The sequence below is a fragment of the Salarias fasciatus genome, chromosome 8 (genome assembly GCF_902148845.1).
Source record: "Salarias fasciatus chromosome 8, fSalaFa1.1, whole genome shotgun sequence".
Lineage (NCBI taxonomy): Eukaryota > Metazoa > Chordata > Actinopteri > Blenniiformes > Blenniidae > Salarias > Salarias fasciatus.
The window spans coordinates 2,444,656-2,699,784 of record NC_043752.1 but is presented as its reverse complement, the minus strand read 5'-3'; the positions used below and the strand labels follow the sequence as shown (position 1 = coordinate 2,699,784).

Sequence of the window (255,129 nt, the reverse complement as noted above, 5' to 3'; positions counted from 1 at the left end):
ACACACACACACACACACACACACACACACACACAATGTCTCACTTACACAGCATCTCAACCCGAGTATCAGGACATACGGGTCAAAGAGGGTTAATGAGAAAAGAGACTGGAAATGTTAAAAACGAAAGACAAAAGAAGAGGATTTAAAGGAAAAAAATGAAAATAAAATACCTTCTTCCACATCAGAAAAATAGTCCTCAGTGATCATTTCGGGGACATTGGCTTTACGGACTGTGTGTCGGGGATGGAGGGATGGAGGAGAGAGTTAGAGTGAAAATCAAAACAAACTGAACAGGTTTAAATGGAACAACGTCTGAAGTATGAGCTGATGGAGGTTACAGTTAATCCGCCTGCGGGGTTTTTCATGGTTCAGCGTTCTGAGAGGAGATTTCAGGTTAAAGCGAGCCTCACCTTCGTCGTCAGACATGTCCAACACCTCGTTCATGGTCTCCGGGACGTTCATCTTGTGCTTCTCGATCACGGTCTGTTGAACAGAGAAACACTCCGTCCAATCAGATTGAAGTTTTTACACCTTTTTAAAAGCTTGAGTCCTTATTTGAGTTCTAATTTTAAATAAATGCACTGTTTTCATTTCTCGATGGACACGATAAAACATTTTTAACATATTCCTTAGAACAATGTATAAATCTGTGCAGGTTTTAATGGTGATATAGTAAAAAGTGAACAATTTGCTGTTCATCGCTCACGATGACACTTGTCGATGGACGCTACAGACTAAAGTGAACCTTCTGCAACTCTCTGAACACCCGCAAACCAAGGAAATTACAAAATAATCTAGAACTACATTCAATCTTAATCACTTTCAATATGAAACATTCTAGTTTCCTGATAATAAACCAAACAGTTTTTGGTGACAAAAGTTCAAAATTTCTACAAAAATAAATCGCTGAATCAGAGAAACCAGCGCAGCATGAAGAGTGACGTGTTTATAGATATAAACACAGAGAAAGGTGTGTTTATAGACATGTTTACCTGCGTGGTCAGAGTTTCCTCCGTCACCACCTTCAGAGTGTCGACCACAGAGATGTAGCCCAGCCGCCGGGCGATGGACAGAGCACTGTTCCCATTCTGAACACACACACACACACACACACACACACACACAAACACACACACACACGACAGAAAGTGTTTGCAGGCGGTCCCGAGGCGGAGTGTGTGTGACAGCCGTCTCAGCCGAGTCGTACTCACGGCGGTGAGCTCGTTGGGCGAGGCGCCATGGTGCAGCAGCTGGTTGATGATGTGTGTGTGTCCCTGCTGCGAGGCCTGATGGAGAGGTGTGTATCCGTTCTGCGAGCACACACACACACCAACACATAAAGACTAGATAACGTGTGTGTGTGAAGTTTTAACTCCCGCACGGTCAGGAAGCGTGAAGAAGGCAGGATGGAGATGCAGCAGGACACATGTGGCTCCGGAGCAGCGTTACCTTTGTCTTGGCGTTGACCTTGGCCTGGTTTTTCAGCAGGAAGTTGACCATCTTCACGTTGCCATAGTGACAGGCCACATGGAGCGGAGAGTAGCCCAGCTGGAGAGACGGAGGAGAAGAAGAAGTTCAGCAGGAAGGCGGAGAAGCAGGAGTCCCCGGCGGGAGACGCCGGCCGGCAGCAGCACCTTGGTCTCGGGGTCGACGGCGGCACCCTGGTTGACGAGCACCTCGGCGACGTTGACTTTATCCTCCTGGGCAGCCAGGTGGAGCGGAGTCAGTCCGGACTGGAGACAGACCGAGAGACAGCTTAAGACACCGACACACACACACACACACACATCCAGAGGTGTTGAACATGAGGCCAAAACGGGGCCGCAGCAGGAGGAAGCCGACGCACTTTGTTGCCCACGTTGATGGGCGAGTCTCGAGCCAGCAGCAGCGTCACGATGTCCACGTTGCCTTCCTGGGCGGCCAGGTGCAGCGGAGTGATGCCCTGCCGGGTCACGGCGTTGGTGGAGGCGCCGTACTCCAGCAGCGTGGTGGTGATCTCCATCTGGTTCTTCTTGGCCGCGATGTGGAGCGGAGTGTAGCCGTTCTGCAGGGAGGAGGGGAGGAGGCGGAGGAGAGGATTTAATCCCGACACCGTGTTCGATTGCCGTAAACATAAACTTCATAGTGTTTAATTCATATATCCACCCAGTACAGGCAGTAAGACTTTATAAGACACTTATTTCTTAATAAAACACTATATTATTGGATGGAAGAGCTCAAAGGTGGGTAAAGATGTCGCTACAAACTGTGCAATATTGTACAGAAATCCAAAAAGCAGAAAAATGAACCCATGAATTGAGTAATATGAGTGATTTTGGTTTGTTTGAGTTTAAACTTCTATTTTGAGACTTTAATGAGGTGATTTAAAGGAATACTCCAAAGATTTTTGACCCACACCCTATACCTATCATTGACAAAGTTAGACAAGCTCATAAATACCTTTTTTGTGTCTCTTCGTACAGTGGCTGGATCCCAGCTGTTAGCATCGTAGTTAGCTTAGCTCAATTGCTGGAAGTCAAAAGGAAACGGCGGCCACGGCGGCTGAGTCTATGGCTTCTACTGCTGTCCTCTGGTATATCCTTCCGCGGAGCACTGCGCATGCGCAGGATCGTTGTGTAACAAAACGTTATTTTAACGGATTGAAAAGAAAACACGTCTTTTAAAATGTTTTATAACCATTCGGATTTACTTCACGTGCTAATACGCCATCCCCTGGACCACTGGAAGGAGTATTTTGTCCACTTTCGTCAGTTCGGCTCTGTTTCCTGTTGACTTCCAGCAATTGAGCTAAGCTAACTACGATGCTAACAGCTGGGATCCAGCCACTGGACGCAGAGACACAAAAAGGTATTCATGAGCTTGTCTAACCTTGTCAATGATAGGGATAGGGCGTGGGTCAAAAATCTTCAGAGTATTCCTTCAAGTTACAAGTCATATTTATATAAAATGAAGAAGTCTGCATAAAGTTGTTGTGTAAAATCTAATATTATCTCTTATGTTTAATGATGTAGTGTCAAGACACACCAATGTCAAATAATGATCTAAGAAACTTTTTTTTTAAGTTTAGGAGTTTGGACAAGTTTGATGTGAGAGGAGAAGGTTGATTAAACAAAAGAACAGCAGCTTTGTTGTGTTTCAGTCACAAATGACCCTTTTTGCATCTGTGGTTTCAACTTAAGTCATTCTCCTATTAATTATTGGAACAAGGAAAAACTTAAATTAAAAAAAATCTCAAATTACCTCTTTAAACAAGCCTTATTGACACAACATGTGATGTAAATAAAGTTGTGAAGAACATCTGCTAAACTTTATTTTGTTCCTATTCTGTGAATGAGTGACAGTTTAGGGAGCTTTAGTGATTTCAGGAGGATTTCAGAATAAATTGATGCGTTTAGGTGACTGTGTGTCTGACAGATTTCAGTCTGAGCCATGAAGTTTGGAACTTTATTAAATGTAAAATATATCATGATAAATGTTAAAAAAAAACTTACGTGAAAAACAAACAATAGAGACTAAACAACACCAACAAAATCATCTTTAAGACATTGCTCTGAATGTGTCGCTACCTAATCATAGAAGTTGGTTTAGCGTTGCAATACAAGTCTGAACCACTAGATGTCGTGTTGAGTCAGCGACGGTTCACAGCAGTGGCTAAAACCTGGTGGAAGCTGTTTAAAAGACGATCCTACAGTAACGTGGCTCAACGCTGCCCCCCGCAGGCGTGACTCAGAGCTGACGGCTTACCTTGGCAGCGGCGTGCGGCGAGGCTCCCTGGTTCAGCAGGAGCAGCGCCACCTTCTGGTTATCATAGTGCGCCGCCACATGCAGTGGAGTTAGTCCACTCTGAACACACAACACGAGCGTGATTAGCCGGTGACCTGCAGCGGCGGTGAGGTGAGGAGCGTGAGCGCCGTGGCGGCGCCCGGCCACGCCGTTACCTTCCCGGCGGCGTCGGGCGCCGCGCCCTTCTGCAGCAGCAGGTTGGCCACCTCCAGCTTCCCGTACTTGGCAGCGACGTGCAGCGGAGTGAAGCCCTTCTGCAGGAAGACGAGACGAGGACAGGGACATGTTAGCATTCCAATAACAGGAAGAAAGGATGAAGTCTAAAATCCAAACGGATGCCCTGCAGGGACAAGACGGAGCCAAACGGCTCCTCCAGCATCAGTCCGGTTCAGTACGAACGTTACGTCAAAATTCTGCAGCTATTCACTGAACGCTTCGGTTTGTGTGTGACTGAAATCTCCAGACTGGCCTTGGTGGTGACGCCCAGGCTGGCCGAGTTGTCCAGCAGCGCGGCGGCGATGTCGCGGTGTCCCTCCCTGGCCGCCAGGTGGAGGGGGGTGTATCCCGAGCTGGTGGCGGCGTCCGGGAAGGCGCCGCTGGCCAGCAGCTGCTGCACGATGTCGGGCTTCCCCAGCCGGCTGGCGATGTGCAGCGGAGTCTGATCGTCCTGAAAGAGCCAGAGACGTCTTCAGCACAGTGACCGGCTGCTCCGGACGCTCACCTGCCATCACTCCTCCTCCTTCATTTGATGATCTTATAAACCCCTCGGTTCAGTCAGTGTTTTCCATCATTTCCAACACTGTGCTCACTGTGTGTTTATCTATTTTACTGGTCATGTGTTTAACATCGTGCATCTTCTATTTTCTGCACATATTTCTTCTACAAACTGTTCCGTCTTTATTTAGCACAAGCAGGCTCCTGTTTTTTGACTGTCAGTACAGCAGTGCTGTCAACAATCGAATTATTGATAATGGTTCAAGACTTCCTGTCGCATCATACATTTAAATCAACAGCGTTTTAAACAAAGTCCAGTCAGGTCATTAAATGCTTTTCTGGTTTATTTTATAACCGATGCTGGTATCGGGTCTGATACTGCACAGAGGGCTCACACTTGGAAGAAGCTCTAATTACCACATTAGTGTGTGTGTGTGTGTGTGTGTGCGTGAGCGTTCTCGTATTTCTATCCTTGTTGGGGCCAAATGTCCCCACAAGGATAGCAAAACGTGGAACGACGTGCCTTGTGGGGACCTTTTTCCGGTCCTAAGTAGGAGAAACAGTGTTTTCTTGACCATGTTGTTGTTACTGAAAAAAGTAAAAGTGCAAAAACATTTCTTTAGGGTTAGGCTTTGTTGTGGTGTGGGTTAGGGTTAGGGTAAGGGTCAGGGTTAGGGGCTAGACATGAATGGGAGTCAATGGACGGTCCCCACAAGGATAGAAATACAAGACTGTGCGTGTGCGTGTGTGTGAGGGAGAGAGAGAGGACTCCCGTCGTCTCTGCTCACCTTGGCCTTGGCGTCGACCCGTGCTCCGTTCTGCACCAGATATCGAACCACGTTGGACTGTCCCGCCCTCGCTGCCATGTGGAGCGCCGTCTCTCCCCTCTGAGACACACACACACACACACACACACACACACACACACACACACACACACACACACACCCCAGGAGAGTGACAATGTGACAGCAAAACCCCGTCTGCCTTCTTTCCTCATAAAAACGGAGAGAGAGAGAGAGAGAGAGAAAGGGAGAGAGAGAGAGAGACCCCCCTTACCCCCCTGCTCTCCACACCCATCTCGCCATAATGACGTCCCATAATGCTCCGTTTCTACAGTAACTTGGCCACAAACACGACGTGGGCGACCAAATAGTTTGGGGTTGAGGAGTTGGCGGCACTCCTCTTTCCCCTCTGTCTTTCTTTCTTCCCCTCCCCGTTCGGCCTCTCCGCCGCCGACCCCCCCTCACGATGTGGACGCAGGTCGTGAGGGGAGCTGGTGTCTCCTCTGGGCGTTCTGATTTGGCGGACACACACACCTGGCATTAATCAGCCCCCTCTCTGCCGCCTGGATCGATTCCAGGCGTTTGGGAGGAGGAAGCGTTTTAACGGCGCCTCATCAAGACTGTTTACTCCTCCTTAATCACAGAAATGAGAGACGTGGTCTGCATCCCGCTGAAGAAGGTCACCGCATGTCGCCTCAATAAGGCTGCCTGTTTGAGCGCCGCAGACTTAACGGTGAAAACGGCCGAGAGGACCAGAGAGGATGGACCAGGAGGCTGAACTCACCACGTTGCTGGTGTTGGGCGAAGCGCCGTGGTTGATCAGCTGGTGGACGATGTTCTCGTGTCCCATGAAGGCGGCGACGTGGATCGGCGTCAGGCCGGACTGCGGCGGCGGCGGCGGGGGGAGACAGACGAGAGGAGGCGAATGAAACAGGCTCCACCGGAACCGTTTTGTTAAACTGAGGAACCCAACGGCCGCCCGGCCGCTTGTCATTTACAGTGAGTTTATCAGGAGCCCACAGAAGTCCACCGGGTTTGAAGAGTTTTAATGAACTTATGGAGGAAACTGCGGAGCTCTCGTACCTCGGTGACGGCCTGGATGGACGCTCCGTGCTTCAGCAGCAGCTCCATCACCTTCACTCGGTTCTTCTTACAGGCGATGTGCAGCGGGGTGAAGCCATTCTACGACACAGAGCGCATTGAGAAGGCGTCAAAACGCTGAAGGAACTCTCTCTCTCTCTCTCTCTCTCTCTCTCTCTCTGTGTGTTTGGTTCTGCAGAGACGCTGGAACACAAACCTGGAGCTCTCAGTGGAAAACACAGTACAAAGGGAGAGCCGTTTTTTCCTTTACCGCCCCCTCTTTCTTTAAATCTCGCTCTTAAAGCGCATGCCAACCAGACGAGCATGTGTGGAAATAATCGACTGACTTATAAAAAAAAAGGAAAAAAAGAAAAAGTCCTGAGCCCTGAAATAGATACTGCCCCGCTCCACTGCTGCCAGCTTGTTCGCTCTCCTCATCCCTCCCTCCTCGAGCCTCTGACTTTGAGGTTTTCTGCCTCAATCCGGTGACTTCATTTTCCCTTTTCTCCTCCTCCTCCTCCTCTTCTTTCTCTCTGACTGTTCCCTCTCAAACCACACCCAGAACTTCTCCCGTGACGGCGAGTTTTCTGCCTCCTTCTCTAACGTGCTTCATGTTTCTGAAATCCCTCAGTCGAGAGTCGAAAAGGAGGGAAAAAAAGAAAGTTTTTCACTGATAAATGGGAAAAGAAATCACAGATGGAAAGTCAGTCTGCAGCTAAAGCTCGACTTCCTGCAGAATCTTCTTAATTTGTCCCAAAAAGTTGTTGTAAAAAACAGATTTTCCTAAAAGAAATCCACATTAAACGAATCAAACCTCAAAATGAAGCTTTAAAAAGCAGAAAAAATACAACATATAAACTGAATAAAGCGACTAATGAGGAGGTTTTTTCTTGGATTTGACGGTCTGAGAGGAAAAGAGGTGAAAAAGACGAGATCCTGTCCTCTCACATCTCACTCATTTCATATTAAAGTCATGCGCTATCGACCGGAGGTCGGCCCCGCCCTCACCAGAGCCTTGGCGTTGGGATTGGCCTTCTTGTCCACGATGACCTTGGCGACCTTGTAGTGGCCGCAGTGGGCGGCGACGTGCAGCGCCGTCAGGTAGTCGTTGGTCACGTCGTCCACCGGGACCTCGTGGTGCAGCAGCAGCTGGACGCAGTTGAGGTGGTCGCCCTGCGTGGCCATGTGCAGCGGAGACAGGCCGTTCTGGAGGGCGGCGGACGGGTTAATGCGGTGACGCGGTCTGCCGCCGCGAGGTGGGGGGGAGGGAGGGAGTGCACGTTCTACCTTGGTCTTGGACAGGATGGGAGCTCCTCTGTCCAGCAGCATCTCCACCACCTGCTCGTGGCCGCTGCGAGCGCCACAGTGGAGAGGAGTCAGGCCGTCCTGCGGCGACAGGAAGCAGCGTCAGGCGGCGGCGGCGTTACGGCTACTAGTTACTTTTACAACCAGAGTCAAACTCCCCAGTTAGAAAAGCAGGAGGTCAGAGCAGCGTCAGCAGCACTGTGGGCATCAGTCCACTTCAGCATGTTTTCATCTAAAGTGTCCACACCGCTAAAACTGAGACAAAATAACCTTAAAATTCTAACTTTCAGGTTTTTCTTTGCTGTGGCAAAAAGCACGCCTGATGAAAATATTGATATTTTCACAAAACCAAACAGTTTTTGTTGAAAATGATCACAATTTCAATTCTTCAGGTGCAAAAGACAGTGAAATGTCCAAAAAGATGCTCCTGGATGTGGCACAATTCAGTGTTTTAACTTCTATTTTCTCATTTTTATTCTATTTTGGGCTTTTTATTTTGCCAATATTGTCTATTTTCTCATTTTTATTATATTTCGAGTGATATATTTTGCCTATATTCTCTATTTTTGTATCGTGAGTGACGTGTGGGGAGAGTTTGGATTCCACTGTGTGTCTTACACGTGAAGCAGAATTGACAGGATGTGTTAAAGTTGGTTTTTTTTACATTTCAGTTCAAACTGAATGATTTTCTGACACGTCTTACTCAGTGTGAAGGATGTGCAGATCGTGATACAGTTAAATCTTCTTTTAAATGGAGCCTGGTGAATGAGCGTGTGTGTGTGTGTGTGCACACACCTTGGTTCTGGCGTCGATCTTGGCGCCTCGCTCCAGCAGCAGGCGGACCATGTTGCTGTTGCCACGTTTGGACGCTACGTGCAGCGGCGTGATGTCATTCTGCGGGGAAAGAACGAACGTTTTATCACAGAGGCGAGGAAACTCATCAGGAAAGAGTTTTTTAATGTGAAAAACCACAATAAAAAAAGCAAAAATCAGTTTCCTCATCTACAAATTCTCAATAACTATAAAACAGAGCTTTTTATTGTGAATGTGAGATCTCAGTTTAATGAGAGGAAATGGGAGCTGTGTGGCTGTGAAGCAGGAACATGGAAGGATATCTCCCTCTAGAGGGAACCGATTCCTGCTGCAGCAGAAAACCTGTTCAGTTCAGTTTAATGACATTTAGCTCAGGACGTTTAACACGCTGCTTCAGTGCTTCAAACCACCGTGTGTGTGCACACGTGTGTGTGTGTGTGCACACGTGTGTGTGTGTGTGTGTGTGTGTGTGTGCTCACCCTGGCCTTGAAGTCCACGGCCGCGCCCCGGTTCAGCAGCAGCGTCGCCACGTTGATGTTCCCGTAGTGAGCCGCGATGTGCAGAGGGGTGAAGCCGCTCTGAGCGAGACGAGAAACACACAGAAACACCCCGTTAGTTCGGATAGAGAGAGAGGAAGAAACAGACCAGCCGGCAGCAAAGCATGATGGGACGTGGCGGCACACGGAGCAGCTCGGCAGAAGCAGACCTGAGTGAGCGCACTGAGTCGAACATGCTTTCAGGATTGAGGGAAAAATTCAAATAAAGTGCTGCTTTCAGCATCAGTGGCCACTTCATTGAGTAAATCCAGAGGAGATCAACGGTTTTAGTATTTAGCAGTGAAAATTAACTCAACACTGATTTATTCAATCATTTTATAGCAACACTTCAAACTGTAGCCTCTGCAAATCGCGTTCAAACCGTCACTGGATGTGTCGACTTTCCACACGTACCTAATAAAGTGGCCACCGAGTGTTTAATTCAACTTTCCTTGTGCAATTATCAGGATACGTGTGCAATCAGATATGCAGTGAAAACAAACACAAGCCCTCTGAGCTCCTGTCGAATGAAAACTGCCCTAAAACGAGTCTCCAGTGAAATCTGCCATTCTGTGACGTTTCCACCTGGCAGGGAATTAGGAAAACTAACACGTGCACGCGGGCATGCAACTAATTCCATTAAGACTGGTCAGAAAAAGTTCACTTCAAACAATATCACACAGGTTTGACTTGATAAAATTCAAAATATAAATGATTCTTCCAAATAATCCATCTTCAATTGATGAAAATTCATTTTCAACTTCCTTCAGCATCACACTGTGCTGTGGCGTACTCTAAAAACTCAAAAAAGGGTGCATTGGTTATTAAATGTGTCTATACTGATGTTTTTATTTGAATGTTTGAAGCTTTAGATGCTGTTTCATACTGTAATGGAGACAGTTTAGGAAGTAATTAAAAGAACATTCAAGAAAAATCTAAATCCTGACATTTAGGAAATAGCACTGTTTAATACCAAGTCCAGCGAGGACAGAAGTTAAACTGCATGTCGGGTGTTAGGTAAGGATGGAATTGCTGTAGAAAAACGAAAATGCAAGACCAGAGGAAACGTTCGTGCGGGCTGAGCTTAGGTGATGAGAATGTTCAGATTTTCACAAAAACCAAACAACTGCGCCAGAAAATGATCACAGTCTCAACATAAAGCTAATTTCAATGTTTCAAAGCACCGTTAAATGTCCTGAAAAGACAATCTGAAGACCAAATGTTGAAGCTGCCACAGCTGCAAAAGGACGACCGGCGTCAGATTAAATATTCTGGCTCAAGAGTGAATGCAGTGTATAGCAGGGAGGTTTCCTCCTCCGATAGAGAAAGATTCTGATGCTTCGGGGGCCGATGGCGGACGCCGGGAGCCGGAACTTCACCAAAGCAGCTGAAAACAAAACTGCCCACACATTGAACCCTCATTCATCCAGTTTGAGACTGGATGAGATTCATGTTCGCGTCTTGAATGGATTTCTAGACGACAGCTTAATCTAATCCCACACCCGATTTATCTAATCCAGGTTTGCTACTGCAACACCCGCTGAGAGGCGTCTAAGACGAGAAACTACACTACTCTGCACTGTGTTTCTGGCTGAAAGCAGCGAAGCTTCAGCAACACACAAAGCGATGCGGGTTTAAAAAACCAAAACAAAAAAACAAAACAAAACAAGCACACGGGTGAGGAGCTGTCAGCTGCAGCAAAAGCATTCATGCCAGCATTGTGCGATCATGCCAGCAGACAGAAGGCTTTGCAATGGAGAGATCATGAGGGGACGATGAGAGGAAGAGAGAGAAGAGAAGAGAAGAGAAGAGAGAAGAGAGAAGAGAGAAGAGAGAAGATGTACCTCTGTTGTTCTATTCACCATCATCTAGAAGGGAAAGGAGGGGAGGAGGGGATCAGCAGGGTGAGAAAAAGGAACAAATACCGGGAGGCGGAGGAGGAGGCGGAGGAGGAGGAGGAGGAGGAGGAGGAGGAGAGATGGGGTGGTTAGTGCACCACAACAACTACAACAGCAACACCATGGTGGCACCAAGCTGTAGGATGAGTGACGATGTGTCTGTCGGTCATGGAGACAAACCACACAGACGATCACACAACTGCGCCTCCTCTGCTCTGCTCTGACTGATCAGCTGATCAGGATGGATTCAGTCTCACTCGTCACTCAACAATCTGACATCTATGTCTAAAAAGAGACAATTTTTTTTTATTGTAGTCTGGATGATCTGGCCTCTGCAAGAATCTATCATTAATCATATTTCCTGAACGTAAAGTAGAGTCTCCCTCTCCACTTGTGCACTACTCTCTCTTCAAAATCACTTAGATTACGACTGAATGTAATCCAGAAAGACGTAAATCCATGTTCAGCTGCAGCTTCTGGAGTCTGGACGGTGTGTGTGATCAGTGTGCGAGGGGAAAGTGGCGTGCGGCTCGTACTTTGGACTCCACGTCGGCGTTGTGGTCGTTCTGCAGGAGGAGGGCGGCCGCCTTGGTGTCGTCCTTCCGGGCGGCGATGTGCAGCGCGGGGAGCCGCACCTTCCCCTTGGTGTCGTTCTCCAGCAGGAGGGAAACCACCTGGTCGTGGCCCTGCTGCAGCGCCACCGCCAGGGGGGTGAAGCCGTCCTGGTGGGGAAAACACACAGAAAGACCTGCGTTACGATCACCGTCAGGAGCTTATGTCTCAAAACTGTGGCGAGGGAAGAGATCAACAGAGAAAACAGATTTATTATGGAAGATACTTAAACGTAAATGGAGTTTTCGTTCACATCTTGGGTCTGATCACACACACTTTTTTGCGCTGCAGACATGCAAACCAAAGCAACTCTGTGTTTCAAAATGTAGTTTTTCTGTATTTTCTTTGAAATAAAGTTTGACCAGAAACACAGTTGTGGGTCAGAGTCACTGCTGAAAGCACAGCGGCCTGCAAAGAACCAAACCATCCACACCGCGCTTCAAATCTACCATGAAGTCATCTTTTAATAAAACAACAACAAAAAAAGCTGTTTGTGTCCCCTGCAAAAAAAAATCTCTTTAAGTCTACTATTTGTGTATTTGTGCGTGCATGTGTGTGAGTGTGCGTGCGTGTGTGTGTGTGTGTTTACACAGGATGCCAACTGCCTGAATAAAAACTAACTCAGCATCTCTGAACACCCACACATCAAAGCAGGAGCTCCCCGCAGAGATCTGCAGTGCTCATCTACACAACCGTACACACACACACACACTCACACACACACACACGTAATCTGATCCGCAGGCATGTGTGTGACACACACACACCCACTCCCACGGGGCATGCACAGATTCCAGAGAACAGATTTATCCTCTTCCAGGATTCCAGCAGTCAGAAGTCGTCGTCCTCGTTCCTCTGTCATCGCAGACGCAGGAGAGGAAACAAAGACGCGCCGATGTCCTAAAAACGCCTCGAGGGGACGGCGGCGTCTGAGTCTCCCGAACCTGCAGGGACTCAGCGAAATTCCCCCGACCAGAAGAGGAGCGTTTCAAGAAGCTCTCAGATTGAGATGCTTCACATTTTCACCCAAATGAGAACAAACAGAAAGACGATGCGGAAAACGGAGAAGGTCAAAGGTTAAAGACTGCTCAAACCTTTCATTCAGTAAATAAGTAAATAACAACTCTAAATCTCTCTTTGTTTTGTGTCGTGTTAATCTTTAGCGCAGCATCAATACGTCATTAAGAAGCTCATATTTAATGAACTATCTCAACTAAAGTGCGCCCCTGGTGGTCAAATGAACACATTACAGTTAATATAATAATTTCTCGCAGCAGGAAATCTTTATTTTGCGCCCGGATTGGACTCTCTGGCGGTCCACTTCTGGTCCGTGGGCCGTATGTTTGACACCCCTGATCTAGTCTATTCATGATACAGAGAAAACTTAAAAATGACCCAAAAGCAGAAACAAAGAGCTCCGTGTCCACATATTGATCATCATGGCGATCTCTTCGTCCAATCACAGGTGAGCATGTCGCACACCTGGAACCAATAATAATACTGAAGATTTCACAAGTTTGCTTAAAAAGAAAACAATTTTTTTAAACCTACAGCTAGAAATTTGACTAAATCCAGTCAATCTGGTTAGAAAAGGGTTAAAGATGAATTATTAAACAGCAGGAGTCTCTTCAAACAGATATATATTTTCCCTACATGAATAATTCACCGAGCGTCCCACTGGAGGAGAATGTAGGGAGGAAAGAATGAGGAGGAGGAGAGAGGAGGAAGAGGAGGATGAAGAGGAGGAGCAGAAGAGCAGAGGATTCAGACAAAAGGAGGAAGAGGAGGGTGAGGAGGGGTTGGGGAGGAGGCAGGTTTATAAACAGCACTGACACAGATAGAAGGAGCTCACGTCCAACCGAAGCTCCGCATCGTTCCCTGACGGGAGCGAACCGATCGCGAAGCCTCCGAAGAAAGAGAAACACACCCAAACACAGCGTGAAGCTTTTCTAAATCAGTCTGCAGCGGGATGACTCTCAGGTCGGCTCCTCTCTCTTTCACAGCACGCCGTTCAAACCTGCACTGAGCTGCGATGTTCCAATTCCTCCCTGACCGAACCGGGAATCGAACCCGGGTCCCCAAAGTTAAAGGATCCCGATGAAGGATCTCGGAGAAACGTTATCGAACATTTCTGATGGACGGCTGCGAGACACTCGGAGTGCAGCTCAGCCTCCTGCAACGCCGCTTCCCTCCATTCACAGGAGTCTGAAAACAGCCAAGGTCACTGCTGACTCCTCCCCCTTCTGTCTGGCTTTCACTTTGTCTCCATAACACTTTGATTTCAGGACGTCTTTCTCTCTTTCTACGCCTGCCGTCTTGGAGAACATCAGGTGGGTTATCCCGCGGAGGAGTCAGCGGCGGCGGGCGGCTCTGCAGCACTCGGCGCTGGAAGCTTCGGTCATCATGTCGCAGTTTAATTGCAGGGAGGAGAAATGAGGCCTTTTGCACAAACGGTGGCTATTAGACAGCGAGCGGCTCGCGCGAGCAAAAACAGCCATTAGCTTTAAGTATACGTCTGACATCATGTGTGTGTTTGTGTGTGTGTGTGTGTGTGTGTGTGTGTCACCTCTGTGGCGATGCTCTGACTGGAGCCGTTGTCCAATAGGAACTGAACCACGTCCATGTGGTTCTCCTGTGCAGCCATGTACAGCGGGGTGAAGCCATTCTGGGCAGAAAACAACAGAGAAGGATCAGAGATCAATAAACTCTTTTCTTTTTGTTTCTCAAGAAGGATTTCAGTATGATACACACTGCATGTGAGCAGTATGTAACAGTAAAAACATTATCTCGAAAAAGAACCAGGACCTTTTTTTTTTCCCAGAATAACAGTTTCTTCAATGAAAACAGAAAAAAAGACACGGTAGAGGTTGGTGCAGTCTGATCTAATCCATTTATATCGCTGCCAGCATCAGATCATTGTTAAAAATCAATATACAAAAGTGCCTGAAGGCAAACACTGAATCTGCTGTTTTTCTGCATTAATGTAATGAAGGGGTCATTTTAACTGTCCGTCAACAACGGTTTGATGACTCAGAGTCACACGGACACTCATCCTGGGTGAAACGTTCATAAAATCACCTGAAATGTCGAACTGACGGACATTTTCAAAGATCATCTTTACCTTTCCCAAACGGGAAAACATGTTTCACCACCGGGTGTTACCACTGCGTCGTTTATAGGACATTCACACTCAACTCTACGTTTTAACACTCAGGAAATCAAAGACAGTCCCAAAAAGAGATCGAGCACAGCTCCAACTAGTGGCCTGGCATGCAAATGTTCAGTCACCTCCTGAACGTAAAACTTTTCTGTGAAGAAAAAAAACACAAAAAAGATGCTGACTTTTGAGAAAAATTGACCTTAATGTTTAAATATTCTAATTCCTCAGACAGAAGCAGACCGAGGTTTTGTTTTTCTTCATTTCTGTGATCGTTTGGGTCGTTTTCAGGAAGCTTACAGATGTGGAGCAACCAGAGTGATACCAGCGATGACCTGTGGGGGCAGCGGTGAGCAGAGGAACTGGATGTAATGGTAAACAAGCCGCACAAACGTTTCAAACACACGGAACTGTTTTTGTGTGTAACAGAAGCATTTTGGGGAATTCAATTGATCTAAAAACACACACACACACACACACACACACACAGAGCAGACCATCAGCCTCACACCCCCGTCTGGATCCATTTGTTTCTCCCAGACTTTAAAGACGCGCTCGCTCACCCGACCTCCCGGGCCGAGCACACTGTCACCTTCGTACATTCCTCACACCCGATAGCTGAGAGATAAACACTGAGCCGCAGCCGAAGCTCCTGAGAGCTCTCATCTGTGTGTGAGTGCATGAAAAAAAGAGGAACAAAACATCGACTCCACGGCAGCAGAAGAGCCTAAAACACACCTCTGCTCTGTTCTTTTAACTCAGCATCGTCTTCCTGCAGCTAATATTGGATAAACCCAGGCTCGTTTGGTATAAAAACAGCTATTTTTTTTAAAGATTTGAATCAAATTAACTGAACCTTTAATCCACAACACCTCCAGTAACCGGAGCTTCTGGAGTATTATGTAAATGAGGCTCATGATGCAGAGACAAGTGAATTTAAAATGAAGGTAAATGCAGTGGAGGAGAGATGAGCCGCTACTAAAACGCCCGAGTCCTCAGTTTGATCGCAGCAAAATGGAAACAAATGAGGACAAACGGCCGGCGCACAGCAGCAGAGGAAGACGATGAATGAGAAAACATCCAATCAGGTCTGATCAGCACCCCGAAGCTTCTGAATTAGACCCTGGATCCAACACTCGGAACGCAGATTAAGGTTTGTTTACTGCTCATCATGTCGTTTGAGTCAAATTAGTCTAAATTCACCACGTCGATGGCGAAAACATCCCATCGGCTGTCATGTCAGAACAGGCCACAGGTCGGCGCTGTTGGTTGTCTCTTATGAAAACACAGGAGTGAAGACAACAGCATGCTTTAAATAATAACAATGGTGATGAATCGGATGATATTAGGGGTGAATTTCAACTATAAAACTACTAAAAACCGAGAGTCAGGTCTGGGAGTCAGGACACTCTGGAGGCCGCCATGTTTGATATGTCTTTAGGTTTAAAGCACGAGATCTGCAGAAGGCAGTGGATGACGTGAACATAATCAATAAGTAGCTCAATTTACATATTTCATATTATGAAATAAACAGAAATATTGTTCAAATGTATATTACTTTTATTAACAGACGATGCCACCACGAGTCGTTTCAAATATAACTAAACATGATCAAATATCATATCATCAATACACAGCTCATCAATACGCACTCACTTCTCCTGCTCTCTAGATCCACCCAGCCAGTTCCTACTAACATCACTCTGGTTGCCGTGGTAACAGGTCCAGTGTGTGTGTGTGTGCTGACTATTGAAAATGACCGGATCTGCACTGCAGAGAGCCGCTGACACAGCGCGCACACACACACACACACACACACACACACACACACACACACACACACACACACACACTGTGGTCCTCACTTCGTAGCACATCAGACACAGGCTGAGTGCACGTGGCGTGCTGTACCTGGGACTGGGCGTTCACGTTGGCGCTGTGGGTGACCAGCTCCTTCACCACGTCCGTCTGGCCGGCGAGCGACGCGATGTGCAGCGCCGTGTTTCCTTTCTGTCAAAACACAGCAGTCCTCTGATGAAACGACATTCTACGCTTTTGTTCAAGAGTGTGCGTGGAAACATGAGAAAGCTGTCTGAACTGGTTTTACCCAAAATGCACTGTGCAGGCTGTTTATCTAGAAGGTTTTGGCAAATCTAGAGAAACGCTTCAGCTTTTTTGGTTGTGTTTCCACAGACTTCACAGGGAAGCTCAAACGGCTCATGTAGTCCGGATGAGGTCTGATTCAGCCCGGGTCTGGAGTAGTGGATCCAGACAAGGCTTTCAAACTGCAAACAGTCCACAAAAGACACATAACTGGATTCAGAGTTTAATGGTTTGACCTGAAGCTGAAGACAATGCGGTGTGTGTGTTAGTGTGGTGCAGTGAGTCTGACGGTGTGTTACACACACCCAGCACCTGTTGCATGTGTGTCCGTCATGTAGAGCAGCAGCTGTTGCCATGTTGTCATTCCTGCAGCCACACACACACACACACACACACACTCCACCCATTGTCAGCTTGCTCCTTTTTACTGACCTGCTCCCACTTCACTTCTCTACAGCATGATCAGTTTTTTATTTGTTAGTTTGCTCCTATTTCGAAAACTAACGAAATATATTCAATTACTAGGATGAAGTGAGGATTTTCCAGCTGTTTTCCCACATTGGGAAAAGGTTAGATCTCAGGAAACAAACTGTTATGTGGATTTGTATGTTTAAAAGGGACCAAATCTCCTAAACCAGATGAAGAAATAGAATTAAGGTGCAACCTGGTCAGTGCAGGTTTTGGCTGCATATCAAACTATAAATGACCTTTACTGTAAGTCTGCAAACAATGTTAAAAACGATCTGTTTTATGCAGAGATAGAATAACATATTATCCTTCCCATGGTTAAAGAAAAAAAGCTCAGGATACTGATCCGTCACATCCGTCCTAGATCTTAAAATAACCTCAGTGTAACAATGCTCAAATTCAAAACAGACAAATTACTGACAGTTGCCACATGGCATGGACTCACACTGGATCGTTGCACAAATGCTTCAAAAAGGCCAAAGAAGCTATCTTATAAAAAGCAAATTGTGTAAATTCTTGACATGGTTCCTTCCAACCTCACAGGATGAACATAAGACGTCATTCTGATTAGAATGCTGCTCTTGGAACAGCTGTGTGGACAGACAAGAGGAAGCCTGTGGGAGGCTTTTACTGTGAAAACTCGTCACATGAAGGCCTGTTACACGTGTGGTTTTGTGTTATACCTTATTCTATTCTTGTGATTTGTCTTGAGACAAGTTAATGTGTAACAATGAATACTCTCATCTTTATATTTAAATTTTAAGTTAAACTAAAGCCAACACAAAATTACACGAACCACACTTAAAATGCATCTGGGATGAAGATCCTTTGAGACGAAAATACATAAAAATCAATTACCTAGATTGTGAAATGTATCAAACTCTCCTCCATTGATCCTATCAGTGCCATCAGAGCGTGTAGATGTAGATAATAAACAAGCTGAGCGTCCGGAGCAGACTCCACTCCCACAAACTGAGCCAACAATCCTTCATGTGATGAATTACCGCCACGTTAACACGCTCGCCGCTCATCTCCTCCTGCACCGGCGTGACTTTGGCAAAGTGCAAACGCAGCAAACCGTGTGTGAACCCAGTGTGTGTGTTTGTGTGTTTACAGGACTCCCGGGCGTCTCACACACACACACACACACACACACCTTGGTGGCCGCGTCCACGTTGGCGCCCTGCTTGATGAGCTCGGCCACCACTTCCACATGGCCCTCCTTGGACGCCAGATGCAGAGCGTTGAGGCCGTTCTGCAGGGAAACAGACACGAACATTGGAATGAAGAGGTCAGAATCGTTCTGCCTCTTCTGGGGCCGCAGAAACAATCCCTACCTGAGAAAACATGCTTATCCAGCACATTTCACCTGAGAAATTCAGAGTAACTCCAGTGTGTTTGGGTCTGTTTGCACTGGGATTAAGATCTGACTGACTGACTCATGAAGAGCGAGCTCGCTCCACCAGTCCACAGGAGGAAGTTTACAGCAACGCACAGCCTTTGTGTTCTGTTTACGGATGTAACTATGTACATAGTATGCGATACTTTGTTTAGGACGAAACAAAGAGAAACACAAGTGAAGGAACATTTCCTGCGTCTGAAGAAGAATCTGTTTACATGAACTCACCTGGTTGCAGATGTTAATGTCGACTCCATTCTTCAGGTAGTCCAGAGCCTTCTCCAGGTTTCCCGCCCGGGCCGCTCGCAGGTAGCAGGCGTTCACATCCGTCTGCAGGAGGAGAGAAGGAAAGGTGGAGAGGAGGCACATTAAAGGAGGAACGTCAAATCAGAGGAACATTCAGACATGGTGTGAAAAGGAGAGACGGAAGAATTACAAAAAACATTAAAATGATTAAAAAAAGAGGCTTTCTCTGTGCTTAGGCCTGGATTATTCTAAACCAGGACTTATATATATATATATATGTTCAATAATTCATTCTTCTTGGCTCTTCATTACTTAGGAGATATGCTGAAGAGCTTATTTGTGTGTCAGAGTCGGATAAGTTGAACAAACCCCGAGAGGCTTGCATGTTATTAGCTGGGAAAAATAAAATAGGTTAAAATTCGAGTGGCGACTCCCTTGAGAGCTGCTGAGGAGGAAGATGACATTTCCAGAAAGAAAAGTGAGACTGATCGTGTCTTTGATAAGCCCGGCGGGTCAAACCGAGCCAAACCGAGCCAAGAATAACCGGGAGGCCAAATCCCCGGCATCCACCATCTGACTGATAAGAAGGGTTATGTAACGCCAGCAGGAAGCGCCGCATCGCTGACCGGATCCACCACATGTAAACAACCAACGGTCCACATGAAGGCGACGCGTACAGGTCGCACAGGGAGGAAGTGGTTCGCACTGTCGCACCGGAGCATGGAGCCCCGGTTCGAGTCCAGACTGAGCACAACACAGCCATAGCAGAGATGTATGCCTTTTGTTTTATTAACTTATACTATATTGTATCATAGTTTTTCTAAAAAGTGACCATAAATACTAGTTTAAAACACATTAGCATTAATCCAGACACATTAACGTTGAATTTATTAAACAATAATAATGTTTCTTAGCAGTTTCAGGTTCAAGGTGACTTTATTGGCACCTGCAGGTGGATTTAATCTGCAGTCGACGGCATCCACAGTTCACACAGGCACACTGAAAACCTGTGTTCAATTATCCAATGACAGAAGAAAAGAAAGTGAGCAAACATGACGTGTTTCCTAAAGACAAACAGAAAACTGCTCTCCAGGAGATTCTGCTGGACTGAACCCTGAGCTGCAGCGAACGGCAGCCTGGACAGATGAGCTGATGTTACACACACTGAAGACAAACCGTGTGTGTGTGTGTGTGTGTGTGTGTGTGTGTGTGTGTGTGTGTGTGTGTGTGTGTGGAGTGTTTCTTCTTCATTGCGGTGCTGAGCGACCGTCTGCCACGCCCGCCACGCCCATGTAGTGGACTGCATACCCACACAGGATACGCCCTCTCCGGTTACCAGGCTCACCGCTCACGTGCTTTTAGTCGAACGGAGACTGAAGACGACGGCGGAAATCTAATATCGCTGCTCTGAGCTGAGCACGAGGGACGAATACCAAAAAACCAAAAGACACAGCTACAGTTCTACTCATGCAGTTGTGTTTTACCATCTCAGATACCTGCCTGAAAGAGTTAAACTGAATAAACCACAGAGTGTGTACATGGTTTCTTCACAAAATGTTTTACTGGAATAAAATAAGGAGACACTGAATATGACAGAATACATGCATATGCAGGACTTTAAACAGGAACACACCGTCATTTCCCTCAGTTTTCTGTCCAGTGTTTATGTTGATGCACTTCTTTAATCATGTTTTCCTACTTTAAAGGGAATCTGGTGCAATAGTTGGAAGAAAACTGTAACACACCCACGTGCACAAAGTCTGCCTCAGCCGGTCTGCACACTGGGACAGAGACTCCAGATATTATATACATATTTATTACGGGTGACGAGACACGATGTTAGGGTCACGATCACGAGACGAGAAGAGATTTCCTCTTTACTTTTAATAAAACTGAAATGACAAAATATATGACTGGAAAAACAGACTTCTTTTCATTTAACTGTCACAAAACGACACAGGTGCATTTTGTGCACATGAGGTTTCTCTTTAGAGGGACACACTATGAGGACATAAATGAGGACATATTTGAAACCAAACAGTTTGAGCTCATTGCTGAAAACAAATGGTCAAAAATACCAGCGGAGACGTGAAATAAGCTGCTCAGTAACTACAGGAAGAGTTTGATTGCTGTGATAGCTAATGAAAACTTTTCTTTTAATGTTCGATGAGGGAAAGATTGAAAGTGAATAATTCTGGACATGCCACTTTTTGTTCAAATGCAAATAAAAGCACAGATTTTTGTTTTCCCCCCCACAGTGGTGCTTCTTGTGCATCATCTTATTCACTTCACAAAGCATGACCTGGAACTCAGCTGAAGTTCCATCAGTTAGTGGAGGAAGATGCTCGATAGTCAGGATGTCACCTGGAGTTCCAGAAGATTCTCTATAGCTTTCCTATCATTTACCAGTACATCAAATTGCAGGAGAAAGCAGAATATCTGTGTAATGCAGCAGGAATGCTCCGCCTGTGGGTGAAGCAGATGGAGGGTAAAGGACGCAGCGGTGTCTTGTGTTACAGACTCATCTCCTCGCGTTCGCTGCATCATGATCTTTCTCATTGTGTGCAGATTAGCGGCTAAAGCTGCTCTCTGAGCTCATTTCCCACCGGCTGAATGAGCCTTATCGGTTCATCATCGGCAGCCCGCGGCGTGTTTTCGGTGTCAGCGCCGCCGCCGGCGGAGGGCAGGAAGAAGAGGGCTTACTGGAGGACCGGCGACTCCGGAGTCACTGCGACACGTCCGCCTGACAGACCGGCACCGACACAGCCGAGCACCGCCGACGCTGCACTGCAGCCTCTCTCCCCGTGTGATGTAATGTTCTCCGCCTGCACGCTCTGCCACACATTTCCTCATTTCACCTCACAGAAGATCAGCTATCAGCAGATATGGATCACTACAGCACAGCAGGAATCAGCTGAGCACTGACGAATAGCAATCGACCTCATTTTGAAGGTAAACAAATCATCTAAAAATCACAGAACATCCATACTTTTGTGGAGCAGTGGTTTGCACTCTCACCTCACATCATCCCAGTTTGAGTCCAGGCACATTCCAAAAACATGCATTAGAGGCCACCAGCTGATTCTGGACCGCCTGTATAGGTCAGTGTGAATGTGTGTGATGTGATGTGTTTTTGCAGCCGGCTGAGATCAGTTCCGTAAAGCTATAAAGAAGATGGATGGAAGTGTGTTTTGTGAGTGTGTGTGTGTGTGTGTGTGTGTGTGTGTGTGTGTGTGTGTGTGTGTGTGAGTGTGTGTTCACACCAAACAGACGTGAAATGACTGTGAGAGAATCAGCTTTTAAAGTGCTGTGTGGCGACGCTGCTAGAAAGTCTATGAAAGTAAAACTTTTTAGACCAACACAGTCCAATGTTTGAAAGCTTCACAGCACTTCTCGGTGTTTGAGCTTCATCATCATCATCATCATCATCATCATCATCATCCAAATGAAACTTAAAGGTGCTGTAGGCAGGATTCCGCATCTCTGACCCATCTAAGATGGCGATTTGAAACCCAGCAGATCCTGTCCTGTTTTCTCTGACATCACGCCCTTACGCAACTTAAGCCCCTCCCACAAGAACGTATGACGAACGCCCCTCGACCAATCATGGTTAGAGCCTCAGGGGCTCTTCTGATTGGTCAAAGATACCTGGAGCTGTCGAGATTCCTTTTCAGCTCAGAATAGAGACAGATGGAAACGCTGCGCCCTCGCGGTAGTGCAGTTATGCTGCACTCCTAAAGGATTATCAATGGATACTCTAACGTTTAATCCAAAGAAAACACATAAAAATTAGCATTGACTAGCAAAATCCTGCCTACAGCACCTTTAACTCCAATATGACAAAAAAAAAAAATAAAAAAAATTCTGTTAAAATAACGGTGAAAAAGGACCTCGTTCAATCCGTCGGGGAACGTTTATGAAAGTTAATGTGTGTTAGTGCCCAACATACAAGACAGGCACTGACATAAAATTACTTCTAAAGAGGAGGATAGTCTGTACACAGGTGAAATATTCCAAAGTCAGTGAATTCACATCAAACGTCCAGATCCACATGCTTTGCTTTGGGACGAACAGCTGTGGCAACAAATTCTTGCTAAAATCCAGAAATGAAACTGAAGTAAGAAGAAAACTGCAGCTTCTTCACATCTGTGCATGCAGATACTGCAAACAAACAAATCGATATCATTTTATTCATGAACAGTCAAACTTGACTAGCGGTCAAACATCTCAGAATGTTTGGCTTTTAGTGAAACATCCAAAACGATAACTGTGTTCTTCCAAAATCTGGAACTCACATGGACATCTATCTTCAGCATTTTTCAACTTCAAACGCTGCAGTGATCAGAAGTCACACAGTGAATCCGCCGTGGCAGACCGTTATCAGCAGCTCAAAGACGACCGTCTTAAAAAGCTCTCGAAAAGCATCACGTCCAGCGGAGCTTTTCCCAGTTCGGTGAACTCCTTACGGACAGATACACATCATGGAGCAGCGGGAAGAAGCTCTGGATTTCAACATGTTGTCATTAAAGGTCTGTTCCACTTGTCTGGGTGGGGCAGTGGAGTCTGCAGTCTGGCCTCACAGTCAGGAGTCCTGGTTTGATTTCAGGCTTTGCTCGGAACTTTTTGAAAACAGCTCAAAGTGGGACTTTTCCAAAACATTCAGACTCCGTCTCCGTGGAAACGGGGAAAAACACTACTTTTCTGAAATGCAGTGAAGAGTTGCTGTTGATGGACAATAAGATGGACGATGTTGGTCTTGCTCTCCTGGACTCGTTAGCTTAACAGTTGACAGTCTGTTCAGACAAACGTCCATAAGCGATAAACAGCACCCGCTAGTGGCCTGACGTGTTAACTGCATTTTGACATGTTAGCCACTGAAGGTTTTATCATTACACAAATCAAACTCTGTGACCTTTGATTGGAATGGAACGGATTTTTCTTAATGGATCATTTTAAAGTGAATTCAAATGAAGAGTGAAAGCTGGTGCTATATTCCACACTACAGTTAAAAACCCCACGATGAGTCGATACCGGCGGCCGATAGCAAAACACAGGAAGTCGTTCTGACCGATGAGAGGATGTGCCGGACACATGCACACAGGAATGTGAGTGATAAGAGCGCACGGAGGCCGTTCAACTCCCAAATTAGAGTCAATCTAAATGTCTTTCCATCGGCGCTCAGACTGACTTCCCTGCGGTTTGTCCCTCTGGTCGGCGTGAGCCGCGGATCCTGCCCTCACCAAGTTGTTTCTGAGTCCACACTCGGATAAAATACAATTATTTGTTGTTGTGTCCATCCTGTCGGATACACTAGTAAATTTAATATATCTGTTTCCAGCTAAGCACGACAGGAAATACCTGGTTTTCATCTGTTTCATCACATTTGAAGCCAGAGGCAAAGAGAACCTCATCTTTGTTTGAGTATTTTGAAGGCCTGTTCACACAGAAACATCTTCTCATGAAGACACAAAACTTCTGTTGCATTTTGAGTGTCTGTTTACACGGCGGCGGTGCTCGAAGCCACTGAAAACAGTTCCGAAGGTGGAACTTTTCGATGACAATCTGACGCCGTCATCATGTAGACGGGTGAAAATGACACTTTCCGGTAACGCTTCAAGTGGAATCAATCTTTTCACAAAATGTTTTCAGTTTGCGCCTTTCTAAATGATCCTTTCTGTTGTGTATCGCGTAAAGCCTCGACACGGACGGTGTGGGACCCCGGTTTGATTCCCAGCTGCAGGACTGAACGGTATCGAAGCAGCCAAGTCAACAAGTTTTAATGACTCAAGAGGAGAATTTTCACTTCTCTCTTTCTACTTATAAATAACCATTAGTCACGGCTAATTTCTGACATAATTACAAATAAATTTGTCTCTGAAAACAAGTGGATAGTGACATAAGGATCCAATCACTTTATTATTTTAATTTCTGTTGCAGCTCTGCAGAAAAAATTGAATATTCTCAAGCAATATGTTTATTAAATTAATAATTTTTCTCATGAAGTTTGAAGGAAATGTAAGACCAATGACAACGCGTATTGTTTTTGTTTTTTTAATGTACCATGTCCGAGTCTTTATGTCTAAAGTGGAATTGCGTTTTGCGGGTTTCAGGTGACACCGGCGTGTCGTCTGGCTCGCCAGCAGTTATTCCAGTGTGACTTTATTTATCCGTGGGAGATATGACAAGAATGCCACAGTCGCTCTTTTTCCAGATCGCTCTCATACAGTTACACACATTCCAACAGGGGGACCTGTCCTCTGCGACCACCGGCGAGGCCGGGAGCCCACAAACACGTCAACACACACACACACACACACACCCTCTGGACGCCACACTGTGGTATGGCCAAACGCCGGCTCATGGTCAACCTGCGTCCTCTCCTCAACCAAAGGTGAAATGAGGGGGAACACGCTGCATAGCTACATGTTACAGTTATTAACATGTGACGTCTTTCAACATTAGAAAACATCTTAAATAATAAAACAATAAATATTTAACTATTTTATCTCCTTCTTAAATGAACTTATTGCCTTTTTCCAGAAACACACAGAGCATGCGCCAGCGTCCAAGGTCAGGTGTCTCCACTCACATCCCTCTGCAACATGAAACTGGATCCACGCTGCGCCGCATGTACAGAACCACACGGAGGAAACCAGCAGGAGTTTATGAATGAATGAATTCACCCCACACTGAAGCAGGTAGGAGTGCAGGAAGACGCGCAGGAGTAGTGGACACACACCTTAACACACGCACACACACACACACGCACTGCAGCAGAGTGGTGCAGCAGAGTTGTCCCTGCGACCTGTCCCATCAACGACCCCACACACACACACACACACACACACACACACACACACACACACACACACACATCCACACACACACCCTCCAGCCTGTAACACCACACTGACAATGTCCCATCTCTGGACGAGTTCACTGTCAGAACACGTCTAAATCCCAGCGGCTATAAATTCCTCCAATCTTCTTAGCGGTGCAGCGGCGAAGCGGGACGGAGGACCGCCAGTCTGTTTACAACCACGGCGACTCGCAACCACTCCACGGCAAAGTGCAGGACAGAGACTTACTTCGGCCAGATACTCTGCTGCCTCCTCCACGGCCATGTCTCTGCTCCTCAGCCTGCTGCTCAAAGTGAGAAACCTGAGCGCTCAATTACTGAGGCAGCGAGCCCCTGTAGCCCCGGAGCCGGGAGAGAGGGATGGGGCAAGAGAGGAGAGAGAGAGAGAGAGGGAGGGAGGGAGGGAGGGAGGGAGAGAGAGGGGGAGAGAGAGAGAGGGAGGGTGAGAGAGAGAGGGGGAGAGAGAGGGAGAGGGGAGAGAGAAATATAAGGAGGGACTGAGTGAGTGAGTGCAAGGGAGAGAGAGAGAGTGATGGGTGAGTGAGGGAGTATGTAAGAGAGAGAGAGAGAGAGAGAGAGAGAGAGAGAGAGAGAGGGAGAGAGAGACAAGGAAGGAGAGATATAGGGAGGGACTGGGGGTGAGTGCAAGGGAGAGAGAGAGTGAGTGATGGGTGAGTGTGTGTGTGACAGAGAGAGAGAGAGAGAGAGAGAGAGAGAGAGAGAGAGAGAGAGAGAGAGAGAGAGAGAGAGAGAGAGAGAGAGAGAGATAGGGGCATTATGTCACAGCTAAAAATACCTGGCTGGCAGTGAGAAAGTCCAGAGCATTGGGGGGGTTGAAGAGTTCCGGCGTTAATCTCAAACTGACTCTGTGTGGAGCGACTCGGGATCAGAGGCCAACACACACACACACACACACACACACACACACACACACACACACACTGTTCTGCTGTATCATTCTCTTTCACTTCATTAACGCAGATGGAGTTTAAATGAATTAAAAGTAGGAATGAAAACGCAGAGCAGTCGTCTCATCTTTAAACTCCCCAAACTGGAGCACGCACTGGATCATTCTGTTTTGATTCATTCAAGCAATCAATAGAATATGTGGTAGTTCATAAATTTAAAAAAAAACACACAAAAAAACAAATCTGTACTTTTGTGCTTCAGGGTGAATAAAACACTCGCAGCTTAAATAGTTGCTTTAGCAGCACCAAGTGTGACAAAAAGGAAAAAGAAAAAAGATTTATTGAATTCCACCCCGACTTCACTTCATTAGTAACTTACTGGATGTAAATACTCACTGCTGTCTGTTGAAATCAGGACAGAAAGCAATTTAGCCTTTTTCCAGAAAAATTCATTCAACAATATTTAAATTCTACATCCAAAATATAACTGGAAATAGAACCAGAGACACACGTGGTGGTGTTACCACATTCAACAGCAGAGCGTACAACATAACATAATAAGATAAAGGCAATAACAGTAATAAAGATAGTAACAATTACTTATGGACGATGCCGAGACTCGAATATCTCCAGGATGCACCTTGTGTCTCGCCTTCCATAACATATCAAAGACATAAACACGGGAAGAGTTGGAGAATTGTTTGATAGTTTTATATCTGCTGAAGTTACATTTAAAATTTTGACAGTGAAAACAAAACTTTTGAACAATATAGTTGTTCCTGATACCTTCAGCTGATTGAAAAAGTCTCAAAATAGACATTGTCTATTCTATGTTTTTTATAGTGCTGTCAGTTTTAATCGCATTGATCGCAATTAATCGTGATTAATTCATGGAGAACTGTCAACAATGAACTTTTTTAAAGTTGAGATTAATTGCAATGAAGAATCTAATCCTCATAAATCAGTCCCAATGTCAGGAAAAAACACTATTATCCTCTAGTTCTTTTCTTTGACCCAATTGGCAGACCTTAATGGATTAATCGCAATTAAAATTGACAGCACTAGTTTTTTTTATATTTATGCTATAGAAAAAGTGAAAATATATGGAAAAACTAACATTTTCAATTGAAAACAACACTTTCACAGTGTTTTGGGTGTTCTGTTTACAGAACTGGAACTTTTTAACTTTGTTGAGAGTTTAATAACGAAGTCAAAATGGTACTTCTGAATGTTTTCACCTTTTGAAAATTTAAAAAGTCACACTTTCAAAGAAAAAGTTTTGATGCCGCTAACAAAGTTAGTAAAAGTAAAAAAAAAAAAAAGTCACTTCAAATTTTTAATCAAAATGTATTTTTTGGGTTCAAAACCAATAATGCAGGCTTAATAATAAAGTTTGACCTCAACAGACATCAGAGGAAACGTTCAGGGTTGTGCAGACAGTATAAATCCAGAGAGGCAGATGTGGAGCAGCTGCTGTGACGACGCCTGACGCCTCCAGTCACGCTGCCAGCTGAGCTGAAATCATGAGATCGGCGCCGTACTGTAACTCGCCGTCAGCTTCTGAGGCTCGCGGAGACGTTCGGACCGAGCGAAGGAGTGAGGATGAAGGAGGCCACATCCTCTGTTTACTCCGCCGGGCGCCGCGTTTCCACTTCAAACAGACTTCAAATGAGCCGCACGAGCGTCGATTACTAACTAGACCGAGACGGGGTCTCTAAACAGTCCACCGCGTTGGCGTGTATCGCGGATCGGATGGCGAGGAAATGCATCAGAAATAAAACCTGAGATGCATTTTGTTGAGATGAATGGATCTTCTGGGATTCGGTATCATGAATGTCGTCCTGTCTGCTCACATCGCCATGCGCCTGTGGACGTGCCATTGTAGTAAAATCCCCCAGCATGCTCTGTTTTCTCTCTACATAGCAAAGACAACTGGCTAGTGCAACGTGTCAAGGTTATTCAAACAGACACTGATACACACAAACACAGACGCGACTGGAGGCCCGGAGCCCAGCTGACAGATTAGCAGGATTTGGAGGTTTCCTCCGGTGTTAGCAAACACAGACGGGAGATGGGTTAGCTGGGAGGACCGTTTGAAACCGACTGACAGAGAAACTCAGTTCAATCACTCTGGGATCAAGAAGACGAGAACCACAACAACAACAACAAACTTTACATTTAAAAGTTACTAAGATCTCCCCCCTAATCCACCGGAGCCGGTCACTTCAGAGCAGAGGGGACAGACAGACGTTCCATTGAAGGACCTTTTCTTCAGGCATCAGCTCAACTTTAAAGACGCGAAATCCCTTTTTTGTTTTGACGATTCAAAGAAATCAGGAGGAAATGCTGAATGTTGGCCGAGCAGCTTCCTGACCGTCTCTCTGATAACGTCTCGGACTGTCGGCTTCAACACAGGACGGCGTGTTGAGGCAGGCGACCCCAGGATGAGGTGAATGTTCACTGAAAGGAGACGGAGCGGCTGTAGCTACTGTGACGGAGGACAACCAGAAGTGTGGTTACGCTGGTAAAAAGCAGGAGGAGATGATGGATGGAAGGTTGAAGTCAGTCCAGGTTTACTTCTGACCAAAACCACTGTCATTATGGTCTTCTCTGACAGTTATTTTAGGATTTACAACTCCTTATAAAGTCATCAGTCAAACTCAGGAGCAAAAACAATGTCAAACTATGTTTTTTTTAATTATAATTTAAATATAATTTCATATAATGTTTGATTACCTTCCATTAGAAACAATCAAATTCCCAACAAGGAGAACACTGAATCGGTGAACCACCAGCTGAAGATAGACTGGTTAGTGGTTCCTTTCAAGAGCAGCTTTGACGTAGAGTTTGCATGTTCTCCCTGTGGGTGGATTTCTCAGGTACCTTGCATGCAAAGTGAACTGGAGGCTTAAAGCAGCACTTTGCAAGATTTGCTTTAGCGCTCCCCCTACTGGTCTCCTGTGAAAGCTTACTGTCGTAAACGTCCTCCGCATCACCCCCCACGCCACCTTCCCCCCGTGCAGAGAGTGTCCTACTCCCGTGTCCTTTTTTTCTGCTTGTTAGACAAAGTTTTTTTTCTGTCTTTTTGGTTCTGCCATCCGTGAGCACCTATGGGTGGCGTTGCTAACGCTAGCGAGAGTTTCATGTTTGTTTTACGCACTTTTGTTAAATCTTCTGCAGCAGCAGTTCCTCGCGCTGCCTCCTCTGGTTGCTCCCTCTGTCGCAGACATGTCTGCCTCGCACGCTCAAACTTATTGGAAAACAAACACACTCGGAGATGCTTTCAGCTCAATGCAGCGAACTCACTCGCGCGCACTTCTACGAGAGGAGGTGCCACTCCTCTTTATTTTTCAGTTACCAAACGGAAATTAGAACCAATCAACACATCATGCAAAGATCGTCTATTGCAACACAATGACAGATATCGCACTCCAACAGCTTTTATACTTGTACTCCCGTATGAGTGCCGTAAAGCAGGTTTGTTCTCGCGAGATGTTGTCGGGTCCGCTCCTCTGAAGTTGCAAGCGCTGTTTTCAGGACACAGACCCCGGGGGGAGTGAAGGGACAGGCGAATCACCGTGACAAGTCTTTGTTTACCCCCACAGGGATTCTGAAACGCATTTATTGAGGTAAAAAAGTTGCAAAGTTCTGCTTTAAAACTGAGCTCGTTTCATCACGGCCTCATTCTCAGCTGATCCACAGGAAGGATCTGGTGCTGAGTCACCTTCACCAACATCAGGGTCCGTTTGCTCGGAGACGTTTTCAAGTCAAGGCGTAAAACTTTCTCTGTGCTTTGGGTGTCTGTTTACACAGCAATGCTGAAACCACAACTTTTGGAAAACACTCTGTGTACATGGAGGAAAATTGCAGTTTATCCTTTGTCTTCTTTAGGAAAATTAAAGGTTCTCAAAGCCAAACAAGCCTCGAAGGCTTTTTATTTCCAACAATATAAAAGAAGAACATGTGAGATGATCTGTCAGAGGCACTGCAGCTTATCTGTTTGCTGCGTCAGCTCATGAAAGGCTTTTCTTTCTTTTTTATTTTACTGTTCCATCAGCTCCGCAGCTCGCGGCATTCACCGCCACATGCGTGCTGGATCGTATTGCTCCCCCCCCCACACACACACACACACACACACACACACACACACGCACGCACGCAGGGCTTAATGATCCGCCGTCACCGGCGCTTTATGACATCCGTGGGGCGAGCGGAGGGAGGGGCGGGCGAGCGAGCAATGGGATGGGAGAGGGAGAGAAAGGGGTTGCCATGGCAACTGGGGCTCCTAAATTTCACGGGTTCACTTCGTGTCGTGGGAGAGATCGGCTCAAAACAGAGGCGCGTTGGTGGCGCCTGGCGAGGCTGAGATAACCGAGGCGACCCGTGACGCAGGAGGCAGCACATCTGTCCACACACAGATGTTACACACCTGTCGGCCTCCTGTTATCTGAGACGCTGCAGTCAGCAGAGGCGCGGCGGCGGCGGCGGCGGCCCCACTCTGGAACCACATCAAGACCAAGCCGCCTTTACAGTTCATTCCTCCATTCCTTTCAATTCGTGACCGAGCCATAACATTCCATTATGAAATAATAAAAAACATCATCACACATTTAAAATCAAATAGGAAATTAAAAAAAAACAACATTCAGGAAGCAGAGAAGTGAGAATGTTTGATATGTTTTGTGTTTAAACGAGCCAGAGCTGCTCCGGTCGGAGAATTCACACTAAACAGACCTGACTGACTGAAGCTCACATGTGGAGCAGAAACATGAACCGTCGGGCTCTCTATCAGTCCCTGGTGGTCTGTTAGGGGTACTGCTTCAACTGCAGCAGGGGGAGGAATGTGCACGCGCATGGATGGTACGTGCACGTACACAACAGGAAGCATGAGTCTCAGTTTGTCATGAGGTAATTTGATCGAGCGCAGGAAGTTATGTTTTGGACATAAAGTCAATACCGAGTGTAGCGTTGTTACAGACTGACACAGGACGGGCAGAGAGAAACACAACCTGCGTGTGTGTGTGTGTGTGTGTGTGTGTGTGTGTGTGTGTGTGTGCGTGTGTGTGTGTCCTGCCCCTGACTGGCTGATAAGTGCTGCCGTCTGATTGGCTGCTGGGTTACTGCAGTCTCTGTATTCTCGCAGCACTTGAGATTCAGATGGAGGAGGATAAAAAACACAAACTCCTCCGCCGCCTCTTCTTCTGTGGTTCCTTCCTCGTGTCACTGCGGCTCCAGAGCCTCAGGCTCTCCGAGCTCCTGTCGACTCCCAGAGAGCCGGGAGAAGTCAGTGAAGTGGGACACGAGAGCCGAGCGCCGTCTCGTCCCGTCACAACGGGCTGGCAGCTCGGCTCCGGGCTGCTCTCATTGGACGACGGGAGCTGACGGCGCTCTGCAGCTGCTGCTGGATTACAGGCTGATGTGAGGCTGCGTGCACGTCGACGTGCGCGACGGCCTGGTCACCGAGCAGCAGGCGGACCGGCGGACCAGCCCCAACAGGAAGCAGGTGATCAGACAGAAAGCACTCCGGACAGATATCCGCCCTGTCTGCCCCCAAAACACACACACACACACACACACACACACACACACACACACACACACACACACACACACACACTGAACAGAAAGTGAAAAGCTAGAAAAATGAAGGAAAGTCTCAGCTGAAGAGTTGCTGCTAATCTTCCCTGACAGAGGCGGAGCAGAGCTCATGAATAAATTAACATCTGGCCTGGACCGACAGCATGCACGGCGCTCACTGCGTCCACAGGGACAGGCGGTGTGTGTGTGTGTGTGTGTGTGTGTGTGTGTGTGTGTGTGTGGTGCATGTGGACAACCTAAATACCCATACATTCATGTACTTCAACCTGTTCTCATCCTATTTGGATGATGATGATCAATGCAGTAAGATGATGATGATATTATTTATTTTGCAGATACTTCAGTCAAAAACCAAAGAAAGTTAAGAAAGTTACAACATATCAACTCTTGGAAATAATAACTGTCTGGATTAGTTAGTGACCAAACATTTGGTAAAAATTTTAAAAAATTCTGCCAAATACTGGACTTGAAAAAGCTCCTGGTTGTGGCTCCTGAATTGCAATACAATGCAATAACATTCATATCTATATTCTGCTGACCTGTTTGTGAAGCACAGCCTTAAAAACTGCAGGTTTATGTTTGGATGGAATGAAGTCAGGCTGTGAACTGAGAAGACGTTTCTGTGTGATTTGACTGATGTATGTGGGTGACCTTGAGAGCCAGAGGCAGCAGCTTCACCGAGTCCACAGCTAATTAGGAAATTGCTCAGTAAATCAATAGAGCACTTTGGCCGCGTGTTGGACATCGGCGCGGCTGCTGCCGACTCCCCCGGCTCACCGCCACCAACCGGACGCACACCCGGAGCCGCGGCTGCCATTTTACTGTCCGCCGGTCAAAACCGGCCCGCAAGAGGCTCCCATCTGGAGTTAAAGGGTCACAATCAGAAAAACAGACTAAATGAGAAATCCTCTCTGGATCATCAGCGTGTTCATTTCTGCGTTTTCACAGTTTCCTTCTAATCATTCAGCTCTATAAAGACAGATGGTTTGAAATGAGCCTCAGGAAACCGAGGGGTCGTTTCAGGACGGGAGGTTTGATCAGCGTTTAGCATCAGCGCCTTCCTGGAGCTGGATTTTCTTCCTCTAAACACCTGACAGTGTGTGTGTTTGTGTGTGCGTGTGTGTTTACCAGCCTTCTCTGCTTAAGAAGAATAAACAAGCCTCTGTCTGTCTGATCCAGGCTGCTGCTCACCTTCAAAATGTCCGATTTAGCCAGAGAGTAACAGCGGCAGGCAGGAGGTGGGAGGTTTTATTCTGTCTCACCCAAACACACACACACACACACACACACACACACACTTGCACACAGATATCCAACATCCCTGTGTGTCGTGACTCTCTGCTGGACCGGAGCCAGACATCAACACCTCAGCCACAGTGAGCCTTCAAACATCAAATAATCCAAATCCTCGATTCAGTGCCACATGTAAAAACCCTGCAGAACACACACACACATCACAGATACATCCTGACACTACTTATTACAACAAACACTGTGGCACACACACTGTGTCTGTGCACCAGAGCAGCAGGTGATAAACTCATCAGACATATAGAACATCCTGGACCGCACACCGAACCCACTTCAGAACAGCCAGAACTCCAGCAACAGATGCCAAAAACTCACAACGTGGGAGCAGTCGGTCGAGATGAGGAAGCGGGAAACGAGCTGGAGATTAAAACCTGCAGAATGCAACAGCAGAGGTTTTACATTTCACTGCACCACAGCGTTTCATTACAGCAGGCTTCATGTTGAGGTCGGTGGGATTTTCATCATTTTCATCACTTACAAGAAAGGAAAACTTAAAAGTTTAAATGTAAAGATTATAAAGCTCAAGATTAAATTGGGTTGTATGTGAGCCCTGAAGTCAAATATGCTCTACATGTGATGGAAATGTGATGTGTACACACACACACACACACTCACACACAAACACGGTGGGATTAACTCAAAGCACCGTGTTGTGGTTTCACTGCGCTATAAACACTAATCTGTGGGCGGCGACACAAAAGGCAGAAAGTGTGGCTGCTTCAGTGAAATGAGAAGGCAGCATGGGTTAAAGCTGCTGAGACGCAAGAGTGTGTGTGTGTGTGTGTGTGTGTGTGTGTGTGTGTGTGTGTGTGTGTGTGTGTGTGTGTGTGTGTGTGTGTGTGTGTGTGTGCTGAATAAATGAATGGACTGTCCCAGTTCTTGGTGTCGATCTTCCACTGCAGAGGAGAGAAGAGAGAGCGGGGCTGCGGGGAAGCGGAGGATGGGAGGATAAAAGGCTGAACTAACAACATCCACATCTCTCTCTCTCTCTCTCTCTCTCTCTCTCTCTTCTGCCCACTCTTCAATTTCCTTTATTTTCGCCACCAGTCAGCTCCCCCACTTCATCAGTCGCCCTCCTTGATCTCATTCCATCTCCCTCGCCGTGGCGTCTCTGATAACCCTTCATTTTGATGTGATTTCCTCCTTTCTTCATCCCCCTCTCCCTCGCAGCATGTTGTGGATGTGCCACCTCTCCCCGCCTTCTCCTCCCAGCCCACCAATCACAGGGCTCGGCCGGGCTCTGCGCCAATCCTGCGGCTCAGTAACCCCGGCAGAAAACGACATGCGAGCTTCATTCGACTCTCTTCCCGTCCGACCGAAGCATCGATCTCGTCTCCTGCTTTTTGACTTTGCTGCATTTGTTTCCTTGAAGGTCTGGACTTCTCTAATGGAGTCTTTCTATAATTCATAGCACGGCCTCCATGTTTCCCACTCCGATGGAATCTGGTGCTCCAGCTTAGTCACCACCACATACTGACCTCCTGGATGGATGACTCTGCTCCCCTGTAAAGACAATATCTAACAGCTCGACTCTGAGCAGGACGGTGCTGCTATTTCAACACTTTCACAGTCAGAAGTGACAAAACGCTGCAGCAGTGGGCAGAAGGGAAAGTTTTATGCTGATTCCTTGATCCACCCGTGAGTCACTTCTCACATTCGGTCTGTTGCTTCGCTGCTTTTTTACAATCCAACAGAAAGAGCGAAGTGAGAGAGGACTGCAGCTAAATGGCACGCAGCAGAGATCTGAGGGCCGCTCGCACAGCAGGGGGTTCGGGGGAAAACTGAAAACTCTGGTGGCGTTTCTCATTTCTGTTTACACGACACAGGCTTTCTAATACATGACAGATGTAGTTTATCAGTAAAAGAGCCAAAGATGTCCTTACATCTGCTCGTAAACAAAACAACAAATGAACTTTCACTTTATTTATTCTCCTTTTCACGCTGTTTTTAATCAGTTTAATGTATATCATTTACTTTGTAAGACACAGTGAACTGCCTTGTGTTTGAATGGTGCTGGAGAATTAAACTCGCCTCGCCCCCGGTGAGCCACCGACATGAAAACAAGAACGTTTTCAGTGCTTCTACTATTTCCTTGGAAGCAGAAACTCAAACGTTGTTGAAACAAAAGTGCAAAAACGACGGGATTTCACTCAAAACGTGGTGTAAATAATTAGGCAGAGGGGGGAGATGTGCAGACTGGAAGGATGCATCCCATCCCCCACTGAGCACTTCCACCCCGGAAATACACGCAATCTGAAGTTTAAAGTGTGTGAAGATGGAGAGAAGACAAAGAGAAGAGAAAGACCCCTTCACCAGCCAACATGGCTGCTGCCATGACCCGTCTGAGGCGTTTCACTGGGTCAGAAGGTCGTCGGAAACTGCACAGGTACAGTCAGCGACAAGGAGATCAAACCCTTAATTAATCACAGATTTAAAGGATTTCAGCATTGAAAAAGAGGCTGGTGGCGAACGTCCAGCTGAGAGGTGAACGTCCAGCTGAGAGGTGAACGTCCAGCTGAGAGGTGAACGTCCAGCTGAGAGGTGAACTGCCGGTCGGATCGAGATTCTTTCGGCAGACAAAGACTCAACGAGCGAGCAGGTTTCACTGGAGTGTCCTGGCTTCCATGAGCGTCGGGGGATTAATGCAGCACAAAGCCTGGTCACTGGGGAGCTGTGTGTGTGTATGTGTGTGTGTGTGTGTGTGTGCCCACCCTCCCTCCTGCTCTCCACCCCCCAGTACCAGGAGCAGAAGTGTGGCAGAACAATGCTGCCAGCTGACAGACACCCGGAGAGGGAAGGAGGCGTCGGGGAGGGGGAGAGACGAGAGGCGGCACAGGAACAAAAAAGCAAAAAAAAAAAAAAAAGCCCAAAAATAAACCTCAGAAGAAGCATCTCCCCCTCCACCTCCTCCACCTCCTCCACCCAGCTCAGGATGGAAGACGTCTCAGTCGTCAGACCTTTGTTTACTCTCATCTCCTCCTGCTTCCAATGCACAGATTTGTTCACGGCTCAGACCAGCTGGGTTTCAAAGCTCCGTCAGCAACACTTCGGATGAAGTTCAATCCACCGCTGTGTAAAGATTAAACATCGTTCACCATCTTTCTTCACATCACATGGGTGCCTTGTTATAAAGTGCCAGTTTCTAACACTATTTTTGATGAACGTGACACCAAATGGTTTAATTCTGTCTTCATAGACCACTGCAGGAACTGTCGTGTTCAAGTAGGAGGCTGTTTCAGCATTTACAAGAAAATTATGACAGGGAATATTGTCATGAACTAAATACATCGCTTACACACCAATTAATGATCCAGCACTGAACGACCTTCTACTGTGAGTTATCATTATGGGTTTAACACAGGAGTCAGATGTGTTGGTCTATTATTGTGTGACAAACAGAACTGATTCAGAAAGATAGCAGCTCCAAAAACAGCTAACAACCTACCAACAATCCATTTTTCTTTTAAATAATAATAACAATATTAATAATAATAATAATCCAATATGAAATAAATACATTGAAAATATGAGATTTTTTTTTAATTATAAAAAATAGGCAATAACAAACTAGATAAATAGGTAATCAAAAATAATTCACTGAAACTGTGCAAAAAAGCATATAAAAAATAACAATAAAATAAAATATAAAGTAATTTCATAAAAACAGCTAAAATTTGTTTCATTATTGTATTTTATATATTAAAATATATACATATATATTTTATAGATAAAAACTAAGATCAAAACATTGCCAATAGTTGTCGAGCCTGAGTTATCTGAGGTGAAGGTCAGAGCAGAGGTTAGAGGTCACCACAGTCTGCATCACGAGCGCCAAAACAAAGGAAATAGGAGTGATTCGGCGACGCGGTGCCAAACAGTCTGACTGGACTGTTCGCTGCCTCGCAGCCTTTGTGCTTGGACTGGCTGCCAGTTTGACTCCCTGCTGGAGGCAGCGTCGCCTCGTCCACTGCTAATTCAGCTTGCTGCAGGCATAAATCACTCTTCTTGCTCAAAAATGAAAAGAGCCTACGACTAGACTTCATCCCTACGTTTCAGGAGCGCCGTGCCAACCGGTGAGTCAGCGCGAGCGTCGGCCAGGTGGTCGGGCGAAAACGCAGCCGAGCGTCCAAACCTTCTAATGAGAAACTCAATCTGCTTCAGCGCGTCCGCTGCCAGCTAACCGACCCGCAAACCGCCGTCCACAACTCTCCTCGTGCCGCGCGGCCTAAGAGCGCACATGTTTGTTCGGAGCGTCCAGCTAAAAGCTCTAATGGCAGCGGCTGGTCTCGGCGGCGCTGCTAATGCATGACTTTTGTTTTTTTCCGGCTTCCTGAAACCAGAAGCAGAGCGTGCGCAGCACCCAGCGCATTACTGGATCAATTCTCAACAAAGAGCTGCGAGTCGAAGGAGGCAGACTTCCAGCAGACCCAAACATCACCTCTCCTCAGGAGTTTTCTGGGGTTCAGTTATTGGAAAATGCCAGGCAGCATGTCGCTTTTTTTTATGTTCATGTTTTATGTGCCAAAATTATAACTTTTTAAAAGCATCTTTCGGTTTCGGTAGTGGAACTTTATCAACATACACATAAATTCTAACTGTAGTTGTTGTTATTGCAATGACACAAATCATGATTCTACTCATGATTTGATGCTAGAAAATAAGTTCTTTCTTGGCTCCACTAAACAGAACCAAAGTACAGACGACTGATTCATCTGCTGAAGTGCAGTGAATCCTCCTCCAGAACCACACAGAAGTTGGTTTCAGTGCAAAGCAGGTTAAAAAATGGTTGCAAGCAATCAGTATGTGCACACAGAAGCACCAAAATGTGCTGTTTGAATGTGAGTTCAGGTTATTAATCATTTGGCTTAAACCCAAAACGTGCCCAAAGCAGTGCAACAGAACCCAAAGTGTGGAAGACAAGTTTATAGAAGCGCCTCAAAACTTCACAAAGTTCGGCTGGAAGCAGTTGAAACAGATAAAAAATTGTTTAATCCTTGACTGCTGGTCTCTTCCAGGAAGAAATCCATCCGTCTATTTATCCATCTTCTCCAACCGACTAATTGAGCCGATGGGTGACAGGAAGCCTGGAGCTGGTCTCAGCTGAGGATGGGCTGAAAGCCACCGAGTCCATCACAGAGCGACACGCCAACACGACACGATTTAGACAACAGGAAGACAACGCTCACCAAGAAAACACAGGAAGAACATGCCAACTCCAAACAGGACTCAGACTCTTCTATTAACCTCACATGAATGTTGGACTGTTTGAGAAAACCAGAACCACGAAAAAAACCAACAGTTGTCTGGCTTGTTGCAGGGAGGGAAATAAAGTGGCAGGCAGGTAATGAGGTGACACGATCCGAGGCGGGGAGGATATTTTCTGCGCCCTTGGTGCCCAGTGTCAGCTCCGGGGAGACGGCGTTATGGATTTACCTTGAGCGAGCCCAGGACAGCTGATACTCCCTCCACGGCGCTGCGCTACAAACGCCGGGAAGCCGCTCACGTCACGCCGCTCGGCACAGCAACACGTTCCCGGAACCTGTTGCCCCCCCCCGAAACCGCCAAAACCTCGATCACATGGGCTCACGTATCAGCCGTCAAGGTCAAAACGCCGCCCGTCGGGCTCCCGTGAAGCCTGGAGGAGCCTCCACTCCCATCCTTTAGCATCGGTCAGTTACAGCGGAGGGAATTCAGACGCAGGTCAAATGTTTCTGACTGTCTTTCACCAAAAATGAGCAAAAAAATGGGTTTAAAGTAGAAAAATACATTAATCTCAACGTGAAAATGAACGACAGAACAGTGAGATGTTAAATTTTTGTGGTCTGAAAGTTGCAGACGCATCTTATAGGAGTACACGTGTCAAACATGAGGCCCGTGGGCCAAAACCGGTCCAAAGGAGGCTCCAATCTGGCCCACAAAACCACCAAGCAAAGAAGCAAAAAAATATTTTCACAAATTCCTCCAGAGTAGCGACACAACACAACAGTGAGATCCGAGCTGAGATTTCAGTGATGCCGCCATGAAGCTAGCTAGCGAGCATTAGCCTCAAAGCCATGCTGTCTGGGGGGAGTTCCTACAAATAAATTAAAGTTGAGACTGTGCTAATTTTCAGTAAAAGTTTGCTTTTGTGAAAGAAATCGACATTTTCATCACATATACAGTAAAGAAAAGCTTCAAATTTGAAATTTAAATATTATTACAACGTTATTCTACTGGTCCAAGATGAAACTGAAGTGTATTTTGCCCAAGAAGTAAAATGTGTTTGACAGCCCTGATTTAGACGATGAGGAAAGTTTTAGTTAATATTTAGTTAATCTAAACTTCATCCTTATTTCTCAGACGGGGAAACATTCCTCCGTATCTTCATCACAAAATCACAGCAGCGGTGCGAACACAACCGACGTAACGGAAAAGGAGGAACGTTAACGACCAGCGACCTGCGGGGTCGACTCTGTGTTCACCTTGGTGGCAATGAGGTCAAACACACACACACACACACACACACACACACACACACACACACACACACACACACACACACACACACACACACACAGGTCAACAAAGTTATTCAAACACTGAACTCTACATCAACGTCCAACATGTTTACACTCAGAGTGAAGCTGCAGCTTATTGATCACAAGTCAGACCGATCGATCGCCTCAGAGATGCTGGAGTGTCCAGTCCTAACTTTGTCCTTCCCCAGTGACGTGTTTGTGCACACAGGCACACAAACCCACGCGCGCACACACACACACACACACACACACACACACACACACACACACATAAACCGCAGGGTGTGACTGCTGACGCTCCGGTCTCCGTTACAGCTTTTTCCACACACATCAAGCGAAACCAAAACTTGGTGCAGATTGGTGTAAAAAAACACACACAATTAACCTTGCAATAAAAAAAAAAAATGAAATTCTATATTCTAGATTTAAAACACCAGAGTTTAAGAGGAACTGGATGATGAACATGAAGGAACCAGAGGGCTGAGTTCACGCCAGAGGCTGGTTCATCCATTTCTACGGTATAGTCTCAGTAATCCCAGCAGCACAGTGAGATCCTCACATCTGTCAGGATGTTTTATAACTCTGCAATGCCAGTTCCACCGGCGCTGCCGAAAACCCTCCTGCACCGATCCCCCGTCTTCCCCCTGCCTCTTCTCTACGCTCATCCATCTTTCTGCCTCTTTTCTCCCACCCCCTCTAATCCCACTGGGACTACCCCTCCAACCCCGCTGGGTGCTGTGTGTGTGTGTGTGTGTGTGTGTGTGTGTGTGTGTGTGTGTGTGTGTGTGTGTGTGTGTGTGTGCCAGCAGCATCACGACAAAAGGAGAAGCTCCTCGACACATCTGAAGCTTTTCCCTGCCTCTGCTCTCATTCCTCCATCAATCCCCCGTCTCCTTCCTGCACCGATGTTCTCCTTTCCATCTCAGCAGCGACCCCCCCCCCCCCCCCCCCCCCCCGCCTCCTCCCCTCCACCTCCTCCAGCTTCTCCTCTACCTTTTTCTTCACTTCTCGGGATCTCTTTCTTGCTTTCTTCTTCTTCTCCTCCTCCTCCGCGGCGTTGAGGTTCTCGTCCGCCTTCTTCTTCAGCTGCGAGGCGGCGTGCGCCATGCTGCTGCCCCGGCCCAATTAATCCACACAGGTGGGGACGGGAGGAGAGGAGGATGGAGGGAGTCTGTCTCTCTGCTCCTCCTCGCAGGTGCGGAGCCTCCTCCTCGCCTCTTTTGTTCCCGGGCTCCCTCGGAGGCTATCCACGCCGTGCAGACGCAGAGGTCCAGAGCGGGGCAGGGCTGAGGCGGAACATCCTCCTGAGTCTCACTTCCTCCAAACCCACCTCGGCGAGGGCGGCTGCTCCCTCTGCCCACGGCTCCAAGTGCAAAACAATCACAGCCAATTAACCGGGAGGACACAAAGAAGGAACCCCTCCAAACAGCCAGTCCTCTTCGAAAACAATACTGTAGAAAAAAAAGAGCTGATTTTCAGGTTCAGTAATGGAGCTCCAGGGTTGGAGGTCCAAGATGAGGGTGGAGGAGGAGAGGGGGGGGGGGGGGCTCAGGCTCCAGCCCTCAGCCCAGCAGAGAGCCGTGTTCTGTGGCTGGATGAGCTGATCCTGCTGCCTGGCTGGCTGGTTCCCCGAGTCCACCGCCTGCACCTGAACGCCGAGCCGTCCTCCATCAGCACACACACTCACACACTCACTCACACACACACACGGTCTGCTGCGGCTCGCCGGGACATATGAACAGCAGGGAAATGACAGAGGAGAGGAGGCTGAGGAGGAGGAGGAGGAAGAGGAGGAGGAGGAAGGGGGGGGGCAATAGGAGGGGGCTGAGAGAGGTGGAGAGGAGCAGCTGGGACAGAGTGAAGGGATGGAGGGATGGACGGATGAATACCTCTGCTCAGCACCAGCTGGCTACGGATGGGAGGTGAAGGGAAAGAAAAGACATGCAGAGAGAATCCCTTCCAAAGACTCGACGGGAGTCCAGAAAATCACAATATGCAGAAACTGTGCAGCCATGATGCTCCTGTTACCAAACTCCCTGCTTCACTTCAGATGATCTGAACAAGCTGCTCTGTCTGCGCACGGCTGATGAACGAATGAACGAACGAATAAACAAATGAACGAATGAATTAATTAATTAATCAATGAAGGAATGAACGAATAACTGAACGAACGAACGACTTAAAAATGAATAATTTGCATTGAGTTAGAGAAAGTGTAGAAATAATACAACAAAACAAAATGTTAGTACAAAAAATGCAAAAATTAAAAAAAAAATATTTATAAAAAAAAAATTATTTTAGTTACATAATTAATTTTGGAAAAAAAATATTAAAAAAACAATAAAATAAATGAATTGCAAAAACGAGAAAAAAAGAAAAATTACACGTATGAAAACAAATATTGTCAATCATAATGTTTTTGATTTATATATTAAATGAAAGTGTATCAAAAAGAAAAAATAAAATCTGATGAAAAGATTGACAATATCTGTCTCATTTACGAAAGCACAAGAAAAAGAAAACAGATCGAACAATAACAACCTTTTCAATTATTACATGAAAAAGGCTGCGACTGATTTAATTCATAAATACAATCATTTTGCTTCACTTCATTAAAATCTGCTCTTGTTTGTTATAATAAGATCAAATGTTAATAAATGTACTTCTTTATTTAGCCATCTGATTATTTTCAGGGTTGAAATGTTTTGTTCTATCTGAAACTTGCTTCTTTTCCCTCCTGTTCTCGACGGAACGCCACGTAATCAAAACCTCTGGTCTCATTGAGCTGAAGCCTCGTTCACGCCACAGTGTTCGGAAAATGGGTCCGTTTCCACGGAGACAGAAACGCTCATTTCCACGTTGGGCCACTAGTGGGTGCTGCTGGTTGTTTTTATAATGAAACCGAATAGACACACACGCAGAGAACAACACACACTAAACAGTAAGAACAGGAGAACACAGACATTCGTATAGACGGAGCACCAGAGCGTCGTTCTTACTGTGCATGGGCAGAAAACGTCTTTTCTAAAGCTAATCAAAGAAAACTGGTTGAGGAAGAGGGACTAACTCACAGGACGGAAGTCATCCATTAAAAGTGAACGCGATCAATAAATCTCACTTTCATTATCCGAGCATAAAGAATGTAGTTTAAAGCCAGAAAAGGGAGAAAAGGAGGAAAACTTGGTGATAAGATAAAATATGGCGCGCCTTCAGCTTGTTGCTAATATGTAGTTTTTGAAATTCTTAAATATTCCCAGCAATCAATAACATTATTAACAGCCAGTATTTATCCCCATCTCGTTCCTGCTATGTGACCGGGTTGGTGTTGCTTTAAGTAGGACAGCGTGCAAAAACAAGTTCTAAAGTTAGCCTCAAATTAACGCTGTTATTTAATTGCAGTTGTTTTGTATTTTAGTTACTGTAAATTAGTTCCTTTTTCATATTCAGTGTTCGAGTTCATCCAGTCATAGTGTTCAGTCAACAAAATCATGTTGGATATCGGTACTGATCAATATTTTCATCCCTAGATATAAGTCATCAGTTCGCTGTAAAACACATGAGGAGACCCGAACACGCACGCTCCTCACAGAGAGGCCCGGATTCAAACCAGGAGCCCTCTTACCGTGAGGCAATAGTGCGACCCACTGCTGCACCATGCCCCCTTTTGTCTGTGTGACACAATGTGATTCAGAGGAGCAGGCTGCTGTGCTAACATCTGAATTATTGAGACGCTGCTGCATCATTCATGATGAACCGATGGATTCACAGCTTCAGGCCAATCACACACTTTCAGTCATGAAGAGCAAAAGATCCCGTCTGATTCCAGAAAAAAGGTACATAAACAACCCGTCCCAGTCCCGGTCCCAGTCCGGGTCCCAGTCTTTTCTTCTGGGTTCACTGTCAGACTGCAGCCCTGAATATTTACAGCATGGCCGAAGGAGGAGGAGGAGGAGGAGGCAGGGAAACACCTGACCGCACTGGAGGCTCCTGATTGGCTGACTCAGAGGAGGGTGGGAGCTAACTGTCTACATGGGGAGGAGGAGAGGTGGAGAAGTGTGACCCACAAAACTAAAAGAGGAGAGCAGAGGAGAGGAGGATGTTTCATAAGATTCATTGCAGATCATGTCTAGCATGAAATACAATAATAAGAAGAAATACTAAGTGTCTTTTTTCTATAAAATTGACTAAAAATCCTCCGATTCAAATGAATCTAACCCAATCCAAGCCCAGGAAGCCGGAGTGCATCAAGAAACGCCACACATGTACAGGAAGAACATGCAAACTTCATCCTGAAACGCCCCTGCAAGGAGTCCGACCGGAGTCCAAAGACGGCGAGGCAAATGCAATAACCACTGCAGCACTGCCACAGAAGCTACATGGGAAACAATCATTTGAAGATAGAAAATAAACCAAACCCGTTAAATTACATCACACATAAAAATTAAACAGAAAACTTTAAAAAATCTGAAAAAAGCTAAAAGTACCGCAAAAAAATTAAAAACAAACAAAAGAAATTTAAAAAACTACAGACTCCAACGTTCTTGTTTTATCTTGTAATGTTTTTCAACGCAGTAAAGAAATTGTGTTGCTTTATTAAATCAAATGATTGAAAAAAATGAAAATAGAGACATTTTCTTCATATTTACTGCAAACCCAAAACTTTAAAGTTCAGATCAGAGGTTATTAAGGCCCTGCTTGGCCTCTCCGGCCCACTCAGGATCAAATCGGACTGAATCTGACTGAACTGGAGCCAGTTTGACACATTTTGCAGTAAATGTCTCGTATTTAGCCTCAGCTGCTCAAACGGCCTCAGACAGAAGAAAAATGAGAATCCAGCCGTGAGCTGGACGCGGATCGCAGGTCAAATCTGACTCACTGAGTCATATTAAGTCATCCGTCCGCCGCCGACTTCAACGAGGATTTATTGGACTAATCCTGCAGTTTCTCCACCGATACAGGAGCTTATGAAAGGAGTCCCGTCTGCGCTCACACTGGGATTAACCAGCAGGTGGTCTCTCTCTTACATGGATCACATATTTAAAACTAGTCCAACAAAAGAAATTAAGGGTTGGTCTTTATTATTTAGTATTTTAGCATAATCCATAGACTTCATCCAGCTTACAGTCGATTCAGAGACAATATTCACCTTTTAAGGGGAAAAAACTTGAAGCGTACGCAGGGAAAACATGCAAACTCCACACTGAGGAACCAAGAAAGGACAGAAGCAACGGAACAGGAAAGAGGAATGAAGGCATGAGGGTGTCATCATTACAAAGGATTTCAACACATTAAGTTCAGGGGTCACATGTAGCTCAATTTCGTCTTGAGAGGGAAAAAAAAAAGGTAAAATATTGAGTTTTTCATCAAAACTCCCACAGGCTTCGAACAAACAACTGCACCACTGTGTGGCCTGCTTTTAGAAATATGAATCAGCCAGCTCATTATTTCCAGTCCCAATATGTTATGTGATACACAAGAGGAGGAAAACAGGTATTAGTGTTGCTTTGTCCAGCAGTTTAATAGCAGCAATAATGACTATGCTCATGATAATTCATCCAGACTACCATCTTTCCTGGAAACTGTCAGAAAGATCGTCTGTAATGCCGCCCAGTTATTATTACTACACACTTTGCCTCATTACAGAACAGACACGTTCAGTGAACTGACTTATACAGCAAGGAAATAATCAAACTGTTGGAAAACAGCTTATGTTGAGCATAATCATCCTCATGAAGCTTAAATACAAGCTATTCAGCAGATTACATACACACACACACACACACACACACACACACACACACACACACACACACACACACACACAGCAGTGTATATATTCAAACCAGTGGATGGAGAGGAGCAGGACGGGGAGGGAAGCATAATATCAGACAAATCGCTGCATTTTTCCTCACATTTTTCAGATTTCTTCCAAGCTTAAAATGAAATTGAAAGACCGTCAAACAATACATGATTTAGCCTGAAGGAAGCTTTAGGCAACATATGCCCAAACACACGACCAACAGCAGGAAAACCACCAGGTATGAGAAACTAGAACATCAACTGCAATAAATAGATTTGGTTTCCAGGGGCGCAACGTTGGGTCAACATCAAGGATAATCTCTGCAAGTTAGTAAACTGTAGTAAAATCCACTGTGATCTGAAGGTTTCCCAATGTTCCTATTCATATTTCTTCGACTGAATGAAAGCAAATCATTTAAAGTCAATTGAAAAAAAAAACAAAACAACAACAACTGACTGATACGGTTGCAAAATGTCAAAAACACTAAGAAGCTTTGGGTAAAAAAGACATTTCTAGGAGTTTACCTTTATTATAATTATTTTTTTAATTCCCTCTGGGATTAATAAAGTATTTCTATTTTATATGATGTATTTCTTCACAACATAAAGCTGCTTTTCTTTGGTGTTTGGCTCCCTCTAGCGGCAACAGTGATTTTCACATTTTATATGTTTTGATAACTCAAATCTCTCCCCCTCTCTCTGTTTCTGCCCCTCCCTCTCCCTATCAGCAGTTCTTTCTCTCATCACATAGAGGCAGCCTCACACAGAGGAAAGACTCCTCTGATTGCTGCTGTCATTTTTGTTTTTATTTAATCTTCATTCTGAGGAGAAGCTGATCACTTTCCGATATACATATAGATATTTTTTTTTCTTTACCCAGACGCCTATTGTAGCTTTTATTTACTTGGAGTTGACTTGGTGCTTCAAACGAAGTGGAAAGTGACATTTTTATGGCTCATTTCTTACAGTCGTTTGTTTTTGATGTACCTCCAGCTGGACTGGAAGCCAGTTTGTTCAACAGTACAGCTCTCTCCTGTTGGAATAATCCACTCCTGATTAAATAGCACTTTCTGGAAACATCCTTTATTCATCCTTCATCCATCATCTGACTTCACACTCACTGTCATTTAATGTGGAGTCACAGTCTTTTGGAGCCGATCCCAGCTGACAATGAAGGAAAAGCAAAGTACACCTGACAATCCATTAAGTGATTAAAGGAGCTATGTCATGCAAAATCCACTGTTTTAAGGTCTTAAGCATGCCACAAAGTTGATTTCCCTTTAAAACCACCCCCAAAATGTTATTTGCCTTCATCCACGCATGTCTGAGTAATCTTTTTCAGTCTGCTGCTTTTTACAGCAGCCCCTCCCTTCAGGTAGAGAACAGCTCGTTTGAAACTCTTCAAACTTAAGCACGTCACAAAAGTTTAACTCCTCCCCACCGCTCTTCTCCCACCCCACCCCCACCGCCAATCCGTTATGGTGCGTTCAAACACGTCACGCGTTGCAGGGGTCAACGCCTGAAGTTGGGAAAATTTAACTTTGGAAGCGTCAACGCAGAGCGACATCCAATCACAGACGAGCACTCTGAGCGCCGATGCGGGCCAGAAGGTCGTCAAACTGGGCCCGGGAGAGGCGGAAGTACTGCTGAAAGCGAACCTCATCCTCACGCAGCTCCTGGAGCAAATGGTGAAATTCGCCAAATTGCAAACGCCGCTGCAGGATGGGATGAACCCAAAAACGTCGCACAGGCGCCTGACGACACCGTTTTCTGGCTTTCTTTATTAAATAAAGCGAAGCCAGTGTCTTGATGGGATCCGCCATTGTCAACATGAAGACGGGACAGAGAAGCTCCTCCCACTCCTGCCAATGAGCTGCCGCGCGTCGCGAGTTGCAAGCATCGTGTGTAGATGAACACGCGTCGAATTCCACACTTTACATGCGTCAAAACTTTGAGGCGTTTCTAACAGGAAAAGACATTTTCGCGTGTCTTTGCGTGTAGAGAAGCTAGCGCTAAAGAGCTAAAGCTAACCTTTAGAGAAGCTAACGCATGACGTATTTGTTTTGAAGCTCCGATTGGTTGAAGTACGCTGTCAGTCAAAGTCCACAGGGGGAGAGGCGGGATTTCAGTGAAACAGCGTTTTCTCCTCTGGGTTTCAGAATTAGCCCCAGAAAATCTTTAATTTCATACAAAATTACTTTTCCTTAGCGCCAAAAATAAACTATTACCATGTTAGTGCCATTTCTAGGGTTTGGACGAGCTAAAAAAGCAGGATACAGCCCCTTTAAAAGACGGACAAAATCTCTGCATGTTCACAGAGAACATGCAAACACAGGACATTCTGAACAGACATCGAACAGCTTCAAATCAGCCTATTTACACATTTTGCATGAAGACATCACATTGGAGTTCCGTGTGTGCAGGGGATTGTGGGTAGGGTGAAAGGTCAAGGCACATAAACACTGGGGCAAAATGGCGGCGTACGATGAATTCTCATTGTGGAAGAGAGAACGTTCGGTGAAGTTTTTGAGAGACAGCGGTATCTCTACCTCGGGGAAAAAAGCTGAACTTATAGCTTTGGCATACGGTGGATCCTTTTTCAACATCGATAAGCTGCCGACCGTGAAATAAGTGGAAAAGTCGCGCGCCGATCGCTACAGAGCTCTGTTGTTGGACAGTGACGGTGGTGGTACCTGCCAGATCCCCTGGCTGACTTGTTTACCGGTGGGATGGACGAGAGTCCAGCCATGACTATGTGGCCCCCCCACCATGTACGGAGACTTGGCGGAGTACCTCGTTGAGAAGAGAAGGGCCTTCAAACCAGACTCTTGACCGACTATAAGGAGGGGAAAGCATTCGCATACTTCGATTCTCAGTGGCTAAAAGAAGTCATGTACCATCCTGTGTCCGAAGAATCGATAACAATATGCCATTAGTAGCTTTTAAATCCTGCCTGTGTCACAAACATTCCTCAATATATATGATGCTGACGATGTTGATGGTTTATTTTTGAATAACTACTACATGTATATGTACACTGATCAGGTTTTATATTTAGTCTGTTTTGTTCGTTGTTTGAGACATCTAACATGTTCATTAAGGTGTTTTTTAAGGGGATACTTCAACATTTTGGCAAATTGGCCCATTTAGCGCAATTCCTTAATCATTTCGAACAGCATGCTTACTTTTTTTGTGAGGGCGAGCTGTTGTTTATTCAGAGGTGAGTCGGGGAAGGTTTTTGGGACGGACACAATGGAAGTGGATATTATTTTTGGTTCCCCTCGTCAAACTCATCAAATACAAAATCCAACAACCCCAAAACACTTTGGTGGACACGTTATAATCCACACATTCACTACGCTGTGGAATATTAATGCAAAATTACGCGACTGAGTTGTTTATGCGAATATTGCTAAGACGAAACAACTTACTAAATACGAGGGTGGACCCAAAAGTTCCCGGACTGTAGTTATAACTTTTTATTTTTTAATCTTCGCAATTATTTGAAACTGTCACCTTCAAAATACTCTCCTTTGGCTTGAATACAACGCTGCACCCGAGATTTTCACTGTTCAGAAGAGTCGCCATGACCGTGCGTAACTGTGCCGGAAAGATAGAACTTCGATTTTCCCTCCCCCGCCTGTATGCCTGTCTTACCTTTCCGCTGCCGCTCCAGTTTCATCTTTGACAACAAAAAGCAGTCGTCTGGGGCCAGATCAGGTGAATATGGCGGTGGGGAGGCTGGCTGGTCACGGTTTTAGTCCAAAAATATGCTTTACGCACAACATTTGGTGCTATTTCTGTGCGTAACGGGGCGTCCTGTGGTCTGCTGTCTGCTATGATGCGGCCATTTCCGGGTGCCTTCATCTCACTGCTTCTAATAACCGCCTGAGGATCATCTGTCTGGATCTCTACAATACTCCCATCAGTTCTGCAATGTCATCAAAAGTCCTGCGTGGATCTACCAGGACGTCTTCTTCAGTTTTTGTGACGTTTTCCTCTGTTCTGGAAGTGGATTGTTGTCCTCTGCGTGCCTGGTCTTCGTGATGTAATCTGATTACTCTTAAAGGGCCCAAACCACTCAGACACCCTAAGAATCCTTCTTAAAGAATGTCTGCAACATGGTGAGTGTTTCTGCCGCTGTTTTCCCAATAAAAAACAAAATGTTTTGACAGAGCGCATATCCGTGGATATCCGCCATCTTGAAAAATCGAAGAGCGGGGTGTCACTCTGTCAACATAAACAGTGACTGTCAGCTGACCGCATCACGGGGGAAGACCAAACCTGGCACAGTTATGCATGAGGCTATCCTGTAGCGACATCTAGCGGCCAAAGTCGGAAATTCATTGTATTTTTTTATTAATAGAATCAGTCCGGAAACTTTTGGGTCCCCCCTCGTATGGCGTCTGGGCGTAGTGATTTCAAAAGAAAAAGTAGTTCCCAGTATTTGCTTCAGTGTCGTAAAGCTACAATATTATTTGTTGGTGTTCCACAGCGTAGTGAATGTGCGGATTATAACGTGTCCACCAAAGTGTTTTGGGGTTGTTGGATTGTGTATTTGATGAGTTTGACGAGGGGGAACAAAAATACCGTTCACCTCCATTGTGTCCATCCCGAAAACCTTCCCCGACTCACCTCTGAATAAACAACAGCTCGCCCTCACAAAAAACAGTAAGTATGCTTTTCGAAATGACTAAGGAATTGCGCTAAATGGGCCAATTTGCCAAAATGCTGAAGTATCCCTTGAAGGAATTTTAAGGAAATGGGAACAGCTCTAACGGCGGGGGGCAAATGCATCTCCCCACACCTTGTTTCACCCCAGGGTGCTCTCGGCAGTCAATATATCGCCACTTGTGCAGTGCATAGTCACCATTACCACAACCAATAATGGCACACATGGGCAAAGCTTCAACTGAACTAAAGCCACACCAACAACTTCACAAGCTGGACAACACTTTTTAAACTAGTTTGATCAAGAGTCTGAAGAGAGCATACAAGAAGAGGTTGTTAATATGCCATGACCCCTGAACCGGAAGTCAACAGTGGGTTCTCACACATGTGCAGTTCGGACTCCAATCTGGTCTACAGAGTGAGGGAGGCCCATGATTAAACAGTTCCTCACTAGAGTGAAGACTACTAGTCAATTAAACCCAGACAGCTACTTCTGTGCACCACTGGCCTGAGCTAAAAATATTTAATTAAAAAAAAAAAAATTAAAAAATGAAAATGAAGCAGAATGTTGAATTAAACAACTTTCATACAATCATTATCACACTCACCTGAAATATCTGAATATTAACATGCACAGAAGAACTCCTGCTGGTAGCGGTGCTGCTAACCGCGATGCTAGCAGTGGTGCTGCTAGCGGTGCTGCTAATGGGGGTGCTAGCCACAACATCAAAGTATTCACGTTTCAACTTCTTCAAGTTTCAGGATATCAAGAGATAAAATGCTGAATTCCAAAGTGTTTACTTCTTAAAGCAGAACTAAGTAACATTTTTACCTCAAACATTTTTCAGAATCCCTGTGGGGGTAAAAAAAAAAAAAAAAAAAGACTTGGCAGTGATTTGCAGATGCAGAGAAGTTTACAACAGTGAGCTTTCACAGAAGACCAGTAGGGGGAGCGCGATAGCAACAGTTGCATAGTTCTGCTTTAACACAATATTTAAAGTGAAATCACACGCTTTTGTGTTTCTCTTTCAAGTTTTGCATTTACACAACAATCTTCTGAAAACAACCATGCAGGTAGCGCTAGGCCACGAGTTAGTGCTGTTTGTTTCTGTAATGAAATCACACAAACATGAGAGAACGATACGATTTAAACTTTACTAATGGGAGAACACAGACATTCATATGGACAGACCACCAAACTACCAAGTCCAGGAGAATTTGGGACTAGAACCAGGACCGAGACCGGGAGAATGTGGACTGGGAGCCATGACACTCTGGAGGAAAACACAGTTCTTACTGTCCATCTACTGAGCATGTGCAGAACTGTTTACTATGGTCTGGTGAGCAGTAGCAGCGTTTCTTTTCTTCCCGTTTCCACGGAGACAGATTTGGGGTGTTTTCGAAAAGTTCCACCTTGGGAGCTGTTTTCCAGAAGTTGCGTTTTCAGTGGCTCCGGGCACCGCTGTCATGGAAACGAACCCTCGTTTGAAAAGTCGCTTGAAAACGTTACAACGAGGCCGTAGACTAGTGGAACAGAAATGAGGCACTGCTATTTTCCCCATGATATAATATCTGGTGCTCTGCGTCCCATGTTAGTTATTTATGCAAGATTTATTGGTAATAATTAATTTTTATTAAAAAAGAAACAATATGCTTCATCGTTCTAATGTCGGTCGAAGTGTGGATGTGATTTACAGTCTAATCATGTTAGCCCCCTGTTCCACTGAACCTCTGCACTCTCAGACGTAATTACACACACACACACACACACACAAAAACACACACACGCACACACACGGAAGAAAACTCAAGTGTTTGGGCACTCATCCTGGATTACAGTTATTCTTAGCATGGGCTTCTTCCTGCACAGAGCACCAGGTGGATTACAGCAACAGTGCACTAAGATCACAGAATTTAATGGCCCATTAAAGTGCACCTCCTGGAATTACTCACACAGTTTCAGAGACTTGCCAAACGGCCCGGAGTGGAGCCGTTAATCCATTCCTAGCACGGCGTGATTGAAAACATTTCCATCTTGTTGATTAAATTTAAATGACTCGATATCCCACTCATTTACCCCACGATGCATCCTGCCACCGTATCGTGATTCAACGGCAAAGTGCGTCAATTTGGACAAACGGGAACTCAAAGTTTTACTGGAAATGAAAACTTTGGCTTCAACATCCAGAAAAATTCCAGTTTGGTGTGAGAAGTGATTCAGATGTGAATGTTAGTCTGGGACTGCAGCAGAGGTAAAAGGCGTCATAAAGGATAAAAGGCAGAATAAGCAGACGACTGAACTAAGCAAAATGCACTTACACCAGCACAAATATGCTGACAGAGTGAAAAAAGGTACTTTACCAGCTCAGGATAATGCAGCGTCTCAAGACAAAACTCAGGAGCTGAGCTGAGCTGAAAGGAAATGAAAGCATCTCCCCACATGAGCAGATTCACTTCACTGTCTCTGAATGGATTCATCCCTTGTTCCTTATCTGGTCACCACAGCCGTCCTCCTCCTGGGTATCGAACCGCATCACTGACAAACCAGAGCCCCGCTGCCAATAACTGATGCTCGTGTGTGATCAGGTGAGCCAATAATACAACTAAAAACAGAGATAGAAAGGCCTCTACGTGCTCTGAACCACATGTGAAACAGTAAATCCTTGATGTGAAAAGTTCATTTTTAAAAACCTCCGAGCAGGAAAAGCCTTGAAGGACCCTCAAACCCGTCACAGACGCAGGGTCACTGATTCGCCTGAAGCGTCACGACGAGCCTCCAGAAGCAGGAACTAAAAGCACAAATTTAATTTGTGTCAAAACGGGAATAAAATGCATCGCTGTGTTTGCTGTCCAGGTTTGTCCTGCCTCTGCTCTTAAGATCAGCCCTCACAATCCAATAAACTGGCATAAGATACGGATGGATAAAGGTATGCATGCTAATCAGTCCTATCAACCACGAAATTTCTGTATTAGACAAGCTTTGATAAATTCAGGTCTAGATAACCCTGTGAGCTGCAGCAGCGGCTCTCCGCCGTCTCGTCTGAAGAATTCATCTCACTGGTTTGACAGAAAGTTTCCCCCGGCTGTCTCTCAGTCCCTCTCACACACTTTTATTCCTTCCACTCTCACGCCGACAGCGCCCAGCCCGGATATCTGACACGCTATACTGCAAATGGACGTAAACCAGATAAGGGTACCAACACATCCCGCTCTCCTTGGATTCGAGTAACTGCTGGCCGGCGGCCGAAGTGGGCTGGCCGGCCTGCAGGATCAGATAAGATCGCGTTCGGAAGCGGTGGAGGCTGGGTGCGGCCGGCCATAAAGAAAGGATAGATGTCCATTAGCGGCGCGGTGGGGCTGGCGAGGGGAGGCTGCATCACGAAGCCACGCAGACAGACTCCGCTCTCCATTAGCGCTGCGGCCGAGCCCGTCTCAAATGTCAGAGCAGAGCCCAGTAATCGCATTTGAACCCGAATCCGCTGCTTCTGAAATGACCTCCGACACGAACCTCTCTGCGTGCGATGAGATGAAGAGGCAGAGCAGCCCACAAAGACAAGCAGTTCAACTCCTCAGCTGGTTGTTTTCTCTATTCTTCATCAGATGTTCGAAATACGAGAAAGAAAATAATCAATATCAATACATGATAGGTAAGAGATTGAGTCATCTGCATGTCTCTCATTAAAGTTATTACACTGTTATTACAGTTCATCTCAGTATACGGTGTTCAACATCTCATTAAAGAGTGAAGGAAAAGACAGGATGGGGAATCAAACCGGCAACTTTTGATTTAGAAAACGACTTTCTCCACCAGCCCAGCCCGGAAATATGATGAATAATGCAGCAAAAAGAACGCTCAGAACGAAGGAAACTAAAATCTTGCTCTCTTAAAGCAACAGCTTGCCAATATGCAAAGGAGGAGTGAGATAAAACTGCTGGTGGAGTCGTTCTGGCATCAGATTCGTATTGAAGAATTGATCAGCTCTGCTAATTAAAAAGCAAGACAATGCTGCAAACGGCCACTCGCACTAGATCGCTTCTAATTGGCTGCTAATCTGATCCGGAGCAGCGGCGGAGGCACAGCTGGGTGAAGACGAGTGTGTTCTCGCCACGCCGGTGAGACGACTGCATGTCAGGAACGAGGAAAACAGGCGGCCAAACGTCGGGACAGTTCAGCACCGGAGCACGACGCTTTCAGTGTAGGGTCACTCAGCACCGGTCAGCCTAAACATTATGACCACTGACAGGTCGAGGGAATAACACTGATGGCCATAAACATGCTGTCCTTATGGTGGAAGTTTTTCGTTTTTATTGTGTCGTTATTAGACACAAGACTGAGACCTCAGCTGAGATGACATGAGATGAGATGCTGTGATTCTAGTCATTTTACTTTTAAATTATTTGGTTTTGTGAAAAAAAAAAAAAACAGGATTTTTTTTTTTTGGGCTGAATTTGGCTCCTGAGCTAAAATGTGTTTGACACCCCTCATCCAGAGCTCTCTGAAACCACACCTCCAGCTTCAGACTCCACCCTGTGACCCTCTTTCAGCCGTTTAACAGTGTTCAACTGTTCCAGCTTTCATGTTAAACCACATTTCAATCTGCTGTTATCTGGCTTTTCACATGAGAAGAGCGAGAGGCAGCAAGAGGGCCGGATAGAAAAGAGAAGGATCGAGAGCTGAGACCACAGTCAGAGGGAGAGAGACCATTAGAGCCACTTGCCCAGGAGAGTGAGAGAGAGAGAGAGGAAACATACATGTGACTGTGCTACCTGTCTGTCTGTCTGTCTGGGGTCAACCTCGGTCTCCTGCTGGCACTCTGCCAGCTGTCTCCAAGGCAACCGGATACACGAGCCACAAATAGCCCGCCGAGCCGAGTATCCCTGCGCCGTGCCGGGGCCTGATCGAACCGCGCGGCGCGCCCTCACACTTCGTGTCCCTCCGCCGAGACAGACAGATCTCATTCGGAGCGACGGGAGGGGATTTCAACCCTCGTCTGACGGCGAACAGACGCAGCTCATGTCAGGTGAAACGACACAGCAGATCAGCCATTCAATTCAATTTGAATACAAAGAATTTTGTTTTTCCAGCATCAAATATATTTGAATTTTACTGCTTTTTATAGCAAAAGCTGTAAAAATTTGTAGTAGAATCCATCTGTCCATACAAATGTTCTTCTACTGTTAATGTTTAAAACTTATAGTTCTCTGCAGTGTGGCTTCATAAGAAAACGGCACCCAGCAGTGAACCTACAGGAAAACTACATCGTTTTCAGCATTTCTGCTACTTCTGTGAAAACAGATCGTCTTTAAAACGTCGTCGTGTAAAAAGGAAAGTTTTTTTTTTCCTGTAGTGTTGTGGCCACTGCAGGTTCATAAAAAAAGAGCGATGGAGAAGTCACTGATCAGCTATAGGAACAATCCTAACAAAATGCCACAAACCGGCTTTGAAATCAAGAAAAAAACTAGAATAACATTCAGTATTTTACAAATGTCTTGAACATCCACCTGTTCTTTTTTTAGCCTAGACGGGAGCACATGGAGTAAATGTTTGTTGCTCAACAGCACTGAGTTATCAGTGTCGAAGCGCCGCTCATCACTCCTGCAATGACTCAACCTCAAAGAACGTCCTCAAGGATCATCTGAAATTACACTGGATTCGAAGATAGCATTACAGAGATCAGGTCCTCATATACGCTACAGACACTCGTGTGTGTGTGTGTGTGTGTGCGTGTGGTGTGAAAGCAGTGTGTCTGCTCTAATCCGCACAGAATCATGTGTGTTTATTTGGCAGAATAATTAATTAAACCAAATGAATGAGCCAAATGTAAGTTTTTGTTTTTTTTTAATTGTCTTGTTTTTATGATTTGATCTTAATAATCTCAAACTAACTTTATTCCACCCTGCATTTAGATTTATTTCCAAGCCGCTGTGAATCGTGCTGAATTGTCTTTTGTCTGAATGATGCTGTGGAAACGAATTGCACTTGAATGCATCATCAGCCTCATCACCTCATCGGGGCGTTTTGGCAAAAAGATGAGCCGTTTGTTAAAATGCTTGCAGGAGTCCTGAAGTCCACTGGAGGAGTGAATCCGTCGACCCAGTGGGAGCTTCTCACATCCCACGTGACATGTGTTACTGCGAGAGGAAAAACAATGCTGACGTCAAATCAAACCTCGTGGCGTCGGCTGCAGAAACGCACAGCAGCCAAGGCCGGTGAAAATAATGAGGAGAAAGTGTGGCCATATAACCGGACAGAAGCAGCTTGAGGAGTGTGGACACAGACGCTGCTTTGACCTTAAAAACGACTGCGGTTGTGATAATAATGTGTAATTTCAGCGTCAGCACAGGAATAATACAGGTTGCACTTATTTATGCGTAAACTGTGTAATGAAGCTGTTTATTTTTGCTGATCTGACGGCGAGTACCAGCTCATGCGTGCATGTAAGGCAGAGGGAGGGAACGGCTTCCCCTTCGTCGGCGCTTGGTTTCTGGGTCCGTCAGCCGGGAGCACTCCTCGGCTGGCGGCGCCATTAAATGTAAGCAGCAGAAACACACATGCAGACACGGATGACGTGCGTCTCAGTGTGAGTGAGGAACAGCTCGGGCATTTCCAGCAGGCGAGCTGCCAGTGGCGCCACGCTTATTGTCCACAAACCTTCCTGCCCTCCTCCATCCTCCTCACTTCATTATCACACATTCTCCTCTTCCTATTCTTTCCTTTGTCTGTTTAATCTGCAATTTATGTTCCTCCACGTTTACTGACTGACAAATCCTAAGACAGGAAGTGCAGATCCACCTTTTCTGTGAACAAACATGTTAATTTAGCAGAAATTCCCATTTCATAGTTCATATAGGATGAGAACAAAAAAGAGAATAAGCATTTATTAAACTTGGGAATGAAAATTACTGATGAAAAACAGCAAACAAAGAACAAAGACTGCTGTTCTCTCACACACACACACTTCTATAGCCTCACACACACACTACTACACTTTGTGTATAGTTGATGAGTGGCTAAAGTTTGTGGAGGTCATCTTATTAATGAAAAATTAACTCACACACACACAGGAAATACACTACCACGACATGAAGGTATTTCCAAAGTGGTATTTTGGCTTGGATTTGAAAATGTATTTTCTAACAAAGATTAAAGTGGGTAAATTATCAGTGCTCATTAAATGCCAAATAGCAGTTATCTTCAGAAGCTGTTCTCTGAACAGAAAATCTACCGTCTGTTGCTCCATAATCTTTGTTGTGTTTGTTGTTCTATTTTTCCCAGTTTCCGTTTACATGCAGCGATCGGAACATTTAGCGACCGCAAATCTCAGCCGACGGCGGCGAGGAGGAGGAGAGGAGGAGGAGGAGGAGGAGGAGGAGGAGAGGAGGAGAGGAGGAGGAGGAGGAGGAGGAAGAGAGTGAGAGGAAGGGCGATCATGGGAGGAGAGGGAGGATGACGGTGGGAAAAGCAGAGCAATGGATGTTTTCCCTGCATCACCCCGCTTGGCTCCTGTTGCCATGGTGACGGAGTCGCATTAGCCTAATCATACTACCGTCTCACACCTTCATGCAAGCTCCGTCCCTCAATTCAAACCTTTTTCTCTCTTTTCTTTTGTAACTGTGACAGACTGAACAACAGGTGATCCTCTTTCTCCACTTGGGATTTTCAGCCCGAGGCTGGAGGAGGGACAAGACTGTGAGAGTGACACCGCACATTTTAAGCCTCAGTTTAGTAAAAGAAGGTTAAGACGCAAATGATTGGTGTGGATAATGCCTTGTTAGGAGTGTTGAAACACTTCTTTTCAAATTTCAGAAGAAAATCCACAAAGTTTGTCTTATATGTCTAATTTAGCACAGCGAAGTGAAGTTGGGACATCAAATATTAGATCTGAATTTTAGTTCAGTGAGGATAAAAACACCAATGTGTTGACCCGTGTAAGAATCAAGCTGCCAAACCTGTACTACCAAAATAAAGGCTGTAGATGATGCATGAAAAGAAGAGTTTGCCGTTTACACAGACCTGTGCAGACACACAACAGGATTACACACACACACAGATCTAAGTACCAAATCTTAGACACACAAATCCCATCAAGCACACACACGGATCAGCGAACACACAAATCTGTTAATGCAGCTATGAATGGAAACACACACACACACACACACACACACACACACACACACAGCTACACAAAGCAACCTCTGGTTATGTCAGCATGATCAAACGAAAGTTTGAACTAATTACTTAATGTGCATCAAGGTGAAATCAAAGGAACTAGAGCTGAGTTACTGTCCTGCGTCGCTGCTGTCGGACTTGACCAATGAGCTACAGCCGACAGCTTTTCTGCAAGCCGCGGCTCCTCGTGAAACGGCCGCTGCTTACTCAGTCCCTCCACCATCAAGCTAATTCCACATTTAGGCTTACAGCGCTCGTGCAGAATTCTCTAAAGCTTTTGACGTACAACAAGAAGGGATCTATTACCTGCTACACAGGATCAGGCATCAAGGAGAAACACACAATTACTATACAATTCTAAAATAAGCAAGGAAAATGATTATAACATCGATATTTGAGCTGCTGTTGATTCATTGCATGGATATATGTAGGTGTTTTGTCCTGCAGGTAAGCAGTCAGTGTGCAATCACTCATAATTTGCATTCATTGTGAGAATCGATGTCCAGAGATGTCCATCTGTGTTAATATTAATATTAAAATTACGTAATAACGTGCTTCATTTTCACATCGTTTGACATGCAGAAATTTGGAGGTATGAGGAAGATCAAGCCATGCCAAGTGGCTGTGGTGCAGATATGCCTTCTCTCAGAGGAGTCAGAGTTGATTAAAGCACAAATTTTACTGAGAGAGAGAGAGGGAGAGAAAAAGACTGCAGTTCTGGGTCCCAGTCAACTGCTGAGCAAGGCAAACACAGCAATGTACACTTGGAACTAAATCAGGAAGTCCAGGCCAATTAGAGGGACCACCACACTCTGCTTCGCTCCCTTCTGCCATATCACTTCCAATGCAGTCGTCTATGTCTCAGTGTGTGTGTGTGTGTGTGTGTGTGTGTGTGTGTGTGTGTGTGTGTGTGTGTGTGTTTGTGAGGGGGGGGTTAAAAGGAGAGGCCCATAGCCGCCATGCTAGCAGAGCAGGGCTCCATCCTGTTCCTGTGAAGTTGGACAAAGCGAGCCAAGCGCAGCATTCTGCTTCACGGCTGCCTCAGCAAAAACACAATATGTTGGCTCTGAAGGAACTCTCACCCGGGAGAATATCCTCCGCTTCATTATACACACAATAAAGAGCGGAGGGAGAACGAGACAAGATGAATAGTGCATCAGCATCCTGTGTACCGACTTTTTTTTCTCATTCCTTCGAAAAAAAATCAAGTCATTGCTCAAATGCCAGAATGTAATTATAACTTTCTTTTTTGTATTCCTAGTCGAGCAGATCTTTTTACGTTCTTCTTTTATGTCTGCAGTTGTGTGAGCTGGGATTCAAGGACGGTCTTTTGACTGGGAGCGTCGGGCGACTCGCTCGCCGAGTGGAGGGCTCGGCGGCTGCTCTTGACCTTTAGCGTGTTTTATCCCAGCTACTGTAACCTTTACAGCAAGTAAGAGTCCTTTACCTTTCAAGCAATCCTCTGAAATGGAGCTGATATTTAGACTGAATGGCCATTTTCCTGCCAACACGCTGCAGCGGCCTCTCAGTTCAGCTTCTTTATGGCACAACAGTCATGATTCTCTCATGAAGTCTGAAGGCTGCAGAGCAAATCCAGTATATGAAATCATTTCAGTTCAACCAGTCATTTTAAGAAGACAACATAAAGAAACGCCTGCTGCTGCTCAGCTCTTCATGTGTTTTCATGTTAGCGTTTCGACATGCCAGGGGTGTGACTTCGGTCTAACGTTGCGGGCTTTCTGAGCAAGCCAGCAGAATTTTAGAATGGGCATCCGATCCGTTAAGGTTACACTCCTCAGCCAACACTTCCTCCTTCAGAGAGCAGCCTCTCCGCCGTGCGGCCTGGCCAAACCCGACCGGCGTCCGCTCGTAGTGTCTGAGGACTTCTCAGGTATCGCTGGCAGCGTCCGCCTCAACAGGAATGGTGAACCGTACAGGAGGACAGCCAGCCCCGCGCCCGCAGAACGCTGTGCACCGTGCATTCCAGCCGGGACGGCCCCCCGGTGTAGAGTAACCTGTCTGACTCCGCCCGGCACCGCCATCTGGAAGCAGGAGGAAACTCAGTCCAAAGTGGAAATGTCTCAATGTTTCTCACATTGCCTGGAACCATTGGATTCGACTGCAGACTTCCTCCGAGAAGATTAGTTTAACTGCAGCGTGGATCTCTGCTGTAAGGCGCGACCGCCGCTGCAGAGAAGAACGCTTCCATCGCCTGGATGAATTAAGGGATGTAAACCACACGAGCTCCGGAAGTAATACCACGTTGATGGAGTGCAGTAACCTCTGCATTCATTTGCAGACAGTCCTGAAGCCAGAGATGTCGTCCTGGGTATACAATGGAAGTGCACTTCATTTTTACACAGCTTTGCACACGCCCACTTCGAAATCCCCCATCATGCACCATTCAACAGAGTCTACAAGCCAGATGAAACCATAATCCACCTCGTCAAGGCGAGGCAAATATAGTTAAACATAAATTATATCGAAGTTATGTGACATCGAGCAACATGGATGGATTTTCTTCTGAAATACGACTGTTTCCCGAAACAATGGCGCTTTCTGGCTGCTTTGAAAGGAGGCAAAAACCAAGCGTCTACCCACTTCTCCAGGGACACACCACTGACTGAGGCCATTATCGATGGTCTGATGGTGTTAAAATGAAGCTGGTCTCATGACATTGCTTCATCAGGAAGCAGATCACTGGGCTGGGCACTCTGATTAAAATGTGCTGATAGGTCTGCTCCAGTGGGCGATCAAACCCACGACCGCGCTAATCCAGTCATACACAGCTGTTTCAAGGCGTTTCCACCTCATCAGAACAGCTTGGCTCCGTCATCAGTACAAATCGGTCAAAATCAACATATTCTTCATTGATTTATTCAAACAAAAATTAAGGGGTGATTTTTAAGATATTTGATTCTTGTGGGATAAAATCCTGTTTGTGTCTGCAGCAAAGAAAAGAAGGAAATCATTAAACAGGAAGCTGAGTTTACAGGTTTGTTTACAAGTGCTTCCTGTGGCTTCGACAGGAGTTTTGAATCACGTGATGTCGGGATCACTCGATTCCAGGCCTGTGGGACTCAGTCCTCATCTCCGAGTCCACCTGAGAGCTTCAGCGGTCAGGAAGCCCACCGTGACCAGAAAGAAGAACATCAAACTTCCAAAACAAAAGACTTCAAAACTGACAAAACAGAATTCCAGCAAACAGTAGTCTGTGTTGTTCTGGAGGAATCAGACTGCCTGTGTGCTGAAGCTTCACTTCATGCCTATTGAAAGCCTCGACGGTATTGACATCGGAGAGGGTGTGGGCTGGAAATGACTGAACGTGGGCCGTCATGTTACATAAGCAGTCGTCCACTTCTCCCTTCTAAAAGAGCATGAAAACACAGATACGGCGTGCACGTATGTGCCGCTCACCTCCCTCTGAACAGATGGGACGCCTGAAGCGACGCCGTCGTTATCAGAGGCCAGAACGAACAAGAAGAAGAAGAAGAAGAAGCCCACGTCAAGCGGACAGTTTCTATAACGCTCCTGTCTCCCTCCTCCACCAGCCGGGCTTTAGGTTACATGTGCAAAGGGCACACCAGGCCTCCGTGTGTGTGTGTGTGTGTGTGTGTGTGTGTGTGTGTGTGTGTCATACACACTCTGAGACCAAGTGCAAGGTGTGACAGCCCATATCAAGTTGTTTCCATCGTCTTGGCCGCGAGTTCATTCAGCCTCGTCGCTCTGAGCGCGCTCAGATCCACTCCAGCTCAAACTGGCGCTCGTCGGCCGGCTCGGTGTTTCATGCGCAGCCTCTCCACCTGATGACTAATGTGTGCTGCTTCTCTCACTTCCACAGGGTTTTCGGTTGTCATAGTTACATCCATTAACACACCTGCTCAGCTCTCCGGTCCCCCATGTCTCTCTCCCTCCTCTTCCTGCAACAGCCTCACACTTCCACATGAAAACAAAACCGCCCGCCTGTAATGACTGCTGCCAGAGACACGGGCTGACGTCGGATCTTTAATGCTCCGAGAGTCCACTGGTTATTGAAGATGGAATGGCTTTATGCACTATTCTGAATGTGTGTGTGTTCCCGCCGTAAACACACCCTCATCCGGCACCTTCCTGGATCCTCCAGGCTCACTCACACACGCCGCCGTCCACATCGGTTTCACATATTCAGTGTCCCTGGCAACAGGTGGAGGCCGGCGGCGACGCCTCCATCAGCGTCCAGCTCTGTAATTTCTCTGCCATCACCGCCGACCAGCCTCGTTTCCCTCCACCTCTACTGACCGGCGGCGCAGCATCAATGTTTAAAGACGCGGTAAATCACAGTCCGTGTGCTGCCGGCCCGATCCTCAGGAGGGGCCCAACGCACCTGTTACACAGAAATAATAAAGTGTGTGTGTGTGTGCAGGAAGACACTTAGGAAGCGCTGACTTAACATAAGGCTGAATAACAGCAATGCTTAGTCAGCAGCCCCTTAACATCAATAGGTACTGCAAAGAACAAACACACACACGCACACACATACACAGAAAATACACAACCACAGCTTGGACTGCACGTTCAGAGAGGTTGAACTGCGGATTTGCGCCGTCTTTAATTCACCGTCTACTGAGGAAAACACAGTTTAGGGGCTAATCCAATTCTTGGTCAGTCAAAAAAAAACAAGTCCCAGTGTGTTAGAGAAGTGTGTGTAGCTACTGAGCATGAACAGAGCCCAAACACACACTGAAGGGAGAACATGCAGACTTCAACGCCTTGTCATGTGAAAACGCAAAACTTTCGTTGCGTTTTCGGTGCCTGTTTCCATGACAACGGTGCTCGGAGCCACTGAAAATGCAACTTTTTGTCTTGTATACTCAGTAGTTCCACGTTTCTAATCGTTATTCAGGATTTGAGAGTTTTTGCTGTCAGCACATCAGATGTCACCTGTGGAAGTAAACGCCGCGTTTCATTCAGACAAGAACACAAAACAAAATCCGTATTCTTCTCATTCTTTTGGAGAACACACAGTGGTGAAGTGGTTTGTACGCAGACTTGGGATGAAGGGAGTCCTTGGTTTGGGGCCTTTCTGAGCTCGTCCAGGGTGCAATCTGCCTTCAGCCACAGTCAGCTGGGATTAGATCAGATTCCTGACAGCAGTAACGATGGATGTAAGAATCATTTTAAAATCTTTGGGATTTTCTTGTTTAGGATAACCAGCAGCAAGTTTCTGATCTCATCTCAGCTTATAATCCGCCTCCTCATCAGACCTGACATGTCTTTGGTTACAAACTGCCATTTTTTCCCCCCAGATTGTCGTTCTAGGGCTCGGTGCATTTTCGTGGCATAAACCAGAGCTGCAAGCAGAACTCCACCCACTCAGCCGGCAGCCAGCACAGAGCCATAAATCTCCAGCGTCTCTGCGGAGAACCAGAAAGCCCATTTTCATTTTCTGCATTAGCTTCCAAAGAAACCATCTCCATTAGCGGCCGATTCCTGCGGGGTCCACGGTGACCCGGGGCTCCCGCTCCTCATCGCCCTTCTTTAACTTTTACCACAGCTGCCAGTGTGATTCCTCACCTCTTCATGTGTCACCGTTTCCTCTCAGCGCATTAACAGGTGCTTTTCACTGTGATCTCAATGAATTTCTCATTTAAATCAACAGGAAACTCTTTTTTTTCCATAACGTTTTCCCCTGAAGTGACAGAATCCATCTTTCAGATACCACAGAACAGTCCAACATGTGTAATAAATGTTGCGTTATTACTGAAAGCTAAAGATCCAGGATGGAGAGCGGCTGGTGAACCAGCAGAACCCAGAGAGCCAGGCAGCAAACACACGAGAAAAACCCACAAATCACATTTTCCAAATGCAAACCACTCAAAATCAAAGCACAAAACAAGTCAAAAGTGCCGTTTCTGTTTGTTTAGAAAGACAGAAGACGAGCGAACGCCTTGTGTCGCCTCTGAATGAAGTGCTGTTTACAGTCTCTCTTTTACCTTCTTCCCTTTCTTCTTACGATGAGCCGACTTCCCCGAAGCTTTCTCTTTAGCCTCCTCGCTCATTTCAGCAGCTGTTGAGGAGTGCGTGTGTGTGTGTGTGTGTGTGTGTGCGTGTGTGTGTGAGAAAGAGAAAGAATCCCAAACAGCTGTGAATGAATCCCCCAAAAAACTGACAAAAAAAAAAAAAAAAGAAACACAGAAAGAAAAAGGTTTTTAGTCCAGCATGGATGAGCGGGGAACTGTGGAGTGGCGGCCACTCAGAGCGGAGCGCGCACAGCGACCAACTCGCTCAGCTGCTCACACCCACTTTCTCACACACACACACACACACACACACACACACACACACACACAGTCAGTGAGGAGCCAACAAGGCAACCCGACAGGAGCGATGGAGAGACGCACATTCCCACCCGTTCTCTCACTCTCTCTTCCTCTTTCACACACACACACACACACACACACACACACACACACACACACACACACACACACACACACACACACACACACACACACACACCTACCTGTCCGTACAGCCTGTGGTTTCCTCCCACACACTCCACAAGTGTGAGTCGAGCGGCATCAATCCACCACACACAAACCTCCAGTATTAACAGCGATCAATCAATCCTGATTGTGTGTCAGTGGAGAAGAACAAAACCCTGGTTTTCACACACACACACACGCACACACACGCACACACACACACACGCACGTCACCTTTGAACTCTTACATGAACTCTCACAAAACAGCGGCTGTTTGGATTCTTTCGTTAAGTTTTGATGTAGAGTTTTTGGTTTATTTTGCTTCTAAAGGATAATTTAAAGTTTGAGCTTCGATTTGTTTCTTGTTGTTACGTTGTTGAAAGAAAAAAGAAAAAGTAAAAAGATGAGAAAAGTCGGTAGATTTTCCCACTGCGACTCTCTGGCTCCCCCAGAGAAACCTAACCTCACGATTTAAAAACCGCTGAAGACCCCAGATCAAAAATTCAGGTTTTTCTCTGAGATGACGGGAACATTTCCCTTCTCTTTGTGTCCGTTTTTGTTTTAATTATATGTTTTACTGGAATTTTTTTCTTGCAGTTGGAAGCCTCTTACCTGTCTAGATGATTGCATTTTTTAATTCTTTTTCAATTGACCAGTTTCTTGTTTTGTCTGTAAAAATTTGGAAAAGTAAAAAAACTCCTCTGTAAATTTAAAGAGACACTAAATTAATTTTCTTTGCTCCAACATAAAGTCCATTAATATTATAATAACAGCTTTCATAAAGAATTAAACCACTTTTTAGCAGCTATCAAAACTAGTATTGCTTAATATGGATTTTCCTACAATTATTTAACCATTTTTCCAATGTGAAGCATAAAATGTGAATATTCCTGATTAAATGAAGTGATCCTGTGCAATTTTTTTTTTAATGTAAAACTGACATTACCTACTTCAGTGTCAATCGGGGACAACGATCTGCTGGAGAAGAGTTTAGTGGTTTTAAACGTGTATCAGCGGAGAGAACGAGCGGCGGCGTTCTCAGGCAGCGTGTCGTCGTCTCTGTAACCACCGTCACTTTGGTCCCTGAGGCAGATCCTCCAGGTGGAGGATTTACAGGGTTAATATAATGAAAAAAGACACATCCTCCTCCCCCAGAGATGCTCCATAAACAGGGAACTGCCAAGAACTTCCCCGAACCCTGATTTTCACTGCATTTACGCGCACAGAACGAACGACGAGGAAATGCACGTGTGTCTGCAAAGACTCGAACCTGGGGTTTCCTCAAAGTGAGGCAGCAGAGCCGACCGATAGCCGAACCCATACAACCCTGCAGACGCTGAGACGTTACAGGAATAAAGCAGGTAAAGCAGCGATGGTTCTTCTGCAGCCCCGCCGGTCACACCCTCCGCCGCCTCGGCCTTATCAATAATGAACAACGACAGGAAGACCCCCGGGGCGGATCACTGGATTATTGCCCTTTGAGTGTGTGTGCATGTGTGTGTGTTTTGTGAGTGGATTATCCTGTTGCGAGTCAGTTTTCCCAAGCACAATTATAGCTATCGTCCACTGAGAAGCAGAAGCATTCATGGATTGTATTCAAACACAACACACACAGAGTGTATGTCAGTGTGTGTGTGTGTGTGTGTGTGTGTGTGGAGCACACAGTGATATCCTGCAGTACAATGTGTGAAGCAGAGTGCTGTATTTCACCAGAGTCCAGGTTAATCATTGCTTTGTTTCAGTCTCTGTGGAGATAAACCACTTTTACTGTTTGAGCTGGAGAGCACATGCTGACATCTAGTGGCCGCAACGCGCCACGACAACAACAACCCAAAAACCTACATATAAGACCATGGATGCTGTGATTAAAAAAAAGAAACAATCCACATATTTATCGTCACTGTGCGGAAATGAGTTATTTTTCAAAGAATAACTGAGCTGTTTAGGAAGAAATCAACATTTCTGTCAATGATTTTCCACCTTTGACCTTGCTTCTCCGATCTGAGCACTCCGCACATTCTGATGCACAACTGGAGGCTGTTTGTCCCAGAAAGTGCTCACTTGTTGCAGATTAATCTTTAACAGTCAGTTTTAAGTAATCGCCCCATCAGGTCACGTGACGGCTAAACGTCTTCCTCTGCTTGAAGAGATTAATAGATGCTTCTCACCGGGGGGAGAGAGAGTAGATCACTTTAATGGGTTTATCTGGAACGCCTTCAACCTAAAACCTGGAATCAGGTTGGATTTGTGTCTTTTTGCTGAACACAGCATTATTTTCCAGCACAAACTGGACGGTCTTCCACTCTCAGTCGCCTCTCTCCTCTTCTCGTTTTCCAGCCCTGTCTCTCCGATGTGACTCCTCATCTCTCAGCATGAATTAAATGTGACAGCTCCAACACACACACACACACACACACACACACACACACCACTGCAAGTCTACAAAAGGTTGCATTCGTGCACCCGGAGGTAGCAGGATCCTTTCACAGCTCAGGAAATGTTCATTACTGTCAGTTTTACTTCCGTTTTTCACTCTATTAGTTTCCACTGGTTTGCTAATTCTTCATCTATTGAACATTCCTGAAAATCAGCATCGAACTAGTTTCAGGAAAAAAAACACTGAAATTTGGGAATAGTTTAAGTCGTTTAATCTCCTTGAGACTTTTCAGAAATTAGCTCTTCAGTTTTACTTTTCAACCAGTTCCTCTCAACACACTGATTTCATCTTAGTTATTTCAAAAATGTGAAAAAGATATTTGAACAAATAAAACAAGTACCAGAATTACACAAATCTATATTATACATGAATGAAAAGGAAGAAATAAAAACATATCAAACGTCAAATTAAACAGCATCACTTTATGATCGATAAAAGGTGAAGGAAACTTTGAATGAGTTGTGTGTTTTCACTGGGGAGGCTGTGACGGATCGACGGACGATAAAAAAGCTGCAGGTTCCTTCAGATTTCTGCTACATTCCTCAGAGCAGCGACAAGTTTCAGAGCCGAGGGTTTGAAAGAGGACGTTTTTTTCCTTTTTAAGCCTGTATGAACTTTGGACTCAGAATCATCTGTCAGAAGACGAGTGTGTGTGTGTGTGTGTGTGTGTGTGTGTGTGTGTGTGTGTGTGTGTGGAGACTTTGACTCTTGAAGCGCCTCCTGCTTGTAAGAGTTTTTGAGGTTATTTGTCCACTTTTGAAAACGTGACAGAAGTTTTCTTCATAATAAAACACACACTGGTGAGACACACGTCTTCACAATCACTCCATCCTGATGGTGTAATATTCTCTTATTCAGCACACTATGCAATAATGGAAAAAGAAAATAAACATCTAAAGTCTAGATAGAAAAATGCTGGAGTGTGTGTGGAAACTGCTGAAGATCCCTGCAGTTTCAACACGAAGCCAATTTGTCTGCTTCATGCTCGTCTTGCTTTCAGCTTTCTTGCACGACAGTAGAGAATATTTTGCATGACGGCAGCTGGTAATATTTTATCTGCTGGCACGTTTACAGGCGGCGACGGCTTGTTTCTGCTTGTCTGAGTTGGAGCTATCGACGCCAAACACTCCTTTATCACGGCGGGTGGAAGGGGAACGGTGCCAGAGGTGAACAGAGCAGGGTTTGAACTGAGCCACGGCGCATTCACCACGTTTAGCTTTATTCATTTACAGGGTCAAAACGTGAATCTCCCCTTCCTCTGTCGGTGTCTCCAAACTGAGAGCAGCCCGAGGCGAAACCGCTTGTCATAAAACTGCAAGTCAAACGGACACGGAGGTGACGCCACAAACAGGATCAGAGAGGGAATAGAAAATAAAAAAAAGAGTCGTTCTCCAAGCCACACGAATGTCTGTGAGGACGAGCGGGGTGGAATCAGTGTTTCAGTGAGTGAGGATGGGAAGAAGTGATGCTGATGTGAGATAATGAGCTGGAACTCGAGTCTCTTCAGCCTCACCGGGGTTATTATAGGAGCCAGAGCTAACCCAGCAGAGACACTGACTGATCCCAATCCTCCTCCTGTATTTCCTCTCTCTACAGCTCAGTAACAGAGACGCTCCGTCCTCGTCCTGGAGAGTCCCTGTCCTGCAGGTTTGAGTCCAAACCCTCCCTGCTTCAACACACCTGGATGCCAATAGCCTGAAGCAATGATATTCCTGCTCTACAGTGGTCATTATCTGTCAAAAATGAGGATTTTTTTTTGTGCATGACACAATAAACCGCCGTCATTCTGATAATCATCATAAGTGGCTGAAGGAGACGCGCCCTCACAGATTAAAGCTTTCAGCTCCACATCAGTCTGGAAGTGTTTTGAAGGTTGCCACACACACACACACACCGGTCTGAGTCTCCTGCCCTGCAGGAGCTGGGATGAGCACGGTTTGGGTTGACATTACGGGAATCGCAGGCATTCATTCTGCCACGCTGTTTAATTCCTAGTCATTACCGAGATTTGTAATAATTTCGTTTTTTCTAAAACTGCATTCAGTCCTGCACACCTTGTTTTTTTTTTAAGATTTGAGTCTGAACTCCACATGGACGGATATATGAAAGCAGACTAAAAAAAAATGATTTTTAGTTCATTTTTCGGTTCAAAAAGCTTGAGTCAGGTACCCAGATCCCAAAAACAGGTTTTCCAAATTGCTACAAACGAGCTTCAAGAAGCAAAACCTGCCTTTGTGTTTTCTTCATTTCTGCCAAGCATGAAGGAATGTTCACCCGACCACAGCCAGCAGACAGGATCAGCGCTTCATGCCAAAAAAGAAACCTTCTTCGTTCTCTTCCCGTCACTGTAACAAGTCCGTCCTGTAGTCTGTTTGCTGTTGTTCCTCCATCACGCCTTCCTTCCTTTCACTATCTTATCACAGAAACTCATCAAAAGTTTAAACTATAGTTTCATATCAGAATCAAAACAAGCAAAAAATGAGATTTTTTTTTTGGTGGAAATTTGTTTTGTTTTTCTGCTTCAATATAGGAAGAATTACAAATGAGCATTTTTCCACTGACATTTATGATGATGAGCGCTTTATTAGAGCTAAATAAACGCTAGAATAAAAAAATGAAATTATTGTAGGTTCTCCTTTATCTGCTGAGAGAATAGTTTCTGCTCAAATCAGCCAAAAAAAAAAATTATAAATGAAAAAAGAAGAAGAAAACTATGATGGAAAAACAAAACATCTCTGTATTCTGATCCTGATCAGCCTGGAGGAAATTAGTCGGAGTACTTGGTCATCACGGCAGCGTCATGGCAACAGATGAATCCCCATGGTTACGGGAGAAATGCAGGGTGTCTCCATGGCAACCACATAAACTGTGAGAACTCAGCTGCGACAGCCAATCGGATCTTTAGGAAGGAAAGTTTGGCAAGACCGCCGTCATCCCGACTCCAGCGGAGTTTATCTGCTTCTCCGCCTCCAGAACCTGCAGACGGTTTCATCCTGATTACAGATCTGGAAAAAGTCAATCATGTAATCCTCACCTTCAACAACGTGTCTTTGTAATGCAGAAACTTTTGTTTTCTTTGTTGCTTTAGAGCTTCCAGTGGAAAACAACTTGCTCCAGTGTGACTTTGTGAACGGAATCAGATCCTAACAGGAATAAATACACGTCAGTACAGACGCAAGCATTGAGAAAGAGCAGACACACAAAGGAAGAGACTCTCCATCCTGCCCGGATTTACAATCTGTCTTTGTGTGTGTGGACGACGGGCGCGCTCACACCACGCTGACGGCAGCAGAGACGACACAGTCTGACTGAAACGGTCAAATTAAGATTTAGATTGGTGTCGTGTCTCATATTATCACACAGCAACATCATCTATACATTATAATCTATAGCTGAGCTGAATTGAATGTTGAGTAGTGTTCTACACATTGCAATGACATAATAATTGAAATAAAAGTGCAGAAAGTGAAAGAATGATAGCATTTAATTAGCTTAATAATTAAGTAAAATAAATTAATTAAGCACTTTATTGTGCTTTGCAAAAAAAGTTGCTTTAAAACTGATACGTTGTTTCCAATTTCTCAATCAGGAAAGTTCTAAATGACGTCATCTAATGTGCATCGCAGCTAATTTGCATATCTAGGTCAAATTAGATGATGACGTCATTTAAAGGTACAGTAAATAAGAACATTACTAGAAAATGAGTTACAATCGTTCACATTTTCATCTGTCACTGAAAAAACATTGCAGGGCAGGAAGTTTGTGTACAGAAAGAAAGAATCGTAGCAGTGCAAAGTAGGGCTGTGCGGTATGACGGTAGAAACGATATGAATTTGGCCACGGTAGAGATTTGTGCTCTGCCATCATACCGTCATCTCACCTGATACAGTTTAACTGCCACTACGTAAAAAAAATGTGTGGAAATGATCGTTCAATCCTTCTCTTTTACTGAAAAACGGTGAAAAGCATCATTGAACATGTCACAGTTCCTCGGAGCGTCTTTCCAGCTCTCCTTCTAACAACATGCAGAGAGCAGCATGCTCCAGGGAACATCCTTCTTCTGTGGTGTCTGTGCGAAAACTTGAACATGCAAACAGCACACCTAGTGGCATGAAGTACAACTGCAGGTGAATTGAACAACTATTGATGATTATTGATATTTGGAGAAAAGGTGGGATTAAATAACTTTTACACTTCTCAGACATGCTAAACTAGGTATAGGTGTTAAACGTGTATTTCTACAATCACTGAAGGTCTAGACAGGCGTGTGTACAGTGGATATATTTCTGTGTTGCCAAAATATGGTTATATCTACAACCGGTTTGTGTGTGTGTGTTCATTTGTATCAGTGTAAATCTCTTTTTTGAAAGTTTCTGTATTTTCTCTATAATAACCACTGATAGAAGTGTCTGGCCTCCCTCTCTATTAATGCAGCGTTTCAGTTTTATTCCTCCCATCATGTCCTGAGCTGCTCGTTCTCTCCGAGTCCTTCTCTCCCTGTGACTTTTCTACACGTCACTTTCTTCATGCTGGTTCGTCTCACAGGGCTGGGCGGGACACTCCCGTCACATTACGATCACACACACTCGCCCCTGTGGAGGAACACACTCGAAGCCGCCCGGCGCTGGATCCACCCGGGTGTCAGGCCGTACGATCCCCCAGCACGCCGCGTCTCCGTGGGACGGTTTCTGTTTACACACTGGTGCTCATTCATGCATTCATTCATGCATTCATTCAGCTTTTCTTTCGACGTGCACACGTGCAGCCAGCAGATGATCACACAGTAAGAGTTTCATCCTTTCACTTTGACCCCACAGAGCATCGGTGTCAAACATGAGGCTCGCGGGCCAAAACCGACAGGCCAGAGGCTCCAATCAGGTCTTCAAAAAGCACTAAGCAAATAGTAACATTTTCAAAGAAAACTGATTTCTTATAGAGTAGTGAACACAACACAACACAGAGAGCTGAGGCATTGGAGATGCTAGCAGACTAGCATTAGCCTCAAAGTCACGCTGTCTGGGGGAGCTTGTAAAGACATGCAGATTATAACTGCTACAGGAGAAGCTTTTAAAACATTTCACTGTATTTTGCACCACAAGTTTTCATTAAAATTAGCTTTATGGTGGGACTGCAGTCATTTTATGTGGTAATTGTTTAGTTTTGTGAAAATAAAGACATTTTCTTCAGGTTTACTCTGCGCCACAGTGAACCGAAAAGTTTTCATGTTTAATTTAACGATTACTGTGGCACTTTTTGACTGGTTCAATCAATCAATCAATCAATCAATCTTTTTATTTCGAACTCGGTTGTCAATTGAAATTCCACAGGAAACAAGTAAACTTAAAGTACAATTGTGCATACAAAAACAATAATAATAATAGTAATAACAATAATAAAAATAAACATAGCAGATATGTACACAGTAGTGACGACTTAACCGTTTGAAAGGGAGTGGGAAGAAGTAGAGACTTATTCAGTCCCACCCCAATACATACAATCTCTAATCAGTGGTTGCTTAAAGGTGCATTAAAGAGTTTTTCAACTTTAAAAATACTTATTTTCCACCATAAATATGTTACAAATATTCAATGGTGTGTACAATGTGCCCTGACATATTCATTGTAAGTACCTCTAACAGCGCTAAATTGTCACTTGAAAGTTGCAGTGCCGGTCCAGCACCAGAATTTTTTGGGGGAGAATTTGAGATGATGTGACGTAATGCGCCTCCCGCTGGCCTGATATCCTTAGGTTTCGTTTTGTCCGCCATTACTCCGCCAGATGCTTAACAAGCAGCAACTGAGCAGGATCTTCCAGAAAGTAAGTAAAGACCGGCTTCTAGCACTGCCACAGCTCCAGCACAGACCCCACCAGGTAAAAGAAACTTAAATTTTACTCGAGCGCTGCCAAAAGGAAGGAGTTCTCCTCTTCAAGCCACAGGCACGAGTGTTTCACTAAGCTGCAGTTACGTCCAAGGCCTGCAGGGGCCGCTGTTTCTCATGAAACGTGCAAACTCCTTAATGCACCTTTAATACCAATAACGGTGCTAACTGTTAGGAATGAATTATCCCAGATGTATTAAAATGTAATGTATAGTCTTTATTCTCTAACAAAGATGATAATAAGACTTTTCATCTTGCACTGCACTGCAATAATATACTTTCCTTATACTTAGCCTTAAATTGATGAATATTCAAACTTTGTTTTAGACTCCATCCTAAGCTGTTCCACAGACGAACCCCACAAACTGACACACACATACTTCTTCTTGCAGTTCTTATAGCTGGTGGTACTAGTTTACCACTTCCCCTCTGATTGTAGCCATCACCTTCCCTCTCCATAAATAAGCCTTGAATATTGGCTGGAAGAACATTTTTACTGGCTTTGAATAACAACTGAGCTGTGTAGAAATTCAGCAAATCTAAAAAAATTTTGAATTTTGGACTGCAAGAAGAGTGTATTTGTGTGTTCCAAATAATCAGTCTTATGGATGATTCGTAGCGCACGCTTTTGAAGTATTACCAGTGGGTGTAGTGTACTCTTATAATTGTTGCCCCATACTTCTATTACATAAGTTAAATGTGGAGAAACAAGACTAAAGTAAAGAATATAGAGAGCGTTATAGTTCAGTACCCACTTTGCTAAAGTGTGTTGATTATTGCTATGTTTTTTGACACTTTCTTGGTTCAAGAGGAAACTGGGCCGTTGAACTCTATGTCAGTCCCTGCCGTATTTTCCCAGCTTCATCATCACTGAACCTCCCGGACGAGACGCTGTAACATAATGAAATCCTCACAACCTGACGCTCCGTCACCGTCGGTCAGCAGCAGCCATTCAGCCCCAACAGGCTCCGGTCTGTTCCTCCGGCCTGCCGGGTGTCTGGCTCGGCTAGTCACAGACTTGTGCAGACGCACAAACGCACACTTGTATCCACGTTAACACACACACACACACACAAAAACCTGCTCAGAGGCACTCTGGCACACACACATGAAAGCCGGCAGGAATCGACCCGTCGACGCCGAGCTGCAGATAAAAGAGCGCTTCAGACGAGCGGCGTGTGAACACACACACACACACACACACACACACACACACACACACACACACACACACACACACACACACACACACACACACACACACACACACACACGCAGTCTCGTATTTCTATCCTTGTGGGGACCTTCCATTGACTCCCATTCATGTCTAGCCCCTAACCCTGACCCTTACCCTAACCCTAACCCACACCACAATAAAGCCTAACCCTAAAGAAATGTTTTTGCACTTTTACTTTTTTTCAGTAACAACAACATGGTGAAGAAAACACTGTTTCTCCTACTTAGGACCGGAAAAAGGTCCCCACAAGGCACGTCGTTTCACGTTTTGCTATCCTTGTGGGGACATTTGGCCCCAACAAGGATAGAAATACGAGAACACACACACACACACACACACACACACACACACACACACACACACACACACACCATGAGCTCAGCCCCACTGAGGTCATGTTTGCTCGTCTCGCCACAATGGGCGGCCGGAGCGGCGAAGCGGTCAGCCGGCCTGACTCAGCTCCGCCACACGGCGCTCCTCGCAACAAAGACCGGGCTCAAACATCAGTTCACGGAGGAAAACAAACACTGCAGCGGCTGAGGTGACGAGGCTCCGCTCGCACAGCGCTTCAGGAGGAAACGCCTCATTTCTGCATTTCAGGAAAGTTTTGAAAACGATGTCCGTTTACAAGGAAACGGCAGCGTTTTCAGAAATCCTTCTTGATAAACTGCCGTCTGCACGCGCGTGTGTGTGGTTTCATTACAGAAACAAACAACACTGCAAACTCTTGACACCAACAACTATGTCAATTTCAGTGTTTCTGAAACACGTTTTCAGTATTGTGACTGCAACTCGCCTCCACAGCTCACCTTGTACACACACACACTCACACACAGCTGTGTGTATCCATCGCGCTGCCCATATGCTGCTGAGCAGGACGCAGGTGGAGTCGCACGGTGTTTGCTCTGCCTCTATAAACCCTCCTGCACCCTCCTGGGTCCGAGCAGCAGTCACTGATTAGCAGGATGACCGGGACGCCGCGGAGCCCACCGAGCCGAGGTCAAGCATTAACACACAGCAAACACACCGCCGCACACACACGAGGAGGAAACCACCGAATCCGCCTGTTTCTAATGAGTAACGGTGGAGAAAAATAAAAAATTTGATCAAATTAAAGAAATTAAAAATAGATTTGCTTCTCTTTTTATACGTTTCTGTATTTTGTCTGGAATGAATTGATAATATATAAAAATGATTCCCTAAGTCATCGTTTCATGTCAGTGACCTCTTCACAGGTCAAGTGTATATTTGGTTTTCAATTAACAGACCAATGTAATGATTTTCTAGACTTTACTGTGTTTACATGAATGTGTTTGGTTGTTTACAATATGATTGCAGCTCTTCTCTGTAATTCTAGACTTTTTTGAAGTGTCTATTTGAGACTGTTCCTCTTATATTTAGAAATCTTTACTTCATTCTCTTGAGTTTGTAGCTTTTTTATTTGGAAATGTGCAGATATTTCGAAACTGGTTGTTTAGGCTCATTTTGAAACCAATTTCTGCATTTTCTGTCATTTCTAGCTCAGTTTTTGACAGTATTTTGCATATGTTCAGCTGTTGTTTGTATATTTAGTTATTTCTCTATGTTTTATGCTTCACTTTCTGTGGATGTTCATTGATTTTTGCATCTTTTTTTAATGTATTACGGATATTTTTGTGCTACATTTAAACTTTCCAAACCTGGTTGTACTGCCAGATCAGAGCTGCACTCATATTTTTTTCCTTCACAAACTGGTTATCAGCGCTTCGGCCTCTTTAGTTTGTCTTTTCCATTTGCAGATCTGTGCCATCTCCTCTGGATTTGTGAAGCAGAGTGTTAATCTCGAACCGTCTTTGTCGTGAAATGCTGAAATCTGATTTAATCCTCGGAGATCTGTCAACACACTTTCTGGCTCCGATCCAAAGATCGCCTGCCATGTGCGGCGCAGGTATGTGTTGTCATATCAGCGCCTTCTGAACCGTGAAGCCACTTTTTCCAACTTCTTCACGCACGTCTCGCCTCCCTGTGGCAGCAGAAACTCCACCGCCTTCCTCCTGCAACTGTTCTGTTTATTTGAATGTCAGATCAGCTTTAAAATGTCGCGATCAGAACCGCGCTGCACAGAAAACCCTCATGTCAACAAGCCCACAAGTTCGCACTAGTTTCAAGAGGAAAGCAAGTGCGCGTCTTGATTTCTCAATCTGACAGGGAATAATCCAGATTAAGCGGGTTAATCCTGCAGTTTCCAGGTAGAAAAGAGGTTCCCCGCAGCAGCAGGGCACCTTGGATTCCGCTTACCTGCTCCTCGCGGTCACCTGTGGCGGAAGAAGCCATGTTGGAGAGGTGCGCGCTGCGGCTGCTCCGGTTCTCAGGTAAAGCTGACCAGGTCCACGGGCGCGTGCGCGAGAGGAGCGGGCATCTGTCTGCAGGGGGGCTCGAGGGGATTCCCACACGCGCCGGAGGAGGAGCGGCGCTGCGAGCGGAGGCCCGTCCCGCTGGAAACTCCAGGTGGAGCCGAGAGAGTCCGCCGCCGCAGCCCGGAGCGACTCCCGGGGATCCGGGGCGGGCGGGGCGCACCGGGCGGCAGAGGGCAGCATTACGCAGCGCGTGCACCGGGCTGAACCGGGCTGAACCGGGATGATCCACCATCAAGCTCCATCATGCACATCCTCCCTCATCTGGGTTCGCGCTTATGGGCAGTTTTCGCGAAATGTGTAAATAACGGATCCGCAAAGACTCGTCGACCACGATGCGCATTTTACCAATAGACAATTAATCTGCAATGGTCCCGATCTACCGATCTTGAGCATTTTGTTAATTTTGTATAAGAGTTACCCTGGTTAAGGAACACGGATCCAGGGATTGCATAGCGCTTAAATCACAGCGAAACGCTTTACATCCACACACATTTGTCAAAATGTTTACAGCACCGTAATCAGATCCTGATTCACCTCATATCCTCAAACTCAATAATTCTCTACATAAATGAATGTTTTCAAGAAACTTTCATTTAAAACTATTTATACATTCAGTTATTAATATAACTTAATCCCCCTGAAATTCATCATCTGTAACTCTGAATCGTCCACACAGAGGTTAAAGCAAGAAATGAAGTAGTTTTCCTTAAATATGCAGGGATTAAAAGTAAAATGAGATACTTGACTCCTTGAGGGTCTTTTTTTGGCGGAGAGCAACAGAGGGTTAACAGAAACTTTAACCTCCTTTTATTAGGAAAGTGTAATATTTTACCTGACAAGAGTCTTACCTGCATGTTTTTTTGTAAATGTTTAACAACCTGGGCCTTTGGAGTCTTTCCTCCGGCTGCTCGTTGCTGTGATTCCTGCAGTGCTGCAGATTCACACATGGGGGCGGCCTCCTCTCAGCTCAGGAAGACATCCTGCAGCATCCTCTCAGCTCCCCTCATGGCTCACATCAGTCTCATCCTCTCTACAGTAAATCCGCCATCTCTTCTCAGCACAAGTCCAGACCTTCACCTGGAAACTGTCCATCATTCAACACTGCAATAATCCACCTACATAAGCAACGAGGCAGTTAAGGAGACCAACTTAAGCAGTTTGCCCTGAATTCACTCTTTTTAAAGAAGCAAACTGGTATATTACTTTTCCCTGATGTGCAAATAGATTGTACAAACTTTTGTTTGGGAAACAAACTCTCAGTTGGGATCATTTCAACAAATGTCTGTTAAATCGTTAATTAGAGCGGAAGTGACCGTACAGGTTAAAGAGGATTTGTGGAGTCGACCTCCTCAGTGAAGTGCAGGACTGGAACTGTTGAACCGCAGTGATTCACTCAGATAAAACGTGTGTGAATCATCCAGCTAAACCCCCAGACGGCGGGGAGATGAGCTGAACAGAACCTCTTTGTCTCAGACAGAAGATCCAGTGTGTTCAGGGACTTTAAAAATGAGCCACATGTTGCTCAAAAAAGTAAAAAAAAAAAAAAACCCCTGACCCTTTGATTTGAGAGTTTGTTTCATCATGTCTGAACCTTTTTAGCAGCTCCCGGTAAAGTCTCAGACAACCTGTAAAATGCAAACCGAAGACAGAAGCGTCAGAGTCAGAGCAGCTGTTGCTGATTGATGGAGGTGGGATCCGTTCCTCGCTCCCGGCTGCAGCTCTGGAGTCCCGACAGAAGACCTGGACCTCAAACCCAGATCAGGTCTGACAGTCTGTCCACCAGGTGAAGGATTCAGGAGGGTTCTATTGTTGCTCAGACATCTGGTTTTTGCTTTATGATGTGAATATTGCACTTTTTTTTTTTTACACCTATTGTTGAATAAAATGTGGGATTCAAACACTTAAAAAAGCTTTTTTTTTTTTAAAACCAAATTCCCATGGAGGCGTATGAAAGACAGCTGAGACAGGAGTTAATGCGTTTTCCTCCGTTTATTGCATGTTGGCGTAAAGTTTGTCGATCTGTGGCTGAAAGAGGAGCTTGAGCTCGGCTCTCTTGGCTTTCAGAGTGGGAGTCAGCAGGCCGTTCTCGATGGTGAACTGCTCCGGGTGGAGGTGCACGTCCTTCACCTACAGCAGAAACAAGAGCACATTGTTAAAGAAAAGAAAGACGATTACTCCGGTAAAACTCAACCGCACAGGTTTCTTTGAAAAGCCAGACAGGGATGTGCAGAGGAGGAAATCTGGTTTTATGGTTCAGGTGGACAGGAAATGAAGCGTGTGTCTGAAATCTGCACGGTCTTAACGTTACTTCAGGACATTTCTCTGAACCAAAAGCTGCACGTGTCTGGATGAGCCGCAGAGGCCGGTCGTCTGAAACGTGCAGAAAGGCTGAAACTCGCTTCACTCGCTCAGGATCGTCAGATCTGGGTCTGACAAAAAGCAGACGAGCAGGCGCTGTACGGACAGCCGCGTGCTGCCTGGAAAATAACCGACATGGACGCACTTCACATCGACTCTGGTGAGTCAGAGGAGGTTCTACCTGCTCAAAGGACTTGAGTCCTGCTTCTTTTCCCAGTTTGATCAGATCTGAAACGATGGCTTTCTTGACTTTCTGCAAACACAAAGATAAAATACGTTGGTTGAAAATTGAGCTGAGAGCAAAATCTGCCTTCTGCACGTTTCTAAGAGATGAAAGAGAAGCATTACTGCGTCTTTGCAGAGTTCTTCGATGGATCCGTGGCAGCCGAGGTTTTTGGCGAAGCCTGGCAGGACCTCCGGGTCGGGAACGACGACGGCGACCAGGCTGGACTGCAGAGACGGAGGAGGATGGTTCAGTGGTCAGAGGATGCGGCTGCATGGCATACACACTCACACACTCCGCGCAGTGGGTTTACCTGCAGGCTGTCCCCGTGCACAAACACCTGGGCCACGGGTTCACTGCGGACGTACACGTTCTCGATCTTCTCCGGGGCGATGTACTCCCCCTGAGCCAGCTTGAAGATGTTCTTCTTGCGGTCAATAATTTTCAGCACACCGCTCTGTGGCAACCAGGTGCATCGTGAGAAAAAAAGGTCAGAACTTTCAGTAGTGCCACTTTAATGATATTGAATATCTTCAGCTTTTCATAACAGGAAGTTTGAACTTGATGCCGTTAAGGAAATTCTCTCAGAGTCAAGTTTTCTCAGAGCTCCAGTTGCTCCTTCAGAAACTGCAGGAATTATTTTTACTGATAAGCAAGTAAAATCTTTTTTTTTTTTTTCCTAAATCTCTCATGCCTTTCATTTTCAAACACTCAGCTCAGTCCATTATGTGACTCCAGAGCCCCGTTTGGATTTTATGCACTTGATGTGCTTCTGCTTACTGGTTTTGTGGAAACAACGCAGTTACTTGTAGCAGGAAAAGACTTTCGTAAAACAGGCTTTCTGTTTCTTACCTGAAGCCATTTTCCAATGTCTCCAGTGTGCAGCCAGCCGTCTTCATCCAAGGCCTCGGCGGTCTTCTCAGGGTCTTTTAAATAACCCTTGAAGACATTTTTCCCCTTGATGCAAACCTGGAGTGAAGAATTTAGCATTATATGAAGTTTAGTTCAGACGCTACAGTCTTCATGAACGCCACGGAAAAACGGTTTAAGTTCTTTGTACATGAATAACTTGTCAGCCACATGAATGGTTTCATCAGTCAGTGTCAGCTGCAGTCACTTTAATTCCACATTTGTGTCAATTTGTGCACTTTTACTCCCAACAGTGAAAAGGATGGTTTCAGCAAACAAGCCTTCCCAACATGGCAGCGCTCACTGCACCCTCCTACATCGCCTTTAAACGGCCTTCAATCCCGTACATGCATCATGTCGGCAGACACACAGTTCTACAACTTCAGGGCATTTATAATAATCATGTTCTTTCAACAAACGGACTCCTCACACCTACCTCGCCTTCACCATTCGAAGCAAAGTAGTTCATTTCCTCCACGTCCACCAACTTGACGTGATTACACGGCAGCGGCACGCCGACATGACCTGCAGCCGCAAATTCAGAGAGGGGGTGTCTCTCGCGAGTCCCAGACACTCCTTCCCGAGGTTTCACTCATCCATATTTGCGGGGCCGGACGGCGTACCTGAGGTGGCGTCTCCGGGCAGGGTGAAGGTGCAGCCGGCTGTGCACTCCGTCTGGCCGTAAGCTTCAAAGATCTAAAAGCGTCAGAGTGAGACACTGATCACTGATGTTCTGCTCTAATTTATTAAGCACATGTAAAACTGACATTTATTTATTGTTGCAAATATAGTTTCCTTGATAAAATGCTGAATATTCATGAGTAGATATCAAGTGGGGTCGCTCTCTAACTCTAACCTCTCATGAGCTCCGGCTCCTGCAGAAACTCACAACATTCAAAAAGTCAAAGACCAAACCTGACCAACGGCTCACCTGGCAGCCCAAAGCTGCTCTGAGGAAGTTGAGAACAGGCGGCGATATGGGCGCCGCTCCGGTCACCAGGATTCGCACACGCCCCCCGAGAGACTCCTGGAGTTCAGCATTTTCATGTCAGAGAATCATTTCAGGCTCAGCCTGATCGGGCGCCGAGAGGGCCGAAGCCGTACCTGGACCCTGTGGAAAATGAGCTTGTCCCAGATGCTGTTTTTGCGGATGATCCCCTCCTTCACTTCAGCGTATTTCCTCTCCACGGCGAAGTTCAGCAGCCACTTCTTGAATGACGACTTGGCTCCACTCTGAACCTGCACACAAAAAGTGAAGAAACGTTTAGAATTCAGAAGGTTTGATGAGGAATGGGTCAATTCACGCCACTGACTCTGTCATAGACACGGTTGAGAAGTCGGGGCACGACGGGGAAGATGGTGGGCTTCAGCGTCTTCATGTCGTCCGGCAGCAGCCTGATGTCTCCCTGGAAGAATCCCACCCTCGCTCCACAGCTGTAGACCACCGTCTGCAAGGTGCACACAGAAACTCATCAGAACGCTGAAGGATAACCCGGGAAAAACGACCCGATCGGAGCAGATTCTTCACCTCACCTGCACGATTCTCTCAAACATGTGTGCTAAAGGCAGGAAGGAAATGCTGATGTCTTCTGTGGAGGGAACTATCGACGCCTGCACGACACACGGACGTGCCTTTAGCCGTCAAGATCATTTAGGTGTTCACTTTAAATTACATTAAAAAAAAAACATACAAACCTCTATGTTTTTGAGCACGCCTGCAGCATCAGACACCACATTCTCATGGGTCAACATCGCGCCTTTGGGGTTTCCTAACGGAAGCATATTCAGCCTTCAGAACCAAAAATTAGATATTTATGTGTGCTTAAAAAGGAGAAATGCATTTATGATCTCAGTTTATAGGCAACTAATGCTATCAAGAGTGTCAAAGTCATTTCATTTCCACATCCAGCCTGGTTTAAACCTGAGTGGGATGGAAAGGCACAGAAACAACACTTTTACATCAACACATGAAGTTCAAAATAAAACTCATTCATCCAGGAGTAAAAAGGCATTTAGCCACCTGTTGTGCCACTGGTGAAACAAACTATGCTGAGATCGTCTGGCTTTGGTGGCTGTTGAAAACAAAGAAATTGTATTTTAAAAACTGAAAATCTTGAATTCATCCTCATATTAAAGAAAAAAAAAACCTTACAATTGGCTTCTGATGGTTACTTTTCCCCAGTGCCTAAAGGAGAAACAAATGAAGACATTTAGTATGTTGTGACAAGCGCACCGAAATGTATACAGATTTAAAGAACGCCATGTCTGCATGGATGCACATGCATAATCATTACTGAAAGAAAAAGAAAAAAAAAAGACAGCGATTCAATGGATTTCAACCATTCGAACCATTTTTCTTCTAGAAATGGAAATAACCTGCTTGGAAATGCCAAAAACTCGCTCTCTTGTGAGACGTGTACAGTGAACCATTCATGATGTAAACCGATTAAACTCCTACAGTTAAAAAAAAAAAAAAAAAGTTGCTTTCGGCAGTACTGAGCGCCAAAAACGCAACAAAATTTAGTGTTTTCACTAAAAAAAAAAAAAAAAAACAGTCGTACAATCCGAGTCTGAAGTTTCTATTTAATTGGAGAAAGTAAGAGTAAAAACTCTCCATAAAAAGACTGAAGAGCAGATCCCGCCTTTGGTAAAAAAAAATGACCTCTCACCTCCATGTCCTTCATGGACACGAGCTCCACCCCACACTTGGTCCCTCGCTCGACCAGCTCGGAGCTGAAGGAGTCCATGACCACGATGGTTTTGAGGACCGGAGTCTGGCCTTTCTCCCGATTCTGCAGCAGAGTTTCCGCTTTGCTCTGATTGTCACAGAGCACAGTGGAGATCTCAGCTGAAAGAGAGAAAAGACGGTGTATAAGACAAGAGGCAGGGCTGGAGGTGCAGAGAAACATCAATACTCTGCGTGGAAATTATAAAAAATAGACGGGAAGAGTTAGTTGTTAGTTTAAGAGTTGACAGACACCTGAATAGCAACGCAACTCTCTGCATGCATGTGGTTTTATCACAAAAACCACAAAGAGCACCCACTAGTGGTCAAACATGCAATGAATGGACATCGTTTTCACGAAAATGCAAAAATGCTCCTTTTTCCACTTGCAATGTCATGAAAACGGCGCCTGAGTGGAAATTTTTCAATCATCAGGCATAAGAAGCAAACCCAGATTAACATTAACTCTTGAGCTTTGGATCAACAGAAATGAGATACTAGAAGGCAGTGAAGCAGGAGCTGTAATCAGGGAGCAGAGATTAATGCCTGGCCAGCACAGATCCCTGCTGGGACCAGGAGTTACTGGACTTCTCAGCTCTGTAATTGGCAGCATTAAAGTGCAAGAGAAGCTCCAATTACCTTGGTCGATAATGAACACGAGAGCCTCAGGACCCAGGGTGTCGTACAGGGGAACTGCTACCATGGAGTAGGTGTAACATGCCAGCTCGCCAATAATCCACTGCGAGCAACCCGTGAAACAGCGGGACGGCAAAGTTACAGCAAGACGATCAGGCTCAACGCAACACTCAAAACAGCAAGACTTCACCGGGTTACCTCAGGTCGGTTCTGGGCAAAGATGCCAATAAAGGTGTCCGAGTTCGGCTGCAGACCCTTGTGAAGGAAGCCTGACCCCAGGTGCTCCGCTCTGTCGGACACCTTCAAAGGCGAGAAGCAGAGGAAAGGTCATATTCTCTGTGTTTTTCACACGTTTATGATCACTGCACGCCGTTTTACCTGCTTGTATTTCAGCCACTGGTACGGCTTCCCTTGTTTTCTGTAGCCCAAGCACGGTCCATTACCTGCAGAGAGCCACACGTTCAACCATTAAATTTGTGTATTTTATAGGTAGAGGCTGATCCACAGTGAATGTGGATGATTCAGAAAGTCTTCTGCTTCACACACACCATTAGTGATTGTTGCAACAGCAAGTTAGGGCTCTGTTTTTTTTTCTTTGCATATTTGGTGTCATTACCGACCATGCTAGGTGAAATAGACTGCAGGGTGTCGTGGGTAAAAATGTGCGGCATAATGCATACATGCAGATTGGTAAAACGTTGATAATAAGCTTTCTTTCAAATATGCAACCATTTCAAGCTGTTCCACAGACTTCTTGAAAATGCCTGTGATGTGTGCCGTCTTTCTGGTCCCGACACATTTGGCTGCATTTTGATTCAGTTACAGCTGCGATCAGTTCTTTGGATGACCAGAACACTGAGCAACACAGTAATTGGTCCTACATGTAATCAAAGCATGTGTAAAAGTCTCAGTGTTGGCTTTCGAAGGAAACCGTCACATCCTGTTCTTTAGATGGTAAAAAGCAGACCGAGACCTCATTTTTGGGACACGCATCAAAAATGACTCAAAGGCTTTTGATCTTCTCACTGAGCTTCAGTGCCAGCAGTTCAACATTCAGTTAAGTCTCTGATTCTCAGATCAGAGGACCAGAACGTCTGTATTCCCTGTATAAAATACAATTAATCTGCTCCAGGTCATCGGGGATACAGTAACGTACACCTGTGTGTCATCAGCATACAGTAGCTGTGGAGGTGGACGCTGTGTCTCCTGATCACATTTCATAATGACAGCATATCAAGGTCGGGTGGGACCTTAAGTAAAGCTATGACAAACTCCAGTTTTAGAAAGTCTCATTCACTCACTTGTAGATAGCTTCTGTGCAAAGTGTTCAACCTCCATTGGTATCGACCTAAGATGAGATGATTTACCTGAAATTCTCAGACCCCGCTGGAAAACTTCATAAAGGGTCTTGGCATCACTGTAGAGGTACGCCATCAGGTTGTTGTTCCCCTCCACCAAAGCCGTCTTTCTCGCCCCATCCTGAGGATGTCAAGGTGAACCATTGAACGGCACTGCTGACTTTCCGTGCTTCATTTCCGGAGCGTAAACCTGAGTGTGTTCCACCTTGATGCCCACAGACTGGCAGTTGAGGTCGGCGGGGCTCCGCAGGGGACTGGGCCGAGTGCTGAGCAGGTACAAGGTGGCAACTCCCAGGGCCAGCAGGGAGAAGACGACCGGGGTGGGGAGAGGGGAGAACAGCCACTGGATGACGGCGTCCATGGCGGCCTGAAGAAACCAAAATCTGATTTAGACGTTAGATCTTAAACGTACTGCTGAGCTGAAACCATCCATGTTGAAAGGGATCACCGTTGTGTAATCTTAAGTCCTGGATGCTGCTCTCTGGATTTCTTTGATAACTTCAGTTCAAAGTTTTCACTTGGAATTGTGCAACAGGTGTTCCTAATCTAGATAGAGACCAGGCCACGGCAGCTCGGTACAACCTTCACGGTTCATAATATCAGATGAAAGCAGCCGAGCACAATGTTTACGAGGAGTGACGAAGACCAAAATAAACAGACGTTCCAGTTCCAGTTAAAAATGTTGGTTCCAGCCCCAGAACACACCTAGTTTGGTCACTTTTATAAGTTTTAACTTCAGATAGGTCCCAGGTATTAAATCTCCAGCCACCTTCTTTCAGGCAGAGACAGAAACACACAAAGTGAAGTTTAAAGTCACTAATTAATCCAAAATGCATGTTGAGGAGAAGCTACACCTGCAGGGATTTGTCATTGTGAGGAGGGCCTGTTCACCAAAGTCACCCTGCACACCAGTATCCTTCAACCTGCATGACCTTTGCTTTAATTTGTGCATAATTTAAAGGTACAGTCACAGAGCAGGTGAAACTGCGATAGACCTCTGATTCACAGTACGCAGAATTTTCCAGACAAGAGATAATAAATGGCTGAATAAACTCATTCATGGCACTTAAACCTGCTTCACTAACCAGTGGCGAGCGGTTTGCGCTTTCCTACCTGCCGCTGCTGGTCCACTCAGGTGTGAGCACAACAGATCCTCCTCCTCGGCTCTGGACAGCGCCGCACAGATAACAAGTCATAAAAGAAGGCTGGCAGCTTCAAAACCTTTAAACTTTGATCACCGTCACATTCCCCGATAAGGGAGACCATGAGGAGATCCTGATCAGCGCTCTCAACTGATTTCAATCACAACAGCTCAACCAGATTGAGATTTAAAACCAGGCAACAAATGTAAAGCGAGAGCCAGAGGAAGGCCGAGATGAAAGGTAAATGTTCCTATCCCAAAAACTGAAGCACAACAAATCGTCAAACCTGGATATGGAAGGTTTATCACTCTTATACACACAGTTTAAAACCTGCAGGGAACACACTACACACACTTTTTTTGTGTGTTAAATACGCTGATTAGGAAATAATGAGACCTCAAATAATAGAAAGTTCCACTCAGATCCTGTCTGAAATCAGATAAGGAGGAATATTACACAATATTCACTGCTGATCAACAAGTCTGTTGACTTTTTTTTTTTAGCACCTGAGGTAAACTTTCATCCAAAGCCCAGAGCATGAACGACGCTGATAGATAACACATCCTGACACAGCGACCCTCTCCTGCACTCGCTCAGCAAACCCAGAAAATCTGCTTTTCTTGTGTGAGCGAGTTCATTTTGCTGCCCAGTGCGATCAGGCAGAGAGGGATTCATTAGGAGAGTTTTACCTGGTGGGATTAGCAGGGGTAGTGTGGGACCGGGCCGTGCAGGAATCCCCCAGGGAGTCCAGCCGCTGAAGCCAGCAAACAGCACTAATGTACAAGCTGCTCACCTGTGGTCATTAGCACCTCCCAGTGCACACAGGTGTGGCGGGTGTGCACGGCTCAGCCTGCCTGCGCTGCCCTCTGCAGCCCTGCACCAGAGGCGACGCTCTGGGGAGCGGCCGGCGCTTCGCCACGGCTTCATCTGACCGCTTCTTTGATTATCCTCGTGAAATTACTGCACATTTAACCATGAAAACCTAAATAATCATACTTTATTCATCTGATTGGAAAATTTCCTTTCTAAACATTTTTTCATCCTATTTGTTGGACACAGTGAGCAGCCACACTGAGGGAGTCGATGGGGTCAAAGGTCATGCTCAGGGACCCGCAGTGGTGATTAAAGTCCATTGTGGGAATGAAACCTGCGGACTTCCGATCCCAAGTCCGCCCTGCTAACCTTTCGCTACCACTGCCAACAAAAAACTTGTTTCTCCTGGTTTTTCCTCCGATACAGGCTGTAATCAGTGTTTGTAGGAAGTGAATGAAAAATCATACATCAGATTTTTCCTTCATTTTAGACGAAAAAAGACTTTCAATAAACTGCATTTTACTCATTTTATTTCATCTATATTTACCTAACATGACCTCTGTTTCAGCTCTATTTATTGTACTATATTCTTTATCTTTAATTCTCTTACAGTGAAATTTAATCTGCCAATTCAATCAGCATTTTTCTTAAAAGCATTATTGTTTTGCTGCAGCTATTCACAGTTATCTGTGTGTTTCTATATTTTAGGAAAAGTTTTATACTGGTTACACTGTGTTTAATCTATTTGTTATTTTCTCATAAAAGGTTTTTAGTCAATTATTTTGTGTCAGATGAGAAAAGGTCTCCTGATTCAATTTCACTGGATTTCTATGTGTGTGTGTGTGTGTGTGTGCATACGTGTGTACATTTTATTCATTTCCACTTGCAAGGCGTCGCTAATAAAGTGGTTGATAGTTTGAGTTTCAAGCTATTTTCTGAAAGGTGCAATACAGAGGAATACCGATTGAACTGATCCATAATGAAATGACATCGTGTTGAAAGTTGAATGAAAAAATAAAAGCACAGTATCTTCATTATTGGGTCGTCAGCAGCTTCACCTCCTCCTTCTTTTTATTTAACATTAAATGAATCCCGAATCTCTTCTAATCTGACCTCTGTCACGTCACTCTTCCTCTCTGCCGTCTCTCGGTGATGGATTTACCTCCTCTCTGCACCTCCCACTAATCCCCTCATGTTTACATCTCCTCCTCCCTCAAACGCTCCAGCATCACTGCAGAAGTTGAGTATTTAAGCCCCGTCACAGGAGGAGAGCCGTGCGGAGCGTGGCCAGTTGTTCTGGGATGATTCGCCTGTTGCTGCTCCACTGGGCTCTGGCCTCGGCCGCCAACGCCAACGTCAACGCCAACGCCAACGCCAACAAAACCAGCAGCGGCCCCCCGGCTCACAGGCTGCTGATCGGCCTGCAGGCCCCCTGGAACCTGTCCTTCCCCTTCAGCGCCCTGCGGCTGGGCGCGGCCATGCAGATCGCCGTGGAGAAGGTCAACGCCAACCCGTCCTTCCTGGGGAACTACAGCCTGGATTTTGTGTTCCGGAGCTCAGACTGTAGTCCCAAAGAGTCGCTGGGCGGCTTCATCCAGCAGGTGTGGAGGGACAACGTGTCGGCGCTGTTTGGCCCGGCCTGTCCGGAAGAAGCCGAGGTATGACCCTGACAGCTGGAAGAACTTTCTGTTGAATTTTGTTTAAGTTAAACATATAATATGCTATGCTCCCGTTCTCTTCCAGGTCACTGGACTCATTGCGTCGACCTGGAACATCCCGATGTTCGGTTTTGTGGGCCAGTCCTCCAAAATGGACAACAGCGACATCTACGACTCCTACATCAAAATCGTGCCCCCGCTGAAGAGGAGCTCCGAGGTCCTGGTCAAGACCCTGGAGTTCTTCGGTTGGAGGCACGTGGCCATGATCGGCGGCGGGCTGGACTCCAACACCTGGGACAAAGTGGACGCTCTGTGGAAGACGGTGGAGACGCCGCTCAGGGACAAGTTCGACCTGAGGGCGGCGGTCAAGTTCGACACCAGCAACCCTCAGCTGCTTCAGCAGAACGTCCGCTACATCTCCACAGTGGCCCGAGGTAGGCGGAGCCAGAGTGTGAGCGCCCGGCGGTCAGGCTGACCCCCCCCCCTCCTCACCCGTGACCCTCCGGCCCGCAGTGATCGTGGTGCTGAGCAACAGAGAGGACTCCATGGCTCTGCTGCTGGAGGCCGAGCGCCAGGGCCTCATGGGCGGAGACTACATCTTCTTCCTGGTGCAGCATTTTGAGGTCAGTGGCAGCGTGGTGAGTAAAACTTCACAAAACACACGAAAATATGCTCAACAGCAAGGGTGTGTGTGTGTGTGTGTGGGGGGGGGGGGGAGCCAGAGGAATGTCCTTTTGACCTTTTTCAATGTCATAAAGTCCAAAACGTAATAATTCTCCAATACTTTCAGGACAGTTTTGATCCTTTATCAGAGGAATATTTTTTCCAGTGATCAAAAAAAATTATTACATGAATACAGTAGCATTAAAAAGTAATTTTCGGAATTTTTCTGCAAACTGTACAGATGTTTGTTGTCTCCAACAACAAATCAAGTTACTGCGCTGATCTGTGAGTGATCCACATTTTCTACCAGCAGGAAATGATGCTAGATTTAAACAGCTAGAAATAACTATATTGAATTCTGCAATATTCAAAGAGCAGAAAGAGTCTTGGAAATCTCTCATATAAAATTTGACCAATAGAATTTCTTCAGATATCTGTTATTTTGAGATGTCTCAAATTTAACTCAATAATAGATATAACTCTATAAAAAAGAAGAATCTAATCACTCTATAAAAGATGGAATAAACTAAACTCTACAATACTGGAAACATTTAACTTTACATTAAAACTAATCACTCTGATGGTTACTCCAACTTTCTGATGGGGAAACAGTAGAAATATTTCAGATGTTTGGCTGAAAACTATGAAATACATTTATTTGATGTGTTTTTCTGGTTTATTGTCTGTGTGTGTGAAATAATGTCGTCAATACAGTTTTTGCACCCGCTGTTCTTGCTTCTTGTGTGTTTTTCCCCCCCTGAGCAGGACAACCTGTGGAAGTACGCCCTGCAGAGCAGCTCAAACCGCGCCGTCTTACGGGCCTTCGACATGGCCTTCATCATCGGCCAGAAGTCCTACGACGGCTACGAGTATTACGACTTCTTTGAGCAAGTGTTCGACCGACTGCAAGGACACCCGTTCCGGAGTAACCTGACGTCTGAGAGAGAGGCGAGCGAGAGAGACGGGAAGAGAGCGTGCGGAGAGGAGTGGGTGTGAAGTGTGTTGACGGCGAGGTGTGTTGCAGGTCAGCCCGTACTCGGCCTACCTGCACGACGCCGTGCTTCTGTACGCCATGGGGCTGAAGGAGGTCCTGAAAGATGGCAAAGATCCTCACGATGGCCGGCAGCTTCTGCAGAGGCTGAAGAACAAAAGCAGCATACGATTTTATGGTAAACGCTCAGTCTGATTAACCCTGACTCTGGATTTGGTTCAGAGAGGCGGTCCACGCCGTCAAAACTCTGCCCTCCACCGGTTATGGTTGCAGGCGCTACAGGACTAGTTCACTTTGACGAGGAGGGGGAGAGAAACTTGGACTATTCCATTTACGACCTGCAGCATTTGGGAGACATCACCAAGTTTGTGTCCATTCTCCATTTTGATAGTCACACCAAAAATGTCCGGTAACAAAAACTCCAACACTCCCAAACCATGCTTGTTTTGTCTTTACTATCAACAGTAAGACGAACTGGAGATTCAGCCTTGACTTTCTAAACAGTTGCTCTGCTGAATTTCCAGACCTACAGCTATGTTCGGGTCTGTGGTTTGGCCGAAAGGACGGCCGCCGACGGACATGCCGGAGTGCGGCTTCAACAACGAGCTCTGCGAGTGGCTGTCGAACGGTGAGCACGCGGTTTGGCAGGTTCGCCCGTGAAGCGCCCAGAGCGCCGAGCTGAGCGTGTTTCCTGCGGGCGCAGACATCACCCTGCTGGCGCTGCTGGTGGCCTTCCCCGTCATCGGCCTGCTGGCGGTCTTCTGCATCGGCGTCCTGATGCTGCAGAAGCTCAGGCTCCAGACCAAGCTGGGAGACTCCTTCTGGTGGATCATCGACTACAGCGACATCACCATCATCCGGGAGCCGTCGGTACGAGCGCGAGGGGCGAGCGGCGGCGAGAAGCGGCGGGACGCCCGGACGCCGACCGTGTTTGTGTGTCCTGCAGGGAGGGCAGGGCGTTTCTGTGAGCACCACACGGAGCCACAGCGGCAGCGGGAGCTCCCAGTCCAGTTTTTCCACCAACAGCTACGACCTGAGAGACAAAGCAGGCAAAGAGCACATCTACATCACCATCGGCCTCTTCCAGGTACCCGTCCTGCTCCGTGCTCGCAGGGGAACGTCCACGGAACAGAAATCGGCAGTAAATCTAATTTGGAGGATTTCTTGGTGGGAACGGCTGCAACAGCTGCTCTGCAGCGTGTCGAACACAGAACAGGCTTCAGATATTTGGCCAATATGTTTGAAATACTTTGAATGCATCGAACTGAATAGTGCCTGTTCTCACACAGCAGATCGATTTAGTTCATTCTGCCTTCAGGTTTTAGACCAGTAGGTTTTTCAACATACCTCTTTACATGCTTGGGCTGGTGGTTGGTCAGGATAAAAACAACTCAAACTATACTAAACTATACGTCTGACATGTTGCATTACTTTCATTCAGGGAAATCAAGTGGCCATCAAGTACCTGAAGAACTACTTGATCTGTAACATCCAGAAGCCTTCGATCGTCAGAGAGTTCAATGTGGTAAAGTTCCTCTTTTAACCTTTTCTCGAGCCAATGTGTCGGCGGACTCCAGAGATCACGGTTTGGGAGCCACTTGGTAAAAAGCACCAGGCTCATTCTGAAGTCATGAGGCGATTCACTGCGTGCCTAACCTCCTGAAACTCTTTAAGACAGATGAAGGAGCTGAAACATGAGAACCTGGTGCAGTTTTTCGGGGTGTGCATCGAGCCCCCAAACGCCTGTCTGGTCATGCAGTACTGCAAGAAAGGCAGCCTGCAGGTTAGAAAGAAACACCAAACGTCAGGAGATCCGACACCTTCAGAGCAATAAAACATTTTTCTCTTAAAATTCATGGCCTTTGTTGCTTCGCAGGATGTTCTGAAGGGTTCAGACATGGAGCTAGACTGGATGTTCAAGCTCTCCTTTGCATACGACATCGTGAACGTGAGTAAAATGACAAACACATTGCCGCCAGGCCGATATAAAGCAAAGCTGCCTTAAAAGGTTCATTTTCTTTATCTGTCATTCAGGGAATGGAGTTTATTCACAAGAGCAGCTTAAAGTTTCACGGCAACCTGAGACCCAGAACGTGTCTGGTGGACAGTCGGCTCCAGATCAAACTGTCTGGCTTCGGCTTGTGGGAGTTCAAATGCGGGCACAGAAACAAGGTCACCTCAGTGGAAAACCCCAACTACGAAGGTGAGACGCTGAGTCTGACGGAAGCGTTCTTCCTGAGCGGATCTTCATCCCCGGCATCTTTTATAATGTCCGGCAGAAATGTACTGGACGGCCCCGGAGCTGCTGAGGCAGGCCGGCTCCGCGGCGAACGGGACGCCCAAAGGCGACGTCTACAGCTTCGCCATCATCGTGTGGGAGCTCATGTACAACTCCAAGGCCGGCCCATTTCAAGACATCAACCTGGACCCCAAAGGTCGGGACTGTCGGGACTTCTGTGGTTTCCACTGCCAGTTGTTTAAGACACAAAATGTCATTTTTGTGCTGAAAATCTTCGTCACAGTTCAGGGACGGATATAACAGGATAATGGAACTTCGGTGCGTTCCTCTCTAGAGATCATCATGCAGCTGCGGACGCCTTTCCAGGGAGAACCTCTCCGCCCGGTTCTGTCCGACCAGCTCTGTGACGAGAACATCAACGCGCTGATGAGGTCCTGCTGGAGCGAGAACCCGGAGCACCGGCCCCCGTTCGGGTCCATCCGGAGGCGGCTGAAGGACACCAGTCCGGACAGGTCTGGAGAACGCTACCGTCTCCTCCTGGCTCGAAACGCCGGCCGCCGCCGTCTCCTCGCTGACGGGCGCCGACCTTCTGCCCCGCAGCCACGCCAACATCCTGGACAACATGGTGGACAAGCTGGAGAAGTACGCCAACCACCTGGAGGAGGTGGTGGAGGAGCGGACCAATCAGCTCACGGCGGAGAAGACGCGGGCCGACAAGCTTCTCTCCAGCATGCTGCCCAGGTAGGCCGCCCTCCGCCAGCAGGGGGCGGAGTCACGGAGGACGGAGAGTCAGCTCCCTCGGCTGTTTCAGGTACATCGCCGATCAGCTGATGGCGGGAATGTCGGTGGAGCCTCAGAGCTACGAGCTGGTGACCATCTTCTTCTCCGACATCGTGGGCTTCACCTCCATGTGCTCCGTCAGCTCCGCCATGGAGGTGGTGACCTTCCTCAACGACCTCTACAGCCTCTTCGACGACATCATCAAGCTGTACGACGTCTACAAGGCGAGTCCCATCCGCTCGGGCGCGTGGGAGCAAAGGCCGCGCGGTAAAACCAGCCTGTCTGTCCGCAAACAAAGGTGGAGACCATCGGCGACGCCTACATGGTGGCGAGCGGCCTTCCCATCAGCAACGGCACCAAGCACGCGCTGGAGATCTCCACCATGGCGCTCCACTTCCTCGGCGCCATCAAGGTCTTCAGGATCCGCCACATGCCCGGCGAGAGCCTCGCCATCCGGGTCGGGATCCACTCCGGTAAGGCGTGGACGGCCGAGGGTCTGCGCGTCCACGGCGCCCCCTGCTGGTGAACCGCTGGTCTTTCTGCCTCCAGGGCCGGTGGTGGCCGGCGTGGTGGGAACCACCATGCCTCGGTACTGCCTCTTCGGAGATACGGTCAACACGGCGTCTCGCATGGAAAGCAACAGCCTCCGTGAGTCGTCAGCTTCCTGACGGTTAGGGTTAGACGATGTTTTCCTTTGACGCTTGATTAAATTGTTTTACTTGTCATGAAGATATCGGTTTGATTGGATCTGCTTTTCATTCATTTCATCACTTTTTACTGTTTTCACATCCAGTTGATTATCTGGTCCTGTTTCATTTATTTGTATAAAAATCAGTTTATTCTGAGTGTATTTGCCTTCAGTAGTGGATTTAATCTGATCTTATTGGTATATTAATGCTCAGAAATAATAATAAAAAAAAAAAAAATCAGAAAATGATGCTATAGCAATTTCATTTGGAATAAAATATAAATGTTTAGAGCTGAGGTGTCAAACACAAAGCTGAAATGGAAAACATTGATTAATAAAAAAAACAGATTTCTTAAAAAGTAGCAGACACAACTCAACACAGACCAAGCTGAGATATCAGGGATGCGCTTTACTGTATTTTCTATCATAAAAATCGGCTTTATGTTGAGACTTTACTCGTGTTCTGTTGTATTTGTTGGGTTTTTGTGAAAATACAGACATTTTCATCACAAAATCTTTAAACCGCAACAAAGAAAAACGTTTAAAATTTTAATTAAAATTTCATTATGGCTCGTTTTACTAGTCTGAAACACTCAACATGAGACTGGGCTGCATGTGGCCGATGGAATGAAATAAGTTTGACACCTCTGGTATAAATCAACCGTCACTTAATATAACCACGATTATTAGTGAGTAAATGCAAAAAAAAAATGTTTGATTATGAACTCATCTTACCTTTTCTAGATGACTTTATTAAACTCTGAGTGAAAAATTCAACCCTCATGTTTTATGGTGGCATTTCTTAAAGTTACAAAACAGTTCATTGAGGAGATTAATATATAATGAAATAATATATCATATCTTTATGATTCCCTTATTTTCATTAAGTCCATAAAAAATGTGTTTTTCTGATAACAGAGCTGCTTTAATTCAAATGAAATGCTCACAGAAAGAGTTTATCACACTCAGCCCTCAAGATTCACATATCCCAGTGCACGGCCGATATTCTTGTCCAAGCCGGATCATTCGAGCTGGAAGAACGAGGAGAAATCGAAATGAAGGTGTTTTTTTTCTTCTTCTTCTTCTCGGTAAAAAGATGCTGGAAGTGTTGCTGACATGCTGTGACCGAGTGTGTGTATGTGTGTGTGTGTGTGTGTGTGTGTGTGTGTGTGTGTGTGTGTGAGACAGGGTAAAGGTTGTCACAAGACCTACTGGCTGCTCAACAAACACGGCTTCAACCCTCCTCTGCTGGTCCACAGCTCTCCACCGGCTGAACATCCAGGAGGACAAACCGAGGTACGGCGGCGCTTTAACGACTGGTGCAGAGTGTGTTCAACGTGCACATCGTCTCTTTTCTTCATTCAGCTTCTATTGTGTAAAGTTTTATGGAGTTTTGAGAGAAACATTTTGGAGAAAATGGTGCTTTGTCTCATTTCTGCTCCAGAAACCGGGTCTGACTCGAGTTGGAGACAAAAAGGCCCCGAAAATCTTGAGCAGAGCTCCTGTTGCTCCGTCCATGATGCCCACAGTGCACGTCTGACCAGCGCTCCAGTGATCAATGTAAGGCTTGATTCTTCAGTGTGCAGAGAGAACAGTGAACATAAAACTGCAGTTTGAGTTGAGACACAAAGCTTCTGCTAAAGGTTACATTTAAGATTGAACTCTGTGTAATTTTATATCCTTTATTCATATTTGATTTAATTATAACAGAACATTGAATTGCTGTGATAGTTTATTTTTGTATGCAATAGAGATGGGGTTTTTTTCATTATATTATTTTTTTATTTAGCTGCGCTTGATTTTATTCTCCACGGCGCTATAGTATTGGTTTCATCCAGAACACCACAGTTTGAACCAGTATACACACACAGACCTCTACTTTTATATTTTTAATAACATCTAATAATATTTCAAATAATATGACAAGCTTTTTCATTTGGATATATGATACAAATATGATATAGGATAATATAATATTCTGAGACATCGTATTTTTGGGATGCGTCTGCCTTATATTTATTTTTAAGTTGACAAGTGGACCTTTTTCCCAGTATTGTGACATATTTCTGTGTGGCAATTATAAATAAGACAGCTGGTGTTTTCATTGGGTTCGAAGCTTAAAAAGAGGAGTGTCAAACATAAGGCGCGTGGGCCAAAACCGGCCTGTAAGAGGTTTTCATCACGTATACTCTGAAATACAACAAAGGTTATTGTGGCACTATTTTACTGGTCAAGATGAATTTGGCCTGACGTGGAGCCTGAACGAAAATATGTTTGACATTCCTGCTTTATAAAGTCGTGTAAAACCATTTTTTGAACATCTCTGTAGAGCTGGTGGAATTTCTTTCTTCGTGCTTCTTCAGTTTCTGCCTGTATCTTCCTCCGATACTTCCTATGAATACACACCTTTATTCTACTTCTAGTGATTAGATTGAAACAAATACTGATAAAAACGATGTTTAGCTCTTTGATTTTTCTCCATTGTGTTGCTGTTGTGTTCAGAGTGTGTTTTTTATTCACGTCGGAGGAGAGCTACTCCCCCACGTCGTGAAAAATCCCCAGGATTAAAGTCAAGAACAAATGTTGCCAGGATCCTGTTTCAATTAGACTTTATTGGAGAAACCAGTGAAGTTATGGATGGAACACGAAACAAGATCAGCCAATAAATGTCCTCATTACGATCCGCGCGTGTGAGACAATGAGAAGGTCCTGCACCGGAGTGTGAGACGGGGGTGTGTGTGAGTGTGTGTGTGTAAGTGTGTGTATTCATGGGCTCCCTGAGTCCTGGGCGACTCCCCATCTGTGTGTTTATGTGAGAGAGTAAAGCATGGATGCTTTTTACCACGGCGTGGACGCAGTGACCGAATCACAGCGCGTGTTCAGCAGGACCACCAGCAGGGCGAGCAGAGACGTGCCTGATGGGAAAGAAAGTGAACAGAATTAACTGTTTGACTTTGACGGCTTCAGCGAACAAATCACATTACAGTATATTATCCCGATTTAAACCTGCAGCAGATCAAACCAACAGTGACGTTTTATAGATTTTTCTTCATGTTTTGTCCTTTATAATTTGCCCTTGGGACACAAATACGTACGAAGCAAAGTGGATCCAAAGATTCAATAAAGCTTTTACTTTATTTATTCAGTTTTATGCCATTTTTGCTTTGCTTTGATATGTATTTACATTATTCTAGTTTGTTCTAAAGCACTATTAAATATATTAAAGCACTATAAATCATTTACTTTCCCAAATGCAATCAGCAGAAGGACAAAAGAAGCCTGCACAAAATAAATTAGTAAAAGTACATAATAACAATAAAAATAATAAGAGAAGAATAAAAAATTGTGTTTATAGTCAAAATACGATGTGAAATTTCACTTTTTCTTTTACCTGTTATGTGAGCCTTATTAGAGGATCCATTACCTGCAAAGAGACACAAATTAATACAACATAAACGACATAAACGACAATATACCTGAATATCCTTATTAGAATGAAAGAAGCTGATAACAGCACATGTGTCAGTTCTCTTTCTTTTTTCATTTTAACTATAAAAATGTGAATAAAGTCTCATCTGACCTCTGATTTGGAATTCGGCTGTCAGGACGCCCCCGCTGGGGTCGACCTCCAACGACCGGCTCCTCGCGGAACACGGACCCTTCGGGAAAAAAACACACGGCGGTTTATCACAACGCGCCACTTCCTCTCTGGAGCAAAACATCTTCATTTCGATTAGCGGCATGAAATGTCCCGGGAGTGACGAGAGGAGACGGAAAACGGTGAAACGACGACTCAGATGTGGTCGTGTTTGCTAGTCATGGTTACAAAGGCACAAAACACCGAGTTAAAAAGGACAAACACAAATGTTCCTGATCAACCGGGAACACATTAAAGCTGTGTGTGTATGTGTGTGTGTGTGTGTGTGTGTGCGTGTGTGTGTGGCGGAGGACACACTGTCACTGTTGTTCTGCTTACACATGCACTTTTCCTTTCATGAGAAGTCAATAAAGATTCTTTCTGAGCTCTGATGTTCGCTGTTTGTCTGGAGACGATTCTTCTGCGATCAGGAGTGGAAAAAGTTTGCAAAAAGGAGCCGAACTGAATAAACTCCTGCATTTCAGTAATCCACAGAAAGCACGGCTTCTGAAATACGCTCAGGTATGAAAGTCAAATGAATAAGATGGATCTTATTTTAAACTTTTATGTGAAAATACACTGCTGCTCATCCCACAAATGCTGAATAATGCAGCAGGATTCAGAAGAATTAAAGAAAATTCAGGCTTTCCAGCAGTGTCAGGTTTAATGTTGCTACAACAGAGAAAGTAGTGTGTGTGTGTGTGTGTGTGTGTGTGTGTGTGTGTGTGTGTGTGTGTGTGTGCGCTCACCGGCTGGCAGACGAGCCTCTCTGCGTCACACACCTGCACCTCGCAGTGCAGCCACACGGTGGAAACTTTCTCCAGCCGCTGGAAGCGGAAGGAGTTGAACTTGAACATGGAGCGGCTGTCTTTGGCGTTCTCAAAAATGGTCACAGTGTTGTCGGAGGAGCAGCTGGCGGAGAGAGAGGGGGGACAGCGAAAGACGAGCTGTGAACACACACCGGTCGGCCGTAACACACACACGGCGAGCCTCGGGGTTTGGCTTTTATCGGAACGATGAGATCGTCGGTGGTCATAATGTTGTGGCTGATGGGTGTGTCGGTTCACGTACCTGTTAATGATGAGGCTCCACCGCTTCCTGTCAGTGGAGTACGGAGTCGGAGTGGCCCAGCAGTTACTGATCACAACTCGGAACCTGTCAGGCAAACACACCACTCAGCTGACTCCCACACAGTGACGTGTGATTAAGATAATAAAATAAACAAAAAGATAATACTAACAAAGTTACAGGTTGAAAAAGAAAAAGAAAAAAACAAGAGTTCTTAAATTTGCATAGTATCTCTTCTAATAAAACTGCTTCGTTGTGTTCCGGAGCAGGAAACGTCCGCCTCCTACCTGTTACTGAGACCTTTGGCCTCGATGCCGATGAAAACCTCCGAGCCGATCTCGGACGTGTCGATCACGTAGGGGGCGTCTTTGGCGTACAGGAACTTTGAGTTCTGCAAAACACGTGCGTTCGTTATTTAATCACGCCTGAGATTATTCACCGAACAGCTCCAATGAGAGATCAGTCAGCTCCGCCGGAGAGAGGCCGGCGACCGGCAGACACTCACCGTGAAGACGTTCATAGACAACTGTGACCTAAAAGTGCCTAAACTCCCATTGTTGACATAAACTGTAGCCACTCTGGAAAAAGCAGAGGGTTTAGTAAAAACGCTGCAAGTCATCGGGTGAGAATGCAGAGGTTCCCCCACAGGTGGTGCGGCCGCCCGGAGCCCTCCCCCCCGCTGACCTCTGGCTGAAGACGGCGTTGTTCACCAGGTAGGCCGCCCGGTACACGCAGCTGAAGGTGTAGTTGACCGGCTGGTTCCGCACCGTCAGCGACGTGTCGTTGGACACGATGGAGTTGTAGAACATGTACCTGGGGTCCTTCCCGGGGATGAACTGAAGAAGAAGAAGAAGAGACAAACAGGCTTTAAACACAGAGGCGGGTGAAAGTGATGATGATTCACTTTTCTTCATTTTTACTCTGTCTGCATGTTTTTGTGAACTTAATTCCCCCTGAAAATGCATCGTTTTTTCCTATTAGAATTTGTAATTATTTGCTATAAATAGTAAAATAAATATTATAGTAATCATAAAAAACATTTTGTCCAGAATCCATTAATGCTGATATGACTTTCAGTTTTCCATCCCCGGCCCCAGAGTGACGGACTCGCCTCAGACTGCGTGCCGCAGTATGAGTGGTTTTTGGGCGTGAGGTCCGGGATGCTGAAGCGGTAGAAGCCTGGACTGTGTATCCCCGTGTAACACACCCCGCCCAGGGACAGCTGCTCGATCTCCCAGCCGTAGGGACACTCGGGCACGTTGGCGATGATGGCGTTGGGAAAACACGACACCATGACGTAGTCTGAAACCAGACGAGAGCTCGACTCAGCCAGACCGGGAGGACGCTGCAGGTTTGGGGCAGCTGAGTGTCGTTACCTGCTTTCTGAGGCACGCAGCTCCAGGCGACAGGCAGCAGCATGAACAGAGCTCGGACTGAAGCCATACCGCTGCACAGAGACACAGTGAGCCGAGAACGATTCCGCCTGAACCGTGGAAATGTGAAGAGAGTCTCACCTGACGGGGGGAGGAACGTCAGAGGATCCTCATGGCTCTGGAACAGGCTGCCGGCTGCAGCGACCGCTGGAGGAGAGCTTTTAAACTCTCGCAGGTGAAGGGAATCCAACTCCGGCTTTTCTCCAGACTCCATCCATTGTGAAGCTCCTGACAGAAGCGCTCTGTGCTGCTCGGACATTGACTTTCAAATGACGAGCGTCTCGCGGGATTTGTGCCGGTCACCCTTTGACAATGGCAATGAGACATTTTCTACCAAGAAATAGAAAATGATTGGCCCTGTTTACACGACGACGCATCCTTTGTCCTTTTGTTTCAAAAAGCTTTTTTACATTTCGAGAAGTTCTACTTTTGGTGAAACATTATGAAACCAGAGTAAAGCTGCTTAAATCAAGAGTAACCTGTTCATTTGGATTTGAAGGACACACGTGAACATGTTGTAAAAGTTTTTATTTTATCTTATTTGGATTGCTTTTGATGGCGGAGGACAGATCAGCGGTTAAAAAAAAAGACAAACAAAGGACAAAACATCCAGCAACATGAAACCAATTAAGAGACGAAACAGCACAAACAGACAGGTCTGGGTCTCCTCAGCCTGATGGGTCGTCAGATTGGCGCTGGTTCACACTGGTGAGCAGTGTTCCTGAGCGGAGGCGATACCGCCTCTAAGGTTTCTCTCAGTCTTCTGCTATTGGACATCGCCTTTGTCTCGTCTGCTTTTCTTGTGTGCGTGTGAAACGTGCGCTGCCGCTTTGGGAACTTTGGTTTTCATTACCTACATTATGGCAATTCCAGATCCCTGAATTTCATTGAGAACTCCTCAGAATTCCCTTTCAACTGATCACATTTTGGAAAATCACCAAAAATACAACACGTCTCTAAGCTTCATCAAATCAAAACTGTGAAATCTTTCATTTCTCCTCCTTCACAGGAGCCCGGTGAAAAGCGGTGTAAAACGATAGCACAGAGGCGAGACGCTAATGTCCTCCACAGGACAATCCGAGTCACACTGCAGCTGAAGTGGCAAACTGCGGCGGATTAGCATCTGAATGGAGCCACCGGGAAATGGGGACGGACGGGTTCGTCCGATCTGGGATCAGGTCAAGAGGCGACTCGTATTACGGCATCTGGTGACGCCGATAACCAGGAGCTGCAGGATTCCTCCGCCTTATGCAACGACTGGGAACCGTCCAGGAAACGTGCTTGGACAAAAGACAGAGTTCACGTGTCCTCAGGAGCTTTACAGCACAGAGAACAGAGAACACCCCCCCCCCAACCACCACCACCACCTCCCCGTGAGACTTTTAAAACCTGCGTCGCAGCTAAACCAAGACTTTGACCAAGAAGGAAATAAATCAAGGACGGAAAGACAAATGAAACCACCACCATATTCAACAAAGTACAATGAGATGAAAACCAGTCACAAGTAACTTCGGGATTCATCAATACTTCTTAATTGTAGACCAATATCAATTCTTCTATTCCCAGTTGAAATTATTGGAAAATAATGTTCTGGTTGGTTTAAATATAAAGGAGAGCATCATCTATGTCTCAACAGGTGGCAAAATTGTACATGGAGTTCCCCAAGGCTCCGTCCTGGGCCCACTTCTGCTTACATGTACCTGCTACTGGCTCAGATTTGAGGTAACAACACTAGTAATGTGTGTAATTATCCAATGTTAAAATGCATTTATAATTTTTAAAAACAATATCTGCAACTGTGAAGGAAAATTTCAGTTTTGAAAAAAAAATGTTTTATTCATTATAATAAAAGTAATAAACATTTGCATACATATATACAATCAGAAGACACGATAAGCTGCCAGCTGTAGTGCTTTTGTCAAAATTTATGAGATGAAACCCTAAAAAACAACATCGCAGTAAAACTACTATAATGACAGTGGTTTTTAAAATATGTACATTTCTTTATGCTGACATTTACAGAATAAATAGCTTTAGAGTTGAGGCTGGTGTCAAACGTTGGGCGCTTGGCAGGTCCAGCTTGTCCGTTCTGGGTGGTAAATGAAATCTCTCCTGGAAGACAAACAAAGGGAGGTTACTTACTGCACAAATCTGACATTTACACAGACAACAGATTGTATTATAGTTTACATTAGCAGCTGGGTGTAAATGCACGTGAATGAAACTGCAGAATCCCAAATGATCGTGAGATCAATGATTTATTCACTGTGTTTACATTCTGAAACTGTTCCTGGAGCTTTTTCCAGCAATTGAATTCAGATGTAGCTTCAGTTTTATATCTAGAATTTGATGTGCAGACATGAGAATAGCAAAGTTAAGTTTTACTTAATTAGAGAATGACTGAGGCTAAAAGTATTTCAGAAGTAAAACAAATTTATCACATTGAGGAAACGTGTGATTTTCATGTTTGAACAGATTGAGTCAAAATAGTTTCTAATGTTCCGTTATTTTCAGACTGATTCCGTATTTTCTAGGTTCTGAGACGTTCTTCGTTGAGCTTTGGGGTAAATCCTCGCCGTACTCACTCTCTCCGATGTGCGCCGCTGTTTTCCCGACACAGCAAGCCCTCGTCACACGGACAGATCTGGTTGATGCTGAAGGCCAGGCCGCCGTCGGGCACGTAGCAGCCGTCGCCCCGGACCAGCCGCCTCTTGCACACCAGCTCGCCGTGATGGCGGGCGCAGCACATGGACGGCCCGCAGTCCCTGTCCAGCTTGCACCTGGCTCCTGGGGAGAGGAAAACGCCGTTACTACGACCATGTCGAGAACGCCGTGGGTGAACGGCGGCCTGGCTCGGGGGGGAAACCCTCACCCTCGTGTCCGTTGGGGATGCTGCGGTGGCATTTCCCAAACATGCAGCTGAGTCCGCGGACGCACTGCGCGTCCCGGCGGCAGTACTGGCCCTCCCCTCGCAGCGGCACGCACAGCCCGAAGTGGCGGTCGCAGGAGAAGCCTCGGCCACAGGCCCTGTCCTGGTCGCACGCCGCCTGAGGGACAGCAAGCATGTTAGCGCCGACTGAAATCCAAACGCATGCTCAGTAATCGGACTGGACGAGTGCAGATCTGAACCTTTTCATCCACAGCATTCAGTTCTTACCGTGAGAGCTCTGGCGACGGGCGCCGGGCTTTCCATGGCGGCTTTGGTTCCTTCTTTGGGGGGGCTGTGGGGCATGTTGAGCATCCAGGCCCAGATCCGAGCCTCGGTCCAGGAGGAGCTCAGGAACAAGCAGAGCAGCCACAGATTCCACGTCATCTCAACTCAAAGAAGGCACCGAGGGAGAGAAACCAGCCGCGCCGACTCAACCCGATCCGAAGCTCGCAGGTCTGAAGTGAGGCGCAGCGCCGGCGGCTTTTATAGGCCAGCAGGGCCTCGCCCCCCCGCCGGGCTGTTTGTTCAAGCAGCAGGCTGGGAGGAGACAATTAGTTGTTAATAGATTAACTAAATAGCCTGGGTCGCCCCCTGCGGTCAGAAAATACTGGCAAAATGGCCAGCCACAGCGCGGGGACCGACGTGACGGGGCAACAATGGAGGCCAGACGAGCGCCACCTCGCCGCCATTATCCCCGCCAGACAAACAAACACGGAGGACAAAGGCAGGCTGGCGCAGGACACGTTTCAGTGCTCGCTGACTGACAGGTAAAGCCCCCAGAGGTCCCGGCCCCCCAAACCCCGGACCCCCGACCTCGCCTCGCCCACAGCAGACCCCCCGCCGGGGGGCAATTTGCAGAGGTGCACCCCACAGACGACCCCATGATCTCATTAAATGTAATTACCGTCAGCCACTGGTTTTCACGGGGGAGAGCGAAGAGGAGACAAAAAACATTCAGTTTTCCCACAAACTGCTTTCTGCTTCCCAGATCCGAACGGGAGCCAAAACGAAAGAATCCGCACAAAAAGTAAAATGGAAAAGTCCTTTTAGTCATCAGCTGGAGTCTGGTGTCAAATCAACCAACAGATCAATGTAGAACACAGAACAACAACCTTAAATCAGCCAAGGGAAAGTTGTGGGACACTTCTGTAAAAGAGAAACTTATTTCATTATAGTATTAACTGAAGCCAAAATATGGATTTTTTGGTTTTATCACACAGAAATGAAGAATCATAAGTTCAATGTAAAGAGAAGTTTCACAGCGATTTCAGGTTATTTCATCCTGAGAGGAGGAAACAGAAAGATAAGTGATTAATGAAGTATTCATGGACAGATGGAGCAATGGAAAATGTCTTCATTTTGTTATTTTAGATCAATTGAATGAACTACTTCATAAATATTTTAACACAGCTCTGTGAAATGTACAGAAAGTCTGTCCTGAATTCCTGGGTTGTATTTTTTATTTGAGTGTCATTCTGTTTAAAAAGCACAAAAAGTGACTCAAGATTGTGCTTAATTTCGAATATCTCCTGAAAACACGTGAAACCCTGTGTCCTGCTGTATTTCTCTTCAGGTTATTGTTGGTAAAAGTCCTTCCACAGTCCGGCCTGGACCTGCTGACACAACACGAGCAGCAGGCGGAATCGGTTCACTGGAAGTGTGCACGAGGCAAGAAATGCGGCGTGCAAATAAATCAATAAAAAATAAGTCAATCAAAATACATGAAGGCAGCACTGTGATTTGATGTAGTGGATCTCAGCCTGGTTTAAAAACCCTGGTTTGAGCCCGACACCTTGCTCAGTGTGTTCTCCATATGAATGCTTGTGTTTGTGTGTTTGCGTGTTTGTCTTGTGACAGACTGGAAGCCTGTTCAGCTGCTGCAATATGCAGCAAATGCAGCAGGAACACAGCTGTGGATTGAGCCTGAAACGGGATTTCAAAATGACATTATGAACTTTATGCAGTTTTAATTTGCTCTCAAAGAGTTAAAAAAAAAAAAAAAAAAGCAGTAATATGACGACATCTAAAACAAATGAACATCAAAAAAATCAACAGGACTGACTTCATAAAGGATTTATAAGAATTTTTGAAGTTACTAAAATAATCAAAAAAAATTATTAGTAATAAAATTTGTGGAAGTAGTATTTAAGAGAATAAATCACAGCTATGTCATAATCTGCAAATTGTTTAAATGTCATAAATTCCACACTGGATTTCTGGAGGATGTTTTCAAATTTCACTTTTTACTGTATTACTGTCCTAAAATGTAATATATTTAATCAGTACTGTGATCGCCTCTGCTTTCCAAAGTCACATTTCATTAACCTTGAAGCATCATCAGCTGCTCTTGTGCAGCAAACTGTAGGAAAAAAGATTTTTTTCTGAATGTTTGTCATTATATGACTCGTTCTGTTAGAGGCAAGATGAAGGGCCTCGAAGGACGACTGAATTAATGACAGTTTATGACAAATTTTTGTTCATTTCTAAGCAGTTTTTCTTTCATTTTTAGGACCAGCAGTGAATCCTGAGCTCCTCATGCAGAACAGGAAGTTAAAAGGGTAAAAAATAATAATTTTCTGGTCCTCTGTTCAATGTTGTCTGTTCCTTAGAACAGAAAGAGATATATATATATAAAAACCTTTATTGATCCTTCATAGATGCTGCTTTATCTCAGAAACACAGATATAAACACATGTGAACGCACTACAAGCTGAAACTAAACAACCCAGAAGCTGAGAGCGAGAGAACACTGGATATTTTGCACACAGTTCCACTGTATATTTTCCAGTCCGCACTGAGATTCCTGTATAATTGTCGGCCATTTACATGTCCTTGGTGCAGACGGCACAGATCCACACCTTTCTCCCCTGCAGGTAGCAGAGTCCTTATCAAAACATGCAAACAGACGGATAGCGTGCGAGGCGATCAGTTAGGAGGCACAATAGCGGCAATTAGCCGCAAGCAAAGGAGCATTGTGCTGTGATTATGCAGCCATGCCACTGGTTTAATTCTATGTAATTCCTGCGTATTGAGCGTGTGGAGCAGATGCACCGTGAGCTGAAACCATGCGCATTTCCGGCCAGTGCTTCCCCAAACTATTTATTCATTCATCTTTCACTTTACTGGTGAGATAGGCGGCAGTGTTTTCTCAGACGAGGCGTTCTCCTGAACACGTTTCCCTTCAGCTCACAACAAGATAAATCTCCTTTTGTTGACGCAGCGCTGACAACAGATAAACTGTCTCCAAGCCGTCGTCAGCACGCTGTCCCGGTGTTAATGACTCTGCTAATGAATGTGTCAGAATCAACATCGCTGCAGGACCTGCAATTAAGGCCGGACTGGGACAATGGCCGGCTAATGTGTGTCCCATTGTAATGGACCTGGAGCCCCCGCTGGGCGCTGTGAAAGGAGAGGGCACCAGGGTCCGCCTTCCCACCACAAAAACATGTTTTTCCACAGTCACACAGATGGATCTGTGCAAACAACATGTCTGTACCCCGAAGAAAACACAGATTTTTCATCAGATTTTTCCTGATGCGACACTTCATTTCCTGGTCTGCTGGCCTGGAAAGTCTCTTTATGGTATATATCCTCTTTCACAGCTCCGCTGGATGAGATGTCATGTTGTAGGTCAACAGGAAACCGTCCAAGACTGAAACAATGAAATGATCATTTCAATATTAAATCACAAAGCTGACAAATTAAATGGTTGAGTTGCAGACTGATTCGCAATCAGCTCCACATCTACCCTTTATGAGAGTCTAAAACTCTAAAACCTTCATTTCTGACACAGAATTAGGCTGAAATGAGCGTTAATGCAACAGGATCATTGTGTTTAGGTGACTGCAGCTGACAAACGCACTTAACCCACGGTTAAAAATAGCCTCGAATGAAGCAAAGCTGCGTTGTATTTGAGCGTCAGATGTCTGAACGGCATTTCTGGTAAGGTCTAAATAATATCCTCAATGATCTGTTTCCAATTGGAACAAGACAGAAGAGTGTGACTCCCTCCGTAATGAGAAACAGCCCCGTGTCCTGTTTGGGCCAAGCTTGAAAAAAAAAAAAAAGAAAAGAAGAAAGAAAGCGAGAGGAGAATCTGGAGCAAGGGTCGATGATGGGCATTAGTCACAACTGTCAGTCGGATTAAAGTTTGAATTCCAAACAGATATCCTGTCAGGACTTTCAGGAAGAGTGAGAACGACGTTATTTTCCTCCCATTCAGCTCGGAGGGAACTGGAACCGAGGTCTCTGCCGAGTCTCACGGTTGCATTGATTCCATCTGATTGTGTTTTTCTAATCTAAATTACATCCCAATGTCAAGATGACGCAGCTCTGACATCTCCGGCCTGTTTTTATGAGGCTTCTCCTTGTTTTTCAGAAACATCTGCAGGGTCACAAATTAAAGGGAAATCTGGTCAAATCTGAGAAGATCCTCTGCACTTTTGAGCATAAATCTTAAAAGTTTGGGGAACCGGGTGGCTAAAGGAGAACAACTGGTCAAAGCTGTTGGAGCTTTAGTAACTAGGAAAGCTTTCCTGAGGCATGGGATGGGGTTTTGCTACTGAAGGAGAAGATTCAGACAACTTTCGCTGTATTTTAATCTATTCTTTTAAAATCACGGGTCTCAGGAAAACACTGTGTTGGACTTCTGCCCTCTGAGGCACGTGGCTGCTCGTCTCAGGTTCCGGTTACACGTTTTCATGTGAAATCATAAAACTGTCACTGCATTTGCACGGTGCACTGGAAGAGCAAGTTTCTGAAAAAACGCTTTGACTACTGTACATGTGCACCACAGTAAGAAAAACGTTTTCCTTCAGTGTCCCGGTCCCGGTCCGGATTCTCCTTGTCCTTTTTTTTTTGATTTGATTTGATTTATTTATTTCATTCATTTAAATAAAACAAAAAGTGAATGCAACATACTTGCATCTGCATACTTCAGCACAGATATGAATGAAAAGGTACAGAAAGAAGCAAAAGCTTATAATATCTGCCCCTCGTCAATTCAGAAATCCTTTAAACTTCCGATGTGCGCGCTACATACAATACATAACAAAGAAACAATACATAACAAAAAAACAAGTTGTCATCATACAACACAAATTTCAAAGATGTCCTACATGGCGTCTTTGTATCTATCCATCAGAATTATTTTCACACTCTTTTTGAAACAATGGATGGATTTTGAGGTTTTGATTTCACACTCAAGGTTGTTCCATAGATTTACACCGTGGACTGAGACACACCTTTCCTTTGGTTTAGTTCTAAACTTAGGTTTACAAAAAAAAATCTGATCCTCTTAAATTATACTTACTTTCTTTCTTTTTGAATCTATTTTGCAGGTTTTCTGGTAATGTTTTCTGGTGAGCTTTATACATACATTTGAGAACGTTAAGTTCAACCAATTCATTAAATTTTAATGTTCCTAATTGTAAAAAAATTGGATTTGTGTGAGCTCTGTATCCACTGCCATTTACAACATGAAGAGCACGTTTCTGTAAAATGCAAATTGGATCAAGGTAGGTTTTACATGCATTTCCCCACACTTCTATACAGTAAGTCAAATGTGGAATAATTAAGGAATTATACAACAGTAATAAAGCATTCTTATTGAGAGACTCTTTAACCTTGTGTAACACAGCAATAGTTTGGGATAATTTTGTTTTAACACGTTCTGTGTGTGATTTCCATGTTAAATGTTCATCAATTAAAACACCCAAGAACTTTACTTCGTGCACTCGTTCGATCTCTAACCCTTGAATGGAAAGTCTTGCACCAATATCTTTTTCTTTACAAGTAAAGACCATAAATTTTGTCTTGTTAATGTTTATAGATAGTTTGTTAGCATTAAACCAGTGTAATACTTTCTCAAACTCATTTTCCACTGTTTGTAACACCTCATTTATGTTTTTTCCCGTGTAAAACAATGTGGTATCATCTGCAAATAAAATACATTTTAGTACATTTGAAGCAGACACAATATCATTCACATAGAGGAGAAAGAGAATTGGTCCAAGGACTGAGCCCTGTGGTACCCCACAAGTTATATTGCAAAAGTTGGATTTTGTGTCATTAACTTCCACAAACTGACTTCGATCTTTTAGGTAACTTGCGACCCATTGATGTGCGACCCCTCTGATACCATATTTGTATAATTTTTGCAGAAGTATCTCATGGTCTAATGTATCAAATGCTTTCTGAAGATCGACAAAGATGCTTACTAAAAATTGCTTATTGTCCATAGCGTTGGTGATTTCTTCAGTCAGCTCCATTAATGCTGTTGCAGTTGAATGATTTGCACGAAAACCATACTGGCTGTGACTTAAAATTTTGTATGTTTCAATAAATTTATTCAGTCTAATCACAAACAATTTCTCTAATACCTTTGAAAATTGTGATAGTGGTCCTGGTAGTTCTGCAGTCGATGGTCTCCATAATAACGATCCAACAGCATGTGTGTTTTTTCATGACACTAACTACCTCACTTCCAGCATTTCTGTCTTAAACAGACATCGTTTTCAAAACTTTGCCATGTAAACGGGAAAAAAAATATTATTCTTTTTTATTTTGAAACGTCTAAACGGGGTCTGAGTTACAGAGGAATTGACTCTACTGTGTAATGTTATAGACAAACAGAAGAAGCTGCTAAATGCTGTGGATGTTCGTGCTTCAGTTCAAGTGACACAACTTCTAAATGCATGTTTTAGGCCTGTGTGAGGAACCCGGAGCATTCCCGGGGAAATCTCATGCACACATCAGAGTCTGTACAGAACGACTCTGTCAAAGCATCAGTGTCAGCAGGAAATCACAGGATCCGCCAAACCTGCTTGCTGTTGTCACAAAACCACCAAATGTGCTTGTAATGAAGTTCTCCCATCGATGGACGGGCGGCGCGTTCTGGCGAGGAGTCATGTGGAACCAATTCGCCGTCTTACTGGACCCATAAAGCGCCCGGGCCTCCCGCACTCAGCTCATTCTGTTTGCGCGTTAAGACGCAGGAAAACAAACATTATGCAACTTTTATGAGGGACTGAGACGAGACTGGCCGCGTTTCAGGCCTCACTCTGCGTCCAGTAAACGCTCGGCGTGTGTCGGATGGAGTCTGCTTCGATTCAGCGCGTCGTCCGAACCCCACATCTTTTTCCAATTGCTGACAAGAAGCGCTCGTTCATCGTTCAGCCAAGCGTGAAACGCGTGTTTTATTTAGCCTTCCTTTTCTCGTCAGGCTCAATCTCATCCACCTTTGGCTTAACTAGGATGCTTCCGGAGCACGAGGGGAATACACACATTAAGAACTGATACTTCCTGTTTTAAGGTTTATGTAACACGAGGAAGTTTTTTTTTCTCTCCTCTATATTTCATGGTATAAATTGCATCAGTGATTGAACAAAATCGAATGGTTACACATTATTCTCCACACAATATTCTCATGATCTCCTTCTACCGGCTTCAGTGGACATGAAAGGGATTCCAGGGGAGAAATTACATGGAATGGAAAATACCACAAAAACAATACCGGGGGCGCCAACGAAGCGCTTCATGGCGGCTCCGTGAGAAGAACTATATTTATCTGTGCATTGATTCGCCCACTGGTATTATATCATCACATCCTGCCGTGAGATTCACCGTCAAATCCTGAATAGGCAGAGGATTGAGCCGCTGCTTTTCTGTAATTCCCATACAGTCAGAAAATCCAGTGAAAGGACCAAAGGGTGCGACGCAGCCGTGCATGTCGGCGAAGCCAAAGCCTGATGCGACTCGCTGCTCCGTGCCATGGAAAACAGAAACAACTGAAAACACAGGGATGAGTCAGACTGTTGGCCTCTGAGCTGCAGGCTCTGCACCAACATGCTGCCAGAAAATCCCACTTAGCACAGAAGAGGGCAACAGCAAACGCACCGAAGAGATATCGATCATTCGTCTACAGTTTCTGATTGGTCAACGCTGCAACGGGGGGAAGCAAAGGTACAGTCCCATCAACAGACAGAACCATCAGAAACTCGGGTCCGGTTCACACCGCCACGTTTTCAAGTCAAACAACGGTGCAGCCTCGCCACATCGTTTTCAGCGTTTCTGTGGAAACGTGAAACTTTTCCGAAACGAAAAGGAAAGAATAATGCGTTGGAAATGTTTTCATGTGACCGGAGTCACCAAACAACCAAACAAGCATATTTTCAGACTTTATGAGAAAGCCAAAGCAACACCAGAGAAAACACACACATACACACACACACACACACACACACACAGAGGATGAAACACTTCAACACCACGTTCGCCGCCACACAAAGTCGAGATCAGGAACAGATTAAGAAGAGCCAACCTCTGTTTTTTAAACAGTTTCAGACTAAAAATAAAGACTTAGTTAAAGACCAGTTATTTAGAACTGGTAGTGTTGAGCCACGTGGAGAAGAATTGTCTTTTTAATATGGACGAATCCCAGTATATAATAAATTAGATATTATAAACTGACAAACATCAAGAAGTCTGGCCTTTAATAATTTTTATGACTTGGCCTGAGAGTCAGACTTCAATCTTCATCCTCTCACAGTGTGAAAATCCCTGCATTACACTGAAAGTAAGACCAGACTTTTCCTTCTGGACATCACTGGGATTGCCTAAAATGAAACTTTTCTCAGTAAATCCGTGCAGTGATGAGTCCAACCAGCAAAGTGAAGCCAGGGTTTAAATTATTGACCCCAAACGACACAAAACGCTCCTAAAGAAACAGACTTCTGAGCTCAACCCTTCTTTGTGTAGGACTTTAACAAACACATGATCACACGGGGATCAGTGAGGAGCCTCCTTTACGCCTGATCCTATTAACTTTTCCAGATATTAACATTCTAGTATTCCCAAAATACAATCAAGAAAAAACAATGAGGCTGAGTGACAGCTGGATTTTGATCTGTTTAGTGGTGAAAAAGAGACAAAACGCAACATTTCCTTTTATTGTTTGTCAAAGCTTTTCAAAGAAACCACTAAATCATTTTCAAAATCAGATTTGTTTTGGTTCAGCATGCTTCCACATGGGGGAGACAAGCTCCTCCTTTCTCTCTCTCTCTCTCTCTTTCTAGCTTGGAAGGAAAGAAAAAATGTAGAATACATAAATATTTCCTCTTTGGGGAAGTGTTAGAAAAATCCTGAGCTCTGTTTGAGAGAGAAACGAGGAGAGAACGAGACGGAGGGGGAAAGACGGAGAGAAGAGTCACTGAAAAGTTGGATTTAATGACATTGGCACATCAAGAAGACACAGCTGATCCCACTGCAGCAGCGCTTTCCAAACTCTCCTCCTGCCATGGATTTGTCATCCCAGACTTCAGTCTGAGGGCCCAGTGAGGACACGGAGGAGGGAGAGCAGCCGCAAGCTCTGGCTGAAACCAGGAGAAGCAGAGGCGAAAGACGCAGCAAGGCGGAAAGGTGGGGGAGAGGAGCGAGGCGGCCGATTCTTCTGAGGAGAGGGGAAAGACCAGAGAGGAGGGACGAGCCGACGGGAGAGCGCCGGAGAGTCGGGGAAGGAGGGAGAAGAGTCGGCTGGATATGGGGCTCGGTGCGCTTCTGCTCATCTGTCTGTCCCAGGCGGAGCTGGGGAGAGGCTGGGCTGCCCGGCAGCAGGAAGGTAAGCGAGCCCCCTTCACCCCACCGGCGGCGGCGAGGGCAGCAGAGGAGCCCCGGGCTGCACACGCTCAGTAACACAACTTTCCCCTCAGCTCGGACCTGCATTCCACAGGGTTTGGAAAAATGTCTCCAGTCCTTTGCCACTAATTTCAGCAACAGGCAGGAGTTCAGTGTTTCTCTGCTGTGCACGCGCGTGCGTGTGTGTGTGTGTGTGTGTGTGTGTGTGTGTGTGTGTGTGTGTGTGTATGAGGCTAACAGGTCTGTATTCACTGTCAGTCACAGGAAGCACATGAAAGACGTTTTGTGTACAGAGCTGCGGTTTTGGACTTCTTTCCAAAAACCTCTGTGTTTCCGTTGTCTGGTGCTCCTTCTGCCTAAAAAAAAAAAAAAAAAAAAAAAAAAAACTCAGATCATGTGAAGGAAATCTCCATTCAGCGCCTGATGTTTGGCTTTTCTTTGACTTCCAGAAGCACCTGAAATGCACTTTTTTGTTGTTGCAATTTCCTACATTAGGATGTCATACACTCTTCTTCCATCCTCTATGTGTGTGTGTGTGTGTGTGTGTGTGTGTGTGTGCATGTATGTATTTTGGTTCTCCTTAGAGATGCATTATTTTTAGCCAGCCCCGTTCCTCCTCCTCCTCCTCCTCCTCCTCCTCCTCTCCACAATCAGCGATGCTCCAGTTTCTCTGGCCTCTCCTGTGGTCCCACTTCCTGTGATCAGGTCCTGGATCTGCAGAGGATAACCCTGCAGCACTCAGAGCGCAGAGAGGCCCGTCTCCTCTCAACAAAACACCTCAAATCCAGGATCAAATCCACGTTTCACCTCTCCCATGTACCTCCAGACTCTCACTCGTCCCCTCGTCCACTTCCGACTGGTGCTTGCTGACGGCAGAAAGTGGAGCAGATCTTTTTTTAAAGCTGGCAGCTTGGTAATTAAGTGACTGTCAACGCTTTGATTCAGAGGAAGATAACCTTCGCTGACGTCTCACGTCTGAGAAAACGTCTCCTAGCGAGCTGTTCATACTGCTGGAAATCTGTTGAACGGTCGTCCCAGTTTCCTTCAAGGTCAGGAGCGTCGCGACTGTCTGCATCTTCGCGGCTTATTCTAGTTTCAGAGTTCTCCACGAACTGACTGTGGTGAATCTGCACATCACAATCATTTAGATAAAGCTACGGCGGTCGGTGGAGAAGCTCCGGCTCCGTTCATGCGACGTCTCAAGTGAAACAAGTCGTTTCTGAATGTTCATTTAAAAAAAAAAAGCTTCAACATTTTGAAAATGATGTTTAACGTCCAGGATGATTCATTAGTCCATCACAGTGACACAAAAGAGGGAGTTCCTACAGAAAACCAGCACAGGGAAAACATGCAAACTCAAGAAAGTCTCCAAGTGGATGAGAAATTTGATCACTATCATTATTGACATCTGGATTTGCCTCATTATATCATCGCATCTTATTGATCAGATGCATTAAAAGACATAATAGAATTCTCTCAACTACTGGTCAGTCCGTCCAACCAGCCTCAGTCTCACTTTCCAGTCAACAGTCTGTCTTATCCTCCATTCTACCTTTCAAGTGAAACACGCATCATTTTTTAATTCTCATTTCAGAAAACTGCAAAAACGCTGTATTTTCCCTGTTGGGCCACTAGTGGGTGCTGCTGTTAGTTATTGTAATGAAAACACACACACACACACACCAGGGAACAATACACTCTAAACGATAACAATTAGAGAATGCGGACATTTGTACGGACAGACCACCAATCCCTCCCTCCATCCATCCCTCCATCCATCCCACGGCTCAGCCTCCCACGGTCAGCTGCCTCTGAGCTAACATGCTACATCAGAAAGCATGTTTAAGATCTCCTGCGGTCACTGGAAAGACTGTGTCCATAAACACGGGTCATTTTCACAGCTTGAGCCTGTCGCCACCTTTTTCTGCGGAGATCTGTCAGAGGAAGAACTGGAGTGCAGAAGAAAGCTTCTAACAGCAAAACTCGGCGTCTGCGCTCATGCTGACAGCTTTCTGGTCCTTTTTAGCCTGACCTGGAAATCCACTCCAAACATCTCCAGTGTCAGAACTGGAGCCAGAAGGAAATGAGCAGGTCCACAGTTTTAGTGTTTCTCCTTGTGTTACCGCTGTCGCTGCCATGTTTATCCATCCAGCCAGTAAAACAAACCCATTCAAGACTTGAACGTTTTCTGCTGAGCATCACAGTGGAAAGTGGGAAATTAAAAGACTCACAGATCGGGAATCACGTCTATTTTCATTTGGCTTTGGTTAGCCAGAGCTTAATCCTCATTTCTTACCTAAATAATCCCAAACAGAAGAAACTACAAGTATTATACCGCTAAAAAAAACCAGCTAACTGCATCTGCCCGAGCCAATCTGCTAACTGGAATCACATGTCGGCGGGACTGAAAATGGAAAACCAGTTCCAAATGTAAACATAAAACAAATCCCCTCGAATCAAAGAGTTTGTAAACTGAGATCAATTTGTCTGTATTTATCTGAAGTCCACATTTTTCTTTTGCTCCGCGAGCCCTTATCGCTGCAGCTGCCAGTGTTTGTCGGAGCGTGCTTTGGTTACTGCTGTTCCCCGGGACAAAGCGCCGAGCGGCTTCCTTTCATACCAGCTGGTCATAAAAGCCGAAGCTCTTCACTGCAGCGTCGCAGAATATCTGTGACACCAGTAATGACTCTTTCATGTGAAGCGCTGATGCGCAGGTCTGTCCTCGCCATTCACTTCCAGCGAGTGTGTCTTGAGATCTAATCATCTCTCCTCCGCTGTGTTTGGAAGGAACAGAATGCTTCTCTCTCCTCGGCTGGTCTGCCTCTGGAGTAAAGATATTGGGCCTTTCTTCGACTCTCGGGGGTCTACAGATTGTTCTCTCTTTCCCCTTCACCGCCGGGTGCGTGCCTCTCGTTCCCCCGATGTGTCTCCGCCACCATTCAAACTTCAAAGTTTTTGTTCAGAAAGAAGGAAATTCACTCTTCATCCATGGATTTCATCCATCTTGAACAGACTGAAAGAGCATTTAGCTCCTAAGTCGAGGAACGTGGCTCTGGTCTACGGAGCGTCTGCCTTAAGCCGCTGTCTCGCCGTCAAGGTGAAAAAACGTCGCCCGTTTGGTTCTTCAGATGTCGAACGTTTTGCATAAGTTATCCTGGCCTGAAGGCAACAGAGCTACTACGACTGTATGTGGGGACGGCGCATCCATAGCACATTTCATATGACCCAGTTCCATGTCACCAACAGGAGATCTGCTGCAGTGCAGAGCAAACCGAGCAGGACCCGCCGATTCCAGACAGCTCTGCTGAAACTGTTAATTATAGAAGATGCTCTGGCAGGTTCAGAGATGTGACTACATCTCAGGTCACCAGAAGAGAGCATGAACACCAGGCTTTTCACACATGCAGGGATTTAAAACGAGCACAATGTCGGCTCACTTTAGACTCCTGTCAGATTTGGACGCTTCGTCCGCAGCCAAACGGATCAAACCGAGATTTACGGCGAAATCACATCTGTCACTTCACACACTGCTGCTGCTTTGTGTCACAGTCGTCGGGAGCTTTTTGTTTTTTGTTTGTTTTCCTTTTCCTCCCTCTCTCTCTCTCTCTGCACCAGATCTTCACATTCCCAGCGCAGCATCCACATGTGTCTGCCAGATCTGACGCTGCCGAGGTCAGCCGAACGCGAGTCCTTCCAGCCCGGCCCACTCCTGAACTCTCTTTAGCCCCGTTTGGTAGGAAGCTCTTCCAGGCCCACATGCAGGCAGTTAGACGAGGGCAGAGATGTTCCAGGAAAAGAAAAATAAGTTCGGCACTCAGAAAGTTTGTAAAACAGGATGTCGGAGTGACCTATAAAGTTTGGGGGTTGCAGAAAAAAGCCGGCGCGTCGGTGGACGGCCTGACCCGCTGCTGCCGGTGTTCCTCCTCCACCTCCTCCTCCCCCCGCTGTTCAACACCTCCTCAGCTGTTCAGGCCTGATGATAAGTTCCTCTCCGACCCAATTAAGAGCCGCTGGCGCTGAAGCGGAGGAAATAGCTTCCTCTGCACCGTAATCAAACAGGATCGCTCATTAGGCTGATCTCCCTCGAGTCCCTGACAACCTCTCTACATTTCATTCTTTTGTTCCGCTTCGTCTCCAAAGACCTTTTTTATTTTTTATTTTATCTATATTTTATCTCGTGAACAATAGAAAACGTCCTAAAATGAAGTTGCCATTTACACGACAATGCAAACTCAGCAGATGGACGATGAGAACCGCGTCTTCCTCCAGAGCCTCGTGACTCCCAGTCCAGACTGTCCCGGGAGTTTCAGAGGTGACGGCCACGGTAATAAACCGAATTCCATCATCATAATATTTGGAGCATATCACAACCAACAGCAAACATTTTTGGCCTTGCATGCTAATTACGTCTTTTTCAGAGTTTCTGCCGTTTCTATGGAAACGGACATCATTTTCAAAATGTTGTCGTGTAAAGGCAAAACCTCTCTGAAATGAAAACACAAAAATGTATTTGGATCGTAGTGTGAACGGGGCCTAAATTATTTAACCGGTGTCAAGTTTCAGGGATTTTTGGGTTTCGCGGCTGTAAAGGTTCGCGTTGGGGGTCACGGGGGTCGTTTAGGTCAGCGCCCTGAAAGCCGTCAGCCTCAGTTGCTGACCAGCCAGTCAACCAACCAGTCCCTGCAGCACCATTTCCTGTCTGTCAGGCTTCTGTTCACATGACAACACCTCAAGAGAAAAATGCATCATGTTTGCTTTTTCCCTTCAATTTAAAAAATTGTTTGTTTAGATGGTCTTGGTCTGATGTGAAAAGTGAGCTGCGGCTTACACTGTAGCTGTTTCAGGGGATTTCCTGTAAAAAGCTATTTGTTTTCCCCCAACAGCTGGCAGCAGGACCTTCTAGTTGAGCAACTGTTAATACAGCTAGTCATCGATAAGAGACAGAACTTCATCCCTGAGGTGCCGAATGAGGCTGAGATCCACGATTTCAGAGGAAAAACTGGAAACCTTTACACTGGGAGATGGACAAATGTCTGAAACAAACAAATTGATGAATGTCACATCAATAAAAACAGTTCCACACTGAAAATACAAAAACCCTGATGTATGTAAGTGTGATCCCCAGTGTCTCAATGCTTTATGAAGAGCGTTTCAAACCCGGGGGTCCAGCTGGTTCATAACACACCGTCGCTTCATAACTCATTCTGGTGAAGTAGCAGACAGGAAGCTCCTGGACGGGAGTCTGAACAATCAGCTCGTTCTGCTGATGCTGTGAAACGTGGACAGCGAGACACGGATCACTCGGGAAAATACAAACGATCTGTCAAACAGATGGACTGTAGGTGGTGTTGAAACACACACACACACACACACACACACACACACACACACACACACACACACACACACGAAGGAGACATCACTAGTTTGAACTGGGAAGATTGAAAAGGAATCACATCCCGATTTCTACATAAAAGAGGAAAAGAAAACGACTCTTTGTCTCCCGGTGCTGTTTGAGGTTCATTCAAGGCAGACGGACTCAAATTTATACAAAATAGATTTTTTTTTTCTTTTATATCTATCTGTATTTAGTAAATGTCATGTCTGATGACTGTCTGGAGCAAATTAATGTTAATGATTACAAGTAACCTTGTTTAATTGAAATGATTGTAATCATTAATACCTTTTTCTCTTTTGCAGGTTTGCATGTTCTTATGGTTGGCCCCATGTTAAAGTTATTAATCAGGATTAATGATTATAAAAACAGAAACTATAAACAAGTAAAGAAATGTTTAGTAGATTATTTCATTGCTTTTGGAAATAACTGAGTCCACTGAGAGCCTGGTGATTTATGTTTGTATACTTTATCACAAACATGTCTGAGTGTTGCACACCTCAAGCAGCCAAGTCGTCTTTAATAACCGCAAAAACCTCAGTAACGGCTGTCTGGTTCTAGGAGCACACAGTGGGACGGCTCTGCGGATGGATGGGGGTCCATCCGGCTTCAGCAGGACCAGGAGAGACCAGCAGACCCAGCAGCAAGAGACCCCGAACACAGGAGGAGGAGGAGGAGGAGGAGGAGGAGGAGGAGGAGTAGACATCGCTCCGCTGCCGGACAACATGTTCAGAATCGTGGTGAGACAGAAACACTGACCTCCCTGCAGTTTGCATAATATTTGATATCTGTGGGAGTAGTTTGAGCCGCTTCTCGCCCCCTCACACATCCTGTGTTTTATGGACTCAGACGGCGAGCTGAGCTCTCTCCGGTTCACATTCAGGTCAGGAACTTTGGGTTCTGACCAAAAAAATGTCAGATACCGGTGAATTAAAGTGATTTGGTGATACAATGAGCTGCTCAGCTGTGTAAGAGGGACTCACAGTACCGTATTTCATGGAGTGTAAGACCCTTTTTATGGCGAAAACATAATGGTTGGTATTTACAAGGCAACGCTTTGAAAAAGATGTGTGATTACACGGCGACAGAAACAGAAAGCTTTTCATGTTGGGCCACTAGTTGGTGCTGTTGGTTGTTTTTATAATGAAAAAAGTTCTCTGCGTTTTCTGTGACAGCACTGCTGTCGGGTAAACGGGGCTGAAGTCACATCTGTTAAAAAAAGCATCATGAAGGGAAAAAAAAAGATATTTAAGTTGCTTTAAGCGACATCAACATTCACACAACAAAAAAGTAAAATACAGCATAAAAATATCTAAATACTGAAGCCTTTAAGGTTCGATTTGTCATATTTTGTATTCTATTAAAATATAATACAACTCAATTACTCAGCAGCGTAGTCCTGCAGTTCATGTTTCCACCACAGGATGGTGTATTGAGCCCTTCAAAGCAGACACAGCACAGCGATGGCTGAAACACTTGCTATGACACAGCTGTGAAGTAAATGTGACAAGCAGGTACAGCGCATGATCCAGAGGGAATCATCCGAACCGATGCCACGAGCAACCAAACGGAAGAGGCAAAAATCTGGTGACACACCGACATCCAGTGGACACATCATGATCGCATGATTTACAGCTTGATCTGTGTGAGCGAGACGAATAACGAGACTTTTTTTCTATTAAAACGCAGCATAAATGCATCGATTACAGAGATATCAATAACTGCAATCAACAGCCTGCAAATTTAACTCAGATGAAGGTAGAGATTAAAAAGAAACAGGTGTGTGTGTGTGTGTGTGTGTGTGTGTGTGTGTGTGTGTGTGTGTGTGTGTGTGTGTGTGTGTGTGTGTGTGTGTGTTTATTTCATGACCCAGACTCATATTTCATTAGTTTCAATAAAATTCAACCCAAATAAATTGTGTAGCGTCAGGTATTTTTCTCTCAACATCTCAAATGAGAAACAGACGACATCTTCCTCCTGCCAGCTTCCACTGTGTGTTTCGCCGTGGCAGTGTGTGTGTGTGTGTGTGTGTGTGTGTGTGTGTGTGTGTGTGTGTGTGTGTATGACTCACTTGGCCAGGGTCACAAGCAGCCCTGTTGCATTGCTGCTGTTGCTGCTGGTTTCATCCCAACTTCCAAGACCCCGGCGCCTCCCGTCCAATCAGAGCGTCTTCAGAGGATCAATCAGCTGTGAAGGGACAGAGTACAGTTACTCTCCTCGTCTCGTACCCCTCCCACCCCTCCAGAAAACACAGACTGCCGACAGGCAGCGGAGCTGGAAGGAAGAAGTGGGTCACTCGCTGTATGTGGAGCAGCGCGCTGCATTTAACTGCTCCACTTTCTGAAGGCGCACTAAACCCCTCAACCATCGCTCTCCGTCACCTTGAAGCCAGGCGCTCGTCGATAACGCCGTCAGCAGAGGAGGTCTGTCTGTCTGAAGGCGCCGTGCGTCCTCGTCGCCGCAGTGTGGGACAGGTAAACTGCTGGGAGGACGAGGGGAAACCAGCTGGACGTCCGAGTTACTGGAAACAACTTCTCGGTGGTAGTTTTTAGTTCCTCATTTGGAACCGTATTCAAAAAGTTGCATTTTCTCTCATTTATAAGTAGATAGACTCGATGTGCTTTCAGAAAGTTGCGTTTTCAGCTGCTCCAGGCATCGTTGTCGTGTAAACAGGACCTCATGTACAGGTTTTGTGAACACGGAGTAAACCAGAGCACCCGGCTTGGCTGGGATTCAAACCCTCAACCTTCCAACGCTCACCCAGAAGACCAGTGGTTCAAAACTCCTCCTGATGGTTGTGCAGATCTGATGCACAACAGTGTTCTTTCTCTTGGCCCGAGACTGCGAGCGTTCAGAGCTTGATCGCTCAGTGAAGGGAGACACGGGGACGGAGGGACGGCTTCCCGTCACCGCCGTCCTCATGAGCGCCCTCTTTCTCTCAGGAGGACACGCACAAGTACTACAGATGGCAGAGCTTCGGTCCAGCAGACAGACGGACCGAGGACTTGTGGGTGGACCTGAACAACCTGCACAAAAGCCAAGTCCGAATCCACGGCATCCTGTCCAACACGCACCGACAGGCGGCGGTGAGCCCAACACCACCAACCGTTCCCTGGGCTCCTGCTCAGGTCTGACCGTCTCCTTTCTCTTTTTAAACAGAGGGTGGCGCTTTCCTTCGACTTCCCTTTCTATGGACACTACTTGAGACAAATCATTGTGGCCACCGGGGGTGAGTCTGACTTTACACTGAATTAAAGAGCAGATCTCTGCAGTGAGCTGAAGGAGACGCCGTCCTACCCTGGAGAAATGCTGTCTACTTAATCGTATATGCCTTCAGTTTTCAACTATTTTAATTGCTTACGCCCTTGTTATCCATGCCCCATATTGCAATTCATAGAAGCTGTCCCTTCAGGGATTTATTTGTTCAGTACACGAAAACATAAATATTAAAAAAATGGGCCACATCTGTGTTGGTTGTATTAAATCAATAATTAATCAAGGGATCACAGGAGTGGAAGCAATGGATGACAAATACTCACTGTACTCTAAATCAATGGTATTTTTGGATACTTATATCTATAAATATGTAGTTTTACACAGACTTCAGTCAAATCTTAGCCATGCAACTACCTCACTTTCAAAATCCTAAATCGTGAAGATTCCTTCTTTATATATATACATCTGTTGACTAATTATCAACACATGTCGGCTGGTTCCTCCTGAGGAAAATGTTGCTGACAGTCTGAAGACTCCTCCTCCTCCTCCTCAGGCTTCATCTTCATGGGAGAGATCACTCACCGCATGCTGACCGCCACGCAGTACGTCGCTCCCCTCATGGCGAACTTCGACCCCAGCTTCTCCAAGAACTCCACAGTGAGATACTCCGACAACGGTACGTCCGAGCTCCCGAGCCCCGCGGCGCACGGGAGGGAGCTGCCGGTGAGGTCTGAGCAGCCTCTGTGCCCGGTCCTGCAGGCAACCTCTTCGTGGTGCAGTGGGACAAAGTGCGGCTGAAGGACCGAGAAGCCGAAGGGCCGTTCACCTTCCAGGCGGCGCTGCACCGAAACGGCACCATCGTCTTCAACTACAGAGACGTAAAGACGCTGCTCGTCGTGTGATTCACTCAAAGGGTTTTTCTGAGGTCACGACAAACTCTGCGGGTCTTTTTAAGGTTCCTGTACCAGTGGAGAAGATCAATTCCACCGAGCATCCGGTGAAAGTGGGCCTGTCGGACGCCTTCATGGCTTTACTTCCTGCTGCGCAGCTCTCAGGTCAGCTCTCCACGAACACACAGTTCTCTGGAGTTCTCTGAGTGTGTGTGTGTGTGTGTGTGTGTGTGTGTGTGTGTGTGTGTGTGTGTGTGTGTACAAACATGTACAATAAGAACTTTTTATGATTTTGAATCTTCATGCAAAGGCTTCCAGAGTTACTCAGACTGAAATCAGCTCTACTACTGAAGGCCGAGACACGTTGGCCTGAATTTTGCTCGCTGAGAGTGATTTCTTGATTAAAAAAGCACTTTGTAACATGATTTCCATGGGCTACTGTTGCTCTGCGACACTTTTTCGTTCCCATCTATTGTCTGAAAATTATCATTTCATTTTTTGCAATTTTGAGTTTATTAAATGAGTAAAAAAAAAGCACATTTTTTTTCCACTGTGAAACGCATGATTTGTGATTTACATTAGCTAGCTCTGCTGGACAAGGTGCTATGCAGACCTGATGTAATCAAGGACAATAAAAGTGAAAAATATGACTATTTAAAATGGATAATTTCAGTAATGTCACTTTAAAGCAAAGTATAAGCATTTAACAGATAACTGTTAAATGGGAAAGTTATGTTTTTCTAGAGGAGAAAAAGATGCTTAATGTATGAATAAATAAGTTTAATTTGACCATTCAGAGGTTTTTTGTTAAAATGCATGGGAATGTTGAATGTTTTTTTCATGTTTAAAATTAGATTTCAATTCATTGTGACTTTAAAAGAAGGCTAATTTAATGTTGTTTTTAAACCATGTTTAATTAAACGTTCAGAGTTGCTTTTCTACACTTTCACATCAGTCCTGATTCTGCTCTGCGGAGGAGACAGAATGAACGAAACACTCCTCTGCTATTGTCACGGCGCAGCGCTGCTCCGCAGGTTTTGATGGTTCGCCTCGTCCAGCTCAATAAACCATCTCTGATACGGATCAATTCACTTCAACTGGTCGAGTCAGGAGGAGAGAAAAGTTTCCCAAAGATCAGAATGGAAACGGGACTAAACAGAAACGGATCTGTACTTTCTCCTTGTACCTCCTTCAGAATGACGGCATTCTTTATGCCTTCTGATCTGGACTGTAATCCTGTCTGAAACGTCTCCTCTCTGCCCTGAAGATGCGAGGCGGCGGACCATTTACGAATATCACCGCGTCGAGATCGACGCCACGAAGATCGTGAGCAGATCCGCCTTCGAGTTCACCCTCCTGCCCAGTGAGTGACCCGATCCCGCGGCTCCCAGGCCAGAACCGGCCTCAGCTCATTCCTCTCTCACTGTCAATCCCGCAGCGTGTCTGCAGCACACGTCCTGCGACCTCTGCGTTTCGTCCAACCTGACGAGCGGCTGCGGCTGGTGCAACACGCTGCAGCGGTGAGGAGGGTCTCACGTTCACTGTGTTCCGAGTCGGGCTCTCCCTCACCGTCTCACGTCAATTCCAGGTGTTCCGACGGCGTCGACCGCCATCGACAGGAGTGGCTGGACTACAACTGTCCCGAAGAGGTGAGAGACGGAGCTTTCAGCAGGAGAGGCTTCAGTGTTTTTGGCTAATTTCTCCGCTTCCCGTCAGGCTAAAGGGACGTGTGAGGACTACAACCCGGTGCTGCCAGAAGAATCGATGAGCTCCTTCAACCACTCGTCCCCGCAGACGACTCCGTCCTCAGCCGAGTTCGAGGACCAGCCCGTCACGCGGGGTGAGTTTCTGCCTCCGGGTGAGCCAGACGTGAACATCTGGCAGCCCAGACGTGAACATCTGTCCACCACAAACAGAAGAGTCACAAATATCCACAACGCAAGAAACGAGAAACCCACAAAGTGGATTCAAGAGCTACAAGACAAAAAAAACCAAGACTTCAAAAGACACCAGTCGAATACAAAAAACACACCAGAGGTAAAAGATAAAACACAAATATACAAGTCGTATTAAAGCAAAAGTCTTTAAAAGTTTTCATTCCAGCAGAATCCTGATAGTTTGCCTGTAGTCAGTGGAAACAACACTTGCTGCAACGTTAGTGTTTTAAAAAGCCAAATTATGCATTACTGAGGTTGTTTAAGTTCACCAACATCTATGATAGCACGCACGTTTGTCTTAATATTGTGTTTTCTATTTTCTTCACCTCTGAAAAAAAAATCCTGAGTTACACTCTCCTCCTCTTTCCAACCATCAAAAACTGACTGAAGAGTTGGAAAAAAGAATTTTTGTGTGAACCTAAATCGATGACCCACAGCTGAGAAAAAGGCCCGCGTGGTCCAGGAAATGACAACCTGACCGTATATGACCTCATGAAAAGTCCTAGAGGTCATCACCCGTCCTGTCTGACGTGTCCTCGTCCTGCAGATTTACAGACGGGCCCTCCGGGCCACACGGGGATCACGGAGAACACGGCCATCATCGCAGGCGTGGTGGCTGCTCTGGTCCTGCTCGTCGCTTTGACCCTGCTGGCCGTTTACTACATCAACACACACCCGACCGTTGCTCCACCCTTCTACCTCATGCAGGTAAAGCCGTCTTCGACGCCTCGGCGCGTTTCCGCGCCTCCTCCCGAGCGGACGGCTAACGCGGGCGCCGCTCTCTCCCGCAGCGACGCACCAACAACTACTGGCCCTCCATGAAGTTCCGGAACCAGGGCTGCCACTCCAGCTACGCCGAGGTGGAGCTCGGAGGCCACGAGAAGGAGGGCTTCATCGAGGCGGAGCAGTGCTGCTGAGGGTCCCGTACCGGCGGGGGGGAGGAGGAGGAGGAGGGAGGACGCCACCGGCGGAGGAACACGGACTTTCGGGACGCGAGGCGTCCTCACTCCAGCCTGTGGACAGTGTCGACCGGAGCCGCGCTCGTCGCTCTTGCTGTAGGGAATCAGCCGTGTGATCCGAGGGGCGGAGGCTCTTAGAGGAGGACGGAGCGAGGAGGAGGTGGGGATGCGTGACGGTCGAGGATCAACGCGAGGGGGACGTCAGGGAACGACTCAAACTAGCCTTCATACTGCAAACCGATGTACAGCTCAACCCTACGCATTTGTTTTTATCAAGTTCATGGAGTTTTAAAGGCAAACCTTCACTCCAGCAATGACCGGTTCATAAAGCGTTATTCCAGTGTCGACTTCACTACAACAGATATTTAGCTCTATAACTGATAGCGATAATAATGACCATAGTGAACTTCTCTGGAGGTTTATTGTCTGGGAGGATTTTAGGAAATCGTCAAGTTGTGAGAACTTTCTTTATGTTTAAATGTCTTCTAATAAAAGATGGTGGTGAGTGCTGACTTTAATCTACATCTCAGTGGATTAGCGCAGTCTCTACACACACTGTGTGGCGTGACTGGGGATCAAACCAGCAACCCTCGTCGTCGTCCTGCCAGCCAGTTCACAGGCAGCAGAGCAAGACTGGACAGATAGTGGATGGAACACCGAAACAAATGGCACAGATCATCCCAGGCTAAATTTAGATCAGGTATATCAGTCACTGAGATGTATAACTGAAAAAGATCCCAGAAGGATCCCAGTGATCTTTAAAGGCGCGGGATGTGATTTCCTCTTTTATCAACTTTAAAATTAACTAAATTAAAAATAAGTTATTCCATTGAAATTCACTGTTCCAGTGTGAACCCTCCACAAGAGGGCGTTTCATTTCTTTTTCCTGTTTCATCTTTCTCTAATCAACTGCGCAAATACTGGAGCCTTAATCAGTGTTAAACTTTATGCATGGACATGTTTGAAATAAAAGAATAAAATGAAAAACACAGTGACTCTTTCAAAGCCACAACTGTGAAATGCCTTAAAACAAACCATAACTGTGCTCAAAAAAGTCACACCAATAGATCATAAAACTTGATAAAGAGTCAATATTTCTTTTTATCTTTCGCAAACATCTGTTTAATTTACTGTATATGAACTGCATGAAATAAACAGCTCATTTTCCCATCATCATTTCAACAAAAATCACAACACAGACGGACTGAATGAGGCAAATTCAATAATTAACAACTGTACATCATCCTCAGTGTTGATTTTCTGACATTTTTTGGTCATTAAACTAAATTATATGGTTCAGATGAAAACCGTAGGTCTCAGATCCCACCTGAAACACATGAGAGGCTAATGAGGAGGACTTCATGAGGAAACTCACCAGTTTTCAGCAGGAAAACGCGACAAAACCACCAGGAAACCACCCTGTCTTAATCCAGCGCTTAAATCGTATTTAATCCAAAGTTTCTGTCAGGATTTAGGACGATATTTCAGTTTCAAGATATCAGTTTCTGTCAATTGACCTGCAGTGTGGCGGTGCTGATGCGCCCTCTGGTGGCGTCAAACGAAACTACCAACCCAAATACATCAAGACGCGGCTCATCGATAAGTCTGAGCTCCACCTCTAGAGGGCAGCATTGCTCCGTGTCACAGAGATTGGTATGTTCGTACAGTGTTGTATGTGGACTCTTAGCAGACTATAAAAGCGTTTGTTGAACATTTTGTAAGCTTTGTGGGTCAAGGCATGCACATTAAAAGAAAAACAGAAACATTTAGAGAAAAGAGGGGGCACCCGGATTTGAACCGGGGACCTCTTGATCTGCAGTCAAATGCTCTACCACTGAGCTATACCCCCGATGCACAAGCACAGGCGAAGTATGCCATCATAATACTGATATAAACAGTCTGTAATAGGACTGTTCCTAACAAATGCTTATTTTTGTATTCATTTATTGAAGAACACCATGAATATTTTGCTTCATGTTTAATGTTGCTCCCCTTAATTTACAAAAAAAAAAACCTCAGAATTTGAATAAATAAACTTCGACATGTGTGAAAGACAAACAAATAAAAAAATATAGATGACAGCTCTCTGGTCATGAGCATCTTTATATAAAATAGCATTGCTGTGCCTTCGCGGTGTTATTGCCATTCATCAGATCGTGGGGTTAAAAGTCGTGTTTACTGTAGTTCCGTGAACGCCTGCGATGCCGCCTTCAGGTACTGCTCAGAAATTTAGCATTTGTTAATATTATTTTTTAGATGTATAGAAAAAAATTAATTCCAGAGGCAAAATTTCCCCTTGCTCTGGCTACGGGGTGGATTTAAAATGGTAAATTTTATATATATTTTATATATGTTCTTATATATATTCGTAAAATTAATTAGCACTTCCTAATATCGTACGATATATCCTCAGTCCACCCCCCCCCTCCCCCACCCCCCCCGGTAACAAAAGGCCATAAAGTTTATCAAGTTGCGACACAATTACTGTTAAATCCAGTATTTTCACTCAAGTATTTTCACCATATTATTAAGAACTGCTTTCTTAATAATAAAGCCAGATAAAGCTGTAATAAACGCAGGGCCCGTGAAGGCATCACGATGCGCGCCTGACTCCTCCTCACTTTGAGCATTCTCCATAAATTAATTCTCATGTATGCAGGAAAGCTGGAGGGCTGATAGGGTCCCAGATTCCCACCAAGACTTCTCCCATTATTACCTCGTTCACTGGCTTTTCACACTTTTTTTTTTAATCTCACACTTTTTGGAGCACCGGGGCCACCATGAATCCGCCCTGTGGGAGATGCAATAAGCCAGTGTACCCAACAGAAAAAATCAACTGCCTTGACAAGGTAAGTTACTGCAAATACCTGACATCAACACTTTTGTGCAAGACATTAACTGAATGACAGAATGCATGCTTTTCCTGCATGTTTATTTTTTCACATTTGTTGCAAAAAAAAAAAAAAAAAAAAGTTTAATGTGATCAATGATGGATACAATGTGTGTTTTAATTTGGCATGCTGAATTACTAGTAATTTCTTTTTAATATACATGTATTTCGTAGTTCTAATGTTTTAAAGAATATTTAAAAAATGTCACATTATTTATTAATTCATAGATTAGTTGGACAAATATATACAAAGGAAGTGAAGAGCAGTAATACCACATCCTGAACAGACATTCTCCTCGAACATGCAATGGTACCGAAAAAGAAAAGACAGACCACATGAACACCGTGCTTGTCATTGTGAGAATGTCCCCTTACACACACAGCAACTTCATCACAGGTTTTTTTCCACTCTGCATAAGGGTGAGACGTTTTTTTAAATATTGAAAATACAGTATATACAAGTATATTTAAATTCTATTTTCAATTTACATGAATAAAATCTTAGAAGACATTCGGGTCATTCCATGTTTGTTTTTAAGTGACCAGACATTGTAAAAAGGCTCCCAGAGGAAGTTGGAGACCTCCCACAGCTTTAAATATGCATTCTAAACTGACTATACAAGGACAGATATCGGTTGTCCCGTGCTTTTACGTGATGGCCGCGATGCGCCATCTAAAGATATGATCAAATCTGACATGGTTTATTGATCCTAGATCAGATAAACATGGAGAAGTGAAGGTTGTGTGGCACAGTAATGCTTCAAGAAGATTGAAGTTCTTTTCGAGGAAATCTGCATCGAGATAATCTTTCCATACACAGAATAAAACCTCTGCAGATTTTGTCTTCACTGTAGTTTTCGTTGGTAAGAAGTAGCCTATATTTCCTTGTGCGTGAAAATGGTGATGGACTCTGACGTTGTCTTTGCAGTACTGGCACAAAGGTTGCTTCAGCTGTGAGGTGTGCAAGATGGCCTTGAGCATGTCAAACTACAAAGGCTTCGAGAAGAAACCCTACTGCACCATGTGAGTGTCCGCACTGCTGCAGAAAGAGTTTAGTTATCGGTCCTCATTGGGCCTCTCCTGTCTTAAAGCAGGGAAGGAAAGTGTCTCAGTGTTTATGCGTCAATAGAAGTGGAATTTGTAAACTTTATTTTAGGAGAAAGCAGTTGATCACTCTAAAAGTGTGACAAAAGATGCATCATGATCTTACGTGTTTTGGGAGGTCAGAACTCATTTGGTCACAGACCAAACTCGTCACGACATGAGCAGGCGTTTGTTTTTGAAGCGATTGAGACACAGATGATCCGGAGGTGAGAAGAGATGGAAAAGGGAAATGTGAGCAGACAGGCTGAAACCACATGACCTCACTCCTGCGTTCAGCCTGAAACGACACTTTCTCTGTCTAAAGTCAACAAGTGGGAAAGATTTCTCTTCTGAGAGTCTTTCCAAACAGTTTGCTTCAGTGGCTCAGGCTCTTGCATTGTGTTTTCTCTGCATCTTAAAGGTGCTGTAGGCAGGATTTTGCTAGTCACTGCAAATTTTTCTGTGTTTTGTTTGGATTCAATGTTAGAGTATCCATTGATAATCCTTTAGGAGTGTAGCATAATTGCACTACCGCGAAGGCGCAGCGTTTCCATCTGTCTCTGTTCTGAGCTGAAAAGGAATCTCGACAGCTCCAGGTATCTTTGACCAATCAGAAGAGCCCATGAGGCTCTAACCGTGATTGGTCGAGGGGCGTTCGTCGCACATTCTTGTGGGAGGGGCTTAACTTGCGTAAGGGCGTGATGTCAGAGAAAACAGGACAGGATTGGCTGTGCTGGGTTTCAAATCACCATCTTAGATGGGTCAAATCGCCATCTTGCTTAGGTAACCCTAAGCAAGATGGCGGAGATGCCAAATTCTGCCTACAGCACCTTTAAGTGAAATTTTAGGGCTCCATGTTACCAGTCTGGCCACTTGAGTTGAATCTGGACTGTATGTGGAACCTGAACTGTTAAAATCTTGCTCTTTTATGTTTAGTTTGTTGCTTTTATCACTTTTTTTGGGGTAAGAAATGTAGAAAATGTTTAAACTATAGCTCAAACAGAGGAATCATTTATGCCTCCAAATTATAATTTGTTTGTGTCTGATTCCATTAGGAGTTTTGGTTTAACTTAGACCATCCAGGATGGGTAGAAGTTGCTGCTTTTTCCTCTTTTTTTAAAGCAAAATGCGCAAAATCCAGTTATAGCTTGGGTGTTTTGGTGAATGAATGATTCTTCCTCCTCTTCATCCTGACAGGCATTATCCTAAAACCTCTTTCACCATCGTTACGGACACTCCAGAGAACCTGCGGCTCAAACAACAGAGCATGCTCAACAGTCAGGTGAGCCCGGCGGCGAGCCGCACCGTCACCCAGGCTCAGGTCTCAGGACTCAGGACTCACCTAATCTCCTTATGTAACCACCACTCCGCTCGCCTCCGTCACCCCGCCCAGCTCTAAGCTCACGGCACCTGGATTCCTTCAGTGAAATAATAAACTCCCAGCATAAAACCCAAAAGGCCAGAGACTCGAGAGAACGGCGTGGAAGGAGACACGACAAAGAGGAGGGCAGGTGGAGACACAGGATCTAACTTTAGCATCCTTCACTCTGACTTTCACATTGGCTGATGAGCATGAAGCAGGAAGTCCACAATATTTGCAGGGTGGGTGTCAAACAGACGCCTGGTGCGCTAAAACTGGTGCGCTAGAGTCTCCAGTCCAGCCCGTCAAACCACCCAAAACTGTAAACATTTTCACGAAAACGATTTTTCAACTAAACTTAAGAAAAGTGGATGCAACACAAAACTGAGACTGTATTTAAATGACAATATTTCAGGTAAAAAGTTTCAGGATTACACGACATTTTGAAAATGATGTCTTGTTTCCACAAAAGAAACACTGACAATGATGTAGTTTTCACGTTGGGCCACTAGTGGGTGCTGTGGTTTGTTTTTGTAGTGAAACCACACAGAGAACAATACACTCTAAACATTAACAACAGGAGAACACAGACATGTTTACAGACAGTCAACCAAGTGGGACTGTTATTACAGTGACTGTCGACTCTAAAACTACCAGGACCAGGAGAATCTGGACCGGGACCAGGGGAATCTGGACCGGGACTCAGGACACAAACTGAAAGGAGCTTAGACGATGCTGTTGTAGAGGACGTGGTCCATGCAGGCAGTAGTGCGCTGGATGAAGCGATGCCCTCAGGCTCCTCAGGAAGAGGAAGTCATTCGAGACACATTACAGGTTCGAAAAGACTCTCCTCCGCTCAGCCTCTCGTGTGTCACCACCTCAACCCGCCCTCCCTCCCGCTCTTCACCATCTTTAAACTGTAATCTGATCACAGCGTCCATGCCAGCACTTTAACCCCATCAAAGGTTTAAGTGCTGCCAGTCACGCAAAATGAAAGAGATTCGCTCAAACTCCAAACTCGACCTGAGGGATTGTCTGCTTAAAGTAAAGCTGGGGATTTCTTCTTCTAAAAAAAAAAAAAAAAAAAAAAAAAAAAAATGGTAGAAATAAAAGTCACTTAGCCTTTTAAGGGTGCACTTTCTGGAAGACTAACAATCACTTGTGGCTGTACGGTTAAATCTTTCAATATGCCTGAAGAGGAAAATGTCCTTACGCAGCGTCACCAAGTGGATTTTGGCAAAATCTCAGGAAATCTAACTTTGTGCAGGTTTCTCGACATTCCCGGCTTTGAAACGGCTTCATAGGATTTTTAGCTTCATGCAGATTTTGTGTAGCAGATTCTGAGTTGAAAATAAGATGAACACGCCTTTTGCTTGCGTGACGTTTCAAGTGAAAGCCCATCGTTTTTGCGTTTTTGTTTTGGGAAAGTTTTGTGTTTACATGGCAACATTTTGAAAATGTTGACCAACGTGAAAACTACATCGTTTTTAAGCAATCCTGCCAACTAAATGAAAATATTCATGTGTACTGGTGTAAAACAGGTTTAGAAAACAGTTACGATTGTGAGAGTACTCTTCATTTCCTGCCTTGCTGCTAAAACTGCAGTCTAGTCGTGTTGTTGTCCGACGGCTCTGTAGCGCCGACTAGTGGCGTGTGGCTGAACTGCAGCGATGTGGCTTTATAGCTGGTTTTAGATGAGACACAACATATTAAAAATAAAAAAAAAAAAACCTGGTGCAGTGACCAAATGTGTTAGTATTAAGGTTTATCTATTGAAATAGTGTCTGAGACAGTCTTACACCCTCATTTCAGCATGAGAACTACTGATCTCATCGCACAAAATGGCCTAAATAGACTCCATTTTTGTTGAGGACGACTTCCAACAGTCTTGTAACATCCCTAAAACTGTCATCAAATTCACACCAAAAGCCATTTCCTCCTCTCTCTCTCTCTCTCTCTCTCTCTCTCCTCTCACAGCTCTTTCCTCTGGTTTCATCCAAGCGACCTACTTCATTGTTTATAACCATAAAAGTCTCGGCAGCTGCGCTCTCTCACTGAAGCAGCGTGTTCCTCATAGCGAGAACATGAGTCAATGTGTGTGTGTGTGTGTGTGTGTGTGTGTGTGTGTGTGTGTGTGTGTGTGTGTGTGTGTGTGTGTGTGTGTGTGTGTGTGTGTATCTCAGATTTACTTTCACCTAAACGTTTTGTCATGTTTTAGGATCGCATGTGTTTCCCCGAGTCCTTAAACCTACAAATAACGTTGACCAGCATTCTGAACATGTTTGAGCACAGAATGAGTTTGTGTGTGTGTGTGTGTGTGTGTGTGCATTTTCAATTCAGACTCTGTAAAAACACATCTGTGCTCATTTTAAAAGAACACGGCCCTGTTCGGGTCGAGAGCTTAATAATAATAATGATGATGAGAAGCGGCCTGAGGTTCCTTGACGAATGACGGATTTTCAGGCGCTCTATAAGGAGGACTTTGAAAAGAACAAGGGGAAAGGTTTCAGCGTGGTGGCCGACACTCCCGAGATGCAGAGAGTGAAGAAGACACAAGACCAGATCAGCCACGTACGTCCGGTCGACGTCCCAGAGCATCCAAACCGTCTGATAACGCTCCGTCCATCCGTTTAACAACCGTCTTCCTCCTCTTTAGAGGCCTTGTAGAAGTTTTAGATTAGTGGCGTCTCAACGAAAAGTCTGCATGTCTGCATGATCTCCCATCAGATCTGTGTTTGCTTTCTTTTTTTTACATTTGCCTGATCATTTCCAAGTGGCTCAGATCCGATGTTGCATTCAGTTCAAGTTGGACTTTAGAGTTTTAGCTGAAAAGCTAGTGAAAGGTAGGATTTGCTCTAAAAATTATGCTATTTATCAAATCAAAACTGTTTTTGTACTTCTAAAATTAGAAAATAATAATACAAGTCTATCTGTGAAAACAGGATTTAATTCTGTTGCATATTTTTATCATCAGATTTTTGACAGTGAAATGTGGTCTCAGTGTTACCAACAGGCACTGAATGCAGCATTGTCCCATTTCTCTGCTCTTAAAATAATGCATGAATTAAAATAAATCAACTGTTTCCATCTGACTGGAATGTTTTACTCACGGTGAGAAGACTGATGCCACTCAAGAGAATGTGTTGAAGACATGACTCACACCTGATTATGTCTGCTTCTCAAGAATAAGATGAAATATTTGTCATTCAAATGGTGGAGAAAGACCGTAGCTTGACATTTTTACGTTTAATCCTAGTAACTAGTTCTAGTGCTGCAGTTTTGTAATGATGATTTACCTCAAACGTGTTTGTAGACTTGGAGCAAATCCAGAGATAACCTGCATGCTCAGGAAAAACAACATTTAGTGGCCAAAAAGTATTGATTTTGGTACGAAATACCACAGAGTGGCATCAATCTTCACATTTTATACTCGGCAAATATTCCCAAATGAAACCTGACTGGTGTCTGCAGGCGCTTTACAAAGAGGACTTTGAGAAGAACAAGGGGAAAGGGTTCAGCGTGGTGGCCGACACCCCGGAGATGGCCCGGCTGAAGAAGACGCAGGACCAGATCAGCAACGTGAGTGGAGACCAGCCAAACCAGACAAGGGGTCATGTACGCAGCAGGGGGATCGAACACTTTCCACTTCCATCTGGAGTGGTAAAATAGCGCCACGATAACCTTTACATTTCAATTTTAAAGCTCTTCTCTGTTGTGACGCAGAGTACACCTGGTGAAAATGTCGATATCTTTGCAGAAAACAACTGGTTATGACTGAAAGTGACTATAGTCTCAACATAAAGTCAATTTTAATAAAACTTTCTGGTGCAAAATGCAGTGAAATATCCAAAAAACATCTCCTCTAGCTGTTGCATTCTGGGTTATTATACACCCCCGCCCCCCCCCCCCCAGAAAGGCTTCCAGGCTCATGCTAATTTGTTAGCTTTCATTGAGCATCACTGATACCTCAGTTTAGTCCACTACTTTTAAGATATGTTTAAAAACAGCATAGGATAAAAACACATCTATATGTTAGATATGATAAATCACCAGTGTTAGAGGCCTGGACAGAATATTTATCACTCTGTGGAAAGATTTGCATTTCTTTTCATTCATGCAACTTTGAATTTGCTGCAAAAAGTAGATTTCTTGGTCCGACGTGTGTGTTTATTTCCAATATGCTGGCTCGGAGGAGGGAACACATCCTTTCTCCTTTCACAGTGAAACGTCTGATTTGTTTCTCATGTGCAGCTACAACACGGTGCAGGCAGAGCAGATGTAGAAACCCTGCTGGTGGTGGATGTTTTAGCAGAACATCTCTCAGGGTCTGGACGAGAGCAGAGAGAGGAAAGAGCTCCACACAGCAGCAGAGGATGTCGGAGGCACATTTCAGGCATTTCTCCCCGTCCAGTGAAGAGCGGCTGCCCTATATGGTCAAAGTCTCTCAGCTGTGGACACACACACACACACACACACACACACACACACACACACACACTTCTCTCATGAGAGCGCTGGCTGCAGAGAGGAATGACGGATGATAAGCTTTATGTCAGAAGGGCAAACTGAGATTTTTTTTCCAAAGTTCTGTCTCTTTTTTTTTTTTCTTTTTTTAAATTTGTGCTTGTTTCCTTTCCCTTCAAACCGTTTCCCACACAGTCCTGTTTGCGTTCGCTCCTCCCGAGGTTTGCTGAGGACACACAGAGCTGCTCCCTTGCCTCCCTGTGTGAGACTCGGTTTTCTCCTCCTTTTGATTAATCGTGCACACGTCTTTGCGTTCTGTTTCCTCTGCTGGACTCGAGTGTGTGTTGCACAATCATGCACCAACGCTAAACCACCTCAATTCATTCAGTGTGTTTTTTGGATGTTTGTGTCTGTCAGTGATTATCTCATAAAAATCTGACAGAAGCTTCGATATTTAAAATCATACTTTGATTATAAAAGACCTCCACAAGTCATCTGTAGCATTGAATGCTTTGTATTGTTGTTAAGTGCAGTTCGAAAGCGCTTTCATCTGTCAGTAATATGGGAGATTGTTCTGGAGGATCTCTAGTATCTCAGTTAAAGTGGTTCTTTTTCAACAGTAAAAGATAAAAAAAAAAACATGTGTTTTCATTTCTTGGAAAAAAAAAAAAACTATTAAAATAAGAAAAAGTGGATTCTGGCCCCTGAAAGTGTTCCTGCTGCAGCTCAGAAATCTCCTCTGTTTCCCCTCAGCACCTCCTAAAATGGTGAACTGACTTCCCACAGAAGGGGGGTTTGTTTAGGTGAAAAATTAAATGTGTGTGTGTGTGGTGTGTGTGTGTGTGTGTGTGTGTGTGTGTGCAGATAAAGTACCACGAAGAGTTTGAGAAGAGCAAGATCCGAAGCGACGCACCTCCTCCTGAAAACAGACAAGGTGACACACTTTCTTATCACTTCCTTCTTGTTAAAAAAAAAGAAAAGAAAAAAAAAAAACCTTCCAACATTCAACTTATGTGTGTTTTCTAGATTATGAAAGCCAGCAACCCAACCTTGTGGGAGCCAGTCAACCACTCAGGCCTGGTCCTGCAGCGCCGCCTGCTGGAGGGGTGAGGGTATAGCGTGTGTGTGCGTGTGTGTGATTCATGAGGGTTATTTCCAAGTGTAACTCATTTAATCCTTCTCTAATATTCAATAATCACTCGGTCAGACGTACTGATTAAAGCCTGCAGGCATCGATCCATCCTCTGCAGCGCTTCATCTCTACCTTGTGTTCGAGGTTTTCCTGCTGTGAGGTTTTCGGGCTGCTCGCCGCTGCTCCGGCCCCTGAAAGTGAATTTAGGTTCAGTCAGTTATTATAGTGCAGAATGAATTCAGGTTTCCAGCAGCAGTAAAGCTGGACAGAGTGAAGACATAAAGTTTAGTCAGTCATCAAACACGGCAAGCGATAATGTAATAACAGCCTGTACCATTTTGACCAGTCTAAATGTTAGGAAATTAACTTCATAACTCACCAATAATTGAATAAGTTATTAGGTTACATTACTGAAGGAGCATATGAAAAAAACTGAGGGATTATACTGAATCAAGATCACATTCATTTATTGATCACACACACTCTGCCTGACCGATATCAAACGCCTTCAAAAACCGTATCTTTTGTTGTATAAGTTTCATTTACAGCTTCAGGTGGTGAACATTTATACGTTTTCAGCTGCTTTTGTAAATGATTTTATCTTTTTCATCCTTCTTTTCCAGCATTTTTCAGACAGTTTTGACAGAATCGAGTAGAACAGACCGCCAGAGATTAAAGTCATGCTGATAAAAAGTTTATTTCAGTTACTGAAAGCTTCATGGAGCCACTGCCAAAGAGCCACATGTGGCTCCAGAGCCGCAGGTTGAAAACCCCTATTCTAGTTTTTACATTATCAGGTTTATTTAAATCTAAAACTGGCAAACTGATGGTATTGTCGTCCGTTTGTTTGCTTGTGCTGGTCCAGAAGCGTTACCAGGCCCTGTACAGCTACGTGGCGGCAGAGCCGGACGAGGTTTCCCTCCAGGAAGGCGACCTGATCTCAGACGTGGAGCCCATCGACGACGGCTGGGTGTTCGGATGCAACCAGCGCACGGGCCAGCGGGGCATGCTGCCCGCCAACTACATCCGATCCGTGTGAGGCCGGGGAAGCGAGACGCCAGCGACGTGCCAATCGGGCCTTTTGGAAGCGAAAACTGCAGTTTTAAAAGCGTTTCTGCTCGACTCTGCTCCGCTTTGATCCTTTCGATTACAAGGACACTTTACATAAAAGTCACAAAAATTCAACCGCATAACATGAAACTGAAATTCGACAAAATTTTTCACCCATTTGCTTTTTATGTTTCTCAGGTAACATTTTTCTTTTTACGTTTGTGGTTTTCAGCAGTAATACGGCATACAATCAAATAAAACTTAAGTCTTCCATCAATAACTGCCTCTGAACCTACAAAATTTAAGATTTCAAACTCTTCTCAATTAAAAAGTGGATTATTTTACTGTGTCAAGTGTCTTTTTGGTTCCTTGGAGGCTTTCTACTTCAGTGATTTTAAAGCAGTTTTCAGACAAGTAAAAACCTTAAAAGGTGACAAAACATACAAAAACAAAGTCTCCATCATGAAGTAAAACCAGGCGGAGCTGCAAAAGTCATCAGCTTTATTCAAAAACAAGTCAGTAAATACAGTAAAATCCAACTAATGAAAACTGGCCGTTTAAAAATAAGACAAACTTCACTTACAAAGTCTAAAAGAAGAAAACTTCCAGCACCTTATTTCTTTTTTTAGAGTCATTACGAGCACAAATGCCATCGGAGAGTTTGATGCTCCTAAAAAAAACCCTAATTAGAAAAAAACCCTCTTCAAGCTTTGAGAAATGGCTTCACGGTGGAGAAAAAGGCTCGCCTCTTGTTCACGCTGCTGCGGAGCTTCGACGGCAGAGAGAGGAGGTCTCCGAACAGCTGCTGGTGTTCGCCGATGAAATCTTCACACAGTCTGAGAGAGAAAAACGGGGAGTTCAGACGAGAAGCAGGTGAGCCGAGGGGCGCAACCGGCGGAATCCTGGTGGAACCCGAACCCAGCTACCTCTTCCACCGCCAACTCCGTCAGTCCTCCATGGCTCAAATAGTTTTGCTCCAATCTACCGTAACCATGACTTCCTTCCTTCCTGCTCTGACCCAACATTCCACGACTGGCATGAAGAGCGTCTGCCGTCCATTGGCAGTCTTTACACTGATGGACTCTGTTCCTTACTTTTGATGCCATATGCAGACCCAGCTGTAAAACCATGGAAACTGTTATCCTCTCACATCGTTTAATGCTCTGGGTTCAAAACCAAGGTTTTCTCAGTCATCACAAAAAGGGTTAATTTGACCAATATGTCCACATACGATGAGTGAAAGCTCTTTAGAATAAGCCGTTGTCCTCGGCTGTAATCTGTCGCGGGGAGAATATAAATAGCCTCAGGAGTTTGCCGGCCTGTGCACTTGGCCGGAGCAGCTTATTCGTCGGTGAATGCAGTGGACAGGGCGGCATTGTGCCCGCGTGCTCATGAGCACATGATCCGGACGCGGAGCGGTGAGTTACCTGGAGAGGGAGTAAGGCTGGGTCTGGAAGATGAGGATGTCGCTGCAGTGATGTTGGGACGGAGCTCTCAGAATAGCAATCTGTCAACGACAAACACGAGGAAGCATCGTATGGAAATGTTCTTTAGCACATACTGCAGACACACTTCACACACACACACACACACACACACACACACACACACACGCAGCGAGTGCTTAATCCACTCCGAGCTTTAGTTATGCAACATGTGCTGTAACTGGCTCGCTCTACAAATAACATCACAGAAGTAATGAGATTTAAAACGCTGTGTATTTAAAAATGGAGGAATGTTGCTGAAAAATGTTCCACGTCACTTTTTCTGTTGAAATTTCAAGCAATGCTGGTTTATTGTGGAGAAAGTCACTCAGCACTGGTAAGCTGCCCTAAAGCCGCCATGTTTGATCCCAAACACGCTCTGCAGATCAGAGTTTCTTCGGGAAATGTTGGCGACAAGATTTGGGTCAAACAACCCAAGAAAAAAAAAAAACCCTATTCTGCAATAATCTCACCTGAACGGCATCACTTTCATCCTGACACACTCTCGTTTCCCCGCAGGTCTCCTTCAGTGCTCATCAGCAACTTGCAACGCAATTCTCTATGCAACCAAAGCATCTCCATGGCAACCAGAATGTTTCCACAGGAAAACAATGGCAGAGTCCAATTAGGCTCATGATGCCTTATATTTTAGTTTGTTCTGTCAAAATGGGATGTTTTTCTAAATTAATCTCCTTCAAAATACCAGATCTCATCGAAAAAAAGGCAGAAAATAAATGGACCTAAATAGCAAAAAGTTCACGATTTCAGCAGCCTGGAAAATGAGCCTTTTCAAAAACGGCTGCCATGCAGGGTGTTCATGCCCGAGGGCACTTCAGCACACGGCCAGGGCGAGGCGTGGGACCCAACCCGGTCAGTCAGGAAGCGTACCGTGTCCATGATGACGCAGAGGTTGCTGCATCCGCCGAACACCACGACGTCGCTGTCCTGTCCCAGGCAGGCTGTGTGGCACACCCTGGAGGGGAAACATGAAGAGAGAGAGGAAATCACTCTTTCACCAGGTCTGACGTGTGTGGACGGAGCGTTTTGCATCCAGCCCACAAACCCAACAAGCAAGTTGGAAAAAAAAAAAGAAATAAGAAAAAGAAAAGAAATAAACTTGTAACACGGAAATAAGACAGACTTCTTCCAAATGTATACTCAAAGGAAAGGTTTAAACTTAAAAGTTATTGTGGCACAATTCACCGGTTCGGCCCACTTGAGGTGGAACTGGCCGAACGTGGCCCCTGAAGCGAAATGAGTTTCACACATTGGATCCTAAATAACAAGCTGCTGAAGTTCTGAGCTAAAACTTCCTATTTTCTCTCTTCAGCCAACAGTAACAGAATCCAAGACTTTTTCATTTTTTGAAATACTCCTGTTTAAGCAGGATAGAATACATTCAGCTGCCAGCAGGGGCGTTTCCAGACATTATGGGGGCCACAGGCAATAAACACAATGCACCTTCAAATCAACACACTGGTAGTGATGATTGAATAAATACTTTTATTTTATTCTTAATGTTTTATCAAGCTAGAAAGAAATCTAAGCCCCATTTATATAGATATCAAAACAGCACAGGCCTCTTCACCCCTTCAGGATCTCTTCAGTAAATAAAAAAGAAAAAAATCTGATCCAGCTTCTGTGATAAGGAGACTAAAGAGTGCCCAAAGTTCAAATCGTATAAAGGACAGATGGAAGTACCTCGGCTTGTCTCTGTGTGGATGCATTATCTCGGTCCACTCGTTTGTTCTCGTGTCAAACTTCCAGGCGTCATCTGCAAGACGAGGCTGATCAAAATACTAAAACTCACAAATGAGACAAATTATACAAATTATACGTAACCCAGTCTTCTAAATGAGGTATCCACTGTCTCAACCCAGAGGATTTTACAGCACTAAACCCTGAAACTTACTCAGGGTGACTCCATCTATGCCCAGACCTCCGAAGACGAAGAGCGCGTGGTCCGAGATGGACGTCATGGTGTGCATGGAGCGACCCAGAGGGGCGAAGGTCGGGGGCATGACGCTGAGGAGAACGACACAGTGCAACCTCTTTCAGGTGACAATCAAACGCTGTGCAGGTAAATATACAGAGAGCAGAAAGGAAAAAAGGGATTTTACATTTCAGTCCAGGTCCAAGTTTCCAGGTCCAAGCAGAACAAGTCCAACTCCGCTGTTTCCTGCAAACAAACCCGTTTCTTCAAAATAAGAAAAGGCAGCATGCACCAACAAGTGTTGTGGGAGTCTCTCGCCCCCTCAATGAGGGGTGTCACATTCTGGCCTCGGAGGGTCACTAATCTGTGCACTTTGAACAACTCCCAGCTCCGAATCCAACATCAGAATTCTGATCAGAGTCAGTATTAAACGGATCTCCAGCACTGATACGGAAGTCTCTCTCAGAGGAAGTTAAAGGTCAGTGAAAACTCAGAAGAACCACTTTTCTTAAACAGGATCTGGCCTCGCGATGAGACGGTGTTTTTCTCCACAACAGGAAAGGGAAACAGGAAAAGGCTTTCCCCAAACTGTTGCCGCAAACTGGGACCCGAAGCGTGCTGGAGCGTGAAGGTTTTCCTCTGAGGCCACAGGCTCCGAGCTGCTCAGCGAACTCACCACGCCGCCGGAGAGATAACCTCTGTTCCCCAGCAGGGCGCTGGCATGGCAGCCTCTGGCCGAGGGAGCGGAGCCCTGCACACATCCACACACCGGTACGGAGAGGCGTCAGCGGTCCACCACAGCACGCAAGTTCAATCCCCCATCATCACTGCGTACGCACCCGAGTCTCCGGCTTGCTCCACGTGGAGGAGTGTATGTCGAACACCACGACCTCGCTGTTCCACCCCCAGCACCGGAACAAAGTGTCTCCAATGGTGGACTGAAAAGGAAAAGGATAACGTCTTAACCACTGATGGTCATTTCTCAAAAGCAAGAACTGAAGCTAAGCTAAGGCTTCGTTTTCACAGCCTTTCAAGTGAAAATGCATCGTTTTTGACATTTATGCAGCAACACTTTGAAAAGTGTCCATTTATGTGGAAACGTCGGAAGCGCTGGAGACGATGTAGTTAGCACATTGGCCCACTAGTGGGTGCTGTTGGTTGTTTGTATAATGAAGCCCTGCAGCCATGGCGTGCATGTGCTGAGACCAGTTACCAGAAAGTTGGGTTTTCCACCATTTACTCAACAGAGTCAGAGAGAGTTCAAAAAGCTGCTTTTTCAGTTGCCCCGAGCAGAACTGTCGTGGAAACTGGCACCAAAAACAACAAAAGCTTAACGGCCTGATCAGGCAGATTCCAAACAGTATTCACCCAGGACATCTCGTCCACGATGAAGCTCGACCAGGAGCTGCGAACATCCCCCATGGTCTTACAGCCGTACCCACCGAAGAAGATCAATCTGGAACCAAAGAGAAAAACTATTCGTTTAAAGCATCAGTTCACAATTCTTGTAGCTATGGGATTGTTTTTCTCACCAGGTGATATAGAGATTAGTCTGAACAGGACTGACCGGTTCTTGTGCGCCCAGCAGGAGTGTTTGTTGCGTGGAGAGGGTGTCGGCCCCCTGGTGTCGGTCACTTTCCTCCATGAGCAGGGCTGCTGTGAGAGGTCGATGCTGAACATCTAAAGATTAGAAGAAAAAAAAAAAAAAGGGGGTAAAAGTCAAACCCAGAGGGGCATCATCCTTACCATCAATCAAGCCTGAATATCTCCTCGAGACAGAAACTTCTGGCTTCCAGGAGGTCAAACTGGTGGGAGCAGTTGTTCTGCTGTGAGGCCAGTGTTCATCACACCGCATCTGCTCCAAACTGCTCCGAAAGCCGATCATCAGAGCGGATAATATGCAGAGTCGACAATGTCTGGTATGAGCAGGGTGCGATGCGTGGAAGAGGAGGACGAGATGTTCCCAGATAGCGCTGTCTTACCTTTGCCAACATGTTTTTCTTTTTTAAACAAGTAAACACACAAATCGATACCACGACTCAGCATTTTCACCGACGAGAGTTCCTTCGTTTCCCAGAGTGCCGTTTAACTCTGCCTTCAACACAGTGAAGGAAGTAAAGGTGCACAATCTGGAACTGGTGAAGAACACACACACGTCGCATATTTGGAATCAGGTGAAAGTTCAATGTGAGGCGCAGACAAACAGCTGATTGTTTCTTCCGTCGTTCCTCATGCGGAGGTTTACTTTCTGACTCTCACACCTGTCTCCCAGCCGGGTCCGCTTGCCCAAGAAAATCAAGTTAAAGCAAGTTCTACGTGTCAGTTTACATTGCAGGACTGACAGCTGGCAGTAATAAGACAGATTAAATAACCTGAGTGCCTTCTGCAGACGACCTGGAGGCATTTCAAACACTCTTGAGTTGCCTTAAAGTTTTGTTTTTTTCTACTGGATTTTTATGAGCTTCTGTTGCTCTGTGCCACTTTCTCTTTTCCAGCCTTTGTCTGGAAATCAGGAGTATATTTGTCTAAATTTGGAGTTCAGTAAATAAAACTATATTTATTCTTTATATTTGCTTCAGAAGGAAACTAAAAATGTCTCCTGCTGCTCTGAGCAGCTTTTCACACCTGCACAGCCGTGATCTGTCTCTCAGGATAACCACTGTAAGATCTGCGACTTGTTCAATGTTTTGACCGTCGCCATCTCACCTCATTTGAGTAACCGTCTGGTTCCAACCATCCGCCAAATATGTAAAGCGTGCCGTTGACATGAGCGCTGCTGCACATGGCCAGGTTCGAGGGGACGTCTCCTGTGGCCTGCAGTTTGTCCCTGTCAGAGAGAGACACGGCAGAAGAAATACAGGACGCTTAATGGGCACAGTGTGCTTTACATGACTGCAAATAGGGAAAACAAAACGATCGGCAGCGATATGAATCCTTGTAAAGCGTAGTTAAAGGAAAGTTTTATATGAGGCCATCTTGAACAGACGTCTCTCTCAGGTCAATTCAGACTGTAATTGCAACACTTTTCAAGAGACAACTACATAAAAAACTGGCTTGCTTTCAGCCTACATCCGCTGCTTGCATGTCAAGGTGACCCAGTGTTATCCTAGCTGATAAACAGCCTTTTATCCTTCTCACCACGTCCCGCTGTCCAAATCACAGAACCATATCTCATCGCTGGGCAGGATGACATCTTCTCCACCCACCATCTGCAGGAAGACACACAAAACATTCACTCAAGGGTTTTTCTTTAAAAAAAAGGCAAATAAAACTCACTGTCTCAATGCACATTTGATGGTGACAGACACTGACCACGTGAGCAGGCTGAAGCGTGACACTGCGAGCATAGCAACAGTCTGAACACACAGATAGTTTTGACAGATGTTTTGTTGAAACATGTCACTGCAGCGAGAGTTCATACAAGGATCCTTGAGCTCGGTTGTTTTTGACAACATCTTTACACACGTCAGTGGATCTAAAGCTCACAGGGTAAGCCATTCATAGCATCACTCAAAGCACGGAAAACAGGACATCAGAATGGTTACAAGACGGCTTTGTCTCACTAATTTGGAAAAGTGTTTTGCTTTCATGCTGCTGAAATTATCAGCTTCAGATCAGAAAAAAATACTGCTGTGTTCATTTTTTGCAATGATTACAACAGTTTGTAAGTGAAGACATGAAGACTGAGGGGCGGTGTACAATCTCCACTGAATAAATCTTTTTTTTTTTTTTTTAAAGAAAATTATCCCATGTTGGCATTTACAAAACCTTATGAGCCTTGATATTTGTAACTCTGGGTATTTTTGTGTAGCATATAAGTTGGATGAAGCTTCATAGATGATTGATTGACAGAAACAATAATTTCCCTTCAAGGCTGTAGTTTTTTGATTGGATATTTTTAGGAGAGCTGCGTGTGTCTAATAATTTGACATGTAAGAAGATAACAGGGTCTTCCAGAATTGATTTCACTAACCTTTATGAAAACTAAACTGTGCATTATAAATATGGTGAATCTCAAACATTCCAGTGTAGAAAGCAAAAAGTCTCTATTTTAGCGTTGAAAGAAGTGTGTGTAATTCAGTTATTTATATATTTTTTATTTTTAAGTAATGTGCCTGTACAGGTAGATCTGCGAGGAGCCACGTAGCCACAGAAACCTTGTTGTTTACTTCTCGAGCCAGATAATCAAGTTTTTTCTGTTTTTGTTTATATGGTTCGAGCCACATCTCTCTCGCGCGCACACGGCGTACTCACCCGGTAGCCCCCCCACACGTACAGCGTGTTGCCGTGAATGAACGCCCGGTGGCTGCTCCTCTCCAGCGGACCCACCGGCGCGTCTTCCCGGGCATCATCCATCCCGGAGCGGCGGGGGCTGCGACACTGTCCGCCTGCTGGGAGCGGCAGCTCGGCCTCACACGGAGAAGACTCTCACCGGGGGAGTTAAAGCGGCTCCAGGAGGAAGAGGAGGCGGCGGAGGAGGAGGAGGGGGAGGAGAGCGGAGTCGCGGAGGAGCACTACACCTGACCGGCTGAAGGAGGAAAAGCGTCCGCGGAGGGACACACTTTGATGAACGTGTTTTTCAGGCTGGCTGTTGTCTTCACTGTCTCCTTTTACTCCTCCCTTCAAACGAGTTCACCTCCTCTGCGAACCTCACACATCCAGACAACGACTCTTAATCACTTCGATTAAAGTTTATTATTGTCATCTTGTCCGTTGACACGCAGGTGATGCCGCTGCACGAACCCCTTCACTGTATCCCTCCGCCTCACAGGTGCTTTAAATGTCGTTGATGACTTTAAAACCAACCAACAGGTTAACCTGCCAGGAACAAAAAATAAATAAATAAATAAATAACATGTCTAATAATGAATTTATTTAGCTGTAGATCAGACATACAATTTGTATTAACATGATCCAAACCAGGTGACATAATACAGAAAATACAGAGACTTTGTGTTTGCGTTGCTAGTCAACAATCAATTTGCTTCAGGGCTATTTGTGATGGCGGAAGTAGAGTGGTACAAAAACAAAAAGTTATTTGAATAAATTGGTTATTTGCCATACACTACCTTCTCATCTCATGTTTTTTTTTTTTAATTTATTATCTTGACAATTTACATTGTAGATTCTCACTTATTTTACTGTTACTTGTTTTCTGGGGGAACATTCCATTCTTTTTTCAGTTTTTGAAAATACCCTTTGGCAGGCCCAGTGGTGTCCAAATGAAGCCAGTCTGCTTCCTAATACAAATAAATCGACTATAAGTGGCCACAACCAATAATAACACAATGAAAACACATTCTATGAACCAATTAAAATACATGGATTACAAAGAGGCCCAGGCTCAGAAGCTTCTGATGAGGAGGGAGATGATGATGAGGAGAACATGGTGTTATCGGGTTGGTGCCACTGCTGTTTAAATTTTCCTTTTGGTTTAAATTCCTTTTTTGTGAGATAAGTGAGTCTGGCTTTTGTCTTTTTGTTTGGCACAGCCTTCCTCACAGCTGTGATTACTCGTATGTGTACTAGTTTTGTCGTTGAATAGACTGTTTTCTTTGTGCCATACCTGCTCTGACTCCATCGAACAAATAAAGGAGACCTAACGACTACATAATTCCAGTCACAGTTCTGATGCCTTCAGTGAGAATCTACAATGTGAATTGTCATGAAAATAAAGAAAAATCATTGAATGAGGTGGGGTTTCCAGTTTTCCCTTTTGGTAAATCTGAAAAATATATCAATATCAATATCAATAAATAAATGTTAGTTTGTCAGTTCCCGATCTTGTCTGATGGGATCCTTCGGCCTCTCTCGGGTGAACTTTGTTTGATCACACCCAGCGTGACCGTCACAGGAATGTGGCTGTGTGAGTTTGGCAGGACTGTCTTCCTGTTTTTCCATTTTCAGCTTTCTCCTTATAATTAAGAAATTATTTAACAGTGTTAAGTACACCTCTGTGGATCAGCTGGTGGAGCCTGTTCAAACGGGGCTCACCAAACTGCTTTCCCCTCGATGTTCGTCCACAGGCAGAAGAGGAAGAAAGCATTCTTTATTGATCTCTGAGGGAAATTCCTTCTCTGCATTTAACCAACTTTTTCCACAGTTAACCTAGCTTTAACTACACATGATACAAGCAGAGCACGGGCAGCCAAGGTCAAAGGTCATGCTCAGGGCGGGATTTTAACCTGCAAACCTCTGAACACAAATTCACCTCTCGAACCTCTGAATTCTGTTAGTCATTTTAAACATTTCAGCACCTCAGAAAACTTCAAATTAAGCACAAGAGACAGAACGTAACACACAGGCATTTATTCCCACAGTTGTACATCTTCAGTGGTGAGATGAAATAAATACAGACCTGAATTATAACAGTACTACAGTATTGTGAGTTTCCCATTCGGATGTGATATGTTCTGCATAGTTTACTGAAGAAGTAAACCTTGGTCGACATTTGCTCTCTTCAGAGTCGGAGAAGCTCTTGGGGTGTCTGGATGGATCAACGATGACAGCAAATCAGCTCCACTTCAAGAAAACTAATCAATACATCGCTCATTCAGGCTTTCAGAAAATTACAATTGGACATTTTTCTTAATATTTCAACTTTATTCTTAAAACTTGAGATTAAATGCAAAATTATTTAAACCAAAATATTTTTTTCCTTAAGATTTCAACAAAATTAATTAAAATATAGCTTCACTGTCAAAACTTTAAAGTCAAAACTTTTCAATGTTTTAAGATTATTCTCACATTTTCATCTTTATGTGTCACTAACTTGCTGTGATTGCCGAGTCCACCAAAGCTCAAAAAGTTAAGAAACATTACTTTCATGTGCTCAGAGAAATGACAGCTGACAACGAGCTGAAATGTTTTCTTAACAGTCGTTTTTGAGTGCAAATATGCAAAAAAAGAAAGAAAAAGAAAAAGGAACTTCAGTGAAACTGTGTACTCCAATAATTCCCCTAAAAACTAGATCATCACCACCGTGTCTAATCTTCGACTCGTTTGCTTCATTATTCACTCTGAATGGGTTTATTGTGACACAGCACACAAGCAGCATAGCAAAACACTTTTTAAATTTCCTCTGTGGACCTTTGGGACTGCTGTAATGTGTGTGGATCACATTTGTAGTGCCAGTTCCAGAGTTAATACACAAAGAGAAAGTCTTCATATTTACACTGAATCAAAAATATGTAATGCATTGGTGTGATTTCACCTCCTGGTTATGAAAACAGAAGAAAAAAAAACCCGTCTAGGCGACGTGTTTTGAGGAAATAGTGTAAAGCTTCAATCTGAAATTAAAAAAGAAAAGAAGGCACAATCAAAACGTGTTAACTGGAACATCTGAGGTGCTGCTTCCCTCGGCTTCACTGCTGTCCGTGTGTGTGTGAGTGTGTGTGCATCTGAAATGCAGAGCCCACTCCTGTAAACATGGCGTTTAAGAACTAGAATGTGAAGAATGAGCGGATTCCCAGTGGCAGCAGCGAGCTCCGCCGTCACAGAGGTATTCAAGTCACTGCTCAGTAACATTTGGCTGTGAGGTCAGCATCACAAGGCTCGAAGTGCTTCTGCGTTAGTGCAAGGGAGTGGAGCTACTGCAGCACTTCTTCTCTATTCTGCTCAGTCACTCGTAATTGCACTTGAGGTTAGGTCATGTAAAAGCTAGATTTTCCGTTCCTCCCCGCCGGCCCACCGCGGCTGCTCTCAGTCCTGCAGGTCCCGCTCCAGGTACTTCTTCATTCGCTCGCAGCGAGGACAGGAGCGGCCGGCGGGTTTACACTCCAGGTGAAACACGGCTTTACAATCTTTACATCTGGGAAACAGAAACGGTTCACAGTCAGAGTGGAAAGACTCCCAACACCTCACCCAACTAACAGATTTTAACTACACGTCTCACGAATGTGAGAGAATGAATCAAAGCGAAGGCTGGACGTACCGAGTGGTGGTCTCCAACTGGAAAGGGAAGATGATGTCATTGGAGTGGCAGATCTGGCAGAAGAAGCCCCGCTGGGTGCAAAGGTCGCACTGGAACACGTGGCTGGACGCATAATGCAGCAGCCTGAGCAGGAAGTGTGCATACTGGCCCTCTGCTATCTGTGACACAGCAAACAAAAAGGCGTGCGTGCACGTCAGGATGCTTCCCAGCAGCAGCAGCATCAGAGGCGAAAATAACAGGACAGTGAATGAAACTGGATGACATGATTTATGAATTAAGACAGGCTACCTGGCGCAGGTCCAGGACGCTGTACAGCTGGCTGGACTCCAGCAGGTACGTCCGCTGCCCCATTCTGCAGAGGGGATTAGGAAACGCCGAGTTATGACGGAATTAACAAGGTGAGATTATTAGTACCCTGCAGCCAGACAGTGCGACAGAGTGTCACAAACACACACCAACACACACACACACCTGGCCTGGAGCGTCTTGCAGGCTCCGCTGCGGCAGGTGAGCAGGTAGTCTCCCAGCAGGCGGAGCTTCTGCCGCAGGCCCTGAGCCTGGGCCATGGACTCCGAGTGCTTCACCAGCTCGGGGTTCAGCTGCTCCAGGTTCAGCAGAGGCTCCTGCTCCACCTGAGCCAGCAGCTGCACGGCTTTCACCGACACCTGGACAGACGGCAGGAGGCGGGGTCAGAGCGGGGCGGAGGGCGGGGCAGCTCTATGACACATCGGAGGTTTGAAGTGTTTCACTTTCTAGGAGATTTCTGGAATCTCCAGTCCTCTTTTGTGTTGGTCCAGATGTTAGAAACAGCTGACTGAAATAAGCGACGCCTTTTACAATGTTCTGTTTGATAAAATCCTCTCCTGTGTTTCATTCGACACCTGTGGCGTTGGAGCCATGACTCACGTCAATCCACTCGGCGCCAACGGCTCTTCAAGACGAGAACTCTGCTTTTCACCGGCAGACTAATGAGCTGATGTAATCTGAGGCAAGTGTGCGGTTTGGGAATGAAAATCCCTCGTGTGTCCCATCAGTGTCTCGTGTGAAGAAAACATCTGTGAATTTCTAACAGTAATAACGAAATTATCTCTTTTAGAAACAAAAATAGCCACAAAAGGCCACATAAAGCTACTCCTTAATGCTGGCACTCAAATGGGAGAAACTATTTTGTGCCTAATTGGGGTGGAAGGCAAATCTCCTTGTTGAACAGTCATTACAAAAAAAGTATAAAATACTAATAACAAATATCCATCACTAAAACCACTTCATTAAAACAAACACAGAGAGAAGGAAGATGACCTGGAGAACCGCGAGAGATTGAAGCGTCTTCTTTTGCACGAGACACCGGAGGTTTTTTTCCCCCCGCTGGTCTGTGAAAGCTCCCGGGCGGATTCGGACTCTGATCTGAGCGTGTGCGGCGCCTACCTCTCGTGGCGTGAGGTCCCAGTTGTGCACCATGCGGGAGGGGATGACGGTGGTCTCCCCGGTGTGGCAGCTGTCGCAGTAGTACCGGCCGGAGAACTCGCACAGCCTGGCTCTGCCGCGCGACGGGCCGATCTGCTGGGGGCAACCTGGGGAGCAGACGGACAGCTCAAGTCCCCCGATTCACATCCACAAAACTGCACTAAATCCATACGAAGAACACTGGATTATGAGTCTGTGTGCAGATGTTCTGCGCTTTTCAGTGCTTTGTTTGTCGACTCAGGCTGCATGAGACCTAATAGTTCGGTAAATCTCATATGGAAAAAATAGAAATCCATGTATTTCAGCCTACTTGCTGTACACTGGGGGGCAGTGTTGAGTCACACCGGCACCAGGCTCTCCTCTGTCTGGCTCTGAGACACTTGTTTCTTTGTTTCTACCTGGTTGTGGGGTCCAGAGGTCCAGACTGGATCCACTGGGTTGCTTTAACCAATCATGCTAGTTTTAAAAAGTGTTTCTTTGTGTAAATTCAATGAGTAGAAATACCAACAGCAAACCACAAAACCGTGACGGCCGCGTCTCGTTCTGCATCCAGCTAAAGATTCCGAGGCATCTGAACGTTTACCTGCGCACTTGAAGCTCTGAGCGTCCAGTCCTTTCTCTGAGGGAACCGTGCAGAGATGAGCCAGGAGGACGCCGTCTTCCTTGAGCCTGTGCTGCACCAGTCTGTGGAGGTTTCCCGTCAGGCCCGAGGGCACCAGGGCGGGCTCCTCCGAGCCGCCGTCCTCCCCGGACTCCAGGTAGGAGTCCAGAGCCCCGCGGACCAGAGCCCTCCAGGAGCGAGCCTCCTCCGGGTTCTCGGCCCTCAGGCGGAGCGTCTCCCTCACTGTCAGGAGCTTGAAGAAGGCCGGTCCGCCCAGAGACACGTCGGGGACGACGTCCCGGATGTCCCCGATGGGGTGGCTCAGCCGCATTAGCTTCCTTCCCTCGTGCACCTTGAAGCCCTTCAAGGCCTCCAGGGACAGGGAGAAGACCATGGGCGTCCAGGTCCGAGCCTCCGAGTCCACCGAACAGTACAAAACCGCCTCTTTGATGGCGTCCGTCTCCAAGTCGGCGGTTCGATTCCAGTCCAGCTCCAGTGAGGGGGGAGGAGCCTCCTGCGTCGCGCCCGTGCCCGAGTCAGAGGAGGAGAGGCGGCGCTCGGGGCTGGACGGAGCGGAGGAGGGGGACGAAAGCCTCTCCTCCGCGCCGTTCTCGCCGCAGGGCTGCAGCACCTCCCACTGCTCGTCGGCCCGGGCCGCCGGCCGGCACTTGTTCACGGCCTCCACGATCCGGTCCACCCAGTCCTCCGCCTCGTCGCGGTTGGCGGCCCGGAGGTAGAGCCGCTTCCCGGAGAAGGCCAGCTCGAAGCGGCCCTCCGGGTACGTGACGCAGGCGTCCTCGCAGCGCAGCAGGGAGCAGTTGTCGCAGCACGTGCGCTCCTCGGCGTCGACGTACAGGCGGAACTCGAAGGGCGACAGCTCGCAGTAGTAGTCGCGCCACATTCCCATCGCGCCGCGCCGCTCCAGGTGGCCCAGCTTCAGCAGGCCTCGGAAGGGGTTCGACAGCCCTGTTCATTCAGACACAGAGAGAGAGAGCGTCCATGGACATCCAGACGTCTTTAAACATACAGAAATATATAGAAAAAGGCAGGCGAAATGACTGAAAACAATCTTATACTAGTTTGCATTTCCTTCTCTCGGCTGCTTGGAGCTGATGATGTTAAAACCCAGTTTTATTCCTCGGCCGAGACTCTGCTCCTGTTTCATTATTTTTATAATTTCTCCTTATGTAAAGTGCTTCGATTCCACTGAGGTCACAGTTAAAGTGCTGCAAAAGCCGTTTCTGACAGAAAGCAGTCAAATCTCTCCCACGGCCGACTGAAACACTCTGCAGTTAAGCGGTCAAAGAAAATCTGTTGATGAGACGAACAGAGATTAGTCGCTGCTTCTCCATCTACAACATGACAGGTTTGAGTACTTCCTGTTATACAACAGTTTTCTCTGCCAGACACTTCCTCAATCTCACTATGGGATGACTTTCAATGAACTACCAGGTTGAACTAGTGAGGAACATGAAAGTATCACATTCATATGCAGCCTGACCGCACAGTTTCCCCAACACCCAAAAAATTAAAAAAAAATCAGAGAAAATGACGACAATCTGAACATGAAACCATTTAAATGATACAAAATGTGGTGAAAAACGAGTCTAGCTTTTGACCCACAGGCCTAATGTTTGACACCGCCGCACTGAGAGATTCTCTGGCTCTTTTCACTGCAACATTTAGACAAGAGGCGACCCAGGAGACGGTTTACCGATCTGTCTGCGATGGACGACGCTGGGAGGCGACGGAGAGACCTGCTCGTCCGCCGCGGGCGCCGAGGAAGACACGTCCTCGCTGTCGGCTACCTCCTCCAGATGAGGCTTGTAGATATCATCTTCTGAGATCCAGGAATGAGAGTGCTACAAAGCAACAAGCATCAAACATGCTTTTATCGATACTCAACTTCATTATTTCTATAACTTCTGGTCCTGTTTGAGTCTGTATGTAGAAATGTTAAGACATCTCCCACAGCTGCTGTTTGGAAATTACACACTAACAGATGAGTGTCAGTTTATTTAATTCACAACTTCCTGTCACGGGGGGAAGTGTTCAGTCCTTATCAAGCATCAGTGTTTCTTCAGAAGCCTCAATGTGACCATTATAGCAGCACAGAGGGAACTTCTTTCACAGCACAGTAATACTAATGTGACTCCTCGTGATCTCCGAGTGCCGTGACGGCTGAGGGGAAAATATGAACCCGCAATTTTCCAAGGCTTATTGTAAGCCTTGTGTTTCCTCTCAGACACTCAACTTCCTGGAGACTGAGAGTCAAACATGTGTCAGTGGGGATGGTGCAGTCCAATTCTTCTCCCTGTGCAGTTTTCAATGGCTGCTCCTGATTCACCACACTGGAAACCTGATGAATACATTTGCTCTAGAAGCAGAAATAAGCCGGTGGCCCCACCGTCTACAAACTGTGCAAACTGCCAGGCAATTCTGCGTTGACGGCTGGACAATCATTTCTATGTATTTCATGGATGCATGAACTGGAATTAATACGAATCTTTAACAGAGAGAGTCTGTAGCAGGTTATGAAATACAATCAGCCCTTCTTGCTGGATTAGATACTTCCTCGTGGTAAATGTGTCATAATGTCCCTGCACTCGGGCTGTAACCTGGATTTCACCTGGTTAGAAAAAGGAAGCAGTTACATCTCCAAACCTCACAGACTTACCGGAAGTGACTCTGAGGACTCCCTCTTGCTCAGGATGCTGGCGGAGCGGCGTGGAGCCTGATGCTCTGAGGCGTCGGAGCTGCTCCTCTCCGGTGTGGCGGGTTCCGTCCTTTCGGGGACAGATGGACCCTCCTCCTGAACACCCGCCGGGTGCGTCTCCTCCCCGACTGAGGGCAGCTCGTCCGTCTCCACCTCGGCCGAGACGCTCTCACAGGCTGCAGGGGAACGCTCCTCGTCCGCGCTCTCGACAGCAGGCGCTGGCGGTGGCTCGGGGTCGGGCGGCGCGCCGGACGGCAGCAGGTCCTCGGGATCGTTGGAGGGCACCGAAGAACCCTGGATCTCGCTGTCTGAGCTGCTGAAGAGGGCCGTCTCTGAGAACTGGTCGGCGCCGCTGCTGGAGACCAACGAGTCTTCGGGCATGGAGTCCTGACTGCAGTGGCCACTTTCCCGGAGATCAGTCAGCGAGCTGCAGAAGCACAGAGAAGTACGAGCTGATGAATACCTTCTGCAAGCCAAACCGTTCACTTGAAAGAAACACTGACCTGACGAGGCACCACGGATGTTTAAAATGGATTTTTCAACACACTGAACCAGTGGTTTCTTTTTACTGAGTCTCCAAAATCATGCATTAACATTTCCGTCAATTCCTAAGCATCCTTGCAAAATGTCTTAAAAAAAACACAAATTAAATCACAATTTTAACAACCTTAGTGTTATTGATTCCATTAACTTCCTGAAGTCTTCATTCTAAACAACATTAAGTGGAAGCCAACAGAATTCATAACACAGAAAAACAAACTGAAAAGACCAAAAAATGTCAGATTCCTCTTGACATTTCTATTCATGTTGAGTTTCTAAGTCTCATGTTGCAGTCAAACACACATTTGAAGAGATGTACATACTTCTTCTGTGGCCCCTTGGTGCAGAGGTTGACGCTGATGGGAGTGTCCTGATCGCAGGGCGACCACTGCTCGCCTGCCGGGCCGCGCGGGGTCCTGCCCCTGCAGGAGGCTGTCGGAGCTCAGGCTGGACGACAGCTGAGAGGAGCCGCTGGTATCCAGGCTTAAATTCGAGGAGTGGAGGGCCGTCCTGCCGCCTTGCAACGGCTCCGAACCCCTCGCAACTAACACCGGGCAGACTTTATCCAACGTGTCGGAGGAGCCCGACGACTGAGACGCCGAGTCCCACAGTTCTTTACACGGCGGCTTGGAGAAGGCGTGAGCCCCGCCGTTGGCCGGCGGGTCCAGGACGTCCGCCTGGGAGAACGGGCAGAGTCCGGCGAGAGCCAGAGGCGTGGTGGTCCACTCGTTGAGCACGGCGGACTTGTACGACAGGCTGAACGTGAGCGAAGCAAGACCCTGGAGGTAGCTGAGCAGCACCTCCCGCTCCTCCGGGTTCAGGAGCAAGGCACTGGGCTGGTAATGGGCGCGCAGCTCCGAGTCTTCCCGGAACAGGGACGCCAGGTAACACTCCAGGAGGCCGTGGTTGAGGGCGAGCCGCAGCCAGGCTCGACAGCGACCCACATCCGTGCCCACAAAGCTGATTTTCTCCAACTCTGTGACCACATCCCTGGAGAAAACACAGACACACTCAGGCCGAGTTGGTTTTCTTTACTTCACATTACTATAAAAACACATAAATCCTGTCATAGCGCCTCTGCTCACTCACCGGTGGGTGACAGTCTTGAGGAGACTCCAGAAAAACGGCTGAGGGAGGGCCACTTTACGACTGCGGCCCGCCGCCTCGGAGCGGATGTACTTGCTCTTGATACCGTGGATAAAAATGGCTTCCAGGGCACAGCAGAGGAGGTTAGCGTCGCCATCTTCGCTGGTCACCACCGCGTCCGACGTCACATATCGCTTCTGCAAGGCCTTGAGCGACTGTGCTAACCTCTCCTTGATCTGTGTGTGAAGGAGGAAAAAAAATAATCCATGATCCTACGTTACATGTCTTGATGAAAAGCAGGCGGGAAATAACTCAAACAGATGAAAGACGTTCGTCTGCATGTTTTCTGTGTTCCAGTCCACTGTGCAGTAGCGAAACCAAGATCAGCAGAGATGCTACATAACACAGGGAAGAAATTCTCAATGGTCACATAACTGACATGACGAAAAGACACAATGAAATCATAAAACCTACATTATGAAACAGCTGGAAGAACGAAAGCCATAAACTGAGCAACACTTTGGACTTTCAAAGTTTGAGGAGGCTGCACTCAGGAGACCTCTTATCTGGGTAACAACTTAAACCTTACAATAACAGAAGCAGGGCCAAGCCCTTAACACGAACACACTACTGAAGCAAGTCAGTGGCAAAGAGATAAAGATAAACCACAGCGACAAAAGGAAAGCTGACAGGAAACGGTGGACGAGGCCTGTGCTGATGGGTGATGTGGATGTGTGGCAGACAGGAAGCACAAAGATGGTAAACAACATCCAGCCATTCCAAAAACAGGCCAACAGACAGAAACAGAAAAGTTTGACAGCTGAGACAATCAGTAATAAGAATCGTAGATGCATACCTAAGTATTCACATCAATACCGTGTTTGCTGCTTTATTCTGTGCCTTTCCTGTTGAATTTAGCACCTCATCTTCACTTAGATCTATACACAAACAAAACTTGAGGAAACAGTGAAGAACATCCTGAACAGACAGGGGCCCCGTTTACACCACACTGTTGGTCGGTGCCACTGAAAACAACTCATTGAAAATGGGTTGGAAAGCGCTACGACTCGATCTGTATGTAGACGGAGGAAGTGCTGCTACTGTCTATTGGCTCCACTGCTGTGGTAAAGCATTCCAATGCACATTTGCTTTTTGACTTTTATTTTTTTAATGTTCGAAGCAGCATTGCTCATGGCGACATCACCCTCTCCACGCAAGAAACGCTGCTGCTGGGTGCACAAGAACCAGTCAGTCCTGTTCAGACCAATCTGGTAGAGTCTACAATGACAAGATCACCTGGTGAGAAAAACAATCCTGCTGCAGCCATAACATCCCTCAATGACACAACGCTGACTCTTCACGCTTTTCATGGGCGATGTTCACAACTCCCGGACGAGTTCATCGTGGATGAGATGCTCTGGGTAAACAACGTTTGGAATGTGCTTTATCAGCTCGTTACAATATTCAGAAATGTGTGTTTTTTTATTTCAACAGCCTTACAGCCTGCGTACAGGGGTTCCTTTAAAGGACAGTGGCGCTCAGATAAAGCAAATGAAAACACAACTTTTGAGAAGTGCTTCCACGGTGGAAGCTTTTGAAAACACTCCGACTCTGTTGATGTGTAAACGAGGGAAAATGCAACTTTCTGGAAGCTTTCGAACTCAAGTGTGGACGGTAGATATGCTGCTACCGAACACGAGAACGGCTGCATGAAATAGCTCTTCTGCACATGGGCCAGTAGATGGACAAAACAATGTTAGCCTCCAAACTCATTATTCTCCTGGGACATGGTACAATCCAACTTGGATGTCTGACCACACAAGATATGTGTGTGTGGTTTCTCAAAAATCAACCAACAGACCCTACATGCTCAAAATATTGTTTTCTACCATGTCCGTGTAAACACACGCTTTTCTTTTTACAGAAAGTTGTGTTAATGAAAAACTTCTCTGAAAGGAAAAGTCAAAAACAAAGCATGTTCACTTGCAACACTGTTGTGTAAATGTGGTTTGAATCCCAGGTTTGTGACATCTCCCTCTGCATGCATGGGTTTTCGCAATTACCTCCTTTAGTCCAAGAAAATGTGTCCAAGATCAATTACTAACCCTTAATTTACCCATAAGTGTGAGGTAAATGTGTGCATGTTCGTCTGACTCTATGTATTTGTCTTGTGATCGACTGACACCCTGTCCAGGGTGTACCTGTCTTTAATAATAATCACTGCTGGAATGGAAGAACACGGTGAAAGAGAAAACAGATGGTTGGATATATAAGATGCGTAGGACTCTCAGTCTTTCAGTAATTTTACCTGTTTGACATCTTTCGCCTCGGGTGGCGTCTCTGGTGTTTGTGTGGCGAGCATGGCACCTCTGTGGAAGGTTTACTCCTTCATGGCACTCTGAAAAACAGAGAAATCTTGTATAACTCACATCACCACAATGGCATCTGGCCTCTTTTGATAAACATCTAACAAGTTGTGCAAGCTTGCAGGCAGACAGGCAAAACATGTGATGATTAGAAAGCATATTTTTTCCATCCCCCTTGTCCTATTTGCTGCCAGTATGAGGACGACTTCCCATCACAGGACTCATTTCTGTGACACTTCTGCAGTGTCACGGTTTCAGTGAGTAACCACTCAGCCATGTGATCTGATTAAAGAGGACCATCTGAAGGGAAGTTACTATCAAACTTCCCTCCTGTAACATATCACTCAACGGCACTGTGAGGGCAAAGCAGGATCCTCATGACAGATTCCGTGACATGATCACACAACCCAAAAGGACAGGCTTAAATACCCAGAGAGCTCTAAATAGATTAACTTAAAGCACAGTTTGTTTGTTTGTTTTCAGGGTGTGAGTTTCACTTTAACCCGCACAGTGCTGGACATGTCAGTGCAGGCGACCTCAGCAAACTGGAAGCACAAATCGTTTTTGTTGGATTCACTCGATCTGTCGTAATGTCGCATTGTGTAAACGACGAGCTGTTGTGAAAACAATATTTATAATCAAACACGACCAGTAAGTAGCATTAGCAGAGGACGGGGCTGCTAGCTTCCTTACCCGGAACAGATTGGCAAAACAGACGTATTTCTTTCCAGAAATGCGGTAAATCCAGCCGCGGATCTTTTAAGGCACATTAATCCGTACAGTCGCTCTCCATAGCTGCTGGCGAAGACCCCGAAAAAACACAAAAATGTAAAAAATGAGGAGAAAATCGCGACGCCTTCTCCCTTCCTCACACTCTCCGACTGAGGACTGATGCATCATGGGAGCACGGCACGGCTGGACGAGTGATGCGTTCAAGTCCATCACTGAATACAGAAAATTGATATTTCACAACATCATTAATGCTTTATGGACATTAAATATTCAACTTAAGAGTTGCAAATAAGGCATATCTTCCGATATGAATATTTTTATTCACTATAATTATAGATTATATTTTGAATTATTTCAGAGAATGCAAAAGAAAACCCGTAACATAATGTGACCTTCTACTTTACGAGTATCCTGAATGCATCATGTCATCCAGGCGTGTTGATGTTGTTTAAGTGCTGACACGTGAGGACTTCATGTTCCCTGTTCACACTGGACACCCTGAAAAAAGTTTGCTTCATGTTCCCTGTTGAGAAAACAGATTTAAAGACCTTACATTCATGTTCATACAACAAAAACGAAAAAAGTTATAGGCTGACAACAAAGCAGGAAAAAGGTTTACTTCACAATGCCTGCTATGACTGCAAGCACTTGCGCTTCATGGAAATTAAACATTAAAAGTTAACTCTTCTTTATTTTTTGTTTGTCTGAGGTAAAGAAAGGGAAGTGCAAACTCAGTCGTTTAATACTGTATCCAGGAAGCATTGATGAATCTACAAACTGTTCAAAAGTTCAGAAAAAGGTGAAAAACACCCACAAAGACATACTAAACAACTGAACCCAAATAGAATGTTGACTAAGACAGACACAAACCAGTTAAAAGTAGACATATAAAACTCCAACGTGAAGTAAAGCAGTAGCTAAAAAAAGGACACTGACACAAGCAATGGAGCGAAATCGAATTACAACGTGATGGGAAGTGTACACAAAATGACAAGAAAAGCAGTAAAGAGACATTAAATCACATGAGGACACAAACCACAAGTGGACTGAAGTCGGAAAATGCAAAATATATACGGACAAGACAGGACAACTGAAACAAAACACTAATGTATGAATGACACTATCAAATGCTTTAATCCGTCTTGCTTTCCAGAGTCAGTTGACCCCTGACCCCATTCAGAGAGCTGCACCTCTGAACTTACAATTTTACTTAGCAGACGCTTGTGTCCAAAGCGACGTACAACAGTGGGGGCAATTCAGGGTTCAGTGTCTTCCCCAAGGACACTTCAACATGCAGACAGTGGGAGACAGGAATCGAATTCACAACCTCCAGATTGTGGGACGACTGCTCTCCCCACTGAACCACCGCCGCCCCTTAGTTAGACCAGAACTTAGTTCTGGTTCTGCTGCTTCTGCAGACGTTGCTTCCTGAAAAAGGGAGGGTTTTTTTTTTTTTCGTATCTTCACCTTGCTCTTGTGGAATAGTTGGGGGGAGGGGGGTCGGTAAAATTGCCACAAGCTGGCTATGTTCTTATTGGCGTAATATAAATAAAACTGAAATTAATTCATAACCCACTCTTGAAACCAAACAGCACTGTGGGGCTGCAACTGACCCCAGCTGATTATGGGAGGAGGCATCCTGAAAAAGTAATGTCCAGTACAAGACAAGCACAGACAAAAAGATAAAATAGTGACATCTACAGGCGACTGAACTGAAATCAATGACCTAAATGATCAAACCTGGGAGATTCCTGCAGTGAGGTGAGAGTCCCACCCACAACACCACTGTGTGGCCTCAGCTTATCAGTTGTCACACATAGATAAAATATAATAAATCACTTGGGAGAGTCTGATTATGTTGTATCATAATTCCCTTATACATTGACTTCCATTTGTCCTGACAATTCTTCAATGTTCCAGAGTCCAGTTCATGTCATTACTGCACAGGTGGCGTATGGAGTGAACCGTCACAGACCCACAAAGCTAGGTTTTCCAAAAGAAAGTTGTATGTTTTTCTGACTTCTCTCCTGGTCTGTTCTTGTTCTGTTCACTGGTGGTCTGGATGGCAGTAATTGAGCATGAACCAGTGATGAATTGTAATAGGAATGTTTGCTCTCTCCCTACATGTGTCCTCTTGACCTTTGAAATACACTGCTGCCTTTATTTGTCTTTTAGTCTTCATATTCAAATGAAAATTTGGTGCAGTGGCTCAGAAGACAGCAGGACTACTGACAGAAACAGTGTATGGAGAAAAATAGAGCAAGATACATTAAAGAACGTTTGTACAAAAAAACGCACAAACATACAACCTGTGTGTCCAACTACCACCCCAATGAGTCTAAATAATGCAACAACATCAAAATCTGTCAGTCATGGTTTTGTCATTACATTGTAAAGAGGAAATGAGATTCCAACCTGAAAGCAGTTTGAACAGGAAGTGGAGGACGAGTGTGTCCATTTCCAATTGAAAATTGATGTGTTTGCCTCTGTGGAAATATCAATAAGACATTTGTCCGTGCTAAAAAAAAAAAGTGTCAGTGTCAGGAATTAATAGTATGTGAAATTTTAATTAAAGATATCAGTTCATTTAATAAAGTAGATTGTTTCTGGGAAAATTGTGTGATCCTGTAATTGACCTATTTACACAAAGATTAAACGATTGCGCTACATTCTCTAATTACAAAATTATCATACAACGGTTGGAATCTATCGATAGTACAAGTTTACACTTCAATCTGATCATATTTTGTACAATACGGCTCCTTTATTTGCGCAGGAGGATAAATCTTGCCCATCACCCGAAAGCACCAGACATATACTGTAAGCTACTCAGAGTGATCATGCAGAGAAATCCTACGGAAGGGAAACATGCAAACTCTGCAAACAAATGGTCAGAATTAACTTATCGCGACTGCAAAGCGTCTCCACTTGACAGCAGTGCTCGAGACAAAACCAAAACACTGAAAAGCGAAAGCAGGTGATGAAATGCTCAGCCACACACGTGGTCATTCCTCAGAAACGCGCCTGTAGCGGCTGAAAATGAAAGGATGAATGTGCGTTTAGGTGACGCGCGACGCACGCACCTTCTTTTCAGTTTTCCTTTGCGGTGGAATGTAGACACGCCGCGTTCAGAGCGCAGCGCCAACAATGATGTAGATTTCCCACACACTGAGAGGAATAGTTTTTGGAACACGTTTGTGATCCACATGTGCAAAGGTGGTTTTAATCTGATTTAAACTTCACCTCCACGTTGCTTCTTTTATTAGAAATTTAATGGGTTATTTAATTTTCACATTTTTCACGTTTTTCTTAAAAAAACAAACAAATTCGCAACTCTTCGATATTATCGTTGCACTTTTGATTCAGTGACAATAAATGTGTAACATTTGAACGATGTTTCTGAGTTTGGAGTTGATCCATGCAAACGCCCAGTTCACATATAACAATGCAGGAGTTTTTTCACCTCGGAGCGCCAATTGAAATCCGAAATTCATTATACATGTATGAGGGAGTGTTTTAGACCAAGAGATGGTTCACTACATTTTTCTTGTTTTTTTTTTTTTTGTTTTTTTTTTTTTGCATGAAACTTTATGTCAATGAAACGCTTCCATTCATTCATTTTCCGTGTGCAACGCGCTTCTTTTTACGCACCACCTTTTCTAATGAAGTCTTACACGTGGACACAAAATCCAACCTCAGATGTGTGACATTTAAACTCCAGTGTGTGCGACTTTTGGATTGAAGCGTGTGAAAGCCGCACTTGACTCTCAGGCAGTGATTCCCCGCGTGGATGTCTGAAAAGCGAAAAAGGTGCGCTCTGCTTTAAAAGAGGCGCTGCAGGTCTGCTCCCTCACTGCACCAGCACACACCTGAAGACTGGCTTCAGACAGCAGACTACTTGAATTTCCTGTGAAGATGCTCAACAAGATGCTGTTCGTGTGCCTGTTTGTGGCTCTGTTCAGTGCAGGCTCCTCGCTCAGCTGCAGGTGGATGAATGACAAATTCCAACAACACAGTGAAGAATCGATGGCTCTGCTGGATCACATGGTGAGAGCATTCTTTCCTCTCTGTTCACAGCTCACTTCACTTTATTCACTGTTCATTTGTGGTGTTTGCTCAGTGTAACTCTTGACTTGTGTGTGTGATGCAGGCTAATAACTCCACCAACACCACTGAGGATGCTGAGCTGGACGCCTCTCTGGCCTTTCCTTACAGTCTGTACAACCAGGCGTCCAACGCTTCAGTGAGTCCTCCTCAGCTACTGTCCACCGCTGCTTTAAGACGCCATGTCCTGAGAATAAAGTCCTGTGAGCGTCAAACACTGGGGGTGGATGTATCTGTGACGCCTCCTGATGTTCTTGTGCTTCCAGGATGAGGACAAACTTGCTTTCATAGTTCATGTCCTGAGGGAGGTGTGTGGCCTGTTTGAGGAGGATTACAGCGCTGCATCATGGGAGGAGAGCACAGTGGAGGACTTTCTCATTGTTCTCAACAGACAGGCTGATGAGCTGAGCTCCTGTGTAAGTTCACAACCAACCACATCTCTGTATTCCACTGATCTGACTGAACCTCTGCCTCATGATGAATATCAATGAAAATCTTTTCTTCTTCTCGTGAATTCAGATGGGAAGTCATGGCCGCAAGAAGAAGAGTCCAAAGCTCCAGATGTATTTCAAGAGACTGTCACAGCTGGTCCTGAAGAAAAAGGTGAGCTGAAGTCAGATTGTGGGTTTACTGACATGTTTTGTGGCACGTGGTGATAAGTGTGTGTGTGTGTGTGTGTGTGTGTGTGTGTGTGTGTGTGTGTGTGTGTGTGTGTGTGTGTGTGTGTGTGTGTGTGTGTGTAGGAGCACAGTGCTGAAGCCTGGGAGCTGATCAGGACTGAAATCCAACTTCATCTGGAGAGAGCTGACCTGCTGGCTTCATCTCTGATCGACGGCTGAAACCTGCCTGCAGATCACATCCACCATGGAGTCTCTGCTCTGATCCAGAGACTTTTACTTATTTATTTATCATGACATAAATTATCTATTTAACTTTTTTTTAAATTGTTTTTTATCTGATGGTTATTTATTGGTGAATATATTCTATGTTGATCAGCATTGCTATTTATTTATTTATTTATTTATTAGTTATTTATTACTTATTTATTACTTATTACTTTATTACTTATTTATTACTTACTTATTTATTATTACTTATTTATTTATAAGTGAAATAAATATTTCCTATATTTCTGGTACATTGCTCACATATTTACTTATTTTTTGCTTTTTTTTGCTTTTTTTTTATTATGTGAATAAATCAGCTGTTAATCACTTTTCTTTCAACTACAAACAATAATAAAATTTTTGTAACAAATGTAAATTTGTTTGTACTTTTAATCCTTGCCAACAGAGGGGATTTCAAGGGATTGTTCACATTTCTGATACATCTATTCTGAAAAAATATATAGCTGCACATATCACACAAATCCCTTTGACACTGGGTCGAAAAACGTCAAACACAAAAGTGAATAGTCTTGAGACTTTGAAGGGGAACTTGGATCATCGATGGATTATGAACTTACCAAAATAAGGTCATAGTTCAAGTCTTTGGACACATGATGGTAACGGCAAGAATTAGAATAAATAGAACTTAGTAGAATAAGAGAGAGATGCCAGAAGGGGACCAATGGCTGGTGATGAGCTGCATGTCATCTTTCCTCTTGAAAATAAACCAGTTGTATCTGCCTGACCTGTTGTCCACCTCAGTTTACCACACAGACATTTTGATCATCAGTTTTTTGTCCCAACTGCTGACCTGCAGGACAAGGTCACGGTAAAACTGTGAAGAGGAGCTGATGTTCACCCTTGAGACGGACGATTCTGCTCTGCCTTTATCAACAAATTCAAACTGATGGACGATGATGAAATAGAGCAAACTCTGACGTGTTTCCCTCCAAGACCGATCTGGATCAGTCTCCATCCATCTTCCCATCATCTCAGAGCCTCCTCCCTGTCCCTTCTGAAGGGAAGCATCCCCACAGCATGATGCTGCCTCCACCATGATTCTCAGTGGGGATGGTGTGTTCACTGTGATGTGCAGTGTTAGTTTTCCACCATGCGTTTGGTCCAAAAAGTTCAGTTTTGGTGTGTTTGGAGTAGAGCTCCTTCCTCCATGTTTGCTGTGTCTTGTTTCACCAGTGTCTTCTGATCTGGTTTGAGTGCAGGCTGTGGACAGATTGTCTCCCTGAGCTGATCTGCAGCCCCTCCTGAGTGCCTGGTTTGCCAAGCAGTCCTCTTCTACAGATCTGCTCCCCTGACTGCCTCTGAGTAGCCTGGTGTGTCTTGTTAGCTATTTAAGCCCTCAGTCTGTCATACTGGTAAAAATCCACTACAGCGTTTCATTAACATCGACAGATATTCTATTACAATTAAAACAGACCCAGCTTACAAGGTTTTTACAGTCGCTGCATTGGCTCCCTGTCCGCTTCAGGATCGATTTTAAGGTTCTCTTATTAGTTTTTAAATGTCTTAATGGCCTTGCGCCTTCTTATCTAGCTGACCTGTTTTTACCCTATCGACCCTCGCGGGCCCTGAGGTCCTCTGGCAGCGGCCTATTGTGTGTTCCTAAAGCTAGAACCAAAACCCATGGTGAAGCGGCTTTTAGCCACTACGGCCCCCGCCTGTGGAACAGCCTGCCGGAGAACCTCAGGACCGCAGAGACTGTTGATAGTTTTAAAGGGAGGTTGAAAACACACCTTTTTAATCTGGCTTTTAATTGACCTTTTATACTTCTTATCTCCATCATTTTTATTTTTGGTCATTTTAATTTTTAATATACTTATCCTATTTATTCATTCTATTTTTACTATGTACTTTTAATTTAATTTATTTTATTTTCTATTTTATAATCTTATCTTACTTTTTATTTATTTATATATATTTTTTTATTAGCTTTGTATCATGTCTTTTTAACATCTGTTTAGCTCCAGTGTTTCCTCAGGGGGGTCCTTCACACCGGGAGTTGGTCCCGGTCCTCTGCTGGGGTCGCTGCGCTCGAGTCCTCTGGTCCTGGCTGGCCTGGGGTCTCCACACCTTGGTGTGCGGGATCCCGTTGGTCTGACGGGGTCGGGGGTCGAGCGCTGGTGCCCCAGTACTAATGACCTTCGCCTTCTCCTGGTGTGAACGGCCCCACTGGTAGTGTTTTCCCATGATGCTTAGTGCCATGCCATGTCTCCTCTGCCTTGCTATGGGCATAAATTGGGTGTGTGTGTGTTTGTGTGTATGTGCGTGTGCGTGTGGTGTACACTTATTGATGGTGCAGCTTTTATTCTTTTTTTTTTTTTAATGACTTTTTTTTTACTGTTAGGCACTTTGCGTTGTTTTTATTATCATGAAAAGTGCTATACAAATAAATAAAGTTTGAAGTTTGAAGTATGACGACCAAAGCGAGGCACTTTTTAAAAAAAACATTCTGAAAAATACATTGAAAAGCTTCTTGTGTTTTTATAAACCAAAGATATTTTTTTCCTTTGCAGACACTGAAAATGCAAACAAGTTTCTAATTGTTTGAAACATTTTTTTTTATTATCTTTCATAGTTAAAACACACCTGACTTTTAGTCATATTAGAAATAAGCAAATAAATATCGAGAGGTGAGCAACTCACCGAAAAACACAAAATGTTAGATTTTTTTAAAATAGATAAATAAATAAATAAATAAATAATTACAAATACTGGACAACTGCAAACATGAATTAAAACAATAAATACATGCAAATTAGCAAATACATTTTTAATAAATAAACAAGCAAATATATAACTAAAGCCTTGATGTGATAACAGATGGGTAAAATTAGGTTGGATTTGAATCTGAATACTGAACAACATCTGATGAATAAAACAGCTAAAAACAATTTTTCACTTGACAGATAAATAAATGATTGTTGTGGTTGATCAGAATTAAACACAATTAAAGTGCCGTTTTACAGGAATAAAAAGTTATGAAATAAATAAATAAATAATTTAAGATCATGATAGATAAATAAGTGATTAAATGAAATCAGAGACTCCATGTTGGATGTGATCTGCAGGCAGTTTGATCAGAGATGAAGCCAGCAGGTCTGCTCTCTGCAGATGACGTTGGATTTCAGTCCTGATCAGCTCCCAGGCTTCAGCACTGTGCTCCTACACACACACACACACACACACACACACACACTTATCACCATGTGCCACAAAACATGTCAGTAAACCCACAATCTGACTTCAGCTCACTTTTTTCTTCAGGACCAGCTGTGACAGTCTCTTGAAATACATCTGGAGCTTTGGACTCTTCTTCTTGCGGCCATGACTTCCCATCTGAATTCACGAGAAGAAGAAAAGATTTTCATCCATATTCATCATGAGGCAGAGGTTCAGTCAGATCAGTGGAATACAGAGATGTGGTTGGTTGTGAACTTACACAGGAGCTCAGCTCATCAGCCTGTCTGTTGAGAACAATGAGAAAGTCCTCCACTGTGCTCTCCTCCCATGATGCAGCGCTGTAATCCTCCTCAAACAGGCCACACACCTCCCTCAGGACATGAACTGTGAAAGCAAGTTTGTCCTCATCCTGGAAGCACAAGAACATCAGGAGGCGTCACAGATACATCCACCCCCAGTGTTTGGCGCTCACAGGACTTTATTCTCAGGACATGGCGTCTTCAAGCAGCGGTGGACAGTAGCTGAGGAGGACTCACTGAAGCGTTGGACGCCTGGTTGTACAGACTGTAAGGAAAGGCCAGAGAGGCGTCCAGCTCAGCATCCTCAGTGGTGTTGGTGGAGTTATTAGTCTGCAGCACACACACAAGTCAAGAGTTACACTGAGCAAACACCACAAATGAACAGTGAATGAAGTGAAGTGAGCTGTGAACAGAGAGGAAAGAATGCTCTCACCATGTGATCCAGCAGAGCCATCGATTCTTCACTGTGTTGTTGGAATTTGTCATTCATCCACCTGCAGCTGAGCGAGGAGCCTGCACTGAACAGAGCCACAAACAGGCACACGAACAGCATCTTGTTGAGCATCTTCACAGGAAATTCAAGTTGTCTGCTGTGTGAAGCCAATCTTCAGGTGTGTGCTGCTGCAGTGAGGGAGCAGACCTGCAGCGCCGCTTTTAAAGCAGAGCGCACCTTTTTCGCTTTTCAGACATCCACGCGGGGAATCACTGCCTGAGAGTCAAGTGCGGCTTTCACACGCTTCAATCCAAAAGTCGCAGACACTGGAGTTTAAATGTCACACATATGAGGTTGGATTTTGTGTCCACGTGAAAGACTTCATTAGAAAAGGTGGCGAGTAAAAAGAAGCGCGTTTACGCACTGAAAATGAATGAATGGATGCGTTTCATTGTCATGAAGCCAAAAGTGCAATGAAGTGCTGTAGAACTTTCAGAAAAAATAGCGTCTGGGTACAGGTATAATGAATTTTCAGTTTGAATTAGCGTCTTGAGTGAAAATCTCTCACATGGAATATTGACATAAATTTTATGAACGTGTGTTTTACTTCGTAGGAGAGGAGTTCTTGCATAAAAGAAAATAGAAAACGAGAAGGAAATAAAATAAAAAAACAATAACTAAATAAAATGAAAAGCCCCAAACCTGCTTTTTAATTACCCTTTTAATGAATGACAAGTGAAGCATTTCTCAGAAAATATGAGGACAAAAAATAAAAATATAATAATAATATGCGGTTCGTTAAAGCTTCTGTGATTTCACAGTGGTCGTGTGTTAAAAAATACTGCAAAAATATTTTTTATTATTAATAACCTGCGACGTTAAAGATTTTCGTTACTGTGTATTGACTGTTGCGCGGCTGCAGCCAGAGAGTCTATAGGACGAATGAATGGATGGATGGAAGGATAAAATGAACGAAGTTATGAATGAATGGGATGACTGTCACTGTGGCGTGAAAATGCCTGCAGACTGCAGACAGGTGTGGCCGCACTTTGTCCGCGAGGGAAGTTTCAGCTCAGAGAAAATGAAAGCGTGTCCGTGCTCTGCGGCCTGCGTGCGCCGTGACGCTCATCCACAACTGATCCCTGATGTTTCATCATGTTTTGACTGAAGGAGAAGATTTTTGCAGTTCCAAATCCGAAAGGTCATTTTCAAATTAAAAAAAAAAGCAACAAAAAAAAAACTTTTTTCTTAAAAAAAAATAAAGACTCCTTATAATTTTAGGATCAAATACAGTAATAACAATGTGCATTTTGAGGTTTTACTCTTTAGATTAATTCTCTTTAATCTGGATTTCACCCCAGAAAGGAAAAAGGGAAAAAATATGAAGGAAAAGATATCGATCCCCCTGACCGTCAGATTTCTCCTTTAAAGTTAAGTCGTATCACTGTAACGTGACATTAGATATTGCAGATCCGTATACTACAGTGTAATATGAGTGTTTTCATGTTATTACTGAAAGGTGTCCAGCAGTGTTGATGTCTTGGTGTGTGTCAGTCTACCTGCACGTTCAGGTGTTTCCCCACGGATGTCTGAAAACCGAAAACGGCGTGCTCCTCTATAAAACGAGGCGCTGCATGTCTGCTCTCCTTGTGCTCAAAGCAAAGCCTGACTTTAGAGAAAAGATGCTGCGGATGATCTTCTCTGCGTGCCTGCTTCTCTGCGTCCTCGGCGCAGCCTCCTCACTCAGCTGCGGGTGGCTGGGGCAGAAATTCACTCAGCACAGTGAAACCTCCTTCATGCTGCTGGACTCCATGGGCAGGGCTGAGGATGCGGGGCCAGAGGACGCACATCCTCCCTTCCCGTATAACCTGTACGAGCAGGCCTCATCCGTGAGTGCGCGCACTGAAGATCGGGAAAGACTGAAAAAACGAAGAAGGGCTGCGGCTCTGAAAAGTGGCCTGAATTTTTGTTAATGCGTCTCCTTTGTCTTCTCTTGCAGGATGAGGATAAACTGGCCGTCGCGGTTCAGGTCCTGAGGGAGGTTTTTGCCCTGTTTGAAGAGGACTACAGCGCTGCATCATGGGAGGAGAGCACAGTGGACAACTTCCTCAATGTTGTGAACACACAGGCTGATGAGCTCAGTTCATGTGTGAGTGTATCTTTACAATGGCCTACCTCCTTCAAGAGCGACATGTTTAGTTAAATTGAATTGAATTGAATTGCCAAACTCAATTCATCAATTTCCCTCATTTGTTCCAATTAAAAGAATAAATCAGGATTTGACAATGTTAAAGAGTCAACATAATCTATGCTAAATTTGATCATCAGCCTGATTAATGTGTAAATGGCTTCATGGGCGATGTGCGCAAATCCATATGTGCAAAGACTGCACCGATCTGTCATTTGCGCAAAGGTGGCATTGAGCATTTTGACAGTGACAGCGGTCGCAAACCGCTCGCGCAAACTTATCTGGCACATTTAGTTAATTTCCATAGATGTCGTTGTGTCAATGCGCAGCGCAATCATTCCAGGCGAATACACGTTCTGTTGTCTTTATCACACCAGTATCTAAATCTTCTTACAGCTTGTGAGTCAGCACCGAACAAGGATCACCCGGAAGATGCACGTGTATTTTAAGAGGCTGTCACATCATGTCCTGCAGCACAGGGTGAGTTCATCCATCCGTCATCCATCCATCCATCATCCATCATCCATCCATCCATCCATCTAAATGCTGTTTTGCTGCTTGCAGAGCCACAGCGTCGCTGCCTGGGAGCTGGTCAGGAATCAAATCAAACTGCACCTGATCAGGGTCCACCAGCTGGTTTCATCTGTGCCCTCTGCTCTCTAACAGCCATCGGGCATGGAAGTCTTTAGTTTTCTATTTATAATGTCTTTACCTCTCTATTTATTATTTAAATATTTATTGATTTATCATCTATTTATTTATCTGTCTGTAGCATTAGTTTTTCTCTGTTTTATTCTATGTTGATCAATATTCTGTTTCTTAAATGTTCAAAGTTGTATTTGTTACATTTGCAGAAAATAAAAAAGATACCTCTTCTGGCAATCACAAACAATCTGTTGGTTTTATTGCTGCTGTTTATTGCTCTTATATCATAAAATAATGCGACATCTGTTATATTACCATCTAGTCTTTCCCATGACTTTGATGGGTTTTAATGTAGCAGAAGAAGAAAAGCGTCTAAAGTCTGGCAGGATTTGACATGCACACCTCTCATAATAGCTCCTGCTTTCACATTAAGAAAAACACCAAACCACTGTCATTCAAATCAACCTATTAGTAACAAGGCAATTATATCACTGCACGTCAAAAACATGATGAAATGCCATTTAGATATAACATTTCTTGGAAAAAGAAAAATTCTCTCTATTTGAAATGTAAGATTACCGATTGTTTGTGTTCACGTGGTTCTTTGGGCCCTTTTCTGTATGGAAGCAGAAGTGGATGATGTTACACGTTAAAGGATATTTACATCCTCTACATCTATCAAAGTGATGGACCTTCTGTTCTCATACCCTGAAATATATGATTGAACATCCACTGATCCATCCATCCATCCATCCATCCATCATCCATCCGTTAATCCATCCATCCGTCCATCCATCAGCCTCTATGGATGCAAGCTGAACTCATGAGGTGCATGTGTCTGTGCGCACATGGCTCTACTGTACTAAGACCAGAACGCAAGAGAAATGGAACGGAGAAAAGACCATAAAAAAAAAAAAAGATTTGAGCTGCAATCGAGTTTTTTTAATGAGCAATTTTTGTTTGTTCTTTTTTCACTGTGACTTTTTTATTTCCAGACCATTTTTGACATTATTTTTATTTCTATTTTTCACGATTTAAATACAAAAATGTAAATATTTGTGACATTCTTACTTAATTTATCCATATATTATCGAGAATAATTTTCCTTATTTTTGGATTTTTCCCTTTCTCTTTTTGATAGTGTTTGAATATCTGTTTGTTGGAAATGTTCAGGACTTAAAGTTTAGTCTCGCTTATTTTTATTTTTTTTTCAAATAGAACGTCTTTCTTCTTACATGTCTTATCAAAAAGTATAATTTACTAAATAAAAATATCTTCTTGCATTTCTTTGTCTTCATACAGATATTAGTTGTGACCTTCAGTTGTTTCATTTTCATTTAGGTTAGTGGGGGTCTATTCAGATGTTTCTTGCGACTCTACAATTTGAGCAGAAAATACAAATGTTTGTAACAAATATCCGCAAGTGATCGTTACAGAGGAGGAAGAAATACTTTCAGCAAAAAGAAAGTATAGGTACTACTCAGAAACAGACCACAGAAATGACATTTTAAAAGGTGAATCTCGAAACTCACTGATACCGAAGCAGCAATGCGTCTTTTAGTTCCCTCCGATTCGGTTCAGGCTGAAAGTTTGTTCTTATCTGGAAGTTTCGGGGAGGAGGAGAATCCATTTCTTCCCGTGTTTCCTTCCTCCCACGCTGAATCTGAATCCTCTGGTTAAAACAACACGAAACATCGGTAGCCATGCGGTTCCTGCGAATGAGCGTCAGAGCGCATGCACGCCGGCCGCAGAGCACGGACACGCTTTCATTTACTCTGAGCTGAAACTTCCCTCACGGACAAAGTGGGGCCACACCTGTCTGCAAGTCTGCAGCATGTCATCATCACCTGACAGTACAGAAGCTTTAGCTTCAACTCAGTTGCATTTTATTTATTTTCTTGACATTTTGGAATAGACGCTTCAGTTGGCAGCTTCTTATTGTAATAAGTTGGTTTTTATCCGACACATTTTCACACGTCAAAAAGCATCTCTGAAAAAGTAAAGCTCCTCCACCGAAATATTTTACACGTTCATAAAATTTACATCAATTTAAATCAATGCTGTTGTCAATGTTTTTTTTCTCTCTAGTGCCAATTCAAATTCAAAATTCATTATACCTGTACCCGGACAGTATTTTTTTTTAATATACCAAAATAAAGTTTCGCAACACTTAATTGCAGGACACTTTAGGATTCATGACTATAAAATGCATCCATTCATTCATTTTCCGTGCGCGATGCGTTTCTTTACGCACCACCTTTTCTAATGAAGTCTTACACGTGGACACAAATTCAGACCTCAGATGTGTGACTCCAGTGTGTGCGACTTTTGGATTGAAGCGTGTGAAAGCCACACTTGACTCTCAGGCAGTGATTCCCCGCGTGGATGTCTGAAAAGCGAAAAAGGTGCGCTCTGCTTTAAAAGAGGCGCTGCAGGTCTGCTCCCTCACTGCAGCAGCACACACCTGAATACTGGCTTCACACAGCAGACTACTTGAATTTCCTGTGAAGATGCTCAACAAGATGCTGTTCGTGTGCCTGTTTGTGGCTCTGTTCAGTGCAGGCTCCTCGCTCAGCTGCAGGTGGATGAATGACAAATTCCAACAACACAGTGAAGAATCGATGGCTCTGCTGGATCACATGGTGAGAGCATTCTTTCCTCTCTGTTCACAGCTCACTTCACTTTATTCACTGTTCATTTGTGGTGTTTTCTCAGTGTAACTCTTGACTTGTGTGTGTGCTGCAGACTAATAACTCCACCAACACCACTGAGGATGCTGAGCTGGACGCCTCTCTGGCCTTTCCTTACAGTCTGTACAACCAGGCGTCCAACGCTTCAGTGAGTCCTCCTCAGCTACTGTCCACCGCTGCTTTAAGACGCCATGTCCTGAGAATAAAGTCCTGTGAGCGTCAAGCACTGGGGGTGGATGTATCTGTGACGCCTCCTGATGTTCTTGTGCTTCCAGGATGAGGACAAACTTGCTTTCATAGTTCATGTCCTGAGGGAGGTGTGTGGCCTGTTTGAGGAGGATTACAGCGCTGCATCATGGGAGGAGAGCACAGTGGAGGACTTTCTCATTGTTCTCAACAGACAGGCTGATGAGCTGAGCTCCTGTGTAAGTTCACAACCAACCACATCTCTGTATTCCACTGATCTGACTGAACCTCTGCCTCATGATGAATATCAATGAAAATCTTGTCTTCTTCTCATGAATTCAGATGGGAAGTCATGGCCGCAAGAAGAAGAGTCCAAAGCTCCAGATGTATTTCAAGAGACTGTCACAGCTGGTCCTGAAGAAAAAGGTGAGCTGAAGTCAGATTGTGGCTTTACTGACATGTTTTGCGGCACATGGTGATAAGTGTGTGTGTGTGTGTGTGTGTGTGTGTGTGTGTGTGTGTGTGTGTGTGTGTGTAGGAGCACAGTGCTGAAGCCTGGGAGCTGATCAGGACTGAAATCCAACTTCATCTGGAGAGAGCTGACCTGCTGGCTTCATCTCTGATCGTTGGCTGAAACCTGCCTGCAGATCACATCCACCATGGAGTCTCTGATTTCATTTAATCACTTATTTATCTATCATTATCTTAAATTATTTATTTGTTCATTTATTCATTTATTTATTTCCTTAACATTTTATTAAATAGATTAAGTTATTTGTATTTATCGGTCTGTATTTATTTAAAACATTAATACAATAAAAAGATTTTATTGTACAAACTGAACTTTAACTGTGCTGAATTCTGATACATAAAACACATTTATTACGAACAAACAAAAATGAAAAGGATTTTGATTGTCAAGTAACAGGGTCACCACGAAATTTAGGAAAAACCAAACAGAAAACACACCGAAGCACCAAAAACATCGTCTGCAATGTCAGTTCAGTTTCATGCTGAAGGATCTTTTTTAACACAGGTTAATTCAGTCTGCTAGTAATGATCACAGATACACACCGACATTTTCAAAAAGAGAATTTAGGAAAAATGAAGCTGCAGAGAAAGAAAAATGAACTCAGTATTCAAGTAAATTGACTCCAGACTGAATGGGACATTTTCATATGAATATATGATCATTACTTTCAAAGAGCTGCACCTGACAACAGTACATACTTTACAAATGGGGAAATGAATCTTCAAGTACAAATAAAAAAAATCTTCTCCATAACATTTTAATGCATGTTGAATTGTTCTCTCATGCTCATGTCTTTGTGCTCATATAACTGCAAAACTATGATCAGCCTTAATGATTATCAAGCACACAGATCATCATTCAAACAGCCTCAGAGCTTCGATTTGCTGAATTCTTTTCTCAAATTAGACAATCTGGATGGACTTTAAATGAAAAACTAGGAATTCCACTTGGAACTCCACAGTGGAAGGATTCTGGATCGTCTTCATCGAGGTCCAAACAAGAAGGAGGTGGAGAAAGTTCTGATGTTTCAATTTAAATGAAAAGTAAAGCTTCAGCTCAAGTAATTATAAAACAAAAAACACAGATCCACCAATCATCGATGTGGGTTCAGTCATGAAACAGCTGTCAGTTGTGCAGAGTCTTACTCCCACGGGGCCTCGGCTCCTTCAGCCTGAGCGTAAACAGAGAGCTCCTCGTACAGTCCTCCGCCACACGACTCAATCTCCAAACCCTGGAAGACGAGGAGGGGACAGGGCGGTCACAGTCTCCCCTCATGTCTCAGTTTCCAGTGAAAAATAAAGCAGTAAATCCCAGTAGATTTGATTTGTGTTATTCAAAGACGTGTCTGCAGCAGTGAAACAATTCAGCAAAGTGACTGACATTGAGAAAGGTTCGTTTTAACACCAAAGTCTGAAAACATTGTTAGATATTATCATATCATTGCATTTTTAAAGAGAGAAGCGGAGTACATCCTGGAAAAGTCTCAGATTATCTGATCCATTTTTATTTTAACTCATCAAAAGCTGCGATGTGAGAGAAAATCTGCCTTTTCTCACATCTCAGCTGGAGTCTCTGTCTGTCCTAAAGCGGTGTGGAAGGGGGACGGATTTAAATTAAAATGTGTTTGATGCCCTCTGACCTTGATTGAGGAGAATCTGGGTTACAATCTGATTGCAGCAGCATTACAAAATAATAATAATGATAATGATGATAATATAGCCAAGTCTATAGTAAAATTCACAATTGTGCCTCATGTTTTTTTGTGGATCTTTTGTGGTTTGAAGCTCGTTGATGCACGGAGGCAGTGCTGTTATCTTCGTGCATGGTGTCCTATGTAAAGCACGTGCACAGCTGCGTGCTCACCCTGGCATGTCAGACAGGGATGTTTAAACATCACCGTTAAACACAGATATACACACAGATACACAAAGACACATACACACACACACACACACACACTCCGAACCTGATAGATGTGGTCGGTCTCGGGCTCCTCATATAAAATGTCACTCTGTTCCATCTGTTGAAGGAAGCGGAGGACACGTGAGTGAAGAGATTCTCTCATATTGAGAGAGCGCCAAGTACAAAAACACGAATATTACTCAAACAGTTTCACTCTCTCAACACGAACCGGAGGTAACCGCTGTAATCCTCAGGGACCTGCAAATGCCAACCAATCACATAAAAATTGACAAAGCTGTAGTTTTAGGTTTTAAAATGGCAGTGGTTTAAGTCTTACTATTGGCAGAATAAGAAAATATCTTGTTTTAGTTGAGTATTAATTGGATCTTGATTGCTTTTCTTCAACAACATCAGTTTAGAAGCTTAAACCTCATGAAGCACATGCACAGATACAAACTGAGTCTCTCTCAGTTTGTATCTTGAGATATTTTTGCAACTTTTGTTTTGGTTTAATAACAAACTCGTGAAAATGATTTTGGACATTGTTTGGCACCATTACAGGATGAACATCAACAAGCTGCAGATGCATCTGAGAAGGGTTTCATCGCATTTCTGGAAGTCAATGGATCAGCCATCTATCAGTTATCATTTCTGTGCTCTGAAGGCACAGTCTGGTGACACACACACTTGTCTGAGGTGTTTTTTGCTTGCAGTCAATCCTCACCAGCTTTTGCTTGCGCATCAGAACAGCAGCGATGAAGGCAGCCAGCATGAGGCCCTGCAGCACGATCAGCCCGTCCTTCATGTTGGTCCTGGACTGTGCATTAGCCAGCTCCATCGGCTCTGGAGGAGGAGGAGATTTGACATGTTAACGCGTCCCCATGGTTTGGGTCTACAGTGGAGTTTGCATGTTCTGGAGGTACTGTGGTCTCGCTCTGGGGTCAGCTTCAGTGACCCTGAAGGGGCTGAAGTGGAACAGGAGATGGATGAAGAAGAAGCAGCCCGTCGTCACTCACTTGCAGCTTGCAGATAAGTTCCTGGTCCCGCCGTTCCGTTAATTTTGCAGAAGTACACCGCGCTGTCGTCCGGCTGTAGGTCAGTGATGATGAGGAAGGCATTTTGGATGTTGTCCTTATCCTTAAATAAAATCCTCTGGTCGCTTTTCTGTATCTGCTGTCTTTCTTCCCAGGGGTCGTCGTGTTTACTGGCCTTAAACCACTCCGCTACTCCTGGTCGCTTTGATTTCCAGACACAGTTGAACAACACTTTGCGGCCAGTTCTCACTCCATAGAACCGGGGATACTGCTTCACCTGGAAGCTGTTGCTTATGGCAACTAGAAAACACACACACACACACACACACACACACACACACACACACACACACACACACACACACACAAAACAGGATGAGGAAAACAAACACACTGAAACAGTTATAACTGGCAGTGAGGTGAAAGATGTATAGAAGCAGCAAACTGGACTGAAACAGTTTGTTGTCACAAGGCGGTTGGCAAACAGAATTTATCGGTCGTCCACTTTTCAGTTGATTAATAAAACAAAACAGAAGCTTGATGGAAATATTTCATGGAGAAAACAAATGCTGAGATAACATATTGACTTATCAAATGATAGTAACTGTAGTTATGTGTGAGCCAAGACATTTGGTCATTAACATGACAATGATAAAGTGTTTGTCTCGAATAACTTCCTCTTTTCCTCCAGATGGGCCGGAAGCAAAGGTACCAAAATAACATGCAAAGCAAATTCTGTGCAGTGTAGTTAAGAAAAAGACAGTTAAATAAAAGTTTGAAGAGCTAAACCAAACTGTCTAACTATTCTCTCAGTGTTACGGAGATGCTGAAGCGTCCTTCATTTCAAATGCACAACGTCTTTGTGTGATTTTCTTCTTTCATTCAGACTGAAGAGATGATAATAAAAGTTTAGATTTACCTGACAGGCTGATCAGGACGCAGCATCTAGTTAACATCCAGCGCATGATGACATGAGAGAGAAAAACGACGTTTGAGAGGCTGAAGAGAGTCCAGATCTCTCTGCTGAGGAGGCAGAAGCGTCTGGAGACAGTGGGCGTCTGTCACCACACAGACCCAGCAGCAGGCAAATGAGGGGCCGAGCACCGAGGCAGCGACTGAAATAACTCGCATTTTAACATAGTCGACCTGTTTTATTCACAGGAAGAGAGGAAACTGAACATTCAGTGTGAGGGAGGTGAGTTGAAAAGCCCTGTACCATCAGTGAGAGTCACATAACAATGGAAAGATGATGATTTTGTACATCTCCCTCACTTTTTCAGACATGTAGACCTAGATACATATGCAGGAATAAAAGTGCCATAGTTAAACTGATAATAAATGTCATTCTTTCATCAATATTGCAATTCATTTTATTTTAAAACAAAAAAAGTGAAAGAATTATGGATTTAATGGTCAGGTGTTGCAGCACTCCATAAAGCTAAGTAATTATTTAAAGGTGTACTCATTTAATTTTGGAACTTTTAACGTTTTGAAGTTTAGTATTACTTGATAATGGCTGTAATAATGCCAGAATTACAACTTGAGATACTTTGAGAAGAACAAAACAGACAATAATAAGAAGCCGATATGGATTCAGATGATCATGAAACCCGTCTTTGACTTCTTTTATTGCGCAAATCTGGTGAAAGACAGTTTGAAAGTGTTCAATCTCAAGCAGCACCAGTCCACCAAACACCCTGAAACGAAGTGTAAACCCAAAGAGTTCATCCTCAGAGAAAATCAGCTCAACTTTACAGACTATAACAAAGAAACTGGATTTCATATGTACTAAAACTCCTTCAACTTTTTTGTGACTGTACAGGACGTGGCTGTTCAGAAAAAAGGTCACGTTAAAAATTGATGTGACATTTTTACCTTATGGCCACTAGAGGGCCTCAGTGGTTCAGTGGTTTGACAGATCCGGCAGGAAGCAGCAAATGACCCATGAACTCACATCATGACTGTATTCCTTAGAAGATGTATTTTATTCTAACAATGTAGTGACACTTTTTACAATAACAAAATGATAGAAATGTACAATACAAAGGAAAAAAAGTATATACAGGCAATGACTATTGTGATGGTAGCAGTGAAACTCCCCGTGTGGCTTTTCCTCCAGTAAAAACGTAAACAGGAGGCCGCTGTCCTGCGGGTCTGAACGACAGAGGAGCCTCTGCCTCAGAGACGCAGCAGCGTCCGACAAGTCACACCACCAGCCTCAGACAGGAAGACGGGTGAACGACAGAGAAACTTTCAGTTAAGACAGGGATCCAAACAAGACTCAGTCATTTGTCTGATGCAGAAAACAAACAGAGAAAGTGCGTATAATATTCATCTGGACAGAAGAAAAGACAATTACACGTGGAGACAAACTGCTGAGAAAGCCTAAATACTTGCCTTAAACTTTTATACATTCAAAGTAAGACATTTTAAATTCATTTAAGACTTACACAACAGCAAGTGAAGCAAGTTCTCTACACACGGTCAGAATAAACCCATCCACACGTGAAGCTTCTAACAAAACAAAGAAAGAAAATTCTACATACAGGTGATCGGCTACTATCTTCGTGAAGTAGTACATTAAATTTAGGTTTCAGGAAAATTTGCACTTGATATGACCTGAGGCAAGACATTACTTACAATAGTTTAAAGGACAGATGTAGAAAAAAGCTGAAATTGTTGGGGAGGTTCATTGCTTTGCAGTAAACATGGTATGTTTACAGGCTCTGCTCGTGCCGAAACCTCAACACTTCAATGGAAATCCACCAAATGGAAAGAAAAGACTGCTCTGATTTTTAGGATCATTTCAGATGAAAGAAAAGAAGAAAAAAAGACTGGTTGAACATTTAGAATAAGACTTGCATATAACAGTGAAGAAATCATTATATTTGATACAGTCAACTGCTCTTATTTGACCTGGGCGGGGTATAAATAGTGCAATAAAAACTGGGTCAGGGAGAGTTGATAAGTGTGCTCTTACTATCTAATAATGAGATTCACCGTCAGACAGGGACGGAAATATATTCATCTCCCCCTTTTTTCTGTTGACTCATTAAACAGTTATCCATCCAAATACATGTGGGCGAGTTGAGAGTCCACACTGACTTCAGGAGGAACAGGAAACAGAGGGTTACATCCAGTTTTAAATGTAAAACTGAAATAATGCAGTCAAGTCAGCTCCCACAGTGAAATACTGATGTGTTTGAATTTGAACTTGAACTTGCAAAAAAACCCTTGATATGGACTTCTACATTAGAATGCTTTATGTTTGTACTTGTTTGACGTCGCTTGGGATCAGTGTAGACCAGGAATGTCAAAGTCATTTCAGCTCAGGGGGCATTTACAGACCAATTTCATCTTTAGTGGGTCGAACCGTTAAAATAGTGCAAACTCTGAAGTTTTTCTTTGCTGTGGTGCAGAGAATACATGACGACAACGTACATGTGTTCTCAAAATGAAATAATTACTTCTGAAATGATTACAATCTCAACATAAAGACATTTTTACTGAAACCTGGTGCAATACAGTAAAATGTCAAAAAAAAAAAAAAAATCTTCTATTCTGCATGTTTTTATAAACTTGCTTGACAGCATGGCTTTGAGGCTAATGCTAGTTTGCTGGCTTTCTGCTACTCTTAAGAAGTTTTCCCCAGAATGTTCAGTAAAGTTGACTTTATGTTGAGATTGGGTCAATAGTCACAAATAACACCCATCGTAATGATTTTGTTGTGTAAAACAGACATTTTCATTTAGTAAACTCTGTGCCACAACAAGGAAAAGCTTTAAAGTTAAAAAAAAATAAAGATAATTATGGCTCATTAGACTGTATGAGGCTCCTGAACTGAAACGTGTTTGACCCCTCTGCTGTAGTTTCTGTCATATGATTTTCAGTTTGCTCTTTTTTGCTTCTGGTTTTGGGTTTCACAAATCTTTGAACATTCAAAGATCATCATCAAATATCTTCTGTGGAAGCTTTCAGTGGTGATGGATAAATGAGTACAGGAAATGGATGGATCCATATTCAAAAATCCTGCTCTCTGCTCTGTCCTTTTATGAGAAATCTCTTGAATTACAGACTCTGGTCCAAAGTAATGTTTACCCCTTTGACGACAAAGAAACTCTTTTACATTTTTCTAATAATAAAGATGAAGATCATCTCTTGGCTGATCCTTTGTGGGATGTTTGACACCAGACGGCCTTCCCGGTGCAAACCTTAAGAGGGATTCGAACCTTGACCTCTGGGTCACCAAAAACCCAGGGAAAAAAACACGCAGTTTCACATTTCTGATTGGAAAACATGGGAATAGGTTTTAAGATTGAGTGATTACAAAATGTGGTCTATAGATCCATTAGCACTGTATAACCTACCTCTGGATTATTAAAGTCAGTAAGACAAGCTGGAGCGAAAAGTTTAAAATTAAGAACTGAGAAGACATGTTCTTGTGCAGTTTGTCATACAATGGACTCTCTCAGGTTTGCTGGTATGGAGAAAAGCTGCTGGATGGGGGCAGAATGTAGTAAAACCTCATTAGTGATTTCCACGGGGACGACCAAGACATTTGGCTCAGGGCTTTCTGAACTGTAATCCGCCTCTCTGTCTCCGTCACACGCCGATGTCTCTGGATTCAGAAGTTGGCGGCTTGCTAGGATTTCTAAATCGGCCCTCTCCATCTCCTCCGCCAGGTCTGCATTACTCCCATAGAGCACGCCCAACCTTCGCGACAGCAGCCCCTCTTTTTCCGGCGGATCTTCATTCTTCCCCTGCCTTCTGGAGCGGTACAGAAAAGCAGCATGGCGGACGCAGCGCCTCAGGAGATGGGCGCGGTAGGCCCTCTGGATGACCAGCGCAGCGTTCCGCTCCTCTTTGTGGCGCACCGTCGTCGTGATCGGTGCGAATGAGTCCGAGGTGGGATTGCTCAGGATGAATTTGGCCTGGATGCTCTCCCGCATCGCCGCCATCTCCACCGTGTCTCCCAACACCATCTGCGTTACGGCCAGCAGCACATCCAGGCAGTGTATCCTGTCTCCGATCACCAGCGGCAGATCCATTTCTATCAGGCGAAAGCGGTTGGGTTTGGCGACCCTCAGCGGCTCTTGCAAGGTGTCACAAAAATCTGAGAGTTGACTGTACTCGATGAACATAGTTCCATCGAGATCAAATTTCTCCCAGGTCTCATTGAACATCTCAAAGTCTTCCTCACAGAGCGCGTCGCCGCTCTCCTCCTGCGCCACGTTGAAGTTCTCCAAGATGATGGCGATGTACATGTTGACCACCACCAAGAAGGAGATGATGATGTAGCTGCAGAAGAACATCATGCCCATGCCCGGGCTGCCACAGTTCCCCTTCACGTCTGTTCCTGGGTTCTCAAAGTCTGGGTCGCAGTCCGGCGGCTCCCGGTTCAGCATCGGGAGTAGCAGCCCGTCCCAGCCGGCCGACGTGGTGATCTCAAACAAGCAGACGATGCTTCCACCGAATGTCTCGAAATTAAACATGTCATCGATTCCAGACTCCTTTTTGACATAGGCAAAGTTTGACATGCCGAATATGGAGAAGATGAACATGATGAGAAACAAGAGGAGGCCGATATTGAACAAGGCGGGAAGCGACATCATGAGAGCGAAGAGAAGCGTCCGGATGCCCTTCGCCCCTTTGATAAGACGGAGAATCCTCCCTATCCTGGCCAGCCGGATCACTCTGAAAAGTGTTGGTGACACAAAGTACTGCTCAATCAGGTCGGACAGCATTGTGCCTGAAATGAAAAGAAAAAAAGCAAAGTATATCAACACGCTTTATGGTGCTACAACAAAAAAGCAGGGACGGCGTCTACAATGGAAACAAAGTCACAGAAATTCACAGCAAAAAGTTTAAAGAACATTGTTTAGACAACTGTTTTTCTTTTTTGCATTCAAAGGAAAAATTCGGGCAAACGAGTAACCTGAAACCTGGTTCTGAGTTGAGAACTGGACTGCAGTTCATTTTCTGAGAACTATGACTTTTTGAATTATGTTACTTGCATTCAGAGGATAAATGTAGGATAAAAATAATCATATTTCATCTTGGATTAGGTACTCACCGGCTATTGACAAGATGACCACAACAAAATCAAAAATATTCCATCCGTTGGTGAAGAAATACTGGCGCAAGGCAAAAAGCTTCAGTACACACTCTCCAGTGAAGATAACAATAAAGGCCACATTCACTTTGAAGAGGAAGTCCTCCTTCTCTGCACTTTGGTCGTCCGTTTCCACCATCATGGTCACCATGTTGAGACAAATGAGCACCATGATGAAGATGTCAAAGAACTGCTGGCTGATGAAGTCGAACACCATGCCTTGGATGAGGTTCTGCAGGTCGAGCAGACACAGAGGAGAGGGGTTAACAAGGAACAGAAATACAAATCTGGGAGGGTCATTTGGCCTGTTCACACCAGCAGTGTGCAGAAAAGGTCAGTTCAGAGGTCACCGATGGCATCGTCATGCCAAACATGCACAGCTGATGTGTCATTACTGCAGCTTTACATACTTCTCAGTGTAGACAATGAGCTTTGAGGCCGCAACTGAGCAATTTACTCCACATGGCTCAAATATTTACACGGATCCTCACCGTGCTGTGAATTGGTGACATACCGTTGGGCGAGGGATTGGCTTTTGGGGCTTCTTGGAGCCGAGTTTCTTCATGGCGTCATAATATTTTTTTTGTTCCTCCGTCATGAAGATGTCCTTGTCTCCAAAGTGCAGACACAAAACAATACGGCGATCATTTTAGGCATTCAAATGATGTAATACACTCAATCAGATGTGAAATGAAGTAAAGCAAATAGATAAAGGGACACTCATCTTCTTCTTCTGCTGGTTGAAATTGTCGATAATGACACCGATGAAAAGATTGAGTGTGAAGAAAGACCCAAATATAATGAAGATCACAAAGTACATGTACATGTAGAGGTTGGCCTCATAGTCAGGTTGCTCCTCAATCTAAAGTTAAAAGACAAAAATAGCATCGGCAAAAACGAAGCATACATTTCTGTTGAAAAATAATCTTCTGATTGTGCAGGGAATCGTCAACGAAGGGCACGATGCGGTTTATTGCTTCAATATAAATAAAGACAAGAAAAACCTCTCTTGAGTCAACAGCGGCATACATGATATCCATCCAACCTTTAAAAGTTGCCTGAAATCACAGGAACAAGGTTATAAAAATGTCCTCAGTTTGTTTTTCTTGTAGAAAATGATTAAAACAGCACTCCTCACCACTTGTAGCAGGGACAGGTACCCAGACCCGACGTTGTCGTAGTTGACCTTGACGTTGACCCAGCGGGCGTCCTGGGTGGCCTCTTTGATGGCCATGCACTCACTTCTGTTGTTGACCTCCGTGAGGAGGAAGCGGTCCCCTGTGGTGGTGTTGATGCAGTGATAGAACTTCCCAGCGAACAAATTAACTCCCATGATGCTGAAGATGAGCCAGAAAATCAGACACACCAGCAGCACATTGAAGATGGAGGGAATCGCTCCAACTAGAGCATTCACCACCACCTGCCCATAGAGAGGACTTTATTACAATTGTATAGAAAAAAGAAGATTCTAATTTTATTGTTAGAAGTCAGTGCTATGCTTTATTATTCATCTCAGACTGACTTTCCGATACTTACCTCAGCCAGTCAGCCATGACATTAGCATGCATTCAACACACTTGGCAGGGGACAGCCAATCAAATTAGTACAGAAACGCATTAAACGTCACAGGTTGTGCATCTTGTAGCAGCTGTTAGCCGTGCAAACTACTCAAACGTCACTGTGGAGTCACACTGAAACAAGTCTCTAGATAAAAGGTGAGCTTACCCTCATCCCTTCAAATCTGGACAGAGCTCGCAGCGGTCTGAGCGCTCGGAGGGTTCGGAGGGATTTGATCGGCCCGAGGTCAGAATAGCCCATCCAGTTGGCGACTAAACTCACCAGGGAAACCTGTGGCGGCATCAAAGCAGTTCCTATTCAAGTGTTACCACTAATTTTACTGGACATTTACCAGAAGCAGGTCGGGGCTGGAACAAGTTCAAAACTTACATCTACGATGAAGAAGTCTAACCAACACCACGCGTTGGTGAAGTACGTCTTGAAGCCATACGCAACCCATTTGAGGAGCATCTCAATGACGAAAATGTAGGTGAACACCTTGTCAGCATACTCCAGAATAATTTTGATGAAACGATGTTTCTCTATGTAAATGTCCTCAAAGGCCTGTAGAAAAGAGACATTCGGTACTTGGGAGTGTAAAGTCAGAAAATGTCACCATTTTCGAATCGCCGATGACGGGACTTACCAGAGCTCCACTGCTGAGGAGGATCATAAAGATGATAAAGGTTTCAAACCAGTCGTGCTCCACAATAGTGAAGCATGTTTTGCGAAGGTTCCACCATTTCTTCCCTCTGCCCTGGGTGATGTCCACAGTGAGGCACGGCCAGCGCCTCACGCAATCTGTGACGAGGGAATAGGACTACTTTATGTTGTCAGTAAAGAATTTCAGAACAAATGGCAGACACCAAAAAAAAAACAAAAAAACAAACAAACCAAAAAAAAAACAGTGAGAATTTGAATGAGTTAGTTTTCATACCGTCAGTGAAGCAGGCCTCCGGCTCCACCGGGTCTGGCTCTTCCTCTTCCACTTCTTCCGGTTCGGGTGCAGGTGGCTGATAGTCCACTGTGCTGCACACTGAGGAGTCTCCGTCATTCAGAGCACCCATCAGCTGCTCAAATTTTCAGATACAGCGCAGTTACAAACCATTCCACTGATAAGAACCTTATACAGTTTGATGACAGTGCAACTCACTTTAGTGTTTCCTTTAATGCTCCTTTGTTCCTCCAAGTCTTCCTGAAAGAGCAGAGGATGGGGGAAATTTTTTTTTACATTTATGAGTATTGCAATGATTATCTCACATACAAATACAGAATTATCTTGGGAAATGTATGAGGTTGAAAAGCTTTCTATGCAGTAAATACACAAAGGTCAGAGAGTGTGGCTATGACTGGGTTGGGACAGCGGGTCAACTGCCAGTCACAAGGTTAGAGGTTTGATTCTGTACTGCTCAAGCAGTACAAGGTGCTTATATGAGCAGTGTTCATTTCGCTTTTAGAGAATTGGGGCCACATGCAGCCATACAGTTTCATTTTTGACTGGACCAGATTGGTAAAATAGTGCTGGTAAAATATGGAGGCATGGTCTGTACAATCAGATGTACAAAGCGGCAACACACATGGAGGTGTGCCACAATTTAATAATATTGAAAAATAATTAACTTAAAGGAATACTCTGAAGACTTTGGACCCACGCTCTACCCCTATCATTGACAAAGTTAGACAAGCTCATAAAGACCTTTTTTGTGTCTCTGCATCCAGTGGCTGGTTCCCAGCTGTTAGCATCGTAGTTAGCTTAGCTCAATTGCTGGAAGTAATTTTAACTGATTGAAAAGAAAACACGTCTTTTAAAATGTTTTATAACGATTCGGATTTACTTCATGTGCTAATACGCCATCCCCTGGACCACTGGAAGGAGTATTTTGTCCACTGGTGTGTGAATGTGTGTGTGAATGGGTGAATGTGTTAATGCAGTGTGAAGCGCTTTGGGCTCTGTCAATGCAGTGTAAAAGCGCTATATAAGTGTAGACCATTTACCATTTACCATTTACTTTGGTCAGTTCGGCTCTGTTTCCTATTGACTTCCAGCAATTGAGCTAAGCTAACTACGATGCTAACAGCTGGGAACCAGCCACTGGACGCAGAGACAAAAAAAGGTATTTATGAGCTTGTCTAACTTTGTCAATGATAGGGATAGGGCGTGGGTCCAAAATCTTCGGAGTATTCCTTTAAAGAAAAGTCATTGTTTTGAAACTGATTGCTAAAGCAAGATCACATGGCTGGTATGGAAGTGTGGCAGTTAAAAATACAAACAGGACAGACAAATTGGTATTAAAATCATCGTCCTTACTATGTGCTGGGGGTTATTTTTCTCATCTAAATTATCAGAGTCGTTAGCATCATGAGTATCATCAGCATCGTCTTCATCGTCGTCATCCTCCTCATCCAGGTTCTCAAAGTCTGACTCTCCCATTGCGATTGGCACATTGAGGCAAAGTTCTCCGTCCAAAATTAATCCAGCGAGTCGGCCTTCAGCCACACAACCCGATCCTCCGTCTGCCAGTTTAAAGGTCTGACCAGTGTCCAAATGGTTCATTTCAATCTCCTCCATTTTGGAGTCGGCGTCGTCCTCGTGGCCCTCCTCGGGTTCCTTTGGCTTTCTGCCGAGAGCCCGCTGAACACTCCGAACGGCAAACGCTTTCAGCCAATCGATGCCCCGTGTTATTCTGCCAAGGGCGATCTGGAGGTTGTTCATCTCTCCATCTTCGTCTCCGGGAGCGAGGTTGTCTCCGCTGAAGGAGCTGAGCAGCAGGGCCAAGAAGAGGTTCAACACCTGGCGACCAATGACACAGGTCAATATAGACACACATGGAAAACCTGGATTTCAAGCATAACGCTGTGATAAAGCCTATTTCCATGACAACTGATCAAGTGTGTAAGCAAAGCATTGCTGAACTGAAGAAAAAAAAGTCTGGGTAAGCTCAAGTAGACCTCACATATCAAATTTGTCCTGTGATGGCACATCGGTGAATATGATGTTGTCTGCCTCCTGTTGCAGATGGAACTATCTTTAGATTCTTAAACCTGTTAGCCAATTTTCCCGGTGCCTGTTTCTCTGGTTTAGCGGGAGCTCATGGTTACGTGGGCCGGGGGGGGCAGGACGATCGCTCTCATTACAGAGTCGGAGCTGTAAATCAACGCAGAGTGCTGACTGGATGGCATGAGCTGCCAAAAATCAAAGCTGACAATAAAGGAATGGAAACAAATGTGGCTTTTTTTATTTTATGAGACTGGTCATGCTTAAAAACATCAAATGTTTAAGTACTATATATTTATATTCTGTTTCACAAAAGATCCTTAAAGCAGGATAATTATAAAATTTGAATATCGGAGAAGTGGCAATATCACATAAGTTCTACTTATAGCCACAAATTCATATTAGTACAATTTTTTTTTTTTCTTTTTTGTACATATCTATAGTTTGTATAAGTTTTGATGTGTCTGGAACAAATAACTAAAAATTTCATAAATAAAATATGATAAACATAGAAAGAATAGTAAATACTAAAATTAAGCCAACATGAAGGGGAAAATATTTAATGAAAATACAAACAAGATTGTGGGAATTCGGCAGTTTGGACTGTAAAAGTTCTATACAGATAAGAAAATGATCCAAGCGATGTATATTAAACGTAATGCACATCTATATAGTGGGGCGCTGAAGTCATACAGCGATTAAACCGACAGCAATTACGGTTCCGTCGGCTCTCAGATGACTTTTCCTCTACAGCCGGTCCCTTTGCCACCTGAGCTCTGCTCGCTCAGCTGTCTGTGTTTGTTCCCTCAGCAGCAGCGTGCCTACTTGAGCCGTATCTTAGCACATACTCAAGGTCAAAACCACTGTTTGGGGGCTCATGTCATTTGATTAAAAATAGAAACCTCCTTTGATGACGAGTTAACGACAGTCCAGAATTTTCCTTCACGTTGTTGCGAAATATGTGCAAGATGAGAACGAAAGGAGGGTGGATGAAGCAAGATGCAAGAAATCCACGATCATTTTGGCATGGTGTGGCAGGCACAATACTTAAGTGCTTGATAATGAGCCATTTCCTTTTTATTTCTATGAATAACCTCACAGGAAATGGTTTTGGCACCAGTCATTAAATATGATGCTGAAATCATGTCTGCGAGCGATCGTCTGTGAGGCCTTGATCTGCCAGGCCAAAAGAAAAGGTCATCAACAGTATTTTCATGCTTCAGACAGTTTGGATTCTTCCCAGAGCATCACTAACTGGGGTCCCGCTTCATACAACCTTCCTCAAAAAGTGACTGAAAATCTATCATGAAGCTGTCTCAATAAATGATATGATATTGGTCTGATGATTCTCTGTGTGTTTAATAATCTGCTGCTCCAAACAACTTTCTTTCAGATCAGTGTTTTGGAGGCAGTAATGCCCTCTGGTGGAAAGAATTTTCCCCCTGTAGCTGAAAATGTCCTTGGCATAACTGTGGTGAGAGGTTAACAATAGACTTGCGAGGCATGCAAGCCACAAAATCTCCAGGCATTATGATAGGACAACTGTTAGATTTAGAAAGATTTCAGGAAACAGTTTGACAGATTTACAACCTTGCAGTGATGACAGTTGTTCTGAGTTTGTATTTTCACTGTGCTGCTCTCTTCTAAGTGACCGTTATAATGAGCTTTCCGAGTTTGATTTTTACAGCAAGCTCTGATGAGAATGCTTCAAACAACAACATTGCTATTTATAATCCTTTGAAAAGAACATACTTGTTCTGTATCGTATATATTTGCTATATCTCCTCAGGACTTTTCCAAACCATCTGAACCCGACCGCTGTAACTCTATCTCCAAACTTCCATACATTGGACATCTGCCTATAACTCGCTCTGATATGGTACTCTAAATTTAGCACTGAGACGTCACAGGAGGATACTTGCTGCACTCACCACCAGATTTCCGATGACCATGACCATCATGAAGACGATCAGGCACATTGCTGCCCCGGACACCTCCATGCAGTGCCACATGGTCTCGATCCACTCGCCGCACAGGATGCGGAACACGATGAGGAACGAGTGGAAGAAGTCGTTCATGTGCCAGCGGGGCAGTTCGCAGTCTAAGGAGATCTTGCACACACAGTCCTTGTAGTTCTTCCCAAAGAGCTGCATCCCCACCACGGCAAAAATGAAGACGATGATGGCCAGCACCAAAGTCAGGTTTCCCAAAGCTCCCACTGAGTTACCGATGATCTTGATCAGCATGTTGAGTGTGGGCCAGGACTTGGCCAGTTTGAAAACACGAAGCTATCTCCAGCACAAGAAAGACACACGACAGAAACTACAGTGAGTATTATCAAAGCACATGCGCTAACTCTTCCAAATAGGTAGAAACGTGCTCAAGGAGCATCTCACCAAACGGAAGGACCTCAGGACGGACAGCCCCTGGACATTTGCCAGCCCCAACTCCACCAGACTGAGAGTGACGATTATGCTGTCAAAAATGTTCCACCCAACTTGAAAGTAGTAGTAGGGGTCCATTGCAATGAGCTTGAAAACCATTTCAGCTGTGAAAATCCCAGTGAACACCTAACAGGAGATATTAGTAAAGCTTGAGATATTGATATATTTCTGTTCTATAAAATATCATCTAATACAGTGCATATTCACCAGATTCCCCACTGTGAGCATGTGGTTAAACTCTTGAGTCATGGGGTAGTGCTCCATGGCCATGAAGAGGGTGTTGAGCACGATGCAGATGGTGATCGCCAGGTCCACGAAAGGGTCCATCACCACAAAGTACACCCACTTTTTGAAGAGCACCCATTGCGGACAGCAGTCCCACTTCAGGAACATGTCGGCAAACTTGTACCAGCCGGGCGGACATGGCCTCTGAGCCTCCTCCAACTCTAGACACAGACAGAGAGATGGAATACAGTGGCATCAAACCTAAAATCAAATAAAAAAAGGGCTCATTGAAAACATAAAATTAAGTTAAAGATGTATGGCCACTCATCGTACTTCTGTCTGTCCTTTTGGATCTGGAGTGTTGGAAATGCTATGAACAATTCAAATCCTTAACCCATGCCTCTGCTTCTAAGACATCTAAGAGACGGTTAAGTTACTGCCTGCTATATCTCACCCATGAACAGGTGCAACGATAAAAACAAACACACTATGGCGAATGGTGTTTTTGATCAGCGAATGGGCATTACGCTTCACTTAGCAGAGTCCAGTCATGAGGGACATTAAAAATTAAGTTGTGGTTTTGTAGTTGGGCCAAAATAGCTGTAGCTTAACACCACAGGGGCTTGACACCAAATGATCAACAGAAATCTTGGCTACGCACAATGTGATCAGCAATTGTGCCAATCTGGAGACAATGCTACTGTACTGCTTGATAATCTGAGCAATCACAGCTCACATTAGAGCGTCTAATGCTAAGCCTCGTGCATTTCTTCATTCCCTGAAGGCACTTGACACCTCTCCACGGCTATATCTCACTGTTTAGTTTCCAAACCGTCCCTGAAATAAACAGAATGTTGCTGTGTTTGATGTGTTTTTCACTTCATGAATCAACGTTCTAAGAAATATGCTGGATCTGAGCTGTGGGGTGTTTTGCACGCCGGTCACTGTACCGTCAAGTGTAGCTGCAGTGATCACAGTCAGGGCACTGGCGGTTCTCTGAGTCAAGCCTGGCTTATCCAGATGAAGCATGCTGTGCACAGAGCCTAAGGACCGCTCTCTGCATTCATAATCTAAAGCAGACTGGAAAACGTGGGTTAAAATCACAGAACGCAATTCAGACGGAAAAAGTCCGTGTGTGTAAATATTTCCATCAGCATGCAACCCCTCCCACCCCCTTTTTCTTTTCTTAATACACTTTCCTAAGTGGATTAGCTGAGACGTGAGTGTGAGGGACTAACTTGATCCATGGTAGGCGCTCTGATCATGAGACGTGGAATAATTCTCCCGTTACAGTCTTTGACGGTTTCATCTCGTTCGAGGTCTCGTTCGCCGTCGCTCATCTCGGATGGCGTGTGGCGACTGACTGACTTCTTACTGGTTAGCGTGACCTGGCTACCGAGAGCATGAGCCTGTTGGCGAGGAAAAAAATGGTCAAATGTGATTATTTCAAATAAAATCATATTTATCAGCCTCAGTACAAACCTTTTTTTTTTTCTTTTTTTTTTTTTTGCTGTGTAAACTGCCTGTTCAGGGCAACTATTTATTACAGCAACTGTAATAAAACGGATTAGCTACCCAGACTATTTTATTTCACTTTTCACAAACAGCTAATTCAACACAAGTGCTCAGTTTCCACACACTAAGTCCAACATACCAAATGTTAATCACTGAATGTGCTGAGTGATTATTGTCGCTATTGTCACAGATTTTGGTGCAACGCCAGATCAGATTACACGTGCAGATGACCTTTTCCTGATTCCTGAGTTGCTCCAACAGCCGCTGAAACTCCTCCTCTTTTTCGATGGCCTCTCGCTGCGTTGCCTGATTCTGCTCGTCGTAAGCCATGGCCACCACGGCCAGGATGAGGTTGATGAGGTAAAAGGAGCCCAGAAAGATAATCACCACGAAGAACAGCATGTATGCCTTTCCGGCCGCCCGCAGGATCTGTGATGGGAGCAAAACAGAAACTGCGAGAACTAAAGACGGGTTCTTGGAAAGCTACAAGTCATCGTGAACTGTAAAGGAACAAATAAAAGAATTGCCAACCAGTTGGAAAAGATTCTCCCAGTAGTCCTGGGTCATGAGCCTGAAGAGGGCAAGGAAAGCCCACCCAAAGGAATCAAAGCTGGTGTAGCCATAGTTTGGATTCCTCCCAGCTTTCATGCAGGTGTATCCTTCTGGGCACTTTCTATCAACAGGGAAGAAGAGTCAGCAAAGTGCATGAGCTTCACCAGCCTCCAAAACACAGCCGGCCACAGAATATAAACAGGCAGGAATAGCAACTTTTTTTAACTATATAAAAGCATCATGCATTAAGTGTTTGGGGCATTTGTGTTATGTCCTTTACACATTTCTCTCTTGGGCCAAATTGGAGTTGCTCATATGTGCCTTTATCTGAAGTCGGATTGAGTACTGTGACGCTCTACTTTGCGGTCTGGTTTAAAAGGCATTGCTCTGGCTCTCTGTGTCTCTTTTAAGCTTCTTTTAATGGTTTTTATAAAGTCTGAATTGTCTTGTACCTTCTTATCACACATATTTACTGTAATCTTCAAAACCAGCCAGCATGAGGGTCGAATGAGGAAAGTCAAACCACCAAAAAACATTGCTTTATTATTATTATTTTTTAAAATAAACTCCAGTGGTAGTAGATTTGAGTAATGGACACAACTCAACACAACACTGAGACTCAGTGACCCTGCTCGTTATCAAACTAACCTCCACACCATACTGTCAGGGTGAGTTTGCAAAAAAAGCATAAAGCAACATTTACAGGAGATTTTTTTTTTTTTTTTTGACATTCCATTGTATTTTTCTAGGACGTATTAATAAAAATTTGCTTTATGTTGAGGTTGTTGTCATTTTCCATAGTACTGTCCATAGTACTGAAAAAGGGTTGGTCATGTAAGTAACAGCACATTCATGAGTAATCATACACGACTTTGAGAAAAGTCCAAGTATTCACCAGGTAGTTTCGGAACTGGACTGTGCTTTAACAGAAGGTACGTACCCAGCATCAGAGCTGTTTCCGCAAAGCAGCGCGTCTAGGCTGCCTTCCAGGTAGTAGTGATTGTCTGTGAGCAAAAAAGAAAATAAGAATAAATTGAAATCTACTCCACTAAGGGCAAAACATTAACTCAGCATTTAGTACGTACCTGTATTTTCAATATATTCAATGAAGTTAAAAGTGCTATTGGAATATATGGTATCGTTGACACCCGACGTGTTGCTGAAGGGAAAAGTGTCACTAAACGCAGAGGTGGCGTTAAAAACACTTTCATTTGTTTGGATGGGCCATCGGACACATTTGTGACGCAGGTTGCCCATAAAAAGTTGCAGCCCAACAAGTGCGAAAACTGCGAGGGCGAAGACGGTCAGGATCATGACGTCCACCATCTTCTTCACCGACTGAATCAACGCGGCGACGATCGTTTTCAAACCTGGAAGCGAAGCGGAAGCGATTGAGGTTTATTCACAGAGAGCAACTCATGGAGGAATGCGAACTTACCGGGAATCACGGTGATTGTTTTGAGGGCTCGAAGTACTCGAAATGTCCTGAGGGCTGACACGTTGCCAAGATCAACAAACTCCGTGACGTATCTGTGGAAGGATATGAATCAATTCATGGAAAGCTTCGTTTAGGTGCTAACTGGCTGGAAAGGGGTCGTCTGACACTCACGCCATGCTGATCACCATGAAATCCAGCCAGTTCCACGCATCTCGAAGGAATGTAAAAGGTCCCATGCAGAAACCCCTGGACAGCACTTTGACTGTCGCCTCGAAGGTATAAATACCAGTAAAAACATACCTGTGAGGAAACGATTCAGGTTAAAGCAGCTTCAGTGCACGAATCACTGAAACTGGGAGGATATTGATCTACTCACTCTACAGTCTTACTCCATGGTGGTGGGTTGCTCATCGTCATGAAGACACAGTTCGACAGAATCGTCAGCATGATGAACATGCTGAATAATTTAACTCAGGATTAAGGAAACAAACAGGGGCACCGTCGCTCTTGAATTAATCATTTAAAGGCGCTTCACAGTCGGTGAAAGGATATGAATGTATGAGAATTTTGATGGCTACTCTTCTAACCACATTAAAGGGGCTCAGAATGTAACAAGCCGGTTCAGCGTTGAACCTGTAGATCGTGTTTCCTTTGCTGATCACAATGAATGTCTGGGGAAAAAAAAAGACAGATCATCTTGATAACTGTATATCTCCTAAAACCAACATCTCCACAAAGAATTTATGATGACAAACCTGGAATAATACTGTGAAATGTAAACGCGGAGCATGCATACCACCCCTGAAATTGTATACATTGTGAAAGTGATGGGGTGTGCGCGGTTGTGATAACAGAAATTTACGTTAGGTAATACAGCCTGACACATTTCAGGCTTGCGTCAGGACAGACTGACTTTCTGTGCTTTGTAGAAGGGGTCCAGTTCCTCCAGGGGCGTGTTGAGCCGCTCCGGCGGCGGATCGCCGAAGATCATGGGCAAACTCTTGCCCGCCTCCAGATCGGCATGCGGGGCCAGCGGTTCCTCCTCCTCCTCATGGCCCTCTACTTCTGCTGCCTTCTTAGCTTCCTCCGCGAGCCTCTCGATCTCCACCAGCGACTCCGGGGTGAAGAGGCGGAAGACTTCGGTGCCTGGGGGAGGGAGCAGGGTCGCCATCTTTGCATGGCGAAGCGATACCACCACCGCGGGGTTTCCCCTGGAGGGAGCTGAAGGAGGAACGATCAAGCAGGACATGTTACCAACCAAAGGCCAGAGCGGGCTTCTGGTGCATTCTGGGTGTTTTTCCAACCTCCCCCCGACAGCGTGGCTTTCAGGCTGGTTTGATAGAAACCAGGAAGTCATCTTTCATTGCAGCATCGCTGAGATCTCAGCACAGGGTCATGTTGTTCAGATTAATGGACGATAAAGAACATAAACTCACCAAAATGCTCTGTTAGTTAGATAAAATAAATACTATTTTGATCTTTACATAAAATCTGTAATATGCATTTTTTTTTTTTTGCTAAAAAAACCCAACAAACTGCAGCAAACTGGTTTTTGAAAGTCACTTGCAGTCTCAGAATTAGACAGAATTACGTTACACTAATGCAGAAGTCAATTTCACACATCAGTCATTTTTGAAAGAGCATCAATCTTGTCTCAAACAGAAATAACTTCTCTTGAAAAAAAAATCCTTATTTTGAGGAGGATTTAAAATCCTTTTACTCACCTACAAATTACTGAATGTCATTTCATCGTCTTGTACTGCTGATCTTTTAAAAAATTATGCTATCTTAAAAGACATTCAGCAAATTTTATCCACAACACTTTGATAGAAAGATATTTATTATAATAATAAAAGTGCAGTCATGCCGGCGGGCTGTTTGTGGATTTAGAGGTTAATTATGGATATGCTGATGGAGTTAGACCAGGGGTGTCAAATATAAGGCCTGTGGGCCAAAACCAGCCCATGAGACGCTCCAATGCAGTCCAACAAACCACCAAGTAAACTTTTAAAAGAAAACACTGATTTTTTTTTTTTTTTTAAGAATTTCTAATGAGCAGTGGACCTGAGCTGAGATATCAGTGATGCTGCCATGAAAGCTACAAACCAGCATTAGTCTCAAAGCACGTTGTCAAGGTGAGTATGAAAAAACCTGCAGAATTAAACAATACATAGGAAAAGTTTTTTGCATAGTTCAGTGTAATTTGCTCCAGCCTCAGCGCCACGCAAGCCCCGAAAATGACAAGATGGTAGCAAAACGAGTCAAGGCCGTCACTGGGGAAGAGATCCTGGACTTTCCCAGCGGTCTGAAGAGACCGTGACATTACCTCTGTACATCAGATTACTTATTAGCTTAGCAGCCGCTTCACGCCGAGTCCAAGTGGCGTCTGCTTACATCCTTTGATGTGTTTAGCAAGCAGCCGGGATCACTTTTGTCTGGAGCACCTAAGGTTAGGCTCCAAATAATCCAGCCACTCCTCTACCTGCTCGATTACAAACTGAGCATTGCTTTTCTTTAAGGCAACATTTCAGTGAACAAAAACTATTTGTATTTTACAAGCGAGTAAACGTCAGATGAAAAAGCCACATGTGCTAATAATGACGTGTGCTTACTTGAGTTCCTGTTTCACTGACTTCCTCTGCTGATGAAATACAACTTCAGAACTCACCATTCTGACAGTCCAGCTCACTGCAGTTTGGGTTTTATCTGGTGTTGTGTAAGTACCTGGTAAGTACTTTTTGGCAAAGAAAAACACAAAAGGTTATATTGAATAATATCTAATACTTTGCGCAAAGGGAAATTGATGTTGTTAAAAAAGGCAGATCTGAGGAGATTGAATGTATAAAATGTAGATTGAGATATTTTAAACATATTTCCTTCTTGAAAATTAGATTTTTTTTAAATTAAATCTATTGCTTCACTTATGTTACCTTATATATTCTGTAATGTTAAATATTGGAAAGTCCTTCCTAATAAACAGCAGTCATTACCAGAGAATTTCATAGAAGAATGAAAAATAAAAAATATTTAGCTCAACAACAACTACAATTAAAACCTAAGTCTGATCAATATTGGCCTTCTGCTTTGTGAAATACATTTTGTCTTAAACAGCACATTAAAAATATAAAGCAGTAAAGACCAAATCAGACTGACAAGCCAAAAGCAATAAGGTCTTGAGTTCCCAGCCGTCGGTCTGCAGGTTAGGACACAGACTGATGCAAAGCGAAAGCTCCAGCCGCTCCAGCGACCTCACTTGAACATAAAATGCCGCATTAACACACATGTGAGGAGACGCACACGCTCACACAGATACGGTGGCTGAGCAGCTGCTACGGGCAATCAGGACGGCGCGTCGTGTTACAGGAGCCCGATGACTCTGCTCATTCCTTCTTGGCCGAGTCTCCGCTGTGTGCCTCACCTCCCTCCGGTAAACAGGACGGCTCGCCAACTCCCCTCTCCGCTGCCCTCTTCCTACACACACCGAGCTCCTGCGTCCGCACACACTCAAGCCTGACCCCGAATCCCTCCCTCCCGATGAAGCGTGCACACATCGGGCGCTGGGGCTCCGAGCCGCTCCATCCTCCACCGTGTTTGGACGCTGTCCTCCATCCGCCTGCACCCAGCGTCCCCTCTCATCATCCCCGTGTCCACCCCCCCCACCCCTGACTCGGGCCGTGGGCCTCGCTGCTCCCAGCCCTGAGCCAACCTTAAAATACCCGTCCTGAGGATGGATGTGCTTCTGCGTGGCTTACGGAGAACATTTCTGATTGCGCTACGTCACACCTGCACTGCTGAAGCCATCAAATGTCCTTTTTAAAGAAACTAAAGTCCCTTTACTGACACACGGCCAACCTCAAAAAAGTCCCGCCGAGTCGCTTGTTGCCTTGTGTCTCCCGTCAGTTAGGTAAGTAATACCTTCTGGCATCAGGCAGAGTTTTGTGGCTCCATCTATGTATGTGTCTTTTAAAGCCTGACACTTGCACCAATATGAGCACAGAAAGTTTTGTTATAAATTCAGAAATGAATGCGGGTCACGAGAAAGTTCAAATTGGCAGCCCGTTTTCAAAGATATGTAAAGAAGTAATCACAAAAGCTGAGGTAGAACATCAGAAGTTAAAAGAACCGGCGGTGCTGTCAGTGCTGTGACCACTTGTGCAAACTAAAGCCCTTTTAAAGAAACAGTATTTTTAAGTAAAAACGGTAAAGTTTCGTTGCGTTTTGAGTGTTTGTTTACACGGCCTCGGAGCTCGGAGCCACCGATAAGCCCGCGTTCGGCCCGTCTGCTTTCGGAAAGCATCTTATTACTTGAACATGAGTACGGTGCACATTAACGTCCCGGAGGCGAGGGTAACTATTACTGAGCAAACAGGAAATCCTTCCTTCCTGTGGCCATAAGACTCCTTTAGTCCTCTTTCTAAGCAGGGTTTGTTATGTTTTTCTCTCAATTCCTTGATTTTCATGCATATATTTGTCTTTAAAATGAGGATGAATTCTTCATTTTGGTCAGTTTGATGTCACTTTACATGAGATTTGATTGAATAACAACTCATAAGTGTCTACTGTAGTTTAAATGTTGAGTTTACACAGATTTTAGAAAGCGGCCTCATAAAGGGTCAAAGGTCTTGCACATTGTAGTTGCTGCACATGCAGACGGACGGGATTTAAACGGAGCTGCAGTTGACGGTAACGTCCCACCGTGTTACTGAGGGACGGCTGCTGACGGTTCATCTGACTGGAAACGACCGGCTGAGTGACCGGGCTCAGTGGGCCACGCTGGAGAAGTGTGACGAACCGAGGAAGAACGAGGCAACGCCGGATCTCCGAAGCCTTCCTTGACAGTAATATATATATATCAGCTTGCATGTCAGTGAGGGCCATGTGACCTGTGACATTCCGGTTGAGGATATAGACGGGGTAATGTAGACACCTCTTGGTTACACTAGCCGGCCGCGGAATGCGAATGCCAATATTCACCTCCGGAAACAAGCCCAACCAGATTCTGGCTTTTGTCACAGGGGCAACCTGAGTTCATGCAGCAGGAGACGCTGAGCTGGAGCCAGTTTGGCAAATATGAAAGCTAATTCTCGAAGAGAGAACATCAAATGGAAATCATCGCTTTCTTTTTTTTTTTAACAGTTCTGGAGCAGCTCGCATGATGCTGACGGGTCTGTAACGGCTCCTCCGGTGACAGGATGACGGTTCCCTCATTATGCAGCACTTACCGCTCTGGGAATGTGGCTAAGTTGTAAACGACAGATCTACAGAGCAAACAAGGGCTTTTATCCGCCGCTGTTTGACATTCGCCGTGCTCCTGCTCCCTGTTTTCTCACGGGGTCAAATCACAGCGCTGTAGTTTGCTCCCTCCCGGCTTGAATCAACACCCTGTCACCCGCCGGTTAACCTTGTATTTCTAACCCTATAGGGAGCCGCATCAAAACAGGCCCCTCCACCTGTCGCTGCTTCCTGCCATGCCTTCAGACGCTGCTGACAAACTGAATCAGAGCCGCGAGCAGACAAGAAATGATCGACATCCATTCTTTCACTGACGTCTTCCTCAGAGGTTACGAGCTTGATGCGGCGGCCCAGAGGACAGCTGCCGTCACTGACGGTATGCCTCTGCCGCCGCATGCCGAGGAGCCGTGAAGGCCCGGTGTAATCTCTCAGCTGGAGTCGGATGGTCGGACTTATAGATCCACTCACGCATAAATCCAGACCTGGAATAGCGCGTGAGGCCTAACAATGTTTCTCCAGCTGACGACAGGCAGGGCTTTGGCAAATGTTTGACAATGACAGCTTTAATCTGCTTAATAATGGCAGCCTCATGACTTAAAGCTAGGAAATGATTATGGCACCCATCAGACCTGGGCATTGAAGGACCACATGTGACCCCTCGGCTGATACGAAATTATGAATCTGATTGAAATTTGTCAGCATAATGCATGGATTGTGAGCATACCTGCATCTTTGCTGGGAGATAATAATTAGATGATAATTATTACTCAAAACATTCAAAGAAATACAAGAGCTCCACCGATACAGATCAAGAGCAGCAACTGATCAAAACCTAATAACATCGAGCAGAATTGAGTAAATCCTACAGCTCAGCCCCCGTTTTCTTGTGTTCATGAATGAATTACCCACTCACCCATTTAGATCTTAAGAAAGGAATATGGCCAAAGACTTGATTTAGAAAGACGACTAATATAGTCAAATGAAGCTGTTTTGGATATCTAGGAAACAGAAGTTTGCTCTCTCAAACTGACCCATTTGGCCTTTGCTCTCACAGCACAGGAATCGGAGTAGATGTGTGGAAATGATCCACAGAATATTCCTTTGAGCTTGTGAGGAACTATTGTAATACCCACATGCACACATTGAAAATGAAAAACATACATGAATGGGGCACAATAAATTCTGAACATTCAAATTGTAATTATAAAAAAATGTATGACATTATATTTCTGCATGTAAAGACGCAAAGTCTCACATCAAACCTCGTCAGATTTAATCACTGTAAATAAAATGGCAATGGTTTTGAAAAAAAAAAGTTTTATTCGTCTTTTATGTAACCTTACTTCACCTTTTGAATACTCTGGAAAAAACAGAGGCCTAGCCAAGCGGTCACATGGGTTCACTTGGTGAAAGAAACTCAAAACCGACACCTTCTGCGTCCAAGAACATGTGATGGTTCGACCCACAAACACACTCGGGCGCAGGAAGACAACACATCCATGCACACCTTTCTGCAATATGCACGCTAAAGCTTTCTAACATGTGCTGCCGGTGCAGTCACCTTCTTCAGAAACTGTGGAACATGGACAACAGCACTCACTCGAGGAGTTTAAAAGTACCCTCTGAAGGTCCTCATCCAGAATGAAATCTGCCTCGGCCCTGCTGCCGGGCCGGAGGAGCTGCAGGTACACTGCTGGCCTGATCTCCACTGCTTCCACAGATCTGCTCTGCCTGGAGCAGCCAGGCTGTCTCCATAGTCCCACAACTCTGATTTGGGCAACATGGATTAACTGCACAGAAACGCAGGGGCATGAGCATCCACAGCATCACGGTATCCTGCCCATCTGCCATGAAGACATGGGCTAAAAATAATTTAAAAAAACTTTGCCCCCCTGAGGGAGGAGGGATTCTGGGGGCTGACAAGGCTGCAAAGTGGCATTAAAGCCACATGTCTGACAGGAGAATAAATGATGCTCATGCATTTTTATCCAAATCTACTGCAAAGCGGGAGTTTAAGCATCCTTCCAACACTTCAGGAAAGCTGAAAAGTTACCAATTCCAGTTTGACCAAAGCTCTAATTCAGCTCGACTTACTATGAGAACAAATGTGCTCTTAATAATGAAGGAACTGACACACTTTCTGACATAATCTCAACCAAGAGCTGAAAGTAGTTCTTTTTAAATGATCATCCAACTTCAGAATCAAAGCTTTGTCACACAGCACACAATATAATGGGAAACTGAAGAAATGCTCCATAGTTTAGTATGATAAAGACAATCAAATTACTTAAAAACATATCCAAACCCGTTAAGACGACTAATCTGTGACTTTAACTCTGATAACCATAAAGCAAAACAATCAGGGAAATGATAAATATCACGTTAAACCTTCAGAGAAACTCTCCAACCTGCAGTCTGACAAGAACCTCTTCAACTCTCAGGAGAACTTTTTTTTAATTATTTTTACGCATGGAAGAGACGGTCAGCCGGCTGGTTCGTTACCTTACACGTTACACCAAATATTCCCACAGAATCCAAGAAAGTTGAAAAAACCCAGTGTTCCGTCAAAGCCTTACTCTGAGGGTGTAATTCTGCCCCTTCTGGCAGCCGGCGCGGGGCAGCAGGACAGCTGTTGCTGACGCAGTGTGGCGTCCGACCGGCAGTGAAACCGGAGGAGTCGCTCCAGGTAGGATCACATCAGACCTCTGACACTTTCGGCAGCGGAAGCGCTTCCCGTCCGTTCCCACACAGCTGGTCAAGCACATTTACGACGTCGGTGTCACGGCGCCAAAAGCCGGAATAAAACGCAGAAGTGCTGCCGCGGCGCGCACGGAAGGAGCGCGCAGACGCTGCTGCTGCAGCGGCCAGGACGCAGAGACGCAGACTCCCTCACCTGACACTGATCCCTCACAGCACAGCACTGATGCAGTTCATCACGCTTTCATCACACCATGAGTTTATATGCATGAATATTCTTATCCTGAACTAGTCTCTTATGATTATTACTCCGTGGTGCGTCATGACACTTTGTCCTTTGCAAACCAGTGTTTCAGTTCCAGTTAGTGCAGCGCAGTGTGCACACACCCAATTTCCCTTTCCTTGTTTCATTTCTTGTTTATGAAAAAAGATCAAGGCCTTTGAACCTTTGAAATCTGAGAAGAAAGTTTTGCGCTTGCTGCGCAAATCATGGATCCATTGATCTGTGGATCATGTTGTCCAGTACAGATTAACATACAACAGTTGAAATGTCATATATATATATATATATATATATATATATATATATATATATATATATATATATATATATATATAATAGATGTGGAGTATTTTCTTGGTGGGATGTCTCCAGTAAGGCTCGATTATTTGCGCTGATTGATCGCGCCAAAAACCTAAAAGCACCAGATTTACAGGCTGCTTCAGTCACAAATAACCAAGATGTACAATATGAGGAAAGTCGGTTTTAAAGCGAACATACTGAAACATAATTAAACATTTTAATTGTTTTATAGTCAGCAGCTTCAGATTTACGGTGTTTCTGGTAACTCCTGAGCTTATCTCTTAAATGATTCAACAAAATTCTATTTTCATGATAAATTAAAGCAAGTGGAGACCCACGGAAAGTATGGACCAAAAATCTGAATTATTTTTATGTACAAATGAGATCATAAATGGGTCGAATGGGGTCAGAAAAGGTAAAAGATTCCGTCTGCAGGGCTCATCGGGGCCTGGCTGCATCGGCGGGCTTCCTACAGTCTGGTGCGACGAGTCTTCCTGTCAATATGGGAGCTATATTTGGCTGAAAGGTGCGTACTATGACTATACGAGCAGAATGATATCTGTGATTACAAATGTTAACTGGGTGTCATCGGTTTCTTGGAAACTGAGCCTGCTACAATTTTCCCACCTTCTCCTTTTCCCAGTGAGTAAAGCGTCCCGGTGTTGTAGTATTTTTTGACTCCCAGAAAAATTCCCACTCCCCCTCCTTCACGTGAACGCGCGCGGCTGAGGTTTCACTTCACCTGCCTTTCTGTTTTACAATTACTGCTGTTTGTCGTTTTACGGTTCAGTGTGATTAAGAAGCAAACCTTAAACATATATTATATATAATTTTTGTTAAATATGATTAGGTGATCAACAGTAAGCATGATTCTCCTCCTCTTCTCACCTGCATGTCCACCACCTTGAGCCATGGGGGAAATCTGTCTTATTGGATCCAACTGAAACATGAAAATAAAATAAAACATTTGTGTCAGCTATCACATAAAATGAAAACAAAAGAAAACCAAAAAAAAAAAAAAACCAAACAATGTCTTCAACGATCAGCCTGCATTCATTGAAGTGTAAACCTTCAGCTTTGCACGTTTTTGTTCCCACATGCAAGTTGCTGCAAAGTTGTCACTAAGTCCAGCCTTCTCAGTGTTCTGCTGATTAAAGTCCTCCACAGGCACCGTGAGGTAGCTGTTAATTATCTGAAAAATAAAAGTTGTATACTGAAATTCAGAAAATTACATAAACACACAATATGACTGCAAAAGGTGCATTCTGTGCATTTTTCACCTGACGAGACAAACAGAGCATTTCATTGACAGATATTACTAGATAACCATAAGGACATTACCTCACTTTCCAGTTCTGCATTTGGAGCAGTCTGAAATGTCAGCAAAAAATATTTTAAACAGCCCTATTCTTGACAGCAGCAGGGCTCTTCCCTGCCCATGCATCTCGGATACCTGTAAAACAATTATGAAGTATCAGTCAAAGAGTCTTTCTCTCTCATACAGCCAGTCCAAGATTTTAAACCATACATTTTGAGAAATGCTTCTTGTAACAAATAACATATAGAAATGGAAAAATTCAGTGGGAAGATGAGAATTTTCATACTCTTTTCTTTGATATCTGATGCTGCTGTCGATGCAGGTCGTCCCAGGGCCTTTGACGGGACTGCTGTTGGTCAAATGGCGGCGGGTGACGGAACTGCAGCAGCTGCAGTGGGTGTCGGGGTTGATGCCCGGGCAGCAGAGAGGCTTGACCCCAGGGCAGTTGTGGGGCCTGATGCTGGGGCAGATGTGGGGCCTGATGCTGGGGCAGATGTGGGGTCTAGCTTGTGTGGGATCCTTGGCTTCTGATCTTCATATCGAGTTAGGTGATTCACACTTATTTTTGGGAACTCCACCCCCTGATCGTCAACCGGGTCCACACTTTTAACCAGACGTTACTTTGCCAGAAGCCCCAAAAAGTTAACTCTGAGATGTTCTAGGCTCAATTGAACTACTTTAAAAACAGCACCGATTACGCCATAGGATTAGTGAGGTGGGACGGGGGGTTGGGGTGACAAACACACCTTCTTCTTCAACAATCAGAACATAATTATGCCAATAAATATATTCAAAAAGTAATATAATCAAAGTATTAAAAAAGAAGTCACAAAGCAATCTTCTCACCTCTGAATGGTGCCGTTAATTTTCTCCACCAAACCATTGGTTTGACGATATGGTGAACAGAGGCTTCGTTTAATCCCGAGCACTGTGCACACCAGTTTGTTGAGCTATAAATACAAATACTATTGACTACATAGAACATGTTTCCTTGCAAGATATTTAGAGCAGCTCACTAGTTTTGGAGAATGTGCATCATGTAATATGTTGATGTCCAGTAAAAAGAATGCATGTTTCCTGTAAACCAAAGTCTCATCTGCTAAGAACATTAATTTGAAATATTAGTTGTTCAGGTATTCTTGTAAGAGCGCTTAAAAGAATATGAAATAGTATTACCTCATTTATGAACTCCTTTCCCTGGTCCAATTTAGATCCTTTTGGGGGCCCCAAACAGACAGAACCTCAGAATGCACTGAGTTACTTCTGTCGCCTGTGGTCACTCTGTGAAGTAATCTATCATGACACAGACATATTGATTCGCCCAGTCCGTCAAAACCAGCTTCCCTATCAGGTCCATCCCAATAAGTTCAAGAGGATGAGTGACCTTAAAGACAAGATGGAAAAAGTTGCGTGTTATTAGCAAACACGTTGAGCTGTCCACTGACAAAAAAAAAGGTTTAGTAAGCATTTAATAAAACTACATGCACACAGGCTTAATTCTAACAGATACATTTGAAAGTAGTACAATTTGAAATCCTTGTATGTGTACGGAGTAATTCATAATTCCACTTGCCGTCACTTTTTGGGTTGTACGAGTCGCGTGTTGGTCCTTGAACGTCTCCTTCTCCTTCTGGCTCACGCATCAGTGCGCTGCTGCCCGTCAGTTTGAGGTTGGAGGTTTCTGATCTTCCGCAAGGATTGTTTGTTTCCCGACTGCAAGCCAATGTGATGACTGACCACCATTTTCATTCATTGCTATTGCAGGAAGCAATAAATGGCCATCGTGGGGCGAAATTTCTACAATTGTCTCCTTCCTCGTTATTAGAGAAAGAAAAACACAAAGCAGAGTCATAAAGGACAGAACTGAACCTGCCCGCACCAGCAGCTGGCATGGTTACATATGCTTCCTGAAGACACTAGCCTCTATTTCAACATTACAACAGATTCATCTCTGTAAGCTGTTCAATGACACTCTTAAAAATTAAAGAAAAAAAAACTGACTTACCACTACTGGGGTGTACTCAGCCTCCTGTTTAATACTGTAGTGGCGACCTGGGGTGAATGGCCGAAAGGCATTGTGGGACATGTTCTGGGGAGGGGGTTGTTTTCTTGGTTCAAAAGTGATTGTGTTAATGTTCTTAAGTTGTTGATGTGTTGTGCCACAATCAGTTACGTTATTCAGCACTTATTGTCTTACTTTGGCCAGGTTCTGTGATTTATGTTACACTTGGAGTGATTTTGGTTACCGCTGCTGCATAAGATGCTGTGTGTGTAATGTGTTTGGGTGCCTTTAATAAAAATTGGAGTTACGAAATACCAAGACGCTCCTTATTTCAACTGCATTGACATTACAATTGGTGTCAGAAGTGGAATGGATCAACAGCGCAATCTGAGGGAGGATAAACGCCTGGAGAGAGCAGCGCGGATAGCTGAGCAGTGGAGACTCCAAGCCGGCCAGATGGGACCAGTGATCGGCGAAAGCGCCATCCAGAAATGGCGGGAATGGCTGAGGTTGGTGGCGGTCGAGCATACACGGAGGCTCAGCCACACACTGCTGCAATGAGAGCTGCCGTCAAGCTGCCCAAATATGATGGCACCAACCTGCTGGGGCTTTATATGAGGCAGGTGTGGGTTGCAGCGGCGCACAACGGCTGGAGTGAGCAGGACACCGCCACGCATCTGGCCCTGGCCCTGGAAGGCGAAGCCCAGCAGGTGCTCCTCGATTTGGCGCCAGGGGAAAGAGCGGGCCCTGACTGCACTGACCACCGCACCTGAGCGGCGCTTTGGGCGGCGCACGGCACAGACAGCCGAGAGAGAGAAGCTTAACAGCCACCGCCGCAGGGATGAAGACAGTTTGGGCGCCTTTGCTGCGGATATTCAGCTGCACGCACGGCGGGGCTACCCCAGCTTCCCTGTGGGAGCGCTGGAAGAGTTAGCGCTCCATGTGTTTCTGCAGGGACTCACTCCAGAGCGGCTCCGCCAACACGTCCGGCTCGCTACTCCCCAGACCCTGGATGAAGCGCTCCCAGAGGCGGAGCGCGCCGAGGCGATTCTCTCCACGCCACGGGCCGAATTCGGTGCTCAACCCTGCGTTCGCCTGGCTGACCACGATGAGGAGGAGACGGAGGAAGCCCGCCAAGCACGGCATCCGACCCCGCCGGATCGCCACGGTAGTGACTGCTGTTACCGGTGCAGTTAACCCCGAACACATTGCCCGCAACTGCCCTGCCCCCGCACCGAGAGCCAGTTCTACTCAGCCGACGGGAGCGGAATGCCCGAGATTCCCCTCCAAGGCCGCGTTACCCTGGTGGGTCGTTTCGACCGCACCAGCGGACTCTATCTGACCTGCCAGCTGGACTCTGAACGCTGTCAGGCCCTTATTGACACGGGGGCCACTATTTCGCTGGTGCAGCCCGGGACGCTCCCGGACACCACCGGGCCTCTGACAGCAGCGTGGACCCCCACAGAGACGCAGCTGATGACCGTGACAGGTGAGAAGGCGGGGCTGAAAGGCAGGAGACTGGTGAGGATCCGGGCCGGCGGTCAGGAGTTGATGCACGAATTCTGGCTCGCCGACATTAAAGAATTGTGCATCATCGGCTTGGACTTAATATCACGCTGGGGAGCCTGCATCGACGCAGCGCCTGCGTCCCCACAGACTGGCTTTCGCCACAATCTGGCTTAATAAAGGCACAATTCAGCGTGACTGAATGTATCCTCTCTGTCTGAGGGTTAGAGATAAAATGAAGTTTGAGGAAGTGTGCGGCCATAACGAACTTCGTTTTTCATCTGCTCTGCTCTTGCTGGTGTGTTGGTGTGTGTGTGTGTGTGTGTGTGTGTGTGTGTGTGTGTGTGTGTCATCATATTTGATGAATTGTAAAATTATTATTGTAGAATTATGCTTCTTACAAAACTCTTGCAAAAAAAAAAAAAAAAAAAAAAAATTCCTGTCTCCAGCTGGGGGCAAGATGATCATTACAGAGTACTTTTGAATTCATTTTTGGTTTTTTGCCCATAATGCGATTAATCGCAATTAATCGCAGAAAAATTATGCGATTAATCGCGATTAAGAAATTTAATCGTTGCCCAGTACTAATATAAAGTAATTAAGTAAGGCAGTGAAAACAATTTATTTGTCCCCAAGAGGCAATTTAAAGGCAACAGTAGCTTAAAAAGGCAACACATATGACAGTGGTAATGAAAACATTGCAGGCATAGAGGCTGTGGTTCAGTGGGGAGAACAGATGTCTTGCAATCGGGATGTTGTTAGTTCGATTCCTGTCTCCCCCTGTCCGCATGTCAAAGTGTCCTTGGGCAAGACACTGAACCCAAAACTGCCCCCAGTGGATGGACTGAGCGCCTTGCATGGTGGCCGCCGCCACTGGTGTGTGAATGTGAGTGTGAATGGGTGTAAATGTGAATGCAGTGTAAACCGCTTTGGGGTCTGCTAATGCAGAGGAAAAGCGCTATATGAGAGTAGACCTTTTACCATATAATACAAAAATAACACCACAGAACATAAAATCCATCCATCTTCTACCGCTTATCCGGGACCAGGTCGTGGGCAGCAGTCTACTGTCCCTAGACACTTCCTCCAGCTCTTCCGGGAGGATCCCGAGGTGTTTCCAGGCCAGCCGAGAGGCATTGTCTCGCCATTGTGTCCTAGGTCTTCCCCAGGGTCTCCTCCCGGTGGGACAAGCCCGGAACACCTCCCCAGGGAGGCGTCCAGGAGGCGTCCTAAAGAGGTGCCCGAGCCACCTCAGCTGGCTCCTCTCAATGTGGAGGAGTAGCGGCTCTACTCTAAGCTCCTCCCTGATGACTGAGCTCCTCAACCTATCTCTAAGGGAGCGCCCAGCCACCCTATACACAGATGAACACAACCTGACTCCCCCATTATGTCAGTAGTTGAAAGAGTGACAGCCTCCAGACCTTCTCAGCAGGCACATCCGGATCTCTGCAGCCACCGTACAAAGTACAAGTTCAAAATGTACAGTTGCAAAAATAGTTTTGATTAAATACTATAGTGTTTAAAAGGTTAAAATCTTGAAAATTGCTATGTTTAGTTTGAAAAAGATTAGAATTTTCAATTCATGAAAAATAGTATTTGAAAGGTTTGAAAAATGAAAAAAAAAAACACGGACGGACATTTTTTGCATAAATACTAATATCACTCTCTGACCTCAGGACAAGTTTATTTTTTAGCAGAATGTTTGTTTCTTAGAGTCAGCGCTACTCATTAATTCGCATGCAAATTATATAAAATACGTTTTGGGAGAACTTACGCGTAATTTTTGTCATCACGAAGTAGGAACCATCGAATGATTGAGGGAGGCGTTTACGTGTGACACCGTTACCATAGAGACGTACCCGCCACATACTGGAAGAGTGAAAACGGTTTGTCTTTTGAAATGTGATTTTCCTCCACTTTAATGGGTTCGAGTCTTTAAAAGTTAACGTACATTTGCAGCTGCTGTCAACATGAGTTCAGTTTAAAGCGCGTTTTCCTGGTTTTATCTGTTGAAAGCTGTCTTTAAACCTCCGAAACGAAGCGGCATGGACTCGGAGTACATAAAGAAGCATGTGGGGCGGTGTCTGACTGAAGGACTGGCTGAAGTGGCCGAGCAGCGGCCCGCGGACCCCATCCTGTACCTGGCGCACTGGCTCTACAAGTACGAGTCCAACCTGAAGCGCGAGGCGCAGGTGAGGCGCTGTTTGGTGTTTCTGTCAGCAGGGGGCAGCATTTCACGACGCACCGTCTGCAGCACAGGCACAGGCCAAAAGAGGAGATCCATCTCCATCAGGGCAACATGAAGCTGGATAACTAAAATGATGAATGATAAATACAGTTGATTTTAAATAATACGCAAACGATTTAACATAATAATGAGTGGAAACTAAATCCTGGGTTGTACGGTAAAACCTAGTTAAACTGATCTTCCAAAAGCTGCTGCTGCTTATACCTCTGCATTGCCTTTACCAGCTTCAAGCTCTGATCTCCAAATACTTGTTTTAGAGCTGCTGGAGGATCACAGACGCTTAGACAGTGTAAGCTCCTCAGACTGAATGATATAAAGCCGATGGGCGCTATGGAAAAATGAACTTTTACCATGGGATCGTTTTCAGAAATAGTTGCTTTTTTTGTTCATGAGAGGTGAAAAAAAAACTACCTGTTTTGGAAACCTCCAGGCATAAAAGGTGTTAAAATGATTGTAATAATGTGGTATCTCAAGGCATTAGTGCAGCATATTTCCTTTGCATGCAGAAAAAAGCCCACTTGGCCTTGTTGGAGGAGGAGCGAGCCAAAGCAAGAGAAGAAATGCTGCACCAGGAGAAGCTGAAGCAGGAGGAAACGGTAATCAGCAAAGCTCTGGAAGCATCCGAAGATGTATGTTGCCTCACAAGATACCTTGTGATTGATAGTTGATAGTTGATAGTTTCAGTACCAATATTTACGAATATTACTCTCTTGTCGTCTAGTGTTACAGAACATGACAAATTATTGAAAATATTTCAGAGTGGTGTGAATATTGACATTTTAACAGGTCAGTAAGAAGAGTCCTCCAGAGTCTGATGCAGAAGCTGTCTCCACAACTGAAGATCCCGCAGCTGAAAACCGTGTGCAAGAAGACAAGACGAACATCTCTGATCCAGAAAACCAAGAGAAATTAAACATCCCTGATCCAGAGAATCAAGAGGAGAAGTCAAACATCTCTGATCCACGAAATGAAGAAGAGAAATCAATCATTGCTAATTCAAAAAACCAGGAAGAGGAATCAAACACTGATAATCCAGAAAATCAAGAAGAGAAATCAAACATCCCTGATCCTGAGAATCAAGAAGAGACATCAAACCTTCCTGATCCACAAAATGAAGAAGAGAAATCAAAAATTCCTAATTCAGAAAACCAAGAAGACCAGTCAAACATTTCTAATCCAGAGAATCAAGAGGAGAAATCAAACACTCCTAATCCAGAAAACCAAGAAGAGAAATCAAACATCCCTGATCCACAAAATGAAGAAGAAAAATCAGAAATTCCTAATTCAGAAAACCAAGAAGACAAGTCAAACATTTCTAATCCAGAGAATCAAGAAGAAAAATCAAACATCTCTGATCCACAAAATGAAGAAGAGAAATCAAACACTCCTAATCCAGAGAATCAAGATGAGAAATCAGTCCTTCCTAATTCAGAAAACCAAGAAGAGAAATCAAACCCTCCTGGTCCAGAAAACCAATTCGAGCTCACAGAAGTGCGAGAAAGTGACCCTCAGTCGGAGGTGAACACATTCAGCTTTGTGTGCTTCTGGTGGTGGTTCCCTCATGTTTTCAGAGTCCTCTTGTGATTTTGTTTCTGCTGTGATCTTTGGCTTTGAATTTCTGATTGCTGGGGTCCTCTTGGTGTTGGGTGGAGTGACAAACTCTTGCTGATCGTGCGCATGACTTACCTTGTGCTGCAAAAAGCTTCAACTGACCGACTGAAGGTGGTTGAAGGACATGCTGTGTCTTCCAGGTGGACTTTACAGGTGAACAAGGAGCCAAAGCTGCAGACACCAGTAGGTCCTCCTCACCCGAGGTCCACAGCACTGACATCAGAGAGGAGTCTGCAGAAATGCCTGATGAAAAAACTGACAGCGACACAAAAAATGGAAGTCTGGAGGAGAAAACAGAGGCAGAAGAAAGCAGTGACGAGAAAGAACTGAGAGAGAGTGGTGGAGAGGAAGATATGGTGAGGAGGCCGTACATTCACACAGTGTTCTGGAGAAGACAGGAGAGGAGAGGAAAAGAAAAGACAGGAGAGAAGAAGAGAGGACAAGAAAGGAGAGGAGAGTAGGAAACACTGCAGATCAGAGGAGGAATCTCACTTTTCATGTTTGCTTCTCCTCAAAGCTTCACACAAAGAGAAAACAGACAAGAGCCAGTACATGCAGGATTATTGTTTTTCCCACGGTTTAATCAGCTACTTTTCATTCTTCATCAAAAGGCCGATGAAGAAGAACCTGGCCAATCCCAAGACTCCATCCTTCCCAGTGAAGAACAGCAAGAGAAAACCAGCGAACGTGAACAGACAGCACAAAAACCTGACTCTCCTCGGCCTCCAGACCAGGAAAAGGTGGCTCATTCTGTCAAATTACTCTTTTTTCTTCAGATTGAAATTAATGTAGCTTTTTCAAAACGTCCAGTGATGTTAAAATTTTAATTTATTGATTTTTTTTTTAATCTTGTCACAATAGAAAACTACAAAAAAAGTAAATTGTATTCAGTTTTGTTCTTGTGGCATCAGTTAGTGCAGTCGTCTCAGGGCACTTTGAGGAAAACACTCAGTCCCACATGAGCAAGCAAGCTGAGAAACTCAACTGGAAGAAACCTCGGCACAGCCAGATTCAGAACAGCCGACCGAAAAGAGGAGGACAGAACAGAGACAGAGAGCAACAAACAAACCAGGCAATCAGTGCTCTGCAGACCTAAACTTCCAGTTCCCCATCACAGGAGAGAGCTGTACTGACACATGACTGAGAAATAAAGGTAGAGGTAAGGCTTTAATATCAGTGTTTGTGTCTTAAGAAACCGTTCTCAGTATCCTCTCCTAACCCCATGTCATTGACGTTGTCCGGATGTAATTCACTGATCGATGGATCCATGAAGACAACTGTTGAGAGCTCCCAACACAATCTGAGATGATCTGGTTGAAAACGGTCATTTAATGCTCAAACAGAACTTTTCAACTCATTTCAGGAGAGTGAGCTGACTGCAGAGGGAACGCCGAGGCCTTCCAGTTCAAAAGAGGACCTGGAAAATAATCCACCAGAAAAGGAGTCACAGCAGGAGGTGGACTCTGATGTGAGCTAGATGTTTAAAGCGAAGATCTGTCAAAAAAAAGAAAAGATTGTATTGTGTTGTGTTGGGAGAAGGGGAAGTAGATCTCGCTTGATTAAATCACTTTAGTCAGTGGATATGTGAGCTCAAATATAAAATAAACATAGCTAACTCTGCATTTGTGTGTTTTTATGTTTTTTTTTTGTTTTTTTTTAGTGTCTCGGGCTTTTCACTTGTTTAAAACAGCTTTGAAAAATTGTTCAAATGGAAATAAAGAGAACAATGAGCTCACCGGACTGTTGTGTAAGTTTCATACAGAAGCACAAATACTCTGCAGTGTGGCAAACCCTGCTGGTAAATCCACAGATTTGAGATCATTCTGAATAAACTTTTACCCATTCAGTAGATATGAGTGAAGTGTTGCAAAACTAGAACAGCTGGTTTCATGTGAACACGGAGAGGTGGTGATTGTTTAGATGTAGAGTAACTTTCATATCTGTTTTGTTTTTTTGGAACAACCCCAGCACATTTGTCTTGCTTGGTTTTGGATGAATCATGCTGCAGCTGATCTTTTCTGACCTTCGAACAGGAAGAGGAGAAACTGGCACGTGATGACTGCTCTGCATGGAGTTTTCTTCAGTATCTTCAGGCTGCATGACGAGGTCACAGATTTAAAAAAAAAATAGCTGTAATCAGGGCTTGTGACCAGTGTTTCAATCCAAAACTTTGCGGAGGAGGAGGAGGAGGAGGAGGAGGAGGAGGATGAAGGGGGCTGGATTTAAGAAACACCGAGCTGGATTTCAGATGCGTCCTGGAGCGCAGCAGCGCAGTCAGTGTTTCTGGTGAGGAGTCATAATGAGATAAGTTAAAAAAAAAAACAGGCAGGAAACAAAGGACAATGGCTCTCATGCTGTTAGGAAACTCGGTGGCGGCAGTCGGCGGTGTGATCACCAATGTCATGAATTTTGTGACCGATTTGTTTCTGACTCCGCCGCGTAAAGCGGCGCTGAAATACCTGGAGGACGCCCAGCTGAAAACCTTGACTGGAGGTGAGTCGCCGCATCTTTTCCCATCGTCTTTGAGAACTAAGCATTGCTTTAGAGTTTTGGATGTTTGAGCCTGATGAAAGCAGCCTTTATCCGGCTGGATTTTGTTAAGCGTGTTGCTCAACTCTTCGCCTTTCACCCGGTTCCCCGCTCAGACCCACGGACCGTGAGAGCCAAGACGCTGTGGGACCGGACCGGGGCGGTCATCATGGCGGTGCGCCGGCCCGGATGATTTCTGTGCAGAGAGGTGAGGTGGAGAGGCACATCGGAGGGGTCCAACGCATGGCCCGCGGGTCAGAAAAGGTCCAATCTCCGGACCCGATGCAGGATAAATTCCAGGGGATATACGAGTCGACTTAAAGTCTAAAACTTTATGCATTGAATTTTGATTTCTGTTAACATGATGGACCATAGTTTTCTACTGAGCACATTCAGTTGAACTTAAGAGAGGGCAGTGCCAGTTTTAAAGCTTTTCTATATGGATTTCCACAAATAAAATGAGATTTTATTATCAATCATGTGTCAAAAATAACTTATTAGTTCACAACTTTAACAACAGTATTTTTTTTTAATTTACAGTAATGTATTTATTTGATTCTACACCTGGACACTGTTCATCAAAAAGGAGTAACCTGTTCCATAAACAAGGGTTATGCCTGCAGTGTGAAGGCAAAACACCTCATCGCGTATTGATGGACATTTTCTTTTCATGAGTCAAGACGGAATGGGGAAAAAAAATCCAAAACACTCTTTAGTTATAAATCTCCCAAAAGAGGCAACAACTAGCTTTGCAAGTGATCAGCATAATCCTATATCAGGAAAAGCCAAATAGTTTGAAATCACATATATTTAGAATTTATTCTGTAACAATGAAACTAGTTGGTGAAGGTATTCATGCCTGAACTATGTAACTGTTAGATTTTCTGACTGCATTTGTTGATGTGGAATCTTGCAGGAGGCTGCAGAGCTGTCCTCTCTGAAGCCCCAGCTGGATGAGCTCGGGGTTCCCTTGTATGCGGTGGTGAAGGAGGACGTCGGTACCGAGGTCCAGGAGTTCCGATCGTATTTCAAAGGGGAGATCTTCCTGGATGAAGCGGTGGAGTTCCTGCTTTCTGTCTTGAATCAGTCTGTTGTGAAGTCATCTCGCGCCTGATGCTGAAGTTTTCCTCTTTTGCCAAATGCTCTGAAAGCTCGGAGTCTGTGAGAAATCAGCTCTGAAATGCATGAATGAATGAATAATTGGTTCTCGTTCACAGAGGCGGTTTTATGGACCCCGTGAGAGGAAGATGGGTCTGCTGGGCTTCCTGCGTGTCGGGGTGTGGACAAGCGGCCTCAGGGCCTTCAGGAAGGGCTTCACGGGAAATGTTTTGGGAGAGGGATTCGTCTTGGGCGGAGTCTTCGTCATCGGCCGTGAATATCAGGTAGAACCAACTGATTGCAAGGAAATCACTTTGAAAGTTCCAGTACGGTGATTCAGTCACATTAGATACTGTGTCATCGACGAGAAGTGAGAGCAGCCTGCTTTTCTCTGATCAGGAGAAAGAAGCTCATTGTGTGTGTTTCCTGCAGGGGATACTTCTGGAGCACAGAGAGATCGAGTTTGGAGATAAGGTCAACATTGAAGATGTCATCAGTGCTGCAAGAAGAATACCACAGGAACTGACTTCCTTTGAATAGAGGAAGAAACGGTCCAAAACCAAGTCAAATGTTTGAGCAGATTTGGGAACGAGTGCACTGAGACTTGAGTGTTTTGCAGTATGTCTGTGTAGAAGAGACTGAGTGTGTTTATGATGGTTTGTCTTTAAACTCATGAGAGGAAGCAGACTTGATGTTTAACTTTCAGTTTTCTGTATCACTCAGCGCTACTGCAGAGCTCTCCAGGAGGATTCTGAGCAATAAAACACATCCTTGTGCTGTGCACTGTATGTCTTTGTTTTTGACTGCTTGCAGTTCAGATGCTGGATGTAAATTACCTGAAAGTCTAGAAGGTGTAAATAATTAGTGCTTTACATCTTGAAAATGTCTTTAAATGGAAAACAAATGTTCCCCGATGATCTGTAAAAAGGTCCTATTTCATACTTTCAAACTTTGAAACATATTCCTGAGGACTTGTATCCCACACTATGTTATTTTGAAAAACTTTCTGGTGCATATGAGCAAAAATGGACATAATACAACTTGTTGTAGTCTTATCTGTTTAGTGCATATCCCCAAATGTGAACTCAAAATAGCAATGTATAGAAACTGGAGTACAAGTGAACTTTTTAAAAATTCTTCCAAATTCTAGAAATCATTTTTCAATGTCCAGCACCACTCTGGTTAAGTGATCTTCCATTTTAATTCAAGGGTGTCAAAGATAAGGCCCATGGGCAAAACCAGGCCCAAGAGGCTTCAATTCAGCCCATCAAACCACCGTGTAAATTATAAAAAAATTTGATAAAATATAGACAGTTTTTTCACAGATGCTCTGTGCTACAAGGAAAAACACAAAACTTCAAACACAAAGGTTATTATTCCACTAATTTCAAGATCCAGCCCTCTGAAAATGAAATTGGGCTGAATGTGGTCCCTGAAACAGGGACGTCAAACATAATTTAGTTTGACATCCCTAGTTTAAAATGCTAATTTTCCTTATAAAGTTGCGCTCCAAGATCACTGAGAAGAGGTAGGTGGCTGAAAAGAAAGAAAAAAAGAAATCGACATAAAGACATTTTAACTGCAGCCGGTCTCAGCTGACATTGTGACGCACACTGATATTTATTCCTATGGACAATTTGGGCTCAATAATAACCGAACATGAATGTTTTTGGACTGTGGGAGAAAACTGGAGTGTATGCCTAGAGAGCTGTCAGTCTGTTTGCTGGTCTGGGGAGAAGTGTGTGCTCTCAGCCTGCCTTGCACTTCCTGTGACCTATGCCCTCTATCAAGCAGCTGTGTCCAATTATCACTGTACTGTACTGCCAAGTTTCCAAATAATGCAACAATTTATATTTTTTTTCCAGAATTGATAGACATAAATAAGTTACTGGCTTTCGCCTATTCCTTTTTCTTTGTCAGTTAAAGTGAACAGTATTTATCAATTAATGAAAAGCAACTTAATAAACCTAATTCATTCAATGTCTGTGTGGACTACTAAAATACAATTCAATTAAATTAAATTAAATCTTGGGCCAATAAAGTTGTCTGGGCAGCACAGATTAAAAGATAATGGAGTTAAAAATAAATTGGCTAAATTTATAAACGTGGCCGGCTGTCAGTTGATTGACATGTCCGTGGTCTAATCGAATCCTATTAACCGGAACCAGCGTAGCCAATCGTCGTGACTGTGGGCGGGGCTTGGTGACGTCAGAGGCGTCCCAGCCAGACACTCCGAGACGTTCCGCACAAACATGGACTCTGTGAGGGACTCTGTGGGGACTGTGGCTCTTCACACAACCTGGGATTGATTATGAGGACTTTCTGAGCTCTTCTGAGTTTCAGGAGACAACATTTGAAGAGTCTGTCTGTGTTCTGGAGTTGAAAATAGAAATGCGTGGTGAGTATTTGTGTATTTGCGCAAGATATTAAGCAAGAACTCCTCCATCAGTGCTCCCCAGAATTTACCCGAAATTACCTCGAGGTTAAAGAAGGATGTCGATCTCTATAACCTCCAGTTAAAACAGGCTTGACGCCTATTTTGTTGTTGTTTTGTTTCTCGGGGAGCTGTCCAGGGTGCTGAAGACTTCTGGGGAACCCCATCACGCTCCTCACGGGTTAACTTTAGTGACATGTAACCATGGTAACGACACCATGTGACATCCTGACTTTCAACTGGGTCAGGCTTGACTTAAATAAACCCTTAAATCCTATTTTCAGCCTCCCCTGCAGCCACAAATCACCAGTTTGTTATTTGAGTTGACTGAGCAAAGAAGATTTGACACACTTTTGTGGAACAGCACTGCTCTGTGTTTTTAGAAATGTCTTTTGTTTGTTTTTAATATCACCTTTTTTTTTGTTGCAGATTTAGAAAGGTGAGAGATGCAACATGGGCAGGAATGGCTCAAAGTGTGACTCCATGACACCAAGGAGTCAGTCATCATGTTACAAAGCAGCGTGCGTCCGTGAGTCAGATTCGCCAAAACACAACCACTACATGTACTGAAAAGCAGCTGCGACTGCCTGATAATCCAAACCTGAACATAAGAATGCTTCCCATATCAGGCTCCTCCACCTGGAGCTGAGCCCCTGGTGGAGTGTGTGTGAAAGGGGACCCCGCCAGCCTCCATGGCTCACTCGTCAGACCCGTCCCGCAGGGAGAAGACCCCCGCGACCCACGGGTCACACACAGCTACACGCAACCTCTTACGGAAGAAGGAGCAGCGGCGGCGTGGAATCCGATCCTCCTCACCGATGGGCCGGGTCATCCTCATCAACTCTCCCGTGGATGGTGAGGAGGCACTGACTGCTCGTTCGGTCTGTATTACAATAAGCAGCCTGCTCTAGATTAAAGACACAGTCCGTCTTTTTAATGCCGATTCATCACAAGCTTCAGACAGCAACAAAAAATATACAAAAGAGTCACGACAGAGGTGCCTAGTTATAGGAAACACTCAACCTGATGTTAATAAGTCAAAGAATCCTCAACAACATGGTTTTATCTAATAAAACATTGCTCAACTGCTTAATAACATTGAGTTTTGAGACACAAAAAATGCAGATACAATCCTAATCCTATAATGGATAATGTGATATTCGACTTTTTTAGATTTGCCAAACCAGAGTGCAAAGGAAATGACAAAGTCCTTTGCTGAAATTGCTCTACTTTCAAAACTTCATCAGTCCTGATGCATAAATTTCACCTGCTCCTTGCCTCCTCTTATGCTGTATTTGCCACATTTATCATCTTTACCCATGATGCTGTGTCTACCTGTCAGGCCTCATAAAGTCGGAGCTGGAAATGTCCACAAACTCTCGTCTTCATATTTGACCTTGTGACGATTTCAGGCGGAGATGACAGCGAGGACCTCCACACAATCACAGTGGACAAAAGCGTGGATGGGAAGCTGGGTTTCAGCGTGCGTGGCGGCTCCGAGCACGGCCTCAGCATTTTTGTCAGCAAGGTGGAAGACAACAGCACGGCAGGTAAATTTGAGATTCAAGATCAAGTCTGCAGTTCTGAAAAGTATTACACATGGTGTCCATGTGCATGCGTTTTGCGTTGGTTTCTAGAGGACGCTGGCCTGCTTGTAGGAGATAAGCTGGTGGAGGTGAATGGCGTCAGCCTGGAGAGCATCACCATGAGCAGCGCCGTCAAAGTCCTGACGGGCAACAACAGGCTGAGGATGGTCGTGAGACGAGTAGGGAAAGTTCCCGGCATCCGCTACTCCAAGGAGAAGACGACCTGGTGACATTTCATTTCATTTCCACACCACCAGTACGTCAGCAGTGTAGAGGCAATAATCATTGTGTGTGTGTGTGTGTGTGTTGGTCAGGGTGGACCTGATACACCGGCGCATGGTGGTGGAGGAGAGTGGACGGACGCCCTCAGAGGCCAGCTCGGGCAGCGCCCTCCGAAGGATCGTCCATCTTTACACCACCTCCGACGATTACTGTCTGGGCTTCAACATACGTGGAGGGAAGGAGTTCGGTCTCGGCATCTATGTTTCAAAGTAGGTTCAGACATGAAAACAAAGAGGCTGCAAAAGGAAAAAAAGCACATTAAATTGAAAAAGAAAGGATATAAGTGAAGTTTCTGTCAGTTTCAGCTTTAGTAGCTGTTCTCAGCAGTTTTAGGTGCACTTTTGCTCTTTTTTGGTATTTTCTTTCTCATTTTTCTTCTGTTGTTTAAGTGGTTTGAGAAATTGTCCCCATTTTAATTGTTTGACTTCACTTGCTTCTGTTGTTTTTGCATTTTTTTTAAGCTGTTCAGTTTCAAGAACTTGTTTTCCATATTGCATGTTTTGAGCCTTCTTCACAATTTTAGCTTAACTACAAGATTCATCTTAAAAAAAAAGTCAAATCAATGAAAAACAAGACAATAGTGTAAAAATAGATTTCCATAAATGTTTCTGAAAACTTCAGATATCTGCTGCAGAGTAACTTCATCGAACTGACCCTGACAGCATGGCTCTGAGGCTGCTGTCCGTTTACAGGCTTCACAACAGCATCACCGATGTTGTGTTTGCTACTCTTAAGAAACTTTGTTAAAAAATACAAGCTGTTCCGTTTCCTGGTTGCTGCCTCAGACTGGATCCAGGCGGCCTGGCGGAGCAGAACGGGATTAAGATGGGAGACCAGATCCTGGCCGCCAATGGCGTGAGCTTTGAGGACATCAGCCACAGCAACGCGGTGGAGGTGCTGAAGAGCCACACGCACGTCATGCTGACCATCAAGGTGAGCGCGCACAGCATGAAGCGCAGCTGCAAAAACGGTGTGGAACGTGGAACTGACTAGAACGCATGCATGCACGTTTACACATATATATATATATATACTTCACTGTATTTTACACTGGATGGTTTCCTTTAAATTGACTTCTTGTTGAGACTGTAATCATTTTCAGATGTAATTGTTTGGTTTTTGTGAAAATGATCTTTTCATCATGTATACTCTGACCCACAACAAAGAATAGTTTGACACCCCTGATTTAAAGCATCATTGATTTCATATTTTCTTCTGGAAGAACGTGATATAATTTTATCTAAATATAGATAAAAGCTGCTTCATCAAAAGTGTTGAAAAAAGAAAAGAGAATGTGGTGTGAGCTTATCAAACCAATCAGGAAGCAGCTATAGTGTGTTTATTAAACAGCTTTTTCCCCACTTAAATGAAACAACAATGCATCAGATTCTCCAGGAATTACACAAACATGCATGTGTCTGTTGATGTTGAGTTCTGATGGAGAGTTTCTTGATATTAGAGTCTGAGGATGTTTGGTGTTGGATTTGCTGTGAACAGCGAGTTGGCGAGGCCGTATCACGTTCCATTCTGACTCTTTGTTATCAGAAAGTGTATCAGCTCTGTCATTAATGCCTGCTGGATGACCTGTCGTGGATTACCGGTCTGACCTGTTAGATACCTTTAATCTCTAATCGTCTTGCACACGATGAACCAAACACAAGCCGACCCTGCTCCTGCGTGTCCGCCCGGCGGACGCGGCGGCGCTTTCTGTGGCCGGGCCGACAGCTGGGATGCAGTCGTAATATTCCTCGCTCACTTTACTTGTCGGAGCTTGGGTTTCGCGCTGTGAAAAATAGCCAGGCGGCGTGCATTATTCACCAGGCCGTCGGGGATCAGGTGCTGATCAAAGCATAGAGGCGGTGTTTTGTGCAAGTTTTGTTTTGGGGTTCTTTCTCTTTCTCGTTACAGGAGTTAGAAAGCATCCCGGCTGTCAAAGGTTACATTTTTTGTGTCTGTGTGTGTGTGAAGACAGTGAAAAGGAGGCGCTTTGTGGTTCTAGAGTTACTGATTATTAAATATAGCCATCCCATTAAAGTTTCAAGCTCTCGACTGCAACTCATTTGCATATCTGTGTCCGTATCTTCACAGGAAGCAGGACGATACCCTGCTTATAAAGAGATGGTGGCAGAATACATGTGGCTCAATAAGTGTATGTATACGAAGCTGCACTCCCTCAATCCAATGTGTGTCTTCATCTCTTCGAGATGTTTAAGTGTTGGATGGCTTCTTTGTTCCGTCCTCAGTGGCCAATGGGACTCAGAAATCCTCGTCGCAGGGTTCAGAGTCCAACTCTTCAGCCTCGTCTCTGTCGTCTGGGACTCCGGTCAGCTCCCTGAGCGGCCTGTCACAGGTCATGTTCCCTCCCAGCCTGCCGTTTGGATCAGATATGGTGGACGTCTGCATCTCCACCGAAGACCAGAGGTCAGGGTCTCCTCTTTATGTCACCTTTCAGCTGATACAGGAAGTAAATAGGGATTAAAGTTCAAGCTTTGTCTGTAATGAAATCGTAAAGTGTGGGGTCTGCATATGAGACAAGCTTAATTTTATTTAAAAATATGTGAAAAAGTAGCTTTGTCATGCTGAGTTCTGCATAATAACTGCACCTTCAGAAAGGACAGGAACATCCTGTGTCTGATCTGAAGATTCTCAGATATGCACAATACTAACAGTGACTTGATGAGACTCATTGAGGTTCAGAAGTCAGTGGTGTTCAAGATTCAGTTTAAAGGCTTTAAAATGCATCATCTCATATGTTCTGGATGGCAGCAGGAAATCAGTGACTGAGTCCAATAACGACTATAGATCAGGGGCGTCAAACATATTTAAGTTCAGACAAACAGCAAAGTTTCATCCTGAGTGAGTCAGATAAGTGAACTTGTGTCATTATAGCCTTTAGATTTAATCAGTGTGTAATCATTACGTAATCAGTGTGTTTGATTACCAGCATAAAGCTCTGCTACAAACACATTAAACAGTCCCTCCAGGTTTTTGCAATTTTTAAATTAAAAAAAATCTCTGTGAATTCTGTACCCCATTGCAATTTTGTCAAGTTGCTGTGATTGGACAAAATCACGAGGTCGTGCAGAATTCATGGAGATTGGTTGAAATTAAATGGATTCTTGCAACTTCCTGGAGGGACTGATGAAACTGGCTGCACATTTCAAGGTCTTTCAAACAAACAGTTTGCACACATCAAGGTTCCCCTGTTTAGAATACAAATCACCAGATAACAGAAGATCTTCTCAGTCAGTACAAATTCTCTTGATCTTATTTCACAAGATTTTTGGCTTGTTTGTATTTTTACAGGACTATCTTGTCTATTTTGTTAACTGTTCTCTTGTCTCTGTGAACTTCTTCCAGTTTCTTTCAGCTCAGCTTTATTAAAACTGTAGGTTCTTTTCATCTTTGTCCCTTCTTATCGACTCCTGCCACGTTCTGGCAGCTTCTGGCAGCTTCAGTCTTCAAGTAGTAAATTTGACTTGCATGTAACGAAATTCATCCATCCGTGAATCTTCTCTATCGGGGGTGATGGATCCTGGTCTTGGAGGGCCGCCTTCCTGCCACTGCGGACTCTGTTCGGTTACCTTTGTGTATTTATATCTTTCAAGTCGTGGCTCGTTTGTCCAGGTCGGAGTCTGAGCGGACCGAGACGGCCATCCAGACGGACCTCCCCCCACAGAGAGGCGGTGCGGACACCACCCGCAGCCTGGGCCGCACCACCCTGCTCAAAGACACCGCCATCCGCGGGGAGGAGGCCCGAGGGAGGAGCGAGTCCACCAAGACCGCCGTGCTGCTGGCCCTCAGCAGGCCGAGCCGGCCAATCAGCCGGTCGCAGAGCCAAGTCACCGTGGCAGGTGAGGCCGCCGCACGAGAGACGGACGGGGCGGCCGACCGCAGATGTCAACCTGCTGTGCGTCCTCCCGTCACAGAGATCAAGCAGAAGAAGGAGAAGAAACAAAAAGGGAAGGACCCGGAGGAGAAGAGCACCCTGCAGCGCTCGAAGACCTTCGTCAACCTGCTGTTCAGGGGGGGCCGCAGGAGAGACGCCTCTCGAGGGCGCTCCAAGTCTCCTGCCACAGACAAGGGTGGCAAAGGTTCGACGAGTTCCACCCCTCCGTCTCAGAAAGCCGACATAAGAGCTCCTGCACACGGTGGCTAAACACAAAAGTTAATATGTTCATCGAGATAAAGAAAAACAGACCAGAGTGATACATTTCTATCAAAGACTTTGAAACAGGATGAAGGAAAGTACGACACCAGGCATGAAAAAGTAGTGCAGATAACACAATGGGACATCTTAGGGATGTCAAACATAAGGCTCATGGGCCAAAACCGGCCCACAAGAGGCTCCGAGCCGGCACGCCAATCTGGCGAGCAAACTGTAAAAATTTTAAAGAAAACAGATTTTTTTTCAAATTAATTTCTTCAGAGTAGCGAAAACAAAACAACACTGATGAGACCCGAGCTGAGATATGGATGCTGCTGCTATGAAAGCTAGCAAGCTAGCATTAGCCTCAAAGCCATGCTGTCAGGTGGAGTTTTTAAAAACACGCAGAACGCAGCAGACATTTTCATCACGTTAACTCCGCTCCACAACAAACACAAACTTCCCAGTTTAAATTTAAAGGTTATTATGGCGCTGCTTTACCATGTGAAGCCTGAACTAAGCTGATGTTGATGTTTAGAGGTACGACAGGCCGGAGCGACGCCAAACTCAGAGATGCTGGGGGTGGTGGAGGACATGGCCCGCCGGCTGCTGAGCGAGGAGGAGGTGGCTGCGGTGCTGACAGCCTGCAGGAGGGTAGGGGCCGTCTTTATTTCATTTACAGCCGCACACAGACGGAAACACTGAATGAAGTCAAGTCCTGATCCACTTCTGGCAGTATGTGGCAGAGCGCTCGGTGGAGAACCTGATAGGCCACCTGCTGGTCGTGCTGGACCGACCGGAGAAGCTGCTGCTGCTGAGGGAGGTCAGGTGAGGAGATGGAGAGTGACTGCCAGACTTCTGTTTGAAAGACATACGCAGCAGAGATAAGGAACATGAAGGAAAGATATCTGCAAGTGTGGAAAACCCTGTTTAGAGCTCTTTTAACTGGCAGAGAATATTGAAACATTTCTCATCAGCCTGACTCACAGGAACAAACAAGTCCTGGAGTATTTATTTGTATGAGCGTCTCAAATCTAAACCAGAAGGTGAAGTTCTGCAGCTGAACTGAACGTTCTTCTCTTTCTGTCTCCTTCCTCAGGATGCTGCTTCCTCCGTCCGACCTGGGCGTCTTCAACAGCATGGTGACAGCCGTGGAAGTCGAAGCCTACGACATCCTGAAGTATCGCTCAGGTGTGTTTAACGAGAAGAAAGAGATCAGATCAGACTTTAAAGTTTCTCCTCACTGAAAGCTTGATCAAATCCACTGCTCGTTTTCTTTTAATATCATTATCATGATATTTTAGTAGCATTTTAATGTGATAAAAGTAAAGGCATTCTAATTTCAAAGAGGTGAATATACCTAAAATTGCTCAATTCTGAGGTTGCATTTGTCACATAACTTAATGTGTGTGTGTGTGTGTGTGTGTGTGTGTGTGTGTGTGTGTGTGTGTGTGTTTCAGTGCGGACTCCTCCTCTCCGCTCCCCCATTTCTGGCCGAGCACCCAAGCGGCGCCTCATCACGCCCATCCCGGGTCAGATCCTCCACTTTACTAACTTCTACTAATGACTTGTGATTGACTGAGGCCGTTTCTTCCTAAGTCATTAATTTGAGTATTAAAAGTAATTTTTTTCTCTTCCGGAATAACGTTTGAAGCTGTGTTTTGAGGCAGATATCCTTTCCTGATCCTTTCCTTTCTAACCTCCCTGCAGATTACAGAGGAGGTTTTGAGCTCCACAGTGCGGAGGAGGTGGAGAAGGAGAGCCATCTGCTGGAGGAGCTGGAGAAGCTCAGCGTGAGCGGGACTCGCCGGCAGACCCCCAGGTCCTTCGCCCCCCTGCTGGACATCCCGGTGGATGGCTACAGTGCTGAACCCAGAGACCTCAGACCCCCCTCCACCAGCCCGGTGCCCCCCAACTGGCTGCTGGCCCACGGCGGCGACTCCCACCCTCCTCTCCGGACAGACATCGGCACGATCCGCTCCGTCCACTTCGACGAGGTGTCTCTGCACTCCGCTTCAGACAAGGGGGACGTGAACTCAGAGAGGGGGCGCCCCCCCTTCAGAAACGGTCACCCTAAAGCTGAAAAGGAGCGGAGCGGGGACAGAAGCAGAGACACCGTGTTCACGCTGCAGAGCGCCGCTCAGAGGAACCGGCCCCCGCTGTCCCAGGTGTTCGGGTCGGGTCCCGATCGACAGCTGAACGGGCATCGAGGTTCACCTGAAGACCGGCTCAATGGGAGCGACGGCGAGTTCCAGCTCAAAACCATCAGCATCTCCAAAACCAAGCAGTCACTGGGTAAATGGACTTGGAGTAATCGCTGTGCTGTTGTGGTGGTGGAGGAGTCAGGAAAGGAAGCAGAAATGCCGCAGCTGACCGTTCATCACTGTGCAAAGCTTTAACTCAGCGTGTCAGACATGAAGCATGAGGATCCACAGATGTTCGACATATAGGAGAGACTCTGGATCAGTTATGAGCGCTAAGTGTTGGGTGGTTCGATCTCTGTCTCACTGTCGTCCTGTTGTTGCAGGGATCAGCATCTCTGGCGGGATGGAGTGGAAGGCTCAGCCGGTGGTGAAGATTGAGAAGATCTTTCCTGGAGGGGCTGCTTCCACCTGTGAAGTGCTGAAGGTAACCTTTAAAACGTGTTCGACACCCCAGACTGAGGCTAATGCTCATGAGTGAACAGAGAGACAGCAGCTTTCCAACTCTTTGGATCAGTCATTTGTACATTTCTGTGTTGTATTTCTGAATGATTGCCACACAGATAATACCTTTCATGGGCATTTTAATGCCGTCTCTGTGCAGGGACAACGTACTCACAGTGACATATCACTTTAGAACAGCGTGCTAGCTACTCTGGTCGCTACTGAGTGACGCCTCGCTCTGTTCCCAGGCCGGATTCGAGCTGGTGTCAGTGGACGGAGTCTCACTGCAGGGAGTCACCCATCATCAAGCTGTGGACATCATCCGAAAAGCCTTCAGCAACAAGGCCAAAGACCCCATGGTGTTTGTGCTCAAAGTCCCCAAAGAGCTTTGAGAGGCGGCGAAAAATGACCAGAGATTAGCAGCTGAAGACACAGGTGTGCCAGGTGTGTCCTGTTGCCATTTTGTCTTAACATTGAGGAAAACAAGGGATCATAACGACCGGAAGCAGCTCGACAGACTCAAGAGGATGACAGAAGAAAGTATCAGTGATGGAATGAGACTTTCACAGAAAATGTTCTTTTTCGTGTGTCTGGAGAAACTGTAAGGAAACGGTGCTCCTTGTGCCTTAAGTCAACCAGGAGCCGGTGCCTGTCAAGAAAAACGATTTTCTTTTTACATCTCGTGTTGAATAAATTCCTATAGTGCATAAACGATTTATTTAATTCTGACGCTGTCAAATCCTGAAATAATGAAACGCAAGCAACATCTGGAAGTTCCAGATCTGTCCTCAAGGGGGCAGACAAGAGCCGTTTCTGCAGGAAGCTGCAGATCCTGGGTTATTTTCAACAGCATGAAGGTTCTAACTCATGGAAATGGGGAGAAGGTGGCGAAAGTATCAGATCCTTGATGGAGGTGGGGGGAGAAGTAAAGGCTCTGAGACACTAAATACCCGGTTTTCTGTCCACATTCAATCAGTCTTTGATAAAAGATCCCTGGAGGCGGCTCTTTCTGCATCGACCAAAACATTAAAATCTGATTTCAAGTGTCCACATTTAACACTGACACACATTACCATTTTTTTTGTTGTTGTTGTTTTTTTGCGCAACAAAATAGGAAAAAGCAAATCGCTTTTTTTAATCCACAGGCAGGCACTACAGCAGAGATGTCTAACACATTTTAGTTCAGGATCCACATACAGTCCTATTTCATCCTGGGTGGGCCAGACCGGTAAAACGCTCCCATCCTACCCTTCAAATTTAAACTCTGAAGTTGTTCTTTGTTGTGGCACATTGTATGCTTGATGAAAATGTCTGGATTTTCACAAAACAAAAACAATTACCACCATAAATGACTACAATCTCAACATGAAGCCAATTTCAATGAAACCAGCAAATACAAAATTCAGTCGGAAGTTCAAACTTCAATACCTGCTGCATTTTGCATGGATGGCTTTGAGACTAAGGCCCCGTTTAATCAAGTGTTTGGGTGAAAAAGCATGTTATATTTGCTTTTTATGTTAAAGTGTCATGTTAACAATTTCAATATTCTTAAAACAATGTCCGTTTCTACAAAAAATGGCAGAAACACTAGTGGACCAAGGTGGCGTTTGTGGTTTTAGTATTGAAACAAACACACACATTTGCGTTTTCACGTCAAACTTTTGCCACGTAAACTTAATGGCAACAAGGTAGTTTTCATAGCAGCATCACCAATATCTCATCATAGATTAAAAAAAACAAGAGTAGTGGACACAACACAATGTTCAGAACTTGCTTGGTGGTTTGTCCGGGTTGGAGTCCTTGTGGGCCAGTTTTGACCCGCGGGCCTTATGTTTGACAGCCCTGCACTGCAAGCAGAATGATTATTACTGGAAGTACAGATACCTGAAAAATCTACAGGAACCTGCAAGTAATATTTACCACTTCTAAAACAGGATGAAATGAAAAAACACAGACTAAATGTGAACCAGATGAAAGGAGATAAACTCAATTATCACCAAGCACAACAACACAGCTGTTAGTTTGTATTTTTTTTTTTAATTAAAGCCACAAAGGGCTTAATAAAGAAATGTACAGCATGAAAATATACAATTTTAATGTCTTCATACAAATATTGTGATATAGAAAAATTATAACTGAGCAACCAGAACAAACGTCAACACACACGGGGTTATAATAGAGGCGTCGTCTCTGTCGAAGCGAAATATAACGTGTGCCAACATTGCTTTGGTCTATTCACAGTGGCGATGTTTGTCTATTGGGAGATGGAGAAACACCTCCGGAAGAAAACTGGACACTTTATGAGTGACTGTTATTTACAGTTATTCAATCAGCAGTAACAGAGGAGAACAAGGTCTCTTCTTCTGTAGTACAGGGAAGTAAATACACATGAAACAGTTCCTATGCTTCAAAGGTTGGTTTAAACAAAAAAAAGAAAGAAAGAAAGTCGTTGACACGACATTCAAACATCATTCAGTGCAAACGTTCTGGATTTCAGTGAAGAGATATACAAATGTCAACGTGTTGCCCAAACGCTGTGACGTTATGGCACAAATTTAAATTTCCTCAGTATCCAGGACATTAAAGTACATGAGGTTTTAACCAACGTCCACCCGTTATCTCACTTTACAGGTGGAGAGTCCATCCGAGCTCACACCCTCCACAGAAAACCACACACACAAACATTTACACCTGTGGGCAATTTAGAGTCACTGATTAGCCTCACAGGCATGTGGGAGGAAACCAGAGTACCTGGAGAAAAGCCTGACTTTCTCCTTTTTATAGCATCTTTCCTCTTCATGTACCGACTTGAAAACACAGATACAAAGACTAAACTTAATCTCTCCACTAATATTAAAGCCTGAAGGTGTTGCAAAGGTGGATGATGCTTCGGATGGTGTCCGTGCACGCTCCTCCACCACTGTGCATCAAGGCCTCCAAGCCTTCAGAGCATGAAGGGCGAACCACTACAGCCGCCTGGCTGCTACTCACATCAGAAGAGTGGAAACATTTGCTTTCTTGTGCCACGTGTGTTTGGATAATTAGGTTTTGCAGTTTGCAGAAAGGTCAGAGTAGTTCTGAGCGAACACGACTCGGTTCACATCGTCTCCGCCTCGCTCTGATTCACGCCTTCCACTCATGACACGCTGAATGTGTGGGATCCCACGTTCACTGTCAACCGACGACGGCGTGGGCCTCGTCCAAATGGAGCCGGCTAACGAGCGCCGACTGCGAACACGGGAGTGGGAGTGAAATGCTGAAGCCAGCAGGGGAGGCGGAGTCACGAGTGACACCGGAGGACGGTGACGACAGGATGGCAGAAGATATTTATTTACATGCAGCGAAAGAGGCCCATGAACTAATGAGACTGATGTGCAGTCAGCGCAAACACCGACACGACCGACGACGGAGGAGTGCAAACATTGGATCAACTGCGATTTAAGTGAGACTTCGTCAGATGTAGTTTGGCTGCATGTTTTGAAATCTATGGAACGTGTTAACAAACCGCTTGTTTTCATCTGGACAGCACAGACTTGTGATACGATTCGGGGAATTAGACTTTGATGACAGTAGTGCAAGGAAAAGAAAAAAAAAAAGGAGCAGAGGGTGAAATTTAAATTTCCGTGGCAGCAATCTCATCGAAGTTGATCTCGTTGCCGCTGCCTTCGTCGTCCTCTCGGCTCTCCAGCTCCAGACTGAGCTCCTGCAGCAGCTGCTCCAGCTCTCGGTTCCTGCGGTACATCTGCACGTAGTTCTGCTGCAGCTGCTTCTGGTAGCGGATCACTTTGTCCTTCTCCTCCTGCCACACCTTGCGCTCCTCCTCGAAGCTCCCCGTCTGCTCCTCGGCCCTCTGCCGCTCGAAGGCCAGCTCGGACCTCATCCGGTCCATCTGCGCCTTCATGTTCTGCAGCGCCTCGCCGCCGCTCTGCCGCTGCGCCTTGGCCTCGTCGCTCTCGTAGGCCAGCAGGCGCTCCTCGTCCTCCTGGAACACCTGGCACTGTCTGTTTCCCGGGCCCTGATTGGCCAGGGCGTCTCTGAGGTGGGAGAGCTCGCCCTCCAGGCGCCCCACCTTCTCCCTGAGCAGCTCCGCCTCGCTCTTGCGGCGCTGCAGCTCGTTCTCGCACACCTCCAGCTCCAGGGTGCGAGTGCGCGCCGTGCCGTTGGCCTCCTGCAGCTGCACCTGGGCGTTGGTCAGCTCGCCGCGGGTGTCCCTGAGCTGACCCCGCAGGGAGACGATCTCCCCCACGCGCTGGGCCAGCTCGCCCTGCACCTCCTTCAGCTGCTGCTTCAACAGAGAGATTTCTCCCGACTTCTGGCAGACCTGAGAGGAGAGCAGCCGTCAGCTCAACGCAACACTGATATCTGGTGCACAGTTTGGCAGCATTCCCCATTTCCCCCCATTCTCCGAGGCCTCGTTTTATGATCCATTTTTGTCTAAGAAGGTGAATTTATCGTTTCCCCTCTGGATCTCTTCTTATTGGGCACAAAGAACAATTCTGTCAACTGCTTGTTTTCATAATGGGTCTCTTGCTGCCCTGGACTGTTTTTGGAGCCCAAGTTTGGCACATTCCATGGATTTGCTCAGAGTGACAGTCGCTGTCAGTTTGAAAGGCTTTTGTGTGCATGTGACAGCCGATTGTTTCCAAAAACAAGGAGAAAGCTCGAATAACTGTTGTCAAAAAGCTGCCGAACTCGACTCAAACACACCATCGTCATGTTCAATAATTAACAACTTTTTAACACTAATCAGAGCTTTAGTTCATGTGATCATACAGTGATCAAGTGTCTTTTTTAATGTTTATACAGCGTTTGTCACTTGTACATAAGGAGTAAATGATAAAAATCTGGTATCTGAAATTATGGTATAACTGACAGGCTCTCAGTAAAGAGGTCATATGAACAGACACGTCAAGCCTGTATGAATGATCCTCATTTCAGTGGATGATAGAAATAAATCTATTAGGATAGCTCAGCTATACTTTATATCACCATGGTTATTCCTTCCTATTCTTCCTATCTCACGCTGATGAAGCATCTGTTCTCTTTTTTTCAGTTCCCCTAATGCCGCAGCCAATATAAAAAGTATAAAATTTGTGCCTGAACACACAAAACTAGTGCAGTTTATGAAACATACGCCAGCTCGTAGGTGATTTTTTTTTTTTTAAATTTGTTTCTCAGTACGATGGTTTTCAGCGTGTTTTGTGATCGCGGAGTTTAACGACACTGACTTCGTTGCATTAAAATCTGTTTAGATTAGACTCTACGGCGTAGAGAATAAAGGCTGCCGGCTCACCTCCCATTTGGTCTCCTCCAGCCGAGGCCCCAGCTGGATCTTCTCGTGCTCATAAGAAGTGCATCGCTCCTCCAGCTGCTCTCGCTCCTTCAGAAGCTGAGCGAAGTCCTCCTGCAGCTTCTTCTTCTCCTGCTGCAGCTGGTAAACCTGGAATGACATGATTGTTTTAAAGAACAGCTGCTGCTTTGTCGGTGCACAGCGGTCCGCTGGGGGGAATCGAACCTGCAGCTGGAGCACCTGCTGCGCTCGCTGGGCTTTCTGCGAGGCGGACTGCATCCTGGTGGCGCAGCTCTGCCTCAACTCCTCCAGTTCCAGCTCGAAGCGCTTCTGCTTCTCCTCATAAACCTAGAGGAGCGAAGAGCAGGAGCCAGACGGGTCAGACGCAGGTCAGACCCCGCCGTTCACCGACCTTCCCGGAGTTTTCCCCACCTGACATATCGCAGCCTCGTTCTCGTCCAGGTTGTCTCTGAGCTGCTGCAGCTCCAGCTCCCGCTCCCTCAGCTTGTCCTCCAGGTCCCTCACCACGCCTTCGTAGCCCTCCACCGGGCCGGGAGAGCGCCCGCCGGACCCGCTGTCCGACAGCGGCTGTCCGCGGCCGCTGATCGACCCCGAGCCCGTGCTCTTGCTGGAGGACGAGCGCCCGCTGTCCGAGTTGGAGTGTCCGTGCGTGCCGACCAGAGGGGCGCTCTTTGTTGGCTCCACGTGTCCTGCCCCCGCCTCCCCGGACGCCAGGCTGTAGCTGGCGCCGCTGTAGGGCGGCAGGCTGGAGAGGGAGTTGCGGCCCGAGTCGGACAGCGAGCAGGACTGGCTGCCGCCGCCGCCGCCAACGTTCCGCCCGCTGCTGTACGAGCTGCGTCTCTCGGAGCAGGAGGGCGACGCGTCTCGGTGAGCCGGGCTCAACAAGTTCAGGTTGTTTTGGCTTTCGGCTACGTTGGCACAGTGGCGAGGGGAGAGATACTGCATGGAGGCGCGGCTCTTGGGAATGACTGGTTTGAAGGCAGTGGGTCGGAGCACTGTTTTCTCCATGTTCTGGTCAAAAAGTACAAGGTGGGATGATGTGGGCAGGACAGCATGAAACAGAAAATACAGTTTCACAGGACTTATCAAGAGTCTAGGAACTAATTGTTTTTTTATGTCTTGACTGGGATACATAATTTCCTTTTCTGAATGGTGTCAAGTGTTTGAGGAACAATCCTGGATCTAACAGAAATATGGTGCAGCCCTGCAGGCCATCTCCTCTGATCGTGTGGAGTGAATTCAGCAGAATTAGCAAAAAAAAAAAAAAAAGGTCAATGGAATCTGGAACGTGCTAGAAATGCAAACGTATGGATTCACGCCTCACTGACAATCTTTCACTGGTCTTTAAAGAAGTACAACAGACAACTTCGACATAAAGCGTTCACTGAACATTAAGTGAATCATTTCATTTCATAATCGGTTGATCGGTTGAACTACCATGAATATACTTTCCAAAATTGATCCTTTTGTCCTTTAAAATGCTGAAAAACCCTCCTGACGTAGTCAAAAAGAGATGAACTCACCTTCTCAAGTTTTCCCGACACTGGGATGAGCTTCGGAGGCGGCCCCCCCACATTCCCGTTCAAACCCAGCCCTTCTTTCGTCTCATCCGCCTCGCTCGTCGGGCTGCCAGACGTCACATGGTTGTCATTCCAGTCGCCCACATAATCCTGGTTCAGATAGGTGTAGTTCCCGTTCCCGCCCTCCTTCTCCAGCCCCCTGCCGGACGCCGTACAGCTTTGATTCCTCAGCGGTGGGGCGCTCTGCAGCGGCGAATCCTGAGGCGAGTCGGAGCCAAGCCAGTGGCCGCGAGTCCCCAGCTCCACGCCGGACCGCTGGTCCTGGTAGAGACCCGGACGGCTGCTGATGAGGCTCCCCACAGAGCCCATAGGATCCAGAGCGGTGGTGGGCGGTGGCGGGTTGAGGGGGGGTGACGGGCCGGATTGGCGCCGTCTGCGAGCGCCTCCGCTGAGACCGGGGTTGTGGGGCTCAGCAGAGATGGGCAGAGCCTGAACCAGCGCCATGTCGGCAGCTCAGCAGCGCAACGCCGTCTGCAAGGGAAACAACAACCAAGAGAGACTCAGAGATGTTTCAAGATACATCTTAAAGAAGGGTCCATGTCTCTTCTAAAGTGGTTCTAGACAGGTGCTGATTTAATACTTCAAGTCCATTAAATTGTGTAATTCCTTTTTTTTAACTACATGGTTTAAAAAGCAATGATACAACAAGAGGATGTAGAAAGAGGTCTTTTTTTAAGCCTTCATTTAAAATTACGACAAAATACTGAAAGAACACAGAGGATATGAGAATGATTAAATTCATGAACGTCTGATTGCAAAAACAAGACGGTGGTGTTTTAAGCATGAGCGTGTGAGCGCGAGGGGTCCAGCTGTACGACGACCCTCAAGAAGGAGAGGAGAGCTTTCAAAGAATTCCTCAGAGAAAAGAGAAGAGTACGCAGCCACTGTGACTGGAGGCCAAACAGAGATGATTTACAGCGGACTGAAGGATAGAAAATATCCCAGAAGACGAGCGTGGCCCACACACAGACGAGCAGGACAGCTCATTCATTGAACCCGCTCGAGCAGCACAAACAAGGCTTGAGGCATGAGGCAAGAGACAAGGGAGGGCTCTCTTTTCATTTCAGATAGAAAATGGCTTGTAACATGCTGGCATTTTCCCCTGACAGCAACAAAGGCGACTGTCTCCGCACATCTCATCAGCCTTCAGAGCCAATAAAAGTTCAGAACTGGACGAGGATAATATCTCAGAGCAGAACGACGCCGATACTTCGATATCTTCACAGTCTAACAGCACCGCAACTGTGCAGCTATAAAAGCATGTAGACTTACTTCTTCACTGGCCGGCTCTCGTGGGACTGCTGGTAAATGTTGACATTTTAGGTGACAAACACTCGGACTGTGATATCAACAGTTCGTCCCGTGACTGCCGCATAGTTCCGAGCGGAGAACAATGGTGGAAAGGACGCGTGGGGATGAGACGACAACAAAGCCAACAGCAGGGCCTGTTGTGCTCTGAAAACCTCACACAGAGCGAGGACATCCTCACGGCAGGTGATTTTTCTGGAAATGTCAACAGCTTGAAGGAGAGGATGCAAAGCAACAAAACCTCATTTCAGAAGTCTGAGACTCTCCCTCGTGCTCTCGCCAGCTCTCCAACCCTCTCATCCCAAGTCTTGACACACCAAAGACGCTAAAACCTCGAGGATAACGCGGCCGGTCTCTGCGATTAGCAGGGAAGGTGGCTAATAAGGTGAAAGAGGAGCTGACAGGAGGAGCGGCGGCCAGACATATCTGGAGACGGCGGCAGCCAGGACAGAGCCGTGCCAAGTCCTTTTCCACTCTGCCAAGTTTACTGGCCTTCGAGGCTACTACAGCGATTTGACTGTGATTACTGCACGTTAATTAGCACCCTCGAAATCTGGCTGATCCCTGCTTAGACTCATTATGAGTGACTAAGACAAATCTGTTCCACAGCATGTTGTCAAAAACTGGATAAATACAAAGCAACAAGACTGAAACTCCTACAAAGGGAATCAATAGTAGAAACACTGGTTTCCTCCCACAGCACAAAAACATGATGTGAGGCGCTGGCTCTAAATTCAATGTAGGTGTGTGACTGAGTGTGTGTGGTGGTCTGTCTCGGATGGATCTGCAGGTCTGCCTTCACTCATTGCCGACTGGAATTGGCTGAAGCCACCCTGAACTGGATACGGTGATGCAGACGATGGCTGGACTTTGATGGCCAGATGTATTTGAGAGATGGAATAAGTTTGGACATTTTTCCTAGAAAGAACAGTTTTTGTTATTGTTGAACTCATAATATAAAAACACCAGTCCAGTATATCTTTAGGCAGTACATGAACATATAACATGAAAGTATTGGTAGATCTTGCTTGTTATTGACATTGAGTCAAATTCACATACGTTGATTTGAGAGAGCGATTTGTCCATTGATTGTTTCTAAGTTGCATAAAAGGGATTCTCAATGTGTGTGCCTCTACGGGTTTGTTAGTTTAGAACTTGTGCATACCGTGACAGATATTTTAAAAGTACATTTTGAGTCATTACAAATTTAAATTGTGGAAAACACACTCAGTGACTGAAAGTTTACTTTGTGGTGGAGTTACAGTTAATAAAACTCCAAACAAAGCAAAAATTTACAGAAGCTAACAAGCCATCGTGGTGTAGCTCGTCATGAATCGTAATACCACTTTCAACCAGAAGGTGGTCTCGTGAGCCATTCCGCCTTTTTGTGCGTTTGTGTCTCATGTTGTGCTGAAGTCAGACTGGACTGTAGACCGTCAGCACTTGTATGTGGCACAATAAACACAAGAACGTGTGCAGATGAGCACAAATCATCAACAAAATGCCATTTCTGAATCCTACATTCTGCACCTTTAAACATTCCTGCTGCCTGGCGCTCCTCTGTCGTTACAGTATCGGTGAATGGCAACATGTGGCGTAACGCTCCGACTGAGCAGAGCCGTTGGGATTAATCGTACGTGATTTCTCTCTGAGGAAAGCTAATTAGTCCGTGACCATATTTATTACACATAATCCAGCCTGAATGGGGCGGATAAGACTAATTGTGCTAACAGAAATCAGAAGGAAGGAAAACGGTTAACCATGTTACACTGTGTGTCGAGAAAACAGAAGCTGTGGATGATGTTCAACGCAGTGATCGGTGTACGCAATGGTGTGCCTTGTTCCTCAGAGGGGAAAATAAAAATAATAAATCATCCAAAACATCAGGTAACAGCTATTTCTTAGCTCCAGTGCTCCATTTATAGTTGAAACTGAGCCTCAAAACATTTCAAGGAGTTATCTTTAAACAACTGAAAGTCGGCAGGAGAATTTGTGATTTAAAATGCAGCAGGGATGTTATCTGGGACATTTTTGGCCACGGATCAGGAGATAAATGGTCACATAATGCATTGGCACAGAGAAGGTTTTTCTTATTTAATTATTAGACAGATTAAATAAAGCAGCAAGATGAAGCATTATTGTCTCTGTGTACGCCAAACATTCATTTTACTGAGTTTACTTAAGACTAACCCCGACATTTATTATTCAGACATGAAGCTGCCACAGTAAGAGTCCAAACTACGGCCCACCGTCAAACTGTGGCACATAATGCATTTTTAATGAGTCCTCAGACAATTAACAAGCCCAGCTCTCTACACTGAAATGAGAAGGATGACAAAGATCTCTGCTCCGCAAGTCCAGGAGAACATGGAGTAGAAGTCACGACACTCTGGAGGCCGCCATTGCCGTTACTGTCCACCTACTGAGCATGTGCAGAAAGGCGTTTACTACAGCCGTGGGGTGCATGCACGGTTCCAGCGATTCTGCCGTCTACCCAGAGACGGAGCCCGAACGTTTTCAGAGGCTCTGAGAAAACGCTGTCAGGTAAACGGACCCTCAAAATGCAACAAAAGTTTAGCATTTTACTTTAAAGACGGTGAGACAGTATTCTCAGTGTCTCACTTTGAGGCGGCGTTTGCACAGCATCTCCAGTGAGCAGCTCGGCTGTTCATATAGTTTATGAAGGGAACACAGTTTGAACACCTACTGCTCTCGCGCTCTCGCCAAAAAAAAGCTAAAACCAGTGAAGCAAGCAACCAAAACGCTTCAGATTTAGGTAAAGAAAATTACCCTGATTATGTTGGAGGGCTCTCCTGAGTCAATTCCTCACGAGTGAATGAGCTCTAATCCCTCCAGGCTCCAGATAGCTGAAACTCTCTTCCTCAAAAGCGCTGCGCTCTCGAACTTTTTCTTCTTAAAGGCCCCCATCATGTCCGCGCAGCCCCCGTTTCTCCTTGTGTCGCCATGGTAACTACGGCCTCAAACGCCGGAGGAGGGAGGGGGTCAGAGGGCCGACAGGGAGGGCGGGACCCGTCCCGAGAGCCTTCAGTCGCTCAAGAGCTCCCAGAGAGCTTCCACACACTCCCAGTTAGCCTAATGGAAGATAAATGAAGTTTAACAAGTAATGACTGGTGGAAGGGACGGGTGGGGGTGGAAACACACCGAGGTGGGGTGGCAAGTAGGCACTCAACAGCAATAAATCTGAGCAGAATGACGATTAAGACGTCAGAAATCTGCTAATTTTTCCACAGGGGTCACGACGGCAAATCATTGGATCTTGCTTGTAAACTTGACAAGTGTTTAATGGCGGATCTCCTTCATGATGCAAATAGGATTTAAAACCAGGTCCAGCGAGCGCAAGGCCAAGATGAAATGAAGAAACGCCAGAAGCAGAGTTGTACTTGCTGTTTTAGATACTTGATGGGTGAAAACTCTCTGAGACCAACAATGAGAACACGCCAACCCAATTTATTGTCAATACACCTGTCAAGCAAAGGAAAACTGGAAAAACAAGAAGATTCAGGACTGAAGAACTATTCATTTCCCACACATCCAACCACAACACAGTGCACAGCATGCTGGGAGAATTTCTGCCCTCCCCACAGCGTCAGCTGATTCTGATTGTGAGCAGACGGTTTTTTGTCTGAGACGGCCCTCAAAAGGTTTTAATACCCTCCTCCAGCAGCAGGAATGTGTGGAGCTGCAGATCAGGAGAGAGAAGACTAAACAACGTGAGCAGTGTGGTCAGGGAAACTCTTCGGCCGCCATTATTTCTGATGCCTCATCATTTACCAGCCACTGTTCGGAGGAGCGCGATGTTTCTACATCGTCAGGGCTTTTTCTCTGCAGCGGCAAACCTGGGAGAGCGGCTGTCACAGCAAGGCTTCAGGGTTTTATCCCCCGGCTCTCAGCACTGACAGTTTTATAGAATTATTTGCACAGACGGCGCACAAAAGAACAGCAACGGGAAGACATGGAACTGCTGCAGTTTTTAAAACTCAATGACCGACATAAAACGGCACTAGAATTAAGACTTTGTACACATCAACTTTAACAGGTTCAAACAAATTCAAATTCATCACCCTCATTTGTTGGCCGAAAAACAAAAAGTGCTTTATTTCTATTATTAGTGAGAAATAAACACCATACACTTTCAGAAATCTACTTTTAGAGATGACGCTCATCCAATACTAAAAGAGACGTCCCTGAGATCAGTGGGTAAACTATTAGACGCCCGTTTCATCGCTATTCTGCATTTGTTATATTAGTCAGTTAAAAAAATCAGTGTTTATTCATGTCCAAGACTGCCTGATTGTTACGCTGCCACCTGCCACTGGTCGGAGCTGCAGAGCCTGATCTACACGACGACGACACTGAAGAAAAGATGAAGCGATGCTGGACTTTTCTCCTCTGTTGTGTTTTTTGGATAAACTTCTGCTCTGAAGAAGTGCATCAAGATCCCGCTGTGAAAGCTTCTCCCACCGTCCAAAAATGTGTGAGACGCTCATTGGTGACTGTAAAATTTCCTGTATGTGTGACTGTGTGTGTGTGTGTGTGACTGTGTGTGTGTTTGTTCAAAGTTTTCAAGTGAAAATGGAAAACTTAAGCTGTGCTTTGGGGCGGATATTCTCCTGGGACTAAAATGGACATCATTTTCAGAGCACTGCTGTGTAAACACAAAAGAAAAAGAATCAACAATGTAAAAATGATGCACTTCTATTCGAAACGTTGCAGAAATGGAATTTGTTTTTCTCCTGCATTCGGAGTTTCTCTTTAAGCAGAGCATGACGATCTTCAAATTTTGTGGGGTTTATCGTTTTTGGCTGCAGGTGAAGGCCTTTGGAAGTTGGAAATGGGTACCTTTTCAATTCCCCAGCTTCATGAACGCAGCGCTGCAACTCATTTCTGTGGTGAATCGAGAGCCTGACAGGGACGACAAATCAATACGCAGGGATCAATGCATTCAGAGAAATCCTGCTGACATGTCACTCTGCCAAATCCTTACTGAAGACAAAATGTGAAAGAAGCGCCTGCAGTCCGTACTCCGAGGCCGGAGTCCAGTATAAAAGCCATTTACCCAGAAACAGAATCTACAGCTTCTTGGCTCTGCAACGTCACACAAACCAGCTTTGAGACAAACTGAAAGAGCCTCGCACTAAACCCCTCTTTGTTCGCGCCACGCCATAAACACACAGCCACAGAGGTGAGAGTCTAAAAATACTCCCCCCACACACCAGGTGAAGTGCAGCGACCGGCAAAGAAAAGCTGAGAGTGTCCCGGCTATCGTCTGCAGCTTCGCTCAAAGACACAAAAAGAAAGAAAGAAAGAGCCGGAATGAAAGGAAGCGCCTCGGTTTTCAGCAGGGAGCGTCTTGCATGAGGGAACAAACAAATGAGTGCGGGGATCCCCCTCCTCCACTTTTCATTTCCCTGGGCCCAAACGTCTGAATCCCACTCTCTCTTTTTCTGTGAGCTCGCCCCCCCCAGCCCGTCTGCGAAAACAGGAGCAAAGGGGGGAAACTGTGATAAAGATATTTAACTCCTGAGGAGGACCAAACATGTCAAATGTTAATATTCACAACAAAACCTGCAACTGCAGTTCAATTTTATGTTCATTTAATGTGTGTTCATTCAGAACAGACCGGAAAGCAAACTTTTCCTCCATCGAATGGTTTAAAGATAAAGGATGATTAAATATTAGCATTAAAAACCAGCAGATTTCTATATTAGTGAAGCTAATTACTTTAAAAAGCAATAATTTGAGAAAATCTCACTCACATTTAGCCTGCAGCAGCTATAAGCACACAAAAATTCCTTATTATCACCAAGACATATGTAGATAATAGACATGTATACTGACTTTAATCTAGATTTAAATTTTTCATTACATACAAATACGAATATGCATACTGTATATAGTTTGCTGGTCATTTTTATAGGATATCTATTCATGTGTACTAAAAAAAGTCGAATGCATTTGCATGCCTCCCATAATTGACTGATTTTTGCATGTGTACATATTTTTAAATATGTATATAGATACAGACATAATTATAACTCTCAATTGCAGAACTATAACTCTACTCATTACTGATTATTTTGTGCTTTCCTTCCTTTGAAGTTCACTAACAGATCGATCCAGAAGGCGTCTTTTCTGAAACACACTGGTTTGTAAACGAGGTACTGTGCAGCTCCAGTCACAATGGAGGAACGCCTCGGCAGGACCTGCAGGCTGGTCTGAACGCTGTCAGTGATTACACCGCACTGAAAGACAGCAGACACCTCTATTCTCACACACTTGAACCACAACCTTTAAATTTACACTTTAAAGTTTTTTCTTTATCGTTGCGCAGAGTACAAGTGGTGAAAATTAAAACCAATTTTAAAAGAAACCTTCGGATGCAAAATATGTCCATGAAACTTCTCCTGCAGCTGTACGTTTTTTACAACCTGCCGCTGACAGCACGGCCTTCAGGCTAATGCTAGCTTTCTAGCTTTCATGCTGGCATCACTGATATCTCAGCTCAGGTCTCAGCGTTGTATCTGCTCCTCATACAAAATAAATGTGTTTTAGAAATCATAACCATTCACTTGCTAGTTTGATTGGAGCCTCTTGCGAGCAGGTTTTGGCCCACAGGCCTTATGTTTGACACCCCTGATTCTACGTGATGTTTGAGAAGGAAATAGCCAACATTTTGGTCACAAATTTTCAGATTGAGATTTTAAATTGCAGTTCAAACAGAAAAGACATTTCAGGACTATGATGATTTTCAAAATGACCAAACAGCTTTTATAACTCCGACGCGCCGATTCCTCACTTTACTTTCAACAGTTTAACAAACACATCATCAAAAACACTCAAACATAATGACTATCAGTCTGGTAAAGTAATAACCGGAGCTGTTGTCTCTCCTGCTTCTTACCCCGGCGTGTTCCCTGCATAGCTGCTGTGGTGTGTGTGTGTGTGTGAGTGTGTGTGTGTGTCCGGCTCCTCCAGCTCAAACACTCTGCTCCTGCTCTGCTGGACGTTTGGCTCCGTTTCTGACCAAAACTTCTCTGTACCACCACCCCCCTTAAAAAAAAGCTCATTCTCAAGCCAAAAGCCGCCAATGTGAATGAGAGCACAGTCCCCCCCCCCCTTCCCTCTCGCTCTGGCCCACCTCCCCTTCCTCCTCCTCCTCCTCCTCCTCCTCAGCACAGTCCAGCCTTTTTCTGACAGTTACTCCTCCTCAGCCATTTCCTTTGACCAACCAAACGACTCTCTGGAAAGTCCTCTGCTGCCTTTGTCTGGCAGTAAAAAAGAAAGGTGAAGGAAAGACGAGCCGTCACTTGAAGATCGTTCGGCCCCTTTCAAAACAGAGAAGGCGATTTGAAAACAAAAAGGTCTTCAGCTTGTTTGTTCCCTAAAACTGAAACGTCAAGTGTGGGAAAGACAGAAGCTGATGGGATTTCAACTGAAAGTGGTATAAAACAGATGCATCATGAGCCAAATGCCCAAACTGCAAAAAGATGTGAACCAATATGAGCAGCACACAATGTTTAAGCAACTTTCAAATGTAATTATTTATGACTATTTAGTTGTAAAAAGCATAGTTTGTCAGCTTCTGTGAGTTCATACTCTTTGTAGTAACATTATTCAGTCTTTTCCTTGACCTGTAGCCCGCCACCTGGTCAAAATAAATAGAAAAACAGCAGGAAGAGACGCCGCAGTCAGTGGACTCGGCCGCTCGGCTCCCAGATGAAGAGAGGGGGTAAAAAGTAGGGTACAAGAAGTAGGCTATGCCCCGCTGCCGCCTTGCACACACACCAGCACCGTTCTGTCCCTCTCCTTTTCTTCCCGCAACTCACAGAATTGGGTCACGCTGGCAGACACAGAGTTCGTCCTTCAGGCATCGAGACGCCGGGCCGGAGAGGGAGTTCAAGGTTATCCTCAGCGGCGTCTCGACGGGGGGTCCGGAGGACACGCTGAACGTGCCACCGGCGGAGGCCTCTGGACGGCAGCCAAAGCAACAGCAGCGGCTCTCAGCTTGAGTCCAGGACTGGATGACAAACACCATCAATCAGCCACCCGGCGGCCACCAGCGCCGGAGGAGAGACGCAGGCTGCAAATCACCTCAGTGAATGCCACCATTAACACCACCTCTCTTTATGGGCTGGAGGGCGGGGGGTGGGGGGGGAACGTGACTCAGCCCCCAGAGAGAGCTGATTTACAAACACAAGATGACGAGTCTGAGGCTTCGCCTGCAGGACTGCCAGGGAAAAACCCAGAATGAAGCTGGAATCGTTCACGTGAGCCGGACCTCTCCTGCAGCGTGGCTTCACGGTCGTACCAGGTACCGCCGCCTGCCGGTGTTCTGGTTCGTCCTCCAGGGGCGTACACGACGTCCGAGCGTATTTTTAATGCGTCTCTATCTCCAGTCGATTCCCAGCAGGTCGTCATCCATCATAAGCCCGGCTGCCGCCTCTCAGAGGTCCTTTCAGCCCGTTTCCTTCTATATTTTCATAACAACGGCTCACATCTGGGAGCAGAAGCCGACGGAAAGCTAGGCCATCCATCAGTGTCCGCGCTGCCTCGGCATGGGGACGCCGCTCCCACCGGACGGACGCCGCAGCTAAAACTGGCACCGGCGAGGTCACTTACCTCGAAAATAATCCACCGTGGCACAGAGCAATCCACCTCAGATTAAAACTACTGAGACACATCAGCGGCGGCCGGGGGAGGGGGATCACCGGTTCAAAACACAAGAATAACGGGACATTTTTGGTTTGACAACTCACAGGTCCACTCATAAAAGCACACAAACGGGACGGAGATGGTGACCCCGCTGAACCTCGCTGATCTGATTTACCGGGTAATGAGTCCAATAGATTCAGGTTATGCATCCAGCAAGATGGATGTTAGCATCCACAGTAAGCAAGAAGTACACAGCAGTGTGAAATCAACCGGTCAAGAAAACAGCTTCCGTTTTGAGGAGAAATCTTCGTATCAACCTTTAAATCGACGTTATGACAAGACTGCATTAAAAGAAAAGTACAGTCAAGGTCAGATAAGAAGGCAGCAAATCCTGCTTTACATATCAGGGGATAGTTAATGGCTTACCTGTCAATGACGCCCCGTCCTTAGCTTCTGCGGGCCTTACAAAAGCAATTACGGGTCGCTTGAGCATCGCAGGAGCTCACTCCGGTGAGGGGATCTTCATTTTCCCGCTGCCTCTCTGTTCCCCCGGACTGAAAGAAAGAAAAACATAAGAAAAAAAAAAAAAAAGCACAAAGTTGAATCAGAAGGGGAGAAGCAGAGAGACTCGTACCACAGCAGCGAGCTGGAAACGGTAAAATGTGACAATTGTGTTTATGGAAGTCAGAAAGAACGAGGAAAATCTGAGTCACCAAAAAGGCTTCACATTTTGGAAGGTACAGACTGAGGGGGATTTTCCATGTCAACAAGAGGGAAGACCGAACCCAAACCAAGCACTAAGCTCTCCAAACCAAAGTTAAACACACTCCACATTATCTCACATGTTTACAGAGATACGAGGCTTCTGCAATCACCTAATGAATGAAGGAAGTACAGATACGGTCTGAATTAACAACTATCTCACCTTCCTAAGATGACAAAAGCACAAAGCAACATGTGGAAAGAAGTCCCAGGTCCAGCTGCAGCTCATTAAAGTGACGTATCGCTGGTAATGTAATATCTCAGTCTGAGATACGAAACCATGAGAAAAAGACGACGTGAAGTGCCAGGTGCACAGAAAAGACACATTATTCTCAGTTTTCTTTACTTCTGCTGCAGTGACTGAAACTATAACTTTAAACGACTCGTGCCACTTACTACTAGAACGAGAAATAGGAGCAACACTTGCAGAGAAGAAAAGATGGCTGAATGCTACACATCGTCTCCTCAAACATCTAAACAGGAAAAGCACACGCGATGCGTTTATGTGACGGTAGTTATTTTTCCGACTGTGTTTGACACTTAATACTCCATCTACAGACCCAGCTCCACAGTTAACATCCTGGGCATGGCATTAAACTGCAGAAGTTCAAAATTTATTTTAGGGAACAGAAAAAGTGCACAATGTGTCCTTAAACATATCCTGTTTGCACTGAGTGTTTGCTAAAACATTACTAACTGCCTCGCGGTTATGAGCGTCACGAAAAGCCAAGAAAAGCGTCAGTGTCTTACAAGCTGTGTCAGTGTTCGATGGACAGATGGGAGAGCTGCAGCCTCCCACATGTGCCGCAGCTCCATCCCAATGGGCTTCACGGCAGCTACTTTAAAGCAATTAATGCAAAAGACAAAGTGTTGTGAGGACTTAAATTCAAAAAGTTGTTACTTTGTGTTTGAAGCTGATATTTTCACAAATGAGAAAACACCGATTGTAACGGTGTGCACCGAGTGTCTCTTCCGATATCCTCGTTTACACTCTCGATGTCTGCAGAACAGCTGTGAACACTTTGGCATTTTTGCCTTTGAAAATACATCCAAAGGTCGCTTGTTTAACATTACAGCCTCTTTATATTTTATTGACTTTAAACCTAAAAAAGGAAAATATTTCAGCAGCAAGTCCAGCTGGAAAAGAAGAAGAAACCTAATGCCAACGGCTCGGAATGTGCTTTACCCATGCCACATTAAAGTGAATGTATTTTTAAAAGTTCCTTTGATTTCAACAATTTTTCAGAAAATATTCCTGAATTCAATGTGATTTGCTTTTAAATTCATAATAATGCATTTGATATTTTACAATTTGTTATATAAACTGGCAGTGATTTAAAAAAACTATTAAAACTGCTGATTATTGGGGGGAAAAAAATAAAAAAAAGCATTATAAAGTGTCCAGAAGTGCTCCCATGGCTCAACAATATCCATTTCCCCTCCACCTTTCCAAGCTCAGACTTCAGAACTCGCCTAATAAATAACATCAGTTGGCAGCGACGAGGATTTTGTCACGTCGTTCACGAGCCTTTGAGCTTTCACAGCCAACATCACTTCTAAGAAAACCAACTGAAGGAAAGAAAAGCTTTCACTGTATCTGAGGCAGAGTACAGGTCAGATAAAAGAGCATTTATATCCCAAATCATGAACCCGCTTCTGAAGGAGGTGATTTTTAAACGATTTCCAAAGGGAGAGATGATGGATGAAAACGAGAACTGAGATTAAGGTTTCATCTGCAGGCTGAAGAATTAAACAAAAAAACAATCTGTGAGATTGAGAGGTCACATGTTCGTTCATCCTTTCAAGGGGAAAAAAAAAAAAAGATTAATCCTGTTCAAAACAGAATGTTTTGAGTTGTACATGCTGACTTTTGAATGACTTTGTCGTGTCTTCCCATTGTTCATGTTTTTCTGCGTATTTTTGTCTGAGCACATGTTTGGGGGGTTAAGGTCTCATTACGAACACAAACAGCCCCCACTAGTGGCCCAACTCCAAAAACACACTGTGTTCAGGGTTTGTGTGTAAAGGGACACCATTTATAAAACTTTTCCATGTAAACGCTAAACTTCCCTACAACGAAAACACAAAAATAAAACATCGTCATGTAAACGAGGTTTTAGCCACAGAAAACAGCTTCCTGTATCAGAGGTGACACTGTGGCCATTATAGTTGTCATTGACACTATTTAGTGCGTTGCAGCACAAAAAGGCCATTACAAAAATGACAACAACAAAAAAAAAAGCTCAGTATTCATGCCCCAAGTAGTCAAAGACATCCATAGAGTGAGCCTACAGCCACACTGTACAGGGGTCAACAGGTTACATTTGATGGACTGGGTTGTGCTGGAAACACAGGTAACTTTTGGAAAGAGGAGACTGGTCTGGAGAATCTGGAGAAGAAATGAGGAGAGTCCATGTCCATTTTCCAGGCTGTTGTCTTAACATACGTGTGAAAAATCCACAAACAGAGATCCGGGGAAGGAACAGGGAGGCGTTCCTCCTCTTCCCTGTGCAAACACGACTGTTATTCCACTGCACTCCAGCTTATTAATGTAATGTTTAGCCACGTGCCAGAGGTCCGAGGAACGTTAACCTCAACACCAGGCAGAAAGTTAATCCCGCCCAGAACAAAGGTCACGGGAAGTGGAACAGCATATTTACACTCCTGGGTCTCCCTGGCGGTTGTTTGGGTCGGAACTGTACAACTCAGAAAATGATTCACAGAAAAGTTGAGACGTTTTCGGCAATCTTCATGTTGAAATGCTTCGACAAGGTTAAATGGTGAAATGTGTATTTATCCTGCAGAAACTGAAGACATTTGAAAACAAATGAACAAGAGAGTGAGTGATTGAAGAGCATCATCGGCTGTTTGAGTGTGGATGGATGGCTGGATTGATGGATGGCTGGATGGACGGATGGATGGACAGACAGCTCATGGTTCAGATCCTCCGCCTCTCTCATCGCGTCAGCGTTCGCACGCAGCACCGGCGGCTCTCCACGCTCATTACTCCACATCCCCCCCGGCCTGCGTAAGCTCTTATGCAACGCCGTGACGCAGCTCCTGCCCGGCCGGGCATCCCACCCACCCGGCAGCGTCTGGTCCACACCCTCCAGCTTCCCCAACGCCTCTTCACGCCACACAGCTCCAGCACCTTCACCTCCCTCTGCACCAACCAGCACACCTGAGACACAAAGGTCTGTTTCATCTTGCGTTCGTAGAATCGCTGTTTTTTTTTTTGTTTTTTTTTCAACAGATGTCCTCACATGTGCTCCGTAGATAGCGCGGCCGCACAGTCAGAGATAATCAGGCCAGGAATCACACAGAGCGCGAGCAGAAATGTACTCAAAAATATCGAAACAACCAACCTCTGGGAAGGGGGCGCCCCACTTACACACAGTCACAGACCGAACCGCCGCAAAGAAAAGCGACAACAGTGGAGGCAGTGTGAAAGAAACGGTATCACTCCCACAGCAGATGAGACTCGTTCTCTGCAGAAGGCCTCCAGCGATGGTCTCACCTTCGACCCCAGAGTGCAGCTGGCAACCTGCTGCCAACTCAGTGTTCATCTGATGAACACGTTTAGATTAATTTGAATATTCTGCACTGAAGATGATCCAATCCTTTCAAAGCTACCGCATTTTTATATTTTATTTTTTTCAAGCAGCATTCAGCAGCACTTCATTGAAGAAATTAAGTTGCGGGAGTAGAGTCTAACATTTGGAACAGAATCAAGCTTCCCACCGATTTAAATTGCTCACATGATTTCAGGAGGAAAAATAAGCACACCTGAGAGTTTTCATTCTTACCAGTCAATCAGGTGCAACACATTAAATTTATCTTGGTTAGCATTAGCTTTAGCCTGCCTCCAGCACACTCTGAAAATATTTTAATAGCCGAGTTTCACTCTCCATCATACTCATTCATTTAGCATATCCAACAGGAAAAAAAAACCAAGCTTATTTCATCACAAAAAGCAAATGTTTTTGTTATTTTTATGACCGGTGTGATAGACTCCGCAGCACAGATGGATTACAGATGGACTGCAGGCAGTTAACACAGCTGAAGCACGAGAGGGGGAAACGAGTGGTGGAGGGACGACGACAACGGTGGGAAGAAGAAAAGAGTTACAGCAGCGAGCGAGTGGGGAAAAAAAAAGAATCAAAGCAGAACAGAAGCAGGAGTCAGAGAGGCGGCAGGCGTGGAGCGAGCATCAGGCCGCCCTGCAGCAGCTGTCACCATCACACCAAATACCGCGGCCGATCACAGCTGCTCGTGGGAAAAGGGCATCTTTTCTCCCTCTCACAAACATGTGATCGTCCTCAGATGACGAGCCATGATGCAGCGCACACCGACGCGCTGATAAATTTATCTCCAGACATGACTGACGACCAGGCATGAGAAAGCAGTGTTCATCACCATCCGAGACCTGAAATCCAAACCAGGGGCGATGAATTCATCTTCCCATCAGCCTAAATAACAGCGGTGTCAAACATAAGGTCCGCAGACTGAAAAAGGCCCACCAGAGCATCCGATTCAGCCAAAGACTGACCCTTTGTCACTATCGGCTTTCCGCCATTTTCTTTTCAGACGGCAACGTTGTGAAAACGATGTCTGTTTACACGGAAACAGCCGAACGCCGAGGTGATGGCGTTAGCATGTCGGCACGCAGGTGGTTTTCCAGATGAATCCAAATACCAATCAGTGCAGATCAATTACCTGATCAGATATACGTGATGATGAGATATGGTGCGTTCACTTGCACTTCGGGAATGTGAGAACTGAAAAACTATTGGTTTTATCATCTTGTTTTTTTTTGGATTACCTATAAACTTTCCATTAATTTAAAAACCTCTGATATTGTCTTATTGAAATCTGCTAATTCTTCACGTCTCTTTCAGCTGCCTCACTCGGTTCGTCTTTCCCTCATGTAGTTGCTTTGGATTTTATACTATTCTTTTTTTTAAAGACAAGGAGATGTAAAAACAAAAAAAAGTAATTTGATTAAAGCGTACACATGCATGAATACATCCGAACATTGAGGACAAATCTTAATCTGATTTCTCATAAGCTCCAGAAATTGGATAATGTGTGGCTTTTCGGTGTGCACGTAAATGGGCTCACACGACATCAATAAGTTATTTTTCCAACTTTGATTTAACTTTGTGGCGCCGCACTCAGCAAGGACGCTTTCCAAGTCGTTGAGAGATCTTAATGATTGAAGTCAAGCGGCTTTGTCATCTTATCCGGACAAAACTGCAAATCTAATCACTCCTGCGGCAGCTCCTCGGGCCCATTTACAAAGTGACTGCAGGGTAAGACGCAGCAACAAGGGTCAAGTCCCAGCAGAAAGACAGAAGACAGCAGCGGGGAGGGGCACACGTTTGGGAACAATTAGGAAAATGAACGTGGATAAACAAACACCGGAGCTTTAATTTCTATTCCTCTACAGAGCATCTTAGAAGTTTGCAGAGACAGAAAGGTTTTATCATTTTGTATTCCAGGGATGTCATGTTCTGCTGATGGCAGAGCAGGAAAAACGACACGGAACAAGTCATGTGTCGACTTTCAAAGTCAAAGACAGGAAGGAAAAAGCCAGTGTGGGCTTGGCCTTCCTCGGCGTCTGGGGGAGCCTGCCGCTTATTTTTGGCATTTAAAGAAGCTTTAGTGCAAAAGTGTCCGTGCAACAGGAAAGAGTCACAGATTAAATATAGAGTCAGATATCTGAACAGTAACAGCTTCTGTTTTGATGCAGTGAAGCACGGCTCTTCGTTATGTTCAAACCTTTTAATCTGCTCCACCAGAATAAAAGACTGGAAGTGAGGAGGTTTAAACCAAAGGCAGTGCTCGGTTTGAAATGGGGCCATTAGTGAAGGTAGTGGGAGAAAAGGTGACAATATATAGAGATCCGGGTGGCGAAAAACGTCCACAGATTAATGACCGATGCACCTGAAAAGTGGGACAAGACATCCCGGGAGGTTTCACCATTTCACCGTGTTTGCTGCGAGTCAGGAAACATCGGCGGCATACTGAGAAAAATGTTGTGTTGTCTGTGCTGCTCAGAATTCACAGACATCACGTGCTCAGGATTTGGACAAACACTCCAGATTAGACAGGGGAGGGGGGGGGGGGGGGGGGGGGGGGGGGGGGGGGAGAAAAGTCCCGATTGGTTCCCAGACTCAGGAATGAGGGCTCTGTGAAACGTGCCATGCAGTCCAGCTGTGCACGAAACCCACAGCTGGCAAAAAAAAAAAAACAAACGGCAAACATTTCACTTTGGAAATGTCACTCCAAAATATCTTCCCCATTACGCAATCAATCATTTTAATAAATAGAACGCCGCCGCTCCAGAGTGTGAAACAGATGGAAAATCCTCCGTGTGGTAATCTGGAATGCAAACGACACCGAGTTCAGGATATCTGCAGAAAAATCAGCTCTGAAAGCACCAAGGCCGTCAAGTAATCAGAAACCCGGGACGCAACAAGTTCTGTGCTTTCACTTTAAAACGTTGTCGAGGAAACAAAGCATAAAATGTTGCATGTTTTTTGTTTTTATGATTCAAAGCTGAATATGCAAAGATTTTTATGTGAAAAAAATAAAAAGGAATTATGCTGTCTTGAATCCCACGAACTTCTTTTGGATATTGATGCCACCGAGGTGATGTTTCATATGCTTTAAACCAGTACTTTGTTCTATTTGACACCAGCGGGGCTGCATGGTTCACGGTCAGCATGAAACGTCTCCGCCGTGGAACATTACGTAACCAACACTTCACCTGACCGCCGCCACGTCGTTCTACAAGCAGAAGTAAAGAATATCTCAGTGGAGTTACATGGGAAAAAAAAAAATCTGCAGAGCAATTGTCAAGTGAAATTAGCGACTCCACACACCGTGACGTTAGGCTACATCCTTTCACAGCAGAACATTTGCTGAATTCTGAGCGGAGAAACGAAAGAAAGAAGAAAAAAAAAAAAAACTACCATGAGTCTGGAAATGCACCAACTTGGCAACTTGGCAGTGTTTCATCTTACTTCAGAAGAGTAAGATGAAACAGATTTATGATTTTAGATGATGCAGAATGAATGTCAAGAACTGCAGTTCTCCCCTTGATTTCTAAAACGCAGACAAATAAAAACAAACTGCCTGCAGTTCTTGAAGCGTTCAGCATTTCATGAGAACAGAGTAGAATAGAAAATACTATATTATAACCAGAAGGAAACTCTTTTAAGGACAGCACTTCTGTTTGGCTAAATCAAAAAGGAAGTTAAGGCGTCACTTTGTTTTACTGCTTTAAAAAAATAAAAATATTCAAGTTTTGCCCTCTCAGTTGCATTAATCCATCAGATCAGGCTGAAAGGAGGTGAACTAAAACTGATGGCTGAAGTCCAGATGGAACAGCTGAGTTCAGGGCGGTTTCGCCTGTATCTGAACTGGACTGAACCATCGCTGTTGGTTGGAGCCGCCTCGGCTCACCTTGTTGTGTCAACATGCCGAGCGCGTGGATTCAGCATGTTTTTGTTCTGAATGCCATGAAACTTCAGCTGCTTCTCAACCATCTGTAGCTTCCCTGCTTGACAGTCTGCCATCAGGAAGCTTTAAAATACACAAAAAAAAAAACTGACTGTGAAGAACAAATGTAGGTTTTTAATCATAAATGCAAACTTTTTTTTTTTTATGTAGATACCAATTTAACACATGCAGAGTCACTCCAGACAGTTTTCAATGCATCAGAAACCACAAAACGAGTAGTTCCTGCGGTGAAAAGTGAATTAAAACAAAAGAAAGCCACACATGATGAGGCCAGACGAGAGGGGGGCACAGGACAGTTTTCACGTTGTCCAACAAGCTCCTGCTGTGTTCCCATTGTTTGCTTCTCCTCTAAAGTTTCCCTCTTCATATTTGTTCTTCCCGGAAACAGTTTGTGAAGCTTCGGTCAAACAATGGGGGGGGACTTGACCCTCGGCTTGAACCGCTCGGGGGCAACGTTCGCAGCAGCACGACGGAGACGGATCACTTACAAAAAACAGATCGTCTGATATCAAAACACACCGCCTCGTACTTTAATATGCGCTCGCACTCCAGGTTCTGCATCTCCAAACCAAACAAGGCACGAGAACACAGAAAGAAAGACTGCATGAGCACATGCACAAACTCTCCTGTCATGAGAGTGAAGGGACGTTTCACCTTCCAGCGGACACTCCAGCTCAAGGATTCTTCCTTCAAACCAGTTCTTACTTCAACAACACATCAGCAAAGCGAAAAGGTGAGAGGCGGCTGCTTTACAGCGAGGAATATCCGCCAGCATGCATGAGAGGGTAAATATTTTCCAAAGGTGGGAGTGGCCTAAAGGGAAATTTCACGTCCGTTGGCTCAAGCATAAACAAAGCAGGGTGCAGGTTAAAAGCTGGAGGACAAACGCAGGAGCTGAATGTCTCTGTTCTGTTCACCAGGAGTCCTTCCAAAATACAGTTGGAAACATTTTAAACTCTTCAGTTTCTGACTCTAAATCGTCATACAAGCTGAATCATGGTCAATGTCATTTTTATGATAAAATGCCTGATTTACACAACGTTTCAAGTGAAACGGCTTCAGCAGTCGCGTCTGAGTGTTTTCTGAAAGCTTTTCTGTCTCTGAGCACTGTCGTCGTGTCAACAGACCCCCAAAAGAAAACGAAAGTTTTGCATTTTCACTTGAAAACATTGTAAACGGAACATAAATGAATAATGTGATGGTTGAATAATTCTTACTGAGTGGCGGAGGCTCTGGAGCGCCAACTAGTGGCTGTCCGGCACCTGACAGTTAATTAAGGACTTGTATCTGAATAAAACACTAATATTTCTGCTGCCAACTTGTGACGACGCAGATGTTAAGCCGGGTGCATCTCGACTATATAGTCCTAAACATGTTTTAAATCTGGAATCCTTTATGTACTGATGAGTACAAGAACTTCACACTCTTCCTTCAAACCCGAGATAAATCCTCTGACTGGCTTTAGGTCTGAACTTGAGCACAAAGTCACACTGAGCCAGAGGAGGCCTGACTGGAGAACCGCCATGTGTTCACAGAGATCGTCAATACAAATAATCTGCAGCTCCGCACTGACAAAGAACCACAGTTCCCCCTGTCCACGGTCGCTCGGGGAAGTGTGTGATCTCACTGCATCTTTAATCCGAGGAAAAGTCAATACAACGCCCCGCAGTTCGGGGTTAACAGCTGCTTCTACCATGTAGTTTATCTAAAATCTATGACCTTTATTCACACAAGAAAAGACACTTTGTAAAACCCCGTTACCTACAGAAGCACTGCTGTACTGCTCTGCACACATCATGAATCCATCTCAATGGAAATCGAATCAATCAAGCGAAAACCTGTATTGTATTCTCACTTTCTTCAGTAAAGCACAAACTGGCCTTACTGCAAGACCTGGAAACGCATCAAATCTGTGAAAGTGTGTCTGTGCACAGCCAGCAGCGGCTGCAGACGGCGTGAGAGGGGGAATGCCATTCCTTTTAAGAATTCACATATGTTATTGCTGCACCCCAGGGCAGGTCGCAACACTTGTGAACCCCTCTCTCTTACATACGAGCTAGAAAATAGAGCGGCGATTGTTCTGCGCTGTCACTTGGATGTAAAATCTGCCACGGTCCCCACAGACTCAGCGCAGCAACCTGAAACTTTGGTGGCCTCTGCTAGCAGGAAAATCTCAGAAAAACGCTTTTAGCTTCCTAGAAAAGTGAGCCTGCTCCTCTTCATCCGAGGCATCGATCTCAAATCCCCAGTGAGGCGAGGAAGTGCAAGTTTCTTTGTTACGTCTCGATTTAGGAGGGAGCAGAACAAGCTCGCCACGTCTGAGCAAACCTCAAACTGAATCCACCGCATTCAACCCTTCCTCGTAAATGACCACAGCCTGTAACTTCCTTTTCATTAAAAACCAACAATGAACCCATTAACATGCACCAGATAATTCATCCTATCCTGTAAACAGCACCGTGCAGATCGGAGCAGTGATCTTCTGAGAAATGAACCCACCAACAGCTCTCATGTTACTGTCCATATATCCCCATTTATGTGATTTATTACCCTCAATACACCGCTAATGTGTTCAATATGTGTTGCCATGTTAGAAACGAGGCCGAATGCTTTGAGAATATCATGAAGTTTGACTTCACGCTTACTCAAATGTACTTCCAAAGAAATCCAACAGTGAACTGAGACATGAGGACCAAGCTTACAGCTATCTGATTACTTAAAGTACACCGATTTTTAGGTTGCTGTGAACAGAAGAAGACAAAGGAAGACTTTTCAAAGCGTAAACAAACACGAGACTTCTGCTTTAAACTCCCCAAAGTGAGCAAGTCACCTGACGGATGCATTTAACTGAAAAACATCTGGAAACTGTGACCCTAGTATGAATCACAGTATGAATAGAAAATGTGAAAATGGACACATTGTGGATATTTTAGTTGACCTGTTGCAAAAAACACTGTGGGACAGAACTAAGCATGAAACTAGGGGAAAAATGTTCCAAGTTCGAAACATTTTGAAGCTATAAATCATGAAATATGCACATTTTCACACTTTGCAATTGATTTTATGATAAGTAAATGGTGTCAATTCTCTAAATACTGCTACTTTAAGACGAAGGTAAAAAAAAAAAAGAGGCTCTGAATACTGACAATTAAATTACGTCTGTAACACAGATGTAAACATGGTATTTAAACATTCCCTGTCCTGACCCTGTTTTGTGAGAGATAAGAGGGACACAGCTAGAGCCGGTGATAAGGAAGGAGTTGATTTATAATAAGGGCTGAAAGTGCAGAGCAGGAAATGAGTCAGGATCTACAGTTGGAGGCACTCTGTTGTGTCTGAAGTCACCCAACCTGTCACAGAGGAAAGGAGCTTTCAGAAAATTAACTTGGAAACCTCCCAGGGCTGTAACGTTGATTCTGTTTGGGGTTTTTTTTCCCCCCTTAGGAGGAAGAAAGTTTCACTTAATCACTGTTTTCCTGCAGCATTTCTACAACCTTCAGAGGCCCTTTGTGTCATTTTAACCTTGTATTTCTTTGCATTTTGCTGTTATTTCCTTCAACACTTCTCTGAAATACATTTCAATGTGTGTAATGTGCATTTTCAGACATTAACGGACTGAATTCACAAATCAAGTGCACACTTTGTTCTGTACAGCCTGGAAAAGAAACATTTCACATTACAAAAACAAACTGATTTCAACTCCTCAGCCACGCACACGCACACGCACACACACACACACACACACACACACACACACACACACACACACGTGAGGATGACAGAGTGCCAAACTTTTATGTAGGTCAATTACAAGCAACAGGAAAGTGAAACAACGACAGTCGCTGATTGAAAATATAATTTAAAACAATTTGAAATCTTTTGATTTCAAAAGAAAACTCCATAGAAACCAACCTACCATGTACAGCGGAGGGTTTGGTCCTCAGTCTGGGGAAAGAAAATCTGGGTCCAAAGAGACTTTTTTTTCTTTCTTTTCAATAGTTTTCGTCCACAAACGCGCAACTTGGCTGAGTATTTCTGAGCGTGTGTGTTTCTGAGTGTATGTGTTGAGTGCGTGAGTGTGTGTGTGCAGCCTCTTCCTGCAGTGCGTGTGTTGTTTCGGAGCGTGCGCGCTCCCCCTCCCTGCAGTGTGTGTGTTGCTGTGTGGGAGGAGCGGAGCAGCTGCTCCTGGTTTTATACACACCGGGAAAGCACGAGAAGAGCCTACAGACTGGATCCGGTGGAGAACTTTCAAAATAAGGTAACCTACTTACTGAAAAAACCGCTTCTGACCACAATGTGGCTCAAAATCAACAAATCCTCTGGAAAAGTGTTTTCCTTAGATTCCTTATTCTGCTATAAATGTCCTCTAATACTAAAATACATAAGCGAAGTTCTGTACCTTTATTTTAGGATTTATTTTTTATGTGATTGCTGTCAATTGCTATTTGTTTTTCACCAAAATTTAGCTTCAGAAATAGGAGGAAAAAAGGGCAAAACACGCAATAAAACGCATAATAACGGTTAATTTAGGACCACATATTAACCCAGACTGGGGCGTCATAAGACTACAGCGGCCCTCGGGGCGTCACTGAGAAGTTCTGAACTGAATAAAAACTTTCGTCATTAATGGTTTTATAATGGTCACATTTTTCAAGTCATTGATTTTTTGTCATTATTGGTTGTTTCTAGCAATTGTAAAAAGTTCAAATTTGTGTTTTACAATGAGAAAAAAAGATTGTTAATGAAAATACAGTTTTTTTATTAACTCAAAAATAAATGTAAAAAGCTGAATCCTGACTTTCAGACAAAGACGGGTAATAATTCTGAGAAAAAGTGATGCAGAACCAC

The 255,129-nt window shown here is 45.0% G+C and overlaps 19 protein-coding genes and 1 non-coding gene across 24 annotated transcripts in view; 9 read left to right on the top strand and 11 right to left on the bottom strand.

Annotated features, from left to right (window-relative positions):
• Nucleotides 1–65,075, bottom strand: part of LOC115393247 (ankyrin-3-like) — a 110,881-nt gene extending 45,806 nt beyond the window's left edge. The window contains exons 1-24 of one of the 3 annotated variants that reach the window (XM_030098131.1): nucleotides 64,712–65,075; nucleotides 18,885–18,986; nucleotides 18,414–18,512; nucleotides 16,598–16,696; nucleotides 14,096–14,194; nucleotides 11,454–11,639; nucleotides 10,864–10,887; nucleotides 8,963–9,061; nucleotides 8,466–8,564; nucleotides 7,653–7,751; nucleotides 7,374–7,571; nucleotides 6,369–6,467; nucleotides 6,070–6,168; nucleotides 5,289–5,387; nucleotides 4,256–4,453; nucleotides 3,942–4,040; nucleotides 3,748–3,846; nucleotides 1,850–2,047; nucleotides 1,638–1,736; nucleotides 1,453–1,551; nucleotides 1,215–1,313; nucleotides 996–1,091; nucleotides 414–486; nucleotides 174–233 (exon numbers count right to left, since the gene is read on the bottom strand). In XM_030098131.1, the coding sequence (XP_029953991.1) occupies nucleotides 174–233; nucleotides 414–486; nucleotides 996–1,091; nucleotides 1,215–1,313; nucleotides 1,453–1,551; nucleotides 1,638–1,736; nucleotides 1,850–2,047; nucleotides 3,748–3,846; nucleotides 3,942–4,040; nucleotides 4,256–4,453; nucleotides 5,289–5,387; nucleotides 6,070–6,168; nucleotides 6,369–6,467; nucleotides 7,374–7,571; nucleotides 7,653–7,751; nucleotides 8,466–8,564; nucleotides 8,963–9,061; nucleotides 10,864–10,887; nucleotides 11,454–11,639; nucleotides 14,096–14,194; nucleotides 16,598–16,696; nucleotides 18,414–18,512; nucleotides 18,885–18,986; nucleotides 64,712–64,777 (2,587 nt within the window). In that variant the 5' untranslated portion in view covers nucleotides 64,778–65,075. The remainder of the gene's footprint in view (nucleotides 1–173; nucleotides 234–413; nucleotides 487–995; nucleotides 1,092–1,214; nucleotides 1,314–1,452; nucleotides 1,552–1,637; nucleotides 1,737–1,849; nucleotides 2,048–3,747; nucleotides 3,847–3,941; nucleotides 4,041–4,255; nucleotides 4,454–5,288; nucleotides 5,388–6,069; nucleotides 6,169–6,368; nucleotides 6,468–7,373; nucleotides 7,572–7,652; nucleotides 7,752–8,465; nucleotides 8,565–8,962; nucleotides 9,062–10,863; nucleotides 10,888–11,453; nucleotides 11,640–14,095; nucleotides 14,195–16,597; nucleotides 16,697–18,413; nucleotides 18,513–18,884; nucleotides 18,987–64,711) is intronic. The other 2 variants (XM_030098130.1, XM_030098132.1) reach the window with 2 other exon arrangements.
• A 14,066-nt stretch (nucleotides 65,076–79,141) lies between these two features.
• acsl5 (acyl-CoA synthetase long chain family member 5) lies at nucleotides 79,142–85,722 on the bottom strand. The gene is made up of 20 exons (XM_030097998.1): nucleotides 85,567–85,722; nucleotides 85,371–85,482; nucleotides 84,382–84,446; nucleotides 84,202–84,303; nucleotides 84,007–84,106; nucleotides 83,312–83,490; nucleotides 82,795–82,827; nucleotides 82,663–82,714; nucleotides 82,338–82,411; nucleotides 82,176–82,253; nucleotides 81,956–82,090; nucleotides 81,747–81,881; nucleotides 81,574–81,669; nucleotides 81,266–81,338; nucleotides 81,079–81,167; nucleotides 80,586–80,702; nucleotides 80,047–80,190; nucleotides 79,859–79,960; nucleotides 79,692–79,763; nucleotides 79,142–79,279 (listed from the first exon to the last, which is right to left on the bottom strand). Exons 1-20 carry the CDS (start codon nucleotides 85,720–85,722, stop codon nucleotides 79,142–79,144), a joined length of 2,052 nt encoding a protein of 683 aa, XP_029953858.1.
• Nucleotides 85,723–88,617: 2,895 nt separating this feature from the next.
• On the top strand, nucleotides 88,618–95,875 carry gucy2g (guanylate cyclase 2g). Its single transcript, XM_030098798.1, has 22 exons — nucleotides 88,618–88,974; nucleotides 89,060–89,408; nucleotides 89,488–89,597; nucleotides 90,403–90,585; nucleotides 90,662–90,806; nucleotides 90,902–91,037; nucleotides 91,153–91,256; nucleotides 91,332–91,498; nucleotides 91,575–91,715; nucleotides 92,070–92,153; nucleotides 92,307–92,411; nucleotides 92,505–92,576; nucleotides 92,663–92,831; nucleotides 92,908–93,063; nucleotides 93,202–93,379; nucleotides 93,468–93,608; nucleotides 93,679–93,871; nucleotides 93,946–94,120; nucleotides 94,197–94,295; nucleotides 95,305–95,396; nucleotides 95,524–95,631; nucleotides 95,780–95,875. Exons 1-22 carry the CDS (start codon nucleotides 88,618–88,620, stop codon nucleotides 95,873–95,875), a joined length of 3,360 nt encoding a protein of 1,119 aa, XP_029954658.1.
• Nucleotides 95,876–97,173: 1,298 nt separating this feature from the next.
• Nucleotides 97,174–100,483, bottom strand: tectb (tectorin beta). The gene is made up of 10 exons (XM_030098797.1): nucleotides 100,417–100,483; nucleotides 100,152–100,342; nucleotides 99,725–99,876; nucleotides 99,546–99,618; nucleotides 99,328–99,431; nucleotides 99,044–99,127; nucleotides 98,722–98,884; nucleotides 97,916–97,994; nucleotides 97,727–97,759; nucleotides 97,174–97,250 (listed from the first exon to the last, which is right to left on the bottom strand). The coding sequence occupies exons 1-10, from the start codon at nucleotides 100,481–100,483 to the stop codon at nucleotides 97,174–97,176; spliced, it is 1,023 nt and encodes a 340-aa protein (XP_029954657.1).
• Nucleotides 100,484–103,054: 2,571 nt separating this feature from the next.
• Nucleotides 103,055–103,786, bottom strand: LOC115393827 (dickkopf-related protein 3-like). Its single transcript, XM_030098936.1, has 3 exons — nucleotides 103,631–103,786; nucleotides 103,346–103,520; nucleotides 103,055–103,260 (listed from the first exon to the last, which is right to left on the bottom strand). Exons 1-3 carry the CDS (start codon nucleotides 103,784–103,786, stop codon nucleotides 103,055–103,057), a joined length of 537 nt encoding a protein of 178 aa, XP_029954796.1.
• Nucleotides 103,787–112,552: 8,766 nt separating this feature from the next.
• On the top strand, nucleotides 112,553–125,954 carry LOC115393826 (plexin domain-containing protein 1-like). The gene is made up of 13 exons (XM_030098935.1): nucleotides 112,553–113,018; nucleotides 118,992–119,170; nucleotides 121,373–121,516; nucleotides 121,590–121,659; nucleotides 122,200–122,322; nucleotides 122,406–122,524; nucleotides 122,602–122,701; nucleotides 123,804–123,899; nucleotides 123,975–124,056; nucleotides 124,125–124,185; nucleotides 124,253–124,376; nucleotides 125,021–125,181; nucleotides 125,265–125,954. Exons 1-13 carry the CDS (start codon nucleotides 112,940–112,942, stop codon nucleotides 125,388–125,390), a joined length of 1,464 nt encoding a protein of 487 aa, XP_029954795.1. The 5' UTR covers nucleotides 112,553–112,939; the 3' UTR covers nucleotides 125,391–125,954.
• A 1,255-nt stretch (nucleotides 125,955–127,209) lies between these two features.
• trnac-gca (transfer RNA cysteine (anticodon GCA)) lies at nucleotides 127,210–127,281 on the bottom strand. Its single transcript has one exon. It is a non-coding gene; the product is annotated as a tRNA-Cys (tRNA).
• Nucleotides 127,282–128,102: 821 nt separating this feature from the next.
• Nucleotides 128,103–137,760, top strand: LOC115393260 (LIM and SH3 domain protein 1-like). 3 transcript variants are annotated; one of them, XM_030098147.1, is made up of 8 exons: nucleotides 128,103–128,281; nucleotides 129,251–129,345; nucleotides 130,603–130,687; nucleotides 133,229–133,336; nucleotides 134,237–134,344; nucleotides 136,094–136,163; nucleotides 136,256–136,335; nucleotides 137,227–137,760. In XM_030098147.1, exons 1-8 carry the CDS (start codon nucleotides 128,213–128,215, stop codon nucleotides 137,398–137,400), a joined length of 789 nt encoding a protein of 262 aa, XP_029954007.1. In that variant the 5' UTR covers nucleotides 128,103–128,212; the 3' UTR covers nucleotides 137,401–137,760. The 3 variants fall into 3 exon arrangements, with proteins under 3 accessions (XP_029954007.1, XP_029954008.1, XP_029954009.1); XM_030098148.1 differs by lacking the exon at nucleotides 133,229–133,336; XM_030098149.1 differs by lacking the exon at nucleotides 134,237–134,344.
• A 135-nt stretch (nucleotides 137,761–137,895) lies between these two features.
• Nucleotides 137,896–145,383, bottom strand: LOC115393259 (kelch domain-containing protein 1-like). The gene is made up of 13 exons (XM_030098146.1): nucleotides 145,083–145,383; nucleotides 143,967–144,037; nucleotides 143,535–143,655; nucleotides 142,396–142,508; nucleotides 142,197–142,284; nucleotides 141,668–141,766; nucleotides 141,505–141,579; nucleotides 141,016–141,074; nucleotides 140,808–140,920; nucleotides 140,597–140,669; nucleotides 139,784–139,868; nucleotides 138,839–138,918; nucleotides 137,896–138,247 (listed from the first exon to the last, which is right to left on the bottom strand). Exons 1-13 carry the CDS (start codon nucleotides 145,182–145,184, stop codon nucleotides 138,115–138,117), a joined length of 1,212 nt encoding a protein of 403 aa, XP_029954006.1. The 5' UTR covers nucleotides 145,185–145,383; the 3' UTR covers nucleotides 137,896–138,114.
• A 1,739-nt stretch (nucleotides 145,384–147,122) lies between these two features.
• Nucleotides 147,123–158,410, bottom strand: plekhm1 (pleckstrin homology domain containing, family M (with RUN domain) member 1). The gene is given in 13 exon segments (XM_030098586.1): nucleotides 147,123–148,638; nucleotides 148,762–148,919; nucleotides 149,050–149,113; nucleotides 149,233–149,426; nucleotides 150,187–150,332; nucleotides 150,809–151,792; nucleotides 152,541–152,688; nucleotides 153,504–153,969; nucleotides 154,406–154,494; nucleotides 154,496–155,072; nucleotides 155,172–155,404; nucleotides 157,477–157,566; nucleotides 158,228–158,410. Coding segments are annotated over 12 exon segments (3,222 nt in total). The 5' UTR covers nucleotides 157,531–157,566; nucleotides 158,228–158,410; the 3' UTR covers nucleotides 147,123–148,529.
• Nucleotides 158,411–162,181: 3,771 nt separating this feature from the next.
• LOC115393687 (interferon a3-like) lies at nucleotides 162,182–163,209 on the top strand. Its single transcript, XM_030098795.1, has 5 exons — nucleotides 162,182–162,313; nucleotides 162,417–162,509; nucleotides 162,637–162,786; nucleotides 162,890–162,973; nucleotides 163,114–163,209. Exons 1-5 carry the CDS (start codon nucleotides 162,182–162,184, stop codon nucleotides 163,207–163,209), a joined length of 555 nt encoding a protein of 184 aa, XP_029954655.1.
• A 3,093-nt stretch (nucleotides 163,210–166,302) lies between these two features.
• On the bottom strand, nucleotides 166,303–167,319 carry LOC115393686 (interferon a3-like). Its single transcript, XM_030098794.1, has 5 exons — nucleotides 167,188–167,319; nucleotides 166,992–167,084; nucleotides 166,715–166,864; nucleotides 166,528–166,611; nucleotides 166,303–166,437 (listed from the first exon to the last, which is right to left on the bottom strand). Exons 1-5 carry the CDS (start codon nucleotides 167,317–167,319, stop codon nucleotides 166,303–166,305), a joined length of 594 nt encoding a protein of 197 aa, XP_029954654.1.
• A 1,550-nt stretch (nucleotides 167,320–168,869) lies between these two features.
• LOC115393685 (interferon a3-like) lies at nucleotides 168,870–170,038 on the top strand. Its single transcript, XM_030098793.1, has 4 exons — nucleotides 168,870–169,082; nucleotides 169,187–169,336; nucleotides 169,772–169,855; nucleotides 169,940–170,038. Exons 1-4 carry the CDS (start codon nucleotides 168,870–168,872, stop codon nucleotides 170,036–170,038), a joined length of 546 nt encoding a protein of 181 aa, XP_029954653.1.
• A 2,492-nt stretch (nucleotides 170,039–172,530) lies between these two features.
• LOC115393683 (interferon a3-like) lies at nucleotides 172,531–173,530 on the top strand. The gene is made up of 5 exons (XM_030098792.1): nucleotides 172,531–172,662; nucleotides 172,766–172,858; nucleotides 172,986–173,135; nucleotides 173,239–173,322; nucleotides 173,435–173,530. The coding sequence occupies exons 1-5, from the start codon at nucleotides 172,531–172,533 to the stop codon at nucleotides 173,528–173,530; spliced, it is 555 nt and encodes a 184-aa protein (XP_029954652.1).
• A 154-nt stretch (nucleotides 173,531–173,684) lies between these two features.
• cd79b (CD79b molecule, immunoglobulin-associated beta) lies at nucleotides 173,685–177,423 on the bottom strand. Its single transcript, XM_030097918.1, has 5 exons — nucleotides 177,284–177,423; nucleotides 176,347–176,664; nucleotides 176,055–176,173; nucleotides 175,395–175,448; nucleotides 173,685–174,659 (listed from the first exon to the last, which is right to left on the bottom strand). The coding sequence occupies exons 1-5, from the start codon at nucleotides 177,327–177,329 to the stop codon at nucleotides 174,570–174,572; spliced, it is 627 nt and encodes a 208-aa protein (XP_029953778.1). The 5' UTR covers nucleotides 177,330–177,423; the 3' UTR covers nucleotides 173,685–174,569.
• Nucleotides 177,424–179,976: 2,553 nt separating this feature from the next.
• Nucleotides 179,977–194,373, bottom strand: scn4aa (sodium channel, voltage-gated, type IV, alpha, a). The gene is made up of 25 exons (XM_030097960.1): nucleotides 194,116–194,373; nucleotides 193,738–193,873; nucleotides 193,579–193,672; nucleotides 193,374–193,502; nucleotides 193,203–193,294; nucleotides 192,850–193,134; nucleotides 192,705–192,768; nucleotides 191,744–191,885; nucleotides 191,444–191,641; nucleotides 190,936–191,106; nucleotides 190,648–190,777; nucleotides 189,680–189,918; nucleotides 189,425–189,598; nucleotides 188,960–189,316; nucleotides 186,390–186,824; nucleotides 184,971–185,106; nucleotides 184,680–184,834; nucleotides 184,424–184,597; nucleotides 184,202–184,324; nucleotides 183,615–183,896; nucleotides 183,481–183,534; nucleotides 183,201–183,338; nucleotides 182,991–183,095; nucleotides 182,438–182,708; nucleotides 179,977–182,113 (listed from the first exon to the last, which is right to left on the bottom strand). Exons 1-25 carry the CDS (start codon nucleotides 194,371–194,373, stop codon nucleotides 180,816–180,818), a joined length of 5,640 nt encoding a protein of 1,879 aa, XP_029953820.1. The 3' UTR covers nucleotides 179,977–180,815.
• A 6,704-nt stretch (nucleotides 194,374–201,077) lies between these two features.
• On the top strand, nucleotides 201,078–209,456 carry dydc2 (DPY30 domain containing 2). The gene is made up of 3 exons (XM_030098791.1): nucleotides 201,078–201,120; nucleotides 208,557–208,732; nucleotides 209,295–209,456. Exons 2-3 carry the CDS (start codon nucleotides 208,586–208,588, stop codon nucleotides 209,454–209,456), a joined length of 309 nt encoding a protein of 102 aa, XP_029954651.1. The 5' UTR covers nucleotides 201,078–201,120; nucleotides 208,557–208,585.
• A 3,186-nt stretch (nucleotides 209,457–212,642) lies between these two features.
• Nucleotides 212,643–214,805, top strand: LOC115393793 (peroxiredoxin-like 2A). The gene is made up of 5 exons (XM_030098903.1): nucleotides 212,643–212,892; nucleotides 213,045–213,136; nucleotides 213,845–213,985; nucleotides 214,146–214,310; nucleotides 214,459–214,805. The coding sequence occupies exons 1-5, from the start codon at nucleotides 212,742–212,744 to the stop codon at nucleotides 214,564–214,566; spliced, it is 657 nt and encodes a 218-aa protein (XP_029954763.1). The 5' UTR covers nucleotides 212,643–212,741; the 3' UTR covers nucleotides 214,567–214,805.
• A 2,326-nt stretch (nucleotides 214,806–217,131) lies between these two features.
• On the top strand, nucleotides 217,132–225,516 carry LOC115393792 (PDZ domain-containing protein 7). The gene is made up of 16 exons (XM_030098902.1): nucleotides 217,132–217,315; nucleotides 217,873–218,010; nucleotides 218,098–218,272; nucleotides 218,361–218,537; nucleotides 219,114–219,261; nucleotides 220,417–220,477; nucleotides 220,572–220,749; nucleotides 221,956–222,182; nucleotides 222,258–222,422; nucleotides 223,014–223,129; nucleotides 223,212–223,303; nucleotides 223,575–223,666; nucleotides 223,936–224,007; nucleotides 224,186–224,770; nucleotides 225,003–225,103; nucleotides 225,369–225,516. The coding sequence occupies exons 1-16, from the start codon at nucleotides 217,153–217,155 to the stop codon at nucleotides 225,510–225,512; spliced, it is 2,634 nt and encodes an 877-aa protein (XP_029954762.1). The 5' UTR covers nucleotides 217,132–217,152; the 3' UTR covers nucleotides 225,513–225,516.
• Nucleotides 225,517–227,963: 2,447 nt separating this feature from the next.
• Nucleotides 227,964–254,432, bottom strand: LOC115393531 (leucine zipper putative tumor suppressor 2 homolog). Its single transcript, XM_030098564.1, has 7 exons — nucleotides 254,198–254,432; nucleotides 242,419–242,546; nucleotides 231,955–232,482; nucleotides 230,843–231,442; nucleotides 230,636–230,758; nucleotides 230,414–230,560; nucleotides 227,964–229,441 (listed from the first exon to the last, which is right to left on the bottom strand). Exons 3-7 carry the CDS (start codon nucleotides 232,453–232,455, stop codon nucleotides 228,734–228,736), a joined length of 2,079 nt encoding a protein of 692 aa, XP_029954424.1. The 5' UTR covers nucleotides 232,456–232,482; nucleotides 242,419–242,546; nucleotides 254,198–254,432; the 3' UTR covers nucleotides 227,964–228,733.
• Between the last annotated feature and the right edge of the window lie 697 nt (nucleotides 254,433–255,129).

What these genes read in the sequence shown, in the direction of transcription:
- acsl5 (XM_030097998.1), bottom strand. Translation starts at nt 85,722, where the DNA reads ATGGACGCCGTCATCCAGTGGCTGTTCTCCCCTCTCCCCACCCCGGTC. An exon ending in TGTCCATGAAGGACATGGAG is followed by an intron (nt 82,828 to 83,311) that starts GTGAGAGGTCAT and finishes TTTCTCCTTTAG; the next exon opens with GCACTGGGGAAAAGTAACCA. An exon ending in CTTCGAATGGTGAAGGCGAG is followed by an intron (nt 80,703 to 81,078) that starts GTAGGTGTGAGG and finishes TCTTCACTCCAG; the next exon opens with GTTTGCATCAAGGGGAAAAA.
- gucy2g (XM_030098798.1), top strand. Translation starts at nt 88,618, where the DNA reads ATGATTCGCCTGTTGCTGCTCCACTGGGCTCTGGCCTCGGCCGCCAAC. An exon ending in AGTCACACCAAAAATGTCCG is followed by an intron (nt 91,038 to 91,152) that starts GTAACAAAAACT and finishes CTGAATTTCCAG; the next exon opens with ACCTACAGCTATGTTCGGGT. An exon ending in TCGTCAGAGAGTTCAATGTG is followed by an intron (nt 92,154 to 92,306) that starts GTAAAGTTCCTC and finishes TCTTTAAGACAG; the next exon opens with ATGAAGGAGCTGAAACATGA.
- tectb (XM_030098797.1), bottom strand. Translation starts at nt 100,483, where the DNA reads ATGGCTTCAGTCCGAGCTCTGTTCATGCTGCTGCCTGTCGCCTGGAGC. An exon ending in GCCAAAGGTCTCAGTAACAG is followed by an intron (nt 99,128 to 99,327) that starts GTAGGAGGCGGA and finishes TTTGCCTGACAG; the next exon opens with GTTCCGAGTTGTGATCAGTA. An exon ending in TGGAGCCTCATCATTAACAG is followed by an intron (nt 98,885 to 99,043) that starts GTACGTGAACCG and finishes TCTCTCCGCCAG; the next exon opens with CTGCTCCTCCGACAACACTG.
- LOC115393827 (XM_030098936.1), bottom strand. Translation starts at nt 103,786, where the DNA reads ATGACGTGGAATCTGTGGCTGCTCTGCTTGTTCCTGAGCTCCTCCTGG. An exon ending in CCGTCGCCAGAGCTCTCACG is followed by an intron (nt 103,521 to 103,630) that starts GTAAGAACTGAA and finishes GCTGTCCCTCAG; the next exon opens with GCGGCGTGCGACCAGGACAG. An exon ending in CATCCCCAACGGACACGAGG is followed by an intron (nt 103,261 to 103,345) that starts GTGAGGGTTTCC and finishes TCCTCTCCCCAG; the next exon opens with GAGCCAGGTGCAAGCTGGAC.
- LOC115393826 (XM_030098935.1), top strand. Translation starts at nt 112,940, where the DNA reads ATGGGGCTCGGTGCGCTTCTGCTCATCTGTCTGTCCCAGGCGGAGCTG. An exon ending in AATCATTGTGGCCACCGGGG is followed by an intron (nt 121,660 to 122,199) that starts GTGAGTCTGACT and finishes CCTCCTCCTCAG; the next exon opens with GCTTCATCTTCATGGGAGAG. An exon ending in TCCTGCTGCGCAGCTCTCAG is followed by an intron (nt 122,702 to 123,803) that starts GTCAGCTCTCCA and finishes TCTGCCCTGAAG; the next exon opens with ATGCGAGGCGGCGGACCATT.
- LOC115393260 (XM_030098147.1), top strand. Translation starts at nt 128,213, where the DNA reads ATGAATCCGCCCTGTGGGAGATGCAATAAGCCAGTGTACCCAACAGAA. An exon ending in AAATCAACTGCCTTGACAAG is followed by an intron (nt 128,282 to 129,250) that starts GTAAGTTACTGC and finishes TTGTCTTTGCAG; the next exon opens with TACTGGCACAAAGGTTGCTT. An exon ending in AAGAAACCCTACTGCACCAT is followed by an intron (nt 129,346 to 130,602) that starts GTGAGTGTCCGC and finishes TCATCCTGACAG; the next exon opens with GCATTATCCTAAAACCTCTT.
- LOC115393259 (XM_030098146.1), bottom strand. Translation starts at nt 145,184, where the DNA reads ATGGATGATGCCCGGGAAGACGCGCCGGTGGGTCCGCTGGAGAGGAGC. An exon ending in TCGTGGACGAGATGTCCTGG is followed by an intron (nt 141,767 to 142,196) that starts GTGAATACTGTT and finishes TTTCCTTTTCAG; the next exon opens with TCCACCATTGGAGACACTTT. An exon ending in GTTATCTCTCCGGCGGCGTG is followed by an intron (nt 141,075 to 141,504) that starts GTGAGTTCGCTG and finishes GTTTGTTTGCAG; the next exon opens with GAAACAGCGGAGTTGGACTT.
- LOC115393687 (XM_030098795.1), top strand. Translation starts at nt 162,182, where the DNA reads ATGCTCAACAAGATGCTGTTCGTGTGCCTGTTTGTGGCTCTGTTCAGT. An exon ending in TGGCTCTGCTGGATCACATG is followed by an intron (nt 162,314 to 162,416) that starts GTGAGAGCATTC and finishes TGTGTGATGCAG; the next exon opens with GCTAATAACTCCACCAACAC. An exon ending in AGCTGGTCCTGAAGAAAAAG is followed by an intron (nt 162,974 to 163,113) that starts GTGAGCTGAAGT and finishes GTGTGTGTGTAG; the next exon opens with GAGCACAGTGCTGAAGCCTG.
- LOC115393686 (XM_030098794.1), bottom strand. Translation starts at nt 167,319, where the DNA reads ATGCTCAACAAGATGCTGTTCGTGTGCCTGTTTGTGGCTCTGTTCAGT. An exon ending in CTGATGAGCTGAGCTCCTGT is followed by an intron (nt 166,612 to 166,714) that starts GTAAGTTCACAA and finishes TCGTGAATTCAG; the next exon opens with ATGGGAAGTCATGGCCGCAA. An exon ending in AGCTGGTCCTGAAGAAAAAA is followed by an intron (nt 166,438 to 166,527) that starts GTGAGCTGAAGT and finishes GTGTGTGTGTAG; the next exon opens with GAGCACAGTGCTGAAGCCTG.
- LOC115393685 (XM_030098793.1), top strand. Translation starts at nt 168,870, where the DNA reads ATGCTGCGGATGATCTTCTCTGCGTGCCTGCTTCTCTGCGTCCTCGGC. An exon ending in AGCAGGCCTCATCCGTGAGT is followed by an intron (nt 169,083 to 169,186) that starts GCGCGCACTGAA and finishes CTTCTCTTGCAG; the next exon opens with GATGAGGATAAACTGGCCGT. An exon ending in ATCATGTCCTGCAGCACAGG is followed by an intron (nt 169,856 to 169,939) that starts GTGAGTTCATCC and finishes TGCTGCTTGCAG; the next exon opens with AGCCACAGCGTCGCTGCCTG.
- LOC115393683 (XM_030098792.1), top strand. Translation starts at nt 172,531, where the DNA reads ATGCTCAACAAGATGCTGTTCGTGTGCCTGTTTGTGGCTCTGTTCAGT. An exon ending in CTGATGAGCTGAGCTCCTGT is followed by an intron (nt 173,136 to 173,238) that starts GTAAGTTCACAA and finishes TCATGAATTCAG; the next exon opens with ATGGGAAGTCATGGCCGCAA. An exon ending in AGCTGGTCCTGAAGAAAAAG is followed by an intron (nt 173,323 to 173,434) that starts GTGAGCTGAAGT and finishes GTGTGTGTGTAG; the next exon opens with GAGCACAGTGCTGAAGCCTG.
- cd79b (XM_030097918.1), bottom strand. Translation starts at nt 177,329, where the DNA reads ATGCGCTGGATGTTAACTAGATGCTGCGTCCTGATCAGCCTGTCAG. An exon ending in CGTCCTGATCAGCCTGTCAG is followed by an intron (nt 176,665 to 177,283) that starts GTAAATCTAAAC and finishes TGTGTTTTCTAG; the next exon opens with TTGCCATAAGCAACAGCTTC. An exon ending in AACTTATCTGCAAGCTGCAA is followed by an intron (nt 176,174 to 176,346) that starts GTGAGTGACGAC and finishes CTCCTCCTCCAG; the next exon opens with AGCCGATGGAGCTGGCTAAT.
- scn4aa (XM_030097960.1), bottom strand. Translation starts at nt 194,373, where the DNA reads ATGGCGACCCTGCTCCCTCCCCCAGGCACCGAAGTCTTCCGCCTCTTC. An exon ending in TGAATATATTGAAAATACAG is followed by an intron (nt 192,769 to 192,849) that starts GTACGTACTAAA and finishes TTTTGCTCACAG; the next exon opens with ACAATCACTACTACCTGGAA. An exon ending in GAGCGCCTACCATGGATCAA is followed by an intron (nt 190,778 to 190,935) that starts GTTAGTCCCTCA and finishes CACGTTTTCCAG; the next exon opens with TCTGCTTTAGATTATGAATG.
- dydc2 (XM_030098791.1), top strand. Translation starts at nt 208,586, where the DNA reads ATGGACTCGGAGTACATAAAGAAGCATGTGGGGCGGTGTCTGACTGAA. An exon ending in ACCTGAAGCGCGAGGCGCAG is followed by an intron (nt 208,733 to 209,294) that starts GTGAGGCGCTGT and finishes CTTTGCATGCAG; the next exon opens with AAAAAAGCCCACTTGGCCTT.
- LOC115393792 (XM_030098902.1), top strand. Translation starts at nt 217,153, where the DNA reads ATGGCTCACTCGTCAGACCCGTCCCGCAGGGAGAAGACCCCCGCGACC. An exon ending in GGAAGACAACAGCACGGCAG is followed by an intron (nt 218,011 to 218,097) that starts GTAAATTTGAGA and finishes GTTGGTTTCTAG; the next exon opens with AGGACGCTGGCCTGCTTGTA. An exon ending in CCACCTGTGAAGTGCTGAAG is followed by an intron (nt 225,104 to 225,368) that starts GTAACCTTTAAA and finishes CTCTGTTCCCAG; the next exon opens with GCCGGATTCGAGCTGGTGTC.
- LOC115393531 (XM_030098564.1), bottom strand. Translation starts at nt 232,455, where the DNA reads ATGGCGCTGGTTCAGGCTCTGCCCATCTCTGCTGAGCCCCACAACCCC. An exon ending in TGTCGGGAAAACTTGAGAAG is followed by an intron (nt 231,443 to 231,954) that starts GTGAGTTCATCT and finishes CTTTTTGACCAG; the next exon opens with AACATGGAGAAAACAGTGCT. An exon ending in AGCAGGTGCTCCAGCTGCAG is followed by an intron (nt 230,561 to 230,635) that starts GTTCGATTCCCC and finishes ATGTCATTCCAG; the next exon opens with GTTTACCAGCTGCAGCAGGA.